This window comes from Crinia signifera, chromosome 1, assembly GCF_055691185.1.
Source record: "Crinia signifera chromosome 1, ASM5569118v1, whole genome shotgun sequence".
Taxonomy (NCBI): domain Eukaryota; kingdom Metazoa; phylum Chordata; class Amphibia; order Anura; family Myobatrachidae; genus Crinia; species Crinia signifera.
In genome coordinates, this window is record NC_139217.1 from 382,884,091 (window position 1) to 383,145,072 (window position 260,982).

Consider the following 260,982-nt stretch of genomic DNA (forward strand, 5'->3'; position numbering starts at 1 on the left):
TAGTCACAACCCCAATATAATACATCAGCGAATTACAATGACTATGAAACGGTGAATTGGCCGGCATTCCCTGTTCGCTTTTGGTGAACATTGAATACAGTGAATGTCATTTTTCGGTGAAAAGATTCACTGTTTCAGTTCAGTCCAGTTCACCGAAAAAAGCGCTGAATCCAGAGTATTGAATACTGGCCTTTGAATCTCTCATCCTATTAAATTTCCCCCATAGTGTCTGCTAAGAAAGTAGGTGGTTCCCGATGTGCACAGTTAAGTCAAGTGTAAGGGTCATCAGTAAGGAGAATGTGAATTATATCTAGTTAGGTTATTAAATTGGACATTAAGGTGCCACGGCAGATGTCACCGCTGTGCATTTCTGCGATACAATGCTAAATGTTATAGACTGTGTCATTCAGTGTTACATATACTGTAAATGATACTGTAGTACATACCAGGTGTCCCTCTTTTCCTTTCCAGTACAATCACGTGTTAAGTGTTTAAATCTCGTTCATTAATGCGTCCCCAAGCTTCCCTTTAGCGTAGTGTACTATGTATTAATGAGTGTTTCCATAGCTCACAATAGTTTTTTTACCCGGAGGTAACACTTTGGGAGCTGCAGGCAAAATCAAAATTGACACATAATAAAGTAAAAGCTTGTCTGAAATTGTGTGTGTACATTTACTTACACTATTATTCACTGTCAGCTTGAAAGAACTTTTAATAGGTTTTAAGAATGTGTGTTAATCGTAAAATAATGGCAGTGTGAGAATTAAGCCTGAGGAGTCTAATTATGAAGATGAGAAATGTCTAGGGAATTGTCACTATAGACTACAGGGGTTTATTCCAGCTTCTCACAGTTTACCAAGAGGTACACTGATGACTATGGAGGTTATTCTGATCGGAGCGGCCAAACGTGCGTACGTTCACTATTAACGTACGCTCTCCGTACGCGGCCGTTGGGGTTAAGTCCACCCACAAATCAGCCGCATACGTACGGCCAGAAACAACGTCAAAGGGGAGTGACGTACAATTGAGCGTACGCCAACGTACACGGATGGACCAGCCCTTACACTCCGACAACTGGCGTACAACAGAGCGTACGCCACCGTTTACGGACGTCTCTCGTCCATCTTCCCACCGACTTCTTGCGGCTATCTGAGCGTACGCCAGCTTGCACGGACGGGTCCCTATTGTTTTCAATAGAAAACTCAGCTTATGTCACCGCTCGTGAGAGTGAGCGTACGTCCGTGCACGCTGGCATACCCTTCACATATATGGACCTGCAAATCTTGCCTTTCAACTACAATTCTGACAATTAATTAATTATTCTAATTGTTATTCAATTATTGTTTTCTATTAACTCAATTGTCTACCTTAATAAAGACCCTAATAAAACAACATTTTAACCCTCATTACATGTATATTTGTTATGTTCTAATGTGGCATTTTAATCACTATCTAATATTACTGATTTCCTCACATATAAGACTAGCTACCACTCCTACTGCAATGCTTTGGACACGGCCAAACAAACATACTACCAATCTCTCATCTCTTCTCATGCCACCAACCCTAGGCGACTTTTTAACACATTTAAGTCTCTTCTGTACCCTCCCCCTCCTCCCCCACCGGCTACCATCAGTGCACAAGAACTTGCCTCCTACTTTAAGGACAAGATTGATAACATCCGAGATGAAATGGTATGCTCCACAATCTCTAACCCTCTTTCTGCCACACCTGAACCCTCTGGCACTTTCTCTTCGTTTGAGCCCACAAATGAAAAGGAAGTATCCGCACTCTTCTTATCCTCCTACTCTACTACCTCTCCTCTTGATCCTATACCTGCACAAGTCATTAAAAATCTATCTCCTGTGCTTATTCCAACCTTAACTAAAATCTGCAATCTCTCTCTTGCTACTGGTACTTTTCCGTCTCTGCTCAAACATGCAGCGATTACTCCCATTCTGAAAAAACACAATTCTGACCCTAACTCTCTCTCTAACTATCGTCCTATCTCTCAGCTCCCATGCCTCTCCAAGCTACTTGAGAGACTTGTCTACTCTCGCCTAACAAACTTTCTAAACTCCAACACCCTATTAGACCCGCTTCAGTCAGGCTTTCGCTCTCAACACTCCACTGAGACAGCACTGACTAAAGTGGTTAATGATCTGGTAACAGCTAAGTCTAAAGGCCATTACTCACTGCTTATTCTTCTAGATCTTTCTGCTGCGTTTGACACTGTGGATCACACTCTCCTTTTACAAACACTACACTCCCTAGGTCTTAATGATACAGCCCTTTCCTGGTTCACATCTTACCTATCTGATCGCTCTTTCACTGTTCGCTTCTCTGACTCTACTTCCTCTTCACTACCTCTGTCAGTCGGAGTTCCGCAAGGCTCAGTCTTAGGTCCTCTGCTTTTCTCAATCTATACCTCCTCGCTTGGCAAACTAATCAGCTCCTTCGGATTTCAGTATCACTTATATGCGGATGATACTCAAATCTATCTATCAACCCCAGAGTTGTCACCAGTGGTTTTGGGCCGAGTCTCTGAATGTCTCTCTGCCATCTCACTTTGGATGTCTTCTCGCCAACTCAAACTCAATATTTCCAAAACTGAATTACTTATATTCCCGCCAACTAAGAACAGTTACCATCCTGATATCTCCATCACTGTTGACAACTCGACAATCTACCCTACCCAACAAGCTCGTTGCTTAGGGGTCACCCTCGACTCTGACCTGTCCTTTGTTCCCCACATTCAATCTGTCTCCAAATCATGTTACATGCATCTAAAAAACATATCCAAAATACGACCGTATCTCACACAAGACACTACTAAATCTCTTATCCATGCACTCATTATATCCCGCATTGATTATTGCAATAGTCTCCTAACTGGACTTCCCAAGAACAGACTCTCACCACTGCAATCCATTTTAAATGCTGCTGCTAGGCTGATCTTCCTTGCAAGACGCTCATCGTCTGCTGATCCGCTCTGCCAGTCCCTCCATTGGTTGCCTGTATATTACCGTATTCAATATAAAACACTTCTACTTGCATATAAAGCTATTAACCATACTGCACCAGCATATATCTCTGCACTTATCACACAATATCTCCCATCTCGACCACTCCGCTCTGCACAAGATTTGCGTCTCTCATCTGAGCGGATCACTAGCTCCCATTCACTATTACAGGACTTTCATCGGGCTGCTCCCATCCTATGGAATGCCCTTCCATGCACAATTAGACTCTCCGCTAGCCTCCAAACTTTCAAGCGTTCCCTGAAAACTCACCTCTTCAGGCAAGCCTATCATATTTAAGTTCTACACGCATAACCCTCTGAGGCACTTATGTATTATATAGCTTCCCTTCTGGACTTGTAACTTGTTGGGACTGCTATGCTATTACTGGTGCCTGTCCTTGTGTTTCCCTCCTATATCCCTATAGATTGTAAGCTTGCAGCAGGGCCCTCCTACCTCCATGTCTGTCTGTTGTTACCCAGTTTGTTTTATCACTGTTTACTATTGTAAAGCGCAACGGAATCTGCTGCGCTATATAAGAAACTGCAAATAAATAAATAATAAATAAATGTGTCCCCACATTGCTGTTACTTTTAAAACAAGTTATGTTGGTGTTTCTGTATATGTACTAAATTATGTCCATAATTATTTTGTCCAAAATGTGTAACATGTATACCTACCCTGATGTTATGTGTGATGTTTTCATCTAACAACATTAAACATTCATGCATTTTCACTGTGTTATTTAACTCAAAAACACACACATTCACACAGCAATCGTTACCCCTCACATCAAAATACAAATATAACTTACATTACACATCTGTATGTACCTGCCCTTACAAACCTGCAAACATATTTTTGATTAACAACACCGGCAACTTCTCTCTGTACAGAAATTTTTAATTTTAAAATACAAACATAAAAAAAATAAACAAACTTAAATGCGGGCCTCCAGTAGGCCAAAAAGTATCTGCAAATATAGGAGGGTCAGGAAGATCTCCCGAATAATGGCTGCCACCTCCTCCTGGTGCTGTTCAGTGTCTGTAGTGAAGGGATAAAAAAATATATATATATAATATACACAAATGTTTGTTGTATTTGTACATAATAAGAAGTTGTGAGTTATGTGTGAAGGCCACATACATTTTTTAACTACATTGAAGATGGGTCTGATGTAAACACAGTACTAAAAACTACACACATACTGTACATAGTAAATAACATTAATTAAATTACTCCTTCTTGGATGAATGTTTTCTGTATCCCAATTGGTAGTTTTGTTTTGGGGGACTCACCTCTAACAATTGGAAGGGTGAATTGTTTAAAATATAGCGCACTCTCAAAACATGCAGCAGTTGGTGAACTGTGTTTTTGTCATAACACCAGGAGTGATACAGAAGAAAAGTGGTTTGTTTACCAAACAGCGCTACCCTGAGATGTTCCCATAAATTTCACCAATATGTGGTAAATATTAATACATAACTTAATTGTAGGTAGGTAATGAATCCAAATTGCCAGCCAGAGATTCACTCTGAAATAAAACAAGAAAGTACCCTTTTGTCCCCCAATAATTGGGACTCACATTGAGGGCACATAAAGACACATCATAGTGTAATATGGTACAAACAAATGAATTTTTAATGTGTAGATAAACTCACAAAAGTAGATGGTTAAAAAGCATATAAGTAGGAAATCCTAGGCAAGTGCTGCTAACCAGGTCCTCAATTTTTTTGTTCCAGGAAATGCAGGGTCCAACACCGGAAATCGGGTCCCACAGGGTCCTGGCAATAGAGGGTGCCGATCAGCTTGCACAAGGATCCACATCAATAAACACCAAGCACTTGATGCATTTCGGACCTGAATAGGTCCTTCTTCAGAAGTGTGGTGTAAAATAAGCAGCAACGATCTTTTATCCCCCCAAACAGGATATGGGTGTGGTGAGGTAAGTCCGTCACACAAATTCATCCTCCGGCACATATTGCACATTCCGCAATAGGCCGGGTATGCAGAGTTCAATAAACAATCAGTTCCTGAGTGAGGCGGAGGTTCCCGGAGGGGCCGCACATGTCGCGGCTTCTGGTATTGCCTCTAGCCTCACATCTTCCGGACTTCAATCGTGTCCCGGACGTTATTTCCTTCCCCTCTGGAATAATTCCCCATCAGGGGGTTCCGTCCTGACAGTCAGTACTTCATTCATATAGGACGCTCGATCCTGATACTTAGGCGTCCATCTTTGAAAAGGGCAAAATTGCCCAAATGTCCAAATAACTTAGAATAAATAGTCTGGAAGCTTTTAAAAAAGGGGGATATTATTAATTACATAGAAATGTTGCCACTTTATAAAAATACAATATAAAAATAGTAAAAATAAGACAGAATTTAAGAAGGGCAAAGAGCCATAAAAAGCCACTTCAAGTTAAAAAGCATTTTAGTTCGAAATCAGCATTCAGTCCCAATGGCATCAATGTTTTTAATTTAAAAATCCATTCCATCTCAGCCTTGGATAAACGTTTTTCAACATCATTTGTTCTAACTTTTGGAAGGATTTGTTGGATGCCATAAAAATTTAAAATGTGGCACTCTTTTTTGTTGTAAACACAACACATTCAGTCCCAGCACATTTTAAATTAGTTCACAACAAAAAAGAGTGCCACATTTTAAATTTTTATGGCATCCAACAAATCCTTCCAAAAGTTAGAACAAATGATGTTGAAAAACGTTGGGGAGGGGGTGGGGGTTGGGGAGGGGGTGGGGGTAGGGGTGTGGGTGGGGGTTGGGGAGGGGGTGGGGGTAGGGGAGTGGCTGGTGGAAGGGGATGTGGATATTTGGTGGTCCCCAGCTGGACCCATTGTCTCCTCCTCTTCCTCCTCCTCTTCCTCCTCCTCGTCTGGCTGCTCCTGGGCTGCCTGCTCCTGGGCTGCCTGCTCCCGGGCTGCCTGCTCCCGGGCTGCCTCCTCCCGGGCTTCTATGCGTGCCATTGCCCGTGCTGAAATGTTCATGTTGTCGGCATAGAAATCGAAGGTTGGGTTTCATAAAAATGGGGGAAAGAAAAATTCACATTAGTCATGCTCATAACCTTACAAATTATCATTGCTGTTATAGTTCAGACATTTATCATGCGAACTAATTGATATGCTACACCCAAAAACTGAGCAACTACTTAACCCCCCCCCTATACACCCATATACACCCCCTATACACCCCCTATACACCCATATACACCCCCTATACACCCATATACACCCCATATACACCCCCTATACACCCCCTATACACCCCTATACACCCCATATACACCCCCTATACACCCCATATACACCCCATATACACCCCCTATACACCCCCTATACACCCATATTCAAGGGGTGAGCCATGGCCACACTCCAAAAAACCACCAAGGGGACCCTTGTTCCTGGAGAAGGACAGGCCACACCTCATGGTCACCCTGCAGTGATATGTTGCAACTAATGTTGATGTTGGATACACATATGTGGTTGTTGTGATTGTTTATGTGTAGAAATGTGTAGGTAAACATTAGACACATTATTTACTTAAGGCTAGTTGAGCCATCCTGCTCGCCGCTGGTTGGGTGTGCGGTGGTTGGGGGGGTCAGGAGCAAGGGGGATGGGATAGGACTTGGGATACTGGTAGTGGGTTGGAGTGGGGATTGGAGAGGTTTGGGGGTGGGTGGTGGAGAGGTGTAGGGGGGTTGGAAATGGGGTGGGGAGGGGGTGGGGGTAGGGGAGGGGGTGGGGGTTGGGGAGGGGGTTGGGGAGGGGGTGGGGGTAGGGGTGGGGGTTGGGGAGGGGGTGGGGGTAGGGGTGTGGGTGGGGGTGGGGGTTGGGGAGGGGGTTGGGGAGGGGGTGGGGGTAGGGGAGTGGCTGGTGGAAGGGGATGTGGATATTTGGTGGTCCCCAGCTGGACCCATTGTCTCCTCCTCTTCCTCCTCCTCTTCCTCCTCCTCGTCTGGCTGCTCCTGGGCTGCCTGCTCCTGGGCTGCCTGCTCCCGGGCTGCCTGCTCCCGGGCTGCCTCCTCCCGGGCTTCTATGCGTGCCATTGCCCGTGCTGAAATGTTCATGTTGTCGGCATAGAAATCGAAGGTTGGGTTTCATAAAAATGGGGGAAAGAAAAATTCACATTAGTCATGCTCATAACCTTACAAATTATCATTGCTGTTATAGTTCAGACATTTATCATGCGAACTAATTGATATGCTACACCCAAAAACTGAGCAACTACTTAACCCCCCCCCTATACACCCATATACACCCCCTATACACCCCCTATACACCCATATACACCCCCTATACACCCATATACACCCCATATACACCCCCTATACACCCCCTATACACCCCTATACACCCCATATACACCCCCTATACACCCCATATACACCCCATATACACCCCCTATACACCCCCTATACACCCATATACACCCCCTATACACCCATATACACCCCCTATACACCCCCTATACACCCCCTATACACCCATATACACCCCCTATACACCCATATACACCCCATATACACCCCCTATACACCCCCTATACACCCCCTATACACCCCATATACACCCCCTATACACCCCCTATACACCCCATATACACCCCCTATACACCCCCTATACACCCATATACACCCCTATACACCCATATACACCCCCTATACACCCCCTATACACCCCCTATACACCCCATATACACCCCATATACACCCCCTATACACCCCCTATACACCCATATACACCCCCTATACACCCATATACACCCCATATACACCCCCTATACACCCATATACACCCCATATACACCCCCTATACACCCCCTATACACCCCATATACACCCCCTATACACCCCATATACACCCATATACACCCCCTATACACCCCATATACACCCCCTATACACCCATATACACCCACATACTCAGGAACATATTTATAAAAAGTACAGAAATCATTTGAAAAAAAACGCAGACATACTAGTTAATAAAAACTTATCGGGCAATATGGCGGCGAATGGAACTCAGCATGACTGGCTGGCGCCGGCGCAGGTCAGACCAGCGCCGCTCGACTTGGGCCAGGCTTCTGTGTACGCCGGTCCGGGTGTATATTAGGTGGCGGGCAGCATTATACGCCCGCCGCTTGTCCATGTTGGACACATATGGGCCCCTGGGCCCCAGCCGACGGTCCATGACCTCAACCAAGGCCACCAGCTCCTGGGTCGAAAACGCGCTAGCCCTGGTTGAAGTCATAGTGGCAATGGCGCAGTTATTAATTGCAGGTACATATATCACTTTTGGTGCTTGCTGATTGGTGTAAAAAATTGTTTGTTTAGTATTAACTTTATTAATCCTTCTTACATTAACAAACTGGATGCGAATAGAAACTTACGCGGACCGTTCCGATATACACACACCATAACCAACAGCATGCATTCAATGTATAGAGAGGAACTGTATATACAGTGTGCGGAAAAGAATACACGCAACCGTCTACTAATAAATACGCTGCTTAAAGGGGCACAATACACCGATTTCCATGGAGAGAGGTACTGTATATACAGTGTGCGGAAAAGAATACACGCAACCGTCTACTAATAAATACGCTGCAAAAAAAAGGCACAATGCAACATGTTGGTGTATGACAATTTCATACTCATTACATATGTAAGGAAAGCATTATAACGTGATGTTTTGAAATGTGACTCACAAAGCATACACGAACTCCAACAGATACCAGCTGACAACACTCATCATTGGAATGACAGGTGCACACATTTCACGATGTAGCACACAATGCTCCACAACCTGTGTAAGTGGATATACTGGTGATTGATCAGGTGCCTTGAGACCTGCGTAATTTAAGCGGCAATTATCGGCGGGAAATATCGGCGTAAATTAGCAACTACATTGCGGGGAAAAATATACGCCCCCTTGTTCATGGCGGGAGATTACCATATAAATATTCAGTCAGAATATGCAGGCCAGAATTGCTGCAAACATGTCTAGCTCAGACGATTCCGCAGCTGAGGACGCTCTACAGAGAGCTACAGCAGAATCCCTGCTTGAAGCTTTGCAGAAGAGGGAACAGGAGCGGAGAAGGAGGGCCCAAGAGAGAAGTAGGCTGCAAGACCAAGCAGGCCCCTCACTAACAGGCCCTGTTCAAACTCCACCAGCTCCACAAGGGCCAAGCAACCAGCCAGAACAAGAGGTTGCATCTCTCCAAACAGGTGTGACCCAGCAGGTGCATGGTGAGAGAACTGGGGCCACCAGAAAACGAGCTGCAACATCTAGGGTGAGGACTGAGCAGGATACCACCACCAAAAAGAGAAACCCTGCATTTGTAGAGGCAGAATTGCGAATTTTAGTGCCCAGAGCACGCGAATGGATCGAATTGCCAACCAGGAAGCCGGGTGCCAGTGCAAGGAGAAACCTTTGGGACAAGATCACAGAGGAAGTGAACCAGGTGTCACCAGTGGTTAGAGATTGGCAAGCGGTGAAGAAAAGGCAAGTGTGTTTGTCCCCCTGATAATGTCATATGTGTGTACATATGTTACATGTATGTTTTGAGAATAATAGAAAGGTGTGTTTGTAGATAGTGCTACACTTCAATGTCACATGTGAACACAACCATGTCTAATAACCCACATTTATATATGAAACATGCACCATTGGTGTGATGTGAGGTTATGGGCACAGTTCTGCTCATCTGAAGTATGTGAAGTATGTGATGGGACAAGAGAAAGTGTGTTTTTGAAAGAGTTGTTGTAACATGTTCCATATGATGCTACTGAAACAAGAATGACCAAACTGTGCACATGTAGCTGGTGAGAAACTACACATCCCAGTATGCCATCCCATAGTTAAATTACTCCATAATAACCACACTGTCAAGCTATGGTGGAATGTGTAGTTTCACAACAGGTGGAGGTGCATAATTTGGCCATGGATGATGTCATTTCTGCATAGTGATCTATGTATGTGCATTTAGTGGCCTAATGAATGAGATGAGACACTGAAATGCCTTCTAATGGAGACATTAATGTGTGTGTGGGACACATATGGCTAAAAAACATAAGATCACCCACACTAGGAAATGTAACGTAGTCATGATGTTCACTAGCACAGTGGTGCACATATCTCATGGTGATATTTGTATGTTTAAACTTGTAGGTGGACAGACTTCAAAACGACACTGAAGAGGAAGATGACTGACCGGTACAACCACAGCATGTCCACCGGGAGGGGGCCTATGCCAGACACCTTGGAATATATCCCCCTGGAGCAGGATGCCTTAGATGTCATTGATGTGGCCGAGGTCAGGGGGATATCCAATATGGATAGTGAGCTCCCGGTGGAGATCTTTGCTGCTGATTTTGATGGTAAGTCACAGTAATGCATTGTATTTTGAAAGATATTTTTTAGTGCGTATGTGATGGTGACATTGTTTTCAATTATTATCCTAGAACAAGCAGAAACCCAGGATGAACCGGCAGCATCTTCCTCTGCAGAGCCACAGGTGGAGCAAGTGGTCCAGCCTCCACCAAGACGACACCCCCAGACACAGGACACATGGGATGCCAGCTTGATGGTGACGCTGGAGAGGATTGAGAAGCAAGGGGAGGATGCTGCGGCCCGTCAGCAGCAGGTTGTGGCCATTCTGGCGGATTGGCAGGCCACAACCAGGCAGCAGTGTGAGGCCTTCAACCGCATGAATGACACTCTGGCGGCTGGCATGCAAAGCATTGGCCAACACCTCAGCCGCCAGACCGAAATTCTTGCGGAGCTGCTGACCACCGCCAGGTCCCTAAGGGACAATCCCCCATCTGCTGGCCCACCCCAAGCTGCTCCCCAACCTTCCACCTCTGCTGACCCTCCTGTGTCCACTAGGGGAAGACGCCGCAAGCCATCTGAGCCAAAGGCCCCTGTCCCCAAGGCCCCATCTAAAAAGGGGAAAAAAGGGCCCAAATAATGAGACCTGGTTCACTTCCTCTGTGGTTGGACCCCAAATGTTTAAATTGCACTGGACATCCACTTCCTGAGTTGGCCATCGATCCATTTTCGTGCCATGGGCATTAAAGTTCTTATTTTGACCTCTACAAATGCAGGATAAATTTTTGGTGGTGTGTATCTTGCTTAGTATTCACCCTGGTTGTTGCAGTACGTATTCTGGTGTCCCCATTTCTTTCACCATTGCATTTGCAGGGTAACACATGTTTGGAGATATGCAACCTCTTGTTCTGGCTGTTTTTTTATTTTTGTGTCTATTTTATTTGTTTATTTGATTTATGACATTAAAGTGTCAAATAAGCTGTGATGCTGAACAGCAAATAAATTTATTTTACCAATTAAAACACAATTGTTGTATGTGTAATTTCTTGTGTGAAACAAATACTACATTTATGTGTACTTACTGACCAGGGTATTTTTGAACATTTGTTGAAGTGTGGTAGAAGTTTCCCATGTGTAACCCTCTCAATGGCCATTCCCATGTTCCTATCCAACTTTTCCCTGCTAATTAGAGCAACTTAATAGGTGAGAAAGCAGTTTGTGTGCAGGTGAGGTAGCTCCTACAGTAGTAGGTAAAAGCAGGTCCAGAACAATGCTTTCCTCATGGAGTGGGTGAGGCAGACAAACAAGGGTCAAAAGGTACATTTGTGTAGGAATGCATATGTGTCCTCCCTAAAAAAGATGTGTGAATCGGCCAAACATGAGAAAATTGCTTGTGAACAAACATGTATAACTTTTAAAATATATATGATTTTACAGTGTCATAAGCAGATGTAGGAATCCTTTGTTAGAGAGATGTGAGTGCAATAACGTGATTGGTGGCATCTTACATCCAGAGTGTAGTAAAATCCAATTCATAGCAGATCAGATAGTGGTACAGTTCTGTATTTTGGGTACTATACAAAGATTGTGTGCAAAATAGTGGGCATGGGCTTAAAACATTGCTGAAACATCCTTTGTAGGTGTTAGATGTGGTTTATGTTATTGTATCATAAATACAAAACCTATGTTTGTATTAGAGTGAACACGTTGACACATGTCGACTTGTGTAGATTGAGTGTGCTACTGTTTAAAGTCTATGAAAGCACGTAGTGAATGTGTATAACTGTTTAACAAATACCTACCTTAGCATATATAAGCAGGTCTTAAAAAGATTCTTACCTTAAATTAAACAAACCTTTAAATGTCGAGAAGTATAGAAAGATAAGCTTCCAATGTGTTTGAGTGCTGTGTGTGGCTTGCAGGTAGTGAAATCATGGTTTGGACTTAATAGACTGCAGCATTGGTTATTACATTCAGGTTTATGTGTTTGAGTAGTAATCAGCGTTAATTAGCAAACCCAGGCGCACGCTGGCATGCGGTATCTGTAGGGGTGGTCTGAGCTGGCGGTTGGTGGGCGCCTGTTTTGTGTCCGAAATGAACGGTGCTTTAGGCGATCGTGCGGTAGTAGCACCGTTCATTTTTGGTGCACACCCCCGTGTACGCCCATATTTACGCCCATTTTCCCTCATTATTTCGGCCGCTCCCCTCATCACGCCCCTATGCCGCCCCCAATGCCCGTACTCTCGCGTACAGGTTTTTTCGCACGTAGAGACCCGTCCGTAAGCGTTGTGGAGTGTTCGCGCCTGCGCATTGGAGATGGTACGCATGCGCAGATCATTAAAAGACCCGGAACGTACGCGTACGGCCCGGCCGCACCAACCAGAATAAGGCCCTATGTTCCCACTGCTTACCACCATGCCACACTGACATTTATGTGGTATGTGGCCAGGGCAGCCAAGAGGGGGGGTAGTAATTACCTGGGCTTGCTGGAGGGGCCCTGGTCCAACCCCACCCCCTTCCCCCTCTGACCCTCCTGGGTGGCAGCACACACCTCTGCAGCATGTGGTGTGCTGACAGCAGGCTCAGCATGAGCGTCTCATTGACAGCATGAGAGCTCATGCTGAGCCTGCTGTCAGCACAGCACATCCTGTAGGTGTGTGCTGGTGCTGCTGCTGCTGAGGTGGTGGTGGGGGAATAACACCCCCGTCGACTTTAGAGTGTTTTTTACCCCCCTCTAAACATTTTGTGGGCGTGTCATAATCACAGGAGGTGACCACGCCTCCAACTATTAGGTCACGCCCCAAAATTTAACCGGGGCCCAGCATACCTCTCGGCTGCCCTGTATGTGGCTGAACTTATGTAAAAATTAAAAGTTAAACATTTTGAGATGATGGTAAGTATATCTAGCAATAGGCACCATTGAGGCTATTGTGGCTAAGCCAAATCCCTGCTTTATAAAGCTTAATCCACGATAAGCAACTCTTGGAGCCATGAAAAAACATGAAGTGGGGAATTTATCCCGGATCCCATGTGCTGTCTGCAGGAATTTTTGGGGGCAAAAAAGGGGATAGCCAGACAATGTTTATTGGGCTAAAATCACAATAATGGCCTCTTTTTTTGTCCAAACAGTAGCGCATCTCATTGGATACACCCTTAGTGTTCTTTTTGGGGGGCACTGATAATTTGTCATTTTTTAATGTGACACCATTACGCTTTTTTACCATTGTGAAAGATTTTGATATCAGATGCCGGTACTTGTGTAGTTTCATGGCGCCGTGCGTCTCAGTCCCCTTGTGGGGCTCGCTTCGTTCGCCCACGCTGCGGGCTCGTTGGCTCGCTAAGCTCACCACGCTATCTAATATCAACTCCATGCCAACATGGATAGTGGGGGTATGAACTATCCATGTTGGCATGGAGTTAAGTTAGTTTATATTAGATAGTTGTGGCGAGCGTAGAACCCGGAAGTAGCACAGCGCCATGCTGGCGCCGTGAAACTACACATGTACCCAGATGCCCTTTCCTAAACTTTCTTCCTCTTGAACCCCCTTTACTAGATGTTGTAGTACTATCATACACTGGCATCAGCCATATCACTAGTACTTGGTGTGTTATTCCTGCTCTTCTGTCAACTGACTGTGATCCATATTGACTCAATGCTTATTTATATTAATGCAGCGGCAAAGCACCTACTGAGCTTTAATGCTTTAACACATAAGATGTACAAAAAAACACTTCTTTATTTTCTTTTATTGCTAATGACAACTCACTAAGTGGAGTCACAATGCGTATATTTATGAATGCAGCATGACACGTACATGACACAGGTTGTACAAAAAAAAAAAATTCTTATCTTTTTTTCACAAATGACATCTCAATCTGCAGATAAACAGTGCTTATATTTAAGAGTGCAATGCAGCATGGCACCGATAGCACACACAAGTTATTAAAAGAACTGTTTTCATCAAATGACCAAACAAACTACAGTGCTTATATTTATTTGAATGTAGTGAGGTACAGCCATGGGTGGAACGCCCCTGTCGGGGAACCTGGCCAATCGGAAGCGGGACAAGGGATCTACAGCAAAAAGAAAGACAAACATTAGGTCGACACCATTAGTTCGACAAGCAAAAAGGTCGACATGCAAAAAGGTCGACATGCAAAAAGGTCGACGCTACCATTAGGTCGACAGTCAAAAGGTCGCCATGGGGTTTTTCACTGTTTTTTTTTTACCCAAATGTCGACACCGTCGACACTGACACCGTTTGAAGTGAACCGCAGCCCCTCGCTTCGCTCGTTATGCTTTGGGCACGGTGCCTTGCTGCGCTCAGCACACTATTTTATTCTCGCCCTAGTGGATGGTAGGGCATGAAATACCTCCTGTGGGCACATGTCGGCTCAAAAAACAGTGAAAAAACCCATGTCGACCTTTTGACTGTCGACCTAATGGTAGTGTCGACCTTTTGACTGTCAACCTAGACACTGTTGACCTAATGGCAGTGTCGACATTTTTACTTGTTGACCTTTTTGCTTGTCGAACTAATGTTGTCGACCTAATGGTTGTCTATATTTTTGCTGTAGACAAATAGTCTGGATACCGGCCAATCTAAGGTACTGTGAGCCAGTCCGCCAGCTCATAACACCTTAGAACCAGCCACTCTCCCCCTGGCTTTAACGTGGACCGCGATCTCAGTGGTTAGCGGCCGTAGCCAAAATGACTGCACATGTGTGTGTCAGTGCAGCTCCTCCCATGGTCCGAAACATTGATGTGTCCAATAAACACCTGATTTGTTTGCACAACCAAGTCTCCAAGTGCCACTTGTCCTGTGAGGAGAGTACATATATATATATATGTGTGTGGTACTTGTGTATTATTACCGCGCCCACGATGTTGATCTTAGTACATCGCATGCATCGCAACGCATGCGATATAACCGCGATGCGATCCGATTTTTTATTGTACAAGCACCCTGATGGGTGTTTTCAATGTTAAATGCACCCTCATTGTCAACGCCACCCCCACTATCAATGCCAACCCGAAGCATGGTGAACGCAGCGTGCCAACGAGGGGCGGCGGTACACTTCCTCCAACCTTTTCATACCCCCCCTATCCACGTCGGCATGGAGCAGCGAGCCACCGAGCCCGAAGCGACTATAGGAACATTTTTTTGGTGAGTGCCCTTAATTGGACACAAGTGGCCCTATGGATTGATATTTGTGGAACAGTATGTGTTGGTAGAGAACCCCACTGTTGGTATGGGATGGTCATGAGTGCGGAGTGTTTATACATATATATAAACATTATGATAATTATTATTTTTTGTAAGTAATGTTATAAAGAAATGATTTGTCTTGAATCCTTTTCAAATTCCATTTTGTGATTTGCAAATTAACAGCCTTAGTGCAAAAATAAATTGTCTTCCAGTTGCTGAGGCAATTCTCTGCTGACAGGATAATCCTTTATTCTGTCACAGGGCCCTTTCCTAAAAAGTCACTGTAATGCTGAAAGTTGAATTGTTTTATCTTGTTTGACTGCAAGGGCACACATTTCAATAGCATGCTCACTAACTTAATGATTTCCCTGAGGGATGAGTAGAATCTGAAAAGTTTCTGCCAGGAAGTCAACATTTCACTTGAAATCTTTTGATTATCAAAAATATTATCCACCTCCATACAGCAGGAGCTCAGGCCAGAGCTTCCCCTGTGAGAGGATTAATAGATATCTCTGAAAGAGGGAACTCCAACTACTAACTCTCCATATCCTTGATGATAGCCAAAATTCTGTTCCCAAAACCCCTGATAGTGAATATTCCCCATTACCATGGCCACATGGAGTGACATCTTTTTCAGAGGAAGATATTGCTGAACAAAAGACTATAGTAGCACCACATCATAAAGGGGGTTATTCTGGCTTCTCAAATGGACAAACCCATGTGCACTACAGGTGGGGTAGATGATACTTGTGCAGAGAGACTTAGATTTGGGTGGGGTTTTACTTCAAAGTAAAAATAAAGCAGTCAGTATTTTCCCTGCACAGAAACAAAATAGCTCACCCAAATCTAATTATCTCTGCACATGTTACATCTGCCCCCCCCCCCCCCCCTGCAGTGCACATGGTTTTGTCCATTTAAGAAGGAATTTGCCAGAATGAGTGAACCAGAATAACCCCCAAAGTCTCAACAGCTAAATTAAAATTCACACAGGACTGCTGGACAGCTGTGTGTTGATGCTGTGTGCTGATGACTGCTGACCTAACCTATGTGACTGTCCACTACTAAGTCACTTACTGTTAATATTGGTTGAGCTAGATAAATAATAGGCAGAAAACAGGATGTCAGCTGCCCGCCCACTTCCCGTACAGGGACATGCAGCTCTAAGACACCAGAGAGGTGTCATAAGGTGGGTACACATGTGGGCGATTTCAGCACATATCGCTGGAAATATGGTTGCAGAGTTTGTGCTCTCGGCGATAAATCGCCAGGTGCGCGCTCCCGTGTGCAGCCCCTGATGGTCGCAGCTGTTTCCCTGCCTCTTCCCCCCGGCAGAGTCCCCTGTTCATCAGCGATCATCCCTGGTCGCTGATGAACAGGAGACACTGAGCAATATATCTCCCCCGTGTGTACACAGCTTTAGATCTGCGAGTGCTGTAGAAATCATTGGATGGTCGGCTGCAAATGGATGTTTGTGCTAAACATTCCTTTGCATGTGTGCAGGGAAATAGGTGTGGGAGGGGTCTTGCGGGTGGCGTTTAGATTACTCGCAAAGCTGCAAATTTCACAACTTGGTGGGTCAACCAGAATAACCTCCTAAATGTGTAAATCTGGCGATGAGCATTAAAACTTGGTGCAACAACACACTGGTGTATTTTTTGTGTCACTGCCCACAGTGCAACTGCAGCCCAAAGCTCCCAATGGAGCGGCATTAACACTTGGTGCACATTACACTCTGTTGCCCTCGCAAACCTTATCATTTGTGAAAAGAAAACTGGAAATCATTGTTTTAATTTCTTTTTGGTACAACTTGTGTGTTCAATAAATATAAGTATATGCCATGGCACTGTTTTTTAGAAATATAAGCACTGTGAGGCCATAGTGTGGAGTCGCCATTATAAAACAACAGAAACAAGTTGTTTTTATTTATTTTTTTACACTAAACTCAGTAGGTGCTATGGGACTTGGTTAATAAATGTGTCAATATGGATCACAATCAGTCAAAGAGCAGGAGCAGCAACCAAGTACAAGTGCTGTGGCTGATGACAGCCATGATAGTACTTCAATGTCCACTAAAGGTGGTCCATGAGAAGTTTATGAAAGGGCACCTGAAATCGAAAAGTTTAACAGTGATCAAAAAGAGGTAGAGGTGTCTCCTTAAAATATGACAAATCATCAGTGCATAACTTGCAAAAGAACAAATTGTGAATTCACAAATTCCTGAGGGGAGTCTAGAGTAGTCTACATTGGCTATGTGTGAGTCTGATATTGCTGATACTGTACTTGTAGAGAAGCCTCATTTCACCATTTCTGCACCCCCTGCAAATGTGGAGATGAACAATACAAGTAAAAATGGTGATGAAGACACAATAAAAATTGAGAATGCTAATGTGAAAGTACAACAGCATGAGGGGGTATTTCTGTACTATCTAATGTTAGTGGGGATACTGATGATGAGATAAGAATCTTGATGATTTGTTTGCATAACTAAGCCAACAGTGCAGCAGTTTTTGTCCATGATAAAAAGAAAGCTAAAAACCTAAAAAGGAACCTCTTGGGTTATGTTTCTACCAAAATCCAAAAATTCCAAAAATGTTTGTGAAGGCATCTGCTTCATGTGTGAGGCATTAGTTAACAGAGGTAAGGATGTTAACCATCTAGACACCTTATCCATGCTGTGTAATTTGCGTTGAGTTTATGAAATTTATTTTACAAAATTATCATTTGTAACACCGTCATCATCAACCTTTCTCATTAATGACCAGAGATAGTGCTTCTAAAAAACTGGTTTGTGGGGGCCCAAAAGAACCAAGCACTTCAGTTACTAAAGTTTTAGTCCCTGTCACTAAAGTGTTTGGTTTGTAAAACTGTGCATATCCTTTTCAATATCCAACATAAGGATTGGTCCATCTTGCACCATTTTTCTTCATGTTATAGATTATGTTTCAGAGGGGACTGGGGTGGCCTTTTTTGCAAACACATCATTATTGATGTAGCTTTAAAACGAATAATAGCCATCTTTAAACAGATATACATGACATGTGTTTGTACCACTGATTTGTTGCTTAGTTTAGCCAGACAGATTTTGGCCAATATTGGTGAAGAATATTGTGAGCTGTGAAGTGGTCAAAATTGACTGGAAATGACTGATCACAGCCCTGCTATTTCTCAAGGTGGTTGATTATGGATTGACTGTTCATGTGTATAGGGCACATGCACGAGGCCATTCAGAGAAAAATCCAGCATCTATTCTGATTGGAAGCCATTCGCAATTTGAATGACAAGAAGCTGGTGTTTGTGGTGGTACCCGGCTGTTTTCTGGGAGTGTCAGGAAAATGCAGACATGCCCAGGCACTTTCAGGTAGGGTGTGTGATGTCAATTGGCCTGTTTCTATCGTTAGGACAGAGTAGGTTCTGGGTAACGCACAGACAGTTTCAAACTGGGCCATGAAGGGCCCACAGGGAATGATGTTATAGGGGCCCACTTTAGGGGTGTGGTCAGCTGCCACAGAAGTTTGGCCAACCTTAAGAATAATACACAATCGCTTTGCCTATCCTTTTGTAAATTCTCCCCGTGGTCACGTGGGTTTCCTCCGGGTACTCTGGTTTTCTCCCACAATCCAAAAATATTCTGGTCGGTTAATTGGCTCACAATGAATATTAACCCTAGAATGTCTATGTGTGAGTGTACATGTGGTAGGGAATATAGATTATAAACTCCACTGCGGCAGGGACTGATGTAAATGTTCAAATATTCTATGTTAAGCGCTGCGGAATATGTATGCACTATATACATAACTGGTAATAATAATAAATAAATAAGGTCCTTGAAAAAGAGTATTTAGCTCACAACGCTTTGAAACTTCTCTTGGATGTTACAGTATGTCCTACAGCTGTTCACAGTCTTCACCTTCATGCCGAGTCTCACCTTGGATTTTTCCTACCTAAGCCTGTGAGTGTTAGGAGTACCTTGGAAACTCCCAGAATCATATATCCATTCCCCACTGACACTGGCCACTGGTAAAATCACACTCTACCTCAATCAGGTATGTCTAAATTATGGCCCTCCAGCTGTTGTGAAATTACACATCCCAACATGCCTTGCCATAGTTTTAGCATTCCCTAATGGCAAAACTGTGGCAAGGCATGATGGGACTTGTAGTTTCACAACAGCTAGAGGCAGGGGCGCTCACAGGGGGGGTGCTGTGGGTACAGCTGTCCTGGGCCCCCGGCCTCTGGAGGGGCCCGGGAAGTTGCCCACAGCGGCACGGCTCACACGCACACACACACCCCCGCACCCCGCCTCCGGGCCTCCCCCACCAGGCAGTCCCCAGCCAGGCACGCACAATAGACAGTGCAGCCTGCAGAGCGCCGAGTCTAGGACACAGAGGAGCTTGGCACTCTGCAGGCTGCACTGTGCAGTGTGCGCTCTGGACCATGAAGGAGGGAGACAACTATCCCGCAACTGCCGCTGCTGCTGGATGCTGCTGCTGCTGGATGTGTAATGGGGGTGCACGTGGGTGCTGGTGGGGGGTGGCGCTGTGCCCCTGGGAGCCTGTACTGAAGGTCAGTCCTGGGCCCCAACATTTCTAGTGGCGGGCCTGGCTGGAGGGCCATGGTTTAGACATGACTGACCTAGATTATCTTACTGCTACTGCTTTTTGGGGAATCATGTGCTTTTTTAGCCGTTTTATATTTGTTTATATTAATTAACATCCTTCTTTACTATATGCACAGTGCCTTCATTTTTTCTGCTAACCACATTTCTGATACAAATTAGTACAGATACAGTAAGTACAAGCAGAACTGGAGAAAACACACTCTCATTGGTTTGGGGTCACTCTTATCATTAATATTTCCTTTCTGTGTTCACAAGCCTGCAAAATATGTGGTTCCAGCCAGGTATATGTTTATTTATTTATATGTGATGGACTAGTTGTCCTTAATGTAATTAGCATCACTTTGTAGCACTTCTGTGAACCAGCTGCATAACAACTCCAGGGACTATTAGTATGGTATCTTTAAATGTTCAATGATATGTAGCAAACCAGCAGTCTGGAGAGCCAAAAATGAGGAAGAAAAAAAATAAGGTCCTAATATTGTTAGGGCCCAGAGCTGCTGCTGCCTGCTGGGGGTTAATGCCCTATTTATTGTAGGTGAGCGAGCTCTTCTGGGCTCCTTAATAGGGTATGAAAAGAGCTATTCTACTGAAGTCAGTACCCTGATGTGGTTAAAGCCAGAGGTGTGCTGCTGCTGCTGCTAAGGTTGAGTGCAATAACATGCCCCCTTCTACTTTTCACCCCCCTAAACATTTTGGGGCATGGCCTAATTGTGTTAGGTGGCCATGCCTCCTGCAATTGGGCAACGCCCCAAAAATTTTACCGGGGCCTGGCATACCTCTCGGCAGCCCTGGCCATCACCTGTGGTGAGCTAGGTTATTGATAAGAAAGGTGTTTTACCAGAGATGATGGCAATCATACATTACCTGGGAAGTCCAGGAACAGAGCATTTTCTCCCTGAAGGAGAACGTCAGGTAGGAAGTATGTACTAATTTAAGGATTATGGTTAGTTGCATCTTGTGCTTACATTCTTACACCTATAGTCCATGTTAAGTAATAGAAATCAAGCCTGGATGCCTACTAATTAATGACTAGAGAATATTCACATTACTGTCTCTTTGGCTGCTTAAAAGTAGCAAAGGACATATTTATTACAGCTGTTTTGCATACCTCCCAACATGACCCTCTCCATGAGAGACAGAATGCTCTGTTCCTGGGCTTCTCTCTTAATGTATGATTGCCATCACCTGTGTTGAACAGGTTAATTGTTAAGAAAGGCATTTCACCACATGGGATGGCAATCATACATTAATAGGGAAGTCCAGGAGCAGAGCATTGTGTGCCTCCTGGAGAGGGTCATGTTGGGAGGTATGATTTTGTGAGAAATCCCCTTTTAGAGAGATCTCTGCAAAATCTAAAGGCTCCCATACACTATGCGACTTCTCCGAGGGGAGAAGTCATATACAATTCCCTTTGAACCGTCGGCAGCTTCCCAGGTGGCAGGATCGCATACAATTTGATGGTATGTAAGTTCCGTAGCGTAAGCGGTGGCCGTGAAGATGACAAAGTACTGTTTCTATTGCCAATATAAATAAATAATAAAATGAATGCAGAATGCAAAGCATAGGCCTTTTTAAGAAATAGCAACGCTTGTAGGTTTAAAATAAATAGCCAGTTATGAGGATAAAACATGTTATCTGCATATGTACAGGTGCTAGCACACAAAGTAGGATGCTGCTGCGACTCATTGAAGGGGATCCTCAATCTGGGGTGCTTGTAGAGCCTAATTAGTAGCATGTGGTACGATATCATGCAGCGCGCTGCTGTTTCCTCACAATAGCTCTGTAAGGAGTAGGATTATGGAGTGACTTCTGTTCTGTTCTTCCCACCTTTTGGTGGCCCAGTTATTACAGAGCTGCACAGTTTACCACTTACTGTGACTGCAGCCTTGGCCTCCAGCTGTGTCCTTTAGCCGCCTTGCAGGTTGGGGTGGAATTTTCTTACCACGACTGTATTTTATGTACAGTTTGTGGTTGTTGGTAAATATGCTCCTAAGTGACATGAATATAAGAAGCCGATTGTTACATACTGTTACTAAATTTAGCAAAACAGTTTCCTAAGGTGTCTAAAGGTGGCCATACGCTAGGACTAATTCTCCCCTTAGAAACCTTGCCTGGTTAATGCTGTGTACACAGGGGGGCGATAGGGGCTATAATCGCTGGGAATATAGTCGCAGGCGACCATATTGCCAGTGATGGAAGTGCGCGCTCCCGTTTTCTGCCCCATTGCTCCTGCGACCAGCTAATTACCTCTTCGGCTCCCCCAGCAGAGGTTCCTTTTCATCAGCGATCATCTCTGGTCGCTGATGAAAAGGGGACACTGAGCAATATATTGCTCAGTAATTTATTGCAAGCAATATATTGCTAGCAATATATCCCCCCCCCCCGTGTGTACGCACCCCTAGAAGCAATCCAAGAGATTGCTTGTGCAGACTTCAGTGCAATGCACACAGCACTGCGTATCGCATCACACCTGCTGTCATTCACATGCAATTTGGGCTCTTTTCGTGTGATAAATCGCAGGTGATTTGTCTAGTGTGTGTGTATCACTTATAGTTTTAGTGCATATCGCTGATTAAATAAGCTGCATTAGAGCAAGCGTCAGGCAGGGCCAGATTAACATTGCTCCAAATGGGCCTGGAGCGCAGCGAGGCACCGTGCCCATGTCGACCTTTTGAATGTCAACCTAGACAATGTCGAACTAATGACTTGTCGAACTAATGACCTGTCGAACTAATGACCTTTCGACCTAGAACCATGTCGACCTAGACCAGGGCTGGGCAACACCGGCCCTCCAGATGTTGATGAACTACACATCCCAGCATGCCTTGCATCAGTTTCAGCATGGCCACATAGCAAAACTAATGCAAAGCATCCTGGGATGTGTAGTTCATTAACATCTGGAGGGCCGGTGTTGCCCAGCCCTGACCTAGACCCATGTCGACCTTTTCCCATGACGACCTAATGGTGTCGACCTAATGACTGTCGACCATCATGCTGTAGACCAAATGATCCCAACCCCACGTAAATGGGTAAGTTGGTTCCGAAAATATAGTTGGTTGGTTGGTTGGTTGGTTGGTTGGTTAAAGAAGGGAGTAGTTTTTTCTCCCCCTTACACCAGAAAATGCAGGGACTAGGCTGGTGTAAAAGGGGCCAGCCCGGGAATGTCCCTGCATGATCCTGGGACCATATTCCCGGATAAGTCCATGCATTTTCTGGTGTGAAAGGGATTCACGCTATTATTTCAAATAGCCAGGACCTGCAGTGCTCTGAATACAGCCGGCAGCTCCCTGGCAATGAGCATGTAGGTAAGCAGCACTTATGTAGCATAATTTATAATAGGCATTATGGTGTTTGGCATAATACGTAATGGACATTATGGTGTGTGGCTTAACATGTAATGGGCATTATGGTGTAAATTTTTAATGCGCGCCTTTAGTGCACAATGCCCCTGTTTATGAAGCATATTGTGCGATATTGCTAAATCCGCTTGGAATATTGTGTATTTTGGCTCAATCCATGTGGCAAAATATAAATTTTGGCTCCGTTGGTGTAAATTTTGGCTCATTCCATGTGGCATAATATGTAAGAGGCAAGTACAGTATAAGGGGGTTACTATTGTGTTGCATGATTTGTATAAGGGGTATATGGTGTGGTAAACTTATGTGACCACATAAAAGGTGCTGAAATGTTGTCTACCAAGTTTTAGCTTTCAGTATATTTTTTATGACTGGAGTGCCGCCTCACCCTGCAAGTATCTTAGGACATCAGCGTCCTGCGGGTGCATCTTTGGAGGGCACACGCCACTATATCCCCCTGCATTTTTCCTATGCCAGCCCCCTGCCTTTTCCAGGCATATATATAATTAAATGAAAGTATTTACACAAATAGAGACACACTCATGAGCAGACCACCCAAACAGAAGATTGGTCACGCCCCCCACATTATTAGGTGCTAGCCACAACCCCTATTATTGCGCATAATAGGCTCTTGATAATTTTCAGCTCCAGGCCCATTTAGACCTTAATCTGGCACTGGTGTCAGGGAACTTTTTTACCTTTTCCCACCAAAATATATTTAGATACGCCAATGTTACCTCTTTTCTTTGAAAGGAAGAAAATCATATAATTGTAGTATACCATGTACCCCCAAAAATTGATGATATATCCTGCTACTACGGTACACAGCCTGACTGTTATTGATGATGATGATTACCATGTATGGCTGTGTGTGGTCCAAAATTTGGGGCATCACACAGGGACTGACGCACTGCACTTCCTCAGGTCCTTGTACACTATACTACTGTAACACACGCAACCGGGAATGCATATAGTATCTATATATAGAATATATAGATTCTATATGCAATGAGATGAAATTCCTGGGGGTAATGGACGGTCACGCTGAGGCACAGCCAAGCATGCACATAGATTCATATGCATGCTGGCTGTGTCTCGGCACTGTGTCTCGGCCCAGGAATTTAATTTTTACCCCATTTGGACCACTGCAGAGGGTACTTCTGGTTTTCATTTATGGGAGTTTAAGGGATCTACAGTATTTAAGACCCTTTGCCCTATAATTTTTCACATGAACCCTGAGTTTTGAGCATTCACAGCACATACAATCTCAGTGTGATGCACCACAGACACCTTTCTGCTGCCTTTTTGGCACTGATCTGTGTATCAGGCCGTATTGTGAATGATCTTCATAAAAGTCAGCCAGATCCAGATCTAGTGATCTTTCTTCTGTTCTTTGTCATCACCACACACAAGCTTTCTTCTGCAAATATTAGGACAGCCTTCCAAGGTTCTTTACATCCTGTGAATAATATGATATTTTGTCATTGTGGCCCGATTCAGGTTCACTCACACGGGCTGAGAATTTGTGACGATAATCGAACGACCACACCTTTGCACGGTACACAGTGAGCATGCACAAACTGTCCGCCTGAAGACAGCTAGCCTTCAACCTTTGCTCACATGGTGATTCAAACCATGCAAACATTTGGAGGTGTGCTGCCGGTGTTTTCTGGGCATCCCCCAGCCTTTGGGAGGGAGGGCTGATGATGATGTCGCAGCCTCCTTCTCCTCATGGCCTTTGCAGAGCCGAGTAAGTTCTGGCTCGCTCATCGCTGCGAGCAAGGGAAAAAACATTCTAGTGGGAATGATTTACCCCTTCTCTGCATGGCTGTGAATGTGTTCACAGCCATGCACAAGGGAAGGGTAGTGCAGGGGGGTGGCTACCTGCTCACTGGGCTCCAAACACTGGCAGCCCAGTGAGCAGGTCTGAATCGGGTCCTTGGTGCCTTCCCCACTCCATAATTGTGATAATCACTAGAGGTATAACAAGATCATTTGAGAATCATACAGCTCATTGCATTCTAATGTCCTTGTCTGTATGGTCCTGTAAATATTGCCCATCAACTTGTATTTAAAGCCTTGTGTCAGGACTCGGGTGTTTGGTGTCCACGGCTGTGGCAGCAGTGAGCCAGTGGAAGGGTTACAGATATGGAACACGGGAGTTGTGCAGTCTAAGCCCACCAACAGTTCTCACCAGGGACCCCTACAAGGAGGTTTGGACTTCACTGCGTTCAGTGGACAGATCGCGGCCCTATGACAGAGTTCCCACACCTAACTGGCCAATCACTGAGGGATGGATAGTGATGACTGAGTGCTGGTGAACTAGAGTCTTTGGTTTACTCATGGCTTGGAAACCGTGGACTGAGAAGTCTTGTGAACTGTTGATGGTGTCAGCCTGGGAGCTGTGGACTGTGTCAGCCTGGGAGCCGGAGAGACATATCGACAGCCTGGGAGCCGGAGATACTTGTCAGCAGCCTGGGAGCCGGAGAGAGTTGTCGACGGCCTGGGAACCATGAGGGTCTGTGTCTTCTTGGGAGCCAAGAGGGTCTGTGTTGGCTTGGGAGCTGAGAGGGTCTGTGTCAGTCTGAGAGCTGAGAAGGATGTCAATGGGAGCCAAGATGGATGTCAACGGCCTGGGAGCCGTTATGGGTGTCAAAGGCCTGGGAGCTGAGATGGGTGTCAATGGCCTGGGAGCTGGGATGAGTGTTGACAGCCTGGGAGCTGATTTGGGAATGACCTTGGAGCCGTGGACAGACTGTGTAGATTTGAGAGATGGTAAATGGCTTGGGAGCCAATAGTAATCTCTACTGGTGGAAGCTGGGAAGCTCAGACCTCTTCTCATCGAAGCTATAAATGTTATTAGCTGGAAGGCAAGTGAATAGTAACCGGGGAGCTTGAATAGCTGCAGCAGCAGATCACAGGTATACAGTTGGAGCCGCCCTCAGCCTTGCCAAGCTGGTGAGCACTGGTGGAGGGCAGCTATGTGCATGCCAGTGGACGGGAATGCGCGAGCAGCTCACTCGCTCGTGCGTCCTCGTCAGCAAGGAGGCAGAGACAGGGTGCTTCCCTGCCCATATCCGCTTCAGGGAAACAGGCATGGAGTGGGAAGAACGGGGACAGGGTGCTTCCCTGCCCATCTTTGCTTAAGGAGGACAGGCAGGGCTTCCGACAGAATGGGGCATGCGAGCATCTTGTACGTGCGCACCTCATTCTGTCGGACACCAGAGGCTGGCGGTGGATGGCACATGGTGATAAAATCCCCAGGAGCTGCTATAACAAGAACAAGAACGGCTCCATCTCTATATCACAGGTGACTCCGGAACAGGGAACCTGAAGCCTAGTATGCTGACTTCTGGGAGTACTCAGGGATCAGACAAGTTGTTCAAGGCAAGGAGGAAGGGCCAGAGGTCTGACCTATATCCCCCCTGCAAGTCTGTTATTGGATGCAAGTCACAGCATCAATTAACCCCAGGAAGTACCTGTGCACACCTTGATCACAAGATCAAGTGCACAGGTCAGAGTATCATGGTTAAAGGGGAATCATTGGAGGAATGTAGTCATTTGACATGAGTAGATTCCTCCAATGATTGCCATGGAGAATGCCAACAACTATTTGCCTATTCTGCTACTGGCTTCTGGTACTAATATTAACTTTAAAAAAGTAAATTAATTGGTATATATATATATATATATATATATATATATATATATATATATATATATATATATATATATGGAAAAAGCGGAAAGAGAGTGCGCCACTAGTATAAATCTACACCACCACAATTGCTGTAGTAATTACAGAGTCATATTAAACATTGGTAGTTTTAATACAAAATTACATAAAAACAACTGATAAAAGATTTTGTCTTGTAGTTCATCGATTTCATATGACAGAAGTATCTTGTATTGATTTCACAAAAGACAGAAAACTTCCAACGCATTTCGTCAACAAGTGACTTCCTCAGGGGTAACAGTTCTAGGTGGTGAGAACAGAAAAAATGGAGGAGATCATATTAGCTACTATATTGGTGGCCGTCAATGGATCGAAGGAAGTAAATTCTAATGTACATACCACTATGAAGATCAAACACTGGATGCACAATTTGCGTATACTAGTGTCCTATCAAAAACAACGAGTAGAGGGATCTCCATTGGATCCTATTGGGATGTGCACAATAGGCAGCATCTGAAAAAGTGGTATACACCAACATCAGGAGGAGGGTATATTGTTACATGGAGGAGGATGGAGGGCAAACATACATACAGATGATGGTATAATATAAACAGATCTTACATACCCAATTTGGATAAAAATTTCTAAAAATCAGATTATCCAGCAGGAACAGAAAGAAAGCGATATTCTCCCAAACACCTACAAATATGGGGGGGTGTGGGGGAGTATCAGTATCATAGCATAATATATACAATCAAGGTTAGAATAATAGTACATTATATAGTCTGTAACATCGAGCAGACAGCATAAGTGCATACAGACTGATTGTCATTACACCCTCAATTGAGTGTATCGCTGGGTGGCATGTGCATACATAATGGTTAGCAGTGCACCATCACTTAAATGTATCACTAGGTGGTAACAATCAAATGTATTCAACGTCTGTGTGAGGACATAATATAACTGCTTTCAACAGAAATTCCCCATCGACTGTTACAAACACCTTAACTTCAGTTACAAGGCTGAAGGCCAATATAACAACCATTTACAAGCCATAATCAATATGGAGAGAGTATAAAAAGAGATCAGATACCTTTTGTATAGTGAGAGAGGCGCCTGTCTGTCATTCACTGCCGATAGCAGCCATGACAGACTGGCTCGGTTTATATGAGGGAGACCTGCTGACATCACTTCCTGTGGGCGTGTATAATATGTGGCCCAAATATAACCATTTAATGAGGGTTTAACAGACAATAGAAAGTCTCTATATAGGTGCATATTGTGAGCACCCATGTAGGTCTCAATATACCTGCAATAGGTGCCGCTGGTGGAATGAAAAATGTAGTTTTGAAACGTGAGAAACCGAGTGCATTCCACACTGCGGTTCATCACCGTCACTTCCGGTTCCGGAAGTCCGTGAAAGAAGGTCTGCAGACGAAGTTGGAACGCAATTTGCGTTCCACCTCTTGATGACGCAGCTTACAAATGGTGACGGAGCGTACTCTGTGTTCCGCTTCATGACTCCTTGTGATGGACATAGACAGTCCGTGCGGGGAATAGAAAAATAGGAGGTTGGAATGCAAATTGCGTTCCACCTCTTAGTGACGTGGCTTCCGGTGTAATGGAGCGCACTCTGCGTTCCATTCGGTCTATAGATGCAATTAGTGTTAGAGTGCAATGTGCTTTATATTTATATTGTGTCGGGAGATACCAAAGGGATCCTATACTAAGTGGTAGTGTCTATGTAATACCATAACTAGGACCAATAGTCATTACTAATTATTAGGCAATTAATTTACAAAGTGGTATTGCTGGAGCGCTATTTGCGTTCCAATACTAAACCAGGAAGTGGGGAAAAAAAATAGAATAATGAGTGTTGACATAGTGTAATCCTAGCACGTGAGTGAATGCATATTTAAACTTTAGAGTGTCGGACGTATAACCCAACCTTGAATTACATAATGTATTCTACCTGTGGGTGAATATAAATAAAAAAATGTTTTAATTTTTTGTCAGACGTATATCCTGACCCATTAAATTTAATTTCATTAATAAAGGCAATAATTAAGATTGCTCACTGGTGTGTTTCCATAAGTGATGTGAGTCGTGGTATAGGTATTTGTTAGAAAGGGTACCATCTTACTGCAAGTAGGTACCTGACCTCTTATGTTAATTCTTTTAGTTTGTAATGACAAAATTTAGGTGTGCTCCCTAACTAAAGTAGGTGCTCGAGTCTCCTTTGGACTCTCTCCATTTCCAGAGGATGTAACAATATGTCCAAAAGCGGACTATACTCTTTCCAAATATCTACAGATTTGGACAGGTCTTACATAGGCACAGGTATTACCAAAAAGTTAATAACATGATAAACATATTATGCAAAACAGAATCACATATACAATCTTACATATACAATCTTAGTGTGCCTTTAGGCAGAATTGATGAAATTATAGAGAAGATGTATAGAGGAATGCTTATGTGGTGAATTTATCTAACTTGGATGGGATATACTATTTTTGACCTAAGAAGGATACAATATCCACGCTTTCATTGAGGCCTATGGGGATTAAAGAGTTGAGTGAATAAATCCAAAAAGTCTCTCTTTTGGATAGAACGAGATCCCTGTCCCCTCCTCTAGGGTCTGTAAAGATTTGCTCCAACACCGTAAATGAAAAATTATGGATATCCACCGTGGAATTGTGGTTTTCTAGAAAATGTCTAGATAAGCTGTGTATTGGCAATTTATGTTTGATATTGCGGATGTGTTCTTTTATTCAGTTCAGTTTTATTTTTAACTGTCTCTTTGTTTTCCCTATATAAGTTTTGCCGCAGCCACAGGTTATTCTATACACCACATAGGTTGAATTACATGTGGTGACTGAGTTGGCAGTCCGTTCTCTTTTGTCTATATTACATTTGAATGTGTTTTTTTCGACAAACTTGCAGCAGATGCATTTATTGCAGGGATTGCACCTATTGATTTTCTCCAAAAAATTACTTTTTTCTCTATTTTTTTGGGGCTGTTTTCAATTTGCTTGGTGCTATGAGACTCTTAAGGTTGTTTGCTCTTCTAAAGACAATGTTGGGCTTGGGTGGGAGGTGTGGGCCTAGGATGTTGTCCTTCCACAAGATATCCCAGTGCTTGGTGAGGATTTTGGTTATCTGATTATTTTCCCTATTGAATTGAGTGATGAACGGTCTCCTATAGGCTTGAACAGTTGTTCCTTGTGGTTCAATAGGATCCTTGAACAATTCTTCTCTCGTTTTGGTGGTCAATCATTGTCGGGCGTCTTCGATTTTGGATGGATCGTATCCTTTCTCTAAAAATCGATTGGAGAGTATAAGTGATTGTTCGTTGTATTCTTCCTGGCTACTACAGTTCCTTTTGATGCGAGTGAACAGCGAGTATGGTACATCATTCTTCCACCGTGGATGGTGGCAGCTACTGTATGGGATAAAGCTGTTGGTATCCACTTTTTTGAAATGCGTTTTGGTGTGAATGAGTTCACCTGTGATCCCTGTTAATGCCAGGTCTAAATACTCTATTTTTCTCTCGTTGGTTGAATACGTAAATTTTAGATTGTAGTCATTATCTTGCAGGTATGACATAAAGGTTTCAATGGTCCTCAGACTTCCACTCCAGATGAATATCAAGTCATCAATATAATGCTAATAAAATTTAATGTGCATCTGAAATTCCGAGTCATAGACGAATTGCTCCTCCCACACTCCCATCAGGAGATTGGCGAACGATGGGGCAAACTTAGTCCCCATCGTCGTTCCGGTGGTTTGTAGATGGAATTTACCATTGAATTCAAAATAATTGTGGGTGAGGGTATTTCATACTTTCAAGTACAAATTAAATTTCTCTGGAGTGTGATCTGTGTATCTTGACATGATCTTGTTAACAGCTTCAATCCCTTTGTCGTGGGGTATCGATGAATATAAAGCTTGTACGTCAATCGTAAGCCATACATAGCCTTCTTCCCACTTGAAGGAGCTTAGTTTCTTTAGGAGTGTGGTGGAATCTTTGAGTTGCGATTTGTTTCTCAAGACGTACGGTTGAAGAAGTGTATCGATAAAGTGTGATAAATTACTACTTAAGGATTGAATTCCTGCAACGATGGGACGTCCCGGTGGAGTTTTGTTATTCTTGTGGATCTTGGGAATGTGATAAAACACTGGAATTCTCGGGTGTTTAACGTACAGGTAGTCAAATTCTGCATTACTGATTAGTGATTTGGTTTTAGCTCCCATCAGAAGTTCATACAAGTTCTCCTGAAAAGCTGGTGTTGGATTATCAGGTAGTTCCATATAGGTACAGCCATCATATAGTAATTTGTCGGCTTCTTGGAGGTATGCTTCTTTGGACTGTATCACTACCGCCCCGCCCTTATCTGCGTTCCTAATGACGACACTGTCATCTTTTTTCAGTGTCCGTAACGCTTTCTTTTCCTGAGGGTTTAAATTGCTTCTGTATCTCATGTTAGATGGTTTAATTTTTTTAAAGTCATCATTGACTAGATTATAAAAAATGTCCTTTGGACTCAATGGGGTAAAATTTGGAATGGTTGGAGACTCTTGGTTTAATTTTGTCATTTTTCTCAGTGGTAGGGTTCTTTAGGAAGTGCCTTTGTAGTGTCAAGTTCCTTATGTATTTGTTAAGGTCAATGAAAAGATCGAATTTGTCAATATGATTATCAGGGGCAAATTTCAGACCTTTATTCAATACTGAGATTTTTATTGGGGATAAGGTCTTCTCAGAGAGGTAAAGAAGCTTGGTTTCTGACTTCCTTGCATGTTCGGGGCTTTTCTCTTTGGGCTTTTTTCCGCCGCCTCTGCACCCTCTTCTCCGCCATTGAACCCTCGCTTTGTGCCCTGAGGGGAATCTAGTCTGTCGTACAGAATGTCTTCTTTCTGCAGGAAAGAATTTTTTCTTTCACCTAAAAAATGATGGGATGTAGTATTTTCGCGAGATGGTGTTCTACGGTATCTTTCCCTTTCTCTATAGGATGGTGTCCTATTTCTATAGTATCCATTCTGCCTGTATTCATGTTGGATACCATTTCGATGGGGGTTATATCTGTATCCGGGTTGGTAATCCCTATATGGTCTTTCCGGTGAACGACCCGCTCTGTTATTGGCGAATACTGGTTGTTGCCATCTTCGGTATTCTTGATATTTTTCAGAGTTGTTTCTTTGGTTATTATACGGTCTGTGGATTTTATCCTGATGGGCATATCTATTTCTCTGTCTACTGTAGTTTCCCAATTCAGGTCTGTCATTGTTTGACCAATTGTGTACCTGCCCATTAATGTAATCATTTTTGTCTCGAATGAACTTCTTCTGCTTTCTTTGTATTATTTCATTTTCCACTTTATCCAGCTTGTGTTGGAGATCAATGAGATCTCTTTTGAAGTCCTCGTTCTCTGTAAATTTTTCAACCACTTTATCTACTTTATTGATTTCCATCTCAATTTTAGACATCTCCTTCTTCCTTTCATTTATTAGGAGTGTGATTAATTTATTTGAACATTCCTCCAGAATGTTATTCCATGATGAGATAAAATTTTCATTCCCATTGCCAAAGGTCGGGGTCTTGTTAATTCGAAGGCCTCTGGGTATACGTTTTACTTCAAGATATTTCTCCAATGTTTTTTTTTTTTTTTTTCAAAACAATTTTCTTTTTTTTGTAAATAGAAAATATCCAGCATTTACAGTATATATATGAACATACTTATTTGGATTGAACACAAGGAAATAGACACACAAAGAACATTATAAGAGAGTGGACAATACAGAGCATTTCCTGTTCATGTACCCATATGACCCCCCCAAAGTTATCAATCATCTTGTTGGGTTGTATATAAAATGACCAATAAACCTTGTCTATCTTCTTATGTTATGGCTGTCATTTTCCTGGGAAAGTCATCCTAATAACACCATAAATGTCAATCATTATATTATTACTTCCCAATCGGACATTTCTATCTTTATTTAACTAACTTATCTGTAACAGTCTAAACCAACACCCTCCCCCCCTCCCCAACTTGTGCTGAACGGCTCAGCTTACATCCTACGTTGCCAGTGACCTATTCAGATACCATGTTGTACCTTCAAACACCTTATAGATATGGGTTCGTGTGTCAGAATCCACATAATCTATATATACCCCCCATTTCTTGTAGAATTTTCCCACCCCTTTTTCAATATCAACCAGCGCTGCCTTTCTATCCATATATAAAAATTGTAACAGTGTCGCCTTTAGGGCAGATATAAACGGTGGCGTAGATGATGTCCAGCATCTTAGGACCGTGACCTTAATGGTCAGGAAGGGGGTCAATACCGTCTTTCTGCCTTGTAAATTCCAGTTAGAGAAATTAGCTAACAACATTGCTAATGGATCTTTCTGCAACTGCAAGTGACACACTTCATTAATCAGCATTGTTACCTTATCCCAGAATTTACGAAGTCTCCCACAGTCCCACATATTATGATAAAAGGAGGAAAACATGCTCTTGCATTTCAAGCATAAGCCCAGGTCTCCTGGAACAAAATATTTCCTCTGTGACTGGGATATGTAGGCCCTGTGGAGCGTCTTTATGTGGACCTCCTGGAGCATTGCTGAGTGCAGCGTTTTGAGCGTCTGCTCTAAGTGTTTCGTGAGTACCTTGTGGGAGTCTACTTGTGGGATGTCTTGGGCCCATTTGGCTGCAGCTGCCATCCAGATGGTTTCATTTGGCACCGGCAGTAAATCTGGGTATAGGTATCTAAGGTGGTAGGGTCCCATTCCACTGAGGACAAATATTGAATGTAATGGGTCTGGGGCCGCAACCTGGGTCATAGGTGTGGGCATGGTCTGGGCATAGTGCCTGGCCTGAAGATACATAAAGAACTCTTTATTTGGTAAAGAGAACTTCTCTGCTATATCTCGGAATGTGAGCAGGGATCCCCCTGGATCAAATATGTCTCTGATTGCTACAATCCCCTTTGTTTTCCATCTCAGGTACCCCGAGTTGGACAACCCTGGTTGGAACTTGGGGTTTCCCCAAAAGGTTGCGAATTTTGTACTCTGGTGATTCCTCCCCAGTTTCTTATTAATTGTTAACCATGTCTGGTACGTGTCTGCAAACAATACGTTTCTCTGAATCTCTCTAGGGAGTGCGGCCTTTGGGACATGCAACAGGGATGCGGGTGAATAAGGGGCAAAAATATCTACTTCCATTGCTTTATGGGTGTAAAGCTCAGTCCCCTGTAACCAATCAAGAATATAGCGCATAAATACAGTCTGTGTAAATGCATATACATTGGGGATTCCCAAACTCCCCTCAGCTTTCCTGGCATATAACTTATATCTGGCAATGCGTGGTTTCTTGCCTTGCCACAGAAATGCAAAAAAACCCTTAATGACCCTGGCCATGTCAGTCCTGGCCATCTGTATGGGAAGCATTTGAATATAATATGACACCTTTGGGAAGGCCACAGATTGCAAGACTGCTGCCCTCCCTAACAGTGAAAGGGGAAGGGTTTTCCAGGTCTCCAATTGAGTTAGCATTTTGTTCACAGATGGGACAAAGTTGGACGAGTACAGTTTTGATAGACTAGAAGGGATGGTCACCCCCAGGTATTTAATCGATTGAGTTTGTATTTTAAATTGTGACAGTAGGGGGCAGTCGGTGACAGACAGTCGCCCCCCCTGAATCTGGAGAATCTCCGATTTTTGTGTGTTGATTTTATAGCCAGCAAATGCACCAAATTGCTGCAAGATGTTCATTATTGCTGGGAGGGACGTCTGCATGTTTGACACAAAGAGCAACATGTCGTCGGCAAAGAGACAAATCTTTAGTGTTGTATTTCCCACTGTAATGCCCGTGAACAGTCTGCTTTTCCTCAAAACTATGGCCAAGGGCTCCAGGGCAAGGGCGAATAGCAGGGGCGACAACGGCACCCCTGTCTTGTGCCTTTCTGAATCTCAAAAGGGGAAGATATATGGCCATTACATGCCACCTGGGTCATTGGTTTGTTGTATAGGTTTTTTAACAAAGCCACAAAGGACTCGGGAAAACCAAACCTCATTAAGGTCTCAAACAGGTGGTCCCAGGTGACCAGGTCAAACGCCTTCTCAGCATCCATGGAGACGATGCCCTGGCCACCCGGGCAGCCACCTCCCTCCAAAGTCTGCACCGCTGCCAAGACCTTTCGTACGTTTATTACAGAGTGACGGCCATGGATGAACCCTGTTTGGTCTGTGTCTATTATTTTGGGCAAAGCGAATTTCAGTCTGTCAGCCAGTATTTTTGTTAGAATTTTATAATCGACATTAAGAAGTGAGATGGGCCGATAGGAACCCGGGTCTTCTGGGTCACGACCTGGTTTAGGGAGAACCTTTACCACCGGCGAGTTAAAGTGAGGGGGTATACCCGAGCCTGTCAACAGTTGGTTGAACACGGCTGCTAGTGGGTCACTAATTTTTTCGACTAGGATCTTGTAGAATTCCCCTGAGTAGCCATCGGGTCCCGGGGCTTTAAGAAGTTTAAGTTTTGCTATCGCCGATTTTATCTCCTCGGCATCTATAGGTGTCATAAGATGTTCCACAGTGTTGGATGGCAATTGGGGTAGTGCTAGATCCGCCCAGAATTGAGTTTTGTAATTCCTGTCTATTGTATCCTGCGTGTATAAAGTTTTATAGTAGTTCTGGAATACCTGAATAATTTCCCTGCTCTTATGTACTGTAGTTCTGTTAGGCCCACTCAGAGTGGCAACAAATGCTGAGGGGCGGTTTCCTCTAATTAAATTTGATAATAGTCTGCCATTTTTATTACCGTGGCGGTAGAATTGGAAGTTTGCGTTATTAATGTATTGGGTTGTCTGATTTTCCAATAGCAAATCAAAGTGTGTCTTTGCCTGGTTGTTCTCTGATTTAGTGGTAGGGGATGGAGAGTTTTTGAAAGCAGCATATGCTGTCGTTAATGTCGACTGTACCGACAGGACATTGGCTGATCTGTCTTTTTTAAGTTTGCTGACATAAGACATTATTTCTCCCCTTAGTACTGCTTTTGCCGTTTGCCATAGTAGGGCGGGGTTATCTGTGTGTTCTCGGTTGTCATAGGCAAATTCGACCCATCTCGCCACCAGTGCCTGTCTAAATCTCTGTGAGTTGGCCAAATAAGCGGGGAATCGCCACTGTCTATGTGTGCCTATGTCTATGGTCGTGGTCAGAGTGCACCAGATCAGTGCATGGTCAGAGATACATATAGGTTCAATTTGGGCGTCTATTAATTTAGGAAAAAGAGACTCAGCTGGGAGCAGGTAGTCTATATGTGATAACGACCCGTGAGCTGCCGAAAGGCACGTATAATTCCTGTCAGTGGGGTGGAGAACTCTCCAGCAATCTATCAAACCAAGTTGTGCTGTTATCTGGGGAATACCTATAGTCGGCACCACAGGGGGCCATTTAGGAGTCGTGGATTTGTCCATAGCAGGCATTGCCACAATGTTAAAGTCTCCTCCCACCAGTAAGTTGGAGGCAGAGTAGGGATATAGCCTCGAGATCCAACGTCCCATAAATCTTTGGGAGTAGTTGTTAGGGGCATAAATGTTGCAGATGACATAAGTCTCTTTTAGTATGGAGATCTTGACAATGACACATCTCCCTCCCGGGTCAGTATAAATCAGGTCAATTATTGGGGCTAATCTTTTTCTGACTAGGACCGCCACCCCCCGAGCTTTTGAAGTAAAGGAGGCCGAAGCCGCCACCATATATCCCATTTGGCCTAGCTTCACATGTTCCGTTTGCGTTAGGTGTGTCTATTGGAGGAGCACGATGTCTGCCTCCTGTTTTTTCAAGTATAAGAGGATCTTTTTGCGTTTAATGGGGGAGTTAATCCCTCCCACATTCCATGAGCATATCTTAAACTGTGCCATAGGTTACATACAGTATGATGACAGGATATAACATTCCCCTAAGCCGTTCATCCACCCTCCACCCCCGAACCCCTCCCCCCTTTCCCAACTCCCCTGACCTCTCCACGGACTCAACAGGAAACCCCGGAGAGCCAGAAGGGAGGCCAGGAAAAAAACAGAAACATAAAAACATAATTAACAGTAAAACAGTCAGAGAACTAGCTTCTCCGAAGCAATGCATTGCTTAAACTAATAACTTCTGTTATGAAGCAGGTGTTTACCACCCACTGCGATTGTTCTCCATAGGCCTCACAATCGGGTCGGCACCCCTACAATCGTAATATGTCTGATATCAGGCTGTAAGATATGGAATCAAACTTTGATCCGTGGGTAGGATCACGGGTCCTACAGCAGGAAAAGCTCCTGCTACTATCTTGCCTTCTCTTCAGGGGTCGACTTGCCTCGCCATTACATAGTTATGTCGATAGAGAGTCTGCTATCGCAAGACTTCATAGCTTTCCCCTTCAGGTCAAGCAAACCGGTAATGCATTAAAATCCATTCCTCCCGCGATCCCCCCTCCCAAAGACAGTCATAAACCACCTCTTTCCCCCCTATTTAATGCTTAGGCTTTGTCTGGCGGCATCTCAGATGGTAATTGGAGATAAGCCTGGGCATCTGCTGCTGAAGAGAAATCTTTGGGCATGTCCCCTTCAAAGAGGCGCAGCCGCGCCGGGTACATTAGGGCGAATTTGCGGTTGTCCGCGATCAACTTGGCACAAATGGGTGAGAATTCCTTCCGGGCTCTAGTTACTTCGGCGGAATAGTCCTGGAAAAGGTGTAGCCTGTGCGAATCCCACATTATGGTTTTCTGTTTCCTGGAAGCATTCCAAATGAGCTCCTTGTGGAGATAATTTAAGCACCGGAAGATGGTGACTCTGGGGCGAGCATTTTGCTCCTTGCGATCAGGGCCTATGCGATGGGCCCGCTCTATCACCATGTCGGCGCAATCTTCTTCTATCTGCAATAGGCCAGGCAGAGTGTTTCTTATAAAGTGGTTTAGAGCCGTTCCTTTAACTTTCTCAGGTAATCCCACCAGTCTCAAATTATTTCGTCGGGATCTGTTTTCCAGATCGTCGACTTTATTGGTCAGGGAGTACACTGCTTTTTGCAAAGTGACATTTTCAGCTTGCAGCACATTAACATCATGAAATACAGCCCCCATCCTAGATTCAGTCTGTGAGACCCTTGTGGTGAGTTGCGATAGGTGATCCTTTAGTTCTGTGATAGAACTTTTAAAGGTATCTGCCTGTTGCTGGAACATAGGTTCTATAGTGTCTCTGATGGCTTGTACCATCGCTAGATACGTGCTTGTGTCCTGAGAGTGCATCTGGGTGTGTGCCAGGGGGTCTGTGGGGCTTGCAGGGGAAAGGTGACTAACCTCTGGTGTTCCCAGCAGGGAAGACTGTGTGTGCTGCGTCGGGCTGGCTGCCTTGTGAGACGCGGTCGCCATCTTGGATTTCACTGTCTGCGGCGTCTTTGCTGTTACTCCCCGGCGCTTTGACATAAGGGAGAGATAATTCTCCTTGCTGCGTGGGACGATGCCTGGGGGTCCGGTGGTAGGTCACAGCCTGGTTAGACTGCGATGCGGTGAGTCTGGGGTGCCGCCCGAATCACGTGCCGCGGAGCTCTCCTAACCCCTGTCTGCTCCCATGAAAACCGGAACCGGAAGTCCAGATATTTCTCATATGTTATTATATCGTACCAGCTTTTAAGTTCTTTAGTGACCAATTTTTCTACATTATTTAAATGGCCATAGTAGTCTTCTTCATCCGTTGAAAAGAATACCTGCTCCTCCTCCAAAAAGATATTTTTAGCTCTTGCTGGTCTCTTAGACCTATCATTAAATAACGGCATATTTTCTGACCTCCTTTTAGCAGCAAATCACAGGGTTACTAACAGGCAAGAAAGATAGTAAAAATATATTGAGGCAGCAACTCAATTTGTCCCCCCTGTTAGTGGAGGAAAGGAAGAGAAATGGAAAAAGCAGAAAGAGAGTGCGCCACTAGCATGAATCTACACCACCACAATTGCTGTAGTAATTACAGAGTCATATTAAACATTGGTAGTTTTAATACAAAATTACATAAAAACAACTGTTAAAAGATTTTGTCTTGTAGTTCATTGATTTCATATGACAGAAGTATCTTGTATTGATTTCACAAAAGACAGAAAACACCCAACGCGTTTTGTCAACAAGTGACTTCCTCAGGGGTAACAGTTCTAGGTGGTGAGAACAGAAAAAATGGAGGAGATCATATTAGCTACTATATTGGTGGCCGTCAATGGATCGAAGGAAGTAAATTCTAATGTACATACCACTATGAAGATCAAACACTGGATGCACAATTTGCGTATACTAGTGTCCTATCAAAAACAACGAGTAGAGGGATCTCCATTGGATCCTATTGGGATGTGCACAATAGGCAGCATCTGAAAAAGTGGTATACACCAACATCAGGAGGAGGGTATATTGTTACATGGAGGAGGATGGAGGGCAAACATACATACAGATGATGGTATAATATAAACAGATCTTACATACCCAATTTGGATAAAAATTTCTAAAAATCAGATTATCCAGCAGGAACAGAAAGAAAGCGATATTCTCCCAAACACCTACAAATATGGGGGGGTGTGGGGGAGTATCAGTATCATAGCATAATATATACAATCAAGGTTAGAATAATAGTACATTATATAGTCTGTAACATCGAGCAGACAGCATAAGTGCATACAGACTGATTGTCATTACACCCTCAATTGAGTGTATCGCTGGGTGGCATGTGCATACATAATGGTTAGCAGTGCACCATCACTTAAATGTATCACTAGGTGGTAACAATCAAATGTATTTAACGTCTGTGTGAGGACATAATATTACTGCTTTCAACAGAAACTCCCCATCGACTGTTACAAACACCTTAACTTCAGTTACAAGGCTGAAGGCCAATATAACAACCATTTACAAGCCATAATCAATATGGAGAGAGTATAAAAAGAGATCAGATACCTTTTGTATAGTGAGAGAGGTGCCTGTCTGTCATCCACTGCCGATAGCAGCCATGACAGACTGGCTCAGTTTATATGAGGGAGACCTGCTGACATCACTTCCTGTGGGCGTGTATAATATGTGGCCCAAATATAACCATTTAATGAGGGCTTAACAGACAATAGAAAGTCTCTATATAGGTGCATATTGTGAGCACCCATGTAGGTCTCAATATACCTGCAATAGGTGCCGCTGGTGGAATGAAAAATGTAGTTTTGAAACGTGAGAAACCGAGTGCGTTCCACACTGCGGTTCATCACCGTCACTTCCGGTTCCGGAAGTCCGTGAAAGAAGGTCTGCCTGACGACGTAGCTTAGCGCTCCGAAACGTTGCTAATAAACACAGAAGTTTTCATCTTTATACAAGCCTTGGAGTGCCATGCGGTGTGAGTTTTTTCCCCCTCCAGGGACTGACAACACACCATCGCTATATCATATATATATATATATATATATATATATATATATATACGCAGGACCATTTTTACTGGATTTGGATTGGCTCTAAATCATTGTCCAGTTTTGGATTTGGATTTGCCAAACCATTGTGACTGGTTTTCAATTTGGATTTTTCTTTTTTTTTAATTATAAAAAATCACAGCAGTGTGCCGCATGCACCCTATACACAGTTACTATACAGAGCACAGCCACTTGTGATCCTGGCTCTGCAGTGTTCAGCAGCGTGTATTTCAGTAAAGAGGATGGGAGGATGATGGTGGGAGAATGACGTTCGGCCTCGACGTGGAATCCGAGTCTGGCTGGACTCGGATCCCCGGTGTTCGGACCAGTTTGTTCTCCTTGGGTCTTGCATCTGCAAAAACCCCCAAACATCATATTTGTACTCAAACCATCGGCTATACCTGCAAATATGAATTAGTCCCACTGACATTTATACCCATTCCTAAACAGACATTTAAACCCTTCACAGATTGGAGGGTCCATCCATACAAATTTCAAAGGAAGAAGGTAATGAATTCTGGAATAGGATTATCACTTTATATGAAGACCAGCAACATGTGTTTTTATTTGAAGTTTATAAAACTTACGTAATGTTCTTTTCTGTTCAATTCTGCTCGTATTAAGCTCTAGGTGCCTTTTATACAGTCCATGGTGAAAACAAAAGTATGGCAGATGTAGGCTACAATATACTGAACGTCTGTATGGTCCGCTTGGGTAAAAGGCCCCAATGGGCAATTCTACAGAAAGCACTGACAGAAGCATCGCCTCCCTACGCCATCTGTACCATCACCTGTCTTTGAATGTAGCCGCACCAATTGCTCTTGGGGTCAGCAACAGACACTTACTGCAAAACGTAGCTGGGGCATTTGTGCAGAGCTCATTAAAAAGGAACCTGCAGGCACTGACTACTGAGCTCTGATCTGTCACTCATACGTCTACAGTGACTCAAACCTGGAATAGATGCGCTGGCTGCTGATGGGTTATTTTTTCTTTCTTAATCATTATTCAGTTTTTCATGGGAGGCAAAAATAGTTAAGAGGTGAAAACCAATTCTAGCATTCATGGTGGCACTTCACAATACTAGTGCACAGGTAGTCAGTAATGGTGCACAATACTAGTGCACAGGTAGTCAGTAATGGTGCACAATACTAGTGCACAGGTAGTCAGTAATGGTATTATTGTGCAAATACAGCATCTACAGCATAGAAAAGGTTGTGCTTTCTATGGACCTGATGTAGAAGCAAATGCCATCACAGCTGCAATCTCTAAGCTCAATCTCAATCAACATTTGGTCGTCTACTGGTGTCTTCTCATATACGTCCGAAGATGCACAACAACAGCAAGATCGGAAACATCAATATACACTGGGGCTGCCACACAGCATTTTAATGAGGCTGTGGCTCACCTGACATGCAAAGAGCTCTCATGCTGTGAGGGAGATTGCAAAGGCTAATTTATGCATGCCCATGAAACAGTGTTTCAATAGTCCCTACACGCATGTGTTTGTCTCATCACCCCTCATTACTTTCCCCAAACGTTGGCTACACAAGGGATATCATTTGCACCACTTGTGTTTCCATCAGTTGTTGCCTCGGCATCTGAATCAGGCCTATATATTGGGTTGGGTGCAAAATCCCAGCAGCCAGGATCCTGACAGTCAGAAGTCTGACAGCAGAATGCCTGAACCATCACAGAAAGTATTTCTGTAGCCTAATCCTAACATCACCCCCATACTTTAACACTCCCCTAATGGCTATCTCTGACCCCCACTAGCATTAGGGTGTGTCAGGATTCTCTGTCATGAACCCAACTTTTAACTGTTGGGATGTTGACCACATCCCCCTTATTTCTTATCAAGGCAGGGAAAGTTTGCAAAATAGCTTTAGTATAAATAAAATGACCTAAATTTGTTTGTGAGCTGTACTAAGGTCCTAACACTGCCATCTAATGTTTTAGTGTGGACCGCATTTCCCTGAGTGCCTGCATGGCTTCTATTGTCATTATTTCTGATCCCACATATGAACATGTAACATATGTGCTCTGAGGTAAAGTTATCCTCTCTTAATTCAGGCTGCTGGGCTGATCTCATGCCTGTGACTGATTCAATTATGAATAAGCTTACCATTCGCATTGGCATAAAGTTTCTCATGAGAAATTTTTATACTTCTTAATTGCTTTTTTTTGCCTGCTTAACTTATATTGTATACACTGTATAGTTTTACATGGTGTCTTAGTTCAGTTAATCATGCCTATCTGTTTTCACTGGAATTCATATATAAAATATGCGCCGTTATATTCCTATGTGATCTGGAATTTAGACTCAGATAATTAGTTTTTGCTCATATCTTTTGACAGCTTCCTATTTTATGATAAACTAGGCACAATACAAATGCTGACTGGATATTATTACTTCTATTGGCCCCGCTGAATTCATATGCAGTTTTACATTAGTAAAGTGCTGTTTTTCCCAGCAATTTGCAATGATATATGGTGACATATACATAAATAGGGCTATGCTGTATGAATTTTTCACTGCTATTTATTATTTATTTTATTTATTAACAGTTTCTTATATAGCGCATACAAATTTCGCAGCGCTTTACAGAGCATAGTTATGAGCAAACACAAAACAAAATTACATTACAAAACAGTTTAGGACAAGTACATGGTTAATACAGATAGTTGCATCAGGGGACAGGACACTGAAGCAATCATCAGGGTGGCAGTGGTTTATATATTCTAAGAAAGGCACATGAGGAGAGAGGGCCCTGCCCGTGAGAGCTTACATTCTAAAGGGGAGGGTTAGACAGACAGGGGTAACACAGAAGGAGGAGAGGTGAGCATAAACAGGTTAGGATGAGAGATGGTCAGGTTTTATGCAGGAGGGTCGGAAGAGGTCAGCTTAGTGTTTGATATTTTAAGTCTAAAAAAACGCTGGGTCATCCAAGAGTAGACAGCAGAGAGACAGTTGGAGATATGAGTTAGGATGGAAGGAGAACGATCAGGAAACGAGGGGTAGATTTTTGTATTTTCGGCATAGTGGAAGTCGAGTGAGCAAATAAGTTCACCCAGAGAGGACATGTAGAGATAGAGAAGAGGGCCAAGAATAAAATAATCAGAGACACCTACTCTCAATGCTAACTTACAGTACAGATGGAATGGGCACTTCTTTGGCTTAGAGCGTTGAGCGACCATATCCCCGTGCCTCCAGGGCAACTGTTGTCGGGAGCGACCAGCGGCTTCCCCCGGCAGAGTGTCTCATTTTCATCAGCGACCATCTCTTGTCTTAATCAGTGACCGTCGCTGATGAAAACGGGACACTCAGCAATTTGGTCGCTGAATGATATATCACAGCGATATATCGCTCAGCAACCATTCACTCCATGTCTACAGAGCTTTCGGGATACAGTTACTAATGTCAGCAATGTATGGCTGATTCCTGGTGCAGGTTTTCTGGATAGCAGTGGAACAGATACAGAATAATAACCAGGAGTGGGACACTGATCTATAATGAGAAATGTTGTCCAGACGGCAGTTACTGGTTTAAAAAGGGCAGGCGTAGGAATGAAATGCTTGCTGAGTCATGTGACTTGAGTTGCAGAAGAGTGGATTATCTGATACTGTCCTAGAAGGAAGCACTGGTAAAGAGCAGCAAAAACACAAATAGCGGTAATGTATGTCAACTTTTAGACCCAATAATTGGGCCCAATGTGTTACATATGCAAAGCTAGTGTCACAACTCTGATCTACCATAGTAAATCAGATTTCATCCCTCTGTTACATATCAGTGGGACAAAACAAGCTTCGGTGATATTGGAAAAAGGTACATACATAGATAAGGTCAACACTAGAAAATGTCAACATGAGTTTTCACTTTTTCTGGTGTCAATGCCTGCTCATGTGGACTCCCAAATAATGTAGTGCGTATCCTTGCATAGCGACAGAACTTCAGGTCAGGTGTCTTGCTTCTCTACTTCACACTTTAACAATCCCAATCGGAGTACACAGAGCCAGGGTGTTTGGAAACTTGAGTTCAAACTGTAGTTTGGAATATTTACTGGAACTGTTTGCCTTATGCCAAATGAGCTCAAAACAAAAGGCATTGATGTCTGCCCGCTATTTGAAAGTCGAGTAATTCCACCAACTGTATAGAAATACACAAAATAAAAGTATTTAATTCCAGCAGACTCGTGCTGCCAGTCATTCATTAGTAGCACCTTCAGCTACACTATTATAGCCAAGGGAAGCGAGATTTATGGTTAATTTTGCAGCATAAACACTTTTCACAATTGTTCTGGATAAGGCATGATTAAATACACTGGCATTTTCTTGTAGAGTGTTAGAGGAAGCTGTGGATTGTTCTTGATACAAACCCTTCTGACTCTTTTTAGAAAAATTAGATTAAATGAAATTAGGATCATCATATAGCACCACAACATTACACAACACTGTATAGAGAATATTTGGCATTCACGTCAGACCAGGGCCGGATTAAGGTAGAGGCCCAGGGAGTCAGTACCCCTGGGCCCCCTTTCTGATAGGGCCCCCCGCCCCCCAATTGGATTGCTCTTAGCTATTCCCCGCAGATCAGTTCGGGAAGAGCGCTCCAATCTGAGGCGCTGTGCTCCCAGCTCAATGCTGTAGTGCCAGCGGCTGCCGTGAATGATTGACAGCCACTGGTGCCTGGTGCCGCCTACAAGTACAGGACAGCTGAGCAACAGCCATTAGTCTTAGGAGACGCAGCCTGCACCTCAGTGATTGGCTGAGCACGCAGGCTGCAGGGAGGGAGGTGGCATCCCGGACCGGCCTCAGCATTGGGCACTGTACAGTACACAGCTGCTCAGGTCAGGAGACGTAAGAGCCATGTGGGACTGGAACGGGAAGTAGGGACAGCACTCTGATAAATTTATCAACATTTTGGTCCCTTTGCTAATGGCATAATAGAAGTCCAGACATGGCACGGCACACCAACGAGGAATAAAGCCAGAAACTCACAAGTCCAGCTCGTGGGCCGGCGATGTTCGGAGCAATTCAGATTCCACAGAATCCGAACCGCTCATCTCTAGTTAAAAGTAGCATTTTGTTTTATTAAAATGCTTAGTGGTATTATTGTTTGTTTGCTATATTATTTTAGCAGTGTACATGAAACTCATGCAATTTGTTCTCAGCAACAGGTGGGCTGATTATAAGTAGGGAGCAAATCAGAAAAAGTAGGTAACTTTGTGTCTGGAACACACCATTGGCATAATTCTTCAGACCTGTTCGCTATGCTGCATTTGTTAGCAGACTAGCGGACAGGTGTCACACGTAGCCGCGACGGAGCGCGGCGGGTACAGTACTCACCCGTCCGCGCCCGCCGCCGGCTAGCGTGTGCAGGCTCCGGTCTGCGGTGTGCAGGTAGCGGCAGCTCTGGGTAGGGATGGCAGCAGTAGTGGTGCCGGGAGGCCGGCGTCGCCATCTTGGTTGAGGGCAGGAGACAGATTGGCCCAGAGTGGAGGTTCCCTCCTCATCCTGTGCTGACAGCCAATGGCAGCCATCCCCTGGGGATATAGGGGATCTGCCTAGGCTGTTCAGTGTCAGTGCAATGAGTCTTTGGAGTCATCCACAACTCCTAGCTGATTCCCGGATCCTGGCTCTTTCTCTCCTGACTCTGGTGCCTTGCTCCCTGCATCTTGCTACAAGGAAGTTTTCTCCTGACACCAATGCTGCAAGTCCTACCTAGTGCTTGTTCCTGCTTGTGTCCCAGAATTACCCTGCACAGCTTTCCGCTGTCCTCCTTCATACAACTCATTCATTCCATCATCTTTCAGTCATCCGGATCCATTTCTTCTGTCATCAAATCAACCTCCTTCCGGATCCTCATCTATGTACTCTGGCTCACCAAGTATACGTTTCCAGATTTCCCTGCCCGTTATTAGTATTGTGCTGGACTCTATTTAATTTATTCCAACTGTCACTTAAAGAAGTATTTGAGTGAAGTTTATCATTTATGAAATCAGTTATTAAACCTGCACGTTTCAATCCTACTCCTCCTGGTCCGTCTCCGGTTCCTGTGCACCGCACGACTCCATCCAGCCCTTTAGCCGTGACAGTTTGCACTGACCCGATGGAATCGGGTGAAGCACAGGCCTCCATGACGGATGTTCTTCAAGGCATCATGGCTCGATTGGAACAAGTAGAGACTACCCAGCGTCAAGTGGCTCAATTTCTCCAGACCTTGTCATCACCTCAGGTGGCTCCCTCAGTTTCAGCAGCACCAACCTCCGGAGCTTCGGCCTCTGCTGCTCCCCCTGGGCCAGCTGCTCCTCACCATCTACACCTGTCAACCCCCAGTAAATATGACGGGTCCCCGAGGGGGTGTCGAGGATTCCTGAATCAATGTGACGTCCATTTTACCCTCCAGCCTTCCAATTTCCCCTCTCCCAAGACTCGGGTGGCTTACATCGTGTCCCTACTGGCGGGTCCAGCCCTGGAGTGGGTGTCCCCCCTTTGGGAGCGTGCGGATCCCATCCTCAATAACTATGAAGAGTTTGTGGCCTCCTTCCGTCGCATCTTCGACGAGCCTGGCAGAGTGTCCTCCGCAGCCACAGAGATCCTAAGGATTCGTCAGGGCAGTCGCCCAGTGGGACAATATGTCGTACAATTTCAAACCCTGGCTTCCGAACTCAGATGGAACGAAGAGGCTCTCGTTTCTGCCTTCTGGAACGGCCTAGCCGGGCGCATCAAGGACGAGTTAGCAACTCGCGATTCTCCTTCCACCCTGGCTGAACTCATTTCATTATGTAACAAAGTCGATCTGCGACTCCAAGAACGCCAACTTGAGAGGAATCGCTCTGATCGCCTTCGCCCTCGATTTCCTTCCAATGTCGCACCAGCCTCCAAACCAACCCCGCCTCCTGCGGTGTCAACAGATGAGCCCATGCAAATCAACCGCTCCCGTCTCTCTCTCGAAGAGAAGTCCCGAAGACGGCGAGAGAATCTATGCATGTACTGTGGCTCCTCAGCTCACTTATTGGCTTCCTGCCCGCTGCGGCCGGGAAACGACCGCTCCTAATCTCCCCGAGGGAGGTCCGATTAGGAGTCTTGCTTCCATCTCCCTCTTCTTCTGATTCCACCATTCCGGTTACCCTTGTGTGTCCCCAAGGGAGAAAAAGAGTTCAGGCCCTATTGGACTCTGGAGCAGCGGGAAACTTCCTTTCTTCTTCTTTTGTCACCCAACATGCCCTGCCTGTGCAACCCCTGGATCACTCGCTGGTCCTCACTGCAGTGGATGGGAGTCGAATTCGTAGTGGACAAATCACCCATCAGACCACCCCGGTGACACTGCTCATAGGTGCTCTACATCAAGAGACCCTCGAATTCTTCATTCTTCCACAGTCCTCACACCAAATGGTCCTGGGCCTTCCCTGGCTCTCCAAACATAACCCACACATCGATTGGACCAATATGGAGGTCAAGGCCTGGGGAACAGATTGCCAGTCTACTTGCATTCCTCAGATCCTTCCGGTCTACCAGACCCATCCGCAACGTGAGGGTAACTATCCTTCATCCTCTTCAGCTCCACCCTTGTCGATACCCGCACCATATCGTTCATTTACAGATGTATTCAGTAAAGGTGGTGCCGACACCCTGCCTCCTCACCGTCCTTGGGACTGCCCGATAGAGCTGGTGGCCGGGAAATTCCCTCCTCGTGGCCGCATCTATCCCCTGTCGCTACCTGAGACTGAGGCCATGTCCTCGTACATTCAAGAGAACTTAAACAAAGGTTTCATTCGACCATCTACTTCTCCGGCCGGGGCCGGGTTTTTCTTTGTGAAAAAGAAGGATGGCGGTCTTCGGCCATGTATCGACTATAGGGGCCTGAACGACATCACCATTAAAAACCGCTATCCCTTACCCCTTATCGCAGAACTATTCGACAAGATCAGAGGGGCAGCAATCTTTACTAAATTGGACCTGCGAGGGGTCTACAATTTGATCCGGATCCGTCCAGGTGACGAGTGGAAGACGGCTTTTAACACGCGCGACGGCCACTATGAATACCTGGTGATGCCCTTCGGCCTTTGTAACGCCCCCGCCGTCTTCCAACAGTTTGTAAATGATATCTTTCGGGACTTGCTGTACCACTCCATCGTAGTCTATCTAGACGATATACTCATCTTCTCTCCAAATCTTCAACTTCACAGACAGACAGTGTCCGAAGTCCTACGACGTCTTCGCCAAAATCAACTGTTCTGCAAGTTGGAGAAGTGCGTTTTTGAGGTCACGTCCATTCCATTCTTGGGTCACATTCTCTCCGCCACTGGGATAGAAATGGACCCAGAGAAGGTGAGAGCCATCCAAGACTGGGCAGCCCCCACAACACTCAAAGGAATTCAGAGATTCCTAGGGTTCTCAAACTATTACCGGCGATTTATCCGGAACTTCTCTACTATCGCTGCTCCCCTCACTGCTCTCACTTGCAAGGGAGCTGATCCAAGCCGATGGTCGCCAGAAGCATCCTCTGCCTTCCAGCAGTTAAAGAGAGCATTCATAACGGCACCAATCCTCCTCCAACCAGACCTCGACAGGCCCTTCATTCTCGAGGTGGACGCATCCTCGGAAGGGATCGGGGCCATCTTGTCACAAAAAGGTGAGGATCAAGAATTACACCCTTGTGCCTTCCTCTCCAAAAAATTCCTCCCGGCAGAGAAGAATTACCCCATCGGGGAACAGGAGTTGCTTGCAGTCAAAACTGCGTTAGAGGAGTGGCGATACCTTCTGGAGGGGGCACGGCATAAGATCACCGTGTATTCAGACCACAAAAATCTGTCCTTTCTTAAACAGGCTCAGTGCCTTACTGCCCGCCAAGCCCGTTGGGCCATGTTTTTTGAACGCTTTGACTTCCAAATTAAATTCCGACCTGGAACCACGAATACTAAGGCAGACGCTCTATCCCGCTCCTTTGAGACGACCTCTGACCTAGAGACACCTCCTCGTCCAATCCTCGATCCGCTGGTCTTCGCCCAAGTAACCGTACAGCCATCTCCTCCTCCAGGTAAAACGTTCGTTCCCCCCGAACTCCGCAAGAAAATATTGTCATGGGCACATTCTTCCCGCTTCGCAGGGCACGCAGGAGCACAAAAGACCTTGATGTTCCTGTCACGTTCTTATTGGTGGCCAACCATCCGCCACGACGTAACCAACTTCGTCGCTTCTTGTGTAAGATGTGCTCAGCATAAGGTGCCCAGAACAACTCCCGCTGGTCCTCTCCGCCCTCTAACCGTTCCCACAGAACCATGGACCCATCTGTCAATGGACTTCATTTGCGAACTACCTCCCTCAAAAGGTCATACCGCAATCTGGGTAGTGGTCGACCGATTCTCGAAAATGGTCCATTTTTTCCCACTAAAAGGTCTCCCCTCTGCTCCAGTACTGGCTCAGCTATTTATCTCAACCATTTTTAAACTTCACGGACTGCCCAAAGAGATTGTATCCGACCGCGGAGTACAGTTCGTTGCAAAGTTCTGGAGAGCTCTCTGTGCCGCGGTACAGGTCAAACTCAAGTTTTCCACTGCCTTTCATCCCCAGACCAATGGCCAGACAGAACGGGTGAATCAAGACTTGGAGGCCTTTATCCGACTGTTTGTCTCGTCGTCCCAAGATGACTGGGTGGATCTTCTCCCGTGGGCAGAATATATGCATAACAACTCCTATCACTCTTCCTCCGGAACCACCCCCTTCTTTACAGTATTCGGCAAACATCCACGATCTCCGGATTTCTCAGAATTATCCTCTTCCGAAGTTCCTGCAGCAACCACTTCATTACAACGTTTTGCTAAAATCTGGTCGGATGTCCACACCGCTCTTCTTAAATCTTCCGCCCGATACAAGAGGATGGCAGACAGGAAAAGAAGGGCAGCGCCCAGATTGAAAGTCGGAGACCGGGTATGGCTGTCTACCCGCCATATACGCCTCCGTCTGCCCTCTATGAAGCTGGCTCCCCGGTTCATTGGGCCATACCCTATCATCCAAGTCATTAATCCTGTCGCTTATAGACTTCAACTTCCTCCTTCCCTAAGGATTTCGAATTCCTTCCATGTGTCCCTCCTCAAGCCTTTAAGGTTGAACTCTTATCAAAAGAAGATTCCCAAACCGCCCAAGATTAACTCCGAAAGTGGGTCTGAATTCGAGGTAAGACGCATTATAGACTCTCGTTGCCGCAATTCTCGTACCCAGTATCTGGTGGAATGGGTTGGGTTTGGTCCCGAAGAGAACTCTTGGGTGGATTCCATTGATTTGCACGCTCCAAAACTGGTAAAGCAATTTCTCCAGAGAAATCCGCACAAGGCCCATAGGCGCCCTGGGGTCACCCTGAAAAGGGGGGGTACTGTCACACGTAGCCGCGACGGAGCGCGGCGGGTACAGTACTCACCCGTCCGCGCCCGCCGCCGGCTAGCGTGTGCAGGCTCCGGTCTGCGGTGTGCAGGTAGCGGCAGCTCTGGGTAGGGATGGCAGCAGTAGTGGTGCCGGGAGGCCGGCGTCGCCATCTTGGTTGAGGGCAGGAGACAGATTGGCCCAGAGTGGAGGTTCCCTCCTCATCCTGTGCTGACAGCCAATGGCAGCCATCCCCTGGGGATATAGGGGATCTGCCTAGGCTGTTCAGTGTCAGTGCAATGAGTCTTTGGAGTCATCCACAACTCCTAGCTGATTCCCGGATCCTGGCTCTTTCTCTCCTGACTCTGGTGCCTTGCTCCCTGCATCTTGCTACAAGGAAGTTTTCTCCTGACACCAATGCTGCAAGTCCTACCTAGTGCTTGTTCCTGCTTGTGTCCCAGAATTACCCTGCACAGCTTTCCGCTGTCCTCCTTCATACAACTCATTCATTCCATCATCTTTCAGTCATCCGGATCCATTTCTTCTGTCATCAAATCAACCTCCTTCCGGATCCTCATCTATGTACTCTGGCTCACCAAGTATACGTTTCCAGATTTCCCTGCCCGTTATTAGTATTGTGCTGGACTCTATTTAATTTATTCCAACTGTCACTTAAAGAAGTATTTGAGTGAAGTTTATCATTTATGAAATCAGTTATTAAACCTGCACGTTTCAATCCTACTCCTCCTGGTCCGTCTCCGGTTCCTGTGCACCGCACGACTCCATCCAGCCCTTTAGCCGTGACAACAGGTAAATGCTGCCCATCTATTGCCACAGGTAGTTGACTTATGCAAATAATTATGTAATCATGACTATCTTTCCCTGTACTGTTCATCTCCACATTTGCAGAGGGTACAGAAAAGGTGGAGGCATGTCAGACTCACACATAACTAACATGGACACCCTATTTCTCAGGGATTTTATGAACACAGTTTGTTCTTCAGCCTTAGTGTTGGTATTAATGTGTTTTATTTTTACATTGTAAAAGATTTTGATTTCAGGTGCCCTTTCTTAAACTTTCTGCCCCTGTATCATCTTTAGTAAATTTTGGAGTACTATCCTGGCTGGCAGCAGCCAGCACACTAGTACTTGGTTGCTGCTCCTGCTCTTCCACTGAGCATGATGTGAATTATATTAATAATATTTATATCGCACTTTTATCCTCGTAGAACTGATAGTGCTTTACACTTGTCAGTACAGCACATAATACAAAATCAATATTGACCGACGGTGCCCTGTTTTAAGATCTCTGGGCTGCACTTCAGGTGGTTACAATGTCAGATTGTACCAAGGGTTAATGCTGCCCCAGTATTTAGAGGTATGACATTTGCCTCATTTTTTAATCCAAGCCTGGCTACTGGAAAACCTTAGCCATCACTCAGATCCCTAAAGTTTTTTAAAAAATCCATCCCCCCAGCTCTCTACTTGCTACATATTCCAAAATATGGCACAACACAGCAACAGATAATTCAGAGTCTTATGTAAATTAAACACATGTTCCACTTATATATGGAGAGGTATAACTACTGTAATTATTTCTCACACTAAGGGCATGATGATGGAATTGCGGACTATGCAGAGAGCTTTGACTGGTCATTTATCACTCTCCACTTTATAATTTGTTGGCCCTTTGTGGGAACAATTAATAATACGTTGTGTTGAACACTGCATGTTCCTAGTATTTATACATTTTATTTATGATATGCTAGCAATTATTAATATATTCATATAGGTCTTAATTCATATTTGATTAGCATTCAATGGAAGCAACAGTGATAGTGCTGTATGGTAATGCAGGAGGAGGCATTTAATACAAGCAGATGCTTCGTACTGCAGTAGTGACCCTAGGATGCAGCATTGGATCACTCACCCATGATTGGGCAGCTTGCAGCCCCATTGTGTTATTGCAAGTCAGCCATCGCAGGGGACAGGAAATCTTAATCCAGCTATGGGTATTCCTGGCCTTTTTCCTCCCCTTAAATGGTGACGGCGCCCCTCCACTTGGAAAAATTGAGGCCGTCAACCCCGTTCTCTCCAAATCCACCCACCCCAGCCTTCATTTAGAAACCAGTTAACCTATCCGTATTGTTTTGGAGGGTGGGTGGAAACCAGAGAAATCAGAGGAAACCCATACAAACAAGCGGTGAACTTATACACTTGGTACACAGGACCCATGACCAGTATATGAACTCATGACATTAAGGAAGACGGGTTCTAATGGGCACAATGACACAAAGGTGCAGACTAGGGTGGTGTAAGTGAAATTGCATGATTGTGGCCCTGCCACCCCTATACACAATGTTGAGATTACCAGATAGAGAATCGTGTCATTGACCCCTTCCGATACCAAGGGTTATATGTGGGGGAGATGTGTGTGGGGGAGATGGGTGCAGGCCATCTAGGAGACTTGCAAACTCTTCCAAGGGGCAGGGTGAGTCTCCCAGAGAGTAGCCAAGTATGGTTCACATATGTGCACCAAAAGAATCGGAGGATCTAGAGAGATTCCACTTTGCACACTGACAGTTCTTTTCACTGGAAACTTGTACTGAATAACACTGCCTTTCCAATACTGGACTATGACAATGGCAGTGTTTAGTGGTGCATGGGTTTGACACAGGAGTTATATGCGATACCACCTGTGTCATATACCCACAATGGCTAAAGGTGAGAAGTTCACATGCAAATGGCCAGTGATGAAACAGTGTCTCATATGGCAGCAGTCCTAGCCTCTTAAACTCTATCAGATCCCATTAGAACATATTGATCTATTCACTAAGCCTTTGACGAAAGTCATGACCAATCAACCCTAACTGTCATTTTACAAACTGCATTTGAAAAATGACAGGCGCTTCTTGGCTGGTACGTTATCTCTGTCCCAGCCTTAGTAAATAGACCCCAGAATCATTAATTTGTGAGAAGAGTTTCAATCACCTACTGTAGTTATCGTTAATATGTGGAAGGAGTTTCAGAGGAGATAGATTTTTGGATTATATCAACAAAATATTTTACCTTTTTATAAGTAAAGTTGTGGTTTATATATCCCTTTAAACCAGGCATGTCCAAACTATGGCCCTCCAGCTGTTGTGAAACTACAGGTCCCAGCATGCCATTCCATAGTTTTAGCATACCCTAATAGCAAAACAGTGGCAAGGCATGATGGGATGTGTAGTTTCACAACAGCTGGAGGGCCATAGTTTGGACATACCTGCTTTAAGCTGTAAACTCTCACGCGCAGGGCCCTCTCTCCTCATGTGCTTTTCTAAGATTATGGGCCAGATGCACTAAGCACTATTCAAAAGTCATAAAATGGATATTGATAAACAACCAGCCAATCAGCTCCTGCCTGACATTGTTCAAACACAGTCTGTGACATTGCAGGTATGGGCTGATTGGCTGGTTGTTTATCACTCTCCATTTTATCACTTTTTTGAATATTAGTGCATCTGGCCCCCTATATGTTACTTTTATCGAGTGTCCGCTGCTGCACCTGTCTTTTATTTACAAAATGCTTGTCCTAATTTGCATATGTACTGTAAATCACTATTTTCTTGTTTTGCTTTTTTTTTTGCTCATCTATGTACTGTCAGGTGCTGCTGAACCCTTGTGGTGCCATATAAATAAACAACAACAATAATAATGTGCACTTTAATTCTTACAGTTAACTTTTACACAATTATCACAACAATGGGAAAAGTATAGACCTAAACACAAGTATATTTCCCCAGAAGAAAGAATATTTTGGCAGGTCGGAAATAATAGCCCACTTCTTTTCCATCATTTTAGATTTATTTTTTAAACCAGGTATGTCCATAGAATGGTACATGGCCACACACAAAAACGGTACTTATGTAGTAACTGGGCTGCCGATTTTGAAATCGGGTCCATCGCATCGCATCGCACCCGACCAAATCGCATGCGATGCGATGCGATGCGATGCGATGGACCCGATTTTTCCATAGGATTCAATGTTAAAATGGACTGAGTCCATTTTAACATGGAATTCAATGGGAAAAAGGGGTCCTTTTCATACCCCTACTATCCAAGTGGGCATGGAGTTGGATATAAACCTGTGGCGAGCGTAGCGAGCCACCGAGCCCGAAGCGTGGCGAGCGTAGCGAGCCCCGCGAGGGGACACAGAATACCGTCCCCTCGCGGGGCTCGCTTCGCTCGCCACGCTTCGCTCGCCACGCTTCGGGCTCGGTGGCTCGCTACGCTCGCCACAGGTTTATATCCAACTCCATGCCCACTTGGATAGTAGGGGTATGAAAAGGACCCCTTTTTCCCATTGAATTCCATGTTAAAATGGACTCAGTCCATTTTAACATTGAATCCTATGGAAAAATCGGGTCATCGCATCGCATCGCATCGTATGCGATGCGATGCGATATCGCATCGCATCTGATTGTATGCCTTAACTTAAGGCATACAATCAAAAAATCGGCAGCCCAGATACTACATAAGTACCACAAAAACATATAAAGAAGCTTGTATCAATGTTGTTGCATATATTCTAGTTGTTGATATTATTCATTACCAGTTACTTATACCCCTCTCACATCGCAAATACAGGGTTGTACCTGGGATTTGGTCACGGGTCCATCCCAGGAGTGATCAGGCATTTTCGGTGTTTAGCTCTGACAGCGACCTTGCAATAAGCCATGTCTCTGACGTCATAGAGGTGGCTCGGTTGAGCAGTGGTGCATCTTCAGGGGAGGGAGACAGCACTTGGAGCTGATACTGCCTCCTCCCTATGGTGTGAACGGGACCGGGACAAATCCTGGATGTTTTCTTTTTAGCCGCAATCATTTACAAGGTAAAACCATGCTATGTAATTGATTGTCCACAAACGTCCAGCATTCAGCACTCCCAGCAATCTAGGGCACTTACATTTCCATATTGGTGGAGTTCATAAATACAGTAATCTCTTAACTCTCAGCAGGTCTCCAGCCAATGGATATGTAATACCCAAGGGCATTACGTATGGGCGGTTTGGTTGGTGATTGGTAGGCCATACAGGAGGTCAGGTGGGGCAGACGTAGATTAGAGGAAGAGGAGGGAGCCGGAAGAGGAGGAGAATTCGGGCAGCGTGCCGAGTGAGGAGCAGCAGCGTGGAGAGCCAGCAGCAGCGTCGTGCACCAGCCAGCGCGAGGAGTGAAGGGAGAGCGGAGATTGAAAGCTCTGGGCCCGGCAGCACCCGATAGCAGAACACAGTCGCAACAACTGGCGGCGGATGGCCATGGCACCCCACCTCCCAGCCACAGCAGCAAGCACCCAGCGGCTGATCAGAGGGAGCCTGATGGTGGCAAGTGAGAGTAGTATCATGCACAGGACAGAGAAAGTAATCAACAATAATTATAGAACCTGATGGTGTGCAGGTTAGAGTCTCTGGCGGCAGTACCTGCACCTTTCGGTAAGACTCCTGCCCACAGCAACAGCCAGTATAACCCCCACAGCCAGCAGTGAGTGGCGCCTCCTGCCAGCGGCAGTGACAGCCTGCACACACCAGCAGCAAATGGATGCATGTGCCGGGCAGAGGGAGAGAGAGCAGGAAGTGAGGAGTGTGCCTCATGTAAGAGGGAGAGAGAAGTGGTGCCCACCAGGTTTGCTGACAGTCCCAGCCGACGCCAGATGACAGGAGGAGTAGTCGGTACCATCCGCCAGCAGCAGCCATTGGCGCCATCAGCAGCAGTGGTACCCATGCCTGGCACCACCTAGAGAACATTTGATCATTTGTAGAGTGTTTACTGTTTTGGTAGTGGTAGCATACCCGAGCTTGGTGACCATGCTGTGATGTCCCTAGCACTGTCTTGTTATAATCCCCATGAGGCCCTTGGGGTTAGGAGTCGAGCAGCACTGTCACAAAATGTTGGGTCCGTGTCATAAATCTAAGTAACGTTATGCCTATGGTGTTTGAATTGGTTACATACTCGCATTGCATTTGTGGTAATTTTCTGTCTGTATTATATGTCCATTTGCACTTGAAGTCCTGCTCATCCCTGTGAGGAATAAAGTAATAAAGTATTATATGTCATCTTGTGGTCCGTTTCAATCTGAAGCACCTCTCTCCCCTTTGGGAAGAAGAACCCTAGCGACCCTGGCCGAGTACCACATCATTTGGCGTCACAAACAGGATCCGGGTTAAAGAGAGAGAGGCCCAAGACTGAAAGATGGAGCAGCAACAAGTGATACCACGGCAACGGTAGTGGTACCCAATGGCGATCAACCAGAACCACCCGTGAGAACAACAAATGCCCCCATAACATTGCCATATTACTTCGGGACCCTGTGGCTCCCGTCCTACAGTGGAGATGGAAGCAAAACCCCAGGAGCCACCTTTGTGGAGTTCAAAAGCAAAATAGAATTTGTGTTTAATCTGTACTTGCCCATCAAACAGCAGAAGATAGAAATTCTGATAGGGCAATTGATGGGTTCAGCCCTGAGAGAAGTGGTATTGAGGCCCGCTGAACTCAAGAAAGATGCGCATGCTGTCCACTACATTGAAAACGAAAATGCTCCCAGAACTCAAGATGAAGTTGTTTGCACGCAAACAGCGAACAGAGCCTGGGAGAAAGCCTTCGAGACTACGCATTAAGCCTGCAAGAGACTGTGAGGGCCATCAGAGCGGTGGACCAAGAGGAGATTAGGAACCCAGATGAAGCTCTGACAGTCCAGTTCATCGAGGGAGCTTCAAAGGAAAGTGTCAGGGCACAGCTACGAATGCTGAGAGTTCAGATGCCTGGGAAAACGTTTCCCGAATTAAAGGAAGCTGCGATCACCATCATGGGCAAATAGGCGGATCGGGAAGAAGTGTATCTGGAAATGGTGGGTTTCGAGAGGCCACTGGAAGCCCGAGGTGCCAGAGCCGGCAGCCTTGAAGTGAGGCGATACGACCAGGAAAAGTGCGCAGAACCCCACCGAGAACCCACTGCAGACCTTGAGGAAGCAAATGGAAGAACTCGCTGTGGGGATGGTGGAAATCCAGAGGGGAATGCAGTATGGGATGAACCGGGCGCACCCGGAAGTCTAAGAACACCGGTGGCGTTCCGAATGACCAACGCCGCCCCAAAACCGATGGGAGCTGCCTCGGTAGTATGGTAGACGGCATCCGACCAATAGGATGGGCAGGGAAGGCCAATTTGCCGGCACTGTTGGAACGCTGGACATGTGGAACGGAATTGCGACGCCCACGAACATTTACATGGCAATGCCCTGAGGAACAGGGCCGAGCCTTGGGGAGAACAGGAAGAGTAGGTCCAGGTCCTGAAGAATGGCAGGCCTGCTATGGCATAAAATGCTATATAGGTGCAGGTGAGTTACCTGTCATATTATATCGTGATCCTCCAGTCCGCATAAAGAATCGGGGAAAAGCTGTCTGGTTTCACGTAAAACGTGGATATGGGTTCATCGATTGTGATGACACAAAGCAGGACATCTTCGTCCATTACACCCCTATCCAGAAGAATAACCCAGGGAAATATTACCGAAGCCTCGGGGCTGGGAAGACCGTAGAATTTGACGTCATCGAAGGAGAAAAGGGTCTCAGGGCAGCCAACGTCACTGGTTCTGAAGGTGCTCCAATTCGAGGCAGCATATATGCAGCAGGAAGTAAGTGCTACGGGAGCTACCCACATCGCAGAATCCTTCCACCTAACTACTACCCAAAAGACCAACCCCAGCGAGATAGTATGTGTCACACCAGGGGTCTGAGTCTCAGTGGTGAAGACCTCTGGTGGGGACTTGGACCAATATAGGAATCGGGGATGCTTCAAGAGACCCTTGCACATTCACTTGCGCGACAGTGCACCCAGAGGCAGGAAAGAAGCAAGGTGAAAATACAACCAGATTTATTGATGTTTACAGATGACAGGAAGGTTGTATATGGCAGGCAGTAGAATATGCAAATACTGTAGTACAGTGGAGGACAGGTGAGATGAGATGCAGTGCCCGGCACTGATGAAGTCCTTGAAGGGGAATACACCCCGCACAGTGTAAGCAATACTTTACTGGGGCTTGCCTGTAGATGAGATGTGGAACGATGGCCAGAACATCGAATGCAGAAGGAACGATGGCTGGAACATTGAATGCACAGGCATGATGACTGGAACATCGAATGTGGAAGGAACGATGGCTGGAACATCGAATGCACAGGAATAATGACTGGAACATCAAATACACAAGAATGATGACTGGCACATCAAATGCACAGGAATGATGACTGGAACATCAAATGCTCAGGAATGGTGACTGGAACATCAAATGCACAGGAATGATGGCTGGAACATCGAATGCACAGGAATGATGGCTGGAACATCGAATGCACAGGACCTAGGCTGAGAACTGCTGAGGTGAGTCCTCGACTGAACACCGGATCACAGGAGCTAAATCTAGGTGTCAAGGAAGATTAGGGGGAGGAGCTGAGTGTAACAGGGGCCTGACATACTATATAAGGAGGGACAGAACTCATTTGGGAGCTTGCTCATTGAGAGGGAAGCTTGCAGACTAAAGTGAAGCTTGATTACTTAAGTGACTTGTGAGTTGGAAACTGAAGCAGGTGAGTTAGAATACTGAAAAGGTGAGTTTGAACACAGTCTAAATTTTCATATTCTATTTTATTGTAATATATTCATCTTCTTTCAAACCTATTGTAACCTGTTGCTCAATTTTGACATTTAATTCATTTTATCTATATTTTTTCCAACATTGTATTTAATTTTACTCATTCACTATTATTTTCTCTTATATTTGCCACACATGTATTGCACTCTGTTTCCCTCTTCACGCCTGCTCACATTTGCCTCACTTCTGACCTTCTCTGTTCCCTTCATCCTCTCACTTGTTGTTGTTTCATACTTAATTGAATTACTCAATCAACCTGATTTTACCCACTTGTCTCCTCTCTGACAGTAGTTCCTTGCCTGTTACCTTCTCTCTCACTCTGTTTTCTACCACATCCTCGCAAATCTACTACAGACGCTGTCTGTCCTCCCAAATCCCTCTGTCTGCTTTCACTAACCTACCCTCTCACCTTCGGTTTCTCATGGCTGTTAATCTCTCAACTTCACTTTCTCCAACTGCTCCTCCCCCCTCCCATCCCATACCTATCCTGACCACTCGCCCCCGCACCCCCACCCTCCCAACTTCCTGTGCACTATGGAACGCCAGATCCATCTGCAACAAACTCCCTGCCATCCATGACCTATTCATCTCTAGAGCATTCCACCTCCTTGCTATCACAGAGACCTGGCTCTTCACCTCTGATTCTGTCTCTCCAGCTGCTCTCTCCCACGGTGGCCTCTCTTTCTCACACACTCCCAGGCCTGACGGTCGCCAAGGTGGCGGTGTGGGTTTTCTCCTCTCAGCCTCATGCACCCACAGTGTCATTCACCCTGAACCCTCTCTCCTTTTCTCCTCCTTTGAGTCTCACTCTATCCGTCTATACTACCCCTACCACCTCCGTGTCGCTGCAATCTACCGCCCCCCCTGGCCCTATCTCCCAATTTCTTGACAACTTCGCCGCCTGGCTTCCACACTTCCTCTCCTCTGACCTGCCATCTGTCATTCTTGGTGACTTTAACATCCCCTTGGATAACCCTGCTGATCCTGGCACCTCCAAACTCCTCTCTCTCTGCTCCTCTCTTGGCCTATCTCAGTGGACTACCTCTCCCACCCACATCCAAGGACACTCCCTCGATCTCGTCTTCTCTCGCTCTTGTTCCCTTACTGACTACACTATCTCGGCTTTTCCTCTTTCTGACCATCACCTCATCTCCTTCTCCCTCACTGCTTCCCCCTCTCCCACCCCCCCTCCCAAGCGCATTGTCTCACGGCATAACGTCAACACACTTGATCTTGCTGCCTTCTCAAACACGCTGTGTCCTCTTCTCGCCCCAATCGCCCTCATGTCCTGCCCAAACCTCGCCGCCTCCCTCTATAATGACACCCTATCTTCGGCATTGGACTCTGCCTGCCCTCCCTCCTCTATCCCCCTTCAATGCTCCAACCCCCAGCCGTGGCACTCGCCTATCACCCGATTCCTTAAAAAGTGCTCTCGCACTGCTGAGCGCTTCTGGAAGAAATCACGCTCCCTTGCGGATTATCTCCATTTCAAATTCATTCTTTCCTCCTTCAGCTCTGCCCTTGCTCTGGCCAAGGAATCCTACTTTAAGTCCCTCATCCTTTCCCAATCATCCAATCCCCGCAGGCTCTTCGCCACCTTCAACTCCTTGCTCTCCCCCCTCCTCCAGCTCTTCCGTCCGCTGATTTTGCTACCTACTTTTCAACCGAAATCTCCTCTCTCAAGACTGCCATCACTGCTGCCATGACCTCACCCTCTCCCTCCTCCCCTCCTACATCTCCACTCCCCTCCTTCCAACCCCATTTTACCCCACCACTGCTGCTGAAGTCCACTCTATCCTTCAATCCACTTCTCCCTCCACCTGCCCGCTCGATCCTATCCCCTCCAATATTATCCGTCGTCTCAGTCCGTCAGTCTGCTCTCACCTGGCTCACCTCTTTAATCTTTCCCTATCCTCTGGGATCTTCCCTTCCTCCTTCAAACACGCTCTTGTCTCCCCAATTCTCAAAAAAACAAATCTGGACCCCAACTCTCCATCCAACTACAGGCCCATCTCCCTCCTCCCTTTTGCCTCCAAGCTCCTAGAACGTCTGACCTATAATTGTCTCCTAAGCCACCTTACTGCTAACTCCATTCTAGACCCCCTACAATCCGGGTTCCGCCCTTTACATTCCACTGAAACTGCCCTGACCAAAGTCACTAACGATCTACTATCGGCTAAATCCAAAGGCCTCTTCTCTATCCTCATCCAGCTTGATCTGTCGGCTGCCTTTGACACTGTTGACCACCCTCTCCTGCTCAACACCCTCCGCTCCTTTGGCATCACTGGCACGGTCTTCTCCTGGTTCACCTCATACCTCTCCGATCGCTCCTTCTCCGTCTCCACTCTGAGCTCCTCCTCTCCTACTACCCCACAGCCAGTCGGTGTTCCCCAAGGGTCAGTCCTTGGCCCTCTCCTCTTCTCCCTCTACACCACCTCTCTGGGCACCCTCATCAGCTCCTATGGTTTTCATTACCACCTTTATGCTGATGATACCCTAATCTATCTCTCCTCCCCCGACTTATCCCCATCACTTCTGTCCAAGGTCTCCGAATGCCTCACGGCCATCTCAGCCTGGATGACCCAACGCTTCCTGAAACTAAACATGGCTAAAACTGAACTTCTAATCTTCCATCCCCCGAACATCCCCTCTTCTCCCACTATCTCCATCAGCATTGGTGAAACCGAGATCACGTCCACCGACCAAACGCGCTGCCTCGGTGTCATCATTGACTCCTCCCTCTCTTTCACCCCCCACATTCGTGCTCTCTCACAGTCTTGCCGCTTTCACCTACGCAACATCTCACGCATCAGACCATTCCTCTCCACTCACGCGACCAAAATTCTCATTCACTCTCTTGTCATCTCCCGCCTTGACTACTGCAACATCCTTCTCTCTGGGCTACCTCTCACCCGCCTCGCACCTCTCCAATCCATTCTTAACGCTGCTGCTAGGCTCATCTTCCTCTCCCGCCGCTCTACCTCTGCCTCCCCCCTCTGTCTATCTCTTTACTGGCTCCCCATTCCTTTCCGAGTTCTCTTTAAACTCCTCACCACCACCTACAAGGCTCTCTCCTCCTCCACCGCTCCTTACCTCTCTTCACTGATCTCTATCCACACTCCCTCCAGTCCTCTTTGCTCCATCGCTGACCGCTGACTGACCTCTCACCTAATCACCTCCTCCCACTCCCGTGTCCAAGACTTCTCTCGCGCTGCCCCCCTGCACTGGAACAACCTCCCGCCACCCATCAGGCTTTCTGATTCCCTTACCTCCTTCAAGCGCTCCCTCAAAACCCACTTTTTCGACTAGCCTATCCCTCCTCCTAACCTCTTTTGATCCTCCTATCCTGCCTCCGTTCCCCTCCGTTCCTACTTATCCTATTGTTTTTCGTTCGTCCACCCACCTATTTTTAGTATGTTAACTGTTATGAGTAGGGTCCTCCTTCCTCACGTACTCACCCTACCTCTTTACCTCACCTGTGCTCCTGTCCTGTTCTTCCCTTCCTCTACTTCATCTTCAGTCTCCTCGACGATTTTGACACCTATTTCTGAACTGATGCTGATTTTAGTTCTACCAGCTATACCCTATTTATACTGTATTTTTCAACACACCCTGTACGTTACCTTGTCATTTGTTTTTTGTTTGCTATGTACGGCGCTGCGGACACTTTGCGGTGCCTTATAAACAAACGTACTACTACTATGTCATCTTGTGGTCCGTCTTCATCCAAAGCACCTCTCTCCCCTGGGAAGAGGAACCCTAGTGACCCCAGCCGGGGAACCACAGATAGACAGTCAATAGGACCACTGCATATGGTCGAATTGCAATAGCTCAAAATGGTCAAAAACTGAATAGGTAAAGGGTTTAACTTTGTTTATGGTCGACAGGTAAAAAATGACAGGTTCAAAAGGTCTAGGTCAGGCATGTCCAACCTGCGGCCCTCCAGCTGTTGTGAAACTACACATCCCAGCATGCCTTGCCATAGTATTGCTATTAGGGAATGATAAAACTATTGCAAGGCATGCTGGGATGTGTAGTTTCACAACAGCTGGAGGTTGGACATGCCTGGTCTAGGTCGACACATTTTTTTGCCAACTTTTTGCTCCGTTTACCATCAATGTGGACTACAATTTGGAATAGTAACCTGTTGACTTTTTGCATATGGACTGCATGGGGTCAAACTATTGAATCCTATTTTCTGTGGATCATTATAGCACAGCCTCTAAGTATTAAACATCTAAAACTGGCAAATAGTGCCCTTTCTGGTTCTAGGCAGCTTTACATGATATTTGGCTACCTGCTGCTTCATGATTGCATAATTCACAAGGTTATAGACATTACAAATCAAGTCACAATTCCTTCCTGTCCTGACCTTAGCACAGAAACCTACCATTAAATTAGTACAACATAAAAGCTTTTTATTGGCCATGCTGTTTGATGTTCTGTAGTCACAGGCACTTACAGTAAGACACTGCGCTCTTGATGTTGATTACAGCTCTACCTTATACTTATGCTGCATATTTCATCTCTGACAATGTGCTGGGTGGGTACTGTAGCCCCCACCCTTAGGAGAAGCTACACCTGAAAGAGACCTGGGAGGAACTGAGCGCTTTACACTGTACATTCTTCTACACAGCAGCTGTTAGGTAACGCAGCATCGCCCACTTACAGTACAATGAACTGGTTAAAAAGAAAGAACAGCAGCATTTGTCTGTGTGTAGTATGTATCCTGTCACATGATCATGGTAATAGGATCCCTCAGACAGTCCCTAGAATCCCTCCTTAGGTCTGTGTGTGTGACTGCAGTTGCTGAGAAACGTCTGTAGGGTTCCCCTTTGCCTCATCCTACAATATCTGTTCCCTCTCCAATCCGTAACAACAACCAAAAATAAAAGGCATCTCCCGAAGCTCAGCCAGTCCCTCTCAGGATCTGAGTATATTAACAACCTGCTATATCCAGGGGATTCCTGGGCTGCTGTCACTCCCCACCACTCTCATATCCAGCTGAACTCAGCAAGGGGAATGGATTTTTGGACACTTTCATTGAGGATCCTTCTGCTCCCGTCAGTGTTGGTGCTGTGTTCTGATCTCTTTCATTCTGGTGAGTGCAAGAGGGTGGAGAGGGTGAAGCTGACCGGCAGCCTCCAGTCCTGTCATTGGTGCATTAGTATTTGGGGGAGCAAGGAAGGAGGCTCTGTGGGGATTGCAGGCTGCCTATGGAGTAATTTAGGATATAAGGTTATTTAAGTTACGGTGTGTTTGTGCACTATTTCAGGCACAATGATTGGTGTGCTGCTGTGGAGGTGGATTTGGACAGTGTTCTGAAAAACTCAGGTGTTTTTGTTTGCAATGTATAACTGCCTCAAGATACAAACTAGGGACAATGAACAAAACCAATGACTTTCTAGTATGCAAGTACATGAATAGCCAATATATTAGTTGTGTTTCCTTACAAAATCTGGATGTCGTCATTGTGAGGCATTATAAGGGAGGGTAATGAGGAAATCTCAAAAGATAATACAAGACAAGCGTGCAGCGTGTAAAAAAATAACTATTATTATTATTTATTTGTTAACAGTTTTGTATAGCGCACACATATTCCGCAGCGCTTTACAGAGTATAGTTGAACACTCACATCAGTCCCTGCCTCAGTGGATCTTACAATCTATATTCCCTACCACATGTATACGCACACACAGACATTCTAGGGTTAATTTGTTGGGAGCCAATTAGCCTACCAGTATATTTTTGGATTGTGGGAGAAAACCAGAGTACCCGGAGGAAACCCACGCAAGTACGGGGAGAATATATAAACTCCACACAGTTAGGGCCATGGTGGGAATAGACCCCATGATCTCAGCGCTGTTATGCAGTAATTTATCACCCGTACTGCCCCAATATACAGTATAAATAGCTGGATATAGGAACAGGCCAACAGGTTACTTGAAGATCCTCCAGCTCTGAATATGAGGTGTCAGGAAACAAAACTGCAAAGCAGCCTGTATCTCTGCATCTCTTGTGGAACTAGATGTCCCAGCAAGCACACAGCAGCATTATATCTCACCTAAGCCTGCTGTAGTATGCGTCCCCCATACAGAACCTGCCAGTAACTTTTTTATTTTATTACAATCCACCAATATAGACACAATGGGCTTATACATTGTATTTGTATATTATTGTTTAATGGGTCATCTGAGGATCACTGTGGATGACAATGTTGTGTATTTGTCGTTCTGTGCCTCCTTAGGCACTCAGGTGTGTAATGACATCTAGCTGTGGCATGCACAGCTCAGTATCAGCAATACACAGATAAATACCAGGGTGCTGTGCATCTGCAGAACAGTGCTAAGCAGGAGTAATGACCCACTTACAGCGTGACACCAGATGAAAGATGCACAGTTCATTGGTCATACATCCTTATGGTCACTGTATTTACAAAGAACAGCAATAATGAAGATACAGCCCTGTCATTATTTCCATGTGTCAGTAGTTGTATCAGTGATGTCGTGTAGTGTATCTGGCAGCAACAGATCTGATTGACCCTTTAAGTGTCTCCGATTATCTGCGTGTTCTTCTCACTGTAGCAACATTATGGGGGTGGGATGGGGATACATTTGTCAGGTTTCCCCTGCACGTGTCGAGGAGATCCCCATGATGCTGCGTCTGATGCTATACAGTAATAAATCAGATTGGAGGAGATAACAAGGCAGGTCCCTTGGTGGCAGCGCAGGAAATATTGTCATTAACCTTTGCAATACCAGAATCCAATTAAACCTTTTATTTTTTTGTACAGTCTCAACAAAAAATATTCTGGAGAGCAGCTCTCTGTTGTTACACTGAGTGGAGCCATGATTGCCAGCTGTTTATGTATTGCACTTTCTGAGTCCTAGGGGGATCTAGAGCTAAGTTTGTTGTAATTACTTTGCAGTAACGTGTTGGCGCAATGTGTCCGTCTGGGACGCGTTCTAATGCCGCTTCATTCATCCCCTGTCAATGACGTACGCCAGCGGCGCAGCGTAAAGGGAGAGTGAGAATACGCGCAAGCAATGGTGCAAGCATTGAGTCACTGTCTGTCTAGCCATGTGCATCACTGCCGGCAGCAGGATCATAGGAGAAGAAACATGTATTGTAACATTAGGCTGTGAATAAAGAACATGATACAATGTAATGACAAAGAGGACAGAAAGATGTCAGTAACTGGGGACCTCGGGGAAGCGTGTGGGAGACACTTGTTGGCAGCCAGCCTTTTGTGTAACCTACATTCTGCATTGTGGTTCGATGAATGATTACTGTACAGTAGTGACAGGTGAGGGTCCGGGATTATGGGGGTTCCACTGCATATGTTCCTTTAGACGTTGGTCCAGCACCACATGAATCTGCCTTTTGTTCATTTTTGACCTATTATGTAACAATTCCTGGCTTTTTATAAATGAATGACGCATTCGATATGCTAAAATGAATGCTATTATTTGCTTTCCTTGGTGATTGGTCTGTGTGGGATTAATCAGACATGGGGATACAGTACAGTATGTTCTCTATATTATTATTACTACAGGATGTCTTTTGTTTTGTATATATAACATGGCTTGATAGGTTCCCAGCTTGGGACATTTGTGGTGTCTGAAGACCCATCCCCATTCTGGTGCCTCGGTTTCCTTTAGGGCTCACCTGTACAAAGATGTCTGATACATGAACACGGTTACAGTATACTGGGGTCGACAAGGTCTAGGTGGACAGTCACAATGTCGACAGTGACTAGGTTGACTCCTGAAAATGGTCGACATACCATAGGTCGACATTGACAGAAGGTTGGCACAAGCTCAATGTCGACATGGACATGGTAGACACCTACAAGGTTGACACAAGTTTTTCACGGTTTTTGTGTCTATGTCGACATGGGCACTGTATAAGTGTACCAGTGTACCGCGTGCCCTCGTATGGTTCACTGCACTCGCCATGCTTCGGACACAGTGCCGAGCATATTATATTCTCAGTAAAGTATAGTAAAGTATAATATCGCATAGTAAAGTATGAACCAAGTCGGTCTACACAAAAAAACGTGAAAATCTTGTGTTGACCTTGTGATTGCAGAGCCTCTCCATGTCAACATTAAACTTGTGTCAACCTACAGGATGAATGAACCTATGGTATGTTGACCAATTTCAGGTGTCTACTAGTGGTTGACCTGGTGACTGTCGAACTTGACATTGTTGACCCAGGAATCGCATCCCCATGAACACTGGGCACCTAAAGAGACAATAGTTTGTTGTTAAAGAAAATCCCTCAGAAACAATGTTTTCCCATTATAAAGTATACAACTCGCAAATGTAATAGGGTGCGATTTTTGGTAAATGTTACCAAAAATCGCAAAAAAAATAGACCAGGTTCTGACAGGCGAATTTGACAGAACCATGCACAGATCATTGAGATCTGTGCATGGTTCTGTTAATAAAAATGTGTAAAAGTGTTTTTATAAAAAAAAAACGGCGTGGGGTCCCCCCTCCTAAGCATAACCAGCCCCGGGCTCATTGAGCCGGACCTGGTTCCAAAAATACGGGGGGACAAAAAGCATAGGGGTCCCCCGTATTTCTGAAACCAGCCCCGGACTCTTGGACCGGTCCTGGTTCCAAAAATACGGGGGACAAAAAATCTGGGGGTCCCCCGTATTTTGAAACCAGCACCGGGCTCCAACAGCCCGCGGTGTCATGCCACAGCCGGGGGACACTTTTTATACAAGGTCCCCCGGCCAAAACATGAGCACCGTGGCTGGTCAGCCTTGGACGGGGTACCTGGAGGAGTGGGGACCCCCCCAATAAAGGGGTCCCCCCCCCCCCAGGCTTCACCCGTCCAGGGCTGAAGCCCGGGGCTGTCACCGGCGTCCGTGGCCAGTGGACGCCGGCCTGATAGGGTTAAATCCATCATACATATCATTACATTGCTTTTTACCGGCGAACTACAAGTGCCAGCAGACCTCCCCCGCATGCTGGGACTTGGAGAACCACAAGTCCCAGCATGCAGGGCATTAATGGGCCCGCTGGGACTTGTAGTCCACCTGTAAAAAGAATGTTTATAAAAAACACACACACAGAGAAGTACAAGTTTATTACACACACACACACCTCAATTTTACACCAGCATACTTACCATTCCTGGATCCAGCGCTGGTCTGGCTGCTTCACAGCCGGCTCCCCCCGCACTGACAGGCAGCGGGGAGAACCGGCTTTCTCCGTTGCCTGTCACCGGCTTTCTCCGTAGCTTCTGTAGCGCTGTCCCAGTGCTACAGAGGCTGAGAGCGTGATTGGCTGAGCTACAGTATGCGTCTCCATGGAGACGCATAGCTCAGTCCTGATTGGCTGAGCTATGCGTCTCCATGGAGACGCATACTGTAGCTCAGCCAATCGCGCTCTCAGCCTCTGTAGCACTCGGACAGAGCTACAGAAGCTACGGAGAAAGCCGGTGGACAGGCAACGGAGAAAGCCGGTTCTCCCCGCTGCCTGTCAGTGCGGGGGGAGCCGGCTGTGAAGCAGCCAGACCAGCGCTGGATCCAGGAATGGTAAGTATGCTGGTGTAAAATTGAGGTGTGTGTGTGTGTAATAAACTTGTACTTCTCTGTGTGTGTGTTTTTTATAAACATTCTTTTTACAGGTGGACTACAAGTCCCAGCGGGCCCATTAATGCCCTGCATGCTGGGACTTGTGGTTCTCCAAGTCCCAGCATGCGGGGGAGGTCTGCTGGCACTTGTAGTTCGCCGGTAAAAAGCAATGTAATGATATGTATGATGGATTTAACCCTATCAGGCCGGCGTCCACTGGCCACGGACGCCGGTGACAGCCCCGGGCTTCAGCCCTGGACGGGTGAAGCCTGGGGGGGGGGACCCCTTTATTGGGGGGGTCCCCACTCCTCCAGGTACCCCGTCCAAGGCTGACCAGCCACGGTGCTCATGTTTTGGCCGGGGGACCTTGTATAAAAAGTGTCCCCCGGCTGTGGCATGACACCGCGGGCTGTTGGAGCCCGGTGCTGGTTTCAAAATACGGGGGACCCCCAGATTTTTTGTCCCCCGTATTTTTGGAACCAGGACCGGTCCAAGAGTCCGGGGCTGGTTTCAGAAATACGGGGGACCCCTATGCTTTTTGTTCCCCCGTATTTTTGGAACCAGGTCCGGCTCAATGAGCCCGGGGCTGGTTATGCTTAGGAGGGGGGACCCCACGCCGTTTTTTTTTTAACTTTTTTTTTTTTGCACAAAAGCGCATTTATAAAAATGCGCACATTTTCATGACTGAAAATGCGCACATTTTCATGACTAAAAATCGCGGCAAATCGCATTTTTTTGCCGCTAATTCGCATCTCATTACATATGCGAATTCGCGGCAAAAAATTCGATTTTTAAAGGTGCGATTTGGTGCGATTTTTTTTTAGTCTAAAAATCGCACCCTATTACATTTCGCCCAAGGTCTGTTGTCTCCCTGATATTTGTAAAAAAAAACACGTTATCTTTGGTAATGAGCCTGAAATTGGGCAGATTTCTTGTTATTTTGTTTTTAAAAATGTAATTAGCAATAGGGATTGATGCCTTGTTCATTAGATTACATGCATTTAGAAGTTCTGTAATATCACATTACTGAAACCTAAATGACCATTTACAGCCTGGCCCCCCTGGCTGCTATGCAGTTTGCAAAAGACCTATTGTTTTCTTTGAACAAGATAGCAGTACTGTAGATCATTCTGTCGAAGGAAATAAAGATGTAAGGCACAGTGCAGCCTCTGATCTCTGTTCCCCTTGCAGGTTATGAAATTTACAGGTGTAGCACAAATGTTTTATTCCAAATATGTAATACCACAGTTTAGTGTCCTCATTTTCTAGCAGTGGAGAGGTTTAAACATATTGTATAGAGCACCATTATAAACACCTGTTTTGCATTGGCCTTTCTTCTTATGGGATCTCATTTATCAAAGCTCCATGAGAGATAAAATTGTGAAAGATAGTTGTTCCAAAAGCAGCTTTTTCCAAAGTTGTGGAATAATGCTTGGCGTGGTGGGAGGTGTTTAAAGTTAGCCAAACGCAGAACTCCCGAGCGCTCCCGAGTCCCCCTGAGCTGCCCCGAACCTCCGCGAGCGGGGCCTGCTGCCTGGTCACTGTGTCCACGAAAAATGCGGTAATTATCTGCATTTTTACGGCATTTTGATATTCAGGAAAACCTGCACGCCTATGGGCTTCTTAACGTGACCCAGCACGCCCCGCATGGACCCCCATCGACCCCAAATGGACCACAGCCTACCACCCCTTACCTGTGTCCGGGCAGCACAGTGCTGTGCTGCACAGTCCAGTGACCTCCTCCTCCCTACGCTGTACAACCTCTTCCGGGTACAGGGAGGAGGAGAGCCTGCTTCGCAGCAGCATCTGTTGGGTAAGGGAGGGAGGGGGAGCCGATGGGGACCTGCTGCACATCGCCGCCACAGTGCAAAGGGCAACTCTTAACGCAAGAGCTGTCCTTTGCAATAATTATCGCATGTTAGTGCATATGCGATAATTATCTATGCAGTAGCCAGCTATGTGCGGCAGGAAGGGGTGGCGAATCTTAGTGCATCCCACCCAGAGGCTGCAGTAGGTGGGTCAAAAGATCTATCTGCTTCCATAGGCTAAATTGAATTGACACCATCGGAAGATGGTGGAAACTTGCATGGCCAAACTTTGAAAAGCTTTGCTTTTCAGGGTTTAGTACATAAAAGTCAGACTGAAGTGCCCCTTCATAGTAATGGGGGCTGCAGCCTGTAGGTATAATTAGCTTTTTGCAAGATATTTTGGTGACATCTTCTGCACTATGCTATTAGTACAAACTAAAAATTTAGCAGGAACTTCAGTTTCTACATAATTTCATGGGCAAAAAAACTTGATACATAGAAAAAGTAATTGTCAAATTTAATAATAGCTATTCAGCAAGAGAACAACAATTAGGATTAGTTTATTCAAATTCTATTTTCACTCCACAGACGTAATAAAGAAGAGAGATGAACTGTTAATTGCTCTCCTGTTTTATTCTAGGATATTATTTGTATCATACTGTTTAAAATTTACATTTTAATTAGTCTCAGAATACATTTTTTTTACTGCATTAGCGTCAAATAAGTATTCCATGCTAAATTTACGATATTAAACCATGGTTTAAACTAGTTAAAGGCATGTTACATTCATAATTAAATCCAATGGTTCAGTGAAATAATATCATTAAAATTCTTTCTTGCTACAAATGTATAGCTTTTGTTTGCTTACAAGCTGCTGTCATTGGTATTAATTATATTGCCCATTTAATAGGAAGATGTATGTTTCACTTTAGTGAGGACACCTTCTATACCCACTGTTTGTTCCAGTACCCCTAAATAAGTAATAGACAAGGGATTGGATTTGCAAATAAAAAATATAAACATGTGGGAGGTCCCCTTGAATCCCTCAAATAAGAGTGGTGATACACAAGCATTTTGAAAGAGATCTCTGATACAGCTAGAAATGTACTATCATACTCCCTTGGTGACAGGTTCATGTAAAGAGGCGTTCACTTCCAGAAATACAGGAGCAATTGGGTGTGGTATGGGTCCCCGACGTCGGGATACTGACTGTCGGGATCCCCACTGTCAGAGCATCATCCGGCATCCTGAGCTATTAAGCTCAGAAAACATTACAAGTGGCAGCAGATTCAATTGCAAGTTTATTGGCTGATTTTGTTGGTGTCTCTTCCATAGGCTATGAGCAGAATCCGCCACCCATGAGCTAATGTACAATAAATCACTGATGATACAGCAGGGCAGAGTCCGTTAGCCATTCAGGTGGCTTTTCTCCTGCTGGAGAAACCCGTTTTTTGGGGTACTCCCCGCAACCCCCGGAAGAGTAGGCACCCCTCCCACATTAGAAAGTAGGCAAAATGAGGAAATACAGTATACAGGAAATCTGCAGTAGCCGCTGAAGGGTATAATAATGTGGTTTATGCTAATCGCCTTATTTTGGGTTTGCCCCTATACAAATTTGATCAAATTGCAGTGGTTTCTCAATGAGGGGTAGGGCCTAAAGGCATGTTATGTTCCACCCTGTCCCCGCCTGCCTGCTTGTCCTCTGTAGGCTTTTCCTGGAGAGGATAACTGTGATGTAGACAAGTATGAGTTTTCTACATGCATGTTATATAGTCAGCATTGGAACAATTGAGCATTATGAGCACTAGTGTTTTAAGGTTCTAAGGTTCAAGGTGCCCTAGGCTAATACACATGTAGCTCCCCTTGTAATGCTGCTAAACACACATGTATGTGCTCTCAGGGCCTCACCAGTCATACTGCTCATGTGCATGCAATGAAGGTTATACAACTGGCGTGTAAGATCTAATGCTTGTGGCGTGTGAAGAAGGCTTTGGCTTTAGGCTGCCCAGCTGGCACTGTAGCACAATGTACATAAATGAATGGTTCCATCTAGGGATGGCCATCGTTGCCTTTGCCATCAATGGTTGCCATTGACAAAAGTGCAACTGGCCATCCATAGTTTATTACTATGCAATGGATGACCATTGATGTTTTACATATCGATGGTCACCCATTTTCTTTGACTGGCTTGTGGGCCAATCAAAATATGGTTTGGGACTTCACAGGTGTTAGGGGCGGAGCTATGCTCCCTATCCCGGCCCCTTTGGGAAAAAAAGCCAAATGAAACTTCGTTTAAGCTTGACATCGATGGCGGGAAACCATCTGGTTCTCCCCCCATCGATGGCAAACTTATTTGACATCGGCCATAAACCATCAATGATTTTTAATCATCGATGGTCGATGGGCAGTCCTAGTTCTATCAGTAAGTTACATTGGCAAAGCCATGTGGGTGCCACTTTATTTCTTTAATGACTTTGCCACCCACAGTTCATCGGGACGGGTGATAGCTAACAAGCATGGACCCTACACTTCCTCGGCTGTCACCTGCATGTGTCTCCATTCTTCAAAAAAGTATTTATTTCCTCATCTTCTGGTCTTCAAAGTCTATGGTAAAAATAATAATAAAACCAAATCATTCTGTTTTCTCCTTCCCCAGTATTGTAGCCACAACCAGGAGTCTGTTTCCATATTCAACATAGTACGCGAGTGTTGTATTAACCCAGATGAATAGGTCCAGCACCTGTGAGTAGAGCCAGCTTACACAAAGGATGTCTGAAAGGCTTGCGCAATTTAATATAATCTATTATACTCAGTAGAATATGTGAAAGGTTCTTTTCCTCCAACTAATGGGAAAAAAGAAAAAAAACGGCTGCTAAAAATGTCCATTACTCACTATAGTAATAGTAAACAGGACCATTATTCACTGTAGTCCTGTACATCACCACAGTATTTGGTTACTGATGATAGATCAAACCATTCACTGATTATGCAATGGCATAAATTATTTGAAAAAAGGATCTATATGTTTTGTTCACATTTATAGGTTAAATAAGTAGTTTGCAAACAAAATACATTCTTGGCTTGATAAGTTTGCACTCCCCGGTAATTTGTAAAAGAAGACGTAAACCTGTTTTTCTGGTTTGCTGGGGCATGGATGAGTTGGGGGACAAGTTTAGAGCCAGCACAGTACAGTGAAGTATTGTTAAAATGCTTTCCTTCTAGGCCTACTGGAGAAGATGTATATGACTTGTCATGTCTGTGACTAGCTGACCGTAATGATAGATCCTGTTATATATAGCCTTCAGGCTATAGGTCAAAGGGGCATGAAAAATGAACATCTTAGATTAGATGAAAGGGCAGTCAAGCACATAACACCTTGTCTACCATTTATATAGAATACTGTCTTTCTATCATAATATGGGTATTTCGCGAGGGGATAGCATAACTAAGCTAATGAAGCCAGCTATAAAGGAACAGGGTGCTACAGTATGACCTCTTGTGAGCAGCTATTCTTTATACTGTGTATCATGGTTTTCATTTGAGTGGTGTGTAAGTATCAGCTGCACAGTATGTGATTTATTATTATAAGCAGAATCATGTTTTAAGTCTCTAGTAAACTGCGTGCAAACTGATTGCAGGAAATGTTATTTTATATGATGTGTATTACAGTACATTACTATTATGCATTAGAATCATTATAGAAGTTAATCATGTCTACCTTATTTTTTAAAATGTACAATTCTTACTTAAATTCCGGCACTGGATGGGTTGATACTATATATGTGTTAGATTCTCCATTAATTCCCTAATATACAGAGAAGGTAACATTTAGAAACATTTTTGAGGTTGAAGGGTTCTATTTTTTTTTTGTTGTTGCATCGTATAATCCAGGCATGTCCAACTATGGCCCTCCAGCTGTTGTGAAACTACACATCCCAGCATGCCTTGCCATAGTTTTAGCATTCCCAAATAGCAAAACTATGGCAAGGCATGATGGTACTTGTAGTTTCACAACAGTTGGAGGGCCATAGTGTGGACATGCCTGGACTGCTGATGTTAGGTATACAGGTATATAGCTGTAATAGTCACACTACACACAAAGACAGAAAAAAAGGATTCTGGCTACAGCAATGCAAGGCTGCTATAAAGTGACGCTCCACGTGACAAAGTTATCTAATGATTCATTATTAATTATTATCCTTTACATAGCACATTGCAGAGTGTGTTTAATCATTCACATCAATTACTGACCACTGGAGCTTACACTCTAAATTAGCATACCTCCCAACTTTTGAAGTGCTCGATCCGGGGACACTGTTGCTGCGTGCCGCAGGCGCGCCGAAAATTTCGGGGGCGTGGCCTTATTCAGGGGGTGTGGCCTATACTTGTGGCTCTCTCGAGAGGTCACGCCTCCATTTTGATGCTATGGGGGCATGACCCAGAGTGAGCCTCTAGCCATGCCCCCAGCCCCCTGGCTGCGGGAATAGATGCTGTGCGCACAGCGTTTATTCCCCGCTGCTTAGCAGCCGACACGGGGGACTCCCAACAGCCCCCCTCACCGCGGGACACTGCCGGCCGCGGGAGGGTCAGCGGGACAGACCCTGATAATCGGGACTGTCCCACTGAAATCGGGACTGTTGGGAGGTATGAATCAGTGCTTCCCAAACTGTGTGCCGTGGCACCCTGGGGTGCCTCAGGGTACTTGCAGGGGTGCCCTGGGTTGGTGGTCCAGGACCAAATTATTAATGGCAAATGTAATTGAAAAAAAAACAGTGCTTGTGGCTTCCAGTCATAAACTATGTGGACAAACAGAAGTGAATCCTGTCCCACACCACATAACTAAACCATAGCATAACATATAAACGCAATTATTTATTTACTTTTTTTTTTCGAAAGTACTCAATAAAAAACTTTTGGCTTAGGGGTGCTACGAAAAAAAATCTGATACTGTGCTGTGATTTGAAAAAGTTTGGGAACCACTGCTCTAGCTGCTCCTGCTCCAGCTGCTCCTGCACCTACATTAGGGCTCACATTCTTTTCAGAAGAGTTGGCTATTTATGTGGGGATATGGTCACTAAGTCGACCACATTTAGGTCGGCATGCATTGGGTTGACCACTGAAGGTTGACAAGGCTTAGGTCGACACCTGAAATAGGTTGACATAGCTAAGGTCGACAGGGTTGGATAGTCGACACAAGCATTTTAAATGCTATGTGTTTGCTTTTGCGTTTGATATTTGGTTCTACTACCTGCAGCTGATATGCCACTGGTTGCGCTCATATGCTTTTGTGCTTTCTTCTAGAATGTACAGTAGCTTTTCTGAATCATATCAAGAGACCATTCATTGCAAGGGGTTTTCCATGATACACATTACTTGCAGAAATAATATTGAAATTAATTAACTTTTTAAATAAATGGATGACGTTTAATACTAAAATTGGATCTTTTGATCGTGTTGACCAAATGTTCATCGACCATATGGTGTTGAACTATTGACTGTCAAACAGAAAATGTCTAGTGAGACTACCGGATACCCTTTTAGAATTGGATGTTGAATGTGTAGACAAAAATTCAATGGAGTTACTAGGATTAGATTTAAATATCATATGCCGTAACATGTATGCCATTCATAAAACCGTTGCTGAAAAAATCATGAGGAAAGAAGGTGACCATCTTGTAGATCTTGGAATCTGAGAGAGATAAATTGACCTTGAATATGGTGTCATACTGTACTTACTGTATACTGTATACTGTACACATTATGTGGCTTAATCTCTGATTCATACTATGGGTGTTAAGTAGCGAATTCGAAAATTTAGCAGCCATTTCCGCCAATGCAGATTCAACTTTTCAAAGAAACTGCTGGGATTGAACAGGTCCTGGCCGGTAGTTCCAGCCAGAGGCAGAACTAGAGAGTCTTGGGCCCAGGTGCTAAAAAATGCTTTGGGCCCCCTCTCCCCACCCTGCCAATCGGAGGTACACTTTGAACCCCTGAAGCTTTAGGGCTGTTAATAAAGTGCATTTAATTTAGACTTTTTAACACTATGTACTAAAAAACAAAACATATTACAGTATATGATAAAAAGTTATTGTACCTCGCACCCCCTCCTTCCACCTGTCACCAATAAACCGCTTCTCCTTCGCATTTCTTAACCTATGCACTCTTACCCTATGCACTTCTCACTTCCTTCTGTCAGCCATACACCTGTCCTCCCTCCCTCACCTGTGTACCTCTCACTCCCTTCTTCCCTCTGTCAGCCATACACCTGTCCTCCCTCCCTCACCTGTGTACCTCTCACTCCCTTCTTTCCTCTGTCAGCCATACATCTGTCCTCCCTCCCTCACCTAATTTCTCCATTGTGAGACGAATAAAGGGATTCTATCTCACTCCCTTCTTCCCTCTGTCAACCATACACCTTTCCTCCCTCCCTCACCTGTGTCCCTCTCACTCCCTCCTTCCCTCGGTCATCCATACACCTCAACTCCCTCCCTCACCTGTATACCTCTCACTCCCATCCCTCTGTCAGCCATACACCTTTCCTCCTTCCCTCTGTCAGCCATACACCTTTCCTCCTTCACTCTGTCAGCCATACACCTCTCCTCCCTCCCCTGTATACCTCTCACCCACTCCTTCCCTCTGTCAGCCATACACCTCTCCTCCCTCCCCTGTGTACCTCTCACTCCCTCCCCGTCAACCATACACCTCTCCTCCCTCACTTGTGTACATCTCCTCCCTCACCTGTGTACCTCTCACTCCCTCCCCCTGTCAGCCATACACCTCTCCTCCCTCACTCCCTCCCCCTGTCAGCCATACACCTCTCACTCCCTCTTTCCCTCTGTCAGCCATAAACCTCTACTCCTTCCCTCTGTCAGTCATACATCTTTCCTCCCTCTCTCTCTCATTGCACCTCTCACTCCAGTCCCTCCTATCTATAAACGGTATATTTCACTTAATAGTCGGTACCTGCCTCCCTGCAGCACCCTGGCTCCTCAGATGTCCCCGTTTTTTGTATGAGCCCGGGTGGCACTGCAGGTAAGGCAGCTCGCTATACTAAGCCCCCCCCCCCCCTGTCTTCTTATATTTAAAAACGTTTCTGCGGTGCGGTGCAGCCCCCATTATAATGATGTGTGTTCAGCAGCCCCCCCTCTCTCTTCTTATATTTAAAAATGTTTCTGCGGTGCGGTGCAGCCCCCATTATAATGATGTGTGTTCAGCAGCCCCCCTTAAATATACTTACCTCGAGTCCGGCTGCTTGGTGCTCCAGTCCAGTGAGTCGCTGTCGCTCCTCCGCTCCGCCTGCATGTTTACTTGTTCAGCCTCGGAGCAGAGCAGAATCACTTCCTGTCTGCTCGTAGTCTCAGAGCAGCAACAGGCAGCCTTGCGATTGGCTGCCTGTTGCTAGGCTACCGGAGTAGACCAGTCCCGGGCCGGAATGGATGCAGACGTGCAGGGTGCTGCTGCAGCTGCAGATGGATCCATTCCAAGTCTTTCACAACATGCTGCCAGCCTAGTAGCAGTCCACCAGCCACTGTGCCAGGCCCGGCCCCGCCATCCGCGAACCCCCCCGCCGCCCGCTTATCCTCCTTCCCTCCACATGTAAAAAAAAAAAGAAAAACTTCAATTTGTCATGCCGGGCAGACGTCGGCATCGGGCCCCTTTAACCTCATGGGCCCCGGTGCTCTGCACCCTCTGCACCGGCGGTAGTTCCGCCCCTGGTTCCAGCTATCTTAAATATTGGCCAGGATTCAATACCTCTCTATAAAATTCAGTCCTTGAGGGGTATGTTTTTTTTTTTTTGGCATACTTCCATGAGGACCCACGTATTTCTACAGTATATATGGTGGCATGCATGTGGGTGTGTACATCAAGATGATTAAGTTTATGTAAATGTGTTTTCAGCAGGAAGGTCCTGAGCCCCCCATGATGGGGTATTCAAAGGAAAATCAGATAAAATGAAGGTCAAGGCCAAGCAATGCAGTATGACAGAGGCAGTGTGAACAGTGATGGATATACTTTAATAACTGAGCGCATTTTAAGGATATTACGAACAATAAAATCCAGATATCCATACATCCCAATCATTCCTTATAATAGAAGTCATACCTGTACTAAAAGAAAAGTTTAATGTTGTGGAAGAATGCTAAATTGTTTAGAAACCAATATTCTGTTCATTAGCATGTCAATTAATTATAATTTTCTGTTAGCTGCTTGCCACATGACCAAAGAGTGCAATTTCTGTGGATTCATTAATTAATAGTTTCAAATACATTGGCAGCACCTAAAGAGAGCTGAAATTATTTTTAATTAGAATATTTTGCAGTGATGAAGGATCAGGAACACATAGCCATAAAAATGTCAACAGAAAGTATTTGTAACAGGAAGGAATATTTTTAACAAATTTTAAATGCAAATAATCAGTATACATGACTGCTATCAGCTTGTTTCCTGCTTATATCCCGGAGGTGCTTCACCCGCAGTGCCAAAATAGCAATACAGTACTTGGGTTGTGCTTAACCCTTTCAAGTCCAACGTCTAGTCAGGCTCAACAGCCCTAGCACTAGTAGCAGATCCAATGGGGAGCCACTTTAAAATAAGAACATTAACCTCGTTCAACTGTTCAATATTCAATGTAGACCATTTTTGAAATTAACAAAAAATTATAATTCAATTAAACATTTAAACCAGACAGTTTGAGTTGCAAAAAAAAAATTGCACCGATTATATACACCGACCAAACCGATAGATGTATAGCATGGGGGGGGGGGGGGGGGGCAGGATTACTGATGCCTGGAGCTCTCCCAGTTTAGAATTGTTGTACAAAAAAGTAATCAAATGTGCACACAATCCCAACCGTGTATACATTATTATTTTATTCATAAGGCGACACAAGTGGTACGCAGCGCCGTACATTTAGCACACATTAGAACAGTACAGAGTATACAGAACGAAACATATCAGCAACAGAAGAACTTAAAGAAGAGCACAATTAACAATTAGCAGCACAATTCTAAGTACACAATACAGCTGAGATGTAGGGAAGCGAGTGAGAAGAGACGCAGTTATAGACTGTAGGTAAGAGAGCTGTAATTAAAATGAAAGAAGAGTGCTGTGAGAACAGGAGGGAAGAGGGCCCTGCTCCAAGGAGCTTACAATCTAGAGTAACTACTGTAGATTATCCTCCTTAAAACTCTCCCTGCTGAATTTGAGAGCTGCTAATGTTGTTCTTTACAAGTTCTCCCTAGTTTTTCAATAGATCTTGCTGACAGACTGTAATGGACCAATTCTAATCTGCAAAATGGCCATAATGTACTTATCCAGATGGCAAAACATTTTTTACTTGCACCCCATAGAGGAGCATAGGGCAACTTGCAGTTATAGGCAAAGTGTGGGTTCAAACTTTGTGCTCCATGTGGAATTGATTTGGCCCCTAAGGTACAAATAGATGAAACAATACACCAATCCATTTACAAACCGCACTTGCCAACTTGCAATTATAGGCAAAGTGTGGGTCCAAACTTTGTGCTCCATGTGGAATTGATTTGGCACCTAAGGTACAAATAGATGAAACCATACACCAATCCATTTACAAACCGCACTGGTCCACGCCACACAGGTCACATTTTTACTCTTGGGTTCTGGCTGCGTGACCTGACTATAAATACCCACAATCATGTGCTTTTTCCACCCATACTGTATATGTGGCATTGAGATGTTGGTTTATGGGGAAGGGATATGGATCAGGGGCAGTCTAGTGCATCTGAACCACTGGTTTTAGCCCCTCCGTCAGGATCCTCAAGCAAAATTTGAAAGCTGCCAAACTTGAAAATTTACAAGCAGGGCCCTCCTACCATTTTCACTGTCTGTAAAAACACAGTTTGTTGTATCACTATTTCCAATAGTAAAGCACAACGGAATTTGCTGCGCTATACAGGGCCAGCGCCACCACTAGGCAGCTCTAGGCATTTGCCTAGGGCGCCGGCCACTGGAGGGCGGTACTGAGCCGCCAAGCGCCATAGAAAGTTTAAACCTGCAGAAGCCGAAAATGCCGGAACTCATCCCAGCAGGGCCAGGGACCGGGTAGCAGGTGAGTTAAGTGATACGGCACTTAACTCCCCCGGCAATCCGCCTGCCGCACCCACCTGCAATCCCACGGCACCCCCTGACCCCCCCCCCCCAATTGCCTTTCAAAGCACCATTACTGTTAAGTACATTTATGCATGCACTGGCTGTAGCAGACCACAGGTAAAAAAAACAGTTATATGCAATTGCTCTGTGAACCCATTCAGTACAACATTAGTTGGGGTTTTCAGCAGGTTGCTGTTACTGTATGTCAGTTAAGGATTCGAAACAGAATACATGACAGGAAGGACAGAAAATAAGTTGCAGTAGTCTACAAAGCAACAGCACGATTTTAAGTTCTGTTAGCAGATGTGTTGAAGAAGAATGTTTGCGGTTTCTGAATGCTTGGAAATGATACTGCATGAGTACATCAAAGAAGCAGTCACAACAGATAAAACAAAAGCTGTATGATAGCTTTGTTAGCATAGGAGGAAAAATATTCATTTTAGGTACACAGTTAAACTTGCAAATAGCCATTCCAATCAAAAACCATTGCCTTTATAAATGATTGCCACTTTAAAAAAATACCAGCCAGTGTCCCGCACCTTCACAAACTTGGACCCTATTACAAATGCCATAGCTACACTTGTTTTATTAATTGTTTGAGAGGTACTAGCAATTTCTTCATTGTGCAAATTTACTTCATGTCACTAAATTGTTAGCTCCTCAGAGCAGGGCCCTCTTTCCTCTTGTTGTCAAAGCCCTCTTCACATTTCACTAACAGCTCTAACATGCTCAGCGGCCATCTTTGCCCGCATACTCTCCTGCTGGTAAAGGCTCATCTCTATCTATAGCCGCCAGCCCCTAGTAGTACGCGGATTAAGCTGTAGTGTGTATTGAATTGTGGTGCTCTTCGTTACCTGTACTCTTTTTTTGTTATTTATTTACTGTAACGTTAGATAGAACTGTAACGTTCTGTCTCCCTGTACTGTTCTTTTGTATGCCCTCTGTACGGCGCTGCAAACACATGTGGTGCCTTATAAATAAAATGTAATAATAATAATAATGTCCGACCACTCATAGGGCCTTAGTCAGACCTGACCGATGTTGTGCCATTTTGGACAGCGTTTCTTATCGATAGACTGGGCATGTGTCTTAGCCACAATGCAGATGCGCGATTCTGGTTTGCAATGAAGTCCTGCTCATTGTTTTCCTGTGCTAGATGTTCGCAATGAGACTGACAGAAAGTAGGCATCTGGGGGTGTTAGTGACAGTGCTAAGAAAAAAAACGCTAGGTGTGCCAAGAAAACGCAGTCATGCCCAAGCATTTTAGGATAAGGTGTGTGATGTTGGTTCTGGCCCCAATATCCCTGTATTTAGTGCAGATCAGTGGTAACCAGTGTAAACATCAAACGATGGTGAGCATCGAACAAATCGTATTCACTCTACTGCTAATTTTTCACTAGCCGTACACATCTATTCACACAGCGAGCACATTTATTCGCAAGGCAGGATTTCACTCTAGTGGGGCGGAGTCTACATAGCAGGGATCAGGCATAAATTAGGCCCATAGACACTTTACGGTTTTTGTCTGTTCATCCAAGTTAGACTATAACATTTTCCAGGGCTTCAGCCTCATCTTCTAATTAAGTGATCTCAATGATGTGCTTCCTTTGTCTCTCTTGTACTTTAAGTGTAATGTGTGTGCTCATAAAATTTTATGGGAAGCAGAGGTTAGATTAAGACGGAACATCACATAATATCACCTTATCGTGTTGTGACTGGTATGAACATCTGCTTTGCACCATGTCTTTGTGCCAAGTAAATTATGCAAGATATATTTCTGTAGTCACAGTGTGGCATTGGCAGTGGTGTTCAGTGTAGGATATGAAGTACATGTATGATTCTAATTTAAACTTTATGACAATAGACACACCCACACCAAAAGACAATGAATGTCTTTGTTTTGGCAGTGCAGCCTGAGGAATTGCAAACAATCCTATGTTATGTGCCCAGGTCTGTAATTAATGTGAGCTACTATCTGTCCAATTGTTTCAGGACAAATAAAAGCGGTGGAAATGGAGATAATACATTTAATTGTTTTGATGGAAAGGAGAGCCAAGTGTGTGTGTGTGTGTGTGTGTGTGTGTGTGTGTTTATATTTTGATATATAGTATATATAGTATAGATAACTGTAAGATAGTATATATCTATATATATAGATATACTAGTAACGAGCCCATCAAATGAGAGCAACACTTGAATTCTATCGTCAGACGCCTTCTATATGGACAAAAGCATTTGGCCACACCTGTTATTTATTGAATTCAGTTGTTTCAATCAGTCCCTTTGCCACAGGGGTATAAAATCAAGCACCTAAGAACGCAGTCTCCATTTAAAAACATTTGTGATAAAAAAAGGGTAGTTCTGAAGAGCTCAATGACCAAGCGTGGTACTGTGACAGGAAAGTTTACAATGAGACAGTTGAAGATATGTCATCCCTGTTGGATATTCCATGGTGAACTGTAAGTGATATTATTAGAAAGTGGGGGATAAATGTATTAAGCCTTAACAAGTGACAAAGTGGTGAGTGATAATGGGCCAGATGTATCATGCTTCAAAAGTGATAAAATGGAGAGTGATAAACAACCAGCCAATCAGCTCCAGCCTGACATTTTTCAAACACAGTCTGTGACATGGCAGGTAGGAGCTGATTGGCTGGCTGTTTATCACTCTCCATTTTATCACTTTTGAAGCTTGATACATCTGGCCCAAAGGGTGATAAAGTACCAACCAATCAGCTCCTAACTGCCATGTTGCATACAGTGCTTGAGAATTAACAGTTAGGGGCTGATTGGCTGGTGCTTTATCACTCCTTTTTCACTTGCTTAGGCTGAATACATTTGGCCCTGGAAGTGTTTAGGAACAAACGCTACTCAGCCATGAAGATCGCGGAAAATCACAGAGCACGATCAACGACTGCTACGGCGCATGGTGTGTAAAAGTTGCCAACGCTCTGCTGATTCAATAGCTGAAAAGTTCTGAAATTCCCCTGGCATTAATGTAACCAAAAACTGTACTGCAGGAGCTTAATGGAATGGGTTTCCATGGCCAAGCAGCTGCATGCAAGCTGGACATAACCACCGTCAAGCATCAGATGGAGCGGGGTGAAGCACACCGACGCTGGACTGTTTAGCAGTGTTTTATGGTGTGACAAATCATGCTTCTCTGTTTGGCAGACAAGTCGGTGAGTCTTCCTTTGGCAGATACAGGGAGAAGGTTACCTGCATGACTGCATTATGACAACTGTGAAGTTTGGTGGAGGAAGAATAATGGTACTGAGCTGTTTTTCAGGGTGTGGGCTATGCCCCTTATCCCCAGTGATAGGCAATCTTAATTATTCAGCAAACCAAGACATTTAAACAATGATATGTTTACAACTTTGTGGCAAAAGTTTGGGGAAGACTCTTTTCTATTCCAGCATGACTGTGCCCCAGTGCACAAAGCAAGGACTATACAGACATGGTTTGATGAATTCAGTGTGGGATAGCTTTAATGGCCCGCACAGAGCCCTGACCTCAACCCCATTGAGCACCGTTGGGATGAACTGGAATGGAGATTGGGAGCCAGGCCTTCCCATCCAACATCAGTGCCTGACCCCACTTATGCTCTACAGAGTGAATGGCCACAAATTCCCACAGAAATCCTTTGGAAAGCCTTGCAAGAAAAGTGGTAGCTTTTATAGCTGCAAAAGGGGAACAACTCCATATTAAAGTATATGTATTTGAATACAATGGGCGGTATTCAATGAGCTGAATCGTTGGTCACAGCGATTCAGTTTTTTCATTCGCCAGCCAATCGCCGGTTTTTTGCTGCCAATCGCCATGCATGGGGATTCGTGGGGAGTCGCCGAGTCACCCTATTCAACGTGGCTGAGAATCGCCGGCCCTAACGGCGATTCTCAGCCAACCCTGCGTTTCCCAAAACAGCGTCAGTAATGTCGTCAGTGTTTAAAAAAATGCAGTGAAATGCAAGAGAAATGCAAATTACCCTGAATAAACGCTTCCAATACAGCAGACGGCAAAATCTGGGTAATCTGCACAAAGGGCAAACGAAGGAGTGAGGTGGGGAGGAGAATCATGGGTAAGTGAGGTGCACCATGGGTAAGAACAGTGCTTTGTGGGTGAAAAAAAAAATACCTCAAAAAATTAAATATATATTTGTATAGCACTTCTACGACCATCACATCACACAAGGGCAGCAAATAATAATACATTACACTTGCACAGTTAAATAGAACACTTAAAACCAATTATTTGACATGTTCCTATAAAAGTTCACCAGAAAAAAATGACGAGGGACACTCGGTGAGGAAGGGCGATATGTAACAAGAAAAAGGAATCGCCAACTTCACATTGAATACACTTTTGGCGATTCCCCACGACTACCGTCGATTCCCCATGCAAAATCCTATAGACTAAAAACGGCGATTTTTAGAGAATTACATTTGGCGATTGGTGCTTCATTCACCGGTCCTCATCGGCGATTATAGGTCATTGAATAGGGTGATTCGCATTTGGAGCTCCAAAAATCACCGTCAGACACGAAAAAAACACAGAATCGCCATAAAACTTGGCGATTCTGGCTCATTGAATACCGCCCAATGTCTTTACAGTCTGTTATGGTATAATGTTCAGATGTCTGAATAATTTTCTCCATATATAGTAGATAAGACCGCTGCTCATTAAAGAACCTCAGATCTCCCAAAGATGACAGATCTGGCAGAGGGACTGTAAATGAAAGCCACCTGTGACTGCACTAGTGGATATTAGAATGTGTGCAGCAGAGGCTCAGAGGGTATTTTCAAACTGGAACCTTATTCAATACAACAAATAGTGAGAGTCTTAGGGAGACGCTCATCAAAGTGTTACTGTAAATAAAAATGTATTTTAATGTACAAGTTGGAACAAGTCATCTATTTGACAATGTTCCCAGACATAACCTGATCTGTTGAGGATATCTCAGATACCTTCCTCTAGAGCAGAGAAACACAACCTGTTAGCCATGACCTCAAATGTGTCCCCTTAATGTGATTGTCAGATATGCAATCCATTCTATGGGTTTGATACGCTTTATGTTTTGAACTTTTTGCCCTTAATCTTGGGCTTCTTTTCTTGATGTAAGTATGAAAATTTCACATTTGCCCATTTGTCATTGTGTCATTGTCTGTATTGTAATTCTGTATACTATGTTCAATAAAAAATAGTCTCCAAAAAACGCAATATATTTAATTGTGAACAATTTAGTGTTGCTAGTAATAAGAAAAGTCTGGTTGCTAGTTACAAGCAAAACAAAGCATTTTGCAATGCAGATGTTCCTGGTATAAAATTTTACTCTGCAAAAGTATATATATTTATATGGGGAAAAAAATTGCTACCCGCACATTATAAGCTTCCCCTAGTATATATGTATGGGGCCCCGCAACAGATTTCTCTGATCCCCCATTTTAAAAGTAGTGTTCGTAGGTTTCAAGGGCAGCTGCTACATGGTCAAATTTACTCTGCAATGTGGAGCTTGCCCCGTAGATGGATACACTCTGCAAAGTTTTCCAGGAGACGGAATCCTCCATGGTACTCATTGCTTACACATGTGCAGTTCCCCAGACCAAACAAGCACAGTACAGAGCCATTGTTGCCATTACCATCAATAGCAATAGTGCAACTGGCCCTCGATAGTGATAAACTACAGTATGCAATGGATGACCATCGATATTTTTACATATGGATGGTCATCCATTCTGATTGGCCTGTGGGCCAATCAAAACATGGGGTCGGGGCTTTGTGGGTATCAGGGGCGGAGCTATGGTCCATGTCCCGGCACTTTGAAACAAAAAAAAACAGCAAAACATTGTTTCACTGTGCCATCAATGGAGGGAAACCATCTGGTTCTCCCCTATTGATGGCAAAAGTATTCTACATTGGCCATAAACCATCAATGATTTTGAATCATTGATGGTCGATGGCCATCCCTACCAGGGGCCTGATTTAACAAGCCCTGCAAATTGCCAAAAAAGCAATCTGCCCAAGCAAGCACACTAGCATCATGACTGCAGTTTAAGTAGCAACAAGGGTCGGCAACAGATGGGAATGGACCGCTGCGGGGTCAGCAATGCTGCATTTTCAGGGCACAGTCTGGACAATGTAGCTGTCCCAGGACCATTAGGGGGGGTAAGGTGGCTGCCTGACGTCTCATGCAGCCACTGCTACCCTAAACATGTGCCTGGCTCTGCATGTAGGCTGCACATCCAGGGGGCAGCCGATGATGTGCGAGCGCTGCAAAATTTTACGGGCACATCCCTCGGCACCACCCGGACTGCGGCTCGGCCTTGCCCTCTGTTGGGCGGCCCACGCAACCTGCCTCCTCAGGTTATAGTTTTGCATGGGTTCCCAAAACTACAACCCAAGCTGAATTAGGCCCCAGGTCCCAAACCCAGAAGTAAAGTTAAGGCATTAGCTGTCACTTTCATTGTAATGCAGTATAGGTGTGGGCTTCTGTTGCAGCCACTGTCCGTGCATATGTTTAGTAATACATTCCTAAATGTATTATTGCCACAATAAACAGCAGTAACACATGTTAATTATTGGGGCCAATTCCTGCTAATACAAAATATGCTTTATGGTGCCTTTATAGACTATTTTGCAATATGGACTTGATTATTTAACAAAAACTAATACCATCAAGCTCCCCATGCACACATGAGTCTACTGTGTTGGATTAACTCACTTCGACTGTTCTATAAATTCTCTTTTTAAGCATGTGACAACTGAGCTTGAATTTTTTTTTTTTTACTTTTTTTTCTGTTTGCCAAATGGACCATTGACAGCGCTTAATTTCCTTTGTCATTACTTAAAGTCCTAGGAGATTATAACATTTATTGTAACAGAGAACAGCCAGGAAAATCGCCACACCACAATTCACAGAGCAAGCCAGATAGATATACATTCCAATAAATGAAGTTATAGGAGGTGACACTTGCATAGGCATGAAAGATGGGTTCTGCTGTGGTAGACAGTAATTATATTGCTTATTGACTTAACATTTGATACACTTCAGTGTACATATGCTTTAATAGTAACCATTCTGTACTAACAACAGTTCTACCAGAGACCATAGGTTCCTTCCATCTGAAGGATTGTCACGCATTGTAATTACAGAGCGGTTTCTGTTACGTTGTAGTATGAAGAAACTGTATATCTGTCAACTAGCTGATTTAATGCTAAGCGATAGCTAGCTATCCAGACAGCCACTTGCTCTATTAGATGATGGTAAAAATAGATTTCAGTTTAAAAATATATATCTTATTCTTTTAATTTAGAGTTGTGTCATTGGGTCTTTCAAATATAAAGTCTACATTTCATGTTGAGGATTAGTTTTATAACATGAAATACTTTGTTTTCTTAAAGCGCATAGAGATAAATGATGCAATAACGAGCATTGTTTCACACCATCGTCATGAAATTGATTCAGCAAATTGCTTTCCTTTCCAATGATGTCTTACACTGAGGATGTGATACATGGGCTAGATTTATCTCAAGTCAAAGCTTCCCGACTGTGTCACATTTCTTTAACAGAGATCTTTTTTTAAATATTGACACCTGATTTGCATATGGGAAACTTTTGATAAATGTGAAATTCGTATGCGCAGTAGGGCTGTAATTATGCAACGAACCGAGGCAGTTATTCAATTCATGGTTATTAAAAATCTGCCAACAGTGAATTAAAAAAATCATAAAACACTTGCTTCTGTACGTCAAGCAATCACCTAATTTTACCTATTACACTAATCATAGTTATCGGTTTGCTGTTTTCAGAAATGCTGTATGACCGTAAGGGCAGTCGGTAACACATTGTATTCTCTACAGAGATCATCCTCTTTCTTTGTAGAACCGAATGAGCGTCTAGTTCTGTTGACATTGATGGGTTATGGTTGTTCCTTCCCCTCTGCATTTCAGTCTTTCATTACAGACTTTCTGCTTGATAATTATATGGTTTGGACTAAATTAGAGACTATGCATCTGGCTACAGTGTCTGTGTAACCATTCCCATCTGCAGTGGTTTGGAAATAAGTCCTCTTAACTTAAACTGGATTCCTTGCCCCCCCCCCCCCCCCCCATAAGTAATGGGTGGGGAAATGCAGCGCCATAATTATGGTGGTTTTACTCAATCTTTTATCTTTTTTAACCCATTTGGTTCTACGTGGTTTTTTCCTTTACTGTATATTAATGTAGTATGTGTCTGCGAATGCATACAATGAAATATATCTGTTAATCTTAGAATAAGATACTATAATTTACTGTATTTCCATATATAATGTGCTCGGAAAATATGTATGAAGTTCTGTCATCACACCCACAACCAATTATATGCTAAAATCAAGGCAATATAAGGTCATAATGCTAATACAGATACATTAACTCCCTAATTAAAAATATTAAAATAAAAATAAGAACCATATGCAAAATCTATGACATGCAGAAAAATCAATCATCATTTCTAACAACTAAATAATAAAATATGACATATAGATAAAGAGAAGTTTTTTTGCTGCAGGGTCAGTGGACGTCCCTGGCTCTATATGATTAGGCTGCAGCCTGGAGCACTGAGTCCTGGTGGGATGCGGGACCATTTGTCTACAACAAGAAGATAGACAGCCATTAGGTCGACACCATTAGTTCGACAACTCAATAGGTTGACATGCCTTTAGGTCGACATACCATTAGGTCGACATACTATTAGGTCGACATGTCATTAGGTCGACATGCCATTAGGTCAACACTGCCATTAGGTCGACAGTGTCTATGTCGACAGTCAAAAGGTCGACATGTTTTTTTCACTGTTTTTTTACCCAAATGTCGACATGGACACAGTTTGAAGTGAACCGCAGCCCCTCGCACCGGGCACGGTGCCTCGCTGCGCTCGGCACACTATTATGATCTAACTCCACGCCGTAGTGGATGGTAGGGCATGAAATACCGCCTGTCGGCACATGTCGGCTCAAAAAACAGTAAAAAAAAACATGTCGACCTTTTGACTGTCGACCTAGACACTGTCGACCTAATGGCAGTGTCGACCTAATGATATGTCGACCTAATGGTATGTCGACCTAATGGCATGTTGACCTATTGAGTTGTCGAACTAATGGTGTTGACCTAATGGCTGTCTATCTTCTTGTTGTAGACAAATAGTCCGGATACCGTCCTGGTGTGGGGCAGCATCGGCACAATAGATTACACTGTGATAGGAGCACTTCTTGGTGCCGCTGGAGTTGGGTCCGAGCAAGGTCTTGTGAGATCTCCTCCAAAAGATGCTGTGGTTGATGCCACTCCTGTGTTGCCATTGCCAGCACTGCTAGGGCGGTAAGTGGCACTATGAATGGAGCTGCACAGGCTACAGTGTGTCTGTATTGGTGCTGCAGCAGAGATCTCAGGCACCCTGCTAGTCAGAAGTAAGTGCTGTGATGGCAGAGATGGTGCTGTTCAGAGGCCATGCATGGTGTGTAACTGCACTGGATTCACACACATAGCTATGGCCTTGTCCAGACATGGGCAGGGCCGGCTCTACCATTAGGCAGCTTTAGGCAGCTGCCTAGGGCACCAGGATATGGGGGGGTGCCACCAAGTTTACCTATCAAAAAATCAAGTATGTCTATGAAGATCCTTGTTGTACTTAATGAAGGTGGCTGCTGTGGAACTTCTAAGACCTCACCTCCATACTTTCCCTTGAGGCATACTTCCCTACTTTACTGCCTCCTCCTCCTTGTGGATGGCAAATGGGGGCCTCCAGGGAAAGCAGGGGATGCCCACCTCCCCAAAGGGCTGGGTGGACCACCCAATTTATAGGAGCCTCCCTGGCATTCTGGAATGTTAGGCAAGTATGCCTTAAGGGGTTGGAGAGTGGGTATAGGTGGCAGTGTGGGGGGGATCAGTAGGTTGAAGTTTTGCCTAGGGTGCTGAGAAGCCTTACACCGGCCCTGGACACGGAGGTACATTTACTAAGAGAGTTCTATTGAAAATTGAATGTTGCCCATAGCAATCAATCAGATTATATCTATTATTTTCTAGAAGGTGCAACATAATTAATAATAAGAATCTGATTGGTTGCTATGGGCAACATCCCATCTTCAATAGAACTCCCATCTTAGTAAATTGACCCCACAAAGTTATCTGCTTTTAGTTTTTGCTTATAACTAGTGCTGGGCAATGATTACAATTTTTAATCACGATTAATTGCATGACATTTTTGCATTTAAATGCGATTAATCACATTGTTAGGCACATAAGTGTCGCTTACCTACAATCTCATTGCCAGGAGTTACATGCTCATTGCCAAGGGGGTATTGCATGCTTGTTTTCATAGGGGGTTTCATGATCATTGCAAGGGGGATTACATGCTTGTTGCCAGGGGGGATTACATGCTCTTTCCATAGGGGGTTCCATGCTCGTTGCCAGTGGTTCCATGCTCATTTACAGGGGGAATACATGGTTGCTGCTATATGGGATTAAAAGCTCATTGCCGGGGGGATTTTATGCTTGCTGCCATAAAGTGTTAAATGCTCATTGCCATGGGGGAATACATGCTTTCTGTCATAGGGGCTTAAATGCCTTTTGCCAGGGGGGAATACATGCTTGCTGCCATATGGGATTAAATGTTTGTTTCCAGGGGGAATACATGCTTGCTGCCATGGGGGGTTAAATGCTCGTTGCCCAGGAGGAGATCAATCCTAATAGTGGGGGGCGTATGACGGCAGGGGGACCGGGTGACGGAGGCGCAGGTTCTCTGGTATGCTGTTAGAGACTCTCCATCTCTCCTGCTGGCGCCTAGCACCCCCATTAATGCTGATAAAAAATGTAGTGCTCGTTAAATTGTTGGCGCGTTAACGTGCCCAGCACTACTTATAACACAGAATCAGCCCGCTGGTTTCTAAACACTAATATAATTTACTGAAATGATTTAAAATAGCTCCGACTTGAAAGTGATTGTGTGGGAAATTCTGCTTTTCAGAATATATTATTTTCTTTCAAATAACTGTGGGGGTGCAAGTTCAACATAACACCAAAAATAGGTTCAATGTATTGATACATTTCAGTTTTAATTACAGCAAATTCCTAATGGCACCCTTTTCCTGTTCCATTCTAATAATAATAATAATATCTTCTTAACATGTGGACATCTCTGGATTAAAAGCATATCATGTGTGACTATTAAAGGTCTTGTATAATTCTTTTGTGATAAATGTCTGCTTTTGACAGTGATTGGCTGGAAAATTCCATTTTGGGTTTGAAATAAGATAAAACAGTTATAGGAACCGTTCCACACTAATCCTTTTTTATTTGGCTGCATCCAAGGTCTGACTTATGGGAAAATAAACACTGTGAGTTAAAGATTTCTTGGGTAAACCATGGAGACAGGGCAGTCTGTGTTTTATAAATCTATTTTCTGATGTAAATAATTATAGCTCTAGATTAAGTAAGACTTTTTTTTTATCAATTAAGGCAAGTTCTTGTAACTTAATGCCCATAACTGTGCTGCGTGTTCAAAATGAGACTCCATCATTTGTACATTAAAAGGGAAAATTATGCGTATTGCTTTTGTGTCCTCACTTCTAATACAAAACAAGTTCCGCTAGACTTAGGAGGTATTTAAGGTACTTGTTTCCTAGCACGGCCACAATCTTCTTGGTCGTGTGCCTTAACTTTAAGGCACACGATGCCCACGATGGACCCGATTTTCTTTCAAATCAGGTCCATTTTACCGGCAAATGGAAAATCGGGTCCATCGCGTCGGTCGTGTGCCTTTAATAAGGCACACGACGCGACCGACGCGATGGACCCGATTCTCCATAGGCTTCAATGTTAAAAATATTTTAACATTGAAGCCTATGGAGAAATCGCGTCCATCGGGTCCATCGCGTCGGTCGCGTCGTGTGCCTTAACATGGCACACGACGCGACCGACGCGATGGACCTGATTTCTCCATAGGCTTCAATGTTAAAATATTTTTAACATTGAAATCGCGTTGGTCGTGTCGGTCTTGTGCCATTATAATGGCACAAGATAAGATGGACTTGATTAAGTCCATCTTCACATAGTAATCAATGGGAAAGGGGCCAATATGGGCCATTTCTCATTGTATATGGCCCCGTCATGCCCCCACATTTTAAACGCCACCCCACTATTGACGCCAACCCGAAGCGTGGCGAACGCGGCGAGCCCACGAGGGGCGGCGGTGCGCGTCCTCCGACCTTTTCATACCCCTACTATCCACGTCGGCGTGGAGTTGAGAATAGAATAGTGTGGCGAGCGCAGCGAGCCACCGAGCCCGAAGCGTGGCGAGCGCAGCGAGCCCCGCGAGGGGACGCGTATAACTTCACAGGTATACGCGTGCCCTCGCGGGGCTCGCTGCGCTCGCCACGCTTCGGGCTCGGTGGCTCGCTGCGCTCGCCACACTATTCTATTCTCAACTCCACGCCGACGTGGATAGTAGGGGAATGAAAAGGTCGGAGGACGCGCACCGCCGCCCCTCGCGGGCTCGCTGCGCTCGCCACGCTTCGGGTTGGCGTCTATCGTGGGGTGGGGTGTACGCCATGACATTTGGGGGGGTTGGGAATATTTTACATTGAATCCAATGTAAAATCGGGTCCCAGGGACCCGATTTACATTTCATTAAAAAAAAAAATCGGGTCCAAAATCGGTCGGTCGCGTCGATCGCATCGCATGCGACCAAATCGCATGCGATGCGATCGACCCGATTTTTCCGACACGACCACCCCGATGTAAATCGGTGTGGCCGTGCTAGGAAACAAGTACCGTATTTATTAACGTGCTGGATTTTTTCGACAATTGTCAAAAAAATCCAGCACGTAAAAGTGCCAATTATTTTGAATGTCAAAAAATCTGAAACGGTCGAAAAACTCGTGGCTCAGTAAATGACTTGCGATCTTTGTAGTTTTCGACAATTTTTTAGTCATGATTCCGACTTTTTAAAAAAAATAGTGAAACTGCAGTGGGGAACATGTCTAAAAACCGTCCCAAAAAACACCTGAAAATGGCCACAACTGATTAGGAAAGTATTTTTTTCTAATTGAATACCCCCTACTAACACTAGGTTGACATGTAATTACCAAGGCACAGATGTACTAAGCTTTAGGGACTGATAAAGTGGAGAGAGATAAAGTACCAGCCAATTGTCTCCTAGCTGCCATGTTACAGGCTACATTTATTAAAAGTTAGGAGACGATTGGGTGATAGTTTACCTTTTATCCACTTTGGGCGGGATTCTCTAAGTGAAAAATTCCTTTTGATATGTAGGAAAACCCGCACGCCAGGGTTTCGCTGCAGGGGGTATTGCCAGCGGGGCGTATTGACTAGGTCAACAGTCACTACGTCAACCACTAATGGTCGACAGTGACTAGGTTGACACCTAAAAAGAGTCAACATACCTTAGGTCAACTCATGTCAACCTTTTGACTGTCCCCCCCCTTGACTTGTGTCTACCTTTTAGCAGTGTCAACCTATGGTATGGCGACCCTTTTTCGGTCAACCTAGTCACTGTCAACCATTAGTGGTCAACCTAAGTGTAAATCATCCTAACATTTATTTATGCTGATCCTCATCTACATGTTCTGCCCAACATCGCAGAAAAGACTTTTAATATACTCTGCATAATGTATACATAATGTATAAACTAAGTAAATAACAACATAAGTCTAGGGGGCAGATTTTTTTTTTTTAAATAAAATAATGTGAAAAGGGGTGTTTTCTCACCATTTTCATGCAATTTTTATTTTATTTTAATATGTATTTGAATTTTACATATTACAAACATAGAAAGAATAAAAAGTTAAGAATACTGACAAACTTTACATTTTCATGCTCTTTTAGTATCACCTATAACTGAGCAATTTTCATGAAAACCTGGTCCAAACCCTTTAATACTCATATTTTTAGTAACCAGATCACATTTCCATACTTACATGGTCTTACTTGTACCCATTAGTGCAATTTGGGCCTCTGGATCTCTGAGGTGTCAGTCTTCAAAGAAATAGAAATAGTAATATGTTGATATTTGATTCTGCACCATAGGATTTGTTTGCACAGCTCTCTAGATATTTCCAATGCGATCACACAGTTGTGCAATAAAATAGATGAAGATCTTGGCAGGCCTGGATTAAGCATTGGAGAGCCCACATGTCACTTAAAACAGGGGCTCCATACTCCTCCAGTCCTCCACATGTTGTTAGCACCGCCCCCACTTGTGATCCTGCCTACCCCCACTATGGACTGTAGAGTGCAAGTGCAGCAGTGCGCTTTGGGTGGAAGGGAGTGTATATTAGATTGTGCATATCACATTTAAACTAATTGTGTATATTACATCTAAACTAATGGTTTGGTTTAATAATGCCTGGGTACATACAGAAAAAATAAAATCTATCATCTATCTTGTCACATGCTAAAATAACAGCAGCCTCTGTACACATTAAAAACACTGGCACAGGACTAAGGAGAACTCCCTCTGTGATACCTGTTTCACATACAGCCCTCTCCTACTCTCCTCTCTGGTCGGAAAGCTCTGTTCTACATTGTTCGCATTCTTGCTGCCAGGTTCTTACTTCTGCTGCTGCACAAGAGGGAGAGCCAGTGATTGGGGGACGGGAAGGGGTACAGTGTCTTTTGCCCCTACGTAACCTGGGTCTATATCCGGGCACTGGGTTCTATGTTTAAGGTTGACCATCCAGAACTGCTATTGTAAGGACAACATAAATGTGCAGTACTGTAGTAATTCAATCATCATTGTGCTAATCCAGTACAAGTCTTAAAATGAACGTCAAAGCCTGTTTGCTGTGTACTGTTGTATATTTGCTCCCTTTCACTTTGGTAGCGAGTATCCCTTGTGTACAACAGTTTCAAGCACTGCTGTTTTATCATATGAATTGCCGGGATGTGTGACAGTTATTTAAACATAACAATAGCACCATTACTCTTACTGCAGTCATTACATTTGAAATTAACCACAAATAGCTCTAATGAGTATAGATATAACACAGTTATGTTCTTCCTCTGATGTGCACTGCAGGCTTCAGTTTAATTTCCCTGCTTTATGCTACCTCAAACAGGCGGATATGAACTTGAAGAGACTTGATGTGTATGTTTTGGAATATGAATGTTTCTTTTATCACTTATTTATTATAAAGTTTCTTTTTCCCTTAGGGTCTGCTTGTAATTGAACCATATTACTTAAATTTCACAGTTATTGTTAAGAGGGTGCCAAGTATTTGTTTAAAACAAAACTGTTGTGGTGGAGAACAGCTGCAGCCTTGTTCTAAAATGATTGGACAATTTCCTTTGTTGTGAGCTGTGGGCGATATGGCCCATTCATGAAGCTGCATTATCCCACAAGAGATTCTCCAGGCATGGCACATGTTATCCCTATTAGACACTTAGGTGCCTTCCAGGAGGTATGTTCTGGCAGAATGCTGGTTAGTAAACATTTCCCTAAATGGCTGCAGTTGGAGAGAAACATTTAGGATTCTACATAGTAATATTCCAAACAACTATGCAATAAATACAAAAAAACATTGACTGATCCATAGAGCATCATGAGAACTGAGTCAAACCTGTGTTAATGTGGTTATTCGCAATTTGCAATATTTCCCGTCCCTGCTCGTGGTCTAATGTCTCCAGTCAGATACACCACTAGCTGTTAACCACATTCCCTTACCACATACCACCCCATGCTGGCAACAATGCAAACTGTGCCTATTTAAATGTGTTATACATGGTGCCTGACCTCTTGTTTGGATTTGCGCTGACCAGCTTGTGCAACCCCATAGGTAACGGAGCTGGCTAATGAAGTTGCAGGTCATCTGATGCTGCCTCCCAAAATGCAACGTTTATTACTATTGCAAGCAGGAGGCGTCTACTTATAGAACAGGGGAGTCGGGACCACAGAGGTACAGCTGTACTGCTACAGTGGCTTTTGGAGTGGGGGGGCTTAACTTTGCTGTGGGGGGGTTAACTTTTCTGGGGGGGGTGAGGGGGGTTAACTCGGGGGGGGGGGGGGCTGCCGAAATTTCGGTGGCGGGGGATTTGGCGCAAAAATTGTAGTTACGCCATTGCTCCGAACATGACCCTATCTAGGACACAGTTCTCTGCTCCTGGACTTTTAATCCTCTTAATTCATAATTGCCATCACCTGTGGTGAAACACCTTTCTTAGGTTAGTCTGTTCAAAATCATACATTTGGGGAGATTCTCTAAAACAGAAATGCAGCAAAAAAAACAAAACAAAAAACGTTATCTGGGTTTTTACCGCATTTTGATATGCAGCAAAACCCGCAGGTTTTCAATGCTTGGGCTATCGCCAGCCACCCCGCACCGACCACCGACAACTTGCGCCAACCCTCTCACCTGTGTACGGGCAGCACAGTGCTGTGCTGCCCGGACCTGCGACCTCCTCCTCCCTGCACTGAAAATCGTGCCCCCCCCTGCAGCAGCAGCAAAGTTAGCCGGGTAAGGGAGGGAGGAGCCGCCAGGACCCGCCACGCATCGCCGGCTCACCACAAAAGACAGCTCTTAAAGCAAGAGCTGTCTTTTGCCATAATTATCTCATATTTTAGAGCATATGTTAGCGGTAGCTGGTGATGTGCGGATGTTAGAGCATATGTTAGCGGTAGCTGGTGATGTGCGGATGTTAGAGCATCCCTCCCCCATTAAGAGGAAAGTCCAGGAGCAGAGTAGTTTGTTCCTCTTGGCATGGGTAAGGTTGGGAGGTATGCATAATCACACCGCTGCTCTGCTAATTTAGCCCTTACGGACAAGGATCCTGCCTCAACAAGCTGCATGTTTTCTTTACGACCATGTTGACATTCTTATGTTAACATTGTGGATATACTACACAGTAAATATGTAAATGGCCAGTGTTTGTGTACTCCATGTGAAAGCAGGCCATATTTTTTTCTGCATGCAACAAATAAAGATGTAATTAGCATCATCACTTACAGTATATCACATCATGGTTTGTCCAGGTGCAGCTTTGCTATAAATGAGGCCTTTTGTGCCTTGTGAGAATGCTTTGTGTTTAGATCATATCAGAGGCTTTCATGCCTGTTATAACTGACACAAGAATGCTTGAAATATAAGATACACCAACATGAAATGGGGATATTATAAATACCTGTCACAGGCACACCCCACCCCACCCAGGAATGAGGATCAAACAGAGGGAAAATATAAATGCTGCTTGTTTGATTCCAACTACTGAGCCTTAATGTTTAACTGCAATACAGTTGTTGTTGTTGTTGTTGTTATGTTTGTGTTACTTCAGAATGTATTTACCTTCCAAACTACTTTTCTATCTTCATTAATTGTATCCAGACTAATGTAACAATAACAAAACAAGAGACATAGCATATTAAAAGATTTTATTTTTGATAACATAGCCGCCCCCCTCCTAATTTCCGTTCTTGCAGAGGGTGTTGGGGCCTTTACTTGGGATTTCCTCCTCCTTGAGCAAACACTTCGATGAACTGTGCCCCAATATATAATATCCCGGGAGTGCTTGTATGTAAGCAGTACTAAAGGCGGGTGCTCGATAAACTGTGTTAGACAGCCTTTGTTTTTATTGCGTTCTTGAATGAAACGTCTCAGGCTTATGTACAAATATCTAAAAATTTGCTGTTATAATAAAAGTGTTTCCAGGTCCATTTACAGTAAACTTCTTTTTGCACGGAGACGGAGAACTGACAAGAGCTGTGTTTTAGATCTTGCTTGAAGTAGAAAAATGCGAAAAATTGATAAATATGGAGATTATATACTTCATTTAAAATCATAAACCATATTTAAAATCTGACCTGACATATATTTTACATTGTTTTGTGCATTAGAGCACTGAAAAACAAACTATTATGATAAACAGGTGAGTTGTACTAATCAAGAGCTGCTAAGACTCCCAAGGGCGCCTTGCGTGAGGTGTATAGTGATTTCTGGGAAATGACCGAGGAAGACGACTGACTAAATTTAGGTGCTATTTTGGGTAACAAAATCATTCACAGATGGCACAGCATTTTTTAATAAGATATTATGAACCGTGTAGTAAACTGCACTGAGCAAAATGTTCCCCAGATGATATCCAAGAGCTGCAGCCTTAACCAAACGCTGCCAAATGACACTAGATTTAAAGCCACACTTTCAAGATTTCTGTAAAAAAGAAAAGTATTGTGACACAATATATGATTACTCTGGAATAACTACTGGAATAACAAACTGAGCTATACCAGGGCCGTAACTAGGGGGGGCTAGGGGGTCACGCGCACCGGGCGCTGGAGGGTGGGGGCGCTAGTGTGAGGTCCCGGGGATGGGCAGCGGGGGTCCAGGGACTGGTGGGTTAACGCTGGCTCCTACCGGGGTCCCGGGGACGGGCAGCGGGGGTCCGGGGACTGGTGGGTTAACTCCGGCTCCTACTAGCACTGCCGGGCGGTGGGCGGGAAGCAGGTTTTGAAAAGACTTGCCGGACGCTGATTGGCTGAATTCAGCCAATCAGCGTCCGGCAAGTCTTTTCAAAGTCATCGGCGCTTCCTGCCACCAGGCAGACAGCGCTAGGAGATGGAGTGAGAGAAGGCTGCCGCTACACCAGTCCCTGGACCCCTGGACGCTGCCTACCCCCGCTGGCTGCACACAGGTATGTTGGCAGCGGGGGTCCAGGGACTGGTGTAGCGGCAGCTTTCACATAAACAGCCACTTGCTATTTGCCTGGCGGCGGGAAGCGCTGATGATTTTGAAAAGACTTGCCGGACGCTGATTGGCTGAATTCAGCCAATCAGCATCCGGCAAGTCTTTTCAAAATCTGCTTCCTGCCCACCGCCCGGCAGCGCTAGTAGGAGCCGGAGTTAACCTTCTCCAGTCCCCGGACCCCCGCTGCCTGTCCCCAAGGCAGTAATTTGGTGGGGGGTTTTTTGGGGGGGGCGACCAAGTGACTGCCGACCCGGGCCCCGAAACACCTAGTTTCGGCCCTGGCTTAACTCTCCTAAGTGAAAAGGTAGATTGTACAGCTGTAGGAGAGGTGTGTATTGATTACTGCTGTATATCACCCTGAATAGTCTGATAAATGCTGTAAACCATTAAAACTCACAAGTATTTTGTCACTAAATAACACAGTTCTATTGGCTATTGATAACTACCCTTGTACATTTTATATGTGTTATGCTTATATTGCCTGAATTAAAAAATTTTTTTTAAATAACATTCAAAAATTAAAAGTATTGTGAAAGGGAATCACAAACACTGGATAAAGATGAAAAGTTTGGCCTTTATTTTGTAGCAGGCAATACGGCTTACCTGGTAATCACCATAAGCAAGTATGGTTACAGCATTGCAGCATACAGGTGTCACTAGTACAAACTCTTCAGAACACTCCAGTGGTCCCTACCATAGCCCACACCCTGGCCCATCACTTGGGCAGCTATTCCACCATCAAGAGCAATGGCCCTCTGCCCTGGAAACACTTTTATTAGAAATCCGCAGGTGCTGCTTAATCAGCCCAATCTTCCACATTACCGCATCTTGCACATTACTTTCATGTGAAAAGATGCTGTCCCTGCCACAGTATGTATGGCCTTTAGAGTGGCTACCATGTTATTTCTGAGTTCAAGGATATTCAATGCACATGCTTGACCTGCTGGTGCAAAGAGTAATTAGTGAGAAGTTATAGGATGAGCATGGAACCTGCTAGGGAGGGATCAGGTGTTCCCTCTTTGGTGACTCTCCCCTTATGCTAGATACATGGAGTGAAATTTAATAGGATGAGAGGCTTAGAAAGTGAATGATTTGGTAAGAAATCTCCAGGTTTTTTTAAAAGTGGCAATCATTTACACTGCAAAATCAAACTGGTTTTGCAGTGTAAATGATTGCCGCTTTAAAAAAAACCCTGGAGATTTCTTACCAAATCTCTCACTTTCTGAATCTCTCATCCTGTTAAATTTCCCCCATGATGTCACTGCATACTGGGCTTCAGTGTGGCCAGGGTGGTGCTTAAAGTGCTGTATTTTATTCTAAGGGTACATGACCGTACCTCCCACCAGGGACGTAACTACGGGGGGGCTAGGGGGTCATGCGCCCCGGGCGCTGGGTAGGGGGGGGCATAGCCAGTGACAAGCGTGCTTAAGCAGCCGCCCGACCACCTAGCAGAATGACCACCGAGCCGGCCAGTGGCAACATAGAACCGGTGGAGGCAGCAGCAGCAGCAATGTCGTCAGCAAGCAGCAACCAGCGCGGATAGCTGCTGCTCTCTCCGCAGATGCTTCCGGCCAGTGACAGGCAGCAATCCCACGTGGCGCTGCTCATCTTGCAGCACACACGCTACATGGCGCCCTGCCATGGCCTCTGTACGGCTCCTCTCAGCCAGGAGGAGGATGTCACGCTCCTCCGGCACTCTCTCTAAGGTCTGTTAAAGTTACAGCCACAGTGTTATTAAGTTTGTGGTTGTCTACTGAATTGTAGTTATTCACAACTGTCGACATAGTCTGACTATTGACATGAAGAACATGTTGACAGTCCATGTTTATGGTTAAGTTCATGGCTAGCGTGTGCCCTGTCCTATGTACTGTGGGAGCTGCAGAGCTAGAGATACCTTGATTTACACAGTAAATGTAAATCTTTGACTGATTTACACCTGAAATAGGTTTTTACTTACAGTGTAAATCAGCCATAGGTTTTTAGCCTATAGTTGTTGTGGTGGGTTGTTTTTTTTGTTGTTGTTTTTTTTTTTTGGGGGGGGGGGGGGGGGGGCACCAAATTAATGCCTTGCCCCGGGCACCAGAAATCCTAGTTTCGGCCCTGCTCCCACGATTAGGCTTCGCCCTCTTAAAAGTATCTGGACCCGGCCAGGCTCTCAACTATCCTGGCCACAAGGTACTGTAATAAATACAGATGTATATGTTTGAGGATTTTTCCAGAATGTTGTAGATACAGTATGTAATGAACATTTGTGAGCAGTGGGGGAGACATTTTCCTAGACAATTCATTGCACTTGTTCAACATGTCCTTTGTGACATCAAGTGCCTATTTCTGCATGAATGCACTCACTTCTGCAGGAAGGCACGCGGATTTACACTCTGCGGGGATGAGAAATTTGGCATCTTCTGATGGTACGACTGTTGGGATCAAGGGATTTCCGCTGAATGTGCCCAGACTTCTGTGATATCCAATAAAATGGATAGTGGTTACTCAGTTCTTGACTACGTCCTTTACATTTCCACTACTTAGTTACTTTGTAAGCTGTCAATGCATTTTATGGGAAGAGCAGCTGCTGTCTGCATTAGTTACATGGGAAGTATTGCTTTTCCCAATCATTTGCCTTTATGGAAATCTCTCCTCCTGACTTTAGAGATCTAACAGGTAAGATTAATGTCCTACACTGTGTAGGCCACACCGAATTCACCTACTACTTGCACAGTAAATTTGCTAAAACTACTGCTGTACTACAATATCTATATAAAAAGGAAAAAAAAACACCATGGTCATTCCAGAATTACTGTTTGATTAACATATGTTTATGTGAGAATTGGCTTACATTATACCGTATGGGAATACTGAAAATCTGGGAGTTGAAGTGATGTACACTGTCAGGTAATCACATAAAGTACATGCTTGTAAACAATGACTGATGACAGTAGGTGCTCCTCTGAGAAAGCTATCTTACACTCTATCTTCTATCAGATTACGTCATCACCCTCGAGCACCAGGCTGACACTATGAGCACCCCTGGTTTTCAGTTACTAAACCTTTAATGACAAATCTATAGGCCTCCTGCCAAAGGTTGATATAATATAGCCACAGGTTCACTGATAATGTATACAGAATTACACGGTGTTCTTCATATTTACATTTATTTTAAACTTTACAATTGCGCCTTTTCGCATGTAGTTTAGTACTATTATTCTGTATTTATACTGCACCAGACTGCCATACAGTGGTAAAAAAAATAAAAATAAATAGTCAGTCCCTACCCCATGGTGCCCAGGGCCTGATTAAAGGTTCCCGGTACCCTAGGCTAATACACATGTATCTCCCCTTGTAATGCGGCCAAACACACACATGTATTAGTGCTCATGGACTTGCCATTCATACTGCCCATGTGCATGTAACAAAGGTTATACAACTGCCCCTTGTCTACGCAGAGCTCGCACATGCGCACTTGCGCACTAGTGCCGGTCACAGGGAGATGCAGGGGCGGGCCGGAGGCGCTACGGTCGTACACCGTATACATAGCTTTCTATGTAGACTGGGGAAATTTCCAATTTACCAAGTTCCAAAAAGCTTTTTGGAGCTTGGCCCAAATAGCTAACACTATCTTTACAATGATGACTGCGCATGTACCTGTGGAAACCTGGAGGATGACATAGATACGCTCCGCCTACACCACGTCACTAACTAGCCCTGTCATATTCAACTATTAGATGGACCTGAAGGAAATTTGTACAGTCAACTAAGGGCCTATATATGGGCTATATATGAGGATATTGTGCAAAAATGTCTGATAGCTTTTAAGGGTTTTGCCCTAATAGCAAACGCCATATTTCATCTTATGACTGCACATGTGCAGGTCAGTTCCAAGCTGCTATCATTTTCCCATTACTCTTCGCTGTATTTGAGAATGGTAATACATGAGATAGAAAAAGGTTTTATTTTATCGCAGCGACATGTGGCCTTAAGAGATGACATTTATCTGTTATCGTGAGACTTTTGTGACTGTCTTAATTAAACAGGGACAGTTGGGATGTAATTGAATGTTCAAAGCACATGAGGTTTTGCACTGGTGCACCTACAGTAGATGGACATCCCAGCACACTGTGCGCAGTAAAATTGCCTGTGCACCCTTCGACCTGCTAAGGTATTCCCCTTAAATCAGTTTTTTTCTGTAGTCCACACTGTTGTGAATGAAAATACAAACACAAAATACTTTCTTAGTTAAAGGACTGGTGTAAATTAGTGTGGAATGTGAGACCTTTTATTTCTTTCGTTATGCTCAGGACTTTTTGAATAAACACATCTGGCTATTTTATCAAATCCAATACAGGCATGTACTCTAGAGCAAGACAAGAGCATAGAAAATCAGAACATTGTGAACTCCTTAAAACTATGGAATCATCACTAGCAGACCTGATAAACCTCAAGCTGAACACACTCGTCTTACTATTAACTGATACTTTGCTAAATCACATAATAATAAATATATCATATTTAGTAACTTGCAATAATCAATAAAACTAAATCATGTTTGTCTTACTTCAAGAACCTCTAAATTCTATTAATTAAAGGCAGGTATTAAATGAGATTTTTCTCCCTGTGCAGCGAATCCTGTTTCGGATTCGCTGCACAGTCTCCGGGTTCCACAGGGCTGGAGCATTCGCTGCCAGCCCTCCCTATCTCCCTATTCAACGCCGCAGGTGCTCGCTGCCCCTGACATTGATTTTGAACACCCCCCCCCCCGGCAATTTGGCCTGACACTTGTTTGGGAGAAGGAGGGCTCCCGGGGACACAGGCAGCAGAAGCTGCCCCCCGGGAGAGCTGGCAGGGGATGCAGTGGAGGGAGCTGCTGTGCTGGTCCCGCTCGTGCATATGTAATGAGCGGGACTGGCGTGCAGTGAATATGTAATGAGCGGCTCCCCGCCCTGCTGCTGGCATAATGTGTAAAAAAATAATTTTTTAATTAAATAAATATTCATGTGCTGCAATAACAATAGCATGCCCCTTCACAGAATAAAATTACAGATTTTTTATACATCAAAAAAAAAAAATCCTTTATTTTAAAAGATCACATTCCAGTTCACCTTAAAAAGATGTTGAATGCAAAACGGTGAATCATGGCGAAAATCATGCTGAAAGCAGTTCTCTATCCTAGCATTGAATACACTCTCGGCGAATCCCAGTGAAAACCCCATTGAAATACACCAGCGAATTGCAGCGACTATGAAACGGAGTGACCATTGAATAGGGTGAATCAGATTTTCAGTGAAAAAGATTCACGGCAAGGAGTGAAAACAGCCAGATTCGCCGAAAAAAAGCCGGTGAATCAGGAGCATTGAATACTGCCCAAAGAATTGGTGCTGCACAGGCATTGCTCTGTTTAATAATTCAATGCAAATTCAGTTCCTAGTCAGGACAGCTACAGTTGTTTGAGTCTGAGGTTTGAATGTTCTTGTATATTGGGAGAAATATAATAGGATGAGAGATTCAGAAAGTGAGAAATTTGGCCAGTGAAAGTTAAGGCCCATACACACTGGACAACTTTGAGCTGAAACCCGCTCAAAATATCATGTTTGAGCGGGTTTCAGCCCAAAGCCGCCCAGTGTGTGTGCCCTGGCGATGAGCGCTGTTGAGAACTCCCGCATCATCGCCGTGAAAGACGTATTTCAAGAAGTCTCTTCTATACGAGATTACTATGAGATCAAATTTACTGATCAGCGCTGATGATGTCAACCATCTATAGAATTAAATCCACTCTCCTCTACAGTATCTGGGGTGACCACATTGATTAAACAAATGAAAATCACTGATTTCACCAGAAATCACCAAATTTCGTCAGTCCTCTAGAGATCTCCCAGTCATGAGGATTTCAATGTGTTTTGTTTTTTCATGGATTTTATAGATGACCTTATATTAGTGTTGAAGCTTATCCACTATCAAGCTCTTAAAGATAAGTCTTCCAGCAGCTATTATACAGAAAATATATAGATAAAACAAGGCACTGATCCACTTTTACTTTCCACTACTATTTCATGTCTTTTAGGACTACAACTAGTAGTGGGCGATTGGTGGCACCGAGTGCAGGATCCAGGTAGTATTTTTCCCCCTCTCATATGTATTTGACTTGCAGTGTACCTGGAACAGCACTCTGCAACCTGTCTTGCTGCCCAATGGAGCATCCTTTAGGAAGTGCTGTATTTCCTGGTGCCAGAGGCCCACCACCTCCTCATGTTGTCATGCGTTCATAGGGGGTTATTCTGGTTCAGTCGCAAAGGCAAATTCTTTTGCAAATGGACAAAACCATGTGCACTGCAGGTGGGGCAGATGTAACATGTGCAGAGATAATTAGATTTGGGTGGAGTTTTACTTCAAAGTGAGATCTATAATGCAGTGTAAAAATAAAGCAGTCAGTATTTTCCCTGCACAGAAACAAACTAACACCCAAATCTAAATCTCTCCACACGTTACATCTGCCCCCCCCCCCCTGCAGTGCACATGGTTTTGTCCATTTGCGAAGGAATTTGCCTTTGCAAGTGAACCAGATTAAGGGCCATATTCTAAAAGCTTATGTTCGGTGCAGCTCCTGAGTTCATCATTTGTCTAAGTTTTCAATTTATCCTTTTATATTTACTTATCAACAAGTGTCTTAATAAGAAACATAATTCCTAACCTAGATGGGGTTATTACCTCCATATGTTCTTTACGTTCTCCTTATGAGGAAGTCTAGCAGATCTGCGCCTTTTAGCAGTGAGCCTTCCCCTGCCCATAGACAGGAGCTGACTCCATCCGGGTTATTTGCTATTAAACCAGCTGTTCTGTGTACGTTGTTTAGCGACTATTGGCAAATAAAGGGCACCTTGCAAGCTGTTTTGTTGAAATGCAAACTAGTCTATGCTTGCATGAGCATGTATAATTATTTGTATGTTTTATATGGTTTTTGCTCTGGTAGCGAACAACCCTTGTAGTTTAAACTACTAAAAGATCTTCCCATTGCTTGTTAAATTTGAAGGATTTTTGTTCATCTGTTGCATTGTATGAAATAGTTCCTCAGATCTCACACAAATAAGAAGAACCATTCCATAATGTCAGCAAGAATTCTGCAGTCTATTGTTGATCAATGTGCATAAAAATGTGCATCTTAATGAGTTTTGTAATCAAATATGTATGGAATGAATCATGATGTGAAAGTGTATTCATATGTGACAGCGTGGACATTGTATAACTTATGACTGCATAGACCATAGGCCTACTAACATTGGCATCAATGGATTATTCTCCGCCAACCCACCTAAATGAAAACAGGCTTACCACAGTATTTTTTGAATGCTGGTATACTAAGGACCTTATTCTGGTTGACTCGCACGGCGAATTCCCCCGCACACGTGCAAATGGATGTTTAGCATAGACATCTATTCGCAGCTTGCGTGGAGGAAATCATTGAATGATTTCTGCAGCGCTCGGAGACCTAAGACACCTCTATGGTGTCTTAAAACTGCGGGTACCCTGTGCGTGAAGTGGGCAGGCTTACGGCTGCCCAAAATACATCTGTGGGAATGTTTGAAAATTAGTAATAATTATTATTATTATTTATATGGCGCCACAAGGGTTCTGTAGCACCTAACAAAGTACATAAATAAGTGAGTAAAACAAGAGAACAGTCATTAAAAGTACAGGACAGTGCAAGACAAGTACATGGTTTATAAACGTCTCTGTATCATTGGCCATAGCACTGATATATGCAGCAGAGATGCAGAAACCAAGGGATAAGTGCTGTTAGAGAGTATGGAGTAGGTCAGGCATGTCCAAACTGTGGCCCCCCAGCTGTTGTGAAACTACCCATCCCAGCATGCCTTGCAATAGTTTTAGCATTCCCTGATAGCAATACTGTGGCAAGGCATCGTTGGACTTGTAGTTTTACAACAGCTGGAGGGCCATAGTTTGGACATGCCTGGAGTAGATGATAGTAAGGGAATGCAAATCAGATGTGGGAAGAGGATCCTGCTCATGACAGGGGTGACACAGTAATGAACAGAGAGAGTGTTAGGATAAGAGGTGGGTAATTCTGATGAAGAAGTTGGTCTTGATAGTCTGTTTAAAGTTTTGTAGAGAACTAAAGAGGCTGAAAGGGGGCCAGATGCACTAAGCTTCAAAAGTGATAAAATGGAGAGTGATAAACAGTCAGCCAATTAGCTCCTACCAGCCATGTCACAGGGTGTCAGACAGGAGCTGATAGGTTGATTGTTTATCACTCTACATTTTATCACTTTTGAAGCTTAGTGCATCTGGCCCAAAGAGAGAGAGTTCCAACAATAAGGAGCAGCACAGACAAAAATAGTACTTTGTTACCCTATACATTTTATAAATATCTTCTTTGTATTATTCTAATCATTTTTGTAGCAAAAATAAATAAATACGGAGTATGACAGGTGAGGCTCTGCCTCCCCCGACTACATGTTCCTGGTCCAAGAATGTTGCAAAGGTCATACAGCAGTGATACATAATAATTTTAATACAGTAGTTATGTTTGTTCTAAGGAAAATGTGACTCCAAAAGTGGTACTAAGGGTTTATCACATTATGGCTCATTTGTGAGCCATATGCAATCTCCCTCTCATTATCACATACGCAGTGACGATTCTGGAACTATGCCAGAGGCTAGTGCACATGTGTATGTCTCCTGGATATTGGAGCCGGCACTATTTTCCCAGTGATATCTCTGTTGCTCATGTCTACAGCTAAATGAAACCAGAATCATTTACTAATACTCCATTCACACTGACAAGCTGGGTTGCACCTGGGATTTTGGACCCAGCTTGCCAGCGATTTCACATTACTCATCGGGAGGTGGGGCCAGGACGGAGGCGCCTTTACAGTACAGTGAACGGGACCCGGGTAGCGTCGAACTGAGTTACCCATTCACACCTCCCCTGGACCCGCAATTGCCCCGAGTCCAACCCTAGTCAAAACCTCGGTTGAAATACCCGGATGCTGGACCTGGGACCATCTTTCAGGACCCTTTCACACTGACCAACTTCCCAAGTTGTTGCGCGTTCATGTGCAATAACCCAGAAAATATTTGTCAGTGTGAAAGGGGTATTAGTGAATAAATCCCTGCAGATTCTGGCCCCAGCCCACACAAGTGTCTTTACAGTCTCATCTCCAGAAAATTGTATACAATAGGGCACACTAATATATATATATAATATCTCAAACTCATACCCCCAGCTGTCCCATGAACTTTGTTTTGGGACCGCCTCACGGTCCCGCTGTGAGGAGCAGTCGAAGTTCCCCTATAGAGCAGGGGGGAATTGATGCTGTGTCTATTCAGAGAGACAGAGGGTCTGGGTCATAGAGCACTGGGCATGCCCCCATAATGATGAAAATGAGAGGCGTGGTTCGTAATAGAGTCATTCTTGCAAAGCCATGCCCCCTTTGTCTGAGGCCACACCCCTTTTGGGGGGTCACAGAACCTTTATGTTGGGAGGTATGCAAACTCCCAGTCTTCTCGTGAAACCAATGAGCACAGCACAGCCTCACTTGGGGGGGGGATGCTCTAAACAAGAAATGCGGTAAAAACCCCGTTATCTGGGTTTTTACCACATTTTGGGATGCTGTAAGCATCCCCCGGCGGGTTAACGCGGCGGGGGGCTTCACCAGAAAAATCTGACAATGCCCCATAGAAGCCAATGGGCTTCTACCGCATCCCTCCGCCGCCCCGCACCGACCCCCCGCCACCCCACATCGCCCCCTCCCCCCTTACATGTGTCCGGGCAGCACAGCGCAGTGCTGCCCGGACCTGTGACCTCCTCCCTGCACTGATCCTCTTCCGGGTGCAGGGAGGAGGAGAGCCCGGCGCAGCATCAGCAGCGCTGGGTGTGTGAGGGAGGGGGGAGCCGTCGGGACCTGCTGGGACCCGGCGACTCTCACCGCAAAGGACAGCTCTTAACGCAAGAGCTGTCCTTTGCCTTAATTATCGCATATGTTACAACATATGCGATAATTAAATATGCGATGGGCGGCGAAGGGGGGCGGAGATTCTTAGAGAATCTCCCCCCCGAGTATTGTAATAGCTTTTGTATAGTGTAGTTTATAGTAGAGTGTGTTCGGTAAGTTTACAGTTTATACCTTACTATTTCAAACGTCTCCTTCTCCCACACTTGAAATGGTTCTTCATCATATGTGATTTATTCTGATTTGCCAGTGAGTTAGGGCAGGATATTATCAGATCAGGTTAGAGAAGGAGCAGAATTAGCATAGGAAAGAGAAATGTTACTTTGATCCTTGTTTAATACAGTTTCACGCTTTTCCCATCTTACTGTAACTCTCTGTCAACACTCTCCGACTTGACACAAAGGCCGGATTCTGTTCCAAGAGGACTCCATTTCAAGCTTTTATATCAAAGTTTCTGTATAAACCGAGATGTGACCCAATAAAACTCAGCCCATAGTTCCATCTTGACACAAAGTGATCATCCTTTGAATAAGATTTTTTTTTCCAGAGTATTTTATTGCAGCAGCAACATTGAGTGAAAAGAAGCAGAAGAGCGCAGATAGGAGCTTACAGGAAGCCATATGGCCCTTATAAAAATAACAGAATGGAAATGACTCAGAAATATTTTTACCTCTCAGGCTGGGTGTCCCAGGGACAGCAGTGACGCAATTATCAAGATGGAAAATTGTCTTATTCGGTTTGTAATCACAAATTATATATGGTACAGCATTGAGACTGCCCTACAGAGAAAATATTTGCAGAAGAAAAAGGCTGCCGGAAAAACACTCTCTCCTCTGATTATGTGTTACAGACAGCTGACCTCTGTAATTATAGGTCTTACCTCATCCTGTGGCTGAGTGCAGGGACCTTTCTAAAAATGGGGTATTTTACTTTCAAGACAGTTGGACTCCTCTCAAAACCACCCTAAACATCTAAGGTTTTATTGGGTATGACGCATTATTTCCAGCTGCTAATTGCTTTTGCTATCTGGGCAGTCTGGGCACAAGGCTTCATAGTTAACATCTCTGCATAAATAAATAAATACACAACACAGTGCACAACTGAAGAACAAAACAATATCCAGTCCTGGGCAATGTTATGTATACTTTTTAAATATAGATCACTAATACCCCTTTTACACCTACAAGCCGGGTCGCACCCAGGATTTTGTACCTGGCTCCAACCCAGGTGCGACCCGGCTTGTGACCCCTTTTATACCCGGCAGCATAATGCCGGGCGGGTGATGTCACTGGAGGCAAGATAAGAGAATCTCCCAGCGGCAGCAAGTACAGTGAACGAGTCCCGGGCCGCATCGACCCATTTTACTCATTTACACTGCAAAGAGAGCTGGGTCAAATCTGTGTTCAATCCTGCTCGGTACCCGGGTTGAAATACCTGTTCATTTCAAATGTGAGCGTTTACACTGCCTTCAAACCTGTGTTTTTCCCCGCTCCCGTGCATTCTGACTGTCAATTCATTGACCTCAGAATCCCCACTGTAAAATGCCCGATAGTCAGGATCCCAACCGACAGGTGCTATTCTTCCTCGTGGGGTCCACAAGCCCACAGCGCGGCAAGCACAGCAAATCCGCAAGGGGCTTCTCTGCGCTCACCTCCCTGTCGGAATGACGGCCGTCGGGATTCTGATATCAGTATAATGACCGTCTGAGCCGCATACCACATCCAAAATAATAGTAGCAGCAATTGCTAAAAAAAATGTTCACTAAAACTACAACATTTGATCCGTTTTATCACTTGCCCAGTAGCAGTGGTATTCTCAGCTGCAATTTGAAGTTCCCAAAAATGCTGCAGATGGATTTGTAATGACTTCCGGAGAGAATCTCTCCTGGGTCTGTACTTAATATGCTGCTCATCCATCGCAGGAACAAAGGGGCTTAAAGTCTTCCAGAGAAAGGTCCGCACATGGAATAAATGGCCATAAAAGCAATGTCTGGACCTCACAGGTAAATGTCACACAACCTGCTAAATAGATGGAGTACAGATGTGTGAGAAGAGGACATGGAATCCATTATCCTAAGGCTCTCTGGGCGGGAGAACAAGAGATCAGAAGGAAAACATTAAAAAGAAATTTAATTACAGGATCAGGTTTAACTCGGGCAGATTCATTTAGTCATGAGTACTGGATGTTTTGTTTTACAAGCCTGTGTTTTATTCCTCTCTTTCTCTCCTTTAAGGAAGCACACCTTGTTCTGATTTCTGCCTCGTCAGTGTGCCAGACAGAAGTGGCAATATGACACTAAGACGGAGAGACCTGAAAATAATCGACATACAGTACTGACCTGGGTGGCCATTATATCCTGCTATCAATGTGCTACCAGTCAGCATAATGATAGGGAAAACTTGGAGGGGAGGGGGGGGGGGGGGTATAAGCATTGCTCACATGTTGCTCTGTATAAGGTGAAGCACCTGTTTATAAGCATAACTCCCAACTGTTCCGCTTACCGCGGGAACGGCTCGTTTTTTTTGGGACGTTCCCAATGGCGGCTCTTACCCTTATCCTAATTGGGGTGCATGTCAACAGTTGTTGACATTGGCACCAAAATAAGTAAAATCTCATGTGGCTACCTTGTTCCTGTCAAACTATTGCATGTCGACCTTTTATGAACCAACTTCAAAATGTTTCAAATTTGTATACTTTGCAAAAAACTAATCTATAGGATTGTCCATGAGCATGTTGGCACCATTGGTGCAAGGTACTATGGGGCCAATTCAGGCCTGATCGCTCAGGTCCATGAGCATTCACAATAGCGGGGCATTTGTTCCATAGTTGATGGAATGGGGGCGGGCATTGGGAGGAAGCAGGCGTACACCCTGTGTGCCCACAAAAATGCTGGGTGTATCCCTGCAGAGGCACCATCCCGAGAGCATTCAAATCAAAAAGTCCTGGCTTATTTTTCATTATGAATGTAGAAAAAAATCCTATCATGGTGAGTGACCATCGAATGATTTTTCTTTCATGCAGACACATGCGAGTGGATGTGACTAGGCTGTGAATAAATGCAGCGTGGCAGACGGGTCTGAATCAGACCCTATGTGTGGTTTCACATGTCCAATTTCCCTTAACCTCATCCAACTTGAAGTTTTGTTTTTTTCTGTGCCATTTCGCTATTTGAATAGTTCTCATGTGAATGAAATCAATGTAACGTGTTGACCCCAGTGGATTGCTCACTCTCTGCTATTGATGTGTTTGCCTTTGAGGATTTGTAACAACAATGAAAATATACATTCTGCACATTTTTTTGTGACAATGTACACAGTGTTGGGTTCAAGAAACCATATATGTGTGTAGTTTGTATGTTCTCTACATGCTTGTAGAAGTTTTACATGAGTGATAGAAAACAGGTTAAATACAAATACTTTTATACTGTGCTGTATACCTTATCTGCCTTGTGGTTAAGACACAGGCCCTTATTCAGATCTGTTCGCAATACAAAGTTGTTCTCAAAAATGGCAAAACCATGTGCACTGCCGGTGGGGCAGATGTAACATGTGCAGAGAGAGTTATATTTGAGTGAGGTGTGTTGAAACTGAAATCTAAATTGCAGTGTAAGAATTAAGCAGCCAGTAATTACCCTGCACAAAAACAAAATAACTCACACAAATCCAACTCTCTCTATACATGTTGCATCTGCCCCACCTGCAGTGCACATTGTTTTGCCCATTTTGAGAACAAATTTGTACTGCCATCAGATCTCAATAAGGGTCATGGTGTAAATGACTTGGTACACTGTGGGGCTTAAAGGGTAGGCAATAGGCCATCACCAGGTCCTCTAACCAAAAGGCGCTATGTTGCTCTGGTGCCATCTGAGCGGGTGCCAGACGGGGTCCCGACAGTCGGGATCCGGACAGGCATTTACCCGACCTCGGGATCCCGACTGGCAAAACACTGACAGCCGGTTTCCGACAGCCGTCGGCTATTTTCCCTCGTGGGGGTCCACGACCTCCATAGAGGGAGAATAGAATAGGTAGCGAGCGTAGCGAGCCACCGTGCCCGCAGCGTGGCGAGCACAGCGTGGTGAGCGCAGCGAGCCTGCATGAGGCTTTGTTGCGCCCACCATGCTGTCTGGGTCTGACCAGTCGGGATCCCTGTACTGTCGGACCCATCTGAGCCAGGGGTGCTGGAAAATGCATGGGTGATGGTCCATAACTTAAAAATTAGTAAGGCACTTTAGACCGGTACACACGGGGGAGATATATTGCTCAGCCATATATTGCTGAGCAATATATGGCTGAGCAATATATTGCTCAGTTTCTCCTTTTCATCAGCGACCAGAGATGGTCGCTGATGAAAAAGGAACTGCGGGGAGGGGAGCCCGGCAGTGGTAATCAGCTGGTCGCAGGAGCATGTTCCTGCGACCAGCGATCACTACAGGGGTAAAAACGGGAGCGCGCACCCGGCGATATATCGCCGGTGCACACTCCCATCGCGGGCAATATGGTCGCTTAGCGGCCATATTGCCCGCGATATTACACAAAATCGCCCCGTGTGTACGCACCTTTTGAATTTTTTTTTCCAGAAAGCACCATTTTTCCTTTGGCATTCTGTAGCCTTCTGGCAAAGATAACTTTTATATATTCCTGTCCGAAAGGCTGGGGAAAATTTATTTATTGCACTTTATTTGCTCTTTCACCTAACATTTATGTTTTTGTGTGGTTAAGGGTGTAGACCTTTATGAAGCACCCTCTTCACAAGTCTTCTTAAGAATACATTCCCCAGGGGAAAGCTGTGGCCAACACTGGGGAGGAAAGGGTATCCCTGAGCAATTAAAGAGAAGGACCTGTTAAAAAGAAGGACCTGAAGATTTCTTTTTCCTTTCATTGAGGCACCAAGCCTCCAACAGTTTTTGCACAGCACTGGGTAAATTGAAGGATGCACCTCATGTTCTAAATAAAAAATAGGAGCATAATGATCTTATGTCATTGCTGTGCAGTATGGTACAAGTGAGTTACATTCATGATCCCCATTGAAATCGATAGATACAGAACAAAGGGTAAATGAAATACTTCACATAAAATGAATTGGAGTAAATGTTATAAAATAATTGCTTAACCCTTTGAGTGCCAAGTGAATTTGTCAAAATGTAAAAATGTAACCGTAAAAAACATTTGTATTCATCATAATGACCAGTTATTTTTACCTTATGAATTTATATAACAAATGTGAGCGATGCTGTCATTTTTTAGCGAACATCTCTCACAGAGATGCTGGCAGTCAAAGGGTTAAACCTTCGTATTTCTGTGATCTCTTTTATACAGAAAGTATACTGCTTTGTTCCATGTAATTAAACAGGTGCTTTTACATATAATAGTTTTCTTTTAATAAGCACACGTCTTATTGTTTGTGCTCAGCATGTCCTACTCATGGCAGCATAATTGTATTTCTTTATTATAAACAAATTCTTAAGCTTCATACATCGATTTTATTTATTTTTTTCCAACTGAGCTAGATTAAGTAAGTAAGTCTCTGCGTGTTACAGTTCATTAGCTGGGAAACAACACTCCCTGCTTCTATTACTTCTGGTAGACAAAAGTGTAGCAAATCCCTACCCAGTGACAGTCTATAAATGTTTTGTTGCATAACGTCAAAAGATCGTACAAATATTCTGTATTATGGAGCACAAAGCGAGATAGATATTAGGTATTATCACAAATAATACGCTTCTGATAAAGGAGTGAGCAAAGATAGGCATTTAGGACTCAGATGCACAATGTAAATGTTACTAAGCTAGGGGGAGACATATCAAAGCTTGAAGAGCAATACAGTACCCACCAATCCGCTGTATGGCATCACTGAGAAGACAAAAGCACATTAGTAGGCTATGGTTTGTCCCAGTAGATCAGTGGTTCTCAAACTCAGCCCTCAGGAGCCACAAAATTTACCATTTCTAGGTCATGGATCAGGTGCACATAGGGTATGCATTCTTTACTCACTTATTTTAAAAGTTCTACAGGTGTAGCTAATAATTTCACTTGTTATGGGGAGATCTGGAAAACATTAACTGTCTGCGGTCCTGAGGACCGTGTTCAAGAATCTATGCAAACTGTGGGTCATGACTAGGGAAGCCAATCCCGGGACACTTTTTCAATCCCGGGTATCGGGATTGAAAAATGCTCAATCCCGGGATTCCCGGGATCCCGGGATTGGCTTCCCTGATTAAAAAAAATGCCCCGGCCGCCCCGCATATCCACTTACATGTGTGGCGGGTGCGGCCGGGTAGGGTGGGTTGCTCCTCCGGGAGCTGGGCAGGCGACGGGTAGGGTGGGCTGCTTCTCCGGGAGCTGGGCAGGCGACGGGTAGGGTGGGCTGCTCCTCCGGGAGCTGAGCTGGGCAGGCGGCGGGTAGGGTGGGCTGGGCTGGTCCTCCGGGAGCTGGGCAGCTACGATCAGCGTGGTGTGCTGTGCGACCTGCGCAGCGTGACCTCTGACATAGTCACGCTGCGCAGAGACGCTCTGCCGGGCACGGGAGAAGCCGGGCAGCGTCTGAGCAGGGTCTCAGACGCTGCCCGGCATTAGACTGCGCATGCGCAGTCTAATACCGAAATCCCGGGATTGGAGAGTCCAATCCCGGGATTGAAATCCCGGTGTTTTTAGGGCCAAATCCCGGGATCCCGCCGATCCCGATCCCGGGATTGGCCACCCTAGTCATGACTCCAAAGCGGTTCCTGACCATCTCATCATGGGGTTGCGACTCCATGTTGCTGACCGTTAGGCCGATGAGTCGCATTGTCTGTTACTTCAGACTCCTCACATCACTTTGTGCCTCCACAATGCTGCCATGTATGTGCAGTCTGCTGAACACACACACACTCACACACTTGAAGTGGCCATTCTGCAGTATCTTACTGGGATCCTGTAATCATTTTATTGTCTGATGGCCTCCCAGAGCAAAATAGTTTGAGACCCCCTGCGCCAGAAGCTGCATTCATGAAATGAATTATGTCACAATCATATATGCAATATGTCCCAAATATTACCTTTAATATTTATTTTCTAGAATGCTACACTGTTAATGGGGCTGATTACAGAGGAACGCAGAACCAGACCTCTTTGGATTGTGGAAAGCCTTGCCTCTTCTGGAACGAGACCTTTCAGCATCCATACAATACTTTGAAATACCCCAATGGTGAGGGAGGTTTGGGAGACCACAACTACTGCAGGTATTAAGTCACAATATTCCATGCCATGTTTGCCATTTACAGGTCAGTTTTCTTTGTCAATATTGTTGTAAAAATGCCATAAACTTGAATGACACCTCATTATAAAACATAGCTGCATTCTGCAATAAGTTTCTCAAATTGTCTTTGTTGCTGCAGAACCCAAATAGCTGTGTTTATAGAATCTTAAGGAGCATGCACATGGGGCGATTCCAGCCCCATTTCTAAGCGATCTGACTAGATCACTTAGAATGGAGCACGGATCGCTCCATGGTCCTGCGCTTCACCCACAGGGAAACAGAGAGCATGTACTGTCTTTCCTGCTTAGATCGCAGTGTTTGCCTATTAGCATTGATCGCTCAGCAAACATCGCTTTGCATCGCGGGTGTGCAGTGATGTGTGCTGAGCGATCCGCGCTAAGCTCATCGCTCAGCACCGGCTCCCCTGTTGCCCTGTGTGTACGAGGCTTTAGAAGATACTGGGCAATACTTGATTACAGTATATCCAAGCACCAAATTAGTGGTGTCAGCAGCATAATCAAGAGTGGACCCAATTCATGGCATTATCTGCACAGCACAACATCATTCTGAGTTTTTCTGTCTGTAAAATGCATTTTTAGAAGAGTAATGTTGAAGCTATTTTATCACTGAGTCTAACTTCTTCCTAGACATTGCCAGAACCATTCACTGTAATGGTTGTGTATGTGCCCTGCAGTGCTGGCATCTGTGATTGGCAAACAGAGAATTGCCAACAAAGCAGCAGGAAAAAGTGATATTTATAGACCATTTCTTGGCATCTAACACTGACTACAGCGTAACATGACAGCATGAACTTGTATAGACAGAAAAATATAGCTATTCCAGTCTGATGTTCTACTACAGTTCTTGGCTTGCTGTGTATCTGTTGCTTGGTATGTGGCCCAGGCTACCTGTCTAAACAGTACAACCTGCAACTTTGTATCCAGGATGTTCTAGTCTTTGCTTACTGAATCTATATATACATTTGTGACTGTCCTCAGATGAGGTGGATACATTAAAGTAGGTTAGGCTTTGATTGATTTGTAAGGCAGACTAGTGTAAAAAAACAACATTGTTTATAAGCTCCTGTTGAATTTGTCATGTGTTTTGTATGGTCATGTACTCAGAAAGGGTCACATGGAAATGGTGATATCTGCTACATGGCCAGCAAGCGAATGTTAAGGTGCACAACCAGCATCACATATATACGGAGAGCTGTTTTAAGTGAGACAGCCTATAAACTCCAAGGCTGGTGCAGGCTGTGTGCATAATGACATTTACATTGATGTCTGCACTTTGTGATTGTTGTGTGTCAGATTGAGATCAGCCTAAAGCTGTGTGGCATATATTCTGATTTATAGTAAGTGATTGGCTTGGGTGTCCGATGCCTCCTGCTTGCTGCTCAGAAAGGGAAAGCGGGCCCTTCCATGTCATTGCTGTCAACTTTGCATAAGACGAGTTGTCATTAATAGCTGGTTGTTTTTTGTTCTCCTTCAGAAAAGCAGCACTTGCAAAGAGCTCAGTATATGATGGTACATTGCTTGAAGCATCTGCTTTAAAGCATAGAGGAGTTTTTTTTTTTGTATGGTGGCCAGCTTATTTATTTTCTGAGAACCTTGCATGGCAGGAAAGTAGTCATTTTGCTGCACCGTTGATGTGTGCACCTCTTCCATACACTGGCAATGCTTATTCAGCCTACTGGGGTCAGACACAATCACAGGGAAAATGGCGTTATGGACATTTTCCCAGTGATTAGTGCATGTGCATTAGAGAAGTCCCTGGGAACAAAGCTTGTTTGCCATATTCTCAGAGACCAGTCGCAGATAGCAAATCTAATCCCAGAAAATCTACAGTTTACAGCGGAATTATTCAATTCATTTTTTGCTTCGGTATTTACAAAGGAAGAATCTTCAGAAGATCTCCCACAGATTAAATGCTCAGCTCTTGATTGCTCCCAAACTGTATGTTTGAGTGAGGAAATAGATTACAGAACCTAAATAGTAACAAATCTCTTGGCCCGGATGAAATACACCCCAGGATACAAAAATAATTGAGTTTTGTCATAGCACTATATATAGCACCATTATATGTGATATTCGAGGAATCAATAAACTCGGGGATGGTACCAAGGGACTGGCGCATAGCTAACGTAGTACCAATATGGAAGAAAGGTAGCAAAACTAACGCTGAAAATTATAGACCAGTCAGCCTTACATCCATTTTGGGGAAAATATTAGAAGGAATAATAAGAGATAGTATCCAAAATTTCTTAGAACAGGAGAAGGTGATAAGTAAGGCTCAGCATGGGTTCGTCAAAAAAAAAACAGTCATGTCAGACTAATTTAATTAGCTTCTATGAGGAAGTCAGTAGGGGGCTGGGCTTAGGGAAATCTGTTGATGTAATACTTCTTGATTTCGCAATAGCTTTTGACATGGTGCCTCATAAAAGGTTATTAATAAAACTAGGTAATCTAGGGTTAGGAGATAAAATTTGTAATTGGATTAAAAACTGGTTGCACAATCGGGACAGAGAGGGGTGGTAAAGGACAAACATACATACACCTTGTTTAATATATTCATTGATGATCTAGGAAGTGAGTAAAATTGCAATATTTGCAGATGACACGAAATTGATTAAGGAAATTAACTCAGGAGAGGATGTGGATACACTAAAAAGTGACTTAATTAAGCTGGAAAGGTGGGCAGAAAGGTGGAAAATGCAATTTAACGTTGATAAATATAAAGTAATTCATTATGAGAACAAAAATAAACAGGCTACTTATAGGCTAGATATAGTTATCATAGGAAATTCTGCTGTAGAGAAGGACTTGGGGGTCATCATAGATGAAAAATTTGGTAATAGTGGACACTGCTCAAGTACAGCAGCAAAAGCAAACAGAGGACACTGGCATGCAGTAAAAGGGGAATGGGTTCAAGGGATGCCAATAAGATAGTTCTTCTTTACAAGGCATTGGTGAAACCACACTTGGAATATTCTGTTCAGTTCTGGGCGCCGCACCTTAAAATGGACATAAATTGGAACAGATAAAGAGAAGGCCGACTAAGCTAGTAAAAGGTCTCAAATCACTAGAATATAAAGTGTTTCACACCAGCTTATCATATGCGGTCATTATGCAATGCAAATGCAGGAGGAAGTGCCTACCACTCCCTGCCTGCATTTGCGATTACATCAAACTGCGATACAAGAGGAACATCATGATCATCGGTTGTGGTGTCCCTCTGCGACTGCATCCTGAGAAAGTCTAACCTTACTCGGGCTGCCTGTCCCAGACTTGCTTGCGAGGCCAAGGAAACTGTGCCTTGTAAAGCAGTCCTTGGAATGGCCACTCCTGTAAAAGTGGGGTGACGCTCCGGCAGTCCCCGACCACGAATGCCTCTGCTTGTCACTCATGATTGCAGGACCCGTCCTGTGCATGTACTTAAACATCCAATGTAAAGAAATTAGCCCTAAAACATTTTAGAGTTTTAAATAATTTATGTTTTATATATAAACCACAATCACATTTTGGGTTAATCACTATACTGAAATGTTTTTTGGAAAAAATCAATATTCATAGCTATGGAAAAAACATATATATATATATATATATATATATATATATATATATATATATATATATATATATATATATATATATATATATATATATATTGAGTGATGAAGTCCCTCAACCTCCCACTGAAACATTCCTCACCCCCACCTCCATGAACTGCATCTTAGGGGGGGGGGGGTAGTCACTGGTGAAGCACCCTGTGCGCTGAATTGGTAAAAGCTGCCCTTTGATGTTGTGGAGCCTTCAGGGACTTATTTTTGTGCTGCCAGCTCCCTCTGTTGGGCCAACATCATGTGGGTTTGCCCCCAGGTTGCCCTTGTTGCCTGAATTTGTTCCCAGGCCATCTGTGACCTTTCCTGTGTCACCTGGGACTGTAGGCTACTATTTATTTGGCAGGCCATTTTGGAGCAGGTGCCCTGTGCCACCTCCACTATCCTACTGCACCTATTAAGCAGCCCAATGCAGTCTAGCTTGCTATTGTGGTGCTCCGTAAACACCACCGGTTTCTTCCAAAATGCTGGAGAGATAAGGACAGTTTATCCACAGTGGGAACGGAGGTGATTGCAGCTTCTGTGGCACATGAGGTGTAATCTCCTCTGGAGTGTGGATGATGGTGGTGTCATCCTCTCCCTCCTCTTCCTCTGTTGAATAGGCCTCCAGCCCTGCAAGTAACAGTCGTAGATCCACTGGTGATGGAGGGAGTGGCGGTGCTGACAGCACATGAGAAGGACCTGCAAAGCATTCTCCTTCCATCTAATTAACACTTGTAATGGAGAGTACATACAATCTACACTAATTTGGAACACCTACCAATGCATGTGTTTTAAAAATGATACAACTGTAACTGACAAATTAAAACAGACTACACAAAATCTACTTTCTTGGGCACTTTTAATTTTCAAAACTACTTTACATATCTGTTTCAAGGCGGCTGCAGCCAAAAAGTCACTTATGTGGTTGGCCCAAATGTATAAATGTTATGGTTGAAATGTGCATGTTTTTTTTTTTAAACCACACTTACCAGCCTCCTCTTTGTCTGTCTCTTGCCACTGCCTCTTCGGTGGCTCCATAAGCTGACACACAGTGGTGACATAAAAACACATTTAGTCATGTGGGAAAGTTATTATTCTTTAAAAGCACAATTTTCATGATGCATTATACAGTCATGTATCTTTGAATAATGTAAAAATGGCCTTCCAAACACAAGTGCCTTATAAGTGCCTTTTATAATCTCCCAAACTGATCGTTTGTTATTATGGTACCAGTGTTTTGTCACATAACCAATTAGACTTTGGTGTACAATGAAAAAACATGTCTTGTTACGAAAACAAACCCTTTCTGTCTTAGGTTGTACATACAGAATAGTTGTGTTTGCTCTAGTAGTCTGTATAGAAAAACAAACATATCTGTATATATAAAGCTAGATGATTTATTTAGGCTGCATCCGCATCATATTTTACAAGCTGGAATGCAGTGAATATGTGAGAGCTGTAGAACACAGTTTTGGTTTCGGGTTTCCTATTGTACCAACAGATGGAGAAGCCATTCTGCCAGTGCCAACGAGAGATAGTGTGCTGATAATTCTCAAATATGTAGCTGGAACGGCTTTCTTCTGTATAACTGATACCATAAACAGGTGGAACCCTGCAATGCACTGGAGGCCTGCGCTACTAATAAAGAAGCAGAACACATTTGTACGCTTTGTTGCCAATTTATTGTGTTTGTCACAGTTGGCAATTATACAGACATTTTTGAAACCTGGAGAGATTTTGTGGTATTATGGGAAAATTTCTAACACCATTGATCACATCTGCATTAGTACAATAGCCCCGGTAATTCCTTGCATAATTCACAATTATATTTGCTGTACTGTATATACCAGCCAAATACATGGTTCAACACTTACATATCTACCACTATGCATGGTGCAGTACTGTATGTGTAGTATTTCTGTACTCCCTGGGTACCTTATATTGATACATACATGTCTCCATTTTCCAATATGGAAATAGTTATATGTTGGCAAAACACTTTATAGTGGGGCCTTGTGCTAAGACAAATTATTATGAGTTTTGACTAGACATGATATTGGTATTCTGTATTCTGTATATAATATATAAAGAGAAGAGACTCTGGTGGTATTGTACACAAACCATGGTGGAACAGACTACAGTATGGGAGAGATGTACTAAGCCTTAGAGAGTGATAAAGTGGATAGAGACAAAGTAAAAACCAATCAGCTCCTAACTGCCATGTTACAGGCTGTGTTTGAAAATTAACTAAGAGCTGATTGGTTGGTAGCTTATCTCTCTCCACTTTATCATTCAAAAAGCTTAGTGAATCTGTCCCTTTCACATAGAGCTGAATAAATGTACATTCCTCCAGTTTCTCGGGAGACTTAAGGACATATTTCATAGGAGAAACAGGAAATTCGAAAATGTATAATGCAAAGAAAAATCAACACAGTTTTGCTAATCTCTTGTTGCATTCATATAACACCCATATAGCGACCAAAAGAGGGAATGGAATTTGGAGAGAGAGTTTTCTCAAAAATAGAGGACTCCAAAAGTGTAGGAAAATCTTCTTTAAAATAAACCTTATGTTCTGTAGAAGATATACTGTAGTGACACTTGTTCCTCCAGTGTGGAAGGTGTAAGCTTGAGGGTCCCTCATAGGTAAAATAATGTTGTGATTCATCTTATTTTTTTTTTTTTGGGGGGGGGGTATCCAATTTGGATACTATTTTGCATGATACACCGTTTTGTATTCAACATCTTTTTAAGGTGAATTGGATTGATCTTTTATAATAAAGTTTTTTTTTTTTTTTTTTTTTTTGGTGTCAAACAATCAGAATTTTTTTTCTGTGAAGGGGCATGCTATTTTTATTCATGTGCTTGCATCACATGAATATATACTGAATTTTTAATTTTTTTCCCCATACCTCTGGGCCTCATACGGTATGTTATGTACAGTAAGTTACTATTTTCTAGTTTTGTTCATTTTTAAGGTGCCCATACACGCACCGGTTATGCCGATGCCATGTGTGCTATGAGATGCGCGCTCCCGCGGCATCTCATCGCACAGCACAAAAAGTATGTGCTGCACATACTTTTTGTACTGTCTTTTTATCGCATCGCATGAACAACGCATGAACAACGCATGCAATGCGATGCGATGCTATTTTACCACAAAATGCATGGCAGAATCGGTGCGTGTATGGGCACCTTTACTTCTGTGTATGTACTTTGTAAGGAGCTGCAGACCCTTTGTGACACAATATAAACAAAGATTATTAATAATAATAATAATAATAATAATAATAATAATAATAATGGTACCTGCAATGATGGTATATTCTCAAAATTACCATAAGGTAAGGTACTATATGCGCGAATGCCATCTTTGTTTTAGGACAGCCTGATTCTAAGCTATTAGCTTCAGTGCACAAAACTTGAAGAAGATCCTGTAAGCTATTGGGAAAATGCGCTTTAAACAAATGAGTCGTATTTGGAACTTTTATGCATAAGAGAAAATGCTATGCTTGGGCAGCATTATGCTATAATCAGTCCATATAACAAAATACCAATTATACCCCTTTTACACCAAACCAATAACCTGGGTTATTGTTTTGGCCAGACTTCTACTTCAATACCACCACCATAACAAATGAGAATTTTTCATTCCTACTTATTTCAGTTTAAACTTTCTCTTAAATTAAATTAGGACTCTTTATTTCATGTGTCACATTTGTACAATTTGATCTTTTTATTACCAGCATTTATAATGTCCTGTATAAAATGCACTTGGACGTGCATAAGATGTCCCATTGGAAATTTAGGCAAAGGTCCAAACCTCATTACCTCACCTCCTGGGAACTTGTAAGAATACAGTAATTTATTTATCATGATGGTAATAAAGTTTTGCTATCTTTTATCCCAAGAATACCCCCTAAAACATGTATATCCATCTCTGGGCTAATTTAAATAGATCGCTTTGGGAAATGAAGTACATTGGCCCTTATTCTGGTTCAGTCGCAAAGGCAAATTCCTTCTCAAATGGACAAAACCATGTGCACTGCAGGTGGGTTAGATGTTACTTGTGCAGAGTGAGAGAGATTTGGGTGGGGTTTTACTTCAAACTGACATCTATATTTCAGTGAAAATATAAAGCAGTCAGTATTTTTCCTGCACAGAAACAAAATAACTCACCCAAATCTAAATCTCTCTACACATGTTACATCCAGTGCCGTCTTTCCCATTGGGCACGATGGGCAGTTGCCCGGGGGCCCTAGGACCTAGGGGCCCCCGGCCCAGCCCAATGGGAAAGATGGTCCGGGAATCCGCTCACCCTCGCTGGGGGATCCGGGCAGGGGGATTAGGGCGGTGGCGGTAGAGGCGTAGCGAGGGCGGTGCCGGTAGAGCACCAGCTCCGGGCGATGGAAGCTATCCTGGCGCCGGAGCCGTCCCAGCACCGCCAGCTCGCCCGCTCCATCTCCCCCGCTAGCTCCCACCGCGGCTCGCTGTGTGCGGGAGACGTGATGCTATTTAAAATTCACGTCTCCCTCTGGACCGCCAGCCAATAGGCGCTTGCGGTCCAGCAGCCAATCAACTGGTGGCTGCTGGACCGCGAGCGCCTATTGGCTAGCGCGGTCCAGCGGGATATGTGAATCTTAAATAGCAGGCGCAGCAGCACACACTAGTGCACTGTTACAGCGGGGACTGGGAGCGCCTGGGCAGCGGACAGCTGGGGGGTCCCCACTGTCAGATGTCGCGCGCAGGGGCGATCCGCGGCACTGCTCCCCTCTCGTGACAGCCATCACAGCCGCCGCAGGTAACATCATCATCCCGCCCATCCGGCTCCCAATGTGCTGGTAAGTTGTGGCCATCAGAAGGGGGACCATGCTTGAGCTCCAGTATAACAAACCTAAAAGAGGTCCAGACTCACCACCCTGGTGTTGGATGGTATGGGTATGTTGGGGACAGTGAAAGAGTAGGGTGTGTAATTAGGAGTGGTGTAGAGGAATAGGGAGTAAATGTGGCACAAACAGGGGGACTAGGGTGTATATGTGAGTAAAGCTTTATAGGGGGTCTGTGGGTGGAACAGGGTGTTTGTGGTGGGGATAGAGGGTTATGGGGTGTATGTTGGGGGACAGGGTGTTTGTGGTGGGGATAGAGGGACGTGGCAATGAGGTCTCTCCTCTTATATGGAATCAGTATGGGAATTCTGTAAGGGGCAGTAATATGGGCAATGTTTAAGGGGCACTACGAGGGGAATTATGTGTAAGGGACATTACGCCGGAAGCTGACTGGCTGCCGCACGGAGCCAGAGAGGTGAGGGTTGGGGAGGTGACTGTGGGCTCCTGGGCAAACTAATTGGGGGGGGGGGGGTCCAGTGAACTAGGTTGCCCAGGGGCCCTTCCTAATGTTAAGACGGCCCTGGTTACATCTGCCCCACCTCTGCAGTGCACATGGTTTTGTCCATTTGAGAAGGAATTTGCCTTTGCGGGTGAACCAGAATAAGGGCCATTATTTTTCAGTGGTAGCAGCATGGCTGTAACTAGGCGAGTGCCAGCGGTGTATTGCCCACACTGCATTTGCACTGTGGGCACATCTGATGGCACCCACTTAGTCTGAAGAGCGGGGAAGCATCGGTCACGAGAGACTTCCCTTGAATTTAACTAGAATGGATTTATTAACTGTTATATTGCATTACGTTCATTCAACATCACCATGAATTTATTAATCTCTACAGCTAACTTCTGAATTGGAGTTCTATCCATTTCATACACTGTTGGAGGTTAGTGTTTGATACGCATTGCCATAAACAGCAATGCTTACCACTCTGCATTAGTAACGGACTTCTAGCTCCAGAAGCCAAACAATACTGTAGACAACAACCTAGAGCTAAAAGATAAACGTTGAGTCATTTACAGAATTGAAAGCATTTTAATTCCAAATATAAAAGCTTGGCAATATAAGGAAGAGAGGGCCCTTTCAGGTGTCTGCGATATTTTCTATAGTATAATTCTACAAGTACCGCAGCTTCTCACATGAAACGATGAAATGTAAAGCAGGGGCATAAAAACTAAGTTTTATTAGATCTTGTTAATTTTACAGTAAATTCAACATTTGACCTTGAGTACCATTATCCATTTGCATCCAAGTAGTTGGTTTTATTAATGACAGTGATGATGGCACTCTTTACCCATCTGCTTGTGATTAGCATAGACACTCATGCATAGATTGCCATATAAATGAATTATGGTGTCTTATTAACAAAAAATATCCCTCCACAGCTTTACAGCAGACAGATGTGCTAAATAGTTTGCACTGTGCCAGGGATAGAAAAACCTCCCGATATTCTACTCTATTCAACTTTAACTCCATACACAGTACACGGCACACATACCAAATCCATGTTCTGGTTGCAGAGGTGACTATTAAAGCATTCAAAATTAATCATAAAATTGTACACATGTATTAAACAAGCAGCTCTTTGTAAGGAATGCATATGGAAATATTACAAACCCGAATATTACATTAAGGATATTTTATTTTTTCGAGAATGGATATAAGATACAAGGATGCCTAAATACATTATTGGGAAGTAAACAAGATGTATTTGTTTATTATTGTAATTATTCATTTATAAATACACAATGAATGCAAAATTTGCATATTTAATAAACATATTAAAAACAACCTATAATTCTTGCAAGAAATAAGGTTTATTTACTGTTTATTTTTTTCCCTTGTTTGTTGTGCTGGCAATAGTTTTTTAGACAAAGGTAAGTGAGGAGACTGATTCGACAGCCATTACACCAGTCTAAGAAGAATGATGAGCGTTATATCGCTTTCGCATCGTATTGTCAGGTCCCGAGTTCGGCACTTTCACATTAAACCCAGGTCGAACATTATACACAGAGAGCGACCTGAGTTTAGCACTTCATATATCCCGGGAATTGCCAGGTTGGTCGACCCGGGTTATAAGGTTTGGTGCTTTCACACCGCACCTCAACACGGTCGACCTGGCAATAACCCGGTTTTGAGGTGTGCCGTGAAAGAGGTATAAATGTGCTATCAGCAAATAGTTCCATTCTTTACTACTTTGAGGTGCAAATTGTGGTATTTGACAGTAGAAGGGGGGGGGGGGGGTGGCCATTAAGTTGTGAAATATGCCATCACGTCCTATGAACTTGTGTCCTTGAGTTCCCCTCTGTTATACCCCTTTTCCACTAGCCTAAATATCCTGGGTTTTTGCACGGGGGTGCACAAAACCCAGGATTTTAGGCAAGTGGAAACGCTCCCTGTAAAATAACCCGGGTCGTAAGACTCGGCATTTCTACCAGGTAGCGACCAGGGTTGAACACGTGTTCAACCTGGGTCACTGTATAGTGTAAACGGGTAACCGGGGTCGATGCGACCCAGGTCCCATTCACTACAGTGCAAAAGCCGGTGCTGGGAGATGCTTTCATCTTTCATCTCCCAACGCCTCCCCGACCCCACCTCCCGTTGACGTCACCCGCCCGGCATTATGGGGACTATAGTGTGAATGAGTTTGCAAGCCGAGTCACGCACAGATTGGAACAGGGTACAAAATCCCGGGTGTGACCCGGCTTGCAGATGGAAAAGGGGTATTATCTACCATAGGGTGAGTGAGGGTAAGTGCCAGGTAACAGGGCACCATTGGGCCACTCCTTCAGACCTGGGCCCAGGTATTTAGTACCCCCTCCCCTCCTCTCTCAGCACCACTGCACGTACATTCTGCACATCCAACCTTCACTCTACTCTTCACCTTCACACAATCTGAACTTGCACATAACAAATAAATATCATCTATATGTCTAGTGTCTGATTGTGTGTCTCCGAAACACTGCCATCTGTTGGCAGCAAGTGAAACTACATATCTTTCTCTCTCACAAACACAGAGGCAATCACAAGGTAGCAGACTAGCTTTCACAGTATTTGCTTCGAGCGGCTTTACTAGTTTATATATCACTGCCCTCATATATTTTTGCATAAAATAAATTCAAATAAATGTTTATAAATTCTTTCTTCCAATTTCCCCCAAAAGTTTAGTCACGCATATATCTAAATTTACCTGCACCCTAAGTGCACAGCTGCCTGGATGTAAATGTTCTTATTAGTGTTATCTTGTTCAGTGCCATTTGTACAGTACTTTCTCATGTGTTCGTATACATAGCATTTCTGAAAATATTACTTTAATATGAAAAGTCTGGGAATTCTTCATTTTATGAGAAGCAATTGTATCAAAACATTATTTACCTTATGGGGAAAGTTGTAAAGTTTAGATTACCACACCAAGTTCCTCAGGATAGGAATTTACTTTCTGGAAGATATTTAGAGAAAATGTCAAATGAAAAAGGTCAGTACACAAAAAAATCTGCCTTTTTTGGGACATCCCGCACTTGTTTTGGCTTTTTGCACTGACCAGATTTTTAGCAGATATAAATAATATAGATGAATCAGTTCTCAAAGTTTTAAAGGTTAAGACCCATATACACTAGACCAGTGAAAATCAACATGGGTTTAGGTCGACAAATGCGTTAGGTCGACATGGGTTAGGTCGACAGGTTGTGAGGTCGACATGGGTTTTTTCACTTTTTTTTGGCCCGAATGTCAACACAGTCGACATGGACACAGTTGGAAGTCAACGCAGACCCTTGCATCGCTCGCTTCGCGCGCTATGCTTCAGGCACTATTTTATTCTCTCACCACGCCCTAGTGGATGGTAGGGCATGAAATACCACCTGTCGGCACATGTTGACTCAAAAAAAAAGTGAAAAAACCCATGTCGACCTTTCGACCTAACCCATGTCGATCTAACACATTTGTCGACCTAAAATGGTGTCGACCGTGTCCCATGTCGACCTAGACACCTGTCAACCTTCATACATGTCGACCTAGAACCCTGTCGACCTTGTTGCCTGTTGACCAACGGTGTCGACCTACTGACAGTCGACCTAAATTGGGTCGACATAACGACCGTATCCCGGGATGTCAAGGTTAGCCATCACTGTACTAGACGATATTGGTCCTAATATTGTCCAAAAATGGCTTTTTGGATAATATTGTGAACAATATTGTCCTATTTGTACGCTGTGCATTGTTAACAATGCACGCTCCTGCACTTCGTTAATGACCCGCTTCCTCGTCCAAACATGTTCGGACGAGGGAGGGCATCATCAATGACGGCCATGCTGCAGCATGACCATCGTTCCCCCGGCACGTCGCTCCCCTCATGCGAGGCATCAGCAAGTGTGTATGGGGCTTAACTTTTTCTTTATCAGACATGTTTTCCAGGACAGTCAATAGAAGAATGCTGTTTTACAAGTTATCTATTGGTTGAGATAACTCAGAAGGATGCAGTTAAAATCCCAGCAGTCGGGATCCTGGCGTTCAGAATCCCGACCGCCGAAATCCCGACACTTTCTCCCTCCGTGGGTGTCCACGACACCCCTGGAGGGAGAATAAATTAGCGTGCCGAGCGTAGCGAGACACCGGGCACGCTGCGTGGTGAGCGCAGCGAACCCGCAAGGGAGGGGCGATCCACGTCCCCCTCTTGTCGGGATTTCGACGGTCGGGATTCCGGCGTCAGGATTTTGAACGCCGGGATCCCAACCGCCGGGATATCATACTGAATCCAACTCAGATATTCACTTTTTTTTCTTTGTTAATCCAGTAATCTCTTTAATGTGGGTCCACCCCCTCCATTTGAAAATATTCTGGTAAAGTTGCACATCACTGGCAATGCAATGAGTACTGTAATCACCTCGGCCTGTCCAGGTCCCCTTCGCTTTGAAAAAGTGTGATTTGGGTCATGCAATCACATTGTGTTGACATGTAGGTATATCGTTAAATGCTACAATCAGTCTCTTGATAAAGTGTTATTGTGTATCACATGTCTGTATTATTGTACATGACTTATCATATGTCTGAGTCTCCAGATTTAAAGGTCAGGCCAATTATACTGCAGGTGCATGTTGTTTACTTGGCTCTATAAAAGTATCTGCATATGCCGAAACCTATCAATGTGTTATTGAAGCATCAAGGTGCTGTACAGTCCTTTCCCCAGTCCTTTTACCATGAGAGACTGATAACGTATCTTAGTAGCTGCTGTTTATCATCTGTCACCTGTATCTGTTATATTCAATAAAATCTACTCTATTTTTGGAGTTAAAGTATTTTTTCTATACTACTCCCCACTATCCCCATCCTTAGATAGTTATAGCAATGTGAGGACTGCTGCAGTAGACACCAGTTTTCAGAGGATTAAAGCAGGGGTTTATTTAAGATGAGGTAACAGCCATAAACATTACAGATATCTGGAGTGGTCTCTCTATTTTTTTACATAAGTAGTTACTATATTTACTTAACCCCTTCAGTGGCACTCCTGAGAATTTCCCGGGTTTTGCTCAAGTGCGCAGACTGGCAAGCCTGGAAAATTCTCGGGAGTGCCACTGCCTGCACACCCTTCCTCCGGGCAGCACAGCTGAGCTGAACGCTGAGATAAGCGCCGCACTCAGCTTCAGCTGCTGCCCGGCTCCTGCTGCCCAATCCCTGCCTTGTTCCCTCCTGCTGTGTGCGGCGTGACCTTGTAACGTCATGCCGCACACAGACGGGTTGCCGGGGGCAGAGCTGGGCAGCAGCTGAACCCGGGGTCACAGTGGTGGGGTTTTATTTAGGGAGCGCTCCCCAGAAAAAACTTGCCCAGTGGGGAGCGCTCCCTAAAAATAAAACCACCACTGAAGGGGTTAAATCCACAAAAAATGGTTGTTAATGTCACCTTCCAGCTTGTCAGTTGCTGTTTTCTTATGGCAGAGTTCTGATGAAAAAGGACTTTGCTATCTGCACATGCAGCAGCCTTGAGCTGCCGTGAAACCTTCCACTGTAACAGCTTATTTCCAAATTGCTGTGCTAGGAAGCAAACATTGTTAAATAGCTCAGAATAAACCAGCTCCAGTTTTGCTGAAGAGGATCTTGGGATCCCTCCAAAACAGCTTATTTTGTGTGAATGCATGGTCAAAGTCACATTAGAACCCGTCAGTAAAGTTATAGTAAAATTCCTAATTTTGCTAAATACTTATCTGTTATCAGGGTTGCTGTCCTGTCAAGATCTTGATCAATTGGTGCACAAAATAGTTTCTTATAGCTGTGATGTGTGGCAGGACCATCTTAATGCATGGTCTTACGGGGCAGCTGCCCTGGGGCCTCATAATTCTAGGGGCCTTCGGGCAGGGGTTTTCTGGTGCCTCCGAAGTTTCTTGTGAGGCTAGTAGAGATTGCTGCCCAGCTGCTGGGAACTACACAAAATCAGAGCCTTCAGCCAAACGTTAATGGCTGTAAACAGGCTAATTGCTGGATGGCTGACAGCAGGTGGAAAGACAAGGTAGGAAGTTATATTTTGTTCACTTTAGTAGGGGTCCCAGAGCATTGCTCTGCCTAGGGCCCACAATGCTGTTAAGACATGGGGCTGGCAAAAAGGAAAAACTTCAATGCAGCAGTTTGGAAGAAGGTAATAGCATACCTCCCAACTGTCCCAATTGTAATGGGACAGTCCCGCTAATTGGACACTGACCCCACGGGTCTCAATGTGCCGCTGGCAGGTGTGGGGGGGTTGGGCAGTTGGGAGAGCCAGTAATTATCGATGCTTTGTTTGTCAAGCCAGCATCTATCAGTGCAAGGAGGGGAGCTGCTCAGAGAGTGCTGAGCACCCCCATTAAATAACAAAACTGGGTGGGTCATGGTGCTAGGCCACACTCCACCTACCCGAGGCCACACCAACACTACCATGCCTCAGCTCTCTTTTCAGGCTGGTGCAAATTACATGAGAGCCAAAGGTGGGTGGTATGTGATGGGTATGGTCACATACCTCACACCCAAAATTGCACGTATTCTGCAAAGTTAGAAAAACAAATGTCACATGAAGAGAAAGAAGGGGTGGATAAAACAGAAACCATTCACATAAATGACTACTCCCCTCTTTCCAGCTGACAGCTAATGAAGAAGGAGGAGGTTTAAGTTAATCGCTAAACTCTGTGCAGGGGCGCCTACACTTTGGATCAGCACCATAGTTAAGGCTCAGAAGAGTTAGATGGCCTTACTTAGAGTAAATATGTTAAGAATGGGAAAATGTTCAACTTCATTGCTTGGGTTTGGATGTACAATCAGCATTACTTGAACTTTATATTTCTCTTGTTTTAAGCTTGACAGCTCTACACCCTCTGTGTTATGCAACTTTGCCATATATTTTACCACCTCGCATTGGTTTCGTCCAAATCAGTCAAATAAATCATGTTTAGTGGTGCTTTAAAGAAGTTTAGGAAGATTAATAAGAAAATTAACTGGTTGTGGGGGTTTTACAAAAGGCTGGTAAACTATCACACTGAGTAAGAGGTTTAATACCTGCTGTTTCCATTATATGCTGGGCAAGCACTATTTTATTACTGTAAGTGCAAGCAGTATGTTTTTTAACCTTTACTGTACACAGAAACCAAAAAGAAAGATAGGAACAGCGCTGTACTGAATATATGAAATATTTAATATAAAATATATAATAAAACACAATTTTATGGCCAATATAGACATACAAGACACACAAACATATACAACAAGAACTCCCCCCTCAATGTTAGAACTGGTTAGTTTGTTTAGGCATGCAATTGCGGATTTTTGTTGCTCATTAACAGAGCTAGTTAGCAGGATTAGTGGTCAGAGTTCAAGTCCCCACAAACATGTGCACATTTATATTGTGGTAATACTTATTGTAATCCAGGGGCCATGTCAGCGGCTTGTAGTTTAGCGGCAAATTTCTCAGACTGTTAGCACTGCGGTCTTATCCGAGATCAATCCGACAGCTAGATGGTTTAGCAGCCTTTGTGTCCTCTTCTCAACGCGTTTCTCTGCCTTATAGTCCCTCAGCGGCTTCCTCAGGAGACAATCTTTCTCTAACACATTGGAATTGCATATACAGATCAACGCCAAATAGTGTGTGCACTTAGGGGCTGTTTACAGCTGATAGACTGGGGTCAAATACAGAATGGAATTCAAAAGGAATAGACAAATGTTGTGTACCTCAAGTATTCCTACTGTCACACACACATAATTTAGTAATTACACTGCTTTTATATTCTGAGAATGTGTTTGTAGGTTAAGTTGCACTACTGAGACGGGTGCATACCTCCCAACATATGGGATCTTGAGAACGGGACACCGCGCAAGTGCCCAAAATGGGGGCATGGCCTATGAAAAGGGGGCATGGCCTCACAGATGATGCGTCTTCAGGCCACGCCCCCATTTTCACCATTCTGAAATGCTTAATAGACCTATTCCCTTCAGGCTGAGGCAACTTCCAACCTTCACAGTCTCTCTGCGCTCACCATGCTTTGGGCAAAGCAACATACTCCATTACCGCTGCACTTGCCATCCCAATTTGTAGTTCATGTGGACAGTATATCAAGCAAATATTGGGAAAACATGAAATTTTTTTTACTGTCGACGTTTGTGTCGACCATTGTCATCTCTGACTTTTGAACCTGTTGACCTTTGATTGGTTGACCTTTGTACCTATCAACCTTTAATACCTTTTGAGCAAATTCGTGTTGACCATATGATGTCAAACTATTAAAACTGTTTATGAATTATCAAGATACTGTACCCTGAGTAGTTGATGAAAAATCTGTAAACTGCTTCTTGCTAACTCACTGATCTCATTGGCATAATCCATGATTCCGGCTTCATTTTAACTGAAACCTTATATTTAACTTTTTCAATTTATTTTTTAAGAAAAAATATTAATGAAATATATATTTCTTCCCGACATAATTATTGACATATGAGCCTTGACAGCTGAAGAGAACTAAGTACGGTGCTAATTTATATGCTTGTTGCATCCTCATATATTGTGAAGGTAGTTTGGAATGTCCATGCTGTGCTAGTTTTTACCAGTTCCTGTGCTCTCTATAAAAGTATAATATAACTTTTTTTTTTTTTTTATAAACTTTTTTATTGAGACATTGCGTTCACGTGTTATAAATCACATGTCAAACGTTGTACAGTGTTTTTTACACAATAAAATTATTTCAGTACAATACAAGTTGTTTGAAATCTTATGTCCGACTGTCTTAACATATAACAATGAGGCTACTATATAGGATGTCTAAGAGTTAATCAAGAGGAACAGGTGGGTCCTGAGCTGCCATTCTTGTAAGGTACCAAGTAGTTGTGTTAAGGCTGGCATGGATCATTTTCCTTGTGTTAGATGGCAGATTGGGTATATAGGATTCCCATAAAAGGAAGAATTTCTCCACCTGTTTATTTCTGTCAACAATAGCTTCTACCCAATCCATTCTAAATATAAAGTGGAGTTTGTTTAAAAAAAGGGGGAATTGAGGGGGGGTGTGGTCGATCCAACCCTGGAGGATGGTTTTTCTTCCCGCTGCACTCAAGGCCAGTAAGAGTTTTTTACATTCCTTTGTTATGCGAGCATCTGGGTCGAAAATGCCCAATATTGCCCATTCTGGTGTAAGAGGAACGTGTGTAACTAATTTAGCTTCTGCGTAGCGTTTCACCAGGAGCCAGAAATAGCGGATTATTGGGCAGGCCCATAGACAGTGGAAATTATCTGCCTTTTCCATCCGGCATTTTGGACATGTATGTGTAGTAGAGTTCCCCATATGGTAGCTTCTGATAGGGGATATATAGGAATTATGGTAAATGTTGAGAAAAAGTTGCGTGTACATGCTAGCCTTGAGAGTTTGCCGGGAATAAAGAAGACCCTTCTGCAGTTTTGATATATCTAATGACGGGAAGTGGGTTAGCCATGTGGACATTCCCCTCTTAATAGTGGAGTGATCAATAATTTGTCTTAAATAAGTATAATGTATAGATACCGCCTTGGAGACTGGGACCTGGTATGACAACATGGTATCTAAGGTGTTGTTCCAATCCGCATCTGAAAAATGGGAGAGAACATGCGATACATAAAATCTAGTTTGTAGAAATGCTAGTGGGTATGGGCTAACCATAGAATATTGAGCTGACAATTCAGAGAACAACAAAGGACGTTTCTCCTCCTTTTTGACCAATGTTTCTATAGAGGTGATTCCTGCCATCTTCCAAGCAGAGAAGGGGTGAGCAGCCATGCCGTCCAGAAATGCAGGGTTATTTAGGAGGGGTAGAAATAGAGAGTGGTATTGGTTCAGGCCTGCTGAGTGTCGCAATATATGCCAGATTTTTCTAGTGGCCCATAGAAGGGGGTTAAGTTTCAGATTGTCATGAATTTCCTGGTCGTGTTGATGTAGGAAGCTAATTAGGCTGGTATTTCCCAGAAATCCCTGGTCTAGCAGTGTGTTTGTATAAACAGAGCTGGTATGTAGCCAGTCACGCAGGTGTCTGAATAATGCTGCGTAGTTATATGTGGTTATGTCTGGGAAATTTATACCGCCGTTAAACACTGGCTGCATAAGTTTTCTCATAGCGATACGTGCACGCCCTTTTTTCCAAATAAATTTACGGAAAAGCATTGTAATGTGTTGGGTATCTTTTTTTGTCAGCAGTACTGGGAGTATTTGTAGGGGGTATAACAGTCTGGGAATTGCCACCATTTTTAGCAGGTTGGCCCTTCCTAAGTATGACAGTGCGAGGCGTTCCCATTTGTTAATATCATCAGTTAAGGTAGTGACCGCTTTGGTGATATTGAGATTGTATAGGTTAGCAGGGTTGCGGGGTATCATAATTCCCAAGTATGGTATGTGTGAGGTTTGCCATTTTAATGTAAATTGGTTTGTCCATGGCGGGGGATTAGTGGGTCCGTACAGGAGCATTGCTTTGGATTTTTCCACGTTGATGCTGAATCCGGTGATGGGTTCGAGGGAAACTAGTTTATCTAGTATTAAAGGTAATGTAGTTTCTGGATTGGCTATATATAGGAGGATATCATCGGCGAAGGCCGATAACTTCAGTTCTTGTGTGCCTATTTTTATACCTCTAAAATCTGTCCAGTTGTGTAGTGTGCGTAGTATGGGATCCAGTGCAATATTGAAGAGCAGTGGTGATAGAGGGCATCCCTGACGAGTTCCCTTCCCTAGATAAAAACGGGGCCCTCTACAGCCATTAATCAATAGTGAGGCCGAAGGATTTTGATAGATAGAATGGATAAAACCAATAAAATCTGTGTCAAAACCTCTCCTTTCCAGGACATAGAACAAGTGTGGCCAAAGGACCATATCAAATGCTTTGTTAGCGTCCAAGCTTAAGAGCATGTTTCGAGATTGTGGGGAATCATGTGATGAGATAATTGCTGCCAGTGCTGCTCGCACAGCTTTAACAGAGTGCCGCCCCTGGACAAATCCCATTTGGGAGGTAGTGAGTATGTCCGGTAAAATAGTTTGGAGTCGTAGGGCCATTATCTTTGTTAGTAGTTTATAATCAACATTTAGAAGACTTATTGGTCTGTATGAGGATAAGAGGTTAGGATTTCGGTCAGGTTTGGGCAGAAGCGTGATAAAAGCTTCGTTGAAAAGAGGGGATTGGTTTCTATTTTTGTATATATTTTGGAATAGTTCTAATAATGTTGGGGCAATTTGGGGTTGAAGTAGACGGTAGTATTCCCCTGTGAATCCGTCTGGTCCTGGGGATTTGCCATTTGGTAGTTTAGAAATCGCTAGGTTAACTTCATCTATTGTAATATTACCAGTGAGAGCAGATTTTTGGTCTGGTGTGAGGAGAGGTAAAACTTCCTCTGGGAACTGAGATTTTTGAGTTGCAGGGTCCACAGGTGGTGAGGCAAAGAGGTCTTCAAAGTACCTCTGAAATTGGGAGGCAATCTCAGAGGTTTTGGTTATGATTGTATCAGAGGTTGGGTGTTTAAGTGAGGTAATGATATTACGTCTTCTCAGAGGTCTGGTTACCATCGCTAGTAGTTTACCGGCTTTGTCTCCCCACCTGTAGAATCTGTTCCTAGTATAATCTATTGATCGTTTTGCTTGGGTAGCTAGATATGTTTCAAATATCTGTCTAGCTTGTTTGTATGCCTGTAAATTGGAATCTGATGGGTTATCCGAATAGCTGTGAAACGCTTTTGTCATTTCTCCATTAAGGGTGTCATGTTTTGCCTTGGCCTCTTTTTTCTTTTTGGAGACGTATCTAATTATGTGACCCCGCATAACAGCTTTGGAGGCGTCCCAGAAAATGTCTGGACGATCCCAATAATCCAGATTTTCATCTATGTAATTAGTCCAGTGGTATGTAAGGTACGATTTAAAGTCATCAGAATTGGATAGGTACGAGGGGAATTTCCATATATAGTCTGTTGGGTGCATATCTAGGTGGTTGAGAGCAATCATGATCGGGGCGTGGTCAGATATTACAATATCATAGATGTCAGTTTTACAAATGTCAGTCATTAGCTCATTAGCTATTAGGAATTTGTCAATACGGGATAATGAGTTGTGGGCCAGTGATAGGTGGGTGTGTGTTTTATCCGTTGGATTTAGCAGTCTCCAGGGGTCCGTGAGTCCCAATGTTGTTTTTAGAGACAATAAGTATCGGCTCTGAAAGTCAGTAGTTCTGGGTGTACTCGGTGATCTATCCAGTGAAGGATCTTCCACCATGTTGAAATCTCCACCTAAGATTATAGGGTAGTTTGCAGTACTTTGGAGAGTGTGCTCAAAATCTTGGAGGTATGTGTGTGTATTAACATTGGGGGCGTATAAATTTGCTAGTGTGTATTTTGTATTATAAATTTCGATGTCTAGTATTATGTATCGTCCCTCGTGGTCTATAGTTTCAGAAAGTATGGATATTGGTAGGTCTTTTTTAAATAAGATTGCAACACCTCTGGCCTTTTTATGAAAGGATGCAGACAGGCAGGAACCAATCCAAGGGGCTTTTAATGTAGCTGGCTCATCGGATGTCCAATGTGTTTCTTGTAGCAGGATTATGTCAGGGTTATAACGTTTAAGGCGTGTTGTAACTCTCTTTCTCTTGATTGGGCTATTTAAGCCTCCGACATTCCAAGAAATAAGGGTTAAGGGTTTAGGGGGAAGTGTATTTGTGTGAGTGGTGGACGGCATGGCTACTCACCCACGTCCATGGTGTAACAGCTGGGAGTTTTCCAATAAATGTGTTTCAAAGGCAGTCTCGGGTCCCCTTGTTGTAGTCCCTCGCGGGAAACATAAAAAATCAACATAATTATATTATAATGCCAACAGCATAGAGAAAATAACATCAGAGTTCGACAGTCGGACAACACTTTGAGAAGTTTCAATAATATAGAGAAAAACACGCTCCAGCAACATCTCGTAACAACATTTTCAAACATTTTCCTTAATACCAAAAAAAAAGAAATTTTGTGGGCACCTCCTTTTTTATGAGGTGCGCACTTAGAGCTCTTTACAACAAATACTCAACAGAGTAAACTAAATGTAGTTATATGAGTCTCATTTTATCTGCCTGGGAGGATGTAACATGTGAGGTTATGGGTGCTTTTACCCAAGAGGGGAATCATCTATTGGGTGACCTCCGGGGTGATCTATCCTGCATGAAATGAGATTTCGCCTCCTCTGGGTCATTAAAGAATATCTGGGTACCATTCTCTACCACCCTTAGTTTTGCGGGGTATAGGAGCGCAAACCTCAGATTGTGTCTGTACAGATAAGTACAGACTTCTGAGAATGCTTTTCGTTTTTGGGCAACCGATGCTGAAAAATCCTGAAAAATCAGGATTTTTTGGTCACCAATTTTGAAATCTTTGGATTTGCGATATGCTGCCAGAATGTTTTCTTTTCTCCTATAATCTAGGTAGCGGGCAATTACAGGTCTTGAGCGATTAGTGGCAACATCATGTATTGCTCCCAATCTATGTGCTCTTTCAATGTGGGGTATATCGGTGGTATCGGTTACACCTAGGGCCCTAGGTAGGTCTGTGCTTAAAAAGGTTGTGAGTGCATTACCCACTACACTTTCTGGAATACCAATGAACCTCAAATTGTTTCTACGTGACCTATTTTCTAAATCTTCCAGTTTTTCCTGGAGTTGTTGTATGATCCCCTCCTGCGTCGAGGTTTCATCTTGGTATTTCTGTAAGTCATCCTCCACATCACTGACCCGTGACTCTAGGGCGGTGATGCGGGAGGCATTTGCATCTATACGTGCCAATCCTGCGTCAACACTGGCTTGCAGGTTGTTAAATCTTTGGTCTAAAAGTGGCATCATGAAATCTGAGATTTCCTTAGCTGTCAGGGAGGTATGTCTCTCCTCGTGTAATTCAGCAGTGTCCTCATAGACACTACTCGGGGAGGAAGGGCCAGATTTCTGGCTCAATCCTTTATTTTTCCCTGTTTTACCTGTGTTTGCAGGTTGTTTGGGGGGCATATTTTTTTCAATGAACCTTTCCATACCCTAAGGGCAGGGTGTGTGTGAGAAACTTGTTTTTAATATCACTTGGATATTAATTAGTGGTATCGTGGCCCAGGGGGGTAAGCACGGTATGTGGCCCAGGCAAATGTTGATTAAAATATCATATAAACATAGGCATATGCTACTAATCTATATTCCAGGAAACATATTTATGTGTCAATAAGAAAGACCCAAACTAAGTTCTGGCAGGATTCACTAACTGTAGTAAAATATATCACCACTAGATGTCAGTGGAGTATCATCACTGGAAATATTTTCTATTGTATTAATCAACCAAGTAATAGAGATTTGAACATTTGTTGGATCCAATTAATCCAGTAATTATACGATATGATCAGCAGCTACAGGGAAACCGTTAAGCAGTATAGGAACGTAGAGGATATATTATCCTATATCATTAAACATAGGGGTGCATTTATGTCCTAAGTGAGTTAGCTTTAAAGGGTAACCGTAAAACAGTATCACCAGGTTTCAGCGATGCACTATATATAGATATGGACGGTGGGGTCCACAGCAGTTCAGTTGTAGTATAGATGTGGCGACAGTGTTCTTTGTATTTCTGCAGTAATTTCTGGTCGCGTCTGTGTTACAGAAGCAGGGGGAAGACACTGTCTCTGTTATAATGTGGGGATATACACCGTGCAGGGTGTAAGAAGAGTTTTCAGATGATTTCAGTCAGTATCCCAGTTATGTCCAAGTCGGTTTAAGTCCCAACCAATATATATTTCTCCAAGTATCCTCTGTCGATGTCCTCAGCAGTGATCCCTTGGTAGGTTGTGATTCGGGTGATCTAAGTTATATTTTACAGCAGGGTCGCCGACAGCGTGTGAATTCCGGGTCGTTGTACAGGTGGTTATGCCTGGTGAGTGGCGGGGGTTTCGGTAGGTTATTGCCTCGTGGGGCGTGCTCGGCGTGCAGCGCCAATCTTCACGCCCAGGCTCGGGCGATCAAGCAGGCCTTTCAATTAAAGGCCAGACTCCGGTGATAGATCGCTCCCCTGACTCCAATGGGGCATCAATGTGACCAGCACAATGTTGGCTTCTCTGTGGGGTATTTTAGAAGCAGTCAGGATGCAGCTGGGGGACGATGGTGGCAAATTTTCTCCACAGCTACAGGGAGCTATTATAAAACGCGGCTGCTTTGGGCATCCCGCTCACCGGAAGTCTAAAGTACACTTTTTAGTTTGGCATTTTCATTTTTTAGTTAAGGTGCCAGGGGGTCCAGTGGTTTATGTGGATCTCCCACACAGTGCCCCAACCAAGATGGCCGCTGGCACTCTGCTGGGGATGTCAGGCCTGGTCAGTAGGACAGTACAGGTCACACTTACTGTCTCAGCCCCTGTCCAGATGGGTGTCCGGAGGTGTGCTCAGGCAGCCGGGGGCACTGCTGACCGCTCCCCAGATGGTTTTCTGCCTTGGATCACGATCCCCGGGTCTTCCAAGATGGCCGCCGGGCTGAGGGAGATGGAGCAGTCTCTGCTTCCCGGAGCTCCGGCGTCCCAGCTGCCGGTGGGAGAGGTGCTCGGATGGCAGGGGGGCTGAGCGGGGCACCCGCTGGGGGGTTTCTGATGGTTTGGGGGGTTCTGGGCGCCGTCTGGAATCGCGGCCCGGAGCGCGGAGCTTAGCCGCCGGGCACTCCCGAAATCGAGGCCGCGGCTTGATGTGAGGTGAGGGCCGCAACCTGCAGGGAAGGATTTCTCCCTCCCCCGGCTCCGCAGCTCAACTCACCGCTGGTCGGGTAGGTCACCGGGGTCTGGGGACTGCAGGATGTCACTGCCTGGGGTTTGTGGGAGATGGATGGTCTCTTAGGAAGCAGGGGTATTGCAGGAGCTCCCTACAGCGTGTCCTTCTCCATTCCCGTCCAGGCCACGCCCCCAGTATAATATAACTTACTGTATCTCCAAACAACTTTATTGCAAAGCACTCATTTTCGTCACGTCTAGATACCTTTCACATGTATGGGTAATCTCATACCCCTTTTACACCAAAAATCCTGGTCGGACCCTGGTCCTTTAACACTGGTGTTTCCAGCATCAGATCCTGCTTCATACCCCATTTACACAGCAGTTCGACCTGGGTCGGACCAGGGTCTGCACCATTTACACTAGACCTGGGTCAGCCCTGCCTTTCCTTGTGGATGTCATTACAAATGGCCTGCAGCGTCACATCACTCCCCCTGCACATCATCACTCCCCCTGCACATCATCACTCCCCCTGCACATCATCACTCTCCCTGCACATCATCACTCCCCTTGCAGCATCACATCACCCCCCTGCACCACCCCCCTGCACATCATCACTCCCCCTGCACATCATCACCCCCCTGCACATCCAGGCAGCATGGTCCGGCAGTGCAGGTGGGCAGGGGGTCCATCCAGTATATGGGAAGTAACTGGCAGGGTCCCTGCGGCGGATGGGAACTAGTAGCGGTAGTTCCCATACGCCGCAGGGACCCTCTCCAGTTACTTCCCATACGCTGGAGGGACCACGCCGGCGACTTCCCATACGCGGGATGGACCCCCTGGCCGCCTGCACTGCCGGACCCCACTGCTTCCACATCCCGACCCGTGCTGGGGCCATTTACACCGGCCTCGACTCAGGTCCTAGCCGGGTCCAAACCAGGTCAGGACATGGATCGAAGTCCTGTGTAAATGGACACGAGTCAACCCCATTTACACCATCAGTGATCCAGGTCTGACCCGCCGCTGACCCGGATTTTTCGGCGGTGTAAAAGGGGTATTACTAATAACTTATCAGCTCCTGTAATTTTTCAAATACAGCCTGTAACATTACAGTGAATAGCTGATTGTCTATTACTCTCCAAGGCTTGGGCCGATTTGACCCGATTCTGATGGATTGGGCCGAGAATTCAGCCCAAATCGCATGTGTTTGACAACCCATTGGAGGTCGGAACTGCTTGCACATCTTCGTCTTGGAACCCTTCCCCGTGGTGGGGAATGAGGTCACATGCGAAATATCTCATGTGAATGGACCACATGCGACATATTGCATGTGATCCTTCTGTCCAGGAAGGCCCAGGTGGCTCAAGGGGAATTGGATGGCCATACACTGCTGCGAGACATTGCAAGAGTCTATGGCCACCTTTACAACATATCCTCCAATGTTAAAGCTACTCCCAGATATCTGTGGGAGACATAAATGGCTGCATATGGGAGTCAGCAGGAAGACCAATCAGATGCTGAAAACACCTTGATACCTCAGAAATTGTGGCTACTGATTCTGGGTCCTGCTCACACACCCCTCTGCAGCATTGTATAGCCTGTTTTTTCTCTAGGGTTTGGCGAATACTGCACCAAGCGGGATGAATGGAGTGCTTGAGTAATGTTTTCCATAAATTCAAAAGTTATAGCAGGAAAATCTATGGCCCTAGATAGTGATGTCCTCTGTTGTCCTGCATGTACAGACAGCATTCGCAGCCATGCACACAGGGAGAACCATTCCCACTCACTTCCCCTCGTTTACAGTCTAGACTTACTCTGCTCTGCAATGGCTGTGAGGAGAAGGAGGCCACTGCTGAAATCAGCGGCCCTCCCTCCCAACAGGTGGACAACGCCTGTGTTTTTCTGGGTACACTAAAAAATACATTGTGCCGTCAAAAAACGCCCGGCGCCTGTCACTCAACTTGCGAACGACCAGTGATAGCTAGATATTGCTAGCTTTGTTCGCACACACAGCTTGCACATACGCACCGCGGACCTTGCATGTGGGTGGTTGTCCGATAATCGCCAGGGATGCAAATTTGCAGCCCTGTGATCAGTGCTGAATCAGGCCCAAAGAAACAACAATTTGATTCCCTCAGAGTGTGCTCTAGGCTGCCATTCTTCACAAGAATAACATTTATTATAGAAAAAAACATTTATTTGAGGTTTATTGGAAATGAGTGTAACATGCTCCTTTTATTCTCTTAACTGTACTAATTCATTTAACTCTGCCTTTTTTTCTTTGTCAGAAACCCAGATGGTGACGTCAGTCCCTGGTGCTACATAGCTGAGCATGAGGATGGCGTGTACTGGAAATACTGCGACATTCCAACCTGCAGAAGTAAGACTGGCGGGATCTTCCTCTTAATCCTGTTTTGTTGTTTGAGATTTGGGAATTGTGCTTGGCCATTTATTTTATGTGTGTAGTACAAGTGTTCTGCTTAATAATGCAGAATTTAAATTGTATACAGACTTATCACATCATTGTTTTTTTCTGTGCAAATCCAGCAGCAATCTAGGAATATATCAGTGGCGTAACAATAGCGCTGCAGACCGCTGCCGCCTGCCAGGACCTGCCTTATGGTGTGTACATGCGGTAAGATCATATCGTATCGGGACTCGCATAGCACGGCATGCATGCAGTGCCACAATTTTGACTATATAGTGCAGCTCTGCACTATATAGTCAATGCAGCCAAGACTATCTGTCTTGCGATACATGAACGCGCATCGGGATCGCAAGCACATCGCAAGGGTTAAAACCCTTGCAATCAGCTTGCGATCTGCATGTGATGCCGACACGATGTTGACTATATCGTCAACATCGGAAGGCATATCTTACCGTGTGTACACACCATTACCCCGCCGCATCTGTGGCCGGGAGTCAGGACAAGTAGATCTGTGGGTCCCTTCCACAGACGTAGCAGCAGCAAATGGAGGGGCAAAGCAGGGCTGGGGGGGAGGATTTTGTAGTTACGCCACTGGAATATATAGTGAGATCGCTCAGCAGGAAAGTAGTAGTATCTCAAAAAGTAGTTTTAACAATCTCAATTTGGAGTTGAAGCTTATAGCCCTATCATACAGGTACATTCTGCCATATACTGGTACTAGTACTTATATACTATGCATGTACTGTATTTGTAGGTGTCTTGATGAATAAACCCTAATTGTATTGTATGCAAATATTACTGTAAAAATAGTGTTAATTAAAGCTGACCCGATGCACTTCTCTGCAGGCTGACAACAACCAGGATTTTCAATATTGAAACCAATATTATTGTCTGGGTAGAAAGCTAAATCCTTCCATTCAGGTCTGTAATGAGGGCTGTGTAACTGGTGCGTAAGACTGAGATGGTGGAATAGTTACTGCCCTACCGGCAACCTTCACGAAGCCTGCTACCCATTTTCACATTGTGGGTATCCTAGATGAAAACCTACCACATAGAAAGGCATAGTAATAGCAGCAAAATATTTTACTGGCTTAAACCATTCTCACTGCTTGTCCACTTAACAAGTTGTATAGTGAGTTCAGTACATGGATATCCCTGTGGATTCATTACTTTTATTTAGGAGGAACAAGCTGCTAATTTAATTTAGTAAGTAGATGGCTAAATGAATTAAAATCAAGTACAGAGCTATGATAATTATTTAATAGCAAAGTAGACTAGTATATTAAGCTCTTATAATTGTGCAGTAGCTAGAGGGATTGTATAATGAGGCAAATCACTCCATCGCGGCTACTCTCTGCATTCCTACTTGACAGAGAAGTAAGATCAGGGAGGTATGTGATGCCCCTCGGGAGACTTAAAAAAAATTCTGGAATCTACTTTGTGGTAAGATTAGTATAGTTAATTGTAATTGTTATTTATGAGTAATGAAGTTAATATTAGTATAGATTTTATCAAATGAAGTGTCTTTTGTATTGGGAATGGTCAATTTCTTGGTGCACTAGATGGACTTTGTCATGGTCAAGAGTGAAATTCCCTGTTTGAACATACATGCAGGAACCAATACTATGATGAATGTGAACCAGTAAGGTTTATTATCATAAGTAGTAGTGCAATGGGTAAGCAGGCAGCTAAGTAAACAATAAGCAAAGTCAAGATAGGCACTATATATATATATATATATATATATATATATATATATATATATATACACATCCGATGCGAAGCAGCACTCCTCAACATGTCTCAGGTAGGTGCCCACCGATTGGTCCCACACAAAGGGCCACAATCAGCAAACTCATAATGGTGGCACTCATGTAAAGAAGAGTCATAGACGTGTCTTGTGCGCACAAGACATGTCTATGACTCTTCTTTACATGAGTGCCACCATTATGAGTTTGCTATATATATATATAACAGAACTACAGAGATAGAAGAAGACTCACAAAATTCTAAACTAAAACTTAAGTCTACATATTACCCCTTGGAATCAAGGGGTCCTTATATAGATTTGTTTGCGGAGATGGTCAAAAATGATCTTAACAAATTAAATTTAAAAGCTCCCACTAGATCTAATATGAGTTTTAGAGAACGAGCAGCATTAAAAACTTTAATGTCTGATACCTCTGTGGTTATTAAAAGCGCTGACAAGGGGGGTGGCGTTGTTATTGTCGACAGAGACGATTATATAAAGGAAGCATATAACTTGCTATTAGACACTTATTCTTATTTGAAATTAGCGGGTAACCCCACACAAGAGTTTCTTGTTGAGCTTGAGAATTTGCTCAAAAAAGGTCTTGATAATAAGATTCTAAGCCTTGACGAATATAGGTATCTGTTGAATACGTCCCCAAATTTGGCTACGTTCTATCATCTGCCAAAAATCCATAAGGGGATAATACCCCAACCCGGTCGCCCAATTGTGGCCGGAGTGGGGTCCCTTACCTCTAGGATTTCTGAATATGTGGACCATTATATTAAAAAATATGTTCCTCTAATAGAAACCTACATTAGGGACTCAGCCCATTTGCTACAGTTGTTGGATGTTGTTGAATGGAGGGAAGGATATCATTTTGCCTCCATCGATGTTCAGGCGCTCTACACCAGTATCCCCCACCAGGGTGGTATTTGTGCTGTGGAGAGACGCCTGGCCAACGATCCTTCTATTTCTGTTGAGAGAAGAGAGTTCATCTGCCACTGTCTCAGATTCGTGCTTAAATTTAACTATTTCGAGTTCCTGGAGGAGTGGTTCCTCCAGGTGTGCGGCACGGCGATGGGCACGATTTGTGCCCCAAGCCTGGCTAACATTTATATGGAGTGTTGGGAAACACAAATGGTTACCTGTACCCCCTGTGAACAGTTGAAACTGTTCAAAAGGTATATCGATGACATCATCATCATTTGGGAGGGAGATGAGTCATCGTTTGCCAAATTTGTCGACATGTTGAATGTTAACACCTTTAATCTAAAGTTTACTTCAGTATTCCATCCCTTAAAAATTGAATTTTTGGACCTAAGGTTGGATGTGAGCAACTTTCCTACTGATAAGAAAATCCAGACGTCGACTTTTTTTAAACCGGTCGACGCAAATAGCTATCTGGATTACACTAGTTGCCACCTGGGAGCTTGGAAGAATAATATCCCCTACTCGCAGTTCCTCCGTTTAAAAAGGAACTGCTCCAACCCCATTGTTTTTGAAGAACAAGCACAAACATATGTCGACAGATTTGACAAAAGGGGCTACCCAAAGAATATTGTACAAAAATCTTTGCAAAGATCAAGAACTCTTGATCGACGTCAACTTATGGGTCTAGGTGATGCTGCTATATCCCCTGTTTCCACAGCCCTTGAGGTACAAGCAACTACATCTGCTAGCACTGTGAAGTCCAGTGATACGTTCATTATCACGCAATGCAATACCCATGAAAAAGAACTAAATCAAATATTTAGAAAACACTGGAATGTTCTCAAACTTGACCCAATTCTTGGTCATCACATACCTGATACACCTAAAATGATATACAGGCGTGCAAAAACTATTAAATCGATGGTTTCAAAAAGCCAGCTTGAACCCATTGTGGAAAGGCCGCTGGTTAATAGCTTTTTAAATATCCATGGCTCATTCCCATGCAACAGATGTAAGGTGTGCCCTTTCATGAAAAAAGGCAATATTATTGACGGCACAGACCTTAAAGTCAACAGTTTTATCAATTGTAATACTGCATCTGTGGTATACATGTTGGTGTGCGGATGTGGGCTCAGGTACATCGGCAAATCTAAAAGATGCTTGAAAGTCTGTGTGCTTGAACACATCCGCAACATCAAACACTCTGTTCTTAATCATAGTGTTTCCCGACACTTCAGGGATGTGCATAAATCTGACCCCTCTAGTCTGCGTTTTAAGGGTATTGAATTTGTTAAACACAGCAAAAGAGGTGGAGATCATGATAAATATCTCCTTAAGAGAGAAACCACATGGATTTTGCGGCTGAATACTCTAGCCCCGTTGGGTCTCAACGAGGGCTATGAGATTACTCCGTTTATGAATTGAAAGTAATCCAAGATTTGAAGTGCTAGCAAAATTCTTGGTATCCTAGCATCTGGTCCTAAAAATCCCCCTTTTTTAGTGTTTTCTCGTTTCCAGCACTAATGAAGAGTCTTTGCACTTTATATCTTTGATGTGGCAAATTGTATGTTGCATTTTAATGAGTTTTTTATATATTATGAAATTCTTTTTAGTGTAGGTCGACACATTGATGTCGACTAATTTCGTGATTTTAATTTTTAGCTTTAACTTTTAGTTATACTGTTTCTAGTGTTTTATATAAGCTTTGGAACTGTGTACTTACAATTAGGTCTATGTATATGTATCTCATAATGTGAAAGACTGCTTGGCTTCATTCACCCACGGGAATCTTATATTTAATATGCCCCGTATATTTAATCTTTTGTGGCACTAATTATCTATTCCGGTATTTGCCATATATCATCTATATTATTTCATAACATCTATTAAGCTCATAGCTTCTAATAGCTATTGAGCCCATACCTTGTACTATAGTACAAAGTTACAGCCGGCTATACCCGTCTTTTTGTCTTTTTCTAAGTTACTAGGGGCGTCCCCTAGCCCTGGCCGTCTGTGATTGACAGGTCCAGTTGCTTCATATGCTGGACGTGCACGCGTAGTAGCCACGCCCTCTGACGAAGTCTTACGACGAAACGCGTCAGGGCGTGGCCTACGACGTGCCTTCCAGCTGATCCTGCTCCTGTCTCCAGCGCTCCGCCGCGTCCCCGATAGTTGTACAGCAAGCCAGCCGTGCAGCCCTCTGCAGGTCGTGTTCGGATTGCCGGGTCTGGATGAATCGTGAGCAGTCTTGCCTGGTTTTATTATTGTAAAATCGTGTGGTACCCAGTCCACAGTGCCCTGCTTTTTGGTACGAGTCTCTGACTCTCTTTTATTGTGGAGAAGTTCATTTCTCATATTAAACTGTTATTCGTTTAATGCACCATGAAGCGCCTCTCTCTTCACATTTTTCTATAGATATATATATATATATATATAGGTTCACTCCAAACTGCGAGCACCCACGGGATTTTTCAGCAGGACATCAAGTAAACCACACAGGTTTAATTTGCAAATTAAACCTGTGTGGTTTACTTGATGTCCTGCTGAAAAATCCCGTGGGTGCTCGCAGTTTAGAGTGAACCTGTATACCAGTTTTTCTACTGAGCACCGTGGTGGACGTTGTGTTGGAGGAGGGTGCTAGTCTTTTGGACTTTCTTATATATATATATATATATATATATATATATATATATATATATAGAGAAAATGGCAATAAGGCGTCACTCGGAGACTGCATAAAGTTTCAAAGCTTTATTGTGGTGACCGACACCAGTGTTTCGAGCTTTATGCTCGTCCTCAGGGTACAACTCACAGAGTGAAAACAACCATTATAAATACCCAGCACAGATTCCCGCGCCCGCCAATGTGTCATTAAACTTACCTGATCCAGGTGTTACCACGGAGCCTGTCGCGTGTAGCTGGAGCACTCCCGCGGCTCAGCGTGCCTCCCGATGACGTCACCGCTATGCGCGACACCGTCTGGAACGCACGCCTGCGACCGGAGCTTCCCCCACTTCCGCGTCACTGACCCGCATGGCTTCCCTAGACCAGGATTCACCTAAGGGCATAAACAAATGCCAATAAAGTGACAGTGCGTACAAATATACAACAAATTACAACGTGACATATATCGTAAATGTAAAAATGTAAGAAAAATACGTGATTAACAATAAAAATATTAAAAAGTGCTAAAAAAGTGCAAAATACATATGCGAAAATGTCACAATACCTATCACACAGACATAAAGGATTTAATTATAAGAATTACATATAAAAAATACATATAAAAATTGACGGACAAATTAAAAAATAACCCAGCTAGGTGGGACCATTAGTTGTAAACACTCTATTAGTATCATAACCCTTAAAAGGGAAGAGGAGCCAAACTGATTCCCCTATTCTTATTTTAATTTTCATTTATTAATACTAATGAAGGTCCGACCTATGCTTAGTCACATGATCAATTCATAGTGGTGGCATTGAATCTCATATTGTATTTCTTAAAGGTACAAAAAACCTGCAATTACCCATATGAAAAACTAAATATGCTTTCAACCGGAATACAGACCCAACTGTGCTATATAGCACAGTAGCCCATGAAAAATAAATGAATGAAAAAAATATCAAAGCAAAAAATATCAGAAAATGCACAGATCCATTTACAGAAAGCTCTGCAAGCCGTGTTGCTCATTTAACCCCTTTGGGGCGATGGTATCCAACAAGTGGATCCATCGTGACTCGGCTTGAAGAAGTTTCTTTCCTCTATTTCCTCCTCTATAATGTATTGGGACATGGTCAATAATTTTTGATCTCAGACTGGCTACGCTATGTCCCTTGTGCGCGCAATGGCGTGCAAAGGGCTGGTCACTATTACCGCTGGCCAAAGCTTGTCTAATGGCATGGCGATGGTTGGCCATCCGCTCTTTGAATTGACATTCTGTCTTGCCCACGTAATATAAACCACACGGGCAAGACAGAACATAGACAACGAATTTTGTGGAACAAGTGACAGCAAATTTAATAGGGAACTTGCGGCCAGTGTAAGGATGATTAATATACTTCCCTGTCAGAAGAGAACCACAGGTGGTACATCCCACACATTTGTAGCACCCTGCTGGTCGGGTCAAAAAGTGTGCGGGTTTCGCTTTCTTGGTAAGTTCACTTATATCCAATTTAACAAGAAGATCACTCAAATTCCTCCCTCTTTTATAGGACGGCATGATCTGTAATTTATTAAGACTATGCAGATCTTTATCAGTCGTAATAAGAGACCACTGTTGTTTAACTTTTTTAGTGACCAACTGGCTATCTCTAGCGAAATCATTCACCCACGGGATTTTTAATTTGTTAAGGTCTGTCCTATCTGTGGGGTTCAGAACTGTGTCCCTTGACATCTGCATAACTTTCTTTTTAACTTTGAGCAGGGGGCCCCGTCTATAACCCCTAGCTTCAAACTTATCTTGCATAATGTCTAATTGTTTGCTCGTTTCAATAGGGTCACTAGTGATGCGTCTTACCCGTAACATTTGTGAATAGGGCAGACCATCCCGTAGGGGCAATGGGTGGCAACTTTCATGACGTAGCAAGGTGTTCCTGTCAGTGTCTTTAACAAAGATGGAGGTAGATAATTTCCCATTATCATTCATGATTTTTACGTCCAAAAAGTTAACAACACTGTCACTAATGGTGAAGGTAAATTTAACCGGACTTTCGGAATTATTATGTGTCTCAAACATCTCAGTCAGGGACTGGGCGGAGCCTTGCCAAAAAATCAATAGGTCATCGATATAACGAAGGTATAATAAAACTTTACCGCTGTTAGGTCCATGGTGGAACAAGACATTATCAATTGTACACATAAAAGCATTGGCATACGACGGGGCCACAGGGGACCCCATCGCACACCCAAGCTTCTGCCTATACATCTCACCATTAAAGGTAAAGTAATTTCTATGTAAGACCAAATATAACAGTTTCAAGAACAATTGCGTATTGGGGCCATCATATACATCATTATTGTCAATAAGCGAACACACCGCATCCATCCCTTGTACATGGGGTATGCAGGTGTATAAGCTTGTGACATCTGCACTACACAATAACATATCATTAGGCCACACCTCTACCTCCTGTAAACGCTTAATCAACATATTCGTATCTTTTAGGTAAGCCTTAGTCTGTTGAATACAGGGGTTCAGGTAGGCATCAAGGTAGGTAGAAACAGGATGATATAAGGAACCCCTGGCAGAGATGATGGGTCTGCCAGGGGGATCCACAAGCCTTTTGTGCACCTTTGGTAAGGTGTAAAACAGGGGCACAATAGGAAAAACAGTTTTTAAGGCTCCACAAATGTCCTCTGAAATCATACCCTCATTGAAAGCTGTAGCAAGAATACCGTCCAATTCATTCTTAAATGCATCCGAGGGATCACCACTCAGGTGCTCATATACCTCGCCATCCGACAACTGTCTCTGACATTCAAGCAAATAATCATTAAGGTCCTGTACAACCACAGAGCCTCCTTTGTCTGCTTTCCGTATTACTATATCTGTCCTTTTTTGTAAAGACAGTAAGGCCTTCCGTTCAGATATGAAAAGGTTATTGGCTATACAAAGAGAAGGCTCAATGGATTGGATGGAATTTTCCATCATTCTCGTGAAGGAGCGTATAGAGGGATTATGAGACTGTGGGTCGAATCTAGATTTAGGTTGGAGATTTCTCAACTGAACTGGCATAGGGGGAGCGACCTCACTCACTTTGTCAGTCTGTGGAGCGGGAGTGTGGTTAGCATAATGTTCTTTGAGTCTCAAAGACCGGCCAAATCTAAAAGTGTCCACTTTCCATTGAAAATTGTCCCGTTTGTTTGTGGGCACAAAAGATAACCCCTTAGAGAGTATCTGCACTTCAGTGGTGTCTAAGGGTGTTTTAGACAAATTAAAGACCAAGTCCTTACCTAGCGAACGACTTTCCGACCTTTTCTGGCGCTCGTTCTGCTTGCCGCGCCGCGTCCTGCGCCTCGACCTGCCGGAGGCTTGTGGGAGGCTTGGGTGTCCACACCTAAAGGGCCGGCACCAGGTGTGGAGGTGGAAGCAATTTGTACATCCGTATCGCTGGCAGAAGTGCTTGTACCCTCATAATCCAGATGTTGACGATTCCTGTAACGTCTTTCAAAGGGTTTCTTAGCTCCCTTCGGTCTATCAGTGCTAAGCCATAGATAAACGCGGTTTTGCTCATAGTCTAATTGCACCTTGCGTTTCTTATCGCGTTTAAATCGTATCAGGTCACGTCTATAGACATCCATTTGTTGATTAAGCTACACGCGACAGGCTCCGTGGTAACACCTGGATCAGGTAAGTTTAATGACACATTGGCGGGCGCGGGAATCTGTGCTGGGTATTTATAATGGTTGTTTTCACTCTGTGAGTTGTACCCTGAGGACGAGCATAAAGCTCGAAACACTGGTGTCGGTCACCACAATAAAGCTTTGAAACTTTATGCAGTCTCCGAGTGACGCCTTATTGCCATTTTCTCTACATTTGGTCTCAGTACCTGGGAAGGCACCGGAGCAAGTACAGCTGATTCTTTGGTGGAGTGCCGGATTTCTTCTGTTGTTATATATATATATATATATATAGCTGTGTGGAAGCAGGCGGCACTCGTCAGACTTGGTAGTGGAAAAATAAAAAGCCTTTATTTATCCGACGGCGTTTCGGGGATTAACCCGTTTTCAAGGACATACGTATGTACTTGAAAACGGGTTAATCCCCGAAACGCCGTCGGATAAATAAAGGCTTTTTATTTTTCCACTACCAAGTCTGACGAGTGCCGCCTGCTTCCACACACCTACATAGGAACTCTAGCCGGTTCCAGAGGAAGGCACCCCAGCAAAAATCACCAGCAAATTGTGAGTGCCAGACCTGACCACCCTTGCACTATATATATATATATATATATATATATATATATATGAGATACATTCACACTCTGCTCCCCCCCAGGCTGTCCCTGTTGAGCTACCTTGCTGCTTCATCCAGGAGGGAGCAGCTAGAGAGTCAGCATACATAGTGTATACTATACAAACATAAGTTTGTGCTATTAAATAGCTTATTCCACCTACAGCAAGGATTCTGTACATTATCTGATTTGCCAATTGGTAGATCCCATCTGACTTTTTTGCTGTAATCTTAAAGTCCACCTGGGGTAACTGTATGCACCATACCGTTGCTCCACTGGCCATGTATATACAAATACCCTATGTCCCATGGAATGATGTCTGGTAAGGAAGGAGCAGTAAAGGGAACGGATGTATTTCTTGAGATGACATTGGATTTTACTGTTTTTTTGTAAAGTACAGTATGTTTCAGGGGTTTTCAAACTCGGTCCTCGGGACACAGTTCACATTTTCCAGGTCACCCAGCAGATCACCTGGCACTGACACATTTTAAAATATCCACAGGTGGAGCTAATTATTTCACTGATTCTGTGAGGAGACCTGCAATACATGCACTGCGTGGGGGTCCTGAGGATTGAGTTTGAGAACCTGTGGTATATATTATTGACATTTCATGAAATAAATATCCATGTCTACAACACACACACACACACACACTCACATATATATATATATATATATATATATATATACATATTATAAATTATAACAGTACACAGAAAAAAACAGTGTTTAGTACAAGCTTAAATGAGGTAGACAACACTTACTTGCCTATGCTCCCAAAATTTAGGTGACGCTACCAGCCTCCCAGAGGTGTGGACAAGTCTTCCTGCCCACCTCCAGCCTGCCGCTAACACCACTTGTGCTGAATCACATCCTTGTTCCACTTGCCCCCCACCCACAATGCTGTAATATTGGCATTGTGTAGCAGGGGTGGGACCACAATTACATAATTACACATCCCCCCCCCCCCACCATGCCCCCCCCCCCATGCTATGCCCAGAGGGAGAAGCCAGAATGTTGACAAGTATGAGACCACCAGTTCCAGTTTCTCATAATAACCACAATGAAATATAAATTACAAGTTGATTATTATCTTTATTTTATATAATTTTATAATTTGCTTCCAAAGTGGATTCACTTGAAGCCTTTACTTTCTGCAGTTTTTATCACTGTGGACTCAGCAGGAGTTTCGTGAGCCAAATCTTTGACCTCTCTCAACTTTATTTGCTCTGTGATGGTGATAGGGTGGGATGAGGAAAGATAAAACACTCCCTGAGCAGAAGAGGATATGTCATTCGGAATGAATTTCCGCAGAAACAGAAGGATTTATGCTTTTGATTTAACAATGGTTAACAATTCTTTTTCCTTGCTGAAGGTTATTATATTGATGGCTGGCTAGCTATGATTACCCCCTCTTTCTAAATCTGTGTATATCTGCCAAATTGTAGCCTGCAGCAATATGTATAAGTCTTCCTACTTTGTATTCATTATGAGGCTACAGTGCAGATTTTTTATTCCAGACAAGACTGATCAGTTACTAAACGTACAGCAGGTGTCCCCAGCAATTCATTCCCTTTAGCAACCTTTCATAGCAGGTATGCTGCAAATGTAACAACTAATCAAGGGGTTACATTTAAACTCGTTGTATTGATAAATGTATACAAATAATTGCTATATTGCTATCAAGTCCGTTTTATTTCATATAAGATCAATATATTAAATGGCATTATGGGGTTCGACGCTTCAATGCCTTAATAGTCATGGGGTATTTTATATTCTGATGATGACCAGACTACAAGGTTTAAAGTATGTATTTATTTTCCCAGCAATGCCTAGATAAACAGTCTGTAATGCAATAAATATTTTACTTTTAAATGAAAATATCCCCACTATGTACTATTCACAGTAGTGATAACTGCTGTCACCTTCCCACCATATTGGATATACAGAGCTGAAATACATAGCGGAAAGTATGATTCTTGTAACCAGGGGCAAGGCAGCAATTTGGCGTTTACAAGTATTTTGTTGTGGTATGTCAATACAACATCCTTTTTAGCATTGTTATGGTGTACATCATTGGGTCAAAGCAGAAACCCAACGCGTTTCGTCATAGCCATGACTTCATCAGGGGCATTTTTTTAGAAAACCGATTTTTAACTAGTAATATTTCTTAATTTACATCCAATGTATGGAAACAGTCCAATTTGTATAAATTTCCAAATAAGCACTTATAGATGTTGTCCTCTGAAGCCACTCTTACAGAGGATAAAGTATTTGCTCAGCCCAGCCAAGTTCATAAGTAATTACTAGTAATGACTGGTAGGGGGAAGTGTGCAGCATGAAGAGAATTACTCTGCTGTGGATTCAGAGCAGCTGACAGATGGTGATGATGATGATGATGATGATGATGATGATGATGATGATGATGATGATGATAATGACTTTACCAACAAGAGTCAGATTTTAATGTGTTGTCTAAATGTTTCCAACTTAAAATTTCCACTGCCATCATTACAAAATTGAAGTTACTGTAAGTCTGTAAGTTAAACTATTTAAGTAATGGTAAGATTTGGAAGACCCAGTGAAATATCTGCTTCAACTGTTGGTAAACTGGTCAGATATACAAAATGGAACCCATATATCACTGCAAAGCCTTCAGAACGGTTTAGTTAATACTGAAGTAGTGTCCATAAATGCATATCTCCAAATTGTCCCGATTTAAGCAGGACAGTCCTGCTATTTGGAGACTGTCCCACTCATCCCTATCGCAGCTGGCAATGTCCCTCGGGTAGGGGGGCGGCAGTTGGGGGAGCCAGAGATCACATCTGCTCTGCTCTGGAAGCGCACGGCATCTCTTCAATGCCGGGAGGAGGGAGGGTGCTAGGCTATGCCCCTTTCCTGAGGCCATGCCCACACAACATAGCTCCACCCCCTTTTCAGGATGGCTTTGCCTTAGGTGCGGCACATCCTGATTTGGGAAATTAGAAAGTTGGGAGGTATGCAGATGTATATCAGCAGTGCAGTTGCATAGAGGTGGCCACCAAAAATATAGTTGGAAATCCATTTTGCATGCAGCTATGAATCAGGCCCAAAACGCCCCCAAAAATATGTTGATTTATTTAAACGTAAATCTGTATTTGCTTTGGACTGAATTTGGAGACAGTTGTGAGTTTTCAAGCGTATCATACAATACAGATATCTATTGTCAGTCTTTATATGTGTAAAGTAAAAATAGTCTCATTGGAGACAAAGACTTTGCTTTAAGTTTCCCCTTCAAAATAAAGCAACCCTCATTACCAGGGAACAGAAGTGAGAACTGAAAAGGGAAGAGGTAATAACTGTGGAATTATTATGTGTATCCAGACAGCTTGGCTCTGTCTAATTACAAACTGTGAGCGCTGCATGAGGTCATCAGGACACACTGTAGACATGATTGGATGACATTGAAAAAAGTAGGTAGAAGACAATGATGGCACCTTTATTTCTAACTCTGTAATGTGAGATGAGCCTTTTGTTGTTTGTGTCTGCAGACCTACAAATGAAATCACAATGTACAGGGAAATGAGTGCTGAATTGTTTCTACAGGCAAACCCTTCTGTCCAAAAATACAAACTGTAAATCATTTATTATCAACCAAAAAAGTTATATTTATATTACCCTTAAGAGTTGGTTACCCATAGCAATTCTAAAATTAGAGAAAAAAGCTTTGCAGCAGAACGGGACATTTCGTATAGGCGATGGTTTTGGTTGTTATAATCTTCAAGATCCACCTTTTCTTTGCCAATCTGTTGAATATTATTACATGCTACATTTGCATAGTCACATCACAGAATTAATATTTTAAGAGTAAGATAACAAGATTCAGGTCATTGTGTTGTCTAGTGGGGTTGTGGCCCAGTAGGACTGAAAACACCACATGCCAAATTCTACCGGAAACACATAATAATCTCTCCCCACAGCCTTCAGTGTCTCTTACTAAACAGGAATTAGTAATTGGCAGATATGTGTTGATAAATAAGGGGGGTCGTGCATAGTGGACCCCCTAATAACTGCTGCTGGGGTGTCATCTTTCCAGCAATACTTTCAAGAAGCTTGCACAGATGACAAACCTTTTCTATCTCCAATATCAATATCTTAGTAATAATATTGGGCCTTATTTGAGTTCACTCTTTCTGACAAAATCCTTCTTAGATGGACAAAACCATGTGCACTGCAGGGGGGCAGATGTAACATGTGCAGATAGAAATAGATTTGGTGATTTTTTGGTGATTCTTTGCAGGGTAAATACCGGCTGCTTTATTTTAACACTGCAATATAGATCTCACTTTGAAGTAAAACCCCACCCAAATCTAATTAGATCTGCACAAGTTACATCTGCCCCCCTGCAGTGCACATGGTTTTGTCCATCTAAGAAGGATTTTGTCTGAAAGAGTGAACTCGAATAAGGCCCATTGTGATAATATTGTCCCAAATATTATATCACAGGCAGCGGTTATACGGTGGCAGTGAAGTCTGTGTGCATCACACACCCTACTCCCGTTATAGCCATTGGTCACTGAATGGAACTATAATGGGATAGTGTGTGATAGTATAAATGTGAGTCCAATAACAAGAAGCAAGTTTTATTCTTGTCTAATCCTTCTTTAAAACAGGCGTTTTCCATATACAGTAGGTAACTCTTTCTGAAATTAGGAAATGGAACCCTAAAGTAATCAGGACCTACACAAATGTCATATCATTATGCAGCTGATGTAACAACAGTAGTAATAAAAACAATAGTAAATTTATTTATTTATTTATTAACAGTTTCTTATATAGCGCAGCATATTCCGTTGCGCTTTATAATAATGAATAAATAAATAAATCATAACTCAAGGTAATAGGGAAAACCAGACACGTGACTTGCATGTAAATGCAGATTCTCTGGGTCCTCTTCATAAGAAAACTTATGCTGGGTACGTACCAGAATGATCGTGATCGTGAAAGACCATACAATGCGCACATAATCTGCATCCGATTCTATTTGGATCTGATCCCGATATGTACCCAGTTGAAGGGGTCGTTTTCAAATCCTACCTGCAGCAGGTAGGTTCTGCAAAAATGACCCAATGACCAGCGGGGACACGCATCGGATCTGAATCGGATCTAAAACATGCCAAAACATGCCCATTTTACATACAATCGGTCGAGATTGTATTGAAATGGGGGGAACTGAGTGTGTACCCTACATTAGAACTAGAGATGAGAAGCACAAGTACTATATACCTTAGAGCTTTGTTACAAAATAAATAAATCAACCAAAAAAAAATAAAAACTTTATTACACATAAAAAAGGGTACTTGTTTCCTAGCACGGCGCCTGCGATTTTGATTGCATTGATCGCGTCCGAAAAAATTGCGTCAATCGCATCTTATGCAACCAAATCGCATGCGATGCGATCAACGCGATCAACACGATTTTTACATTGGAATCAATGTAAAATGGTCCCTGAGACCCATTTTACATTGATTCCAATGTAAAAAGCCCCCAAAACCCCAATTTTAATTGCAAATTGTTAATGCCACCCCACTATTGACGGCAACCCAAAGCGTGGTGAGCGCAGCAAGCCCGTGAGGGGCGGCGGTACGCGTCCTCCGACCTTTTCATACCCCCACTATCCACGTCGGCGTGGAGCTGATTTTATAAAGTGTGGCGAGCGCAGCGAGCCACCGAGCCCGAAACATGGCGAGCGCAGCGAGCCCCGCAAGGGGACGCGCATAACTTCACAGGTATACGCGTCCCCTTGCGGGGCTCACTGCGCTCGCCACACTTCGGGCTCGGCACACTTTATAAAATAAACTCCACGCCAACATGGATAGTGCCGGTATGAAAAGGTCGGAGGACACGTACCGCCGCCCCTCGCGGTCTCGCTGCACTTGCCACACTTCGGGTTGCCGTCAATAGTGGGGTGGCTTTAACAATGGGGGCCATTTACCATACTTAATGGCCATTAGGGGGCATATACAATCAAAAATCGGGCACATTGGCCCTTTTTACATTGTTCCCTATGTAAAACTGCGTTGAAATTGCCCCGCGAGGGGACGCGTATACCTGTGAAGTTATGCGTGTCCCCTTGCGGGGCTCGCTGCGCTCGCCATGTTTCAGGTTTGGTGGCTCGCTGCGCTCGCCACACTTTATAAAATCAACTCCACGCCGACGTGGATAGTGGGGGTATGAAAAGGTCGGAGGACGCGTACCGCCGCCCCTCACGGGCTTGCTGCGCTCGCCACGCTTTGGGTTGCCATCAATAGTGGGGTGGCATTAACAATGGGGGGTCATTTCCCCCATGAGGGGGGTTTGCAATTAAAATTGGGGTTTTGGGGGCTTTTTACATTGGAATCAATGTAAAGTTGGGTCTCAGGGACCATTTTACATTGATTCCAATGTAAAAATCGCGTTGATCGCATCGCTTGCGATTTGGTTGCATGCGATGCGATCAACGCAATTTTTTCAGACGCGATCAATGCAATTGATCGACGCGATCAACGCAATTTTAACTTTAAAAGCTAATTTAACAATGATCTCTATGGGAAAATCGTGTTGATCGCGCCACTCACATCGCATGCCATTATAATGACATGCGATGAACGCGATTTTCTCATTGCCGGCAATAAAGCCCAGTAATTGACAGAAAATCGCGTCCATCGCGTCGATCGCATACCTTAAGTACCTTAACTTACGGTATGCGATCGAGCACGACAGGCGCCGTGCTAGGAAACAAGTACCTAAAAAAGTATAACACACCCTCTGTATAGCGCTGCGGAATATGTGCGCACTATATAAGACACTGTTAATAAATATATAAATAACACACACAGCAATACAATGACTAATAGACCATAAGACAAGCAAAAAACAGACAGTTTATAATAGACAAATCTAGATCTGTCTGAAAGCGTAAAATTGCAATTAAGTACCTCAGGCCTAATTCAGCATGGATCACTATTTAAGGTTTTCGCAGTCCAGTCGATTACCGAACGACTGTGCGTGCACATGTTTTGAATTGCACATACGCATATTGCAAATAAATAGCCATAAGCACAGAAGTCACAGTATCATTGGCAAAATCCATCATTTACGGGTGGAAACATGGGGTGACATTCTATGGGATGAGATAAATGCGCGTTTTTTTTATCGCATCACTTCGCCCTTTTTCAAATCGCAAGATTGGGCCGTTTTTCGCATATTTAATGAGATGCGAAAAACGGGCCAAATAGTGCGAATAGGTGCGAGGTGGTGCGATGTCTTTAGTCCTGAAAATGTGCGATTTTCATGCCTGAAAATCGCACGTTTGCAGGAAAGCGCAAATTAAAATCAGGTGACATAAAATCAGGGTCCCCGACAAATAGGGGTCCCCTTGATTTAATGAAACCAGCACCAGGCTCAAGGTCCGGCGCTGGTTCCCAAAATACGGGGGACAAAATGACTAGGGGTCCCCCGTATTTTAAGAACCAGCACCGGACCCAACCAGCCAGCAGGGTAATGCCACAGCCGGGGGACACTTATTATATAAAAGCAAAGCATTATCCCCGTGGCTGGTCAGCATGGGCAGGGGTCCTGGGGAAGTGGGGACCCCCCCAATGAAGGGGTCCCCCCCCCTCCAGGACTTACCAGCCCATGCTGAAAGTCCGGGGCTGTCCCCGATGCCCCTGGGCGGTGGGCATCGGGCTGATGGATAGTGTAAAAAAAAAGAAGATAAACTATTGTTTTCTACTGGCGAACTATGAGTCCCAGCAAGCCTACCCCGCATGCTGGGACTTGGAGAACCACAAGTCCCAGCATGCGGGGCATTAAAGGGCCCGCTGGCACTTGTAGTTCTACAGTACAAAAAATAGTGAAATAAAACACACTGACACCCTGAAAAATAAAAGTTTAATACATACGCAGCCCACACACACTGATACTTACCTACCTTGAGCCCGTAGGTCGGTCCCTGGATCCTGGGTCCGGGCTCCGGGGCTCCAGGGCAGAAGATTCCGGTTCCGGGTCCTTGGTCCTGGTTCCGGGGCTGGTCCTGGGGTTCCGGGGCTCCAGGGCTGAAGAGTCCGGTTCCGGGGCCTTGGTCCTGGTTCCGGGGCTGGTCCTGGGGTTCCGGGGCTGGTCCGGGGTCCAGGATCCGATGAAGTCCACAGGGGTACCTGAGGAAGGAAATCCTACTCACCTGGTCCCCGGCGACGACATCGGCATCCTCTCCGGCAGACGCGCTGCTCCCGGCTACTGTGGTACCCGCTCTCGGACTGGAGAGGCGCAGAGATTTTCATCTTCCGCGCCTTTCCTCCGGATGATTCTATTGGCCGCGTAGCGGCCAATCAGGAGCTGACTTTCTCGGCTCCTGATTGGCCGCTAGCCGGCCAATAGAATCATCCGGAGGAAAGGCGCGGAAGATGAAAATCTCTGCGCCTCTCCATTCCGAGAGCGGGTACCACAGCAGCCGGGAGCAGCGCGTCTGCCGGAGAGGATGATGGAGAGGATGATGTTTCAATTAATTTGTAAATTCTATTAAAATGTATCTTTGCATTGGTTAAACTTTATGAATAGATAACTTCTGCTAAGGAACCCTGGAACGGTTTATACAAATAACAATATGACAACCACAGCTGGGCATTAAGAGGCCCTCCAGATGCTGTAGAACTGCACATTACAGAATGCCCTGACATTTTTGCTAGTTGGTCATGCACAAACTGTTGCAGGGCATGCTGCAGTGCGCAGTTCAACAGCAGCTGGCTTATTACCCACCAACCCATTCTCAACAATGCGTAGCATGGTGTATCTCAGTTGTCAGTGTACCCTCACAGAGTGCATTGGGTGCTGCTAATTAGAGGACTTACGTTAGAGGTTATATGGGGATATTTTTTATGTTCTGAGTCCAGGATAATCCAAACCTCTAATTCACAGAACAATCCCTTGACAAGTAGCAGCTGCTTTAATTATTTCCCTGTAACCAGATCTCTGGGGACGGAATGGGTAGGAGAGTCAACGAGTATTTCCCTCCCATTTTTAATGTGAAACTGATGTTGCCGCCTGGTTAATAATACGTAGCGGCCTGGAAGTGAAAAGAATGAAGTCAGTCCTTTCTCTGACCCCGAAAACATGCTTCTACCCAACAAGAAATGCAGGGGAGAAATAAGATCTCCGGAAAGTACACGATGCTTAAAATATTCAGAGGATGCCACATTTTGCTTCAGTGAGCTTCGTAACTGAGAACTTTTCTTTATTTTTTTTTACTGTTCAGCTGCTAACAGAAATACATCAATATTTTATTTAATCTGTATATCTTCAACTCTTGTAATAAATGAACAAAGAATTGTTCATTAAATGAAGCATACAGCTTTTACCTATGTAGCCTCAGCAAGAATATTATATAGTCTATCTCCTTGGAAGAGGGCATGACCAAATAATTGTATGCCACTGTCACTGGCTCATTATTAGCTCATTTCGTCCTGACTATTACGGTATGTCATCCCTATCTCTATATTTTTGTTATGCACCTCACAACCACCTTCTTACTGGTACTCTCAACATATATTCAATTCATAATTCTATTAAAGTATTATAGGGTACATGCTGTCAAAGATCAAAATTAAATGACATTACATTTCGTATTAGGCAATTTTGTGAGATTTTGTGTGTGGAGGGGGGCAAATAGCTCTAGAACTATCAGAAAATCAGTTTTAAGTGTTATCCTAAGAGGGTGAATTTATTTTAGTTATATAGTGGTTGGTTTACTTAATTAATGTATGATTATAATCACAAGAAAGTATTATTTTACACAATTTGAAAAAAGGCAGTATTATTTTAATGTTACAATATGGGGCAATAATATCTTTGTATATGGGGCAAGTGTTTCCCCATAGATATCATTTTAAAATAATATAGCCCTCTTAAAATAATGTTCAAATTGTCATTTTAGAATCATCATACATGAATTAATCAATACGCTAATATATAAAAAAATAATATCCTCCAGTAAGATAAGTACAGTAAGCAAGAGAAAAGCCAAGAGTACTTACTGGGTTGAGGGCAGGTGTCATAGTATAAAATAAAATTTGACATTTAATGTACATATGTTAAAATTAAAAATACTCAAACAATAGAAAAGAAAAATGACACAACGTTGTATACAACAATGAGGAAAAAGCAGTGTATTAATCCAACTATGTGGCTAAATCTGATAGAGAAAAGTTAAAGTTGGATGTAGAAGTAATGGAATATAATTAAAAATCATGACAAAATACACAGAGAGAAAAAGAAAATTTAAAAATGTCCACCACATTCTTGATTCTAGAATATTTATGGATAAATCCAAATTGTAATCTTTTACTAACAATTAGTTCTGAAAAGTAAAAGATAATCTTTTGGAGGGTGTAAAATGTGGAATTTAGCACAGCAGGATGCAGCTTTTGCCATCCTCTTTATGTGATTGGGACAATGAACAGTGGATGAGACAGCCGCATATACAGTGGTGCGTCTTTAATGGGTGTAGGGTGTGTAGCATTCACCAACCTCTGGTTTAAGAGGGCTCACACTGAACACCCACACATGGCTGCCATTTACAAAGCACTTTGTGCATATGCAGTAGAATAATCACCGTCAGCATGGCGCGAGCATTATGTTCCCAAAGACCTGCGCATGCTCAGACTCTGGCCCAATGCCAGAGTCATTTCAACTAGAGAAGGGTGCCCACATGGAAACTGCACATTGGCCCTCTCCTCTCTTAATGCACCCTTTGTGTACAAGCTGTATTAGAAAGGAGAGGGTCATAGAATTTGTACAGAGACCTGCTGTCCACCATTGCTATGATGCAGTGAATGGTGGATTAGAGAATCTCCTTTGCAGAAATACTCAGAAATAGCCTTAATGAATGACTGTAAGGGATAGATTGGGATCAACTGGAGATGTGTCATTGTTTCTGCTTTTTACCGTGTGTCTAAGGGGGGGTACACACCAGAACGATTAGGGCTCAATTCCATCAATCTGGATCCAATTCCGACCGATTGGATGCAGATTGTATGTAGATTGGGCATGTTTAGGTCCAATTCCGATCCGATTCCAATCCGATGCGCGTCCCCGACGTTGTTTGGTCGTTTTACAGATCCTACCTGCTGTAGGTAGGATCTGTAAAAGATCCATTCAACTGGATACAGACTCAGATCGGATTGGGATCAGATTGGATGCAGATCGTTAGCAGATTGTGTGCTCCAACAGATCGTGCGACCATCACACAATCTGCTAACGATCTACTAACAGTCAGGATCGTTCTGGTGTGTACCAGGCCTAAGGCAGTTATCTGTGGATGCCAGAGCTATGTACTTATGGCCAATGGACCTGAATCAAATGCAACAAGTCCACTAGTATCATAGAGCGCTGGAGTCTGGTTCCCTCTTACTGGGACTGGTGGTGCTGGTCTATGCAGCAGCCTAGTGCCAGTCTTCTTCTGACGCTCTCCTCAATCTTCTGATCGTGTCCATCATCAGCTGTTGTTGAGCTGCTTGGCATATTCTCTCTCCTAGCTGCTACGAGGTGGTTCTGACTCTCTGTCCTCTAGAGTCACACATGTGCTGCGCTCCCCTCTTCTTAAAGGCACAGGTGTGCTCAAATGTGGCATCATGTTTAACTCCAAGTTTTAGTCATCTCCCTATAAAAGTCTATTTGGACACAGGGCTGTCCCCGCTGTCGTGAAGGGGCAATGACAACTGCAGCTGTCGAAATTGATAGCTGTAGTTGTCAGAATGGTATGTGCCACTGTCTGTTTATACTGTATATTGCCTGGCATATCAAGCTTAGCACTCCCGGCTTTTGCCAGTGATAACTGCTTTCTTACATAATGTGGGCTGATACCGCTTCTCCCCCATAATGCCTAAGCATTCATCTACAGTACCCTACAGTCTGTAACATGACAGTTGGGAGATGATGGGCTGGTTCTTTTCTCCATGCACTTAATCTCACTGCAAGGATTAGCAAAACAACCCCTAAGTTTTTACATTACTAATAATCTAACACTAATACCATAACCTGTAAACTTAAACCCTAACACTAATGCCCAACATCTTCACAATTAATCCTTCTACCCTAACACTAACAGCCTAACCCTTACCCTTTATCCAAACCCTAACCTAATAACCTAACACTGATACAATAACCAAACCACTAATCCAAATCTAGCTGCTACACCGAATAACAACACCCTTAAATGTCAGAGTAAGGGGGCTATCCAATTATAAATGTCAATTTACCATGCGTAATTGCATTCCTGCGGCCTTTCACTTTGCCCCGATAAGCCATTGTGAAGCTGTTTGGTTTTCTTTTTTGTGAGAATGCTCCGAGTGCCCCGATAAAGTTGCCTGAAAAAATAACAGGTTTTTTTTGCTTCAAATAATTCCACCTCCCAATTTGGTTCCCCCACCCCCCCTTCCTTAATGGGCCAAATGATTCTTATCTGCCATCAAATTTTATGTTTCTATGGGGCAGATGTATTAATCCTGGAGAAGAGATAAACGGGAGATAAAGAGAAAGGAGATAGAGCACCAGCCAATGAGCTGTGTTTGAAAATGACAGTTGGGAGTTGATTGGCTGGGGCTTTATCTCCTTTCATTTTATCTCCACTTTATCTCCAGTTTATCTCTTCTCCGTGCTTATTACATCTGCCCCTATGTTACTTTGTGGAACTCTACTCTGTACAAGCCAAATGGGAAATTCACTATTGGCAATTACACAAATGTGATTCATGTAATTGCAAAATTCTCCCTGGCATTCCGGAGTTCCAAACAGTGGTGGCTTCAGATGGGGGGCTGCAGCGTAGTACAAAAATCAAATAGAGGAGCCACACCAATTATCACCCGAAAACCTGCCAAATATCAATGTCTGGGACTCACTGGCAGTTGATATGGCTCCCATATTGGGATTATGGATTGTGCTGCAGTCAGAACTTCTGGAGCTGCCACTGGTTCCTAGTAAAAAAATAAGCACTCGTTGGTTTTCTCATCTTTACAAGTGACAATAGTGGGTTATATCCACCACATTAATATAAACAGCTCTAACTGATTAGATTCATAGGTCACTGCTGAAACCAATATTTAAAAAGAGCTACAACATTCCTAAAGGATCACAGTGTAAGGATCACAGTAGATTTCTTAAAGTTCTAATTTCATACAGGCGAAGGATTTGGTTCAGTGACCATGAGTGCTGACAGGTTCAGACTAATCTCCACTCAACCATCACATAGAAATGCACTTTTGTTATATGATGCTGTTTTGTTGGCTTGATAATCCGTTTTGGACCTCCTATGTGGCATTACAATGTTTCTGTGCACTATTTCAGACCAGCCGCACTTATATATCCAACAAATTATGTTCTTCGGTATGTTTATTTTACTGACTTAGATCCCATTGATGTATGCCCAAATCTCTTTTATAAACTGAGAGCTGTAAAATGATCTCACAGACACATTGCAAATGCATCTACGTCACCGCATATCAGATTGTTTATATAATAATCTCTGGTATGTTGGCAAATGTATTTAATAAACTCCAGCAGGAAAGGTGGGAAGCAGCACATAATAGAATGCAATAGACTTGAATATACGTTTGTATTCTGTACAGATACTAAGGGGGAAATTTACTAAAGGAAATTTGTAAAAAAATAGGTGTATTTGAATTTATAAATATACTAAATTTTTACATTTACTATCCCGAAAATACGGCTATTCGTATTGATGTGCTATCAATACGAATACGAATTGCCGTATTTTCAGGATAGTAAATGTCAAAAATAAGTGTATTTCTAAATACAAATACGCCTATTTTTTACAAATTTCCTTTAGTAAATTTCCCCCTAAAAGTCAAGGATGATGATAGCATGTAATGAACTGCAGTGGCCCAGGACGGAATATGTTATAATCACTGGGAGTTTATTTCCTAGTATCGGGATCAGTGAGGTCAAAGTGAAATGTCAGATACAAGGTCACTCTTTATTTACAGGGATTGAGTGCCCCCGATCAAGAGAGAGAGAGATGTATATATTGTATTTAGAAGTGAAGGCACTCACAGGAGACATTCAAATGAAACTTATCTAATGGAAAGTAAATTTTGGCCCCTAACAGTATCAGGAACCCAGTTCCTGATGATGTCATATTTAATAAGAGGTTCAGGAACTGAGTTCCTGCTAGTTCCTGCTGAAAAATAGCACTGATGATAGCCCACATTATTATAGTGGTAATGGTGGAGAGACAGCAGCAGTGTGTTTCGAGAAGAACCAAGTGTCAAACATCAAACAAAGATGGCTGAAAACAGACAAGATATTTGTGATACAGCCGTGTCCAGCTGGAGAGTGGCTCTGAGATCCGTGTAATATAAAACGTGTTTAGTATACCACAATGTAGACCATGCATTTCCAATGAGAGACATATGCCAGTGTACCACAGTCATTGTCAGTTATCCACCCAAGAACAGGACCTATTTGGTCCCCTAAGCTGCATGACAGTATCATTACAGTTGTATAAAGTTGTAGCAAAATTTAACAAGAATTTAGTTTCAGGACAGAATATGCTGCTTCGCGGAGGTTCTAGCTATATAATCCACCAGGTACAGATTTTCCTCGCCATTTCATGGAATGTCTGCCTTTATTAGTCTACGAATAGAGCTGAGGCGGCTGCGGCGGCGGTCAGTTTGTTCTGCTGTGCGGTGTGGGTGGGGTAGGACTGGGAACTTACAAATCCAAATTCCTTCTGCGTGACATGCAAAATTTCATGGGCAAATGTGGAACCGGTTTAGTATTTTGCGGAACAGTTTCCGAAATCTCTCTTATCAGTATCATAGTGTACAGCTGGAACACCGGTCAGTCTTGCCAGGAAGTGGAAATGTACAGTAACTGAATTTTAAGAAATGTGGGACTATTAACCCATTAAAAATCTAAGAAACCAAACTAATGATTTTGTTTATTGTTTACAAAATCTAAACAATGGCTAGTCAGCAAATATGATCATATCATAGATATAAAATATATATTCTAGAACTGAGTAGTATGGACAAAGAGTTGATTGCTGATGTGTGAATTCCCAGATCCAGCGATTGTTGAATGACTGCACATGCGTACAGATCATAGCATGCATGCGCAATCCACAATTAGGACAGAAATAGCAAATGTATCTAATTGCAATCCCCTGGGGTGTTTGGAGGTGGTAACTCAACATTTTCTGGGAGTGTCAGAAAAAATGTAGGCATGCAAAGGTGTTTAGGGACAGTCTGTAACCTCAGCAATGACCTTGATCAGCCTGTCACAGAGTTGTGGAAGGGTTATGGTGTGTACACGTGGTCGAAGGCCGTGCTTTTCGATCCCGATACAAATCGAAGCCAGAAGACACGGCAGCAATTTTGACTATATAGTACAGATCTGTACTATATAGTTTATGCAACCCTGTCTATCTGGCTTCGATTTGTGCTGTGCGGGAGCACACATTGGGATCGCAAGCTTAAAAAAAATCTGTGCGATCTGCATGCGATTATGATGCGATTTTGACTGCATAGTCAAAATTGTATACTGAATTGTACCGTGTGTACACACCATTAGACTTACATTTGCACAGACTGGAAAAATAATTTGATGGTTCGTGAACTGTGTATGGATTTGCTGGTGAATAGTGATATTTCAAAATTCACTCGCAAATTTGCATGTGGCGGGTTTTCTTTCTGTCTGGGCAAGGGCTATGTACTCGCAGTGAACTGGAACTTTGCAGCGATTAGATCTGAATTATATTCTCTTCTTTTTTGCTGATGGACAGAGCATGTTCAGAGTTGTGGATCTAGAATACATGAGTGTTCCTTAGGCTTTAGTAATTCATGAGCCTTGGCTGCCATTCACTACAACTCCTAGCAAGTCTCAAATTCACATGAATTTTCCGTGAAACCTGTGATAGTCAAATTATCAGTGCTAGATGGCCTTTAATAATATGGTTACCTTTATTTAAATACATGATTTGTTTTTCCTTACCATCATATCTAATAGACTATATTAATATTATACGGTCTAGTGTATTCCAGCCACTTGTACTGCTTAGTGACATAGCTAAATCTTGCAGTATGTAACCTTTGGGCTACTAGTAATACTTAATTTCAATTAATTGGTCCCTGTGTGCCAATGATGTCCCAAGAACTTGATTCTTGAAAATAACACTTGTACATGTCAGATGATAAGGTTAGCGTACTTCAAGGACTTGCCTAGCAGAACCACCAAGCTAGCCAAGCACAAGAATAAACATACAGTAAGCAGTTTTTAACATTGATAAAGTTCTAAAGTAAGGTGTGTAAATGTATAATACATTAGAATAGAAAAAATGAATAATCATTGTAAGTTCCCATTGTAGGAAAAGGCATATTTCATTTTGACTGTAATAACATTGTTTCTATAAACGAGAACAGGTCGAAACGTGAAACTAATGAATGAATCAAATTTTACAAGTCAGAGGTGTTTGTACAGAAGCACTGGAAATACTGACAGTGGAAAACATTTCTCACCTTCTTAGCCCAGGCATGTAGCTGTAATGACACACACACATCCATATGAAATGGGCAATTCTTTTATAGTTTAGATTTTTAGGATTTTAGATTCAATTGTTGCAACATTATGGGGGCTATTCAGATCGGTTTGCAAAAGCAAACTCTTTTAATGGACAAAACCATGTGCACTGCAGGGGGGCTGATGTAACATGTGCAGAGAGAGTTACATTTTGGTGGGGTGTGTTCAAACTGAATTCTAAATTGCAGTGTACTGTAAGAATAAAGTAACCAGTATTTACCCTGCACAGAAACAATATATTTCACCCAAATGTAACTCTCTCTGCATGTTACCTCAGCCCCACCTGCAGTGCACATGGTTGTTCTCCACTAAAGAAGGAGTTTGCTTTTGCAAACCAACCTGAATTACCCCCTATATTCCATACACAATTTTACATTAGAAAACATTGCGAGGACTACTAATTTCATTAAAAAATTAAATAAAATATACCCTTATTAAGGCAGTTAATACTTATATGACATGTCTGTCTTAGAATGCTATATCCTTATAATGTACCAGTGAATTCAGACTTTGAGGCATTACCATAGCCTACACTGCTAAAAAATCAAAAGCCTTTAATCCCAAAATACAGCCAAACCCCATACCTTGTACTCTGCTGCCCATGGCAATTGCATGAACTGCTCTGATTACGAAATTTAAATAGAAACACATCAGGGTTAAATGTTTTTGACAGTTGTGGTCCTACAGGTATGGATATAAATGTCAGCATGACATAAACATTGATATGTTTGAAGCTAAATAATATGCCACTTGGAAGTTGGTTGGAATGTTTTGGGAAATCTTAATTAGTCTGAAGAATCTTATTGTGCATTCCCAGAATAGTAACAAAGTCAAGTGACCAACACTGAGTAATATGGGAAAACTGCTAATTAAATGAAGCATATGCATTGGGGACAATGGGGACTATATTATATATAAAATATATTATCGGTATTTCAGTATACTCATATACTCACCGATTGTGTAAGTTACCCCACTTAAAAAGATGAGAGGTCTGTAATTTCCATCGTAAGTACACTTTAACTGTGAGAGACAGAATGTGGGGGGGAAAAAACAGGAAATCACATTGTATGATTTGTAAACAATTTATTTGTATATTCTTGCGTAAAATAAATATTTGGACAATCTAAAAGTTAAACTCAATACTTGGTAACATAACCTCGCTTGGCAATTATAGAGGTCAAACGTTTCCTGTAGTTCCTGACCAGGTTTGCACACACTGTAGCAGGTATTTTAGCCCACTAGATCTGACATGTTTTAGGGCTGTTGCCAGGCAACACAAACTTTCAACTCCCTCCACAGATTTTATATTGGGTTGAGGTCTAGAGACTGGCTAGGCCACTCCAGGACCCTAAACTGCTTCTTATGGAGCCACTACAGGAAACGTTTGAATTGCCAACCGTGGTTATATTACAAAGTATTGAGTTCAACTTTTTGATTGTCCAAATATTTATTTTCTGCAAGAATATGCAAATAAATTGTTTAAAAATCATACAATAAATGTGATTTCCTGGTTTTCCACATTCTGTCTCTTGCAGTTGAAGTGTTCCTATGATGGAAATTACAGACCTCATCTTTTTAAATGGGTCAACATGCACAATCGGTGGCTGTCCAAATACTTTTTTGCCCCACTGTAGATGTTGCATAGATGTTTTTTTTTTCTGAGAAATCTAAATGCTTTTAATTAACTTTTAGTGCCTGGGAATCTGGGATGCTTTAAGGACCATGGGAACCCTCCTCCTTTGACTGGCATCAGTGAAACGTCCAATAAGCAGACGATACAAACGTGTATTACTATGTGTCGGAGACAGCGCTACAAGGTACGGCTGTTCCTTTCCTTGTTTCTTTTAGTTTTCATGTCCAAAAAGTGGGCAAGTATGGATTACAGTATTAACATTCTTAATAGAGAAGACATTCACCTGGCACTAATATAAAATAGGATTGCATTAACAAAAATAATAATGAAGGATTTAATTACTTGCTTAAGGGATTGTGAGAGGAGACTATAAATGACATAATGTGGTTATGCATCCTGATATTCTAGCACAGATGCAGCCAGAGCCGTAGAACCAAATCTCCAACTTGCACACAGCTGGCTCAAGCTTACTGGGTCTTATCTGGACATTATATGAACAATGGCTTCATCGTTAGGGTTTCCACAGCTAATTCTATTTTATAGCAGGAACATCACAGTGGGTATAAATAGGTGCCAACAATTTGGCAACACTATTGAATTACTCACACGACCATGGTGCTATGTAGTCTGATGTGTACAAGCATAGTACACTGCGTAGCCAGTCTGAGATCACAAAGCTCAGATTCCAATATGTGGGAGCAGGGTGTACAAGGTAGACCAATTCTGGAGTTTTTCAGTTTCAATATATTGGAGCACTTTAGTGGTCTGCAGAGTGCTAGAACAGTGTCTGATATACAGTAGTGAAGGGGTCCGGAGTCTATTAACTAGATTGTGAGAAATCCCCACCTCAGTTTCTCTGATCAGGGGAGAAAGTGTAAAGTAGACCAAGATGTATGGATGTATATTATTGGGGCATTCACACTGCTGATTCCCTCTGGCTACACCATGGGGATACTGTATGTGACTATTGTATGCATTAGGAGTAGGACTGCTATTGTGGTATTACGCCATGGGGGGTATGCGAATAGTGTATGCTTTAGGACTGTTACTGTTGTATTACACCATGGGGGATATGTGAATAGTGTATGCTTTAGGACTGTTACTGTTGTCTTTTATGCCATGGCGGATATGTGAATATTATATGTTCCAGGACTGATACTGTTGCATTACGCCATGGGCTGATACGTGAATATTGTATGTTCCAGGACTGGTACTGTTGCATTACGTCATGAGGCATATGTGAATATTATATGTTCCAGGACTAGTACTGTTGCATTACGTCATGGGGGATATGTGAATATTATATGTTCTAGGACTGTTACTGTTGTATTTTATGCCATGGGTGATATGTGAATATTATATGTTCTAGGACTGTTACTGTTGTATTATGCCATGGGGGATATGTGAATATTGTATGCTTTAGGACTGATACTGTTGTATTACGCCATGGGGGATATGTGAATAGTGTATGCTTTAGGACTGTTACTGTTGTATTACGCCATGGGGGATATGTGAGTAGTGTATGCTTTAGGACTGTTACTGTTGTATTACGCCATGGCGGATATGTGAATATTATATGTTGTAAGACTGTTACTTTTGTATTACGCCATGGGGTATATGTGAATACTGTATGCTTTAGGACTGGTACTGTTGTATTACGCCATGGGGGATATGTGAATAGTGTATGCTTTAGGACTGTTGCTGTTGTATTATGCCATGGGGGATATGTGAATATTATATGTTGTAAGACTGTTACTGTTGTATACTGTAGATAGTTTTACTCATGCTAATATTAGTATTTGGTCTAGAATAATAGAATAGCAATCCTATGTGTCACTAAAGTATACTGTATGTCTTCCTTAAACTGTATTATGTACAAGTCATAGTTTTACCTGGAGCTAAAACTGTAAAAATGATAGACACATTTTTATTATAGATATGTAAGTGCAGCAGCCTGTGTGGTCTCTATCTGTGACATTTATACACACAACACGCTAAGCAGACATATTTCATAGCTATGTGTTCTGGAGTCATTTTCACCAAAGGCGTAAAAAGGTGTCTTATGAGTGATTTATAAGTTGTTCATTTCACGGCCAATCCTTGTTAAATAGTTGATTCTGTCATTAAAAAAAAATTCTTCAGCTATAGAACATGTTGATTATTTTCCCCTTTTTGTGTACTGTGAGTAAATCTCCAAAGCCTTAATGATACTTGGGTACTTATATGTTAGTTGGGCGCCCACTATAGTTAGTACGCTCATACCCCCACTATTAGTGTCGTGAGCGAGCCACCGTGCCCGCAACGTGGCGAGCGGATGCGGAAAACTAAGCAAATAGCTTAGTGGGCGCCCAACTAACATATAAGTACCGATACTTGTATTGAACACCAGCTGTCACATAGCCAGTTCACTGATGATTGACCATCACATACCCGGGTTGCTAGCTTATTTGGTCTAACCAGTTTTTATTTCAGCACAATAGAAAACACTGTAAACTAATCCTAATAGTAAGAAGTAAATCAGGGTTCTGATGTTTAAAATGGAAGGATAAACAATTACACATCTGCCTATATTAACGCTTAAAGGGGCATACACACGGGGAGATTACAGCCACATTTTGAAGTGATCTGACTAGATTGCTTGGAAATGAAGCGCACCTTGTGTATGGCATCCCAGCGATGTGCGGTCCCACACAATGATATCGCCTGACTAGATTTTCACTGCATGCAGTCAAAATCTAGTCATCGCCCGTGTTCTCTCTCTATTGAACACGGGCAGTGACAGATCGACAATGGGAAGGTCGACAGTCAAATGGGCAGCATGAGTATTTCATGGGGTTTTTTTTAGCCGACATGTGCCGACATACAGTATTTCATGGTAGGAGAATAAATTATTGTGCCAAGCGCAGTAAGCCATGCAAGTAAGCAAGCCAGTAAGCGCAGTACACTTTGACGGTGTCCATGTCAACTATGATCGAGACAAAAAAATGTGAAAAACTCACGTTGACCTATTTGACTGTCTACCTCCCCATTGTCAACCTATTTCATGTGTTGATCTAAGCCATGTCATCCTTCAGTGGTCGACCCAATGCATGTCAACCTAATGTGGGTCTACCCAATGACCCATACCCATAATGGTTCTCTGCCAGTCAGTAACTGTATCAGGACTAAGAAAGCCCTGAAGTCAATGTAGTCTTATGCAAAAGCAGTCAGAAAGCTTCTCCATTACAAAATACAAGGCGATACAAGTTTATACCAAAGGGCAACAGTCACTAAAGAAGATAAGGCCCCATTAACACAGTGGACAGTTGGGGATTATGACGTAATAGGAGATGATTGCACTGGAAACAAAGGGATAGCGTTGGGGATACGACACAATTCAACGCCAATCATGTGAAGTTCCATCCACCAATTTCACTTAGAAAGTGAAGCAAATTTCAGAGTTTAACCCTTTGAGTGCCAAGTGAATTTGTCAAAATAGTTGTGAAAATTGCCAAGCAAACATTTGTATTCATCATAATGACCTGTAAAGTTTACCTTATATAGGAAATATAATCTTTTTTTACACCTTTTTTATTTTAATTTATATAACAAATGTGAGTGACACTGGAATTTTTTGCGGATATTTTGAACATCTCTCATAGAGATGTTGGCACTTAAAGGTTTAAACAGTGCTTTTTTCCTATAAAAACAGGTGTTAGTGCTCCCCTAACGTTACAGGTTGATACACGGTTTATAGTGGCTGCCATCTATCAGTAATGTCTGGAATGATGACAGTGACTTGCTACCAGGACCAGCTTTAAGAATTTAAACTGATACCAACAAAAAAGCTTCGTACCTCATACTGCTGGGTATCACCAGAGAAAAAGCACAGTGTACACGTGATATAAAATTGGTGCTCAGAAGTCCACATTATCGCATGTTGCTAAATATTTTTCTCTTTTTTTTTCTGAAAATGTTATCCATGACGTGTATTTTTATATATTAGTTTGTAAGGGGACATGTGTGAAACCTCCAATAGGGATAACGTGGAGAGGTTGCCCATGGCAACCAATTCGCTTCTAACTAGCACGGTCTATAAAATTATAGAAACTGATTGGTTACTATGGGTTACTTTATCTCTCTCAGTTATGATACTTCCCCTTTACTATCTTTAAAACACTGTATCCAATGAAAGAAATTGCATTAATGTCATTGTGTTTCATTTTCTGATCTCCCCGCTAGTTGGCTGGACTGGAGTCTGGGTTTGCTTGCTTCTGTGGTAACAATGCTGATTACAGAAAACATGGTGAGACACCCAGCACAGACTGTAACAGCGTCTGCTTCGGGGATCACACACAGCCATGCGGAGGGGATGGACGCATCATCCTGTTTGACTGTAAGCAATCATCTCTTATTTAAAACACATTGCTTGGAATTGTCAGTATACAGTACTTGAGTTCAGGGCTTCCAACCATCTTTATATTCACAGATTCACTGACTGTCAGCAAAAGTACATTTTCATATCAGTAAAATATCAGCAAAATCTGACAAACACACAAAAATGTTGGTAATATAAATTCTGTTATTAATAAATAATATATATATATATATATATATATATATAATCTCAGCCGGCACTCCTCTTATTTTGTTGTGTCTTATTTCACCGAGTGCCACCGCCAAACCTTAATATATAATTAATACACAGCCACGTTTACTTTTATTTAAGTCCCGGAGTGACGCTCATTTCACTAGATATCTATCTATATATATGTATATATATAGATATATATATATCTATATATATATATCTATATATATATATATATCTGTGTCTATAGGCCCTTACACATATACAGTGTGTATGTACTGAGCAGCTTTCTCCCCAGCGATGACAGCGTATATTGCCCGGTGTGTATAGACCAGAAAACATATGTATATGTATACAATATCTTTTATTTGTTACTTTAGTTTCCTTTATTTGTTATGTTAACCTAAGTAACCTGTTGAGTACCTAGTTATTTAGTCAAAATAGGTGTCCAAATTGCAAAAGCAAATATTTTTATTTATCATAATGACCTGTAATGTTTACTTTATATAGGAAATATACGGTGACATTTGATAGGATGAGATATTTCGACTTTTGCGATTTTAACAAATAAAAGGGCGAATTTGCACATTTTCCAAAAATTGCACATGTAATGGGATGCGAATTGCTGTAAAAATTGCACTTTTTTGCAGCGAAAATCGTACATATTTGACTTTTTTCTCACACATCAATTCGCATTCAGATGTTTTCCAATCTAAGTATACAACTCGTAAAACAAATAGACCAAGTTCTGGCAGGTGAGTTTGACAGAATCATTCACAGACCAGTGAGATCTGTGCAGGGTTCTGTCCCAGAAAATGTGTAAAAGTAAAAATGAGGGGAAAAAAAACGTCATGGGGTCTCACCTCCTAAGCATAACCAGCCCTCGGCTCAAAGAACCGGAGCTGGTTGCCAAAATATGGGGGACCCCTACTCATTTTTTCCAACATATTTTGGGAACCAGGACCGGCCCTGGAGTCTGGTGCTGGTTTTAGAAATCCTGGGGATCCCATATGTTTTTTGTCCCCTGAATTTCTAAAACTAGGATCGGTTCTTTGAGCCCGGTGCTGGTTATGCACAGGAGGGGGGATCTCACAACTTTTTTTTTTCTCAAAACCGTACATTACCATGTCTAACAAATCGCACATGTGCAATAATTCACACATTTTTCATAACTAAAATCCGCACTACATACCTTTCATACCTCAATATGCATTCCATTAAATTGTTGATTTCTTAAAAAAAATGTGTGATTTGAAAACATGCTATATGGTGCGAGTTCAGAACCTTACTAAAAATCACATCATATTAAATGTCACCCATAATCTTTTATTGCACAACATTATTGGAATTTATATAACAAATGTGAGTGGCGCTGGTATTTTTAGTGGATATTTTGCACATCTCTCACAGAGATGTTGGCACTCAAATAGTTAATACTAATCTTCATAACTGTTTCCAAAAAAGTTTCAAATTCTAATTTTTTTTTTTTTGCTGTAATAAAGTAGAGTGCATTAAAAAATCGCATCTCGGTTTTGCGATGAGATGAGATCTAGTACAAAAAGTATGTGCAGCACATTTTTTGTACTAGATCTCATCTCATCGCAAAACCGAGATGCGATGAGATGTGATATTGTATACAATATTGTATACAATAATTGTAACGTGTATGGGCACCTTTACTCTATTACACTATATGGCCATGTTGTCACCAGCATTATTCTCTTATTGGGTAGACATCCTGCATCATGTGGGTTTTCAGTAACATATTCCGTATCTCTCATAAAGATACAATGTGTGCTGGGTGACGCTCTTTTGTTCTTTGTTGATGATGACCTTTTGCCTTTATTGTCTTGTTGTATTGAGAATAGTCCTATAGCAGCCCTTTACTGTAACCAGACTGACTTCCGCACTTTATTTGATATCATTTCCTCTGTCTGGCTCTCTTTGTCTTCCTCTGTACAGTTCACATCTCAGCTCTCTTAAGTCTTGCTACACAGCTTTAGCCAGTGACTGCTACAATAGATGTATATTTACAATCCTGATCAGGAGGATACATTTCGGAGCACCCCATTCAGTAAATTAATAGTTATGTTTTTTTTTCCATAAAACATTGAGTAGGACAGGTTGCATTGCAAGGGGGCACCTGCACCCAGTGATAATGTGGTACCCGGGGGTGGCAAGTCCGGTTTAACGATACAATGAATGATATAGAAATGAAAGCATCAGGTCTTTTCTTCACAAACAGCACAGCGGTTTATTTTTAGTTCAATGTTGATCACAAACATTCAGTTAATTTTCTTCTTTACAAACATAGATCAAACAGGGTTATACACAACCACATATTTTGCTCCCTCCAGCACAATATTTATGCCAGTTACAGCGGTGTAGCAATTCAACTAATACCCCTTTCACACCGCACTTGTTAAACGGTATATTGCCATTTTTTTTCCACTTTAAAACGTTTAAGGCTGCAGTGGGAAAGTGCCAGAGTTCATTTACCGGTTAAAGATAACCGGTATTTCAAAACGTTTAAAAAGCAGAGTCCTACACGTTTCAGAGCCCTTTTTTATGCAGTGAGAATGGCTCTGAAACGGTATTTAGTAAAAACAACAGACTACAAACCTGTGATAGGCTTGCTGCCTTGAAACGTGTTCAGGGGATTAAACGGGTTGACTGATGTGAATGGTATTTAAACGGTATTTAAAACGATAATCTACTGCAATGTGAAGGCTCAGACCCGTTTTAAATACCGTTTCAAAATACCGGTTTTTAAAACGTTTAGCCAGTGTGAAAGTGGTATCATTTACTTCAGTGGCGACAACAACATGAACAACGGAGGGACAGTATCACATTACCTACCCTCGCAGTTTTCTAGGAATCAGTAATGCGCTCCTTGCACTCTGAGATTCATTTCAGTGTTTTTTCTCTACTGTCTACTCACTGGGATCTCCTCCAGACTCTTCTAACATGGACCCCTCAGGGCCAAATGTGGTTACTCCACTCACCCATGCCTCCTACTTCCCAAGACTCACACCTCCCGTTCTGCTCCCCCAAGAGCATGCAACATGTTACTCATACTGCAGCGTTGTTCAGGGCTCTGCAATGAGAAATGCAGAAACATTGCCACACATGTGCACTGCATTGCGGAGCCTGTTCAATGTCAAAACCATAGGTCATATGCAACCTTATCTGGGCAGAATCAGGCCCCATGTACGTACATGCAAAGCTTCTAAAAGTAAAAGCAAAAATCATTATTTTTGAGCAGACAAATAGATAATGTAGAACTGTATTTGCACTAGTGTAGCTGTTTATCTGCAAAGAACTTGTTGAGTTGAGTTACTAATCTGCTGAACATAGCACAAACCACTATGGGGGAATTTACTTAAATTCCGTGATTTACTGCGACGAACAAAGGGAGGTAGTCTCGGGTTTTAAAGCCCATGGCTCTTAACTAAAGCCTCTTTTCCTCGCCTGGTACCTTGGCATTAACCAATAGAATTGTGGTTAACCCCTTCCCGACAATTGACGTACATTTACGTCATGGTCGGGAAGTACTTCCCGACACATGGCGTAAATGTACGTCATGGCATTTAACTGTCACCGCGTCTATAGACGCGGTGACAGTTTCAACATGTCTGCTGTCCCTGACAGCAGACATGTCCGTGCATGCCCAGGGGGGGCTGCGATGCCGCCCCCCCGTCGGCGATCGCTGTGATTGGCTGTTCAGTGTGAACAGCCAATTACAGCGTTTTCTGTGTCACCGGCGAATAACGTTCGCCGGTGACACGCGATCAGAGGTGATTGGTGCTGTAAAATACAGCACCAATCACCGCGGGGTGTAAGGGTGACACTGGTGTCACCCCACCTCACCCCGCCCGCCCCCAAAGGCCGTGATAGGTCCGTCGGACCGACGGACCAATCACAGCCATGGAGGGGGGTTTAAACTAACGGTGACTGCACTGCAGACGCCATTCCGGTCTGGAATTGCGTGCAGTGCGGTCACCGTGCCAATCTGCCGCGATATACTGACCAGAACCTGGCAAAATACTTACCTGATCCTTGCAAATATCTTGGCTGCTTCATCTGTGCTTGTAGTGTGCTGGATGCTTCCTGGATCCTGTTACTTGTGACTTCCTGTGAACTTGTGCTGCTGCAGTGTAATAGCGTTAGTTCAGGGTTGCCGACTTTGTTATTCTCCTCTCCGGGAGAAGCCCGGAGAGGAGAGTTTCTGTAGCCACTCAGGGGGCGGGGCTTAAGGGTGACATCACTAAGCCCCGCCCCATATGCTGGTAAAACAGGGGATTAAGGTATCTCCGTGGAGGGGGCGGGGCTAAATCGCGTCATTTAGCCCCGCCCCCTCCTCGAAAACCCGAGGATTGCGGCATTTTAATGCCGCGATCCGGGGGTTAGCGGGGGTCCCCCCTGAATCCGGGAGGGTTGCCCACCCTTCCGGGGTGCCGGGAGGGGGTCCCGATTTTCGGGAGACTCCCGGAAATTCCGGGAGGGTCGGCAACCCTGCGTTAGTTAGATAGAGAGAGATAGAGAGAGATAGTGTCAGAGAGTGCTGTATTTTGTGCTGCTGCAGTGTGATATAGTTATAGAGAGAGAGATAGAGAGAGATAGAGAGAGATAGAGAGAGATAGAGAGAGATAGAGAGATATAGAGAGAGATAGAGAGAGATAGAGAGAGAGAGATAGAGAGGCCTAGTGACAGAGAGTGCTATATTTTGTGCTGCTGCAGTGTTATAGTTATAGATAGAGAGAGAGAGATAGAGAGAGATAGAGAGAGAGAGATAGAGATAGTGACAGATTGTGCTATATATTTTTTATATAACTGACTGCTGCCCCCCCTTTTGTGCTGATCAGTATAAATTAACTGATCAGCAACTTTTTGGGGGCGCAGGGTATTTTTATATATATATATATACCTGTCACTGCTGCTGCTGCAGTGTCATAGAGTGTTAGATAGTGAGAGATAGAGAGATAGAGAAAGATAGTGACAGAGAGTGATAGAGAGTGCTAAATTTTGTGTCTGCTGCCCCCGCCTTTTGTGCTGATCACTATATCTGAGGTGATCAGCAACTTTTTAGGGGTGCAGAGGTTTTTTTTTTTTTTTTATATATACCTGCCAGTTGCACTGTCAGTTGCACCTGCTACCCCTCACTGGTAATCAGTGTCGCATCACTGATCACCTTTTTTTTTTTTTGTGTGTGCTGTGGGGTCTTTTTTTAATTTTTTTTTTTACACACACTGTGATTTTGTGGGTGTCCTGTGGCCGCTGTGCGCGGATCAGTGACGTACATCACTGATCATCTTTTTCGGCACAGGGTTGATCTATTTTTTTTTTTTTTTTGATCAAATTCCTGTTGCCTTTCAGCGCTGTTCAGTGACGGACGTTACTGACCAACATCTGTGCTCAATTTTTGGCGCAGGACCTTTTTTTTTTTTTTTTTAACCCCTTCAATTTTTTTTTTTAACCCCTTCAATTTTTTTTTTTTTAACCCCTCCATTTTTTTTTTTTTTGTATAAAGTATTTTTTTTTTCTGCACACTACATACACACTACACACTACATACCCCCCGGGTTGAAATAAAGTTTGTACCCCCCCCTACACTATACACGTGTTGAAACATTTCACTACCAGTAACACAAAAATAAAAATGGCATCCCAAATGTCATCCCAAATGTCATCCCAGTCATCCAGAAGAATGTATTCAGCGGAGGAGGCATATGCCCTGCTTGCTTCTGACTCTGACACAGCCAGTGATGCAAGCGGGGAGTTTGAAGGATTCGCCTTAAGCTCCTCTTCCTCCTCTGGTGATGAGGGACCCCCTCAAAGACGCCCCCGTAGAGCAGCTGAGACCCCCCCCCAATAATTGATCTCGTATGGACCCCACCACCAGACAATTTTGAGCCCCAGGTTCCTGAGTTTTTGGCCATGCCAGGAATCCAATTTGATTCCACAGGTCTCAGAGAAATTGACTTTTTCAAATTATTTTTCTCTGATGATTTTATAAATTTAATGGTGGACCAAACTAATTTATATGCCCAGCAGTTTATTGCTCAAAACCCCACGTCATCATTTGCTAGGTGGACCCCTGTAGATGCAGTAGAGATGATGACGTTTTGGGGTCTGGTGTTTCATATGGGCATAGTAAAAAAGCCAGAAATTAGGCAATATTGGAGTACAGATGTTCTGTACAGCACCCCATTTTACCGTATGGCCATGCCCCGGGCTCGATTTGAGACGATCCTTAAATTTTTGCATTACAACGATAATGCACAGTGCCCACCCAGAGATGATCCCACCTTTGACCGGCTATTCAAAGTCAGGCCGGTCATTGATCATTTCAGTGCCAAATTTGAAGACATGTACATCCCAGATAAATTCATTTGCATAGACGAGTCCCTTATACATTTTAAAGGAAGGGTTAAATTCCGCCAGTACCTTCCCAGTAAGAGGGCAAGGTATGGCATAAAAATGTATAAGTTGTGTGAAAGCACCTCAGGGTACACCCACAGGTTTAGGGTATATGAAGGGAAGGATTCAAGAATTGAACCGCCAGAATGCCCCCCCTCCCTCGTAGGTGTTAGTGGAAAAATTGTCTGGGATTTAGTGCACCCCTTCCTGGATAAAGGTTATCACCTCTATGTGGATAACTTTTACACCAGCATCCCCCTGTTTAAGGCCCTTGGTTCAAGAGGTACAGCAGCTTGCGGTACTGTGCGCAAGAACCAAAGAGGCCTCCCAAAAACACACATTGCCCAAGTAATGAGAAGGGGTGAAAGCAGGGGAATATGCACCGAAAATATGTTGTTGGTCAAATATAAGGACAAGAGGGATGTCCTTATACTGACAACAATTCACGGAGACAGTACCACCTCCGTCCCTGTACGAGGTACCAGTACCCACACCTCCAAACCTAATTGTATCCTGGATTACAATAGGTACATGGGCGGAGTGGATCTTTCAGATCAGGTACTGAAGCCGTACAGTGCCCTGCGGAAAACAAAAATCTGGTACAAGAAGCTGGCCGTGTATATCATCCAGATGGCACTGTATAACGCTTACGTGCTATTCCGTTCTACCGGCCAGAGGGGGACATTTATGCACTTTCAAGAGGAAGTCATAAAGGGCCTAATATTTGGGAACCAGCAGGCTGAGGGCCCCAGTACTTCTAGTACTGGCCCCCGTATTGTACCAGGGCAGCATTTCCTGATGAAATCCCCTCCACTGGAAAAAAGGGCAGGACACAAAAAAGGTGCAAAGTTTGCTATAAAAAGGGAATAAGAAAGCAAACTATTTTCCAGTGTGACACTTGCCCCGACAAACCCGGCCTATGTATAAAGGAGTGTTTTAAAATATACCACACATCTATGGATTATTAGGTTCATAATTTCACCGTGCTTCGGGGGTCTTGCTAATGCCACATACCACCCACCATTCATTCCACCATAATCTGAGCCGCAAAATCCAAAAATCACTCCTTCCCTTCTGAGTCCTGCCATGCACCCAACTGGTATTTTTTGGTCACATGTGAGGCATTGCCGTACTCGGGAGAAATTGGGGCACAGATTTTGGGGTGCTTTTTCTCCTTCATACCTTCTGAAAATGAAAAATTTTGAGCCAGAACTGCATTTTTGTGTAAAAAAATGTAATTTTTCATTTTCACTGCCCACTTGTATCAAAATTGGTGAAACCCCTGGGGGTTTGAAATGTACACTATACCCCTAGATGAATTCCCTGAGGGGTGTAGTTTGCAAAATGGGGTCACTTGTGGGGGGGGTTCCACTGTATTGGTGCTTTGGGGGTCTTGCTAATGCGACATAGCACCCACCATCATTCCACCAGAATTTGTGCTGCAAAATCCAAATATCACTCCTTCCCTTCTGAGTCCTGCAACTTTTTGGTCACACATGAGGCATTGCCGTACTCGGGAGAAATTGGGGCACAGATTTTGGGGTGCTTTGTCTCCTTCATTCCTTCTGAAATTGAAAAATTTTGAGCCAGAACTGCATTTTTGTGTAAAAAAATGTAATTTTTCATTTTCACTGCCCACTTGTATCAAAATTGGTGAAACCCCTGGGGGTTTGAAATGTACACTATACCCCTAGATGAATTCCCTGAGGGGTGTAGTTTGCAAAATGGGGTGACTTGTGGGGGGGTTCCACTGTATTGGTGCAACATAGCACCCACCATTCATTCCACCAGAATCTGTGCTGCAAAATCCAAAAATCACTCCTTCCCTTCTGAGTCCTGCCATGCACCCAACTGGTATTTTTTGGTCACATGTGAGGCATTGCCGTACTCGGGAGAAATTGGGGCACAGATTTTGGGGTGCTTTTTCTCCTTTATACCTTCTGAAAATGAAAAATTTTGAGCCAGAACTGCATTTTTGTGTAAAAAATGTAATTTTTCATTTTCACTGCCCATTTGTATCAAAATTGGTGAAACCCCTGGGGGTTTGAAATGTACACTATACCCCTAGATGAATTCCCTGAGGGGTGTAGTTTGCAAAATGGGGTCACTTGTGGGGGGGTTCCACTGTATTGGTGCTTGGGGGGTCTTGCTAATGCGACATAGCACCCACCAAAATTCCACCAGAATCTGAGCCGCAAAATCCAAAAATCACTCCTTCCGTTCTGAGTCCTGCCATGCACCCAACTTGTATTTTTTGGTCACATGTGAGGCATTGCCGTACTCGGGAGAAATTGGGGCACATATTTTGGGGTGCTTTTTCTCCTTCATACCTTCTGAAAATGAAAAATTTTGAGCCAGAACTGCATTTTTGTGTAAAAAAATGTAATTTTTCATTTTCACTGCCCACTTGTATCAAAATTGGTGAAACCCCTGGGGGTTTGAAATGTACACTATACCCCTAGATGAATTCCCTGAGGGGTGTACTTTGCAAAATGGGGTGACTTGTGGGGGGGTTCCACTGTATTGGTGCAACATAGCACCCACCATTCATTCCACCAGAATCTGTGCTGCAAAATCCAAAAATCACTCCTTCCCTTCTGAGTCCTGCCATGCACCCAACTGGTATTTTTTGGTCACATGTGAGGCATTGCCGTACTCGGGAGAAATTGGGGCACAGATTTTGGGGTGCTTTTTCTCCTTCATACCTTCTGAAAATGAAAAATTTTGAGCCAGAACTGCATTTTTGTGTAAAAAAATGTAATTTTTCATTTTCACTGCCCACTTGTATCAAAATTGGTGAAACCCCTGGGGGTTTGAAATGTACACTATACCCCTAGATGAATTCCCTGAGGGGTGTAGTTTGCAAAATGGGGTGACTTGTGGGGGGGTTCCACTGTATTGGTGCAACATAGCACCCACCATTCATTCCACCAGAATCTGTGCTGCAAAATCCAAAAATCACTCCTTCCCTTCTGAGTCCTGCCATGCACCCAACTGGTATTTTTTGGTCACATGTGAGGCATTGCCGTACTCGGGAGAAATTGGGGCACAGATTTTGGGGTGCTTTTTCTCCTTCATACCTTCTGAAAATGAAAAATTTTGAGCCAGAACTGCATTTTTGTGTAAAAAATGTAATTTTTCATTTTCACTGCCCATTTGTATCAAAATTGGTGAAACCCCTGGGGGTTTGAAATGTACACTATACCCCTAGATGAATTCCCTGAGGGGTGTAGTTTGCAAAATGGGGTCACTTGTGGGGGGGTTCCACTGTATTGGTGCTTGGGGGGTCTTGCTAATGCGACATAGCACCCACCAAAATTCCACCAGAATCTGAGCCGCAAAATCCAAAAATCACTCCTTCCGTTCTGAGTCCTGCCATGCACCCAACTTGTATTTTTTGGTCACATGTGAGGCATTGCCGTACTCGGGAGAAATTGGGGCACATATTTTGGGGTGCTTTTTCTCCTTCATACCTTCTGAAAATGAAAAATTTTGAGCCAGAACTGCATTTTTGTGTAAAAAAATGTAATTTTTCATTTTCACTGCCCACTTGTATCAAAATTGGTGAAACCCCTGGGGGTTTGAAATGTACACTATACCCCTAGATGAATTCCCTGAGGGGTGTACTTTGCAAAATGGGGTGACTTGTGGGGGGGTTCCACTGTATTGGTGCAACATAGCACCCACCATTCATTCCACCAGAATCTGTGCTGCAAAATCCAAAAATCACTCCTTCCCTTCTGAGTCCTGCCATGCACCCAACTGGTATTTTTTGGTCACATGTGAGGCATTGCCGTACTCGGGAGAAATTGGGGCACAGATTTTGGGGTGCTTTTTCTCCTTCATACCTTCTGAAAATGAAAAATTTTGAGCCAGAACTGCATTTTTGTGTAAAAAAATGTAATTTTTCATTTTCACTGCCCACTTGTATCAAAATTGGTGAAACCCCTGGGGGTTTGAAATGTACACTATACCCCTAGATGAATTCCCTGAGGGGTGTAGTTTGCAAAATGGGGTCACTTGTGGGGGGGTTCCACTGTATTGGTGCTTTGGGGGCAGGGCCGGTGCAAGGGTGTCCGGCGCCCTCCTGCAAACCATACATTTTGCGCCCTTTCACATTGCCATTGCAACAAGCTGCAGCCCGATTGTGGGAGTGTATGCAACATGCGATCCTATGGAGGATCTCGGGTGCATGTACATGTATGCATACACCATCTCAGTGCTGTGTTGCAAAATGTTGCATGCACTAAAGGTGCCCATACATGCTGCGAGAATCGCATACATTATGGGCTAGATCGCATTGCACAGCATGCATGCAATGTGTGTGCGATGCGATCCGAAAGCAGTAAAAAAAGTATGTGGAGCACTCATGACCTGAGGGGGAAAGGGGGGGGGGAGAGAAGGAGGAGATGGAAGAAGAGGGGAGGAGATAGAGGGGGCGGAGTGTTGAGGACTGGCAGTGGCACTGGCACAGCACACTGAGAAGAGGGAAGGAAGGGGAGGCGGCCCTGCTGCCTGTTCATCATTTGATTGACAGCTGAAAGGTGCAGGGAGCAATGGGTAGGGGGGGTAGGGGGCGGATCCAGACATGACATGTCATCCAGGCATTCACAGACAGCACTACATGCCTCAGCGCAAGTGTCTGTGAAGAAGAGGGGGCAGGTCGCAGGAGGAGGACAGTGTGTGTGCGGTGCAGGGAGCTGCTCAGCCTCTCCATACTGATGGCCGCTGTGAGTGGCGTGCAGGAGGCAGTGACAGTGAGGGCTGAGGCAGCTTTAGCAGAGCTGGGAGGGAGACAGCGCCTTTTCAGCATGGCGCCTCCCTGCTTTGCAGGAGCTGCTGAGTGGGTAGCGCCGGCCCTGTTTGGGGGTCTTGCTAATGCGACATAGCACCCACCAAAATTCCACCAGAATCTGAGCTGCAAAATCCAAAAATCACTCCTTCCCTTCTGAGTCCTGCCATGCACCCAACTGGTATTTTTTGGTCACATGTGAGGCATTGCCGTACTCGGGAGAAATTGGGGCACAGATTTTGGGGTGCTTTTTCTCCTTCATACCTTCTGAAAATGAAAAATTTTGAGCCAGAACTGCATTTTTGTGTAAAAAATTTAATTTTTCATTTTCACTGCCCACTTGTATCAAAATTGGTGAAACCCCTGGGGGTTTGAAATGTACACTATACCCCTAGATGAATTCCCTGAGGGGTGTACTTTGCAAAATGGGGTGACTTGTGGGGGGGTTCCACTGTATTGGTGCAACATAGCACCCACCATTCATTCCACCAGAATCTGTGCTGCAAAATCCAAAAATCACTCCTTCCCTTCTGAGTCCTGCCATGCACCCAACTGGTATTTTTTGGTCACATGTGAGGCATTGCCGTACTCGGGAGAAATTGGGGCACAGATTTTGGGGTGCTTTTTCTCCTTCATACCTTCTGAAAATGAAAAATTTTGAGCCAGAACTGCATTTTTGTGTAAAAAAATTTAATTTTTCATTTTCACTGCCCACTTGTATCAAAATTGGTGAAACCCCTGGGGGTTTGAAATGTACACTATACCCCTAGATGAATTCCCTGAGGGGTGTAGTTTGCAAAATGGGGTCACTTGTGGGGGGGTTCCACTGTATTGGTGCTTTGGGGGTCTTGCTAATGCGACATAGCACCCACCAAAATTCCACCAGAATCTGAGCTGCAAAATCCAAAAATCACTCCTTCCCTTCTGAGTCCTGCCATGCACCCAAATGGTATTTTTTGGTCACATGTGAGGCATTGCCGTACTCGGGAGAAATTGGGACACAGATTTTGGGGTGCTTTGTCTCCTTCATACCTTCTGAAAATGACAAATTTGGAGCCAGAACTGCATTTTTGTGTAAAAAAAATAATTTTTCATTTTCACTGCCCAGTTGTACCACAATTGGTGAAACCCCTGGGGGTTTGAAATGTACACTATGCCCCTAGATGAATTCCCTGAGGGGTGTAGTTTGCAAAATGGGGTCACTTGTGGGGGGGTTCCTAACTTTTAGCATCTTATGGTGCCTAGAAACCTACATGGTGCCTAAAAAATAATCTCATAAAAAGGAGGCTCCAAAATCAAGTAGGTGCTCCTTCTATTATGAAGCCTGTGGTTTGGTCACCGTGCACACTAGGGCCACATATAGGATATTTATGAAAACAAAAGAATTGGGGGAATCAATTTTCAGTCACATTTCTCTAGTAAAATGTACTGTGTTCCTTAGAAAAATGTATTAAAATTGCAAATCTGCAAAAAAAAAGAAATTTTGAAATTTCACCTACACTTTGTTTTAATTCCTTTGAAACACCTAAAGGGTTAACAAACTTCCAAAATGCTGTTTTGAATACTGTGAGGGGTGCAGTTTTTGAAATGGCATCATTTATGGGGGTGTCTCACATACAAGTCCCTCAAAGTCACATCAGAACTGAACTGGTCCCTAAAAAAATCAGTGTTTGAAATTTTCTTGAAAATTTGAGAATTTGCTATTCATATTGTAAGCCTCCTAGTGTCCCAAAAAATTAAAAGGAAGTTGAAATAATGATGTCAACATAAAGTAGACATATGGTCTATGTTAGTTATTAACTATTTTGAGTGGTATGATTATTTGTCTCACAAGCAGAAAATTTAACATTTTGCAAATTGATAAATTTTCCATTTTTTTACGACATTTTGGTATTTTTCACAAAAAAACACAGACTGCATCGACGAAAATTTACCACTAACTTGAAGTACAATGTGTCACGAAAAAACAATCTCAAAATCACTGGGATAAGTAAAAGCAAAAAAAAGTTATCCCCACTTAAGTGAGACATGTCAGATTTGAAAAAAAGGGCTCTGTCAGGAACGCAAAAACTGGCTCTGTCAGGAAGGGGTTAAGTTTCCAGACCGATGTATTCACTCGCCTGTTAACGGGCTATTTAACGGAAATTTCTACCCGATGGCTTCAAGTTGCCTGCGGTAAATTACTGTGGATACTTGAATTCCCACCTATGACGTTTACAATATTTTCAAATAATTTTTCTTGTAAAATTATATTTAGTTAATTAATGTCGTAAATGAATATTTATATTGAGGGAACATCTGGACTGTGTTTATTACATTTAGCACTGGCTGTGTCTAAATATTCGCACCCTATTACATTTGTAATTTTTAGCTAAAAATCGCACATGTGACGTGCTATATGGTGCGATTTATTTTGCTTGTCTAAAGAATAGCACCCTATTACATCTTGCCCCTGTTCTTTACTATTCAAGAGGTTGTGGAAGTGTTAAGTATTTTTTGAGTTAGAAAAAGACTAGTCGGGCAAGATGGCGGTGGTTGCTTAAATAATAGGCGATGGCTCCGATGCAGGAACAGCTTCTCCATAAAGGGCACTAAGTCAGTGGTTCCCAAACTGTGTGCCTAGGCTCCCAGGGGTGCCTTGGGATGTTTGCAAGGGTGCCTCGGGTTGGGGGTCCATGACCAAAACAAATTATTTATGCTCAAAGTGATAGCCAAAACCAGTGCTGGTTGCTGCCAATCATAAAATGTGTGGACAATTAAAACCACAGCTATGTTCCCCACCACATAACTGAACTTGAGGTGACAGTTAAGCACAATTTACTTTATTTTTTATTTATCCATTTACTTTTTGACTAGGGGTGACTTGAACAAATGCTGATATTCTAGGGTGCCCTGGTCAAGAAAGTTTGGGAACCACTGCACTAAGTGTTAAGAGAGCAATGGGATCCCTCTTTACAACTATGGACTTACTTACCATAGGAAGGAGTGGGTCTCTGGTAATGAAAACCATCTGAAGAAGCATTGGTTCCTACAGGCAGACTTTGATACCTTCTAGTTTTCTAGATGGCTATTAGTGTGTTTACCATTGATGGTTGCCATTGATGGTATGAAACAGGCCGGCTATTATGTGGGTCACAGTGGCTGTGTGTGTCTCCCCTCCTGAGCGGTCTGCATTTTCCTAAGCCACTCCCACAAAACATTACCTACCCTCCAAACACATGGTCGCCATCTCCCCACGCATGCATGCACAGATCTCTGTAAATTGCTGATCTATGAATCCGGTCCAAAATCTCCTTTTTCCACTCACTATTCTCCTCACCAAAACAACTACACCAACCACAGAATGCCCCCTTGGACAGAAAGACAAAGTACAGGTTTCCACTTTTGTGTGGTTGTAAATGAGCCTTAAGGTCCATACACTCTAAGCAGGGGGCGGACGGCTTTGCATAGTGCAGCGCTATCAAAGCCGCTCATCTGCTGGTAACACCAGCAGATGAACAGATTTCCCGGCGATGATGCGAGAGCGCACATCACTGCTCATCGCCAGGCCGTACACTCTGGGCAGCTTTCATGCTCAAACGAGAAAACTGAGCGGCTTTCACGTGAAAGTCACCCAGTGTGTATGGGCCTTTAGTGACCTCCTAATTGTGCAAAAAATGCTTTTGTTTAACAGGACATGGATGTACTAACAAAATGCTACATTTTCAGTATTATGTTTACTAAATGTAATAATAACAATCATAATATTACTTTTAAATCACTATTTACTGCTAATAATAATCATGGTGATAGTCACTGTCACCTGTGTGAATTGAAACTATTTTGAGAATTAGTAATACCCTTCCAACCCCTTACCATCAGAGCTGCTGCTTTCTCCGTCTGTCGTCAGGATTAACCTCACTAGTCATACTTGTGCATGAAATAAATTCTAATGCATCAAAAAGAGATCATAGGATCAACATCACAATGCGGTCTTGCATACAGAATTGAAAAAGGCCAGAACCTCTGGGAGCAGATCTAACAATAGATTCCTCACCAGCCTGGCATCTAGACCAACAGCTGCCAAAAACAGGTCTCAAGCATTTCAGAGCTGTCGTCATTTCATACTTCTGCCTCCCAAAAGACAGACTAGCTGTGAACAATATGTTACTGGCCAGGGGCAACTGCTGAGAGGTCATAAGAAATGGTGTACCTTTATGCATTGGAAATGTCACCAGCTCCACAATGTGTTAAACAAACAACCTTTTGGGGGGCTTTTATTTTTAAACAACTATAGACACATGTAGTCTCAATATAGTAATGTACTCCAAGAGTTGAGGAGCTCCTTCTGCTGACCTAAGCATTTAAGGAGCCATGGAAAGGAATCATTTTATAGGAGTCTATAAAAACTACTTTTTGTCATGATATGCGACCACAAGGCATGCTAGCATAGGGGCACTATCACAGTTAGGGGCCGATTTATCACAATCTGCACCCTCATATGAGGCTGTGCTTTGATAATATCGGCCAGATTTGCAATGCGATAATTAATTACATTAGACCTATGTTTCAATTATCGCATGCAGAGACAGAGCTGGCAAGAAAGCTGATGACTCTCCACAGCAGCATCAGGGTATTTTTTAGGTGAGTATGCTTGTGTGTTCATTGGACACACGTAGCTGATTACACTGGCCCTATCCATTCACTGCTCTCTCCGCATAGGGTACAGGGCCATAATGATGCGATTCAATGCAAATCATGTCATTGGGCCCACCTCGGTCCGCCCACTTGTGCGCTAAATAAGTAGGCAGTCAAGGGGGGTTGTGGGAGGAAGTGGGGGACTTCCCCACTGTTCTGGGAGGGCCACACAATTTTAGGTTAAACTATTATGTTTCTTTAATGGAGCTAGAGTCTTTTTTTTATGTTTTTCAACATTTCCTTCTGACAAAAGAAAGAGGTCTGGATCAGATCTTGATTTGTCATAAGTCCAGTGGAAATTTATGATGTCCAAAAGCCACATGAGATTGTGGTTGAGATGAACCCTCATTTCTAGTAAACATTTACTGCTTCTTGCTTCCAGTCTGTTAAAGGCTTGCCTGTGAGAACAATGCAGAACAGTCTTGTTAGTGTGAGTGGGCAGACCATTGTGTACTTAGAGGTCAGCTCAAGTAAGAACATTTGAGGAGAAAGACACAGCTGTGGTGACACACGCCTTCCATTTGCGGGAAGTGAAGTATGTGGCTCTGAATTTAGATCTTGGTTCTGAGCCTTGATGGTCGAGGCATGGAACCAGAACAGAAGGTTGTTGTCTGGGGTTTAGAAGAGGTGGGCGGGGTGGCATACACAGGATTTCAAACATGTTTCATCACTCAGTGATTTTGGCAATTTTGCCAAATATAATTTTCACCTGACCTGGCATTCCTACTGCAACATATACCGAGGTATACCAATAAGCAAGACAAAGGCATTTTCTCCTCAGGAAATGTGTCTACTTCTTACTCAACATGTGTTGAAGCCAGTAGCGTGAAATGATTGTCTGGGTATAAGCAGAAAGGAAGTAAATACACAGTCTCGGAAGGAATACACCACCTCGGAAAGAATAGTTTCAGCAAGTTAAGATGGTTTTTGTTTTTTGGGCTTTACATGCGGAAATAAGCTATAAGAGAATATGTATTGCATTATAAATGTATATAGTGTAGACAATATCCACAAAAGGCGAAAAACATCTCGCAATGTCAAATACCCAGGGTGACTTGCAGTAAAGATAATTGTTAGTATTGGGAATGAGACAATGTGGGATTACAATATTAAACTAATGTACAGTATGTTATTCTGTTGTACAGAAGAACATGGAACATTAGTGTAATCAGGAAAATTACAATATATGGCATCTCTCCCAAAGCACATTCTCCTTGACCATTCTATTATTCTCTCTGATAAAAATTACAAGCGGATTCAATTTAATTGTAAATCTTCAAATACCATGATAGAATTAAATGCTTCTGAAATGTATTCAATATTTTAGGTAGCTGAGTGCAAGCTGTTGTCTTAACAGGTTCTAAGTGGTTATTTTAACATGTCTTTCAATGCTACATTATAATACACTGTACTAGCTCGTTTTGCATAGACTTAGGGGCGTAGGGAGGGTGGCACTGGTGGAGCCCTAGCTTTTGGAGCCAAAAAGGAGCCCTGCTGGCCCTCTCTCCTCCCTCCTCCACTGTATCTAACTGAGGACAGGAGCCAGGACAAACTGGGGCGGTAGAAGGAAGGGGGGGGGGGTGTGCCACCTTGGAAGTCCTCCTGCACCTGTACTTCCTGTCAGGGGAGAGAGGAATAAAGACAATTTTACTTGGCTGTCTAAAGTTGCCATTGATGCCCTATGAATATAATTCTCAACCTGGGCGGGGGGGGGGATTCTGATCACACGGCTGCAAATTCACTGTTGTCAGCATTTGGGTAGACACTGCCCACTAGAGTGAAATCCCACCTTTCAAAGGAACGTGATTACTGTGCGGATAGATGTGTACACCTGTAAATCTATTCGCAGACGTGCGACTATATCCCAGAACCTTCGTAAGCTGCTCCCAAGCTAATGATTTTTCCACTGTGCACCAGTCATCGCAGGCTCAGAGTAGCAAAATAATTACTTGGTGTCTATTGAATACAGCCATAGTCAGGGCCAGATGCACTAAGATTCAAAAGTGATAAATTGGAGAGTGATAAACAGTCAGCCAATCAGCACATACCTGCCATGTCACAGACTGTGTTTGAAAAATATCAGGCAGGAGCTGATTGGCTGGTTGTTTATCACTCTCCATTTTATCACTTTTGAAGCTTAGTGCATCTGGGCCTCAGCCTGCTGCTGACATCAATGCCTGGGCATGCCTGCATATACCCTGACACTTCCCGCGTTTCCTCGGCACTCCCATGAAACGGCTGGTTACCACCAACAGCTGCCTAACTCCTGTTAATCACCTTGCGAATGGCCAGCGACCAAAAAAAGTAGCAGTTTCTCATCACTGGCCAGTGTCGCGCGCACATTGCGGCCCATACGCATGCGCAGTATATTGCTTATCACCTGCCATGCGAATTCGCAGCTGTGCAGTTCCGTCAGGATTACCCTCCTGGTCCCTATCTGCTTAGCAGCATCACTACGTCATTAGATTTATCTTAATCCTCTACAAATAAGAGATCCATATTGTTCATACATTTCATGCATTTTGTGACAATATAAAACGCATATTGGCATACGAGGTCTCAGAATAGAGACTGTTCTGTATGATTGGTCATTTTCGCATCGGAAATGTATGATTAGAAAAATACTTCTTTTAGCCTCATATCTGCACAAACACATTTGCAGCTGTCAGTTTCTCTAAGTTGTACATTCTTAGCATTGTTGGAAAGTTTGTCTGGACACAATAAGATTTTTGTGATCGCTCCCATAATTTTTGGCAGAAACAGCACGTTACTTTATCTGAATGTTTTGGTATTAAAAACATAAAGTCAACCATTTCAGTTATGCAGATGTTAAATCAAGGTTCTCCTGGAGCTTTCAACATTTGCAAATATGTAGATTATCATTTACATAAACATTTGTTAAGCAAAAACTGGATGTTCAGACATTTGTCCTGTACTAACATTTCACTGTAGATACATGTAGAGTAAACAGGCATTGTGCACAAACCGGACAGGTTGTTCTGGGGATTTGTAATCATTTTCTTTCTCTCCGTGTAAAGGGTTTGTGTTTAAGGCCTGGTACACACCAGAACGATCCTGATTGTTAGCAGATTGTTAGCAGATTGTGTGATGCTCGCACGATCTGTTGGGTGCACACAATCTGCTAACGATCTGCATCCAATCTGATCCCAATCCGATCTGAGTCTGTATCCAGTTGAATGGATCTTTTACAGATCCTCACTGCAGCAGGTAGGATCTGTAAAACGACCAAACGACAGCGGGGACGCGCATCGGATTGGAATCGGATCGGAATTGGACCTAAACATGCCCAATCTACATACAATCTGCATCCAATCGGTCGGAATTGGATCCAGATTGATGGAATTGAGCCCTAATCGTTCTGGTGTGTACCCCCCCTAAGTCTCTGGGTCAAATGTAATAGGGTACGATTTTTTAATACATAAAAAAAAATCGCACCCAATTGCACGTCACATGTGTGGGTTTTTTTGGACGAAAATCGCACATTTAATAGTGTGCAAGTTTTTCGCACAAGCCAGAAATGACTTGCGATTTCTGGTAAGTGTTTAGTAACGGGAATGTGCGTTTTAGTAGTAAAAGCTGATGTAACATGTGCAGAGAGAATTCGATTTAAATTGCAGTGTAAAAATAAAGCAGCCAGTATTTACTCTGCACAGAAACAAACCCCCCCCCCCCCAATGTAACTCTCTCTGCACATGTTACATCTACCCCCTGCAGTGCACATCTTTTTGTCCATTAAAGGAGTTTTCTTTTGCAAACCAACCTGAATTACCCCCTAAATGTATGCTCATATGCAAACACAGCTCAGCACTAACCCGTTCCCTAGTAAAACCTGTACTGATATACCAACGCTACCATCAGCATTAAACATATTCACTACTAAAAGAGCTAATAGTGTACGTACACACTCACAAATATACCTAACATCTATACTACTACTGTACTGTACTGATATATGAATGCTACTTAGCACTCCCAAATGCCCTGATTTTCGAGGGTCAGTCCCATTTTTTTTGGACTGTCCTGCATCGCACCCAGGGCCGGTAGTGTCCCGTGGTGTGGGGGACAGTTGGGAGCGCCCCCCCCCCCCCCCCCCGTCTGCCGCTGCTCAGTGCAGTTTCTTTTCACTTGGACAGAGGGGCTGGGGGCATAGCCAGCAGCTCACAGAGCTCTTGCCATGCCCCATTAGCAGCAAAAAAAGGGGCCATGCACAGCACTTCACTAGCAGCTGGGCAGCCCCCGGCTCCCTCCCTGTCCTCCCTGCACTGAAGAGATGCCGCGAGCAGGCACATAGCATCTCTTTAGCGATCAGTTTCAGCTCCCTCCCCCCAACTGCTCCTCGGTCCGTGGGACACTGCTGCCACCCGCGGTAGGGACAGCAGAACAGGATTGCATTGCAAAATGTGTTACTAGCGGTGGGATGTATCATCCCACAAGACAATGGACAGGGCTCCGAAAGGAGCCTGTCCCTGTGATGTGCTGAGCCGGAAACCGGGGGATCTGCGCAAGTGTGGTTAGCACTGACCCCCCGCCGACCGCACTGCCCCGGTGACAGTGCTTTCAGTAGCCCATAGGCTACAATGGGCTATCAAAATCTCAGAATGGCGATAGCCCAGCGATGCGAAACGCTGCTGCCAATGTTGGTACATCGGGCAGCTTCGCATCTCCCATAGAATCCTATGCAGGGGGGATCGCTGCAAGGATCAGAGGTTCTTGTTGCCGTCCCCCTTTGGTACATTAGGGTGATACTAATTATTTGTGGCTAACCCCCGAAAACGGGTGTTTTCAGGGATTTAGCCACAAATCTTATTTTATAAATGCCGCCCTCGGTCTGAAAGAGCTTATCACTCCATGATGCTGAAATTCTATCATTAGATAAAGCATCTGCACAGTATGTCAGTGTTAACTGCATCCACAACCTCTGTTCTCAGATGAAAGCTCTGAATACTGGAATGTCCACTTTGACACAATTAAAGATTACTACAATATAACTGTATTTAGAAGATTTCTGGTTTGTGGTCAGCCGGACCTCACATGAAGTTGTTATGCTGAAAATATCTGGATCAGTCCAACTCTCACGGATACATTACAGACGCAGCATCATGTGTATATATGGAGCAAGAACATGTCTGTTGGCGCTATGGATGAGAGCAATGGGTGTTATCTATATCCCAGCAGCCTTTGTGGTAGAGGGATGCTGCCCTCTGATTGGACAAATACTGGAAAAAATTACCACTAGGCGCTCTGGATATAGAAAATGAACCAATTACATATGCAAATATATAAAATTTTTATTATAAAACATGAAATATACATAAAAATAAACCTTAGAAGGAAAATATATATAAAGAAAAAATAACAATAATAATTGCTGGGTGCTTTATGCAGGATGTACCGGTTCCCCTCGATTTACACTTGTTTGAGACTGGAGCTTGTGGATCCTCAAGACGCATTTCGCTGCACACTGGGCGGCTTTATCAATTGGAATTGCAGCGAAATGCGTCTTGAGGATCCACAAGCTCCAGTCTCAAACAAGTGCAAATTGAGGGGAACTGGTACATCGTGCATAAAGCACCCAGCAAAAAAACCCAGCACGGAGACACCTGCAGCGGCGCACGAAAATCTAGGCAGGGTGAAATTTAATAAGATGAGAGATTTAGAAAGTGAGATATTTGGTAAGAATTCTCCAGTTTTTTTAAAGCGCCAATCATTTACACTTCAAAATCAAACTGGTTTTGTAGTGTCAATGATTGCCGCTTTAATAAAGAATGGAGATTTCTTACCAAATCTCTCAATTTCTGAATCTCCCACCCTATGACATATCCCCCCTTATTTCTATATTGGTCTATACATATTTATAACAGCAATCATCCATTTCACATCTCAACTCAGGTAACTCTTCACTTATCTAACAAAGCGGCAGTTTGTAATCTTTACTATTATGGTCATTTTAATCTCATAAGTGAAAATAGAAAATGAAGCAGACTTTGTTGTGTGCTGTTACATTCACAGGTAAATCCTCCTTAAAAAGGGTTCTGGTATAAATGGTAGGATATGTTTAGGACAAGAATCACTAGATCTACCACTAATGGTCGAAAGTGAGTGGGTCGACACCTACAAATGGTCGACATACTCTACATTGACATTGACTGAACATCAACACAAGCAAAAGGTCGACGCGAACATGGTCGATACATTAAAGCTCGACATGGGTTTTCCATATGTTTTGGGGTGTCTATGTCAACTTATGTTGACATGGCCACCGAATAAGTGTACCGTATCCCCTTGTGTATATGTAGTCAGGGGCAAACGCAGGATTTTCAGAAGGGGGTTTCCAGAGAGGGGCGGAGCAAAGCACGGAGATGGGCACTTAGGTGACCCAGTATATGCCGGGTCAGTTAAAGTATTATAGATAGACCAAATGTATATAAATAATAATAATAATAAACACATTACTCCTTTACTGTACAGATGGTGGGAGATGAGATGGGAGAAGGGGGCATTGGGCTGAATGAAGGGGCCCTGATACATAACTTCCAGGGTGGTAGAGGATGTATAATATGCAGAGGAGGGGTGTATAGTCGAGTGGGCATATTATTCATAATTTTCTGGTGGGAGGACAGCTTGCTTGACTGCAGATATCTTCAGTTAACGGAACTAGATTTCTTAGCTTTTAATGGAATTAAAAACTAGAGAATCCCACCTACCAAATGGTATTGGGGACTAGGGGATCAGAGTTCAGGAGGCAGAGCAATCTGCCAACGAGAATATAAAACTACATACCAGGTGTGTGGAGCTGGAGCAGTAACCAGCTGCTGGAGGGCTGATATCTCTGGTTCTGGGAACAGTAGCACAGTAGAGACAAGCTACTATAGTCCATCAAAGGGGGAGAGTCCCAACTTTCGGAATATACCCTCAGAAAATCTCTAAGTCAGACAGAACCTGAAATATCTGATTTTTTCTCTCCTTTAGAAGTAATGATGTTCTAGAAAACTATGTGAAGTTATATATTAACAATCTCTTCTCTGTTCATAGCCCTGATTGGAGCATGTGGTGGGAATTATACAAAGGATTCTGCCGTTATCTACTCACCGGATTTTCCAGACTCTTATGGATCAGGAAAAGCCTGTTATTGGACGATTCAAGTTCCAGGAGCATCTCTAATTCATTTTAACTTCACTTTCTTTGATATTAAAGACTCCAGAGATATGGTGGAGCTTCTGGATGGGTATACGAAGCAGGTTCTGGTACGCTTTGATGGCAGGAACCACCCCACACACGTCTTCAACATCTCATTAGATTTTGTCATCTTGTATTTCTTTTCTGATCGCATCAATCAGGCCCAGGGTTTTGCAGTTGTATACCAAGGTAAGGCTTTAAAAAAAATAACTACCACTAGCTTTGCCCCCTCAACTCCCAGGTAAACCATGTAGCACATACTGTACATACTTACAAATATTGTTCAGTGACGCCATCCTAAAATGAACATGCTGTCTTGCCGATATAGGGCCTCATTCAGACTGGTTTGTAGCTTTAACAATCCTTGCAAAACTACAACCCATGGCAGCAGCTTACCAGGTCCCTCCCCAGGATATGTACGCAAAGTTTTCTGAGCACATCGCTAAAGTGCGAGCACTTCGCTACACAGCAAATTGCTTGCACAGTACCAGCAGCCCCAGCCAGGCACAGGCTGGAAATGTTTTGGGTCACAGTGTGATGTCACGCAGCCACCGTGGTCCTATAGTGCGTACATACTGTACTAGACGATATGCCGATATATCATTAATGTAATCCTTAATGTGCATATCGTTAAGGAAAGGTTGTCTAGTGTGTATGCACCTTTAAACCTTCAAATATGTGCAATATGTAAACTCCATTATTGACCAGACCATATAGCATAATAAATGTGTGTCCTTTTCTCTTTTCTCATTGTCTCTATTGCCACCTCCTTGCTCTCCTGTGCATCTCTGACACTGGTGGAAGGGGTCAGAGGTCATAGCAGCTATCATTACATTCCAACGTAATGACATCATTTTTATCATCTTTGATTATATTATATAGATTGCATTTATTTACAGTGTTTCAACAATAGGAAAAGTTAAACAGAAACGTGAAATGTCACACTCCAAGAAGTGTGAATGAGATTATTCCGGAGTCAGGGGTTATCAGGTGTTATATGCATGCAATCTATCAAAATATAGTGCATATGGATAACATATATTGTACATATGTGTCTGTAGTCAGCATATTACATGACTAGAGGGTTTATCATGTATGTTTTAACAGCTGTTTAAAGTACACAGTAGAACAAGTCCAGTCTGTTGCTACCATAGAATGTGTGTAGCTGTAAAGTGTCCTGTCCCGTTGTTGGAGAATTTTAAACAGCATTTGAGGTGTAAAGTTTCTCTTTTCTTTGAGAGGGTTCTCCATTGTAGGGTCAATGCGCCCCTCCCTACCTATAAAAAGAGGGAACAGGCAGCTGTCAAGGACATTATTGTTTGGTATCTAAGGGTGTTATTGTAACAAGACTGCAGAATGATCCCATATTGAAAAGAAGTGCGGCATTCCAGGTAACCAGCCAAGCATAAATATCTATCTGTAAAGTCCCACCTGGCATGCGTTGCACAGGTTGGTTACCGAGGTTTCTCTGTTCCACCAGCAGAAAATGAATTCCTACTATTCTTCCACATTTACAGTCTGTAGTATTCATATCACATGGCCATGATAACTGCTATCATTCTCATGGTGTTTAATGTAATGGACATCTGATACACTGCCTGCTAACGCAGACAGGCACTTTATTATAAACTACTTATTCTTTATATTTTGTTGACAAATGCTATTTAGCACTGTTTTAGGCACACTGGGGAATTCAGTGCAGTTGACCAAGGCTAATATTAGTAACGGGGCCTGGTCTTTCCCCTTTCAAGCTGCAATGATAACCTTGACAGTATATAGAGGGACTTGCTATATTTTATTGCACTTGGGAGATGCTCCTGCAGTTTAATGGAAAACACTCAGAGAATGAGGCTACAAAGGATATTAGGTCATTATACTGAGCTGCTTGGTCAGAGGTTTCATATGCCAGTGATTACTTACAGTGAAACATACTGCAAACTTTTACACAAGCAGGGGTTAAAGTGAGAGGGAACTGGGCGGAACTGAGTTCCACCACCTCTAATGGTGAGGTGGAACATTTTAACCTCCACATTGGCCCAGCAGAGTAATACTCACAGAAAATAATTCTAATTTGCAGGGGGATTCCAAAAACCCTACCTATGGCCCTGTCTCTGCCTAATGGAGGTAGGGGAGCGGGGGTAATTAGGTGTCATAGCGAAATGAGTTCCCCCACCTCTGGATGACCACTTTAAGCCCTGTACACAAGTTAATTTTATATTTGAATTCATGTTTATGTGATTTATTGGGGAACAACTGTACTTATTGTCAGCAAGATGCACAGTGCACTGAATGTTCTAGTGCTGGAGCGCGGGAAGATCTGATGCTGAGCTCCATTCCCACTGCATGATCCATCATCGGAGTCCCTTCCCGGTGATTCAGGACTTCTCGGAATGCCTGTCTATTAGCTGTACACAGCACTCAGTCTGTCATAACCTGCCCAGCTTCAGTGTACATGATCTAGGAATGATATAAACATCCTATCCCAATAAGGGGTTAAATAACCTTTATTATACTATTCATAGGAGCACATCTATATATATCTATATATACAAATGCATTGGAATGTTAAAACATTTACAGTATGTCTGAGTGTTAAGGCAATTGTTTCATTCCAGTCTGTCACATAAAAGTGGAAGTGATTTTGCTACATTCAGGCTGTAGCTTTCAGATAACTGCAGTTGCCGGTTTACATAGATGCTAGCTGAGCTACAGTAATATGCAGTGTTGGATATTATTACATGTGCACTGCAGCCCCCAGTAAAAAACATCACCTCAGTGTCAGTGAGGCAGCTTTAGTCAGTGACTTGAAAAAAAGAACGGGTGACTGCGCTGGATAAGTCAATTAAACAGTTGTTGCCTAGTACAAAATACAATTTTAATCATAACATATAAACAAATAAGGAGTACAATTACTCCACAATAAAATCACAAAATATACTCCACAATGATAGTAACCAATGGTATGGCTAAAGAACCAATATTGGGGGAAGGTAAATATTGGGGATTGACTCCCCCTTTTTCAGACTGCAGCTTGACACAACTACTCAAAGTTTTTGCGCCTTCACTAGATAACTCTATTATCTTAACCTTCTTTTTCTGTAGTCAGTGACTTCACTTACTTCTCTCTGACTGGTAGTGACTTACTATCCTGTCAGTCACAGACACTACAAGCAGTTCCACTGTTATATTGGGAAGTGTTTTCTTCATGTGGGACTGCCGGACCTAGCTGCAGTAACTGGGAGTGTGCTTCCTGTAGGAAGCCACTCCTTGTTTTTCATGCAGTCTAATCCAGCTTTTATGGGCTGCAGCCAATGCAGTACATAGAAGCCTGTGTCTTGTGCATGTGGTCCCGGTGCCTGACAGATCTTTTGCACAGGAGCCAGGACCTGGCTGTCTCCATTCCTGGCACTGGGGTAGTGGCAGCCCCTTGAAACACATCGGTATGAGCTGTTACTGGTCATCAAGGATAATATGGATAATGCAATGATTAGCATTACTGCCTCACAACACTGAGGTCATGGGTTCAATTTCCAATATGAACTGTCTGGAGTTATATTTTCCCCATGTGTGCATGGATTTCCTCTAGGTACTCTGGTTTCTTACCACAATCCAAAAATGTACTGGTACTGTACTGGCTCCCACAAAAAATGTATCCAAGTGTGTGCATATATAGGGGAGACTAGGTGGGCCAAGTGGTTCTTAGCTGAAAAGAAAATTCTATGTGTCTGTCATAAAAAAAATGATGCCAATGCAGCAGAATTAAGGATTTAAGGATGGAAGGGGTTTGAATCCAGGGGTTTTGGGGCCTTTAAGTGCACATATGCATTTGATCTTTTTTTCTGAGGGGCAGCGCAGAGCACCAGCAGCACTTGGCTCAGGCACTTCTCGGCAGTTGAGGTTGTGCAGTTGAACAGCATGATTTTAGAGGTGCCTCCTCAGCCACGTCCACCCGCCCGCCCTGCACAGCGGCTGAAGGATTGCTTTATAGCAGATGCCAGCACAGTGCAGCATCAAAAGGCCAATCGCAGGAAACTCAGAATTGACAGTTTTTCAATCCCGGGGTATAATTAATGGCCCGGGATTGGCCTCCTTAAGCAAAATCACTGTATAATTTCTACTTTGTTTTTAGGAACCCCACTGTGTCTTTTGAGGAAGAGAGTGCTTTCAGATAAATATATTATTTGTTTAATAACACTGTCTGTGTTAGTCTGTCTGTGGCAAATTAATAGGAACCGTGGCTCTGTACTGCTCCATCCACTATGACACTCTTATAGCCTCCATACACGTGTCCTCTTTTATATTTGGCCTCTTTTCACCCAATTCCAATGGATCGGGCCGAGAAATCGGGTGAAAAGTGGCCAAATCGGAGGTGTGAAAAAAATCAGGTGAAAAGTGGCCACATCCAATCCAATGCACAGTCCCGTGGCCATCGGTCACAGTCGGACCAACGTCCAACCTTCAACTCAGCTCCCCCTCCCGGCAGCAGGGAACGGTATCGCATAAGATATATCATATGCAGAAAGACCACATACAAAATATTGTATGTGTCCCTGCCACCTGGGAAGCTCCCAGGTGGTTTGAGGGGCAATTACAAAGCCTTGGAGAGAGATAAAATGGACTTCGATAAAGTAACAACCAACAAGTTTCTAACTGTCATATTTTATACACAGCCTGTAACATGGCTGTTCGTAGCTGATTGGCTGGTACTTTATCTCCGTCCACTTGATCTCTTTCCATTACAGAGTAAATAGGACCCTATGTCAGTGTCACTTTACTTGTCTTTGTTCCCCTCATCACACCACGGAACTGCCCCTAATTTATGCAGTCCTGTCCTAACATGAGGTCACTTCCTCCCACAAATCAGAGACCCTCACTGAAATACTATTTACTGTGAGCATTATTCTGATATTAGAATATCATGGATGACCATAGGTTAATATACACTTACAGAGCCTTGAAAAGGTATTAAGCCAACATCCCATTTTCACACCCAATCTCACAGCCTGTACTTTTTTTTATTTTAGAATGTAATTTTGTTTTGGCAATTATTCATTTTCAGTAAATGCTAATAATAATAATAATTATAACATTGGATACAAGTTTCCCCCTCGCTCCAAAATCCTAGCAAGGGGGGAAACGGCGTGTCCCAGGGGTTCAGTTAAATACTGACCCTGCTCGCTGTCAAAACTCACAGAAAGCATTGAATACACCCCAGTGAGTTGGCGCAATATCTGCCCATTCCTCCTGTACATATTGCTCAAGCTGGGGCAGGTTATAAACTTGCCATCGGTAATCCTTATGCCCCGCCACTTTAATAACTTATCTAAACTTAACTAACTTATACTAAAATAAAGAGACAGACACAAGTGCTGGCGTTTCAATATGAATGTCAAATTTATTATTGACAACTATTTATATATATTGATCTTATAAAAGAGGGTGGCGGCCCTAAAGAACGGTCATAGAGAAAAGAAGGGTAAGATGACATCACACCATTCACACAGCGTTGGTGTTCAACTCTCCCACGCAACCCACCCGTGCGGATGGTGCAGCCCATCCCCTGTCCAAGGGGCATGGGCTCGTGGCGTATCATTGAGGGGAGAGCGCACCCCACTATCCTCATATCAGCATTTGAACAAGGACCGTTCTTTACCGCCGCCAAGAAGGATAGAAAAATAGGGAGGGAGGGTGGGGAAATTCGGACCAGAGAGGCAGATCACCTGACCCTCTGGCTATTCCTAACTGCAGTAACTCCTCCCCTGCTCCCTAATTGGCTATTTGCTGCAGCATCATAGCCCTCTTAACAAACACAACTTAAAGTGCAGGCATCTGGGATTCCTTCAGCAGTTTATGGCACCTCTAGCTTAATCAGCCCTCGGTTCTCTTTTGGGCAGCAGCATCAAGATGCAAGTATGAGGTCTCGGTTCAGATAATTTGGTGGATCCACTAAGGATATCAATTTACGTCTTCCTTTTCTTTCTTTTTAAAGTCACTTCATGTCTCTCTTGCAGAGTGCTTTGCATCATTGTCTTAATGAAAGACACTCTTCATCCCTAAGTTATTATTTTTGGAAGAAAGTTTTCTACAGTATTTTTACCCCATTCATCTTCCTATCAGCAGTGACAAGATTGCCAACCATTGCCACTGAAATGCAACCCCATAATATAATGCTACCACTGCCATACCTGGAGCGGTTTATATGTAGTTTGATATGTGGTATACATATTGTACTTGGCTATTGGGTCAAAAAGCTTCTTAAAACTGTCCAACACATATTGGCAGTGCTTTCTGAGTGGTGTTTTACATCTTTCCTCTATAGCTTCTTTATTAGGTTCTTAAAAAGTTTGTCAACCCAAATGTATTATGTCCTGCTGCACTGCAGTCTCTAAATTTGTGGCCCAATGCTGTAATGGCTTGCACTAGCTCCTCACTTTAGGGGACAGCCTAATACAGCCAATGTCATTTTTTTGTCACAGGACAATATATGCTATGTTACACAAATTGCAATGTTTGACAACTCTATCAAAATAGAATAGTACAATACTTAAAAGCAGTTCTATTCCTATGGTGTAGATATAAGAATCACGTAATGAACCTGAAGTAGCCAATGACTCTGTAGTATGCATTATCCTTTCTCTGATTAACTTTTATTTGTCTTTGCTTCAACAGCATTCAAAGAGAGAACCATAGAAAAGCCTCAATTATCCAACCAGACACAGACAGAGCTGATAACACAAACGTCGAACCTCAGCATCAATGCAGCACGCTCTTCAAAGATTCTCTACGTCATAACGACTAGCCCAAGCCGGCCAACTGGGCAAGTGCCAGGTAAGACACTTCCAACCATCCGATTTATCGTATTACTGATGGAAGATCAAGCACTGGGCGAATCAGCTGCAAAACTTACAATCTATTTTATATTGGGTCACATCAGTTACTGAGACTATTATAAGAATGTGATGGAGTTATCATTTGGTTCAGTATCAAGTTGTAGATGATGCATAATTATAAAAATACATATATCTGAGAAGATAAATATATGCTGCTCACAGTGCAAGGGAGAGATATAAATATTAGCTGTTGCACAACACTTAATGGATGGATATTTCCGGGCATGTCTCTGTTGTACTTTGGGGCCAATTCAGGTTGGCTCAATAATCTGCACAGATCACTGCTTACCGAGCGCCTGAAACGCTGCCCGTCTGAATGACACCCCACCACCACCGATTCCCCTCGTTAATAACATGCCAGGGGATGTGTAACTAAAACCCATCCCCTCGCATGCCTCTGGTGTAGGAGAAATCATTTGATCGTTGCCGACCATCGTATGGTTCCACCTGCCATCGCAAATAAAAGTCAACGGAAACTGACTTTCATCTGCAAGCGCCGGTAGGAAGACAGGACGGATGTCTGACGTCCTGTGACGTCAGCTGCCCGCCCCCCGGCAGGCATAGACCTGCCAATGTACCCATAGGACCCCCCAGCATTTTCATGGCTGTGCCCATAAAATGCTGGGCATTCTTATGGTCGATCCACATCCTCGCTGCTGTTCGCCCCTGGCCCGTCCCGATGCCTGCAAACGGCACAGCGACTTTGCAAGTCGCCAAAGCCATTCGCAGAAAGGGAACTGCACATGCGCATAATAGACCTTGCACATGCGCAGTCCCCAAAACATTGGGACGAGGCCGAACTTGCATTATTGCGAATAAATCAGAAACAGCCCCTTTATCTCTTTGTATTAAATCATAAAAGACATATGGGCCTTATTTTCAATTCATACTTAAACACTAATGTTCAGGATGCACCCACAAATATTAAGTATCACAAATATATATAAAACATTGGATACAGTCCCATGTATATATACTAACGGTCAATTTTCATTGATTTTATTGATCTTGAATCAATGCAAAGCTATATTGGTATTGAGTTTCAGGGGCTATAACACACTTGTACTAGCAGATGTTGATATTACTTTTTAAATGTTTTTTTAAATGTGTTTTTAATCTAGAAATGCAGCATTGATTTAGATCAGTAGTTCCCAAACTCTTTTAATTCACGGCACCCTAGAGCAGGGGTCCTCAAACTCTTTTACTCTGGGACCCCATCAGATAATAAAAGTTATTATAGGATCCCAGCAAGTTACTGCAGAAGGCCATCATGTCCAGTGGCAGCTCGTACCTTTTTGGGGGAGAGGGGCTGCCTCTGGCCACAGTGGGGGTAACGTGATTCAGATGCCCCCTCCCCCCTGTCGCCGTAGCCGCTGCCTCCTTTCCTGGGTCCCCGGTGCCTGTGCTGACAGGCGCCGGGACTGCCGCATGCGCAGTGCAAACATCTGTACTGCGCATGCGGCCAGCTTCTCTGGGCTGCTTCGGCAACAGCCAATAGAAGCAAACTGGGTCCTGGTGCCTGTACAATACAAATGACAGGCACGGGGACCAGCGCGTGCATGCACAATCGCCGTTATTGCACGGCAGCCCGCTGGAAGGTGTCCCAGAGGGAGGGAACACCTCCCAATGGGACTGCCTTTGTGACTGGCTGGTCGGACTTCCAAGAGGAAGTCACTGCCAGTCACATTGAAACCAGTGCAGTCTCACAGACTGCATCTGGCTTCACTACAGTGACGGATTTTACCTGGGGGGGCTGCAGCCCATAGGTAAAAACCGTTACTGATCACGTCACATGTGTAGTCAGCAGACAGCACATGCATGGCAGCATTGTGGAGGCACAAAGTGATGGGAGGAGTCTAAAATATCAGACAACTCAAAAGATCTTTCAGACTCCTTGAATCACTGACTGAGATTAGAAAAGTCATCAGCCTGATGGTCAGCAACATGGAGTCGCAACCCCACTTTGGACCCCAACTCAGGACCCCAACCGCTGCCCTAGAGTATCAGAATATTTTTCAGGGCACCCCTAGGCCAAATGTTTAGAATTTCAGAAAAAATATTAAAATAAATAAGTTCTGCTTATATGCCATCCTTAGGGCCAGTTATGTGGGGAGGAACATGATTCACTTCTGTTTATCCACATTTTTTATAACTGGATGTCACAATAACTGTTTTTGCCTGTTACATTGACCTTATATAATTTGCGATGGTCCCTGGACCACCAACCCACGGCACCCCTGCAAGTACTGCTTGATTTCTCAAGCATTCACAAATCTAAATAACTCTCTGCTGACTCAGATTTGCAGCGCCCTGCTACGTGAACAGGGCAGGCAGCTGACGGCACCTGCGTTATGGCGCCATTAACATGGGTATGCCCAGCGTTTGGATGGGAACGCCAATGAAATGCTGGGCATTCCCATAGGCGCGGGCCTTGCCCACTGCCCAATGCCCCCCTGCACTGCTCCGTGCAAACCAGACAGCTGCAAGACAAATCTTGTGTCCGTTCGCAAACGGAGCCTGCACATGCACATAAATGCTGAAGCGCATGCAAAGTTGCAAATCATCACTCCCCTGTGCAAACCTTTACATACCTTTAGTAGTGCTATGTTTTATTAAAACGATCTACGGTGTCAAAATGGGACCATGTTTATTTTTTATCACACTCACACTTGTAACTACCACTCACTTCATCAAGCATCAGGTATGTGGTGAATAAATCCATAATGAGAGCTTTCTATAGAGCTTTCTATAGAGCTGGGTGAAGCAGGTGGATGGGAACAGGACAGGAACTGTTTGTTTAAGTGTCACTAGACATAAAACGGGAATTTAAATTGCAAGTGGCAAGTCAGACATGACTGCACCATACAAATTCATGAACATAGGTATTTGAATCCATATGTAGCAGCCGCTACATAGGCCAGAGTTGAAAATTTGTAACTGTGAATTACATTTTTAACCCATTTTTTAAAAAGAACCTGAAGAAAACTATTATACAGATATTTATCTAACGATTGAACAGTCATAAAAAAATGTAACAGGAACATCGGAGAGCAGGAAAATTGCTTTGGTCATGAAAGGATGAAGACCGTAATGAGAACCCAATAAATACTGCTCAAAGGTGGTCAGGCCGCCTTTGTTTAGAAAAAATCACATAACCTCTAACGCATGTCATTCTTTGTAGCACTATTCGGTTTGTTCAAGTAGAGAGGCATGTAAAGGTTACATGAATGAATGAAATATGAATGTATCCTCTCTCCAGCTCCAAGTGTTCTGCCAGTCCTATTTTGCATTGTAAATCCTTAGAATGCTGCTTTATTTTTTCATAGTTCTAACTTCTGATGCCCCCATATTAACATGATGGGAAATGGTTTATAACTGCGTTAGCTTGTTGTGGCCTATAGACTTCATGTCATATGTTATTTATTATAATATCTGTATATGGGTCATAGACCACTGCCTATACAAACAAGTGTTATAATAATGCTAATGATAAAATTATACAAAGGCAAAACTATTTTAAAATGCCTGCCTCTTTATATATGTGCATACATAATACTGTAATATATATCTCCTATATATTTGGCTACATCTGTCACTCAAAGTGGGTGTCTGTGTCTATAACGCTCTGTTCCTGGACTTTCCTCTTAATGTGTGATTGCCTTCATCTGTGCTGAACACCTTTCTGAGAAATTAACCTGTTTAAAACAGGTGATGGCAATCATACATTAAGGGGAAGTCTAGAAACAGAGCATTGTGTCCCTCCTGGAGAGGGTCATGTTGGGAGGTATGTGACAGAGAACCAGCCCAGTGAGCCCACAGACAGTGCCAGACACCCAATTTTTTCATATTCATTGTCATGTGTCGACATGGACACCAATGAAGTGGCACACTTATGTCAACATTTACATGTGTTGACCTTTCTGTGTTGATTTTTTCTTGTGGCGATTCGCGTCACACCCCCCGCAACCCCCCCTTCCCGCGATTCGCGGCACCCCCCGTGACCCCCCACCTCCCGCAATTCGCGGCAACCCCCCACCGGAACCCCTGTGAACCCCGCCCTCCCGCGATTCGCGGCACCCACCCCCGCGACCCCCCCTCCCGCAATTCGCGGCACCCCCCCCCCCCCGTGATTCGCGGCAGCTCCAGAATAAAATTACACATGGAAAACACTGACATGGCTATGGTCGACAATGAAAAAGGTTGACATGAGTTTTTTAATTTTTTTTGTCATTTTTTGAATATTTTCATATTCATTCTCATGTGTCGACATGGACACCAATGAAGTGCCACACTTATGTCAACATTTACATGTGTTGACCTTTCTGTGTTGATTTTTTCTTGTGGCGATTCGCGTCACACCCCCCGCAACCCCCCCTCCGGCGATTCGCGGCACCCCAGCACCCCCCGCGACCCCCCCCCCCCTCCCGCAATTCGCGGCAACCCCCCACCGGAACCCCCATGAACCCCACTCTCCCGCGATTCGCGGCACCCACCCCCCGCAACCCCCCCCCCTCCCGCAAATCACGGCACCCCCCGCGATTCGCGGCAGCCCCAGGATTAAATGGCACATGCAAAACACTGGCACGGCTATGGTCGACAATGAAAAAGGTTGACATGAGTTTTTGAAGATTTATTTCATTTTTTGAATGTTTTCATATTCATTGTCATGTGTCGACATGGACACCAATGAAGTGGCACACTTATGTCAACATTTACATGTGTTGACCTTTCTGTGTTGATTTTTTCTTGTGGCGATTCGCGTCACAACCCCCCCGCAACCCCCCCTCCCGCGATTCGCGGCACCCCCCGTGACCCCCCACCTCCCGCAATTCGCGGCAAACCCCCACCGGAACCCCTGTGAACCCCGCCCTCCCGCGATTCGCGGCACCCAACCCCGCGACCCCCCCCTCCCGCAATTCGCGGCACCCCCGTGATTCGCGGCAGCTCCAGAATTAAATTGCACATGGAAAACACTGACATGGCTATGGTCGACAATGAAAAAGGTTGACATGAGTTTTTGAATTTTTTTTTTTCATTTTTTGAATATTTTCATATTCATTCTCATGTGTCGACATGGACACCAATGAAGTGCCACACTTATGTCAACATTTACATGTGTTGACCTTTCTGTGTTGATTTTTTCTTGTGGTGATTTGCGTCACACCTCCCCCCCCCCCCCCACAACCCCCACTCCCGGGATTCACGGCACACACACACACACCTCCCCCGCGATTCTCGGCACCCCACCCCGTGACCCCCCCTCCCGTGATTCACGGCACACCCCCGCGACCCCCCCTCCCATGATTCGCCGCAACCCCCGCCCCGTAACCCCCCCTCCCGCGATTCGCGGGACCCACCCCCGCGACCCCCCCTCCCGCAATTCGCGGCACCCCCCCGCGATTCGTGACAGCTCCAGAATTAAATTGCACATGGAAAACACTGACATGGCTATGGTCGACAATGAAAAAGGTTGACATGAGTTTTTGAAGGTTTTTTTTTCATTTTTTGAATGTTTTCATATTCATTCTCATGTGTCGACATGGACACCAATGAAGTGCCACACTTATGTCAACATTTACATGTGTTGACCTTTCTGTGTTGATTTTTTCTTGTGGCGATTCGCGTCACACCCCCCCCACCCCCAAACCCCACTCCCGCGATTCACGGCACACATACTCCCCCCCGCGATTCTCGGCACCCCACCCCGTGACCCCCCCTCCCGTGATTCATGGCACACCCCCCGCGACCCCCCCTACCATGATTCGCCGCAACCCCCGCCCCCGTAACCCCCCTCCCGCGATTTGCGGCAACCCACCCCGCGACCCCCCTCCCGCGATTCACTGCAATCCCTCCCCTCCCGCGATTCGCAGCATCCACCCCCCCACAACCCCCCTCCTGCAATTCGCGGCACCCCCCGCGACCCCCCCTCCTGCAATTCGCGGCACCCTCCGCGACCCCCCCTCCCGCGATTCGCGGACACCTAAGTTGCAATACAGGGCATCTTTCATACAATTCTAACCATATTTCTCATATACAAACGTTCACAAATTAAGGGGGCGCAGCCCCTTACGACGGTGTGAAGAGCGCCCGTAGGGCGCGATGAATCACCTAGTATATATATATATATATATATATATATATATATATATATATGAGTATAGTATGGGGGGGGGGCTGGACAGACCTAGCAACACAGGGCCTGGCTGGCCACCAGGTGTAAGTATGGGAGTGGAGGAAATTACTAAGCAGTATGGGCAATTCGTGATGGAATGGATTATGACAGGGGTAGCCAACTCCAGTCCTCGAGAGCTACCAACAGTAAACGTTTTCCAGATCTCCTCACAGAATGACAAGTGAAGTATTTAGCTCCACCTGTGTGTTTTTTTTACTATTTCTATTTCTGTGGAACTACAAGTTCCAGCGGGCCCTTTAATGCCCTGCATGCTGGGACTTGTGGTTCTCCAAGACTCATAGTTCCACAGTATTAGACAATGGATTTTCATTAGATTTTTTTACACAAAGATCAGCCAGGCTTCACCCTGTGCAGGTAAGTTTTGGAGGGGGGAACCCTTCGTTGGGGGGGTCCCCACTCCCCCAGGACCTCTGCCCAGGCTGACTGGTCGGTAGGGATGAATGCTTTGGCCTGGGGGGACTTGTATAAAAAGTCTCCCCCTGGCCATTGCATTACCCTGCTGGCTGGTTGGATCTGGGTTTTTTTTTTTTATTTCTTTTTCTTTTTGACTGATATGACTGATCCGTGCAGACTGCCTACACGTATATACAGTACGGCCGCTAATACAAATTCATACGAATGGATATGCCATCGGAGATTACAAAGCAGTCATATTTGACTGCTTTGTAAATTATCCCCTGGAACACGAATTTGCATACGACTAAAACAGCCATATGCATTTGTATTTATTCATATTAAGAATATGAATACGAAAAATCGTATTTGTATTCTTTGTAAATTTCCCCCCATGTATCTAATCCATGTATATCACTAATAGCTATAACACTATGAAGCTGTAGTGCTGAATTGCAGTGGCTACCTGCAGGCCACTGGTATAATGGGTAGATGCATTGAGAGAGCAGACAAAGCCATAAGTGCCACATTGCCCGCTGTATATTTTAGGTGGCACACAGATGTGTATATCTCTACATTTTCGCCACCGAATGCAGATTGCCTCATTACTATACTACCAATGCTTGAACAAATAGCTTCAGCCTGAATTTTGACAATTGAATATACCAGTCATTATATTAGCCATGACCATTGTGTATATATTGAACAGAAATGTAAATATAAGTACACTTATTATAAATGATCCATGTTTGATCCTTGTGTTCACTGAATCTCTGTTTTCTGTAGGTTGGACAATCTATGCACTTACAGCGCTTCTAATTTTGACCCTTATTGCTATATTGGTAAAAGCACTTCTTCACCTAAATATAAAGTAAGTTGATTGCATTTTTATGTAAAAGATTTATGCATTATTTAAGCACTCTCATAACTAATTAAACATGTTTTTTTTTTTAATTGCTGGAATATATATTATTTATTTATTGAAACTGATTACGATAAATGTATTTAACCTAGTAATGAGAATCAGACAGATAGGAAATGTTAGTAACCTTGAACATCAACATTATATTCTATCCTCACTACATGCTCTTACACAGAAAACCAGCACGTTTTACAGTTAGATGTATCATTAACATATTATGCATATGTGGCAGTACGGATGGTGTAATAGTTAGCATTACTGCCTCACAGCACTGGGTCCAATTACCACCATGGCTCTAACTGTGTGGAGTTTGTATATTCTCCCCGTACTAGCGTGGGTTTCCTCCGGGTACTCCGGTTTCCTCCCACAATCCAAAAATATACTGGTAGGCTAAATGACTCCCACCAAATTAACCCTAGAATGTCTATGTGTGCGGGATGCAGTTAAAATCCTGACCGTCAAAATACCGACAACCATTGACCGACGTTCAAAATCCCGACAAGGTCAAAATACGGACATTTAAAATCCCAACATGGTCAAAATCCCGACATGGTCAAAATACGGACATTTAAAATCCCGACAAGGTCAAAATACCGACATATAGAATGTAGACAGGTGAAAAGGTCAACATGACTTTCGGTCGCGAGGTCGACATGGGTTTTTCCACTTTTTGACCCGACATGTGCCATCCACTAGGGCATGGTGGGAGAATAAAATAGTGTGCCGAGCGCAGCGAAGCACCGTGCCCGAAGCATCGCAAGCGAATCGAGCGATGCGAGGGGCTGTGGTTGACTTCCAACTGTGTCCATGTCGACTGTGTTGACATTTGGGTCAAAAAACTGTGAAAAAACCCATGTCGACATCTCACGACCTGTCGACCAAAAGTCATGTTGACTTTTTCACCTGTCTACATTCTATATGTCGGTATTTTGACCTTGTCGGGATTTTAAATGTCTGTATTTTGACCTTGTCGATATTTTGACCTTGTCGAGATTTTAAATGTCGGTATTTTGACCGTCGGTCAATAGCTGTCGGTATTTTGACCGTCGGGATTTTATACCGAATCCGCGTGTACATGTGGTAGGGAATATAGATTGTAAGCTCCAGTGGGGCAGGGACTGATGTGAATGTTCAAATATTCTCTGTAAAGTGCTGCGGAATATGTGTGCGCTATATAAGAAACTGTTAATAAATAAATTAATAAATATGTCCGGATGTTAGAGTCTAAAAAATATATGCACTGTGCACAACTTCTAAAATGGCAGAATTCAATGGAGAATTTAAATTTTTTTGCTTTTTATAAAAGGATAAAGCCAAGCATTATTGGGGAAGGTATGATTGGGGAAGGTAGCTATCCCCTGTTTAACAAGTACCATCACTGTTCTCCGATCAATCACCATCAACATCTTAGGCTAGTGGGGAGCAGTAAAGGAAAAAAAAAGGCTTTATTAAAATATACGGTACTTCTGTATTATCTGGCGAGGGGACGCGGATTACTTTACATGTATTCTGCGTAGTTGGATAGTGGGGGTATGAAATCACCCATGGGTGACTATACAATTAAAAATCGGGTCTTTACAATGAAAAATCGCATCGCATGAATTGTTTGCCACTATATTGCATGCGATGCGATGAAAAAATCGGGCGCCCAGATTTTACATAAGTACCAAATATATATAAATTATATAAATTTATTCTCCTAATTTTTTTGTACTTTTTAAAATATTTCTAGTAGAATCTGCTAGAGTACAGGAAGCCCATATCAATGTTCCTAGTTCACCGCACAATTGTATCACAGGTCATGTATGTGCACATATAACTTGGACTGGCTGTCCATAGAAACTTCTGTGACCAAATATTCCAGGACAATAAAAGAACATTGAGATTTCAAAAAAGGCATAGGCTCATTCCATTGTTCCACTATGTCCGAGTTGGACTCTGTCAATAGTTTGATCATCCTCTAATTCTAACCTGTAACTGGCTGTGAAAAAACCTTCTTTACACTGGCATTTTAATGGTTCTTTGCTTATTTATGCCTCATTGGCTTCTGAAACAACCACCCTGCCGAAATAATATTTTAAACCAAACTATCCGCAATTTCATTCTCTTTATTCAATCTGGGAAGCGCATAAATCTGTAATATGAGATCGCATTATCCCAGAGGCAATTACCATGCCTTCAGAAATGCCAGCAATAACTAATTTCCTAACTGGAACCCCAATTAACTGATCTACAAAATGAACATAAATCTCGACTTGATGGGGATTTACAACCTCAAATTCTAGAAGTCAATTCAACCAGTGGCTTATTACAATGGCTGAATCAAAGGAAAATACATCAGAGATGGCATCTGTTCTGTATTCTCAAGGACAGGTCAGAGTGTATGGTGGCTAGAAACCTTAATGCACATCCCCCCCTTCCATTTCATACAGACACTTCTGTCTATAGCTTACAGATGGTTCTAGTGCTCAAGTTAGGTTTAGAGGAAAAATTGTATTATTATTATTTAAATATTTCAGCATACCCATACACCATTCTTTTATACATTACCTGAATAATATCACACAACTCATTTATTATACCCCTTTCACACCGCAGCTATAACATGGTATATTGCTGATTTTTCAGTGTGTCGACCCGGTTCTAGGTGCACTGTGAAAGCTCCATAGTCAAAATACTGGGTAAAAAAAAAAACAGTAATTCAAACGGTGTTAAAAGAAGCAGGGCCGGATTAAGGTCCGTGGGGGCCCTGGACAACAAAAATTGTGGGGGCCCCCTCCTCTCATCCCCTCCCTCCTGCAGCACTCACCGGAGTAGTTGCCCATCGGAGTCAGAGCTTCTGTCCGGGCACGGCCTCTTCATGGTGCGTGCGACACTGGGTGATTAGGCGGGGAGAGCGGGGAAGGTCCCCCCGGAGACAGTGTGACAAGATAGCAGGGCAGCGGGGAGATGCGGGGCTGGCAGGTGAGTGTGAGAACACGGCATCTATCTCCCAGCGCTGCTACAATGCTTCCCACGCTGCGGCGGATGGGCAGCGGTGGATGGGAACTAGTTTTCATCCGCCGCAGGGACCCTGCCGCTGACTTCCAGCCACCGCAGGGCCCCCAGGGACGCGCTGCCCGATTCTACTGCCCGCCACCCACCTGGAGTGTGGGGGCCTCTGATGTATGGGGGCCCCAGGGCGACCGCCCCTAGTTGCCCCTTGGTGGATCCGCCACTGATAAGAAGGATCCTACAAGGTTCAAAGGCAAATAATTTTGCAGTGTGAAAGACTCAGATTGGTATTTTGAACACATAACTGTGCCACAGAAGGTGATAGGCTGTCTCCCTGCCTGATGACATAATCCTGAATCAGGAAACAAGAGAAATAGCATTTGAAGTATTGGAGAACCATTGCTGGCAAATTTCTACACTACAGTTATAGCAACATGGACGGATGAGGAGGGGAGGGAGTTGCTTAGATTAAGAGGGGAGGCAGAAATTGCCAGGCAAATTTTTTTCTTTTACTTCTCTTATTATTTTATACATTCATTCATAAACAGCAAGGAGTTTTCTTGATAAAGCAAACTATTTTTTTTTTAGAATTCTCACTAAGTTCAGCTCATTGTTACTGTGTGGTTGGCTTGGAGCCTTTATTCAGCAATGCCATTTAAATAAAGTCTTTAATGTCTATAATTGCCTGTTTAATGTATTATGTCAGATGGGTTTTTCTGTTTAGCTAAACTGTCATTATTTATTTGCATTATTTCCGTTTCGATAGCAGTGTAGTTGGCCATGTTTCGCAATTCTATTTATTGTATCTTGTAGCCCCCTTGGCCACTGTGTCCTGCCCTCCCTGGTCTTTAACGGTCTCTGGAGTCCATTTATAAAGTTGTGAAAAGGCCTTTCACTGGTATTTTTGATGGCAAATGGTCTTTAATCAGCTTATCTCAATGAGGCTGCAGGCTGTCTATTTAATAAGCGCAAACAGCGCATCTTTTCTACACAACCAATGCCATCTCAGGATGATGTTAGTTGTATTGGAGCTTAGGGGAACAGCGTAGATGAAAAGGGTCCTTTGTGAGATGTAGAAAACCTTTGTTTGATGTTTTGATACAATACATAACACACTTAGGGGTATATTTAGTAAAATTTGCGGTCTACCCAGATAATATGGATTTGTGACAATTCACGGCAAATAGGGCATCACCAGGATGTATTATTTCTGAATTGCCAGTACATTAAATATGAAAATAAAACTAAACTTTTACTCTGCTTGTAGAAAGTATTGAAATTGGATATAGCACAAATACAGGATTAAATCTTAATTTCTCTCTTCCAGGGCTCAGAGGTTGGCATCACCCACCAGTTTGGACAACTGCCACCGAGGATCTGCAGGAGAAATTTGGAGCATATTCTACAAACCTTCCACATCAATCTCCATTTTTCCAAAGAAGATTAAGAGTTCACACGATGATCGCAATCCATTAGTAGGCGAATAAATTGCACTTTGTCCAAGACATTTTAAAACTACAGAGCTATATTAGGAGATTCCTGCCATCTCTATTCTTAGGAATCAATTTAATAAAAAATATATTTATGATCTTCTGATATGGACTGTCTAACTACTATGGGCTTCCAACATAAGGATATGGAGAGATTTCCGACCCAGAAGTGTTTTAGTCCCAACCTACAACTTAAAGCTCTAGAGGAAACTCGGCGAGCGTTTTGGGACATACATAACTAATTGTTTTCTATCAGTACTCATCAGGGAGAACAAGTTAATTGGGTGGGATGGAAAGAACCACAGCTTACTGCTGCAGGCGTTATATACAATCACCTGCCCCTGCTCAGCAGGGTACCCTATATCTGAAAACGATATCTGATTTATCTTCAGGTCCCGCTTCTTTTTCAAATATATTTATGAACTTGGACCTTCAATATGGAGCCCCAGAAATTGTCTGGTTTTCCAACTGCATCATGGACAAGTGCAGTAATGATGGATTTTTGTATTATATATTTTTTCCATTGCAAAATAACAAAGCTGGAACCGTCATATTATGAGCCAAACAAGAACAGTTTCCCTCTCATTCTAGAGTTTACATGGTCTCTTGCACAGAATGAATGGATGGATACTGTACATGGGACTCCACATCATGCATGGGTGTTTATTTTATTTTTGTATCATTTTTATTTCCTTCTTATGATGCATGACATGAGTGTCAATGTTTATGGGGCCACTAGATAACTTATTATAAGAACATGCATATTTGTACCCACATATGAGTTCATACTTTAAGCTTATATTCTGTCACTGTCTGTCCTGGACGTGTTTGTCAGCATTATCCATAAAACCTGCTCAGATAAAGTTCCCAAACCTACATGTTATGCCTTGCCATTGCCTGATTGTTTAAGGTCCATAGTAATCACTAAAGTTGCCCAAATGGGTACAAATCCTGCCATTCAGCCTAAGTGCCTACCACAGTCTTTGGCCACTCACCTGGGTCACTTATTTCAATAGATCCAGTCACTTTGTGCACAGATATAACAGCTAGCTCCTAATTGGGCTCAATTATTGTCATTGGCTAACGATTGCATGGATCAGTTATCAGCCCATTACATGTAATCTATATATATATATTTTTATGGCATAGCCATCACATGACAACAATGGGAAAATGTGGTAATATCTCCATGGGTGGACTTGATATTATAGAGCTTTGTCAAAGGGTCATGTTTACAGATGTGGCCCCATACATTGTGGCCTCAGTTGCGCCAAATAGCCACTCTAGATGCGCCAGGTTCCATGTAACTTGGCCACCCTGAGCATCTTTTCCACAAAAAATGTGTGTTTTATTTGCACAAATGATGTGCGACGTTTGTACATCTGTGTGCGAATGAGTCAGAATCTGTATATGCAGCGGCCATGACTTTTTTCTCATGCCATGTTCACTTGTGACTTTGTATATATATGAAATGAATTCCTGTGTTGTTTGTCAAAGTTCTGCTTCTCTAGAACACTGCCTGCACCTCCTGGTATGCTGCCCTTGTGTGTGACCTCCCCTCCCTAGCAACACCGAATTCCTCTTCCGGGTGCAGGGAGGAGGAGTCCTTGCAGCTGGAGGCTCCTAGGTGCAGGAGGTGAGAGGGACCCGTGGGGACATCCTCTCTCACGGCGCCGGCTGCTTCGCAAAGTGCAGCTCTTTTCGGAAGAGCTGCCCTTTGCGATACTAATTGCATATGTTACTTTATATATATATATATATATATATATATATATACATGCAACTGTCCTTGTTGTGCGGGGCTGGATGTATTTTGCACTGTTAATACATCCACAGAATGTTGGTCATCATCCTTAGGGCCAGATGTACTAAGCTTCAAAAGTGATAAAATGGAGAGTGATAAACAACCAGCCAATCAGCTCCTGTCTGACATGTCATAGACTGTGTTTGAAAATGTCAGGCAGGAGCTGATTGGTTGGTTGTTTATCACTCTCCATTTTATCACTTTTGAAGCTTACTGCATCTACCCCTTAGACCTTAATCTGTTACCTGGAGTCGGGACACAGATCATGCTGTGACTGAGGCTGGAGGACCTGTATTGCCTGATATGATGCTCAGTATTGCTGCAGTGAGATAAGCAAAACATGAGCACCTTCAGCTAAAAGGGAGGTTTTCAAGATGGATGACTGGATTATACTGGATGTGTCAAATGTGGATAGCTGCTATAAGGACTGGCTTATCTGCCTAGACACATAGGGGCTGGTTTGCCCTCCGTGAGGCCATAGCCAGTGATGGCCTGTGAACACAGGCTGTACACTGATTGATTGAAAGCCGGCTGGCATTTGTAGGCAGCACTTCGGCATTTTCTGGGAGCTTCGCAAAAAAAACCCAGGCGGGCCAAGCCGTTCGGAGGGTGGAGCGCTGATCAGGTCTGGATCGGCACCATAGTACAATGACATGATGGCACAACAAAGGAATATATTGTAGAACCTAAAGGTTGCAGTAAGGCAGGAAGAGGATTAAATAGATATAATTATTATATTTATATAGCAAAATACTTTTATAGAGCACTCAGACATTTATTCTTTATATGCCCTAGTGAGCTTAGGGTCTTCAGTTGGTAAAACATCTCCAAGTCCTTGTTATATGGTTATGCAATTATTAAGCCCTGAGCGTCTTGTTCTCCTAATATTTATAATAGGAGCGGAAGGTTGACAGAGAGATGTGAGTTTCTATTTAAATAATGTTAAGGGTGTAATGCATTAACCTGATGTGTATCTGTCAGAGGTACAAAGCTCCATTTCGACATCTCTAAACACTCATTCTAAGAGGCATGTTGCAGTGGATGTGATGATGTTGGGGATGAGTGCCAGTGATGTGCAGATAAAATGCTTGAGAGCTATTTGCTAGCTATAAACTGAAAGATCAAACAGTATTTTGGCTCTTATCGCTTTTACTTTTCTCTATTTGTCAGGGCATCGCAAGGTTTATCCGATATGATAAAGCATCTTGTAATGTTCTCAGATATATGTACATGTTCTTTTCTTATGATACAAGGTTGGATGCTTGACATTGTATGTGCTATTGTTAGCTGCTAAAACGACTATTTTCTGGTATCGGCTATTTTAGGCTCTGAAAGACTCTCCGGGTTGTCCAGCAATAGACGGAAGTCTGATGTGCACAAATGACATTTTTTGTTAAGAATAACATTGCATTTACAAATGCATTCTGCTCGGAATAGAATATAAAACCTTTGCAAATATATTTCATATACATTGCCCTCACCCCACCTACCCACCCACACATGCACACACACATACACACACACTTAACTATTGTCTGTTAAAACTGAAGCTGTACTACCAGCACATTACTACCAGCACATTACTAAAGGGGCAACGCTAAACCCCAGGTGATTTAATGGATGTATTAAGCCTTAAATAAGCGTGAGGGTGATAAAGTGTGATAAATGTTCGGCCAATCAGCTCCTATCTTATGTATTAGGCTGTGTTTGATAAATGATAGTTAGGAGATGATTGGCTGGATGTTTATCTCTCTTTACAACTCTTTTTAAGGTTTAATACATCTGCCCCAATGTCCCTTATGCTTATTGTCAGCCTTCGGTGAAGATATGTTTGCTGTAGCACAACCTGACTTTCTGGAATAAGAATTTCATGTACATACATACTGTACATAGGCCCATACCATGACCACAATAGCAATGCTATAGTTATTATTTTACTAGAGCTGCATGTCTTATGGATTTCCTCCTATCACAAATGAATAATTAGCACCACCTGAGAATCTTTTAAGATTTATCTGCATGTTAGGTATACACGTGTGCATCAGTTAGGAAATCTGGAAAACATGCACTGTTCGGGATAAACGGCTATAGACCATCAATATTGTTATTTATTAATACTGTATAACCAGGTATATTGTCTGGTCCAGTATTCAGCAGCACAGAGACATGCAGAAAAACATTCAGCTAATTATGCCCTTTTCATGAGTGAAACACTCGCTCCCATATTAAGCATTTGGAAACCCCTTTTACAAATCCTATGTTTTCCCCTGTATGTACAGTGAGTATATATATGGTGAACATGCTAGAAAAATTACAGCTGGGAACTAATTGGTTGCTAAAGTCAACACCTCCAAATATATAATAAACCTGCAATTTAGCAAACTTACACTGTAGACTCATGGATCCGATACGTAATCCCGGCGGTCGGGATCCCGGCGGTCGGAATCCCGACACTGGAATCCCGACCGCCGAAATCCCGACATGGGGGGGACATGGGCGGCACGCTATTTTATTCTCCCTCTATGGGTGTCGTGGACACCCACGGAGGGAGAAAGTTTCGGGATTTCGGCGGTCGGGATTCCAGTGTCGGGATCCCGACCGCCGGCAAATTGACCGCATCCCAGACTCATTAGTCATATTCTCAACCATAGTTTATTTAAGAGCACCATTTTTTATTTCAATATCACTGAAGTTACATATTATGTACGGCGATAACTTCTCAGAAATGTATGAGGTGCGCTGGCTTTGATAAGGTCAGGACAGATGATCAAGAAGAGAGGTGATCTGTTTGGTCTAGTACGTCCAAGTATGAGTTTATAACATGACATTGGGGCCCATTTACCATAGTATCGCATTTACATTGCAATCTGGGTGGGATCTACCGCACAGCGATCCTATGTATGTCCCTGCAGAGGCAGGGACAGGAGCTCCGAAAGGAGCCCATTCCTGCAATCTGCTGTGCCAGGTACTGGTGGGTCCACACATGTGCAATTGATGTTGACCCATGACTGACCCATGCGGATCGCACTGCCCAGCCGGCAGTGTGGTAACTACAATGGGCTACCACCATCTCAGAATGGTGGTAGCACCGGGACCTGATGCGATGCTGCCTGATATTGATACAACGGAAATGTATGAATCTGCAAACCGGGCAGGAGGGATTTCAGCAGGTATAGGAGATTCTTGCTGCGGTCCCTCCATCTTACATTGGGGGATACTTAATATTTGCGGCTAACCCCCGAAAGAATTAGCCGCAAATATTATATGATAAATGGGCCCCGTTATCACCATACTAGTTAATGAAGTTCAGCTGCTGATGTCCCTCACACTATGCACCTCAATGTTTGACCATGTTTCCGCTGGCCCCTCCATTTTACAGCTGCAGTTGGGACAGTATGACTGATACAAGGCGCAGTTTAATGACCTAGCCAGCGGCATCATTCTTAGAGCTAAATGTCTGTATTTCTTTTTTGCATTTGTTAGCACAGTTATCAGTTATCACTGGTCGTCTCCCACACCTATCAGCTGGGACAGCCATTTGTAGTGCATTGAGGGAAGGTTGGTCTAACAACTGCATAATGGAGACAGTGTCACAAGACATGTCAGCTGGACGTCAGTGCTGTAGGCTGCAATTGAGTGACCACCCATTTAAGGAGTAACACAAAACAATGAATTTGATCATTTTGGTTCACTGCTACATATACTGTAAATGTCCTTTTAAAAACTGTTGTAAAGTATTTGGAAATATTTTTTTAAGCCGTCCCCTCATCTGTGTTATGTTGTATCCAGCAACTGTGATATAAATTTTATAACAAAGTAACTTGTTGGCTCAATTTGTCTGTATACACTGAACATGTAACACCAAATAGCCTTATTCATACTTGCCTACCTTTGGCAGGAGAGGAGACTCTGCAGCTTTTCTGGGGGTGGAGCTTGTTGCATTAAGCTCATCCCCTGTTAAGCCCCACCCCCAGCCATGTAAATGCCATGATTCACGGCTCTTCGGGGAGGGGGTAGTACTAAATGACACGATTTGCATCATTTAGTCCCAACCCCTCCCAAAAGAGCCATGAATGCCTTCTAGGGATGGCCATCAGTGCAGTGGTTGTCATCAATGACGATACTGCAACCAGCCATTGATAGTCATAAACTATGTGATGGCTAACAATTGATAGTTTTAGCTATCGATGGTCATCCATTATCTTTGACTGAATGGTCCTTGGGCCAATCAGAATGTGGGTGCAGTGTTTCAGGGTTGTTGGGGGGGGGGCAGAGATATGTTCCGCATCCAGCATCTTGGTGCCATCAATGTCCAGTACCCCTGTACCATCGATGTAGAAAAACCATCTAATTCTCCCACATTGATGGCAAAAGTATTCATTAGCCATAAACCATTGATTACTTCAAATCATCAATGGTCGATGGCCTTCCTAATGCCGGCATTTGACCAGCAGAGGGAGGGGGTGCAGAGGCCGATGCAGTAGATGCTAGATGCGGTAGGGTTGCCCACATTTTCAGGGGGGGGGGGGCGGGAGGGTTACCTGATTTTCGGGACCCTCCCAGCCATTCTGGGAGGGTAGGCAAGTATGATCTTATTACCAATACAGATGTTTTTTAAACTGTTTTGTGAAGAAAACCTTCTTTGACCAGCACCCTGCACCCCGCAGAAAAAAACATGCAGCAGAAGATATGTAACATTCAACTACCTGCCTGTCCTCTGGTCAATAATGCAAATAAACGATGTTTTATTAACTACAGCAGAACAGACTGGATTAAATATCAATACTGTCTGACAGTTTCCCAAAAGCTCTGCCTTTCACAAATCATCTATTTCATTAATATATTTATTATCAATAAGCGAAAAATGCAAATCTTTTTTTTTTATTATTATTATTATTGTATTAATCCATATTTTCAACAATATACCAATTTTCAGTGTTAAACCCATCCAGGCACAGTTACTGCACAGAAATAGCTCCAATACAGTTCCTTACTCAGTTATGTCAGATGTAATTACTACTGCAGTCGGAACCGGTGTGTTAGACTTGGCAGGAATATTTTAACCTGAATTATTGAACATCCGTAAAGCTATGAGCTGACTACAATGCATCAAGAATACAGCAGATCTGACATATTTCTATGCCCAGCGGCTGCCGTTGTGTTAGGCTTTCAGTTGATTTTAATGGTCTTGAATGGACTATAAAACAGGCAGGTGTATGTTTGTGCATGCAGGAAATAAGACTATATAGAGGGAAATGGCACACACTACGACAAATACAGTTGGCACATTTAAGCCAAACAGAAGAGTATAATATTTTTAGCAAGCGCTATTTTTGGTTAATTGCTTCTTTTATTTGCCATTGTGAAATATTAACAATGATCCCTGAACCTTCAGGGCTCTCTGTCCTGCATCTATTATATTCTTGGTGCCAGTGGCGAAACTTGTGGGTGGTAAGCCCATGGGCAAATTTTAATTTGGGACCACATCCTCCACCACAATCCAAATTCACAATATCCAACACAGCAGTGGGTGACAGGGAGAGGCAGAGGGTGACAGGGAAGCATAGTGGGTGACAGAAAGAGAGTGACAGGGGCAGCAGTGGTCCATTAGTTCTCAAAGGCCCTAGAACACTGCACCTGCTGCACCAATGGTAGTTCCGCCTCCGCATGGTGCATACACTCCGCTATGTTGTGATTGGGTTCAGACAGTATCAGTAATATTGCGGAGAAGGGATGGGTGTTCCTGGTTGGTGACTGGAAGGTGGTTAGTAGGCAGGGCTGCCGTTAAGGGGACTACGGGTATAGCAGTCCAAGGCCTGGACAATTTTACAGACAAGGAAGGGCCAGGTCCTACTGTATGCCAGCCTGGAACTGCCCTCTCTTCTATTCCCACTCGACCCTGCGCCCACCATATGAAGCATGGATATGCTGGGTGCAGAGGATTTCCGGACCTGCAGGGAATCCCGGAATTGATTCAATTAGATTTCTGCACCGTTGCGCAGCCTCGGTTCCTGAATCAAGCAGCCAGATAATACTTAAGGGCTGGCTGTGGTTAAGGAAAGATGTGGACAGACACCTCCTTCAACATGGAGCCCCTGCTGATCCTGCTTATAGTATAGTATAATGTCTTTCCTGGTGAGGACTCCCATTATATTAGTGTTACTTCAGTGTGCTGTGAGAGGAATGGAGGGGATGCGGTTAATTTCCCGGCGGTCGGGATCCCGGCGGTCGGAATCCCGACACTGGAATCCCGACCGCCGAAATCCCGAAACTTTCTCCCTCCGTGGGTGTCCACGACACCCATAGAGGGAGAATAAAATAGCGTGCCGAGCGTAGCGAGGCACCGGGCCCGCTGCGTGGCGAGCACAGCGAGCCCGCAAGGGGGGGCGATCCATGTCCCCCCCTTGTCGGGATTTCGGCGGTCGGGATTCCAGTGTCGGGATTCCGACCGCCGGGATCCCGACCGCCGGGAAATCATATCGGATACGAATGGAGGGGGAGATTACTGAGAGACAGAGGGGGATAGGGGAAACTGATGAGAGAGAGAGGATACTATATGAGGGAAATGTCGCTATGGAGGGAGCTTGTGTGTGTGAATCTATTGTGGAGACCATTCCATACTGTATTTTGTCAGTCTCTGGCCCCACAATTTTTGATGGCAGCCCTGCTAGTAGGGTAAGTGAAAATGGTCCGTTCAGTGCAAGTCGCTGTCTTCAAAGTTGGCTAAGTACTATTAGACTTACCTGGAAAATAAAGTGTTTCTGTGGCATGATAGCGGTGGTGCTGAGTGGGGGGGGGGGGGGGGGAGTGGGTACTCTTCACGCAGGCCAGGTTCTGATGGAGGGGCTGGGGGCCTACTACCCCCATTGCAGTGAGCTGGGCAGGAAGAGAGATAGAAGTAACTGCCATTGCAGCAGCTTCTCTCCCAAGCCCAGTACATGCTGCTCAGTGCTGAGCTAAGGAGAAAGGCCGCTGCAGTGGCAGCCTGTCCTCTCTTCCTTCAACGCTGTGCAATCCCACTGCCTGGCCCCTGCCACGCCCTCTCTCATTGACTACACCCCCTCATTTTACCGAGGCCCAGTAGAGCTGTCAACGCCCCTGCATGACAGTGCGGGTGTGCTCACCACTATGTTTCTGTCCTGTCGGGAATTTATAAACTTAGAAAAAAGATTACTTGCATTTTAAAAATCCTTCTGCTGAATCTGGATTTAAGTGCTCTTTTTCTATCCCGACCCCCACACATTGCAGAAAGAATTGTACATCATCACAGCTCCAGAGACAGTGGAAAATGTAACAGCCCACAACCCAAGTGGTGTGGGGGCTAGCCGGCTCTCCAAAAATGCCTGTCACCTAGGAGAGGACAGATGCTAGAGGTCCTACTGGACCTCTAGCATCTGTCAGGAAAGAGCAGCGCCACAGCACTACCCGGAAGTGCCTTATTCCGGGAGCACTGTGATAACCTCCCCCCAGGCAACGAGCATGTAACCCCCTGGCAACAAACAAGTAGCCCCTGGAAATGAGCATGTAACCACATGGTAATGAGCATGTAATACCTATAAATGAGCATGTAACCCCTGGCAACGAGAATGTTACCACTGGCAACGAACAAGAAACCCCTGGTAACAAGCATGTTAATCCTAGCAATGAGCAAGAAACCCCTGGTAGCAAAGAAAAAATAAGAAGAAGAAACATTTTTGGAGGGGGTGCAAATTTTCTTCTTACCCCACTGCCCATATACTATGATTTCCACCAAAAATGTATAAATACAGTTGGTACTCTTTACCTAGAACGGCGCCCATCGCGACCATCGCGACCATCGAATGCACTAAAAAACGGGTGCGATGCGATGCCCGCGATGGCCGCGATTTCCCATAGGGACCAATGTTAAAAGTGAGATTGGACGCGATTTTAGTGTTCAATGCCTCAATGCCCGCGATTTTTCCATAGGAAACAATGTTAAATGGGCCACAGAGCCCTAATAGTCCCCCTGAAGTCTGAAATGGCCCCCACAATTTTTAACGGCACCCCACGATCAACGTCAACCCGAAGCGTGGCGAGCGCAGCGAGCCCGCGAGGGGCGGCGGTACGCGTCCTCCGACCTTTTCATACCCCCACTATCCACGTCGGCGTGGAGTTGAGAATAGAATAGTGTGGCGAGCGCAGCGAGCCACCGAGCCCGAAGCGTGGCGAGCGGACGCGGATACCTTCACAGGTAAACGCGTCCCCTCGCGGGCTTCACAGGTAAACGCGTCGCCACGGACACCTGTGAAGCCCGCGAGGGGACGCGTATAACTGTGAAGGTATCCGCGTCCCCTCGCGGGGCTCGCTGCGCTCGCCACGCTTCGGGCTCGGTGGCTCGCTGCGCTCGCCACACTATTCTATTCTCAACTCCACGCCGAAGTGGATAGTGGGGGTATGAAAAGGTCGGAGGACGCGTACCGCCGCCCCTCGCGGGCTCGCTGCGCTCGCCACGCTTCGGGTTCACGTTGATCGTGGGGTGGCGTTAAAAGTTGTGGGGGCCAATTAAGACTTCAGGGGACTATTAGGGCTCTGTGGCCCATTTAACATTGTTTCCTATGTAAAAATCGCGGGCATTGAGGCATTTAACACTAATATCGCGTCCAATCTGACTTTTAACATTGATCCCTATGGGAAAATCGCGGGCATCGCGTCGCACCCGTTTTTTATGTACCCACGATGCCCACGATTTTTTACCCCCGACGCCCGCGATGCTAATCGCGGGCGCCGTTCTAGGTAAAGAGTACCATACAGTGCACTGGACTGGCATTGGCGGAAATGTGCACTTCTGTGAAATGGCCTGCGCAGAGTAATTTAGCCTATCTCTACACATAAGGACATTTGTTTAGTTTTTTTTGACAATTCTAATTAAACCTTCCAATGAATGTGATGTCAGCGCACATGAGGCTGAACATGCTGGAGGTTAAGGGCAAGTACTTTCATAAATTAAATTAGCCTCTTTCTTCAAAGCATTTACTGTACAATTCAAACTGCCTGTAAACATTTCTCTGATGCTCGTCAGCTCATCTGTCCTTTTCATAATTGCTTCTTCCATCCTCATTAAATCTTCAAGAGCTAGAGTGTGGTGACAGTATGGGGCAAGAAGCACATGGATCGACAACCCTGACAGGAGCACACAGTCCCATCTGTGCATTCCTGGAGGCTGGGCTCATGGGAGGACATAGACAGCTGGGGTGTAATGCGCACTGTGACATGGAATCAACACTTTTTATAAGAGGTGAATAAAGAGCAAACCATCACCATCAAATGATGCAAATCAGGAACATTTTCTATTCTGCCTGATGAATTTATTAATACACTTTAGAGATTTAACGTTTATTTTTAATTTTTAGTAACTCTTTGTTGATCTACTAACAATACACATTAAAGATAAAAGAAAATGGTCAATCATTCATATCATATAAACAGGGAGGCTTTCTGTTTGTAAATGATTTTATAAGATAGACTGATGGAGAAGTATCAAGCCTTGAAAAGAGATAAAGAACCAGCCAATGAGGTGCTGTCATTTTTAGAACACAGTCTGTAGCATGGCAGGAAGAAGCTGATTGGTTGGTACTTTATTTTGCATTATTTATTTCCAAGGTAGAGGCGTAAGTGCATCCCAGAGTCAAGTTCACAATCAGAATCAGCTTTATTGGCCAGGTATACTGGCGTAAACTAAGAATTGTTTTTCGGTTTGCTGTGCAGCAGCCAGGTGGTTAACAAGTAAACAGCATACAGTATAAGCAATAAACAATATAACCAGGTGGGGGAACATGTACAGTCTTACAGAAAGTTATTCCGAGGGGACACCGTGTTAGATTATGTGCATAGTGTTATGGCGCGACTAGACAGTGAGGTGTTCATGAGTTCACGTGTCAACAGGTGAACCGCTTGAGGGAAGAAACTTTTTAGGCTTCTGGTGGACCTGATGGGAATAGCCCTGTAGTGTCTGCCTGATGGCAGCAGGTTAAACAAGCCATGGCCAGGATGTAGTTGGTCCTTGACTATCTTCGTTGCCCGCTTTTTTACTCTGGACAGATACAGGTCCTGGACAGAGGGAAGGTCTGTCCCGATTATCTTCTCCGCAGTTCTGACTACCTTTTGGAGTCTGCATTTGTCTCTCTCACTGGTGGAGCCGTACCAGACCAGTATTGAGGAACACAGTACAGACTCCACAATTGCGGAGTAGAAGAGGAGCAGAAGCTTCTGTGGGATGTTGAACTTCCTCAGTTGCCTGAGGAAGAATAGCCTCTGCTGCACTTTTCCAACAATAGTATCAGTGTTGGGCCCCCATTGAAGGTCCCGGGAGATTGTGGTTCCTAGGAACACTCTCCTCTTTTAAATAAATGTCTAAACAAATATGGTTGTGTGTGTTCGATAATAATGTGTCTGATTGTGCTGGGTATCTGGTTTGGTGATGTTGTTGGACCATATACACAGTGATATTGGGTGAATTGCTTCAATGCCGCTACAGGTTACATACCATATATATCAGTCTGTACCATAGTTGCCTACCCTCTTGCATTCTGCAGGATACTCGCTGAAATAACAGCAATCTCCCTCTCTTCCTCATTAGTCTACCAATCTCCCTCATTTCACCTAACCCACATTACACTGTTACATTTTTGGGGAAAAAAAGTAATGAGAGCTAGATACATTTACAGTGAATCATCAGCACCATTTCCCAGCACTTTAGCAAGTATAGTATCTCTTACTAACTGCTTTGGGGCTCATCTACATTTGAATATAAGTCATTTTAAAAGATTCCTCTCAGATGTAGCAGTACACACCCACATTTCTAGGTGCCACGTTCACACTCTCTTTTCACAATCTCTCTCAAAAGTAGGTCTGTATACCATTCTCTATGTACAGTATGTCTACATTTATGAAATTTAAGTAATTCAAAAAAGTTATATTCTATTATGATGACATTCAAGGGTCAGATAATCATCTAAGAGGTGACTATCTATAGCCACACCACTTTCATTTGACAGAAAAACCTACCAGGGCACTAAGGTCATTCTCACATATTCACCACTGTATAAGAGTGGCCTGAGTGCAGGTTCCAGTCAAAGAACAACAAAGACTTTGCCAAGAGAGACATAATGACAGCATGTAAGCCTTCCCTCGCCCACAATGTCAGCAGTCACTTCACAGCGTCAGTGTTCAAAATTACAGGCATTTTGATTATGTCTTTTTATAGTTCAAGAGCCAATTGTCATGCTGTGCTATATTAATTACAGAGCCTTGTACGGACATTCTTCTACCTTTATTCCCAGACTATATTGTTTGTTATTCGGGTGTACTGTGTGCAGACTCATGGCCATTTCTTGTGATTATATGGCACTGAAGAATGAATATTCCTGCAGTTTTCTTTCCCAGTTCTGTTTGTGCCCTACACCAGCTATCTCTTCCTTAATCACATGTATTCTGTGTTCCAACTGCTGCAAAACATACCAAAACATTATCCAAAGGCTTTAAAGCTCTTACATCCAGGTATCCAAAGCACTGCACAAGGACTCCCCCAACTCCTCTTCCCTCACTCAGTGGAGTCCTCTTCTGAGTATGGTATAGGCAGTAGACAGACAAACCAGTCCATCCCCTCTATGCTATAACTGGGCCCTGTCTATGTTTTGCTACGGGCCTGGTCAGAATTGCACAGGTGTCATGTGACCTGGGACCCCTCTCTCAGGATCCCCCGGTCCTTGATGATAGCTGCAGAGAAGGGGTACATTGGAATCGAATTGGGGGCATTTGAAGTTGGGAGTTGGAGTATTGTGTATGCTGAGAACTGATTTGTTTTAAATTCAGGGGGATTTAACTGAAGATGCATAGATCTCCTATACATCCAGGCTTGGCTGCTGGACTCATTGATGAATCAAATGAGCCTTCCTGCCTACCCCGTCCTCCTAATATATTAGTAGAACATCAGAAAAAAGTTGCAATGTTGATGAAATGTTGAATCCTGTCTATTGCAAAGTTAGCCATGGGAACAAAACAATTCATGGTTCTGATAGCTAGCCCTGTTTACTGTGATCATTGACTTGGTGAGTGTATTCTAGTTGCACGATCGCAGCCCGACTGATGCACGCACCCAGGGCGGGGGGGGGGGTGTAGAGGGGCGAGGGAGTGGAGAGGGGTGTGGGGCGGCGGACAGACCAATCACCATATGGGAATAGATTTATTAAGCTCGGTGAAGTGATAAAGTGTTGGGTTTTTATCACCGGCAAATCAGCTACTACCTGTGAAGTTACAGGCTTGGTTTGAAAAATGACAGGTAGTAGCTGATTGGCCGGTGATAAAAACCAGACACTTTATCACTTCACAGAGCTTAATAAATCTACCCCTCTGTCTGAAGAGCTTGAGGCAGATTATTGCTAATTAGGAGGAAATTATGCCCTTTTCATGAACTGGCCACATTTGATCTAAAATGAAACATTTTGAACCCTCTGGAAAGCAAATCCAGTATCAAGCACTAGCCAATACCGTCCCACCTACAGCTACACGATTGTCCTTGGAGAGGATTTCATTGTGTAGAAACTTAATAAAGAAGAACCAGATGCAATCCTTAGTGATCATTTTCTGCTTTATCCTTTTACACTTTATTCCAATTACCATAATGTTAACCGAAAGGAACTTTAGGATCAATTTTTAATTCAACTCAATTTTATTACAATTGTAAAATAATTGTTGCAAGTAAAGGAAGACTGTTACTGAATAATAATGAATTCATTTATTTCAGGTTAAATGATCAAGTATTTATTGCTGGCATAATAATACAGTCCATGTTTTGGATATATTGGTTTTCAGGAAGCGTTGTGACATCTGGGAAGTAACAAGGGAGAGGGGCGGATCGAGAAATCAGATAATGGGCCAGATGTGCCAAGCTTGTATAAAGTGGAGAGTGATAAACAGCCCACCAATCAGCTAGTGTCAATCCCAGCCTGTAACATGGCAGTTAGGCTGTGTACACACGGGGGTGATTTTGTCTAATATTGCGGGAAATATGGTCGCTGAGCGAACATATTGCCCGCGATGGGAGTGTGCACCTGGCGATATACATATCGTCGGGTGCGCGCTCCCTTTTTCTCCCCGGTAGTGATCGCTGGTCGCAGGAACATGCTCCTGCGACCAGCTGATTTCCACTGCCGGGCTCCCCCGGCAGTTTCTTTTTCATCAGCAACCATCTCTGGTCGCTGATGCAAACGGGACACTGAGCGATATATCACTCATCGCGAGTGATATATCCCCCCCCCCTTCCCCCCCGTGTGTACGAGGCTTAGGTTTATCACTCTCCACTTTAACACTTTTTGAAGCTTGGTGCATCTGGCTCAATGAGAGGCTAATTTAAGGATTATCAGCATAGACATGGTAATAGAGGCTAAAAGGAACGAGGGCCAGATGCACTAAACTTCAAAAGTGATGAGAATGATAAACATCCAGCCAATCAGCTCCTAACTTCCATGTCACAGACTGTGTTTGAAAAATGTCAGACAGAAGCTGATTGGTTGGTTGTTTATCACTCACGGTGGACTAATACGGCAGACTTAGCAGCACCCCTGGAATGAAATGACACACCTGACAGAACCCCGGGACTGAAACGGCACACAGGGCAGCTCCCCTTGAATTATATGGCACGCAATTCAGCACCCCTGGAATTATACAGCACACTTGGTAGCACCACTGCGCATGTGTACCATTTGCAATGAACATTTGTGAGGGTGAATATCGACAGAAATTGCATATGATCATAAACTTAAAGTTGCCAGAGCTTGACTGACATTTGGCATTGAGGTGGTAACCTGCCACTTTTTGGGTGTGTCTGATAAAAAAAAAATGCATGTGTGCCCAAGCTTTTTAAAGAGGGGTCTGTGATGTCAGCATTGGCCTCAATCAGCCTGTCTCGTCACGGATGAATGGGTAGGGTCGGCACGACTCACATTTGCACATTGGCCGAGGGAAAGTGGTGGCGTGGCCTAATCACAGACTCCCATGGCCCCGCCCCCTTTTATAAAGATGGGGGAGAAGAGGACCTCGATACAATGCAGCAGCACCAGCAGGCACATTAAATCGGCAGTGCTTGTGACCATAGGATGAGGTGGAGCATGGAGAGGCCACTCGGTGGCTCAGAAATGCAAAGTCTTCTGTGTCTCTTTTAACATTGGTTAAACATTGCCAAAAACTCAAGGAAGCTGGGAAACCAGCACCCTCCCGCCATCGATGGAAATCCATCAATCCAACAATATTTCATAAAAATTGATAGTTGATTATGGACATTCCTAGTAAAGTATACAGTATGTGGGCTCAAATGCAAAAGTAAAATAAACTGAGTGACTAATAATTGTATAGTTATACAGCAACACTAGCATATTCCACAATGCTGGGCATAATACTGGCCAGTGCTGCTATCAGGGGGGGGCTGCAGAGACAGGAGTCCTGGGCCCCGATAGAGAGGAGACCGAGGTGGCACTATTGTGAAATTTAGAAGACATAGATAAAATAGGTACTGCCCTCCCCCCCATTTCTGTTGGTGGCCCTAATACTGGTTATAAGGTAGGAAATTACTCTGTAAGACCTTATTGTCAGGTAAGTGAAGTTCTGGGTATTACCACGGCCCCTGGCACCCCTGACAAGTCTGACTGACATCCTTCATCATATAATAATAATAAGAGCATCATATAAAGAAAACATGGTAAGCTGCTTCCCGTCTGGTTTTTCATGTTTTCGGAGAGGAGATTTGAGCATGACTTCCTTTCTCTTATTACCACCCCGGTCTCCGAGGGACTAGATGTAAATGTTACTAGAAATAACATCAAAGCTGGCTGCGCTGTGTACACTCTTCTGTTTGGCACAAGGATTTGCAGCTCTGCAGCTGTCTTACCGGTGCCATTCAGCATGGAGCTTGTCTGTGAAATGTATCTATGATTAAAGGTGGAATGCTCAGCCCTTGCCCCTGTCTCCTTCCAGCTTTTGTTAAGAGGGGGTGGGTGGGACAGCAGGAGGAATGAATGTTTTTTTTTTAAACACTATTGTCAGGTGGGGGCATTAACCCATTTATCGCCTACATGGACCCCCAGACGTGAGATGGAAAAAAAAGGAGGTATAGTATGGTTGCTCTTCTTTTGTTAATAAGTCTGACTATGGGGCCCGTTTAATAAAATTATCGGTACTTGCGTAGTTTCTCGGTGGCAGCTTACCCTACGTTTGAAGCTACGCTATTAGCGTAGCCCAATGGCTGCCTCACTTGTGTAGTTTCACGGCGGCAGCCTAAGCTACGCTACTACCGTACTGTACAGAACTGCATCTCCCTGGCTAGCCTACTCAGCGCCTTTCTCACACCGCCGGTGCCAGCATGATCCCCTCTGGCGGAGAGGGGATCATGCTGGCACCGGCGGAGAGGCCCTCCATCTGTCTCAGACGCTCCAGCAATGAGACGCTCCTGTGTCTGAGTAGCTATTACGGCAGGGTACAGCAACCCTCCCTACAGGGTTTGGGGTTCTATAGCGCCTTTTCAAACCACCCACTATCCATGGCAGCCCGAAGCATGGCGAGCGCAGCGCGCCCCACGAGGGGACGCGTTATGCGTCCACCTGACCTTTTCATACCCCCACTATCCACGTCTGTATGGAGTTGATTTAATATAGTGTGGCGAGCGCAGCGAGGGGACACAGATTACATGTAAGGTAATCCGTAGCCCCTCGCGGGGGGGCGCTGTGCTCGCCACACTATATAAAATCAACTCCACGCCGACGTGGATAGTGGGGGTATGAAAAGATCGGGAGAACGTGTAACGCGTCCCCTTGCGGGGCTCACTGTGGTCGCCACGCTTTGGGCTGCCGTGGAGAGTGGGGGTTTGAAAAGGCGCTACAGAACCCCTAACCCTTTAGGCAGGGTTGCTGTACCCTGCCGTAATAGCTACTCAGTCACAGGAGCGTCTCATTGCTGGAGTGTCTGAGATGCTCCTGCATGTCAAACAGATGGAGCGCCTCTCCGCCAGCGCCAGCATGATCCCCTCTCCTTGTGTAGCTTCCCGGCGGCAGCCTATGCTGATAACGTAGCCAGGGATGCTTAAGCGTCTGCGGGAACACTACGCTACTCCTGACTGACTGCGATAACTACGCTGGCCAAACACTACGCAACACTACGCTGATTCTGACAGGAACGCTACGCTGACGGCGTAACTGCCGCCGTGAAACTACACAAGTACCAAAATATCACATTCAAATATCAGACATCAGATTCCAAACTCTGAACGCATTATGGGGGAGATTCCATAAGGCTTGGTAAGCAGTGGAAATAGAGTGCTGACATGAGATGCCACCCTTCTGTACAAATGCCCCCTCCACCACTGAATCCCCTCGGTACCATATGAGATGTGTGCCGTAACCATCGAACGACCATCAAATGATTTCTCCAGCCTTTGAAAATAAAAGTCAGTCTCAACTGACTTTTATTTCAGGGTTGCCAACTTTTAAAGTCTCCTCTCCGGGAGAAGCCCAGAGAGGAGACTGTCAGCAGCACTTTGGGGGGTAAGGTCTGATGTAGACGTCACCAAGCCCTGCCCCCAGTACTGCAAATCCTGCAATAAGCTGTTCTCCAAGGAGGGGGTAAATAACGCATTTTGAATCTTTAACCGCTCCCCCGAAAAGCCACAAATCATGGGAAATTAACACTGCTGTGAGGGAGATGCGGGAGTGGGGGGCACCAGTATCCGGGAGGGTTGCCCACCTTTCCAGGTGGCCGGGAGGAGGACACGATTTTCAGGAGCCTCCCGGCGAATCCGGGTAAGCAACCCTGTTTTATTTCCTTTTGTTTCCGCCAAAGGTAGGGCGGTCCCTTCCGTTCTGTGACATCAACCGCCCATCCCCAGCAGGCATCAGCCTGCCTGCGCTGCCATGGGAATGCCCAGCATTTTCATGGGGACGCCCCTAAAACACTGGGTATTCCCATGGGAAAGCCCTGTTGCTGCCCCCCGGCCCTCCCTCCCAGCATGAATGGCCTGGCGAGTATGTAACTCGGCAAAGCCTTTCGTTGCCGGGGTCTGCACATACGCAAATACAGGCTTGTGCACGTGCAGGCCCCAAACATTGAAACGGAGCAGAATTCGAGTGTTGCTAAATCAGGCCCTACATTCATTGTTTCAATGAAAGCTGGCGTCTTTTAAATGTAGCATTAGACATTTTTACAGCAAGGCTATTCAAACCATCAAGCACCCTAACTGGCTGTGCTTTCAGGATTTCTATTTGTAGAAACAGGTAGTATAATTACTGATCCCACATAATAGATGATCTCACATGTGTTTAATTAGAGAGATCTTGAATACTTGACCTTTGCCGTGTCCCTTTAAGGATTGTAGTCGTAAACCCGAGTTTGAGGATTGCAAGTAATTTGGATCCTTACCCACATCTTACACTTCCACATGTGTGGCCCAATGTTTGCACAGGCACAGCGCGCAACAATAATACAAAAAATGTACAAATAAACATCATAAATCACAGAAGGAGGATTTAAAATGATCTTGCCAAGAGTAAATTATTCTAATGTATTTATATGGTTCCGCAAGGAATGTGCAGCGCCCAATTAAAGAGTACATAAACTAATAAGAAAAACAGTGACTTACAGATAATACAGGTCAAGTCTCCCATATCCGGAGATCTCGTATCCGAAATATTCCAAAAACCGTGGGTTTTTTTTTTTTGGTTCCCCCGCCCCTTTTTTCATACTTACCAAGTCCCCCAATGCGGCTTTCAGGATCTTCTTCAGCATATTCAGCAGTCCCAGGAGTGAAATGCATGGGTGCGTGGGCGTGCCTGTGATGTCACCGGTGCACCTGCAAACTCACGCAATGCACCCCTGGGACCACTGAAGAAGATCCTGAAGTGTGGGGGTGGGTGGCAGCGGCTCTCAAATGAGTGGCCGGCGGGTGCAGCGGGGAGTGCCGGTAAGGAAGCAGTGTATCTGCGGTGGTGATCAGAACACTGGGGCAGGCGTCGGTGACCATCAGTGTGCTGTGAGCACTGTGCAGCGGGCAAGCAGCGGCGGCTATTACAACTTTAAAATAATGTGTCAAATCACTATCCGGCTTTTGATTGGCTGAGATAGAGCACTCTTAGCCAATCAGCGGCCTCCCTCCTGCCACTGCTGCCCGCTGCACACAACACACTGATGATCACCGCCACCCGTCCCACTGTTCTAATCACCGCTGCGGCCGCACTGCTTCCTCACCGCTCCCCGCCCCCCTGCTGCACCCGCCGGCCACTCCTTTGAGAGCCGCCGTTGCCCGCCCAGTGCAGGAGGTCGGACGTGATCTTACATGCTGCTTGTCCGACTTCCTGATCCAGTCCGAGGCTGGTGAGTTCCGAAGCTGTCGCTGGTCTTTACACATCATAGTAATGGCAGTTTGACCTCCTAAAGTGCAGCAGCAAGTTAATTGAATTCTCCCCATAGACTTCAAATCTTGCTCATGGTGCCAGTTGTACTAAGCTACAAAAAAGATAAACTGGAGAGTGATAAATAACCAGCAAATCAGCTCATACCTGTCATTTCTCAAACTCAGCCTGTGACATGACAGTTAGCATTTGATTGGGTGAGCTGTGTATAATGTAATATCTATGTGGTGAGCTGTATATAATGTAATATAGGGGGCTGTGTATAATGTGATATGGAGCGGGCTGTGTATAATGTGATATTTGATGAGCTGTGTATAATGTGATATGAGGTGGGCTGTGTATAATGTGATATGGGGTGGGCTGTGTATAATGCATACCCTCCAACATGACCCATTCCATTAGGTACAAAATGCTCTGTTCCTTGACTTCCCTGTCAGTGGCAGTTACAGATGTGAGCCTGCAGCACAGTCCAATATTCAAAAAGGGGAGTCACACCTACTGCCACCCCAAACATCACTGTCCTGGACTCACTGGCAGTTGATGTGACCCCCCCTCTTTGAACATTGGACTGTGCTGGAGCCCCACCTCTGTAACTGCCACTGGCAGGAAAGTCCAGGAACAGAGCATTTTGTACCTAATGGAATGGGTCATGTTGGAGGGTATGCATAATGTAATATGTGGGGTGTATAATGTAACATGGGGTGGGCTGTGTATAATGCAATATGGGGTGGCTGTATAATGTAATATGGGGCAGAGGCGGAACTACCGCCAGTGCACCGGGGCCCAACAGGATCATGGGGCCGGCAGCCGCTGCCCTCCGCACCGGATACCGCCGCTGCCATTTCCGTTTAAATTTTTTATCTTAAAGCAGCGGCACTCGGCAGCGTGAGTGTGCGGGCCCGCAGCCGAGAGATACAGACCTGACAGGATGCCGCCGGGCAGGGTAAGGTGACGGACAGCTGACAGGCATGTATGCAGCATGTCGGGGGGACGGTCCTTCTGACTCCTGTCAGTGTCAGTTAACAGCTGCAGCATAACAACAGGCAGCCAATCGCAAGGCTGCCTGTTGCTGAATGGGAGCCCAGAAGACACTGCACTCAGAGTCAGACAGGAAGTGATTCCTGTCTGATATGATCAGTGCAGTACGGAGCCGGGATCAACAGCAATCATGTGGCCAAACAAAAATCTAAGGTATAATATAAGCTATTATAAGGAGGGAAGGGGGCCGACATTTTAATTTCAGAGGACAGGGAGCCTGTTAAATATTAATGATACTACAGGGAGGGGAACTGTGAACTTAATATTTATACTACAGGAAGGGGGCCGTTAATTAATAACGATACTACAGGGAGGGGGTTGTTAATTAATAATTATACTACAGGGAGGGGGCTGTTATTAATAATTATACTACAGGGAGGGGACCGTTAAATAATAATTATACTATGGCCCTGTGTGTTGTGCATTCAGCTCCTATGCTGCTGAGCAGCTCATACCAGTGCTGACGGACATTTGAAATATGGAACTTGGCCATCAGCCTATCAGAGCTTGCGGATCGGCAGCCTCAGTTAGCGTTTGGCTGCTGGGCCGCGAGCTCCGTTTGGCTCACGAGACTGTGCCATATTTCAAATGCCCTGGTATAAGCTGCTCAGCAGCATAGAAGTTGAATGCACACCACACAGGACTGTAGCAGTGAGTACTCTCCTCCCCTCTCCTCTCCTAATAGTAATATTATTGAAATTCTGTAAGGGCACTAATGTGGGCAATGGAGGAATTATGTGTAAGGGAGATTACTGGGGTCTTAATATGTAATGGGTATTACGTGTGTGGAATAATGTGTAATGGGCATTACTTTTGTGGAATAATGTGTAATGGGCATTACGTGTGTCACATAGGAGGTTATTCTGGTTGGTGCGTAAATTTCCGCATTCTTTCGGAGTGGGCCGCACGCCACGCTGTGCGGACATTGTAAGAAGAAACGCCCACAGGTCCTCCGCATTCGGACGGACTTACACTTTAAGAAGAGGGCGTGTTTATGGACTACATCCAAACCTTGCGTGTGCGGTGGACACACAAAGATTCTGCACGGTCTTACAGCGTCAGAACGGACGTGAAGCTGCACGTATGCACCGATGCGGTGTATTTCCGCAAAACATACTACTATCATCGGAACTCATACATCACACACATGACACACTTATGCAATAAGGCTACCTCATTAAAAAGGGATTGTTTTTATTGGTCATCAATTGCAGTGTAAATGTGTATAAAAAATACAGCCGTGCTTTCAGCATATATTTGTGTGTTTAGTAATGGTCCATTTAGGCTGCAATGGTTCCAATTGAAGCAATGAAAAGAGTGTAATTAATGAGTAATGAGTAGAGGAGTGGATTGTATTGTGTTCAGCTGACAGTGGTTCAGGTGCGGCCGTACTAATTGGGCGATCCGAATGCCTAGCGCATGACTGAGTGGTGTCCGCCAAGTGAAACTTGCTTATGAAGACCGCATATTTCCTGCCTGTTGGTTCGTTTGCAGTCGGTGTTCTATCCGAATGCACGCCTACCAGAATTAGTGCACTCCCTCGTGTTCGCCCATGTTTACGCCCAGTTTAGCCCACTTTGAAACTACGCCTCTGTGTAGTTCCGAATGACGCCCATATTATGCCCATATTTCACGAGTGAATGTGGTGCACATTTCTGTACGGTATTAGTGAGAATGAGTACGAAGACCGTGCGTGGCACATGCGCAAAGCGTTGCCCACGCATGCGCAGATGGCTAAAAATAATTCGGAAATTTACGCATCGACCAGAAAAAGGCCCATAATGTGTAATGGGCCTTACGTGGGTGGCATAATGTGTAATGGGCACTGCAGTGTGTGACAATGTATAACTGGCATTATGGTGTCTGTAATCCTGGCACAGTGTGTCTAAGGGGCTCTTTCAGAACCCATGATTTGAAAGGGGTATGAGACAAGTGGCAGTACTCTAACCATTTTTTGAGACAAAAAATGACAAATGTATGAGACAAGTGGCAGTACTCTAACCATTTTTTTTTTTTTTTTTAAGAGGAGTGTTTGGCAGCACACTATATTTATTTATCATCTTCTATAGCAGAGGCAGTTGAAACCCTGCATTTCGGCAGGCAATCGGGCCATAGTATGGCCCAATTGCCTGCCGACGTGCTGAATTGGATCTTTCAATATACACAAATGCGCGAGGCCAAACTACGATAAAATCCAGGTTTTTTTAAAAATTGCTAGCTTTTTGCAAGTTGATTTACAGGATTGTTACCCGGCTGTTTTTCTGGGAGTGTGAGGAAAATGCAGGTGTGCCCAGGCGTTTTCAGAGAGGGCATGTGACATCAGCTCCGGCCCCTATTAGCCTGTCTCTTTTACACATCCAGAGTAGGTGAGTGAGTTGCAAATGGATTTGTAACTAATTGACGATCAACGTGATTTTCGCAAGCCAGTCACAGATTTGCACAGGGCGGGATTTCCCTCTGGCAGGGCTTTAGCTATCTGATCACAAGGTGCAGCAATCTGGCCTTAATTAAGCCCTATGTTTTGGTGTTTATCGGTTAAAGTAAAAATGATAATATTCTTATACTTGAAATTTGCAGTAAACAGAAATGCAAAAACTGGGAGGGGGGGGCGCGTGGGGGGGCCAAAGAATATTTTTGCACCTGGGCCCACAATTCACTTGTTCTGCCTCTGATATGGGGTGGCTGTGTATAATGTAATATGGGGTGAGCTGTGTATAATGTAATATGGGGTGGGCTGTGAATAATGTAATATGGGGTGAGCTGTGTATAATGTAATATGGGGTGGGCTGTGAATAATGTAATATGGGGTGAGCTGTGTATGATGTAATATGGGGTGAGCTGTGTATAATGTAATATGGGGTGGGCTGTGAATAATGTAATATGGGGTGAGCTGTGTATGATGTAATATGGGGTGAGCTGTGTATAATGTGATATGGGGGTGTATAATGCATACTTGCCTACTTTTGGAAACTAGTTTCAGGGAGATTATAGATGTGTTATAATTTTGCACAGCAGCCCATTGAAGGGGCTTGTCATGCTCTACCCAAAGGGCGTCTAGTTCCATATATGGAGAGAATGTGAAAAGAGATTGTGAACGTGGCACCTGCTACATCTGTACGTGTACTGCTACATCTGAGAGGAATATTTTAAAATGACTTATATGCAAATGTGGATGATCCCCTAAACCAGGGCTGGGCAATTGCGGACCTCCAGATGTTGATGAACTACACATCCCAGCATGCCTTGCATCAGTTTCAGCATGGCCACATAGCAAAACTAATGCAAAGCATCCTGGGATGTGTAGTTCATTAACATCTGGAGGGGCCGGTGTTGCCCAGCCCTTCCCTAAGCAGTTAGTAAGAGCTAATATACTTGCTAAAGTACTGGGAAATGGTGCTGAGGATTCAATCAATGTAAATGTATCTATCTCTCATTCCTTTTTTGAGGGAGATTGCTAGACTAATGAGGGAGAGAGAAAGATTGCTGTTATTTCAGGGATTCTCCTGCAGAATGCAGGAGGGGAGGTAACTATGGTATAATGTGATATGGGGTGAGCTGTGTATAATGTAAAATGGGGTGAGCTGTGCATGATGTAAAATGGGGTAAGCTGTACATAATGTAAAATGCGGTGAGCTTTGCATGATGTAATATGGGGTGGCAGGGGCTAGATATTCATAGACCCCATAGCAAAAGATTTTAAGAGCCCCCTATTTAGCAACTGATGGTGATAACGGTATGTAAAACATATAACTAAGACAGTAAAGATGGGCCCCCTTCAGCTCTGGGCCCCATAGCGGCTGCACCCCTAGCACCTATGGTAGTTACGCCCTTGTGGGGTGGGCTGCGTATAATGTGATATGAGGGGTGTATAATGTGATATGGGGTGAGCTGTGTATAATGTAATATGGGGTGAGCTGTGTATGATGTAATATGGAGTGGGCTGTGTATAATGTATTATGGGGTGGGCTGTGTATAATGTGATATGGGATGGGCTGTATATGATGTAATATGGGGTGAGCTGTGTATAATTTTACCTGAGGTTTAATGTGTATAATGTAATATGGGGGGTGTATAGTAAAATATGGAGTAGGCTTTGAATAATGTGGGGTTTATAATGTAATATGGGGTGGTTGTGTATAATGTAATATGGGGTGAGCTGTGTATAATGTAATATGGAGGGCGTATAATATAATATGGGGTGAGCTGTGTATGATGCAACATGGGGGTGTATAATCTAATATGGGGGGCTGTGTATAATGTAATATGTGGTTGCTGTGTATGATGTAGTATGGGGTGAGCTGTGTATAATGTGATATGGGGTGAGCTGTGTATGATGTAATATGGGGTGAGCTGTGTATAATTTAATATGGGGTGGGCTGTGTATGATGTAATATGGGGTGGGCTGTGTATAATGTGATATGGGATGGGCTGTGTATGATGTAATATGGGAAGAGCTGTGTATAATGTGATATGGGGGTCAGTAACGGACTGGGCCGCTGAATCGGCCCTGGCATTTGTGCATGTGCGTGACCTTTGTCACGTGCGTGCACAAGACGGGCACGTGCATGTACGTGCACACATTCACCGCGCATTCGTGCGCTGCCTCTCCCGGCTTGCAGGAGAGAGGGGAATATCAGGGTGTGATGCCACCCTCTCTCCTGGACCTCTGTGCGCCGATTGGGAGGCAGAGCCTCCACATTCAAGAAGAAATTGGCCCACCTGGCCATCAGCCCCTCTGGCATGTGCCAGAAGTGCCAGATGGCCAGTCCGGCCCTGTGGGGGGTGTATAATGTGATATGGGGTGATCTGTGTATAATGTAATATGGGGTGGGCTGTGTATGATGTAATATGGGGTGGGCTGTGTATGATGTAATATGGGGTGGGCTGTGTATGATATAATATGGGGTGAGCTGTGTACATTGGTCCAGATTCAGACCTGTTCACATGGGCATGAATTCCCAGCAGCCAGTGATTAGTTTAGTTGCCGCCCCGCTCCAGTGAAATCCCGCCTTGCATAGCAATATGCTCTCTGTGTGACTGGATTTGTAAGGCTGGACATCCATTCGCATCCAAAAAGATAGTTACTAATCCCATCAGATGCTGCTCGCCATTGAATGAGTGATTGCAGCCGCCAAGTAGCCCAAGACTTACTCGGCGGCTGCGATGAAAACAGGCATACTGTATCCGACCTGAAGCTCCCTCCTCTAACAAGCTTTGACACACCTAGCGTTTTCCCTGTCACTCCCACATCCAGGGGCAGATGTACTAAGCCTTGAAAAGTGATAAATGGAGAGTGAAAAACCACCAACCATTCAGCTCCCATCTGTCATTTTTCAAGCACAACCTCTAACATGGCAGTTATGAGCTGATTGGCTGGTGGTTTATCACTCTCCGTTTTATAATTTTTCAAGCTAAGTACCTCTGGCCCTCAGTATTTTTCTTGGACTATCAAAAAACTGTTGTTTTACACCCCCACACGCCCACTCCCTGACAATGGCCAGCGAACAAAAATAGTAGCAGTATGCATAGCCTCGTGCATGCATACTGTGAACGTACGCATACTCAGCTCATTGATAATTGTCCACCTGCTCGGAATTACAAAAATGGAAATTTAAAACAAACAAAAATTGGGAAAAATGTTCTAGTTTTCATCTGGCATTGCAGAACACACCACTGAGTGTAAATGGGTGGAGCATGGGTGGAGCTAGACCACGATGTTCCGCCAGGGGCGAATTGGGAATTAAAACCAGCCTGGGAAATATCTTGAAGCAGCCCCAGGGGGGGGGGGGGACCTGTTGCGCATAAGTTTTTTGGGGCATGGCCTTAAAACATGGGGGTGTGGCCTATTTCAACAAGGCCACGCCCCGTTTTCGCGCTGTGGGGGCATGGCTGGTGGCTCTCAATATTGTTTGTCCTGACGACGGGGGAGACCCCGAAACATTGACCTGGAATAAACCTTGTCCTTCTTTCAACGCTACACTGAGAGTCCCCCAGTGCCCATTTCTTCCCTGCCCGTGGCCTGGAGAGCCGCGCTGACCGGAGCGCAGGAGAGGGAGGCAGGACAGCGGCGCGTACTGATCAGCCGCTCAGGAAACCCCAGCCGGCGGTGACTGTCAGCCGCTCTGACACGCTGCCTGGTGACCTCACAGGGTGCGCCGGGCAGAGTACGGCTCCTGCCGCAGGAAAGATCCATCGGACCGCCCCTGTGCGCTGCTGCTGGGATGGCTGGCCTGGCTGGCTGGAGCGCAGCCAGCCTTTATCCGGGCCGCGGGAGCAGCTGTGTGCGCTCGCGCATGCACACCAGCCCTCCCGCGGCCATTTTAACTGTGGGAGGACTCGAGGCTGGCCGCGGCCATCTTCAATCAGGGTACAGTGGAGATGCTATGGCCGGACCTGTTAGGGAGGGTGGGCGCCTATTAAAATGTGCCGGCCACATTTCCCGGTGGGCCAATCCGCTCCTGTGTCCCGCCCTCTCAACGGGGCAGCGCATTTTACTAGCACCTGGACTCTCCCTGAAACTTGTTTTCAAAAGTAGGCAAGTATGATGTGAACCCATCTTGCAGACTCAGTAACTTCGGACAAGCACATTACCAGCCCTGTAGGTGGCGGTCTCCCAAGAGTCTCTACAACAGCTGAAGCCCAAATGATCAAATTATAAGTGAGCCAAAAGCAGAATACAGAGACTTTTTTTAAATTATTGGTATTGCATGCCTTTTGTTTTTTGTTATTTAATTATTTTTATTTAGCGCTCTGTTACAGTACATATTTTTTTGAATACAGAGACCTGTTTGCAGCCAGGCTGTAACATGTTCATGCTAGTTGTGTATAAATGCATATTAGGTGGCTGTGTCCAGTGTGGTTTAATGAAGTCACATTGCTTTCTAGTCAGCAGTACAGTCAGTATTTTATATTGTATTTCTCTTCTGACAAGTTGGAACCTGCTGACCCTATTACCTGCTACTACTGAACAAGCTGTCATGAAGGATCTATTTATCATCTGTTTACAATACAAAAGGAAAAAGATGTACGTGGCATCTGTATAAGGAGAGAAAGTAATAAGCCGAATGAAGCACAGATCACTATATGCTTTTAAGCCATTGACAATGACCCGACTGTACCATGGGTGACACTAGTCTTTCCTTTTTTTAATTTAATCACCTATGTAATAATACTTCTATCATACATCTATATAACCATTTACAAGCTGAAATGTAATAAATGAAACAAAGCGGAAGCAAGATTAAACATCAATAACATGTATAGAGGAAGAAGAACTGATAACAAGCAGGTCACAGGTGGATGGCGGAAAAGTAATGGAAGGCATGGGATCCGAAGCTTCTGATTGGGCAAGGAGAATTCTTTGCATTCCCTACTATTATATCTCTATACGTATTTATTTATTTATTTATTTATTAACACTTATTTATATAGTGGAAAGACTGTAGAATTGGGAACAAAGCAGCAATATGATAAGACTGGTTAATACAGTAATAACAGACAAAGTGGGGAATTCAGTTGGAAGTGATGTTTAGCGGGGTAAAAGCCTTGCGAATCTCTCGTCCAACTTTGGATTACCGAAGGTATGAATGCTCCTGAAGAATGAAGTGGGTCTCTCCTCCTCAACCATCCCCATCTTTGCAGTGATATTTGAAAAGATGGCGCTTTTGCACTAGAGAGTAAAAGAGTCTTTGCTTTCACTGTGTGGGTGCCACCTTCCTGAAGAAGATATCACTGGGGAGATGGCTCCAGCCTTACTTGGGTGGGAGGGTATATTCAGCGGTCCTGGGCCTCAGCAGCAGCCCTGGCCCAGGGTCAAGCTATCTAATACCTGTTTAGCCCCCCTCCCCACTCAATGCTACTACCTGCAGAATATTGCATTAAACCTGTGTTATTATGTACTTTGTACAGTTGCTTAGTTAAGTTTATCTACAGGACTTTTTGCACACTGCTGACCATTGTAGGATATGCCAACATTTTTTGTTTATTTGAATACTAAATTATTTTAGTGTGCTCTTTTGAAAACATTACTTATGCCCACATCTATATGTTCCGACTTCTCCCCCTCTGGGATGATGAACAACTCCCAGCAGCAACAGCAGCGGCGGCAGCAGCAGGCATCAGATCCTCCAGAGGAATTCCGCATAGTAGAGGAGGAGTCAGTCATGCCGGTGACATGGCCTGTAGGACTACTGCCAATCTGGATTGAGGAAATTGATGAGGCAGGAGTTGCTGGTATGGTTTTTATGCGCTTGGATACAACAGGACCAAGGGATTTAGGTGTCACTGGACTGCTTACGGTCCTAGCCACAGTTTCTGAACTAAACACTGACTTAGGCAGGACACCAGCAGACTGGAATTATATACAGCAATAGGTAGGCACCAGCGGAATGGAATTATTTATTATATATACAGCAGCAGGTACTGGTAGGCACTAGGCAGTAGGCAGGCACCAGCAGACTGGAATTATATACATATACAGCACTGAGTAAGTAGGCAGTGGCACCAGCAGACTGGAATTATATACATATACAGCACTGAGTCAGTAGGCAGTGGCACCAGCAGACTGGAATTATATACATATACAGCACTGAGTAAGTAGGCAGTGGCACCAGCAGACTGGAATTATATACATATACAGCACTGAGTAAGTAGGCAGTGGCACCAGCAGACTGGAAGTATATATATAAAGATTAGAAGGAATATTGGGGCAGATGTATTAAGCCTTAACAAGAGATAAATGCAAGGGTGATAAGGAGAGATAAACGTCCAGCCAATCAGCTCCTTACTGACTTTTTTAAAACACAGCCTGTAACATGGCAGTTAGAAGGTGATTGGCTGGATGTTTATCTCTCCTTATCACCCTTGGATTTATCTCTTGTTAAAGCTTAATACATCTGCCCCAATAAGAGGTAGGATCCAAAAGTGAAAGTTATAAGTAAGGTTCAGCATGGGTTTGTCAAAAAAAGATTATGTCAGACTAATTTAATTAGCTTCTATGAGGAAGTCAGTAGGGGCTGGACTGGGCTTTGATCACTGAAGACAGGGCGGGTGCTGACATTATTTGATGTCAGCTACCGGCCTCAAGCAGGGAATGGCACGCTTGCGTGCCGCCCCCTCCCTCCCCGTGCGAATTCCTCAGTGAGTGTGACACATGACCAAATACACGCATGCGCAGACTCCCCACCAGCGAAACAGGGCCATATTCGGCACCTTCCGATAAAACCTGAATAAGGCCCAATGTTTCCAAACAGTAGTTATCTACCTCTTCTCCCCATTTTCTTCTATCACCTCTATGACAAAGGACCTCTGATCTGCTCAGTCTATTTGCTATTGTAGCAGTTCTCAAACTATTTTGCTCTGTGACCCCATCTGACAATAAAAATAATTACAGAACCCCAGCAAGTTACTGCAGAATGTTCTCTACACGTGTAGTCAGCAGACAGCACATACATGGCAGCATTGTGGAGACACAAAATGATGGGAGGAGTCTAAAGTAACAGACAATTCAACTGATTTTTCAAACTCCTTGGATCACTGACTGGTCAGCAGTAGTGTAGCTACGAAAATTGCGCCCCCCCCCTCCGCCCCCCGCCTGGAATTTTTGGTGCCCCCCCTCAAGAAAAGTTAACCCCCCCGCCTGCCTTACCCGCTGCCGCTTGCCGTTGCATCGCTGCCTATGTAACCGGGACACGCATATCTACTCTGCTGTCCCGGCGCTCATCCTCGCTCGGCTTGGCTCCTGCTATTAAAAAAAATCTCCTACACAAAATGTCTGCCACCTTACAGCAGACCATTTTTTTGGGTGCTAGAGGAGGCCGCGGCCTCCTCTAGCATCCTAAAAAAACTGTCTGCTATAATGGGGCAAACATTTTGTGTAGGAGATTTTTTATAATAGCAGGAGCCAAGCCGAGCGAGGAGGAGCGCCGGGACAGCAGAGTAGATATGCGTGTCCCGGTTACATAGGCAGCGATGCGATGGCAAGCGGCAGCTGGTAAGGCAGGCGGGGGTTAACTTTTCTCTGGGTGGGGGCAGCAGTGGAACAGGCAGGCAGGAGCGGAACGATAGCCCCGCAGACTGACGGGGGCTGCGGGGCTATTGTTACGTCACTGATTGTCAGCAATATGGAATTGTGACCCCATGCAGAGAGGGTCGCGACCCACCTTGAGGTCAGGACTCGCAGTTTGAGAACCACTGTGCTAAGGCTTAGAAGAATTTCCAAACATTGCACACGCACAGACATGTACACCTAGAACCTTTGCAATGTATCCTGTCAATGCTTCTGTTATGTTGCTTCCGTATTTGTAATGAGTTATAGCTTTAAAAAAAAAAAAAAGAAGATTACATCACTTAGACATGTCTGCACATCCTCACAGTATTTATTATTTTTTTTATATAAAGGCTAGTATTCAACGCTAGTATTCTACATGCGCAGCAAATCCAGTTTAGGATTCGCTGCACATTCGCCGGCATTTGGAGGGCTGGAGGATTTGCAGCCAGTCTCCCTCTCCCCCTATTCAATGTTTCAGGGGCTCGCTGCCCCTGACGGCAAATTTGTACCCCCCGGCGAATGTCGCAGGAGGACGGCAGAAGGCAGGGAGATGGAAGCCTCCCTGTCTGCGCCGGATGCTGCACACAGCAGCAGGGGGGAGAAGGTGGGCAGGCGGGGACACAGGCAGCAGAAGCTGCCTCCCTGAGGAAACTGGGCAGGCGGGAGGTACAGGGAGCACTGTGCTGGTCCCGCTCGTGCATATGTAATGAGCGGGACCCAGCGCAGTGAATATTAATGAGTGGCTTCCCGTCCCCCTGCTGACATCAGCTATAAAAATTCATGAATCCAAATAGCAAGAACCTTCAAATAATAAAATTACAGATTTTTTGACACCAAAAGAAAAAAAAAAGAAAACCTTTATTTTAAAAGATCGCATTCCAGTTCACCTTATAAAGATGTTGAATGCAAAACGGTGAATCTCGGCGATAATCACGGTGAAAGCAGTTCTCCATTCTAGCAATGAATGCACTCTTGGCGAATTAAAGTCAAAACCCCATTGAAATACACCAGTGAATTGCAGCGAGCATGAAACGGAGAACTGGCCGACATTCCCTGTTCGCTTTCGGCCAACAGTGAGCATTGAATACAGCGAATATCATCTTCGAAGAAAAGAATTCACAGTTTTGCTGAAAAACAGCCCAGTTCACCAAAAAAAGCGGTGAATCAAGAGCATTGAATACTGACCTAAGTGTAATAACAAAAAAATATTTATTATGAATTGCTATCTATACTGTGCTGGATTAAAGGCCTGAAGTTTATACCTCTGACTAAAGTTACAAAAACAGAAGTAAAAAAAAACACAGCAATAATACTACTGTAAAGCAGCTCAGAGAGTATACAAAGGAATATTATATCAATGGAACTGTCAGCAAGTATGGACTTATTTACCCCAGTAAGGAATGTAAGATGGTTTATTCCATGTGCTACATAGCAGTAAGTCAAGAGTTAAAAACATGTAATATTGAGAACTGTGGGACTGCCCCAACCTATGATTTGTTCCTCTACAATAGAGAAAAGATCATATTTCTTATTTATGAAAAGCGGGCTTATACCATTGAAAAGAGAGAGAACACTTATCCTGAGAGGAACCAAGAACTGGTGTCCGATGACACATTGCTACAGAGAAGGGGACCAATGACAATAGAACACTGAGGACAGTCTGGATCAGCACAGGGACATGCAGTACACTGGGGATTGGATTTCAATCAGACTCAGGCTGGCTGACAGCCACACACCTCCGTATGGTACTAGATATCGGGAACAACTGTTTTTTTTTTCTTTATAGACCTTCAAAGAGGAAATATCACCATTGTTTTCTGTGCAGCTGTAATAAAAGATATTCATGTAAATTGGTGCTAATTATTAACACAAATTTTTGATTTTTAAACATTACACTAGTACAGTTTGGGCCGAATCCACCTGATCCCAATGAGGGCCGAGAAATCGGCCCAAATCGGATGTGTTTGATGTCCCTCTCGGACATTAAAGCGGTGAATGGGCCATCTGACCCCCTTGAACCACCTGGGACCTTCTCGGGCAGCAGGATCGCATTCAATACATAAATTGCATGCGGTCCTTCACATGCAGGGCCGGCGCCACCACTAGGCAAATCTAGGCATTTGCCTAGGGCGCTGGCCACTGGAGGGCGGTATTTCGCCCCCCCTTGCCACCCGGGTACCTGTCCTGCGGCGTATATGTGCGTAAAAGCTGGAGGCGGCGGCAGCGGGGGGTCCCTGCAGTCAATAAGAAATAACGAGCGCTATCCGCCGGGCTATGCGGAAGCGCTTCTGTTTTGGAAACACTTTCCGCATGCTCGTTATTTCTTATTGACTGCAGGGACCCCCCGCTGCCGCCGCCAGCTTTACAGCGCCGCAGGACAGGTACCCGGGCGGCAGACACCGGGGCGCCCCCACCCCCGACTTGCCTGGGGCGCTCTGGTGCCTTGCACCGGCCCTGTTTACATACGATGTATCGCATGTGACACTGTTTCCCGCCACTGTGAGATGGGGCCGAGTCAGAGGTCAGACGGGCAGCAGGTCCGACCTCCGGCTCAGGTCCAATGCGCACGAGCAGCTCAAGGAGGTTGGATGGCCCATACACTGCTGTGATACAGTAGTGTATGGGAACCTTAGCAGTAGACCCAGGAAAAATATTGCAATACTGTAGGTTGTGTCCAATAAATACAGTATAACAACAGTTTAATCAGAAAAGTGTCCAAAAGCTGGTCACTGTGTGCTCATGCACAATACCATATCTCTATAAGAGGATTTCCAACTTACAATATACCTGTCTGTGCCTGGAGTGGTAGAGAGGAATGGCATTTTAATGTGTGCTGCAAATGAGACTTTTTATATATATATATATATATATATATATATATATATATATATATATATATATATATATATATATGTCCTTTTAGACCAGGTCCATAATAACAAGTCCCAATATGTGCTGCTCCAACAAAGGAATCCCAGATAACTTGTAAATGAAGATAAAAAACAGGGTACTTGTTTCCTAGAACGGCCACAATCGTGAGTGATCGTGGCTCTTAATTAAGGGACACGATCCTCACGATGTGGCCGATTTTTTACATTTTTTTGCCTTTGATTGACAGAAATCGGGTCAATCGGTCGGTCGCGACCAATTAAAATCGGCCGCGATGCGACCGACCGATTGACCCGATTTTTCCATAGACTTCAATGTTAAAAAATCTTTTAACATTGAAATCGGGAGGATCGTGTCGGTCTTGTGCCATTATAATGGCACAAGATGAGATGGACTTGATTAAGTCCATCTCACATAGGGAAAATTGATAAAAAAGGTGAAATGGGTCAATATGACCCATTTCACATTTTTTATGTGCCCGCCATGACCCCACGATAGACGTGAACCCGAAGCGTGGCGAGCGCAGCGAGCCCGCGAGGGGCGGCGGTACGCGTCCTCCGACCTTTTCATTCCCCTACTATCCACTAGGGCGTGGAGTGAGAATATAATAGTGTGGCGAGCGCAGCGAGCCACCGAGCCCGAAGCGTGGCGAGCGCAGCGAGCCCCGCGAGGGGACGCGTATACCTGTGAAGTTATACGCGTCCCCTCGCGGGGCTCGCTGCGCTCGCCACGCTTCGGGCTCGGTGGCTCGCTGCGCTCGCCACACTATTATATTCTCACTCCACGCCCTAGTGGATAGTAGGGGAATGAAAAGGTCGGAGGACGCGTACCGCCGCCCCTCGCGGGCTCGCTGCGCTCGCCACGCTTCGGGTTCACGTCTATCGTGGGGTCTAGCACACTTAGTAACATTTGGGGGGGCAATTAAAAAAAATCTGGTGAAAAAATAAAAAAATCGGGTGAAAAATCGGCCGATCGGATCGGTCGCATCGCATGCGACCAAATCGCATGCGATGCGACCGATCCGATTTTTTATCTTCCGACCACAACGATCTAAATCGTTGTGGCCGTGCTAGGAAACAAGTACCAAAAACAGATGTAGCACAGTCAGCGAAATGTAAAAACAACACTTTTACTGATAATAACTGACATACATTGGGGTTAGAATAAAAACTCACCACAGAAGGCCATATCACCGGCACAGTGATGTACAGCACACACGCAGGGTGATCAGCCCAGCGGGGTTTGTCCACCCGCCGCAGTCGGTACAGGACCAGGAACGCTTGAACCGGATCAATGGGACGTCACACGTCAGCAAGGATAGTAGCCACGCCCAGCGCGTTTCGTCAACAAGGAGGACTTCATCAGGGGGTGTGGCTATCTCCTGGTATCCACTCTCTTATATACCCATATCACATGTGCCGCCAAGTGAGTAGTAATTACACAAGAATGTCACATATCATTACAATTTAACAACATATAGTATACATCGTGCACGCTGCCACTGATCTAATAGTGTACAAAAAGTGCTAATAAACATCTCTATAAAAGAGAATAATAAAGTGCAAATGCTTACAAAAAAACATAATATGAAAGCAAGGTTAAATATGCCTAAATATAATAATTTGGGATAGTAAATGTCAAAACTAAGTGTATTTCTGGATACAAATACACCTATTTTTTACAAATTTCCTTTAGTAAATTCCCCCCATACTGTCAGAAGGGTTCCACAGCGCCCCAAAGTGCATAAGCAAATGAGCAGAACAAGAAAGAGTGACTTACATTACAAGACAATGCAAGTACATGGTTTATAAATATTACTGCCATATGTAACTTTATAGACCATGTACCATTCTATGGGGACAATAGGGAGCATAAAGCATACCTCCCATCTGTCCCGCTAAACGCGAGAACATCCCGTTTTTTGGGGACATTCCCGCATCCCTCCCACGGCCGGTACTGTCCCGCTGCGGGGGGGGGCAGTTGGGAGTCCCCCCCAATCTGACAGAATAGACGCTGTGCGGAAGCGTCTATTCAGCCGCGCAGTGGGCGAAAATGGGGTGCTGACTAATTTGCATAAGCCAAACCGCATTTGCATATGCCACATCCCCTTTTCGGGCGCTGCCGTGCGAGTGTCCCTATTCTTCAACTGAAAAAGTTGGGAGGTATGCATAAAACAGAGGTCTAGTCAAAATACTGATGCCGGAATCCCTACTCGCGGCCAGGAGGCCGGCATCAGAATACTGATATTATAGGAGATTCTACTGCTGGAATCCTGACTGTTGGCACCCCCGATTGTAAGGTTAGGGTTAGAGTTAGGCACCTAGAAGGTACGGGGAGTGGGGGTATCTAAGGGGGGGAATTAGGGTTTGTGCTTTTCTTTGATCCTAGATTTGTTTATTTGGTTTTGATCTGAATTATCTTTTGTAGCTGTGGTTGCGCTTCCTATTCCCTTTGCCTGCAGAAACAATACATCTGGGTTGGGGGGCAGGTTGCATTATTCCTATTCGGTTTACTGCCCCCCTCTGCTATTTTAAATAATTGTTGATGAAACATCCATACTGTTCACTTAATATCCTCGTTCCCCTTGAAGATGGGTGTAGGCCAGTCATTTGTCCCTAGTTGGACAATGAAATTCACCTCTCCATTTTTTTTTCTTTTCACAATTCTTAGCATGCGCTCTTTGGGGTTAATTCAGACCTGATTGCACGGTTGCTAATTCTTACAGTGCCCGATTAGTGATAGACTGTGCATGCGTACCCGCTCCGGGGGGGGGGTGTGTGTGTGTGTGTGTGATGCTGCCGTCGCTCCGTGGGGGGTGATGCGGCCATCGCTCCGTTGTTCCGTGCAGGGGGGGCGGGGGAGTTGCCGCTCACCTCCATGGGGGGGGGGAGGGGGACCGCCTGCTCCTTTCTTCCGCCCTTCTGTGGCCAGGACCCTAGGCAATTGCCTAGAGCTGCCTACTGGTGGCGCCGGCCCAGAGTAGGCGTGCCACAAAAAATGATGGGACTGTAAGGGAAAATGCAGGTGTGCCCAAGCGTTTTAGGGGAGGATGTGTGACATCAGCAACAGGCTGGATACGCAGTCGCTCATTAAGTCTCTGGCTACACTGGGCCTGCGATGACTGGTGACCGGTTTAAAAATCATTCAATGTTTGCGAGGAACATGATCCACTCTGCTCCATGCGCAATGGGATGTCACATGGCATTACAAGAGGCGGGGTTCAAGGAATCCACATGGAGAATGCAGTCTCAAGGTGAGAAATGTGTGGTGGCAGGGGGGATCGGTCTCAGCCAATCAGTGACTTCCCATTCATTTGTATTAGCTTTTTTTTTTTGTTCGCCTACTGCCTGACTTCCTCTGCCCGGCTTCCTGGCCGGCTTCCAGGCATCCACCGCACCCCTGCTCCCTCCTCCCAGCTCTCTGGTTGCCAGCATCCTCCGCCCGCTGCCGCCCCCCACCCGGCTTCAGGCTGCACATAACATTTAGCAAATCTTATGTGCAGGGATGTCTACTCGTGCAATTTGAGCCGAATTCACGACCCGATTCATCCCATTCGGGTGAAATTGTGCCCAAATGTGGGTTATTATGGTTCACTCTTTCTGACAAATTCTTTCTTAGAAGGACAAAACCATGTGCACTGCAGGTGGGGCAGATGTTACTTGTGCAGAGAGAATTAGATTTGGGTGTGGTTTTACTTCAAAGTGAGATCTATATTGCAGTGTAAAAATAAAGCAGTCAGTATTTACCCTGCACCGAAACAAAATAACTCACCCAAATCTACTTCTCTCTGCACATTCTACATCGGCCCCTCTGCAGTGCACATGGTTTTGTCCTTTTATGAAGGAATTTGTCAGAAAGAGCGAACCAAAATAACCCCCTATGGCCCACCAGCTTTTGTGAAACTAAAAGTGCCAACATGCTTTGCCACAGTTTTGCTATTAGGGAATGCTAAAACTATGGCAAAGCATGCTGGGATATGTAGTTTCACAGCTGGAGGGCCACAATTTGGACATGCCTGCTGTATATTATTGCTACATACTCTCCAGAACTAGTGTAGAGGGAGAAGATTATAATAGTCTGAGAGTGACTACGATATAGCTTTCACTCCACTGCTTCTATCCAGGCAGGGTACTAACTAACTAAAACAACTAAACTATAGACTTTACCCTAAAAATCTATGGCTGATTTACACTGTAAATAAAAACCTGGTTCAGATGTACTCTGTAAATGACATGAGTGTAAATCAAGGTTTCACCAGGCAGCATTCAATTAAATTTATCAGTGGAACTGGCACTGACTCTGGCTGCACAAAATAAGAACAATTTATACATCTGACAATCAGGGCCGCCAAAAGGGGGGTGCTGTGAGTACAGCTGTCCCGGGCCCCAGCCTCTGGAAGGGCCCGGGCAGCTAATTTTGCCCACCGCAACCCCCCCGAATGCCTCCGCTGTGCTGCCTGCACTGCACTCAGAGCAGGGAGCGAAGCACAGGCTTCTTCAATGCAGAACACCGGCGGCCAATTAAAATGCTGCACCTGCTTTTGAGCCAATCAGAGCGGCTGTCGGTACACCAGCCGGTGCTGCATTTTTATTGGACGCAGGCATCCTGCATTGAAGAAGCCTGTGCTTCGGGCCCTGCTGTGTTCAGCAAGAGGGGATGAGGGAGCAGGAGTCGGGCGGTAAGTGTGGGCTGTGTGGCGTCTGTTATATTTATGTACTGGCTCAGCTGTACTCCCTCCAACAATTTGGTCTGGACTAATGGCAAGTGGTGCTGGCCATGGCGTCTCTTCAATGATGGTGGACGGGTGCTGGCTGCCGTGTCTTCCGACCATCTTCCTCCTGCGCCACAGTTCTACCGTGTTACTAGGGTGTCATTGACTATGCCCACCCTATCCAGCACCTTGGTTGTGTGACCCCCCCCCCCTAGCCCCCCCAATAATTATTGCCCTGATCCATGCTATATGCTATTATGAAATTGATAGCATCTCATTATGTTTAGAATTAGGGCATGCATTCTGATACAATCCCTATCCTATGCCATTTAATCTAGTACATGACACTCAGGACTATCAGTGTTATAGGATGAGGATAGGGACGGGATCTAAGTTTTAGGCTGACTTGATTCCTTCCCAGGGCTTTTATCCAATAAGTGTGTGAGGAGTTTAACCCCTTCCCGACATTTGACGTACATTTACGTCATGGCCGGGATGTACTTCCCGACACATGGCATAAATGTACGTCATGCCATTTAACTGTCACCGCGTCTATAGACGCGGTGACAGTTTAAACATGTCTGCTGTCCCTGACAGCAGACATGTCCCTGCATGCCCAGGGGGGGTGGCGATGCCTCCCCCCCGTCGGCGATCGCTGTGATTGGCTGTTCAAATGTGAACAGCCAATTACAGCGTTTTCTGTGTACCGGCGAATAACGTTCGCCGGTGACACAGGGATCGGTGGTGATTGGTGCTGTAAAGTACAGCACCAATCACCACGGGGTGTAAGGGTGACACTGGTGTCACCCCACCTCACCCCACCCGCCCCCAAAGGCCGTGATTGGTTCGCCGGACCAATCACAGCCATGGAGGGTGATTTAAACTAACGGTGACTGCACTGCAGACGCCATTCCAGTCTGGAATTGCGTGCAGTGCGGTCACGGTACCTATCTGCCGTGATATACTGACCTGATCCTTGCAAAATACTTACATGATCACCTGATCACTGCTTGTAGCGTGCTGGATGCTTCCTGGATCTGACTTCTTGTGACTTCCTGCTGCTGCTGCAGTGTGATAGAGTTATAGATAGAGAGATAGAGAGAGATAGAGAGAGATAGAGAGAGATAGAGCTATATTTTGTGTCTGCTACCCCCCCTTTTTGGGGGTGCAGGTTTTTTTTTTATATATATAACTGTCAGTGCTGCTGCTGCAGTGTCATAGAGTGATAGATAGTGATAGATAGTGAGAGATAGAGAGAGATAGTGACAGAGAGTGATAGAGAGTGCTATATTTTGTGTCTGCTACCCCCCCTTTTGTGCTGATCAGTATATCTGTGCTGATCAGCAACTTTTTGGGGTTGCAGGGTTTTTTTTTTTATATATATACCTGTCAGTTGCTGCCAGTTGCACCAAAGGTTGTTTTTTGATCAAATTCCTGTTGCCTTTGAGCGCTGATCAGTGACGGACGTTACTGACCAACATCTGTGCTCAATTTTTGGCGCAGGACCTTTTTTTTTTTTTTTTTTAACCCCTTCAATTTTTTTTTTTTTATTGGGATCAAATTCCTGTATAAAGTATTTTTTTTTTCTGCACTACATACACACTACACACTACATACCCCCCGTGTTGAAATAAAGTTTGTACCCCCCCTACACTATACACGTGTTGAAACATTTCACTACCAGAAACACAAAAATAAAAATGTCATCCCAAATGTCATCCCAGTCATCCAGAAGAATGTATTCAGCGGAGGAGGCATATGCCATGCTTGCCTCTGACTCTGACACAGCCAGTGAGGCAAGCGGGGAATTTGAAGGATTCATCTTAAGCTCCTCTTCCTCCTCTAGTGATGAGGGACCCCTCAAAGACGCCCCCGTAGAGCAGCTGAGACCCCCCCCCCAATAATTGATCTCGTATGGACCCCACCACCAGACAATTTTGAGCCCCAGGTTCCTGAGTTTTTGGCCATCCCAGGAATCCAATTTGATTCCACAGGTCTCAGAGAAATTGACTTTTTCAAATTATTTTTCTCTGATGATTTTATAAATTTAATGGTGGACCAAACTAATTTATATGCCCAGCAGTTTATTGCTCAAAACCCCACGTCATCATTTGCTAGGTGGACCCCTGTAGATGCAGTAGAGATGATGACGTTTTGGGGTCTGGTGTTTCATATGGGCATAGTAAAAAAGCCAGAAATTAGGCAATATTGGAGTACAGATGTTCTGTACAGCACCCCACTTTACCGTATGGCCATGACCCGGACTCGTTTTGAGTTAATCCTTAAATTTTTGCATTACAACGATAATGCACAGTGCCCACCCAGAGATGATCCCACCTTTGACCGGCTATTCAAAGTCAGGCCGGTCATTGATCATTTCAGTGCCAAATTTGAAGAGATGTACATCCCAGATAAATTCATTTGCATAGACGAGTCCCTTATACATTTTAAAGGAAGGGTTAAATTCCGCCAGTACCTTCCCAATAAGAGGGCAAGGTATGGCATAAAAATGTATAAGCTGTGTGAAAGCACCTCAGGGTACACTCACAGGTTTAGGGTATATGAAGGGAAGGATTCAAGAATTGAACCGCCAGAATGCCCCCCCCTCCCTCGTAGGTGTTAGTGGAAAAATTGTCTGGGATTTAGTGCACCCCTTCCTGGATAAAGGTTATCACCTCTATGTGGATAACTTTTACACTAGCATCCCCCTGTTTAAGGCCCTTGGTTCAAGAGGTACAGCAGCTTGCGGTACTGTGCGCAAGAACCAAAGAGGCCTCCCAAAAACGCACATTGCCCAAGTAATGAGAAGGGGTGAAAGCAGGGCACAATCCACCGAAAATATGTTGTTGGTCAAATATAAGGACAAGAGGGATGTCCTTATACTGACAACAATTCACGGAGACAGTACCACCTCCGTCCCTGTAGGAGGTACCAGTACCCACACCTCAAAACCTAATTGTATCCTGGATTACAATAGGTACATGGGCGGAGTGGATCTTTCAGATCAGGTACTGAAGCCGTACAGTGCCCTGCGGAAAACAAAAATCTGGTACAAGAAGCTGGCCGTGTATATCATCCAGATGGCACTGTATAACGCTTACGTGCTATTCCGTTCTACCAGCCAGAGGGGGACATTTATGCACTTTCAAGAGGAAGTCATAAAGAGCCTAATATTTGGGAACCAGCAGGCAGAGGGCCCCAGTACTTCTAGTACTGGCCCCCGTATTGTACCAGGGCAGCATTTTCCTGATGAAATCCCCTCCACTGGAAAAAAGGGCAGGACACAAAAAAGGTGCAAAGTTTGCTATAAAAAGGGAATAAGAAAGCAAACTATTTTCCAGTGTGACACTTGCCCCGACAAACCCGGCCTATGTA

At 44.1% G+C, this 260,982-nt stretch overlaps 1 protein-coding gene across 1 annotated transcript; it reads left to right on the plus strand.

Moving 5' to 3' along the window:
* Window positions 1–64,547: 64,547 nt before the first annotated feature.
* On the plus strand, window positions 64,548–220,593 carry KREMEN1 (kringle containing transmembrane protein 1). Its single transcript, XM_083151487.1, has 9 exons — window positions 64,548–64,827; window positions 116,988–117,150; window positions 144,148–144,239; window positions 172,229–172,353; window positions 176,391–176,544; window positions 199,682–200,014; window positions 206,495–206,653; window positions 214,088–214,172; window positions 218,545–220,593. Exons 1-9 carry the CDS (start codon window positions 64,749–64,751, stop codon window positions 218,702–218,704), a joined length of 1,350 nt encoding a protein of 449 aa, XP_083007613.1. The 5' UTR covers window positions 64,548–64,748; the 3' UTR covers window positions 218,705–220,593.
* Window positions 220,594–260,982: the final 40,389 nt, after the last annotated feature.

What these genes read in the sequence shown, in the direction of transcription:
- KREMEN1 (XM_083151487.1), top strand. Translation starts at nt 64,749, where the DNA reads ATGGATTTTTGGACACTTTCATTGAGGATCCTTCTGCTCCCGTCAGTG. An exon ending in TTCTGATCTCTTTCATTCTG is followed by an intron (nt 64,828 to 116,987) that starts GTGAGTGCAAGA and finishes TTTATTTTCTAG; the next exon opens with AATGCTACACTGTTAATGGG. An exon ending in CTTCTTCACCTAAATATAAA is followed by an intron (nt 214,173 to 218,544) that starts GTAAGTTGATTG and finishes TCTCTCTTCCAG; the next exon opens with GGCTCAGAGGTTGGCATCAC.